The following is a 272,350-nucleotide window of genomic DNA, read 5'->3' on the forward strand; positions in this document are numbered from 1 at the left end:
TCAAAAAATTCAGATAAGTATCCTTTGAATTTTACACAGGATTTAACATTACTATAAATTGATTTAATAACATGTAAAAGCTTGCCTCTGACTCCTAATTTTGACAGTTTATACCACAGGTTTATTCTGTCTACACTATCAAACGCTTTACGAAAATCAACAAAACAACAATACAAGCGTTTGTTTTCACTAAAAGTTTTTGTTATAATTGAATGTAGAGCAAAAATCGCATCTACCGTACTGAGACCACTGCGAAATCCAAACTGAGCATCCGTGATAACATCATATGATTCAGACCACTTCAGAAGTCTCGTATTTAAAATAGACGTGAACAATTTACCAAGACAACTCAACAGGCTAATGCCTCTAAAATTATTAGGGTTTGTTTTTACACCTTTTTTATAGACCGGAGTTATAATAGCGACGGACCAGTCAGTAGGGAAGCATCCGGAGTCCAAAATTTTATTAAATAATGTACATAAGGCAGGCAGTAATAAATTTTACCAACTAAAAAACATTCATTCAAAATTCCATCAACTCCATGTGATTTTCCCCGATTCAAATTACGAATAGCTTTATCAATTTCATCCATAGTAATAGGGCAGTCTAATTCTTCAAACAATGGCACAGAGCTTTCATTTGGATCGTTTACAAAAATATTCGCAGAACAAGTTTCATCTCTTGCCTCAGCAGCCAGATCTTTAAAATGATTATACAAAACACTCATACTCATTTCGGGACCGGATGCTTTAGAAGTTGAAAATTTCTTGAAGAACTGTTTCGGACTAAATTTCCTCATGTATTCCAACATGTCCCCTTCAAATCTAATATAGTTTTTCTTTTTAATGACTTCGGTCGATTTATACAACCTTTTTTTATCAATAAGATTTTTGTGATTTTCTGTAGATTTACATTTGTTAAATATATTCAAAGCGTTTTTGTAACTATAAAATAAACGTTTTAAGTCAGAGTCAAACCAAGGTTTGTCCTCGCTGATGTGTGCGCCTCTAGACATATTTGTCTTGTCACGCCTCATTGCACCCTCGGTATTTCGGTTCGAATTAACACGGGCGATAAAAGGATTCATAGCACAGTTTAACTCCTTAGTAAAGCGGTCAACACACGTATCGATATATTGCTGTGTTACCTCACCGGTCAGTGTAACGGACGCGTTAATGTTTTCGATATTATTTGCTAAAGTATTCAAAAAGAGTTCGCTATGGTCGTCATTCCAGTTAAAAGTTGTCATCTCGGTACACATGTGCGCGTCCGCGTGCGGAGTACTGTGCTCATCCAATGAGAATCGAGTAAACATTTGCAAATGCAAGGGGGCGTGGTCAGACAACACATTGAAATTACACACTATAAAGTGTTTAATAACATTAAAAAGAATCGGTTTTAATAACAAATAGTCAATTACACTCCAACCATTATGACCACAATATGTAAAATCATTAGAAAAACCATCCACATCCCTGCCGTTAAATATGCGTATACCTGTTGTTTTGCAAAAATCGATTAATCGATTCCCAAAATGGTTGACAGTGATGTCAGGATTAACTCGGGTACCATATTCATCGTCAGGGATGTAGTCAAAAACATTTGAGAGTCTCCTCTCTAAACTTATATGAATCTTATCGTGTTGGACAAAGTCATGCTTAGTCCCAGTACGACTATTAAAGTCACCAATCAACCCAATTTCACCTTTATTTGTGTATCGATTCACACTATCTTCAAGTTCATGGAACAGATCACAGTTATATTTGTTATAGTAAACAGAATTTTGAGGCGGTATATAAACACCGGCTAAGAAAACATCTCTATTTTCAACTAACAGACTCTTATCTATCTTTAACCAGACAACAGAGTCATGTATGATTTCACAGATAGAAACAAATTGTTTTAAATTAGATTTTATCAAAATTACTATACCGCCACCCTGGGTAGCAGTAGTAAGCTTTCTAGGTATTATATATGTATCAAATCCGTCAATATCTACATGGTAATCATTAGGGATCCAACACTCTGTTAGGATAATTATATTATAAGTTTTAATGAAATTAGTTAGACTAGAAGATTTCAGTTTTCTATCGAAACCACCATTAATATTCCAATATAGCAGGCTTATACATTCAGACCCTGGGTCGATACAAGACCCGTGCTCCACGTTTTCCTATTGGTGACGTTTGCGTGTGTGTGCACCTTTAGGGGCACCCCTAGGGTTGCCAGGTGCCTGGACATTTGCGGACGGAACGGGCGGGTCCGGACACTTGTACAAAACACCATCAATATAAAGTTTGTCTTTAACAAATACTGCCCTCTTTTTGTCGTCACGGGCCTTCTTCCATATCGGCCATAGCTCCCTCCTCACCTCCTGTACTTCCTTTGGGTATTGGTCAGAGATATAAATATTTGAACCTTTCAGTTTATTGGATTTTTTTTTCAATCGTTCCTTTTGCTGGAATTGGTTAAATTTGGCGACGATGGGTCTCACTTTCCCTGTTGTTTTTGGACCTATCCTATATAGTCAGCGAGACCTTAGAGACCAGTCGGTCTTGAAACGTTGCAACGACATTCGTTCGAATTCTTACATTTACTGTTTGTGAAAATATAAACCTTGTATATAAAGTGTGGGGATGTCTTCTCGAAACTTCGGCAAACTCCGCACGGCATATCTCTGAACAAGGTCGAGATCTCGGCGTGAATGTTGTGTTGGGTTTGCCCAAAGTTCTGATCCATAGTATGCGTGACTGTACTATATAGTTTTTATCAGTTTACAACTGGTCAGTGGATTGATTCCTACACTGTGAATGCCAACACTTATCAGTGAATACAGTACAAGATACTAGAAACTTTATTTAACGTCACATATACATGTATATCAGCAAATAAGATAAGTTCGATATCGAGGTTTCAGTAAAATGTGTTGGTGTTTTAGGTCTAATTGGTGTATGACATTTTAAGGGCACAGTCACTCGTTGTTAGCATATTGTCATTCAAATCTCCAGTAATCAGGATGTTTGTAATACCTGTATTAAATGCAATTTCTATGTAAATATGGATCATTTTCCAATATTTATATTTCCACCTAATTCAGACTCAATGAACCTACCACAGTTAACTCAAGTCATTTTTCAATGAACTATATCAAGTCCGGCGTAGGAATACATTTGTCGAGCTTGGACTATATTTTTTAATTCCTTTTCAAAAGTGATCATATCTATATGAAATAGATGCCAATAAAAAATAATATTTGTCTTAATTCGTTATTAAGTTTGTTTACGAAAAAAAATCCTGAAAGTAATAACCATATGTAGAGGAAGAGTGATGACGTACATTTAAGTAAGTTCCGTAAGCTTCGCAGTTCATTGAATTTGTCTCCAGACCTATTGAGGTTTATACCCCCATACACCTCAACATAACTTTATTCAATCCTTAAATAGTGGTCATTAGATTTTTTGGACGATAAAAACTACCCAGTAACATGTTTTTTTCTGACTTCAGTCATAATTCTAGCCACACACCTTCGATGTTCCTAATCTCGAGATCCTTACGCCGTTTAACCATTAATTTGTTCACGATTGTAAACTACCACCCCGCCGCCACATCGATCTTCTCTACTTCGACAAAATGGTGAATAAAAATCATCGTAAATTATATCGCTCTAAGACACGTTAATTCGGTTTGACCACGTTTCAGTGAATGTTAACACGTTGTTAACACGTTATACATATTATTAAGTTCCGTACGTTATAATGTAAAAGACTTATATGTTCGTCACCTGAAGTCTTGCCTGAATTAAGATCGTTCAGAAGTAAGAGGATGTCTAATAAAAAAAAAGAAAGAAGCAAGACATACCTGATACTTACGTAAATCAGGGACATGTGATTGTTGGAACCTTTTATCACCGTTGATATATAGAAAGACACAGATAATTCTGATACGGCTTTCCATTTATAGTGAAGTACTTGTGTTGTAGCGATTCAACAAATCCAAATCCAATTTCAGGTGTTTCTTTAATTTACAAAACAAAAGCAACTATTTATACAAGTAAAGTGTCAAGTCTATCTCTGTCCCTGTGGGGTGTCACCAATCTGACCATCATGCGGCTGGGCCAGTATGACACTTACCTACCCAACCCAAATCGCAATTAAGAGCACTTACATAATTTACCTGGCTAACAGGATTTACACTACTATATCAGGTTTGCCAGCCAGCACAATCTGTGGTCTAGACGTTTGTGTCAGGGTACGGAAACGGATTTGTCGTAGAAGGTTTTGATTCGATGACATAATACATCAGACGGCATCAGGTGATACCAGAAGCGTTAAAGAGGTAATTGAATTAAAAAACGCGCCCTCTGCGACGAAATATTTATATAAACTTCGTGAGTAATAAAAAGTTTCACGAAAGAGGTTTTCATAATCAGTAATCGGATGCAAAGTATTCTACCAACAACAATAGCAGCAATAAATACATAATACAAAGAGGAACATAAACGGGAACCTATGGAGACAAATTGTCTTTTCTCTTCATGTCAAATCGGATTCAAGGTGAAAACAGCAACTGACTGCAACACTCAATAACGCTGTCAGAATTCAGCGTGCGGGTGACTGCTAGTTTCAATTCTCTCTCATTGTCCGTTGAGATTAGGACGAGAATAACATCAAACGTAGGTGAAGACGGCCAGTAGAGGTACAACTCTTTAGAGGTACATTTTATCACTGCTGATCGAGACACCGTTATTAATAAGATGTGACGTGGTCGCTCTCACTTTCAATTTATCTTCATTCAACATAGACTTGTGGCCGTGTATATTTATGTTTAGTCAACAGAGACTGGTGACCGTGTGTATTTATGTTTAGTCAACAGAGACTGGTGACCGTGTGTATTTATAGTTTGTCAACAGAGACTGGTGACCGTGTGTATTTATGGTTTGTCAACAGAGACTGGAGACCGTGTGTATTTATATTTAGTCAATAGAGACTGTTGACCTCGTATATTTATGTTTAGTCAACAGAGACTGGTGACCGTGTGTATTTATGTTTAGTCAACAGAGACTGTTGACCGTGTGTATTTATGTTTAGTCAACAGAGACTGGTGACCGTGTGTATTTATGGTTTGTCAACAGAGACTGGTGACCGTGTGTATTTATGTTTAGTCAACAGAGACTGGTGACCGTGTGTATTTATGTTTAGTCAACAGAGACTGGTGACCGTGTGTATTTATATTTAGTCAACAGAGACTGGTGACCGTGTGTATTTATGTTTAGTCAACAGAGACTGGTGACCGTGTGTATTTATGATTTGTCAACAGAGACTGGTGACCGTGTGTATTTATGTTTAGTCAACAGAGACGGGTGACCGTGTGTATTTATGTTTAGTCAACAGAGACTGGTGACCGTGTGTATTTATGTTTAGTCAACAGAGACTGGTGACCATGTATATTTATGTTTAGTCAACAGAGACTGGTGACCGTGTGTATTTATGTTTAGTCAACAGAGACTGGTGACCATGTATATTTATGTTTAGTCAACAGAGACTGGTGACCGTGTGTATTTATATTTAGTCAACAGAGACTGGTGACCATTTATATTTATGTTTAGTCAACAGAGACTGGTGACCGTGTGTATTTATGTTTAGTCAACAGAGACTGGTGACCGTGTATATTTATGTTTAGTCAACAGAGTCTTGTGGCCGTGTATATTTATGTTTAGTCAACAGAGACTGGCGACCGTGTGTATTTATGTTTAGTCAACATAGACTGGTGACCGTGTGTATTTATGTTTAGTCAACAAAGACTGGTGACCGTGTATATTTATGTTTAGTCAACAGAGACTGGTGACCATGTATATTTATGTTTAGTCAATAGAGACTGGTGACCGTGTGTTTTTATGTTTAGTCAATAGAGACTGGTGACCGTGTGTTTTTATGTTTAGTCAACAGAGACTGGTGACCGTGTATATTTATGTTTAGTCAACAGAGACTGGTGACCATGTGTATTTATGTTTAGTCAACAAAGACTGGTGACCGTGTGTATTTATGGTTTGTCAACAAAGACTGGTGACCGTGTATATTTATGTTTAGTCAACAGAGACTGGTGACCATGTATATTTATGTTTAGTCAACAGAGACTGGTGACCGTGTGTATTTATGTTTAGTGAACAGACTGGTGACCATGTGTATTTATGTTTAGTCAACAGAGACTGGTGACCGTGTGTATTTATGTTTAGTCAATAGAGACTGGTGACCGTGTGTATTTATATTTAATCAACAGAGACTGGTGACCGTGTGTATTTATGTTTAGTCAACAGAGACTGGTGACCCCGTGTATTTATGTTTAGTCAACAGAGACTGGTGACCATGTGTATTCATGATTTGTCAACAGGGACTACCCTCTGGTTAGTTTGTCTTGTTGATTTTTATCTTGCCCATGGAACTTAAGGCCATTATCCACAATCATTGCTAGTGCGGAAAAACCAAGAACACTCTCTCTGGAGTTGTAATAATTTAATATATTTATTAAGTATTGAAGTCATTTTTTTTAGTTTCATCGGGGTATGAAAAAAAAATTTGTTTGCAAACTGTATGAATCCGAGTAGAAGTTTGCAAACCTTTTTTTTTTAATGGTTTTATAAGGGATTCTTTTTCTCAAATCAATACGCAACGTCAATCGTCGTATCGTGACGTCACATTTTTCGCGCCATTCTCGGATTTTTTTTTCATTTAAGCATTGATGTCATTTCTTTTTAGTTTCATCGGGGTATGAATCAAATTTTGTTTGCAAACTGTATGAATCCGCGTAGCGGATTCTTACAGAAGTTTGCAGACAAAATTTGTTTCATACCCCTATGAAACTAAAAAATAATTGACATCAACGCTTATAACTAATTTTTGAAAATGATTTTCTAATTTAAAACATGTTTTATGTACAATTTTACTGGTTTTAAATGGGATTCTTTTTCTCAAATCAATACGCAACGTCAATTGTCGTATTGTGACGTCACATTTTTCGCGCCATTCTCGGAATTTCTTTCATTTAAGCAGTTCAATGATTATATTTACATTTGACAACGAATTTGAAAGACTATATCCAGGAATTTTACTCTGATAATGAATAAACAAATTATTATCGTCAAAGACGGAACAGCCTTTTCAACAGCCATCTTTCGTTATCGCCGACGTTACAATTATGACGTCACTATAATAATGACGTCATAATAAAGATTTGGAAGTTATGGACTCATAACTTCCAAGTGAGCTTGGTAAAGTTATATAGTGGGGCTGCAGTGTAAATGTAAATATAGAATAATGAAAAGAATTTTTCGACCAATCACATTTGAGTATTTACCATGAAAACAAAGACATATTAATTATAGTGGTATGAAAAAAAAATCTCAACCAATCAGAAAGCCGCATTCTGCGTACAAACAATGGAAAATAAATTATTTTGATGTAATAATACATATACTAATTAAAAAAAAAAACCAGTTGGAGACAAAAGCATGCATCACTTTCACCTTAGGCCTACAAAATGAATATGTTTCCTAATGTACATGTAATTGTTATAAGTATAATCAATATTATTATTAATGCAAAATGTTTCCTGTCTGCCTTTAACTTCAGCGGTGATTTCTGTTTCCTTCCTGCAACAGTTTAGTGAGAAAAAAAAAGACTTCTAGTGCTGAGCTAGTCTATACATGAACCACCAATTGTCACCATCGGAATCCGAAGCCGAGCATTGTGTTGCTAAGGGACTAATTTTAGAGTCAGATCCAGGATCATTCACACAGAAATACTTCTCCTCTTCTGTCACAAACTGGATGCGTCCTTCCTTTCCTTGGGATGGGAACTTCCACCTGCCTTTCAACACACCCTGTTGTGGCAGTACATGTGCTTACACGCAGATTATAGGTTTGATCGTCAATGTAAACACATCTGTCTTTGTGCATAAGTTGGCGAGATGTGGTGAAGGTGAATGTATTGTAGGGCAGTATTCTATATACATAACACTCGCCTGTAAACCTAACTGTATCATCAACAACGTGAAGACATTTCATACTTTTTGCGTGAGTGATTTCTCCGAACAGCAACGCATCTTGACGTGGAAGAATCTGCTCAGTAAGAACATGACGAAGGTACCATTTGAATGGCTTACATCCCAGTTTCCGTTTTAACTCGATTCTTTTCCTTATAGATTTAATATCTTCCTTTGTAAACTTGGGCATTTTTGATACTGAAGATTTCGTCACTCTGTAAAATATATCTTTGTAGTCCTCTAACCAAATCTCTGCAACTCTCATAAGATTTGTAACAATGATCGCTTCTCGGTCTCCATCATAACTATAGCCTGCCGCCTTTTTGAACAGATGTCCTACTCTCGAGCAAGGAACCGTATACACACGGCCAGCACATAGCCAATTCCGGAAAGACAAATCAAAATGCTCGCCTCCCCAGATTTTCAGATCCTCATCGAACCCGCCTATTCTGAAAAAGTGATCTCTCCTCGCTGCGATAGCGTTTCCGACCAGAACTGGAGTCCAGAAGTTCTCGGTTGGACTCTTCGGTCTGAATTCCACAGGCAGCTTGAACCAGGAATACCTATTAACAATCAGATAAGATTGCTGTCGTTAAACCATCAACATTTCCAACGAATAAAGATAGTCGTCGCTAAAACCTAGATCAAAATTAAAACATAATAAAGACAAAAAAGACGTTTGTGTCAAACTTTTATGAAAATATTATGATGAAAAAAATGGAAGCGGTAAAGGACATACCCGTTTGTTTTGGTTTGTTTTTGTTTAACGTCCTATTAACAGCCAGGATTATTTAAGGACGTGCCAGGTTTTGGAGGTGGAGGAAAGTCGGAGTACCCACAGAAAAACCACCAGCCTACGGTCAGTGCCTGGCAACTGCCCCACGTAGGTTTCGAACTCGCAACCCAGAGGCCCTCGTGTAAGAGTTTGGCTGGCCAGTACTCGGCAAGCCTCGTGCTGACTGTACAAACTCTTACACTCGGGTTGAGATATCCCTGTCCACGGAACAGACCCGTGATAGATTCTAAGGAGCATTGAAGATGGAGCGATGAAAAACTTTCATAAATACCTACCTTTGGTTGCAAGTATGTGAGAAAAAATAATCAATCATGGGTCTGTTCTGCGAACAAGGATATCTTACCCCTCATGTAAGACCTTGGCTGGCCAGCACTCGGCAAGCCTCGTGCTGACTGGCTAAACTCTTACACTGAGATATCCCTGTCCACGGAACAGACCCATTATAGATTCTATTAATCTATTACTGTATGATACTCCTGTCAGACATACCGTAAATCCCAGCCGAATCCGCCTACAAACGGAATGTCTGAATCCATTGAGAAGTACTCCAGAGTTTCGCCTGATATTATGTCTACTTGAGGTTGTAGAATGGCCGTTGGTTCTTTCATCAGAACTGCCAGTAACGGTTCAAGCCACTGTACATTGCATTCCATATGTGCGTCAAAAAACACCAGTACATCACCTGACGCAGTTCTCGCGCCAATCATCCGAGATTTTACGAGACCTTCTCTTCTCTTGTTATGAATGACCTTGACCTTAGGAAGATATGAGACGTACAAGTCAAGGTCGTCTTTCAGATAGGTTAATGTACTTTTGTCATCCACCAGAATTATTTCGTGGACAAGATGTGAAGGTGTCTTGTCCAGTATGCTATGGACATTCCTCAGGATAAGTTGGAGAGGCTCGTTATGGAATATAATCACCAAGGAAACTGTTGGCATGGTAGCAACATCCGGGTAGGTTAATCCAATACAGTCCTTATGTCTGGTGTCCGGAATTCTCCTCCCGACAGGAGTCATTTCATTGACGGTATTGTTAATCTGGGAAATCTGTCGCGTGGACTCAACGTTACGAGAAACAATTTCTTTTAGAAGAGTGGCAAGCTTGTGTTTACTTTCCGACAATGTAGCTACTCTGAAAAAAACAATGAACACATACTTACATAAATGGTTTCTCATCTTATCCTGAAATACGTTTTAAGGCAATATCACATTGTATTGTTCTCTTCTGAAGCCATTGATCATTGTTTAAGAATAAACAATATGTAACAGAGCACATGATTAATTAAATTTAAATCACTGCCTCCGCTAGGGATCGAACCAAGGACCTCTGGCTTACTAGTCTTATGCTCAACCGATCGAGCTAAAGAGAATATCTCTCTAGCCGAGCGGTATATTGCGGCTAGTATTTACCAGGGTTACAAATACATCGTTTTTTTGGTGGTTTTTTTTTGCAGACATTATCATATAGGTTGAACTTAATTACGAAGACCTGATTGAAGTCACCAGAGTACCCTTACTTCCTTACCTGGCACTGGACACGACTGTCTCCTTTCGTCTATTATTGGGATTGTCAATAACGTTTCTAACTGAAAATTGTTTGTAGTGTTCGGTATCGTTGTTCATTTTCTCCATTCTGTTCCGAACTTCCCGAATATTTCTTTGGAAATCATCATTCATGGCATTCATCTGTTGCTGAAGGGCATCCAGACCTGTACAATGAGGGCTACTGACAGCATAGTCATTTGGTAGAGACAGGAGAAGTAAGATGGCTGTAGAGAGGAAAATGAACAGAAACAGCAGCAATAGAAAAACAATCCTGTTCGCGTACCTTGGAAACATTCTGACTATTAACGACGTGTAAGCTCACGTATATCACACGAGAGTTTAGTGTTTTGCCTGCGGGGACAACAAGTCAGATTGAGTAGGAGCGTTTAGCTGGGATCATTCACCCGATCGAACTACCACACGACGAGAGAGTTCTAAATAATATCTTCAAATAATTAATGACATAACAAATTTAGCTTGTTATTGCCTTTTAATAAGAACATAACTCTGACTTTTGTTTTGTCTTGATTTCGTACGATTAACAACTTGAAAAGAAGAATCAACAACTAACTTAATTTCGTTCTGACAATATTAATCTAACAATGCTATGCTTCCTTCGAATAAAATCTTATTGGGGTTTTGAAAGATTGATGAGTCTCATTTTAATATATTTCCTTCCGCATACATTTCATGTAATAGATATACTAGCGGAGAAAAGAAACGAAAGGTCGGTTTTTCTAATATAACTAAGATATAAATGTATCTTAAACGACATGTAGTCCAGTTATATGATGTAAATGAAAAAACAATATTCTGTTTAGTTGGGCGTCTCAGAGATATATCGGACGCCCATGCGTTACTTCGCGATGTCAAGATAGAGACATACGTCTCCCGCCCCTCCGTTACCGATCTCAGACGGGATGGCACGTCAACTTATCCGCACTTATGGTCGGCCAGTGTGTCCAAACACGGTTAAATATCGGTTACGGGAGTTTCATTTAAGGTCACGATGTCTCTATGTTCGTCCGCGACTTACTCAGAGGCGACACCAACGTCGAATGCCCTGGCACATGCACCTTATGGGTTTCGTTTGGCCCATTGGAGTCGAGTGTTGTTCATTGTTATGCGCTTTACGGGTTAGATGGACGACAACGTGTCTATAGACGTAGTGGTGAGCGTAACGAAAAGCGACACATTCGGGAGAGGGTCTTTTGAGGTATGGGCAGTGATAAAGCAAGGCGTGAAAACACCTCTCGTAGATGCATGTATTCATTCTAATCTTACAGCAGTAAGGTGCGAAGGTGTGTAGCATGCTAGGTACATGTACATTCCTCGGGATGACAGCGGCTCGTTATTGAATAATACTTGGCATGGTCGCTATATCCGTACAAGTCCAATACAATTATTATACCAGGGCCGTATTCTCTGTTTGGTGGCTCTAACCCTTTATTTATCAGGGCCGTATTCTCTGTTTGGTGGCTCTAACCCTTTATTTATCAGGGCCGTATTCTCTGTTTGGTGGCTCTAACCCTTTATTTATCAGGGCCGTATTCTCTGTTTGGTGGCTCTAACCCTTTATTTATCAGGGCCGTATTCTCTGTTTGGTGGCTCTAACACTTTATTTACCAGGGCCGTATTCTCTGTTTGGTGGCTCTAACACTTTATTTATCAGGGCCGTATTCTCTGTTTGGTGGCTCTACCCTTTATTTATCAGGGCCGTATTCTCTGTTTGGTGGCTCTAACCCTTTATTTATCAGGGCCGTATTCTCTGTTTGGTGGCTCTAACCCTTTATTTATCAGGGCCGTATTCTCTGTTTGGTGGCTCTAACCCTTTATTTATCAGGGCCGTATTCTCTGTTTGGTGGCTCTAACCCTTTATTATCAGGGCCGTATTCTCTGTTTGGTGGCTCTAACTCTTTATTTATCAGGGCCGTATTCTCTGTTTGGTGGCTCTAACCCTTTATTTATCAGGGCCGTATTCTCTGTTTGGTGGCTCTACCCTTTATTTATCAGGGCCGTATTCTCTGTTTGGTGGCTCTAACCCTTTATTTATCAGGGCCGTATTCTCTGTTTGGTGGCTCTACCCTTTATTTATCAGGGCCGTATTCTCTGTTTGGTGGCTCTAACCCTTTATTTATCAGGGCCGTATTCTCTGTTTGGTGGCTCTAACCCTTTATTTATCAGGGCCGTATTCTCTGTTTGGTGGCTCTACCCTTTATTAATCAGGGCCGTATTCTCTGTTTGGTGGCTCTAACCCTTTATTTATCAGGGCCGTATTCTCTGTTTGGTGGCTCTAACCCTTTATTTACCAGGGCCGTATTCTCTGTTTGGTGGCTCTAACCCTTTATTTATCAGGGCCGTATTCTCTGTTTGGTGGCTCTAACCCTTTATTTATCAGGGCCGTATTCTCTGTTTGGTGGCTCTACCCTTTATTTATCAGGGCCGTATTCTCTGTTTGGTGGCTCTAACCCTTTATTTATCAGGGCCGTATTCTCTGTTTGGTGGCTCTAACCCTTTATTTATCAGGGCCGTATTCTCTGTTTGGTGGCTCTACCCTTTATTTATCAGGGACCGTATTCTCTGTTTGGTGGCTCTACCCTTTATTTATCAGGGCCGTATTCTCTGTTTGGTGGCTCTAACCCTTTATTTATCAGGGCCGTATTCTCTGTTTGGTGGCTCTATCCTTTATTTATCAGGGCCGTATTCTCTGTTTGGTGGCTCTAACCCTTTATTTATCAGGGCCGTATTCTCTGTTTGGTGGCTCTAACCCTTATTTATCAGGGCCGTATTCTCTGTTTGGTGGCTCTAACCCTTTATTTATCAGGGCCGTATTCTCTGTTTGGTGGCTCTAACCCTTTATTTATCAGGGCCGTATTCTCTGTTTGGTGGCTCTAACCCTTTATTTATCAGGGCCGTATTCTCTGTTTGGTGGCTCTACCCTTTATTTATCAGGGCCGTATTCTCTGTTTGGTGGCTCTAACCCTTTATTTATCAGGGCCGTATTCTCTGTTTGGTGGCTCTAACCCTTTATTTATCAGGGCCGTATTCTCTGTTTGGTGGCTCTAACCCTTTATTTATCAGGGCCGTATTCTCTGTTTGGTGGCTCTAACCCTTTATTTATCCAGGGCCGTATTCTCTGTTTGGTGGCTCTAACCCTTATTTATCAGGGCCGTATTCTCTGTTTGGTGGCTCTACCCTTTATTTATCAGGGCCGTATTCTCTGTTTGGTGGCTCTAACCCTTTATTTATCAGGGCCGTATTCTCTGTTTGGTGGCTCTAACCCTTTATTTATCAGGGCCGTATTCTCTGTTTGGTGGCTCTAACTCTTTATTTATCAGGGCCGTATTCTCTGTTGGTGGCTCTAACCCTTTATTTATCAGGGCCGTATTCTCTGTTTGGTGGCTCTACCCTTTATTTATCAGGGCCGTATTCTCTGTTTGGTGGCTCTAACCCTTTATTTATCAGGGCCGTATTCTCTGTTTGGTGGCTCTAACCCTTTATTTATCAGGGCCGTATTCTCTGTTTGGTGGCTCTAACCCTTTATTTATCAGGGCCGTATTCTCTGTTTGGTGGCTCTACCCTTTATTTATCAGGGCCGTATTCTCTGTTTGGTGGCTCTACCCTTTATTTATCAGGGCCGTATTCTCTGTTTGGTGGCTCTAACCCTTTATTTATCAGGGCCGTATTCTCTGTTTGGTGGCTCTAACCCTTTATTTACCAGGGCCGTATTCTCTGTTTGGTGGCTCTAACCCTTTATTTATCAGGGCCGTATTCTCTGTTTGGTGGCTCTAACCCTTTATGAATCACGGCCGTGTTCTCTGTTTGGTGGCTCTAACTCTTTATTTACCAGGGCCGTATTCTCTGTTTGGTGGCTCTACCCTTTATTTATCAAGGCCGTATTCTCTGTTTGGTGGCTCTACCCTTTATTTATCAGGGCCGTATTCTCTGTTTGGTGGCTCTAACCCTTTATTTATCAAGGCCGTATTCTCTGTTTGGTGGCTCTACACCTTTATTTATCAGGGCCGTATTCTCTGTTAGGTGGCTCTAACCCTTTATTTATCAGGGCCGTATTCTCTGTTTGGTGGCTCTAACCCTTTATTTATCAGGGCCGTATTCTCTGTTTGGTGGCTCTACCCTTTATTAATCAATGCCGTGTTCTCTGTTTGGTGGCTCTACCCTTTATTTATCAGGGCCGTATTCTCTGTTAGGTGGCTCTAACCCTTTATTTATCAGGGCCGTATTCTCTGTTTGGTGGCTCTAACCCTTTATTTATCAGGGCCGTATTCTCTGTTTGGTGGCTCTACCCTTTATTTATCAAGGCCGTATTCTCTGTTTGGTGGCTCTAACCTTTATTTATCAGGGCCGTATTCTCTGTTTGGTGGCTCTAAACCTTTACTTATCAGGGCCGTATTCTCTGTTTGGTGGCTCTACCTCTTTATTTATCAGGGCCGTATTCTCTGTTTGGTGGCTCTAACCCTTTATTTATCAGGGCCGTATTCTCTGTTTGGTGGCTCTACCCTTTATTTATCAGGGCCGTATTCTCTGTTTGGTGGCTCTACCCTTTATTTATCAGGGCCGTATTCTCTGTTTGGTGGCTCTACCCTTTATTTATCAGGGCCGTATTCTCTGTTTGGTGGCTCTAACCCTTTATTTATCAGGGCCGTATTCTCTGTTTGGTGGCTCTAACCCATTTATTTATCAGGGCCGTATTCTCTGTTTGGTGGCTCTAACCCTTTATTTATCAGGGCCGTATTCTCTGTTTGGTGGCTCTAACCCTTTATTTATCAGGGCCGTATTCTCTGTTTGGTGGCTCTAACCCATTATTTATCAGGGCCGTATTCTCTGTTTGGTGGCTCTAACCCTTTATTTATCAGGGCCGTATTCTCTGTTTGGTGGCTCTAACCCTTTATTTATCAGGGCCGTGTTATCTGTTTAGGTGGCTCTACCCTTTATTTATCAGGGCCGTATTCTCTGTTTGGTGGCTCTAACCCTTTATTTATCAGGGCCGTATTCTCTGTTTGGTGGCTCTACCCTTTATTTATCAGGGCCGTATTCTCTGTTTGGTGGCTCTACCCTTTATTTATCAGGGCCGTATTCTCTGTTTGGTGGCTCTAACCCTTTATTTATCAGGGCCGTATTCTCTGTTTGGTGGCTCTAACCCTTTATTTATCAGGGCCGTATTCTCTGTTTGGTGGCTCTAACCCTTTATTTATCAGGGCCGTATTCTCTGTTTGGTGGCTCTACCCTTTATTTATCAGGGCCGTATTCTCTGTTTGGTGGCTCTACCCTTTATTTATCAGGGCCGTATTCTCTGTTTGGTGGCTCTAACCCTTTATTTATCAGGGCCGTATTCTCTGTTTGGTGGCTCTAACCCTTTATTTATCAGGGCCGTATTCTCTGTTTGGTGGCTCTAACCCTTATTTATCAGGGCCGTATTCTCTGTTTGGTGGCTCTAACCCTTTATTTATCAGGGCCGTATTCTCTGTTTGGTGGCTCTAACCCTTTATTTATCAGGGCCGTATTCTCTGTTTGGTGGCTCTAACACTTTATTTATCAGGGCCGTATTCTCTGTTTGGTGGCTCTAACCCTTATTTATCAGGGCCGTATTCTCTGTTTGGTGGCTCTACCCTTTATTTATCAGGGCCGTATTCTCTGTTTGGTGGCTCTAACCCTTTATTTATCAGGGCCGTATTCTCTGTTTGGTGGCTCTAACCCTTTATTTATCAGGGCCGTATTCTCTGTTTGGTGGCTCTAACCCTTTATTTATCAGGGCCGTATTCTCTGTTTGGTGGCTCTAACCCTTTATTTATCAGGGCCGTATTCTCTGTTTGGTGGCTCTACCCTTTATTTATCAGGGCCGTATTCTCTGTTTGGTGGCTCTAACCCTTTATTTATCAGGGCCGTATTCTCTGTTTGGTGGCTCTAACCCTTTATTTATCAGGGCCGTATTCTCTGTTTGGTGGCTCTAACCCTTTATTTATCAGGGCCGTATTCTCTGTTTGGTGGCTCTACCCTTTATTTATCAGGGCCGTATTCTCTGTTTGGTGGCTCTAACCCTTTATTTATCAGGGCCGTATTCTCTGTTTGGTGGCTCTAACCCTTTATTTATCAGGGCCGTATTCTCTGTTTGGTGGCTCTAACCCTTTATTTATCAGGGCCGTATTCTCTGTTTGGTGGCTCTAACCCTTTATTTATCAGGGCCGTATTCTCTGTTTGGTGGCTCTAACCCTTTATTTATCAGGGCCGTATTCTCTGTTTGGTGGCTCTAACCCTTTATTTATCAGGGCCGTATTCTCTGTTTGGTGGCTCTAACCCTTTATTTATCAGGGCCGTATTCTCTGTTTGGTGGCTCTAACCCTTTATTTATCAGGGCCGTATTCTCTGTTTGGTGGCTCTAACCCTTTATTTATCAGGGCCGTATTCTCTGTTTGGTGGCTCTAACCCTTTATTTATCAGGGCCGTATTCTCTGTTTGGTGGCTCTAACCCTTTATTTATCAGGGCCGTATTCTCTGTTTGGTGGCTCTAACCCTTTATTTATCAGGGCCGTATTCTCTGTTTGGTGGCTCTAACCCTTTATTTATCAGGGCCGTATTCTCTGTTTGGTGGCTCTAACCCTTTATTTATCAGGGCCGTATTCTCTGTTTGGTGGCTCTAACCCTTTATTTATCAGGGCCGTATTCTCTGTTTGGTGGCTCTAACCCATTATTTATCAGGGCCGTGTTATCTGTTAGGTGACTCTAACCCTTAATTTACCAGGGCCGTATTCTCTGTTTGGTGGCTCTAACCCTTTATTTATCAGGGCCGTATTCTCTGTTTGGTGGCTCTAACCCTTTATTTATCAGGGCCGTGTTATCTGTTAGGTGGCTCTAACCCTTTATTTATCAGGGCCGTATTCTCTGTTTGGTGGCTCTAACCCTTTATTTATCAGGGCCGTATTCTCTGTTAGGTGACTCTACCCCTTTATTGATCAGGGCCGCATTCTCTGTCCAGTGTAATAGAGTCAGTCACAAAGTTTCAATTAATTTAATATTGCTTCTATAATACATTTTAAAGTGAATCTTAACAAAACTTCACAAAATTCACTGTTAGTAAAAAATAGGTGAACCTGGAACAAAATTCCTCTAAGTGATGGGTAGGTGCGTGTACAGTATAGGTGCATGTACAACAGTATATATGATTGTATCAGTACCCTCACCAGTTTCAATTCAATCTGACAGCATGCAACTCAATAACACTGTCAAAAGTGGACTTTATACAAATATTGACACCGCTGCTATTAAATAGTGATGGTTGTAAACTCGCTTTTATTTAATAAATTAATTTAACAAATTAAATAAGGCCAAAAAGTGTGATTTCTGTATATGAATTAAATAATTATTTCTAATCCATCCCTAGGGGTAACAGGACACCCTGTGGTAAAAAAAACAAACCTAAAATTTGTGTACCTTAAGTCTCTTTCATCCATGAAGAATGTTTGATTTCTTCATGTCCGGAAGTTTAGAAGTTTAGTAAAAAATTTTTTGGTCCCACTGCTCAGGCCACTGTGGATCAGTCATAGTACCAATATATGTGTGCATACTTTTGCACAGATATCCCATTCTGATAATTCTAATCAAGTTTGTGTTATTTCCAATAGCAACATTCAATATAATTTCTGTTTTTGTATTTTCCCTAATTACTGCAGAGTAAACTAATAACCCGGGTCCCTCACCTAAAAAAAAACTACAGACCCAAGGCGCATGAAATTATATCAACTTCAAAGGACTTTAATTGAAGATCCTTCTATCCATATGTAATATTTGATTCTACCATATATTGGGAATGGAATAGAACATTTTGAACTGTTATTCAGTCACTTCAACCCATGTTTGGGCAAAACCGCATTGGACCGAGGACATGTACTTATAACATATGATTTGATGATCTGTTTAGAGAGAACTTTAAAAGAAATTCACTTAACAGTTAACATTGTGCGCCTTTCAAAATAAAATATGAATCAACTTTGGGATTACATCAGTATATAATGTTCTGTCAGTTCTGTAATATCTGGGTGGAAATTTAAATTTAGTTCTTTATATCAGAGTTTTTCGAGTTGTCAGAGTTTGAATTATCTGATATATATTTTATTACTATAAAGATAAAGATTTTGACTTGAACCAGTGAGATACTTTAATTTATAATCAGTGTTTTGGAGTTATCCTAGTTCGAGTTAATTAAATACATGTATTCTCTCGTCTTGTCTCCACTAAAACAGAATTTGTAGCAAATTTAAATTAAACCTGCTAAGAGTCAACACCCTAGACAATTACTCTCCTTTTGTAATTATGATTAATTACAAAATAATTATAGAAATTATATAATCTAGGGCTAGTGAAAAAGTGTTGGAACATCGAACACCTAAGAACACAAAAAACAGTCCTTGTATGTTTTGACATTGAGTACAAAAGATTGTTTTAAATTTCCTTTTTATAAATTTTGGGCAATAATTTTGTGAAATAAACAGTTACTCTACTTAGCAATAGAAATCTGATCTATAACACTCTCAACAGTATGATATGACAATAATTTATTAACATTGCAAAGGAATTATTTTTCAGATAAATTTCATTTAAAATTTAATCATTATTTTTGGTACAACCTACATATTTGCCACGTTGATCTATGTTTATTTCTGCTGACTAATGTAGACTAACTACACATTTACTAAGTGCCTGCATTTTCATAAACGATAAAAATCTAGGGTTATCACATGGGCTTATATATATATAGCCTACTGTAGCTAGTAGGCCTATTACTCCGACACATTTTAAATCGTTACTAGCCCCTGTGCTGTAGCTAATAATATAACCTACTTCTAATAAACAATGCGAGTCAGACACATATGATATATCGCAACATCTGTAACTTATAATTAAAAAAACTAGGACGTAACTGACAGGCACTTGTTTCCTAGTTGACTTTCGGCATGTTATTCTTTACAATGTAGAAATCAAGTGCCTGTGACGTGAGCCTTAGCGTTAACGCTGAGAAAACAAATCGACAAGGCGGCCTAAATATTTACGATAGAATCGATCATAACACAGTGCTGATGCTATCGGCAAATGCCTACCTTTGATCAGATCAGACTGGAACCGCATACAAAAATAATGACTATACTGAGTTTAATTCCAACGTACTCGCGTGTCTTGTTGTGTACAATATATGGGGGAATGGTGTCGGTGACATACGGTAATTCCCGATCGGTTACGGACGACATGATAAAAATAAAAGCAACAAGAAATATCTTTAAAAAAGATAAACGGCATAGTTTTAATGCTGGTGGTTATAATGTAAAACTACTGGTGAAATAAATTAACGAACTACATTTTAATTAATAAATGCGCAGTTTCAGCACGGATAACAAAATTGTATCAGTTTGAATCATTTTTGGTGATAATAGGACTGCAAATGTGTCATTTGAATAGATGCATCCACTTATTCAGCTTGCATTCAATGTAAAGGGGACATCACGGTAAAAACGTTGCAATTTTCACTGAATGTACGCGTTTTGTTCCTTTCCAGATATGTTTCTGTGCTGTCCCAATGTTCACAGTCAATCCCTATGTCCAGCTTGACCACTCGATTTAGTTGGGAATCCCCCTCTTAATTTAGCGCGGAAATTGTTTTTAAATCATTACTCGAATAATGAGAGAATCGCCCGGGCTTGTCAGAAAGGCCGTAAACTGCTCCATGCCATTATTGGTCTCGATAATCGGAATACCTGTGACATTCACCCCATGGTGAAGATAAATCTGTACAGGAAGGTGATCCTATCATCGATCCTTTATGGTTGCGAAAACTGGTGCCAATTGTCTATTACAAATACTCTATCAATACGTCGGTTCCAACACTATGCTTTAAAGCATATACTTCATCTCAGAAGGTCAACGAGATCGGATATGATCGAAAGTATGCTCGGAGTTATAAGGATTGACGCGGAGATATGTAAGCGGAAAATGATTTTTCTTCAAAAACTCATTCCCTTGGACTGCTGTTTTAACATCAAGCAGATTTTTCTCGTCCGTCTGTTCCAATACTTCCTTGCCAGTAATGGGAATCAACGAGGTTTCATCCCGGACGTGGTGAACATTCTCATCCGGTATGATCTTATGCATTATCTGGAATCGTATCTAAGGACTCGATGCTTCCCTGCTAAGTATGAGTGGAAGACTCTTGTTAATCGCGCTGTTCTCTCGCACGAGGACAGGTCACTTCGCTGTAGACTAGACAGTGATCAAGACTTCGAGAGATACAAGCTTATTCATAACCAGTACAGAACGTTTCACTTCTTAAAATTTCAAGCTGATGTACAGACGAGGGATACATATTTTTTATGCGAACTCATTACGTCTGTCCCAACTAAAGTGCCTTCATTCTGCCTCCGATGCAACCACGTAATTGATGACGTTACTGCTCACGTTGTTGCCTCATGTAATCTAACTTCTCACTTGAGAGAGAGAGCTTCCTAGACGATCTTCTTGAGTGTTTTGGAGCTGACTGCGTTACTCGCTTAATGACTATGGACGATGAACTGTTTCTTCGATCCATTCTTGGAGCTAAAGTGCCTGATGTTTATCTGGACCAAGACCCTTTCAAGCGGATGTGTCTTGCATATCTAATGCTCGCCTTTAAAACTGACACAGTGGTTAATTGACCACGAAACGCGTCACGTGAGCGCCCCCATTAAGGGTGGCGAGTGCTTAACGGCGTGACTTATTTCTTATTCTTTATATGACATTCTGAATGCTTTTTTTTTGTCTACTTTATTGTCAAACAAAATCTCCGGTAAGGAGGAAATAAAGAATGATGATGATGATGATGATGGTGGTGACATACGGTAATTCCCGATCGGTTACGGACGACATGATAAAAATAAAAGCAACAAGAAATATCTTTAAAAAAGATAAACGGCATAGTTTTAATGCTGGTGGTTATAATGTAAAACTACTGGTGAAATAAATTAACGAACTACATTTTAATTAATAAATGCGCAGTTTCAGCACGGATAACAAAATTGTATCAGTTTGAATCATTTTTGGTGATAATAGGACTGCAAATGTGTCATTTGAATAGATGCATCCACTTATTCAGCTTGCATTCAATGTAAAGGGGACATCACGGTAAAAACGTTGCAATTTTCACTGAATGTACGCGTTTTGTTCCTTTCCAGTTATGTTTCTGTGCTGTCCCAATGTTCACAGTCAATCCCTATGTCCAGCTTGACCACTCGATTTAGTTGGGAATCCCCCTCTTAATTTAGCGCGGAAATTGTTTTTAAATCATTACGTGCATGAATGTTTTGAAATCGTGGCAACACAAACACACGATAGTTTACAAGGCGATATCTATATTCCATCTGGGTTAGTTGGATAACGATATTATAGTGGTTTAAATGTTAAATAACACGTTCTGTGTACATGTATATTACGGCACACATATTTACGTGAAAATAAGAGTAAGCACTGTTCATATTGTATAGTGACAGTAGCGATGTACTGGTACAGACTGTTTAAATATTACCGAGTTTGTGGAACTATTACCGAGATTGTGTTAATATTACCGAGTTTATGTAAATATTACCGAGATTGTGGAAATCTTACCGAGTTTGTGGAAATGTTACCGAGATTGTCATGACCTACTATCAAACAATCAAGCAGAATACGAGCGGCGTCCGTATTACTGCTGTTTTCATGTTTGAACTGTTACAGTCTATTGTACTGCTTCCCAAGTTTAATTCTAGGGTTGTGTTTGACCCATTTTCCTATTATTCTCTTCACTGCGGAAGCTGTTCTCGTTTTCAACCGCAGTCGATTCACATTGGAAGCCATTTTTGTTTCCATGTGTTTTAGTTTGTTGTGCGCATGCGTTTATCGTATATGTCACAACATTTTTGCTTATTCAGATTGTTGATCAGTGATAACCTTTTAATAATTGATAATTGATGTTTTTATGTACATACATCATCGAATTCGAATGGTTATTGTTCAGAAGGTTATATACCCAATAATATGATAAAAAATACACAATAAATATTGGTTTACCGTGAGGTCCCTTTAACTTTGTTTCGTTTTTAACTGTATATCTGCATTTTGCATTTACCGCTACATTGACCAATCACATACTTCATCTAGACCAGTAACGCCACCTGTCGCGTCATATCCGGGGCCAAAACAAAATTAGACGGCTATGCCGAAAAAAATACCGCTGTTTTGTTATTCAATTTTCATCTGAAAACAAAAGTCATATATAACTAATGTTAAAACACTATAGTGAGACTTTGGTGTTGATATTTGTTCAAGATTATTTGCCCATGTGAATACTACATCCGGATTTGAGCCATTCCGGTTCCGGTTTTTGTACCATACGATTTTCTTTGTTCGTATGTATGGGAAGGGAGGCAACTCTTGTTGGAGGTACCATTTTCTAGTATTTAGAGAGCTTCGCTCGGGCGCCTTTGGCGCCCTAGAGCTGCGCTCTTATTACGGAAATGCGTCTTGGAAACAAACAGGTAACGTACGCAATCCGATCATTTCAATGACATTGCACTGTGATACATACTTGTTATATACTTATACCGAATAACATTGATATCAGCTACGAATTGTAATTATTACTGTAGTGATCTTGTCTTACAGTGGTCATTACGCCAAAGCATTCAGCTGGTATCTTGCCGCATGAGCCGATTAAAGTTGGATTTCGGCAGCTATGATGGATGTTTACATATATAAAACGTGTATAAACCGATAGATTGAAGTCTCCTGAAGAGATCGGTAGTAGGATTATGTAGGTAGGTGGATATTTTGTTCGGAAAAATAAGTTTGAAAAAAAGGACAGAATTTCGATGGCGATAGGATGTTTCCCTTGTCAATATATATAGGTATTTCTGACTATTTTTTGTAATATAAAACTAGACATGCCCCTGTGCACCAACCAACAAAAGCTAGAAATATTTTCTAATGAAGTCTCGGTTAAAATATTTTATGCATTGGAAAGGAGGCTCGTTATGTACTATCACTTGGAAAAATAACTAGATATTTTCTTTTATTGGTTTCTTTTTTCTTTGATTCTTTTCTACTGAAAAATGAAAACTCATGAAACAGAAATGTATTCAGCAGCTCCTATCACCACTGACGAGTCCTAGAAGGACGAGACAGTTGTATGATGGTCGTAACAGAACGCCGACGTGGCGCAGCAGTATAAGCTGGCTAGGCGATTGGGTGTACAATTCGCATCCATGTATATGCATTGCGACTAAGGTATTGATATCATCTAATAGACGACTTCCATTATCATCATGTCAGGGTATCGGGTCGATTATCATTACGCCATTGAACGCTGTGGGTATTTCTAGCTAGGCGATTGGGTGCCGTAGATTGTGAGTTGCTAAGTGATATATATATATATATTTAAAACATAAAAACCTAACAACGTTCTCTTAGCGCTTTCTCTCCATCTTCGGAGTTCTTCAGAGAGGTTAGTTTATTTTGAACTCGTGATGACGTCATATATTATGACGTCACTAACATAGCAACAAGCAACAATGACGGCACAACAAATCTGTTCCAGTCAGAAAACATATAATTTATAAAGATAACTATATTCATTAATTCATTATTTTAAGAACATTAAACCGAAATAGTACTGTTCAAGCTAGGCTTAAGAAGTCTGATGAATTCAGATTATTTTGCCTCACGCTTGATTGGATCTGCATCATTCATTTGATAAATAGGGAAAATTTTAAACTCTCCATTAGAAAATTCGTGAACATGTTTACTAACAGGTAAAAATCTTAAATGATCTGTCCGAATTTGTTGTCTATGTACCGTCATTCTTGTGCGCAGTTCCGTACCAGTTTGACCAATATAAAAATTAAAGCATTTGCTACAAATTAAAACATAAATTACGTTGCTAGATCTACAATTCATATTCTTTTTAACTTTAAAATTGAAACCGTTTTTTAATTAAATTTTATATATATATATATGTTTTTAAATAGCTACTTTTTCCCATTCGATCTACAAAATATCTCAAAAAGTTATTCAGCAGAACTTTTGTATTAAGCGTTAAATTCACATAAAATCACATATCATGTCAAATTCTAATCTTTGACTCACCTTAGCTCAAAAACAAGCAAACCGACATCTCTGTATCCCCCCTTCAAAATGGGATATTTTAAAAGTTAGTGGTCAGAAAAGTTTATGTTTTCAACGGAGCAGATCCTTAAATGATTTGTTTGATGTAAATAGCGGGCTAACCTTAGGGGATGTTCGTTGCAAACTGCGGTCATATTACCGTATACGCAGTCAAAATGAGGTACAATCTTTAAAGTTTGTTTGTCCTTTTCTCCTTCCGAGTCACATGATTTGAATACGTCTATTAAACAAACAATACAAATGAGAGAAGGGGAAATTGATTGTTGTAGCCATTTTATTAAAATGATGTGTTAGTATCAGTGCCTTTGCCAGTGGTCCGAGTCAAGCAAAATGGGACAATGTGTACGTCTACATAGCGACTTCTTCTCAATAACCAAAATGCCAATATCCATCATATTAGACTGGCGGGCTGACCCAACATTCAAGTTTACAGCGATAAACTTTGTTAAAACACTTAAACTGATTAACGTAAAGCCTTCCTGTATGATATATCTGGTTCTGGTATCGGCCCAAACACAAAAAGAATGACCTTTACCCATAATCAAGGTCACAACTGTAGACAATAACACCTAATTTACTTCTACAGGTTATTCAAAAAGGTCTATGGTATTTGGCAGCTAGGTGATAGGGATGATGCCGGCGATAACTTCTGAATAGATATAACCTTGACACATATTCAAGGTCACAGGGGTGCATACCACAAATTTTGAAGAAAAAAAAACTGTTCAAATTTTCGAAAACAATAACAGTGGGTTGTTGAAGGTGGAATGTTGTCAAGTTTTCTGGTAACAATGATTCCATTGTCTGTTCAAATATTTACATTTTATACAAAAGGCTTGTATTAATATTGATTCATGCATCGGTGATTAGGGCGTGTATACCAATGATCTGATTGGTCAGATCGTGTCATTATTGTCCAATGAAATAAATTCCCGCTCATTCTTTCATCTGTGTCTGTGCCGATTTCTCAGCCTCCATTTGGTCGAGCTGGTTATAAAGGTAGTCGTCGGAGAAATGGAGAACCTGTCGCAGACATAGGAGAGACAAAATGTTAACATTCTGATCAAGTTCCACTTCACATTCATAGTTTTTGACCGGAAGTATGTGTGACCTTGGTAGACCCATAGCCATGGCAACCCTGTCGACACACTCCTTGACGGTGGGACTTACAAACACGTCACTGATTTCATCGGTCACTAACTCACAGATCCGGTCAATCTTGGTCAGTAACACCACCTGAGGTACAGCTGAAGGAGGAAACACGTGAATGACAGTGTATACTAGTATAGCGAAATTAAATCACGTGGATGACAGTGTATACTAGTATAGCGAAATGAAATCACGTGGATGACAGTGTATACTAGTATAGCGAAATGAAATCACGTGGATGACAGTGTATACTAGTATAGCGTAATGAAATCACGTGGATGACAGTATATACTAGTATAGCGAAATGAAATCACGTGGATGACAGTATATACTAGTATAGCGAAATAAAATCACGTGGATGACAATATATACTAGTATAGCGAAATAAAATCACGTGGATGACAGTATACTAGTATAGCGAAATGAAATTACGTGGATGACAGTGTATAGCACAATGAAAACATACCTAGGCACCCAATACAATATAGCATTGTTGTTTAAAATAGTAAATAAAACTCGGCGAATCTAATGATGACATGATTTAAGATTACTCCTCAATGGGGCCTTATATCTGTATCGGACGGTGATTTACAGTAATTACAACCTGACATTGATATCAATATTCCGTGTAGTCATACATAAAAACAATTATTATACCTTATGTAAGATTCTCGCCTTATTATTGGTCAATTCCTAATCACATGACCTGAAACACTATGCAGTGTCAGAAACAGCGGTCAACATTGCCGTGGGATATTGCAATGTTCCCCGCTCCGCCCGAAAACGCACGATTGTTTCTTACGGAAAATCCGAACATTGAGAAGGGAGACAATTCTTACAAACGCAACAGTGTAGTTTTACATAGATAAAGAGAACTGTACCAGATAAAACAGATTTTTTTCACTAGAAATGTTTTCTATTCGGTATAATAAGATAAATAGTGCCCTTGTCTGAGGGGAATATGGAGGATTGTTTCCCCTCGAGAACATTATCTTCCCTCGCCTATCGGCTCGGGAAGATAATGTTCCCTCGGGGAAACAATCCTCCATATTCCCCTCAGACAAGGGCACTATTTATATAATATTCTTTGTGTTAATATCCTCACTTCACTGTCATACATTGGATGCAGAACAAGGTCGACTATATATTTTGATATTGTAGAGAGTACTTACACCTCTGATTCATCTTAGCCTGCATATTCTTGATCCTCTCTAGAACTTTCTCGGAAATGACGTCAACGGTGCTGCTGTCCACCACAAATGCCACGCAATGGATACGGTCACCAAGGCCAGGGCTCTTCACGAATCCCATCACCTCCGGGGATAGAGGCACGACTGGGTTAAACTGCAGGCAAGGTTGGATAGAAACGTTATATCTAATCTAAGATTATTTAATTTCGCAATATATATATATATCATAATGTGAATAAATATTTTTATTTATTGTTCAGTATTTTCACAACATGTAGACGTTAAACAGTAAGTAGCTTGTGTTAGCCATCGATTTATCATACCTGAAATCTGTCGGGCACGTGGCCATCCAAAAGATAGCAAATTTCGTGATCATCCAATCCCTGGTCCTCTTCTAATCCACGCGTATCACACAGTCGGAAGTTGAGAGGTCTGCCTGCGTACCCGTCCCGAACTTGATACATCCGGTACTGAAAATTGAAATGGGATTCTGTGAGGACGGCAAATAAAATGATGAGCAGGGAACCTCGATATATTGAAACAGGGACACTTTTATGTTTCGTAACTAAGGTATGTTTTGGTTTTATGTTTCGTAACTAAGGTATGTCTTGGTTTTATGTTTCGTAACTAAGGTATGTCTTGGTTTTATGTTTCGTAACTAAGGTATATCTTTGTTTAATGTTTCGTAACTAAGGTATGTCTTGGTTTTATATTTTACGTAACTAAGGTATATGTCTTGGTTTTATGTTTCGTAACTAAGGTATGTCTTGGTTTATGTTTCGTAACTAAGGTATATTTTGGTTTTACATGTATGTTACGTAACTAAGGTATATTTTGGTTTTATGTTTCGTAACTAAGGAATGTCTTGGTTTTATGTTACGTAACTAAGGAATGTCTTGGTTTTATGTTACGTAACTAAGGTTTGTCTTTGTTTTATGATATTTTCGTTCAAAATTTTACCTTTGCACCCCTGATATCATTTCCCAACTGTGACTTTTACAGTTATAGTCGCATTAAAGATCTTTCCCTTGTTTTTAAATATTTTCTCTTTTATTTCATTATATTGTCAATCCTCGTTATAATGTCAGATACTTTGGTGGTATAACTTTGTTTTATTGACAACAAATCATACTAACTTACCGTTGTGGTGAGGCTATGGTCAGCACTCCCGGCATTTGCTTGACCACTGATGTGTCCACGGAAGATGGAGTTAATTGTATTAAAGAAACTGGATTTGCCTGACCCGACTTGGCCTATCATCAGTATCCTGGTCTGCTGTAGGCCAAGACCTGGTAGGGGTCGATAGGTTTCAATTGATTCTTTCAGCTCCTTCATGAACTGGGCAGAGTAAAAAAGAGTAGGTCAAAGACATATCACCTACATTTTCACTTTTTATATTTGTATCATATTAACCATAAATACAACAGAAGATAATTACATACATTCAAGCAAAAGGCATCCAGAGAATGCCACTTAAAAAAAGAAAACAAACTCGAAATCAATAGGTGCTACACAGGCAATATTTTTTCACGTGTATTCACATGAATTTTTTCATGTGAATTTCACGTGAATTTCACGTGAATATTTTTTCACGTGAAATTCACGTGAAATTTTTCATATGTGAATTTCACGTGAAGGAATATTGCCTGTGTATCACAGGAGGATTAGAAGTGGAGAGACAAATGATTCTGTTGAATTCTAATTGGACATAACATTACACCATGTTACACCTACTCTGGCATTCCACTCAACATTCCTCACCCATGGACGCTGCAGCATCTTCAACTCTACAAAGGAAACATAATGTGTGTGATTATTTCTAATGACTGTTATCAAGTCTAGGGTTCAACTATTCCCAAAATGATAGACCCTTAATGAAATTATTTATCAAGATGTGGATAGTCACGGTAACAGTTTTCCTTCTTGATATTCTTAATATCTGTAACTGAAATTGCATTAACAACTGATCATTAACAATTTGCAGTGAAATGATACCTTCGACACAGTAGACCTCCAAATCTAGGACCTGCAAGTGTCCGTTCATCACAGAATTATAACTCTGTCCCTGCATATCGTAATAACTACCGAAACTTGTCGTGCCATTCAGAGGAAAGAAATTACTACTTCTGTTGATTACACCGGTAAACGTTCTGAGATCGTGACCATTACTTCCTCCAAATGTCGGACCATAGTTAGCATGACCATATATAGCACTGTCAGCGCTCTGCAGTTTGGAGAACTTTTGTGGCTGGCAGTTTCCATTGTGCCTTAGCCTGAAGAGGAAGGCCTTGTCATCTGGTGAATATGTATTGTTTGAGTGCCAGCTCGTGGCCGTATATCCACCGAATACCGAGCCGTTCGTGTTGTACAGGACTGTGATAGTCGGACCCTTATTGTTACAGAGGGCGTGGAACGTGTGAGCCGCACAGCCGTCTCTGGAAACCTAAACGGATACAAACAAAATTGTCGGAAAACCTGATTAGTCAGACAAAATGAATTACGTAAATTCACTTCCGTTCCGGTTTTTGGGTTCAGTGTGATGTAACAGAGCGCAGGATTGATTACATTTAAATCACTGCCTCCGATAGGGTTCGCACCCGGGACCTCCGGCTTACTAGTCTTGCGCTCAACCGATCGAGCTAAAGATCTCTCTCTAGCCGAGCGGTATATTGCGGCTAGTATTGACCAAGGTTACAGTGATTCTGGCGAAACAATTGTTGATGTACAAATCCATAAAGAAGAAAGCTAAAAATCCAGTATTTTACCCATTTGAGGCCCCTACAAAAGGCTCACAAGAACCCTGCGGGATCAGTAAATTGCCAAATATAGATGATGGTCTCCATGGCGTCGTGATCATTGTCAATATATTTCGGGGTTTGTTAATTGCAGTTTTTGGTAATTTCATATCAAAATAGACTATTCAGAAATGTTATCGTTATCATTAATTTAGTCTTTTTTCTTGAATTCTTAAAATCTGCTAGAAACTACAAACATTATCATTTTTACTTCTTAAAGAATCTTCTTGCAAATATTAGCCCTATCACTGATTCAACGTAGAAAGGACCAAATTGGAACCCCTCATTTAAAATGAGTTTTTAGATAATATTTTATGTTTAAGTTTTCCATGCATCAATTTTTTTATCAAAGGCATTCATTAAATGAATCATTTTATTATACTTTACAGTTAAAAATGATTGAATGTTCTATTACTTATCTTGACCATGTGTAAGACGAGTTTTAAAGCTCAACATGGTATCAAGGATAAATAAAGACCATTATTATTATTATTATTATTATTATGTAGCATCTACTTTGAACAGCAGATTGAATGAACATGTACAATGTATCATTTACTTTGAATAGCAGATTGAATGAACATGTACAATGTATCGTTTACTTTGAACAGCAGATTGAATGAACATGTACAATGTATCGTTTACTTTGAATAGCAGATTGAATGAACATGTACAATGTATCATCTACTTTGAACAGCAGATTGAATGAACATGTACAATGTATCGTTTACTTTGAATAGTAGATTGAATGAACATGTACAATGTATCGTTTACTTTGAATAGCAGATTGAATGAACATGTACAATGTATCATCTACTTTGAACAGCAGATTGAATGAACATGTACAATGTATCGTTTACTTTGAATAGCAGATTGAATGAACATGTACAATGTATCATCTACTTTGAACAGCAGATTGAATGAACATGTACAATGTATCGTTTACTTTGAATAGTAGATTGAATGAACATGTACAATGTATCGTTTACTTTGAACAGCAGATTGAATGAACATGTACAATGTATCGTTTACTTTGAATAGCAGATTGAATGAACATGTACAATGTATCATTTACTTTGAACAGAAGAATGAAGCATTTGCGTTGGTTGGCGTCGATCCATCTGTGAAGCTGTTCTCTGAACTGATCGGTCAAACTTGTCCCCATGTCGATCGGTAGGCTTGGACTTGATGTTGAAGGGGATGGGCCTGTCGAGAACCTAAAGAAAAATTGTGTAATGTATTTCTAAACCAACATATTATGTAAAGTAGTAATTCGTTGTTACACGAAAATGTAGGCTAGAATTATAACAGCAAACCTCCCATTTGAGAATTTTTTACATGGATATTTAAACAGTTTGTTAAATTGTTATCTTAATTTTATAACAAGAGAATATTCGTTTTAAAAATATTTTTTTCCAAATGAACAACTTTAAGATACAATATTAATTGAATTATATACATACCAATGTTCTGTTAAAGCTTTTTTACCGGAATTGTATCTCTGAGACAAACAATCGCGTAAAGAGTTCATGTAGAAAACAATGGAGACATTCCATCGATCCTCAGGAACGCTGACGATATCTCACCATTCGCTGTAGCAGCTGGTGGCCAGTGAGTCATCACCAGTAAGGGCCGAGCTTTTAAATGTCTCTTAGCTTTCAATCAGGCCTTTTATAATGTTATCTTTTTCGCGCACAGCGTTGAAGTGCATTTTGTTCCTAAGGAAGAGCCGAAGAAAGTCAAGTTGAATGTTCGCTGATTCTGAAGATGGTAGGTGAAAAACAATGGTACGACATTTTAAGTTATAGACCGACGTTCACGCTATCTAAATTGAAAGTTATTACTTGATAAAAATGTATTATTACATATACAAGCAATATGCATGAACATATCTTAATTATTGAATTTACAACAAGCAATGATAATTACGACCAGATCCATTCCATGTTTTCAACAATAAAAGACTGAAAGAAACATTTGGTTTCAATACAGCTTTTGATTACAATGTCATGTGAGATAATCTAATCTGGGTCAAGGATTTTGCATCAGATGTATCATTAAATTTTGCAAGTTTTATTTCTATAAATAGAAAGTCAATTGTATAGGACAAAAGACACAAAAGATGGATTACACATTTAAATATAAACTGACCAAATATTTACAAATACAATGCCCTACGGCTGGCTCGTCCTGGAACATTTCAGTCAACTTATATGAGGGACCAAAATTGTTTAAGACCAAAAAGTTGTGGAATCAAAAGAGGCCCAAACAGATGTTATATATATTATATATATAATTACAAAGCAGTAGCGCGTGAACGAATGGCAATGTATAATGTATATTGCAATGTATAATGTATATTACAAGGTATAATGTATATTACAATGTATAATGTATATTGCAATGTTTAATGTATATTACAATGTTTAACGTAAATTACAACATATACCGTATATTACAATGTATAACGTATATTACAATGTATAAAGTATATTACAACATATAACGTATATTACAATGTATAGCGTATATCACAATATATAACGTATATGACAATGCATAATGTATATTAAAATGTATAACGTATATTACAACATATCCCTTTTTCTGATATTTTTCACCAGTAAAAAGTATAGCTTTTTCTGATTTGACCAATTAGATCACTGCTTACAAATGACCATTGGGAAAATTAAATAATATAGCTCTCCGTCATGATATATGACGTCATAAAATATAATACATAACGTCCCGTACATATCTGAGCCGCTGACAAAGGGGCCGCAATGACTTATCAGAGAGATTGAACAGAATATCTAACGGTATCTTCAGTAATACAGAATATATTTCACTCGTGTGGCTAATATTTTGAATGTTTCACGTGTACGTAGCACGCGTGAAATATACAAAAATATAAGCCACTACCAAATATATTTACTATTACTGAAAACAGTTAGATATCTTCCATATATAACGTATATTACAATGTATAACGTATATTACAACATAAAACGTATATCACAACATATAACGTATATTACAATGTATAACGTTTAATACAACATATAAAGTATATTACAATGAATAACGTATATTACAATATATAACAGATATTACAATATATAACGTATATTACAATATATAACGTATATTACAATATATAATGTATATTACAACATATAACGTATATTACAATGTATAAAGTATATTACAATGTATACCGTATATTACAATGTATAATGTATATTACAATGTATAACGTATATTACACTGTATACCGTATATTACAATGTATAACGTATATTACAATGTATAACGCATATTATACTGTATAATGAATATTACAATATATAACGTATATTACAATGTATACCGTATATTACAATGTATAACGTATATTACACTGTATACCGTATATTACACTGTATAACGTATATTACAATGTATACCGTATATTACAATGTATAACGTATATTACAATGTATACCGTATATTACAACGTATTACGTATATTACAACATATACCGTATATCACAATGTATACCGTATATCACAATATATAACGTATATTACAATGTATAACGTATATTACACTGTATAACGTATATTACAATGTATGCCGTATATTACAATGTATAACGTATATTACAATGTATACCGTATATTACAACGTATTACGTATATTACAACATATACCGTTTATCACAATGTATACCGTATATTACAATATATAACGTATATTACAACATATAACGTGTATTACAACATATAACGTATATTACAATATATAACGTATATTACAATGTAAACGTATATTACAATGTATAACGTATATTACAACATATAACGTATATTACAATGTATAACGTATATTACAACGTATAACGTATATTACACTGTATAACGTATATTACACTGTAAAGGACCCGTACCTCTAGAGATAATCACAAACATACACTAATGTGTATGACGCCATATAAAGTGCCAATCTATTTCTGTGGGTTGGTGAATATCAGCCATAATCTTAATTTACCCTCATCCCTAGACTTTCGCTTTGATGTACAGTTAGGTAGTGTAGATACATGTATGCTTTTAACACTACTCTACCTCATAACAAGCATGGCATGTTATGTATGAGAAAACAATCCTATTTTATCTACAGACAATACATATAATGTATATATTCTGGGATTTGAATCATATATTCCTTTTGCATGCAATACACACAAGTCATCAATGCAGACACCTGCATTTTATATGTGATTAAACATTTTTCGCAAACTTTTCACTCATTTTATCACCAGCCAGTCCTGCATACATGACATGTTTCGGTCGTTTTTTTGTCTATAGTTGTCTATTAATATTGTTTTCTCGCATTGTAGTGTATACATCACCCATACCTTTTGTTTCGTGTCTGCCACCACCATCAACCCATAATCAAAATGAAAACAATTACAATCAATATGCTAAATTTAACATCCTCCCATGTTAATCATTTGTTACATTATTGTTGTGCTTGCCTTTAGATTGCCTCAATGTTCGGAATTATGCGAGCAGATCAAAAGATGGGAAGTACGGATTCTGTGGTAGACCGCAAAACTAATACTTCAAGTTTGGACCGAGTAACACAAACACAGGTAAGTACACTCTCGTGGCTTACAAATAAACAAACATAAAAGCTTAAACACATGGCCAGTCAGTATTTTAAAAAGGAAACAACTGTATGTCTAATTGAACCGCTCTGACCTCATAATTAGAGATAAAGACAACATGGCGGTGCACGCAGGATATACTTGACTTGTTGAGTTCTCTACCAAAGATCGGTATGTTTGTTTTTATCTGCATCACAAGCGTCAAATCTACACATTTACCTTGGGTAATTAGTTGCCCATTATCAACCGGGATGTTACATGGGTTGAGAGAGTGTGTGAAATAGTAGCGTGCGAGTGCACGGTGATCCAGTGGTAGGACGTAGGGCCACGTGACCGAAGGGTCGCTGGCCACGTGACCGAAGGGGCGCTAGCTATATAGCTTGAGTCCCTCACGGGCGCTGTGTTGTATGCGTGAACAAGATGCTTTACTCTGCTGTGTTCCAGTTGACTCAGGTGTAAATAAGTACGTGGTAGGGCATTGTGAGTAATTTAGTGAGTAAGCTGTTAGCTTTGATACGTCTATGTTACTGTTATATAGCGGATATGAAACTCTATATTGTAGGTAATTGTCATGGCAACTGCATAAATCAAATTAACATATATATTCACCTGAATATATTTACACAATCATAGGAAAATATATTTACACCATACACAACACCCTTTCACGTTCCCACTCATTCTCTACAATTAATTAATATTGTGCAACACAAAAACCCTTCTCTGAGACCTACATGTATATATCGTCTCTCCGGACACAAAATATATATACAGTTCATCACTGTGGTTAACGTCCAAAATTCTACCGATGTTACACTCCAATGCTATCTATTGCACTATCCTTTTGTCGCATCAAATTCCATCATGCTTTTGAACCAATTAAACTGATTCTGTATTGTTATACCTCGAAATACTGTGTTGGCTGATTTTGTAGTTCAAACCATGTTGTTCCTCAAAATACATTTTATTGTAGGTCACAGCCATCATGCCACAACATGCAACACATAAGAATGTTGCCATTAATGTAGGTAGAAATGGTGACAACAATGTTGCCCAAAATGATGATGATAATGTTACAAATGTATGCGCAAATATTTGTATGTTAATCATGATTTTTCACTCAATGTTTCCAGTAGCACAGATATTGTCACAGATAGGAACAATAATGTTAATGAAAATGTCAAATACTTTACAAGGAATGTAAACTCGAATACTTACACATAGAGTTTTCATAATGTTGTCAGAACTGTTGCCAAGAATGCTGACCCTAATGTTGTCTCAGATGGCAAAACTGTGAGTTCTCAAAATATTGTCAAATATGTTACAGAGAACAATGCCTCTAATGTAGTTACATATGTGGACACTGAACATTTTCCAATTGTTATACATGTTACCATTGACGTTGACTCGAATGTTGTACAACATGTTACCATTGACGTTGACTCGAATGTTGTACAACATGTTACCATTGACGTTGACTCGAATGTTGTACAACATGTTACCATTGACGTTGACTCGAATGTTGTACAACATGTTACCATTGGCGTTGACTCGAATGTTGTACAACATGTTACCATTGACGTTGACTCAAATGTTGTACAACATGTTACCATTGACGTTGACTCGAATGTTGTACAACATGTTACCATTGACGTTGACTCGAATGTTGTACAACATGTTACCATTGACGTTGACTCGAATGTTGTACAACATGTTACCATTGACGTTGACTCGAATGTTGTACAACATGTTACCATTGACGTTGACTCGAATGTTGTACAACATGTTACCATTGGCGTTGACTCGAATGTTGTACAACATGTTACCATTGACGTTGACTCGAATGTTGTACAACATGTTACCATTGACGTTGACTCGAATGTTGTACAACATGTTACCATTGACGTTGACTCGAATGTTGTCACTAAGTCTGATGTTTTTTGTTGACTGCAACAATATTGCCCATGATGTCCACAAAAATGTTGACCCCATTGATGACACTGTACATAGGATCATTTAACTGAGTGATACAAAACCATTTGAGAAGTTTATCTCCTACTTTGATATGAGCAATGAAAACGTATCGAACGACTTAATCAACACTTTTAAGCAGTGTGTTTATAGGAATATAGACATCCTTGTGACAGCTGAGAATCCTTCCCTCGGTATACCACTGTGGTAGAGCATCGTAAACACTTGAAAGCTGACGCCATTCCAAAGCATCATCAACCATATAGGTAAACACGAAGTATTATCAACCATATAGGTAAACACGAAGTATCATCAACCATATAGGTAAACACGAAGTATCATCAACCATATAGGTAAATACGAAGTATCATCAACCATATAGGTAAACACGAAGTATCATCAACTATATAGGTAAACACGAAGTATCATCAACTATATAGGTAAACACGAAGTAGTATCAACCATATAGGTAAACACGAAGTAGTATCAACCATATAGGTAAACACGAAGTAGTATCAACCATATAGGTAAACACGAAGTAGTATCAACCATATAGGTAAACACGAAGTAGTATCAACCATATAGGTAAACACGAAGTAGTATCAACCATATAGGTAAACACGAAGTAGTATCAACCATATAGGTAAACACGAAGCATTACGTGTACAGTTAACACATCTACTCAACCAGGGGATTATTGCACCTCTTGATGAAAAGAAAGATGTACCCATATCAAGTCCGATTGTACTTGTTTCTAAACGGAAATCTTAAAGGTGATACCCCGCCCCCCTTCACAACCAGCATCATCTTACAGTTATGTTGCGTATTTCGCTACCTAAACTTTCAGACTTTACCATTCTGTTATACAATACTAGACATCCAGGAATTAACAGAATCGTTTGATTGTCAGTGCCCAAATTAGTATCGACAATGAGCGCAGGGGTGTTTTTCAGATGGGGATAGAAAAAAATATTTCTGCCTAGGCAATATTCGATTTTTCCCTAGGCAGAAATATTTTTGCCTAAGCAATATTCGATTTTTCCCTAGGCAGAAATAATTTTGCCTAGGCAATATTTTATTTTTGCCTAGGCAAAAATATTTAATTATGACATCCTTCCCGCGCCATACTAATTTCCCTTTCGTTCAGGATGTCCATGCTGTTGGTGTTATCCTCACAAACGGACAGAGATTAAATCATCTTGTGCATTCAAATAGTAGTCGGTCTTGCAGTCGGACTTTGTTCAATGAGGCATTATGATGCTGGCGCAGAGAAAGGAAATATCGCTGTTAACAGTAGGACTCACTGAAAATGGGTCGCAACATTTCATAAACGAAGGTCACCTAAAGGACATATTGCATGAACGTGACTGCATACCCTGTGTGAACTTGCTCCAGCTCCCAGCAAGTGAACCAATGATTTTCATCAGTAAGAAAGAATTACCTACCCTTGATTCTGTTGATCATTCAGGAAATCTCCCAAAGCGAACAACATTACACTGGAGACACTAGGTAATATTGTAGATACTATGTCACTTGCAGAGGATGCTTATTGCAGTGCTACGGATATGGACATGAAAACAGCTCTTATAGATCTAGAGTCAATAGATAAGTATACTAAGGTGGACCCTTACATACAGGACACCGATATCGATTTTAGCGCCTTCAATGAGAGTTTCAGTTCTCTCATGGATTGTCCAGTATAGCAATCTGTGTGACACTTTACAACCTAAACCCTATCAGGACACGAGTTTGACCTTTGAATCAGGATCTACTGCAGAGACTGTCAAGGCGAGTTTGGAATTTCCAGGTTCATAATGTCTTAACCTGTGGGGAACTACCTCTTTCTCAGAAAGCTGCCGGGAAAATAATTCTGGAGATCGAGGATGGCTTATGTTTTGATAAACGGAATGTTATTTCATTCGTGTGTGGCTAAATCAAAACGTTTGATGTCGTTTAAACACTACACACCACTTCATTACCTTCTACACATTTACCATGACTCCGCTGTGGGTGGACATACAGGATCGTATCCGAGAAGATTCCTTTTCCCCACGATTATCGATCGTTCCTGCCCAGAAAAGTTCTTTCTTTCCCACATAGACATTCTATTACTGCGTTTCTGACTCCACATAGGCCATTTGACGTCTGGGAAGTTGACCTCAATTGGTCGTTGCCGGAAAAAAGTCCTACATTTTCAGTGCTATAGACTTGTTTTCAAACTATGTGTTTGCATTGCCTAATGCCAGTAGTGATGCCCTCTCTGTTGGGGAGGCTATATTCCAATTAGTCTTAATGTTTGGTGTTTGTGATACTCTAGTCTCAGATCAAGGCCACACAGCAAACTTATCTGTTAAAAGTACAGCAAAACTTCAAGCCTAGTTACACGCATCATTGTCTTGGGGCGTGTGAACGAACTCACCTTGTCTTGGCTACCAAACAGTAAACGAAACAACTGGGAGGAGGTTCTTCCTGCGGTCACTGTTCTCAATGTAAACAATGCTCATTGTTCTCTGTAAACACCAGTTCTGTCTGGATATTCAGCTCTTGAAGTTGCTTTTGGAGATCGGCCGTCTTTTCTGCTCTTATGTATTTTGCCTGACGTAAAAAGTGTTTCATAGGATATGCATGCTTATGTGAACCAAGTACACCATCGGCTTGAGCTCGTGCAGATATGAAGGAACATATTCTCCATTCCCAGTCTCAGATGATTAAAGTGCTAATGTGAACAACAAGGCAGAAACTTTCATGTTGGAGATTATTTGAGACATAAATCTTTGGGTACTGGTCAAAAACTTCAGAATGTGTATAAGGGACCTTTATTAATAATGATCCTTCTACAAGGAAACAACTAGATCGACCAGTGCATATTCGCGCACCAACATCAGTGTACCACTTCCTGCAAGTGTCTGTAGGAGTTCAAGTGATAATGGTTCCAAATGACTCATAAACTGAGGAGGATCGACGACATTGCTGTATTTTCCCACCATCTGTGGTTGATAAGAGCCAGACTGTTTCTCTTCCAAAATCATTGTTGCTTGCATCTGATCCAGACAGTCCTCTCGAATCAGTTCTACTGACACCACCCACTCGTCCCATTCCTAAACCTTTACGATTTCGGACCGAAGGATATTTAGATCCTGCAATGGTATCTTGGTCGAAAACCTCAAGTATATCTGAAGATAAATACTACAAAATTCGACGAGTTCACGCCCTACGAGGAAGTGTATTTAAGCGTGGATATTTGGTGTAATTTGTGGGTGAGCCTTCTCAGAAACCCACATGGGTATATTTTGACTCTCTCAATAAGACTACTCAGCGGTTAGTTCTTACACAAGGAAGTCTAAATGCATAGAATGAACTATCTCTGTATATATGCCAATGTTGCACACTCCTAGCTTCCAGTTATCCTTGATAATTTTGAACATGTTTGAAATACTAGAACTAAACTGCTCAAATTGATCAAATTAATTTATTAGATTTTACCCCGAGTTATTATTCCTACATTGTATGTTAAAGTTTCTTTATTTTGGATATATGTTTTCCCTTTTGTATCATTACCTTGCGCAATTATCATTCATACAATGTAGTTGATTAGTTGCCCTCATTCAATGCATTTTCTTATAGAGTTAAATTCCTTCCTTATCATTTTCTGACATGTTAGTTTCGTTCTTATTCCATCCATTTTAGAGTTTTTTGGTGTTTAAAAAAAAAAAAAACCTTTATAATGTTGATTTTCCTGTCCATAAGATGTTTGTAATAGATAGATTGAAGTTTGCAATATTAATTTTCAGAGACTATACATCAAAATTGCTTTGGGAATTATTTTATATGATTACATAAATAATGTTGATTTGTTTTGATTTGTTTGATTAATAGATTGCCACATACAGATTGTTTTTTTTATTGAATATGGAACATAGTTGATCGACCTGATTATTTGCTAACACGTGTATCTGTGCGTGTTTGTACCTGTGCAAAGGTGGTAAAGTTAGAGGTGAATGTAGTTGTTTATAAACTACTCGATCCTCTTTCATTTCTCTGAAATCGATTCATGTCTACTCTGGTTAATGCTTTGATGTGTTAAAATAACATCAGTGGCATTATTCTGTATCAAACTAAAAGAAATCATTAACTCCCATGAAGTAGATTTACAACGCCTTGCGCTAATTGAATTTGTGAATATATATATTCTTAAATGGAGGGAATTATAACTCTTTTAATTTCGATATTGTCCATTCCAGAAATGTTTTTCATTAATTTCCTTTCGATAATAATTACAGGTTATGTTATGAATTTGAATCATGCATCAGTTGGCCTATACTTAACCAGTTTAAAAAAAAAACAAACAAAAAAAACATTGCTCCTATATTTAAGAAATAATCAACGAAGATTCATGTATTGTTGCAGGATATACAACGAGGACGAGGTTATTTTGCAATTAAATTAATAACGAAGGCCGCAGGCCCGAGTTATTAATTAGAATTGCAAAATATCCGAGTCCTAATTGTATATCCTGCAACAATACACGAGTTAAAGTTAATTATTTCTATTCTACCATGTACTGTTTAGTTCTGAGATCTACCTCTTCCTAAAAGAAAAAACGGCAAAGAAACCCCGGGAAATGTGTCGCTACATGGCTGTTACAATTTACAGGAAACGATAAGGCGCGCGTGCTAATGAATATTCAAAAGATGACGTCAATCCTAAACCAGTTGACGGCAACGTTACGAGAACTTTCGGGGATGTCGGCCAGTAATTCATGTAGATATGTTCTCCAAAGGTTTGCCTGTGGAAATTGACCTTACAACATACTGTTTAGCAAAGTCTGCTCTGTGTCGATAGAAATTAACAATCTGGCAAATTTCTCCGTTGTAAAATACACGGTCTCCGACGATCAAACGTTTTGGCGCCGTCATGTTTGTTTACAAATGCACGATTATGGAGGGGAAAGTGTGTTTTATTGACACGAGAGTGGATTACTGGCAATTCTACCACGTTTGCTATGCAACGCCAGTTTTGATTGGTTTCAAACCGTGTATTATTTACCAGTAATACACTCTCGTGTCAATAATACACGCTCGTGAGTCACGGCTGTTACATTATTTCCCCTCCAAAATCGTGCATATGTAAACAGCATTTTGTCATTTACGGTAAAGAATAAATGAAAGGAAACGGCGCGTTTTAGTTTGTCTTCTCGTTGACATCAACGTTGCAACCTCCCTTGCGACACCCTATATGTAAAGGCACTGCTCCTTAGGTACTGTACTAGTTCAGCACAGATATTGTTCGTCTGTTTTTACATAAACACACAGGGATTCCGCTTTCGCTATGGGTCTGGTACATGGACAATACTTGGTTAATGGCTCCCTGTCATAAGGTCACCTGTAAGGTTACAGAGTCAACGTTCTAAGTTCATGGGTTTAAAGTTTACCTACAATGACATTTATAATCTCTTCCTCTCTATCTCCTTTTACTTTTCTCTCTATTTCCTATTTATTAACATTATTTTAGGAAATTATTCTACAACAATGACCTAACAATATTACATCCTATATTTTGCATATTAAACATATTACTAACTGTACATGATTTACTATTGGTGTATCTGTTATCCACGTTTGACCACACAGCCCACTCTCCCCTGCTTCATTCTAGGACTCCCACACTCCGTTGAGGTGGCCATAGCACACATCTTCTCAAAGTAGCAACGTTTTGCCAAAACCAAACACACAGCTTACATGTAGTGGCTTCAAACCATCATCAACTTAGATAACAACGTTGGGCACCCAGTCCTAGTAAAATCACATTACCAAGCACACAGAGTACATGTATATATTTATCCCCTGGCACACAGCCTCTGACATCAGTGAACCTTCCAGGTCTGAGGTTGATTACCTGTATTGGATGATTTGGTTACGCCTCAGTGACCCGACTCAGCACTTCCTGTTCAGTGAACTCAGGTCACCTCTAACAGTACACTGTATTGAATACCGAGAAAAAACACTCTATAGTATACAGTTGTTGACTGGGGTTGAGGGCAACAGATGATATGTTGAACCTGAAAGCAAACTGTTGCCCGAGGCCGAAGGGCGAGGGTAACAGTTTGCTTGAGGGTCCAACAGGTCATCTGTTGCCCGAAATCACAGTCGATAACTGTTTTGTTATATCCTTTTCAAACATCAAATATTTTACTGAAAATAACAATAATAAAATTCACAATAATTTATTCACATTCTGTTTTATCCCTGTAAATGCCGGATTAATGTAAGATAATGTAGTGTCCAAATTAACTACCTTGGGCATGTTTCTGACAGGTTTTTAGCGTCTTACTTGAAAGATTTAAGTTGGACATGGAGATTTGTTTTTAGAATTAGGTTTTTTTATGTCATGGCGCAGCGTCCGTCGTCCGTCCGTCCGTCCGTCCGTCGTCCGTCAACATTTGCTTCAAATCGCTACTAGTCAAAAAGTTTTTATTGAATTTTGACCAAATTTGGCCAGAAACATCCTTGGCAGAAGGGGAACAGATTTTGCATAAATGGTGACTCTGACCCCAAAGGGGCCAAAGGGGCGGGGCCCAATAGGGGAAATAGAGGTAATTCCTTTTAAATCGCTACTAGTCATAAAGTTATTAATGGATTTGAACCCAATTTGGTCAGAAACATCCATGGCAGAAGGGGAACAGATTTTGCATAAATGGTGGCTCTGACCCCGGAGGCGCCAAAGGGGCGGGGCCCAATAGGGGAAATAGAGGTAATTCCTTTAAATCGCTACTTGTCATAAAGTTATGAATGGATTTGAACCTAAATTGATCAGGAACATCCTTGGGGGAAGGGGAACAGATTTTGCATAAATGGTGACTGTGACCCCCGAGGGGCCAAAGGGGCGGGGCCCAATAGTGGAAATAGAGGTAATTCCTTTAAATCGCTACTAGTCATAAAGTTATGAATGGATTTGAACCCAATTTGGTCAGAAACATCCTTGGGGGAAGGCAAACCGATTTTGCATAAATGGTGACTCTGACCCCCCGATGGGCCAAAAGGGCGGGGCCCAATAGGAGAAATAGAGGTAATTCCTTTAAATCGCTACTAGTCATAAAGTTATGAATGGATTTGAACCCAATTTGGTCAGAGACATCCTTGGGGGAAGGGAAACAGATTTTGCATAAATGGTGGCTCTGACCCCGGAGGCGCCAAAGGGGCGGAGCCCAATAGGGAAATAGAGGTAATTCCTTTAAATCGCTACTTGTCATAAAGTTATATATAGGATTTGAACCCAATTTGGTCAGAAACATCCTTGGGGAAGGGGAACAGATTTTGCATAAATGGTGGCTCTGACCCCGGAGGCGCCAAAGGGGCGAGCCCAATAGGGGAAATAGAGGTAATTCCTTTAAATCGCTACTTGCCATAAAGTTGTGAATGGATTTGAACCCAATTTTGTTAGAAAGATCCTTGGGGGAAGGGGAACAGATTTTGCATAAAAGTTGACTCTGACCCCCCGATGGGCCAAAAGGGCGGGGCCCAATAGGAGAAATAGAGGTAATTCCTTTAAATCGCTACTAGTCATAAAGTTATGAATGGATTTGAACCCAATTTGGTCAGAGACATCCTTGGGGGAAGGGAAACAGATTTTGCATAAATGGTGGCTCTGACCCCGGAGGCGCCAAAGGGTACCTCCTCCAAAGGGGCAAACATGAGACCCCAGGGCCATGAAATTCACAATTTTGGTAAAGTACCTTAAGACCATTCAATCTGTGAAAAGTATTTGATTCTTATCTGATTTGGGTCGTGATAAGATATTTTTTGAAATTTCAGTTAATTTGGCTTGTATTGGCCCCGCCTATCAGCCCCTGGGTGTCGATCAGGGCCAACATGAGCATACCATCAAACTGTCATCCCATGCTGAAAATGTTAACCAAGTAAAAATGAGCTCTAATAGAAATGAAACAAATGATAGTCAAAAACGTGATTTTCCTAAATAAACTATAATATAGGTTTACCCCCTCCCCAGGAGCAAACGTGAGACCCCTGGGTCATGAAATTCACAATTTTGGTAAAGCACCTTAAGACCTTTCTATCTGTAAAGGGTATTTGATTCTACCTTATCTGGAAGTTGAGAAGATTTTTGAAATTTTCGTCAATTTTACCTTTTTTGGCCCCACCCCTCAGGCCCCTAGGGAGGTGGGACCATATAATTCCCAAGTTTGGTTCACATTTGGTCATTGAAGCTTCCTGCCAAATTTCATTGAATTTGGTTGATCGGTTTTGGAGAAGTCGAAAATGTAAATTGTTTACGACCACGATGCACGACGCATGACACGTGAACACTTTTGCCGATTTTCCACATAAGAAGAATTCAATTTTAAATACGTTAAGCGAGGCAATAGACATACTTCAGTTATGTTGGACGTAGATTAAATTGTAAATTATTACCAGTCATACCGTAGATTACATTGTAAATTATTATCAGTTAGTCATTACATAGATTACATTTTAAATTATTGCTGTTTTAATTATTATTTGTCCTAGAACTTGATATCTGGCCAGGTGGAAGCCCTGTACGAGAGTGTTCAGCTACAGAATGAGTTGGTTAAATCCCTTACCGATGAAAAAGATATGCTTCTCTACCAGCTGGCCGAGGCCAGGAGCCAGCATCTGAAATATCGCGTGGATCAAGGAGAAGATCCAGTCAGGACGAGATCTGCCTCTGTGTGTTTTGGCCAGAGTTGTACTCATCACACAGAAATCGAGAAGTTAAAGTCCAGAATATCTGAGTTACAGACACACTCGACACGCTTAGACAATTTACACGACAGACAAAAGAAACGACATGAAATTGAAAACGCAAAATGTTTAAATGAAATCAAAAAGCTAAAGGAGGATAAGAAAGCGTTCATTCACGAAATTAGACGTTTAGGCGACGTCAATGAAAAACTGTTAAAGGAAAAGAATGAAATCGAAGAAAAGTGCCGGACTTTAGAAGGAAACATTTATGACTTATCCAGTGGTCGGGGTAAGCATAATGTGAGAACGTTATAACGGACATATTAATATTTATTTGTTAAAACATAACAATATACATAATCCTGTCTACACTGCTCTTGGGCTAATATCAAACCTGGAAAACAACCAATGTAACATAAAATAAGAATCATTCTATCTTATTTCCTCCGATATACGTTTTCATGGCGATAAGTTGGTAGTTAAGGATCTATTATGGCTGATATGATTCCTTCACTGACCGAACTGGTCGCAAATTATAGGTTAACCAATGACATGCTAATTAATGACGTGTTAAACAATGCGTGTTAACTAACGACCTATTAACAAACGATGTGTTAACTAATGACGTGTTAACTAATGACGTGTTAACTAGTGACGTGTTAACTAGTGACGTGTTAACTAATGACGTGTTAACTAGTGACGTGTTAACTAATGACGTGTTAACTAGTGACGTGTTAACTAATGACGTGTTAACTAATGACGTGTTAACTAGTGACGTGTTAACTAGTGACGTGTTAACTAATGACGTGTTAACTAATGACGTGTTAACTAATGACGTGTTAACTAGTGACGTGTTAACTAGTGACGTGTTAACTAATGACGTGTTAACTAGTGCCGTGTTAACTAGTGACGTGTAAACTAATGACGTGCTAACTAGTGACGTGTTAACTAGTGACGTGTTAACTAGTGACGTGTTAACTAATGACGTGTTAACTAGTGACGTGTTAACTAATGACGTGTTAGCCAATAACGACTGATAATATTGATAAAGAATTAATATTTGTTGCTTGTTTAAGAATATGTAAACTCCACGTGGGGAATGTTAAACATGGTCATTTATTCCTAATAGTTTCAAATCAATTTCAGTATATTTCTTCACGGGTATTCAGAAGACATATGTTGAAGACCTATCGTCCCAACTCGGTACCATGTTGTCGTTCCAAATGGAGTCCCGGGGGGTAAAGATACGAGTAGAACGCTGTGCTGATCCCCAGGCCCACCCCAACAACATTCCACTGGTTGTTCTGTGTATCAACGCATCTAGACTTGGCACCGACGTCCATCATGTCTTACAACACGTCAAGTGTAAGTAAAAAACAAGTTTCAGTGAAAGTTTAAATAGTAAAATGCTTGATTAATAAGTAGTATGCTTGAGAGTTGTTTATTATCATGTCTGATGATGAGATTTGAGTTGTTTACTATCATGTCTGATGAGGAGATTAGAGTCGTTTATTATCATGTTTAATGGTGAGATTAATGACAGATACTGAATTCATGCATACAACATTAGTTACAACAGACATATGGCGCAACTATCAAGTGTCATAGATTGTTTGATTTTGAAATGAGAAGAAATGACGTACTCATAATCCTCGTTATCTTCCATATGACGTCAGGTGACCGTTCGGTAGCTCTCGTCGTTCTTCACCACAAAGAGTACCACGCTCTCCCGTCCCAACCTAGTGAGAAACTCTTGGTCGGCGGCCAGTACCGACAACTTGGAGCTATTGTCGACATCGCCTTCCTCAAATCCAAGGGCATGTACACGTGTGACATGAACGAAAAGGCTATGGACAGGCTCTGCTCTTTTATCGTAAATATTATCAGACAAATGTAATTATCTTTACGGGAATGCTATATATATATGTATTATCCCATCTCTATCGAAAGGGATGTATACTGATTAAAATATGAATCTCTTGTAATAACCTTCATGACATCAGACAATGACATTTATACAAGATCCACACTCAAACTACAGGAAGAGTAGAAAAAGACAATCTAATACAAGATTTAAATTTATTTTGAAAACATCAAAATGTGCACTATCAGAAATATATCATGAAAAACAAAGATAGCTTTAATCGAAATCCTGGTTACAGGTGTCATGAAAAAACAATCATCACATGTTAAATTATCTTGGAAAAATAGAATCGAAACAGATACATGTGAGATATCATTTTAACTTTTACCCAACCACAAAGTGAACTGTCCACTGTCCCACCACAAAGTGAACTTGTCCACTGACCCCATCACCTAGTGAACTTGTCCATTGTCCCGACCACAAAGTGAACTTGTCCACTGTCCCACCACAAAGTGAACTTGTCCACTGTCCCACCACAAAGATAACTTGTCCACTGTCCCACCACACAGTGAACTTGTCCACTGCCCCACCACAAAGTGAACTTGTCCACTGTCCCACCATAAAGTGAACTTGTACACTGTCCCACCACAAAGTGAACTTGTCCACTGCCCCACCACAAAGTGAACTTGTCTACTGACCCATCACATAGTGAACTTGTCCACTGTCCCACCACAAAGTCAACTTGTCCACTGTCCCATCACAAAGTTAACTTGTCCACTGCCATACCACAAAGTCACCTTGTCCACTGTCCCACCACAAAGTCAACTTATCCACCGTCCCATCACAAAGTTAACTTGTCCACTGCCATACCACAAAGTTACCTTGTCCCCTGTCCCACCACAAAGTCACCTTGTCCACTGTCCCATCACAAAGTCAACTTATCCACCGTCCCATCAAATAGTGTCCTTGTTGATGCCCCAACACAAAGTGAACTTGTCCACTGCCCCACTACAAAGTCAACTTATCCACAGCCCCAGCACATAGTGAACTTGTCCACTGACCCAACACATAGTGAACCTGTCCACTGTCCCACCACAAAGTTAACTTGTCTACTGTCCCACCACAAAGTGAACTTGTCCACTGTCCCACCACAAAGTGAACTTGTCCAGTCCCACCACAAAGTGAGCTTGTCCACTGTCCCACCACAAAGTCAACTTGTCCACTGCCATACCACAAAGTGAGCTTGTCCACTGCCCCACCACAAAATGAACTTGTCCACTGCCCCACCACAAAGTGAGCTTGTCCACTGCCCCACAACAAAGTCAGCTTGTCTCCTGACCCATCACATAGTGAACATGTCCACTGCCCCACCACAAAGTGAACTTGTCTACTGATCCAAAAGAGTATGTATTATAACATACTAGCCGTGTATTATCTATAATGTACGTATGTAGTAAGTGGGTATGTATTATAACATACTAGCCGTGTATTATCTATAATGTACGTATGTAGTAAGTGGGTATGTATTATAACATACTAACCGTGTATTATCTATAATGTACGTATGTAGTAAGTGGGTATGTATTATAACATACTAGCCGTGTATTATCTATGTACGTATGTAGTAAGTGGGTATGTATTATAACATACTAGCCGTGTATTATCTATAATGTACGTATGTAGTAAGTGGGTATGTATTATAGCATACTAGCCGTGTATCATCTATGTACGTATGTAGTAAGTGGGTATGAATTATAACATATTCTATCATGTGTACTAAGCAAAGCCAGTTTTGATTGGTTTAAAACCATGTATTATTTTCCAATAATACATGCTCGTGTTAATAATACACGCTCGTGAGTAACGGCTGTTACAATTCTAGGTATCTAATATTCATCCATTTTTATATTGGTTACTTTAGCCTAGTGGGCTAATGGGTTAGTCTGTCTTTAAATTTTATTACGACGCGAGTTGGAATGCTACGAAGGACGCTTTTTTTCCCGTCCCCCCTTTTTTTTTATTTTCAAGATCAATGCCATATGATAGATGTTCTTGATCGTAGTACTGTAGTGCCTGTAAAGAAATGTATATTTCATCAACAAATAATGCAATACTCAAGAAATAAATTACAAAGTTTTCCCGGGGTTTCTTTGCTGTTTTTCTATTAGAAAGAGGTAGATCTCAGAACTAAACAGTACATGGTAGAATAGAAATAATCAACTTTGACTCGTGTATTGTTGCAGGATATACAACTCGGACTGGGATATTTTGCAATTTTGATTAATAAATCAGGCCTGCGGCCTTCGTTATTAATTTAATTGCAAAATATCCTCGTCTCGTTGTATATCCTGCAACAATACACGAATCATCCTTAATTATTTCTTAACTAGCCGTGTGTTATGTTTCTAAAAATAATAATTAGCGTTTTATTTGCTTCCGCTTTAAACAGAATCCTGTATAATTGCAGATTTAACTAAACATGTATTAAATAGAAACTCATTATCAACACATTTGCATGATTATTTTCAAACATGACAAGTTCGTGTTGGGGATATACCACGTATATGTATGTAAATTTAATATCTAGTTGATGTGTATTCTTTTTAGATGTCAGATTTGCGAAAATAACATGTTTAGCATTCAGGGCCCAGTTGTCCATAAGGTAATTAGTTTAATCACTTGATTAGTGAAAATTTCATTTCCCCTTCACTACAAAACCTATATGTAATGCATTCCTAAAAATCGGCAGGCACGGAGAGAATGATGAGTGCTTACCACAAATGGTTTGATCAGGATTTTGAAATTGTTAAATTGTGGTTAGCCTAAACACCTTTTGAACAACTGGGCCCAGATAACTAGTTACATGTAGGTACATTGTAACTCCTAAAAAGGTATTGATCAATTAAAGAATTACAATGGTTAACCTGATTTTTTTTTTTTTAATTTTATTTATTTTATTTCATTTAGGACGCTTTCTTTGCAAACCGCTTTCGAAAGTGTGTGATTGATTTGCGATTGTATTATAAATATCTAGTGTTGCTTCTCATGTGGATTTTAGAATAAAAAAGAGATTTGTGTTTTTTTTTATTTTTTGTTTTGATTTGGTGGTAGTGTGCTTCATGAAAAAAACCTTGCAGAATCCCACAAAAAACAACAGCTGTACAGTTTTATTTTACGTTACGCTACAATGATAAATTCACTATTTGTTTATAAGTGATATTAAGGAATTGTGTTCTATGTCTGTTTTCCTGTCCCATTTTAATATAGAATGTTCTCCTTCTTTAGATTCTTTTTATTTTGGGCTCTTAGCCCTTACTTTATAGTTTCAGCTCGTCCCTCACAGAGGACACCCAGTATAGACTCCCTAGGGATCTTTGGATATTTCCCATTTTAATAGACCTATGCATAATATTGTTGATTATTGAATAAACTATTGTTTAAACTAACATCACTGAGTGTTATCTAATGAGATTCATTTCTATTACTAGTGGGGTGACACCTAATGGAGTGTCACAGAAAGAATGAAGTGTAGTGAGGGGCGATAACTCTGTTTCAGACTGGCTTTCATCAAAACCACTCGATATATAAATTTGGACCAATCAGAAGACTCTGTGTTTGTCGATCCCAATGCAACGAAAGCCATCAATTTGAATTTGCAGTCCCCTAATACACCTACATACCAAATTTAATCGAAATAAAACAATATCTATATTTCCATCATAATCAGAGGCCAGAATTTGGGTTGGGGTGGGATATTAAAGGTATAAGGCTTCACACTTTGACGGTATTATACACTGGGTGACATCCAGGGAACCTACAAATGTAGCCGTCATCTATCTTGGTTCTTGACTTTTTTTGTCATAATAAAGAAGTTGTTTGATAGTTTCAACAAATCAAATGGCTGTTATCTAGAATTTCGGTCAAGGTCATTACCCTTCGGTGAAGGTCATTACCCTTCGGTCAAGGTCATTACCCTTCGGTGAAGGTCATTACCCTTCGGTCAAGGTCATTACCCTTCGGTCAAGGTCATTACCCTTCGGTCAAGGTCATTACCCTTCGGTCAAGGTCATTACCCTTCATAAACTTGATACTGAATGAGGATGCACCTCAGAGTATAAGCTCACTTGGCCCTTTTAACAGTATAAATCATTAGAACTCTCCTTTATACTTAGGGTGAACTCTGAGTGAACAATTTTTACCTTAGTCCAGCAGTAACTACTACAAAAAACCAGTAAACGAAAACAAGTTTATTGACAACAATATTTGATATGATGTCCAAGGCTGGCATACATTATCAGGTACATGGCATTTCCATTGTTTATATAATGAAGCTATGATTTACATACATTTTATATATATATTGTAACCAGAAGCTTAAGGCAAACAACAAATCAGAAATGCATCAATTTCTATACAGACACCCTATACTCTGACAATTAAATCTCTGGCATGATCAACATTCTCTCTCTATCATAGGTCACATGATGAACTGATGAACATTCTCTCTATATCATACATTGTAGGTCACATGATGAACTGATGAACATTCTATATCATAGGTCACATGATCAACATTCTCTCTATATCATAGGTCACATGATGAACTGATGAACATTCTATATCATAGGTCACACGATGAACTGATGAAATTTCTATATCATAGGTCACATGATGAACTGATGAACATTCTCTCTATATCATAGGTCACATGATGAACTGATGAACATTCTATATCATAGGTCACACGATGAACTAATGAAATTTCTATATCATAGGTCACATGATGAACTGATGAACATTCTCTCTATATCATAGGTCACATGATGAACTGATGAACATTCTATATCATAGGTCACACGATGAACTGATGAAATTTCTATATCATAGGTCACATGATGAACTGATGAACATTCTCTCTATATCATAGGTCACATGATGAACTGATGAACATTCTATATCATAGGTCACACGATGAACTGATGAAATTTCTATATCATAGGTCACATGATGAACTGATGAACATTCTCTCTATATCATAGATCACACGATGAACTGATGAACATACTATATCATAGGTCACATGATGAACTGATGAAATTTCTATATCATAGGTCACATGATGAACTGATGAACATTCTCTCTATAACATAGATCACACGATGAACTGATGAACATTCTATATCATAGGTCACATGATGAACTGATGAACATTCTATATCATAGGCCACATTATCAACATTCTCTCTTTATCACAGGTCACATGATCAACAGTCTGTCTATATCATAGGTCACATGATCAACATTCTGTCTATATCATAGGTCACATGATCAACATTCTCTCTATATCAAAAACAAATGGCTGCAAGTGACGAAACACTTGGCTATGAATCATGTTGCGGCAATCGGCACCGGAAAAATGACTTTGATTGGACATGTTTAGGGTAATGGTTTGAATGTTAGCTGTCACAGATGAACCATAAATATGTATGCCACAAATATTAGTATTGAGTCAGTTGTTCAAATTGTGCACGAGACAGCTAATTACAACATTAGGCCCTAACAATGTATTTGAAACATGTGATCAGTTCGAATCACACTGTATGTCAAACTAAACAAGAGGCCCATGGGCCTGAGATTTGAAATATTTCAGTTAATTTAATTGACCCTTTTTGGCCCCACCCATCAGTCCTTGGGGTCAGGGCCAACATGTGCATATCATTAAGCTATCATCCCATGCTGATAATTTTAAGAAAGTTAGAATGAATTCCAATAGAAATAAAACAAATGATTGTCAAAAATATTAATTCCCTATATAAACTATAGCAAATTTACCCTCTTCCAAGGGGCAAACGTGTAACCCCAGGGTCATGAAATTCACAATTTAAGTAAAACACCATGAAACCCTTCCTTCTATGAAAAGTATTTGATTCTATCTTATATAGGTATTGAGAAGAAGATTTTTGAAATTTCAGTCAATTTGACCCTTTTTAGCCCTGCCCCTCAGCCCCTGGGGTTCAGTCAGGGCCAACATGTGCATTCCATCAAACTGTTATCCCATGCTGATTATGCAATGTTGACCAGGTTAGAATGAGTTCCAATGCAAATCCAACAAATAATAGTCAAAAATGTGTATTTCCCTATATAAACTATTAAAATAATAGTAAAGTTTACCCCCTCCCCAGGGGCAAACATGAGACCCCAGGGTCATGAAATTTACAATTTGGTAAAGCACCTTAACGCCCTTCCATCTATGAAGAGTGTTTGATTCCACCATATCTGAGAGTAGAGAAGAAGATTTTTGAATTTTTAGTCAATTTGACCCTTTTTAGCCCCAGCCCTCAAGCCCCTGGGGGGTGGGGACCATATAATTTACAATTTTGGTTGACCTTTAGCCATAGAAGCTTCCTGATTTCATAAAATTTGGTTTAGGGGTTTTGGAGAAGTCGAAAATGTAAATTGTTTATGGACGCATGAAGACGGACAAAGGGGGATTAGAATAGGTCACTTGAGACTTTGTCTCAGGTGACCGTAAAACTGCCTGTGTAATGTCAAATACACTGATTCTGATGACTCCATTACGACATTAAGAAATGTCTTAATTATTGCCAATCAACGTCTTACCTGTAAACCTGTGCCCTCACACTTAGACAGGCCACGTATAGTTGGCTGTTTCAGGATAAAATACAGCTTAAGTTCAAAAATACCAAATGGCCATTAAATGCTTTTGAAACTTAAGTGTAAAAGACTTTCACTTAAGTGTCTAAAAATATTTTACTTAAGTGTCTAAAAAATATTCCACTTAAGTGCATCAAATATGAAGAGGTTTTGACATAACAATTCACCTACAGAAGACATTTTTGACTGATCCAAAATGAAGCACAATTACCATAAAACCCGTGTAATTTAAGTTTTGTAGTTGGGGGTATGTAGATTACATTAGTAAAGAGATTGTCTAATTTTTTTTTTATATCGGCTTCGGCTGCCATGACAGTTAAAAGAGTCATTTTCTTAGATCTGACAGTCTCACGAGAGGAAAGGTGCAGTGAAGCCCACAAGAGAACGAGAGAGAAGTATGAAGCATTGTTGGTGGAGCGTAGGGGAGAGGATGGCAGACGTGGAGCTGCCCAGTGGAGGTTGGATGTAGAGGCTTCAATCCCCGCACAGTCTGTGTGGAGAATGCTATCTGTAGGAGTACCTGGCACGACCAAAACTTCTGGAGTGTAGAGGATGCTGGGTGCGGATGAAGAAGGACACCAGTAGCTGGACACCCACCATGGAGTGAGTGATCATCACTGTGGACCCACATCCTGAGGATATACCAAACTTGGGGTCAAAACACATGAAGAGCGATGACCGCAGCTGAGGACCTTGACGGGGCAGCAGCAGTGACATCATAGCTGTATAACAGGAATGAATCGGGGTTATCTTTTTCTGTTCAGAATTGTCGCCAGGATGGCTGACTAATTTTCCCCTCAATTCATATGAGTCAATGGACAACTAGAACTGTTATTTAGAGGCTAACTAAGATAACCTGTACATGCCCCTATTTCTGAAATTCAGAATGGCTGGGATATGTGTTGTTCATAATAAAGAGACTTTGGGCATAAGTTTTTGTTGAAATCAGTCGACAGGTTTTGGAAGAGTTGTCAGGACAATAAAAACCTGAGCTGCATGCACATCTCCACATGTTTCCTTACATTCCCGTAAAGTTTTGTGAAAATCGGTTCACAAGTTTAGGAGTTGTCCGGACAAGAAGAACCTATGAATAGTGACCAGTAACCATGGTAACCAAAATTGGTTTCATTAGAATTGGCCCACCGGTTTTGGAAGAGTTGTCCGGACAAGAAAAACCTATGAATAGTGACCAGTAACCATGGTAACCAAAATTGGTTTCATTAGAATCGGCCCACCGGTTTTGGAAGAGTTGTCTGGACAATAAAAACTTGTTAATAGTGACCAGTTACCATGGCAACAAAAGTTTATGCATATCTCCACATGTTCCCTAACATTTTCGTAAAGTTTTGTGAAAATCCGTTTACAAGTTAAGGAGGAGTTGTCTGGACAAGAAAAATCTATAAATAATGACCAGTAACCATGGCAACCAAAATTTTGGAATTTAAACAGCTGCATTCAAGTCTACACATTATCCTTTATATTTGTGTGAAGTTTCATTGGAATTGGCCCAGCGGAGGAGGAATTGTCTGGATAAAATCTTTCTACAGAAAACCTTTATAGTGACTGGTTACCATAGCAACCATAATTTTGAGGAACAAAAGTTGCATGGACATCTACACATGGTCCTCTCTATTTGTGTGAAGTGTCATTGGAATTGGCCAACGGTTTAACAGGAGTTGTACGGACAAGATGTGTCTAGACAGATGGACAACCCGATTCCATTATACCTGTAACTTTGTTGCGGGGATATAATTATTTCAATAAACTGAAGAGCCAGGTAAATTGCCATATTTGGTACCTGGACAAATCATTATCTTCCCTTATTAACACCGGAAGCAAGGACCCCCTGCCTGAGATCACCAACACACCTGCACAACTCATCACAATCAGAAAACAATAGAGGCTAAATGCCGTTTTTTGGTCACAGTATGTGGGTTGTAACTGGTAGCCTGCAGGTCAATACACTATATCAATGTGTTTTGTTTTTTAATTAATTAAAGAATTCCACGGAAGAGGATGCCAAGCCTTTGCAGAAAGTTGGGCGATTGAAATAGTTATTGCACAGAAACAGATTTTCTATTTATAGTAACAGTAACTTTAACTGACTTTAACAGATTTTCTATTTATAGTAACAGTAACATTAACTGACCTTTGGACCTGAAAAGCTATCCCAAGTAAGCACTTGTGACAAGGACAAGGAAGATCTGCATTAAGTTTTAGCCTGATCAGCCCAAGGAAACTTAAGTTATCGCACAGAAACAAATTTTCTATTTTAAGTAAGTGACCTTGACCTTTGACCTTCGGATCTGAACAGCGATCCCAAGCAAGCACTTGTGGCAAGGAAGATCTGCACGAAGTTTGAGCTTGATCGGCCCAAGGGCACTTAGGTATTGCATGGAATCCTCTATGTGGACACCTCTGCCGCCGACTTAGCGATACGTATATTGTATATGTCGCCTGCAAAAATGAAAGTTTTCTTTTGAATCGATTTTCACGCTTTACAGCATGGTGCCGAAAATAGAATATTAGTACTAGAAGTTTATGAGAGCAAGTTAGTAACACATGTTTTTATTGGCAGTTTGACAAATTATTACATTTCATTACTATATTTATATTTAATTAATAATATTAAGAAGTTCAACTTCAACTGATGTTCTTTACATTTCCATTGTTTCCGTTTGGCATAATTTCTAAAGAGATTAAAGTGAAAGCAGAAATTTTCCGATATTCGTTTTATAAACTACCATATTCAAAACATCTATGTGAGGAATATTACCCAGGTAATAATTGATTATAAAAGACTACTCACTCCCAGGCAATCAGTAATTATCTTTTAATAAGATTTGTCGATAATAATTTCACCACAAGTTTGGTTTTTGATCGGTCCAAGATGGACACAAAATTACTATTATTTTGCTCCTTGTTTTGTAGTGTACAATACACTGGTACAGACCTTTTTAGGTAAATTACATGTACAATACACTGGTACAGACCTTTTTAGGTAAATTACATGTACAATACACTGGTACAGACCTTTTTAGGTAAATTACGTGGAATTTTTTACAGAATTTGTAGTATGACAGGGTAACTGGTGGTGGTTGGAGTTATCAGAGGTTTATTTACAAAGAATATATAAGGATGTGAACCAAGCGAGCAGAATAGAGAGTATTGGAATGATGTGGATTCGAGTTAATCAGGTTTGTTTGTATTTCAAGCAAGAGGCCCAGGGGACCTGCATTGTTCACCTGGATATTTCATTAATAGTAGCAAAATATTTTAAGTTAAGTCACACAGTTATTATATTGTTGTACCTTAATTTGTTGCTGCATTTTCTGACAATGGGTTAAAGTAACATTATCCTTATTAGGAACCCTCTCTAGCCTCATGGAACCCATACCTTCTATTATACAACAAAGGGATTTAAAGGATTTACGTTAATTTCCTCTATTGAGCCCCCCCCCCCCAGGGTCAGAGTCATCATTTTTGCAAAATCTTTTCCCCTTTTATTAAGGACATTTCTGATCATATTAAGTACAGTCATAGTGAACTTCATAACATTGTTGATATAGATAGTCAATTAATGTAATGTGTGTGACATATTGAGTTTTATATAGACAGTAAATTAATGTAATATGTGTGTGACATATTGAGTTTGATATAGACAGTCAATTAATGTAATGTGTGTGTGACATATTGAGTTTTATATAGACAGTCAATTAATGTAATGTGTGTGTGACATATTGAGTTTGATATAGACAGTCAATTAATGTAATGTGTGTGACATATTGAGTTTTATATAGACAGTCAATTAATGTAATGTGTGTGACATATTGAGTTTTATATAGACAGTCAATTAATGTAATGTGTGTGTGACATATTGAGTTTTTATAGACAGTCAATTAATGTAATGTGTGACATATTGAGTTTTATATAGACAGTCAATTAATGTAATGTGTGTGTGTGACATATTGAGTTTGATATAGACAGTAAATTAATGTAATGTGTGTGTGACATATTGAGTTTTTATAGACAGTCGATTAATGTAATGTGTGTGTGACATATTGAGTTTGATATAGACAGTCAATTAATGTAATGTGTGTGTGACATATTGAGTTTTTACAGACAGTCAATTAATGTAATGTGTGTGTGACATATTGAATTTTATATAGACAGTCAATTAATGTAATGTGTGTGTGACATATTGAATTTTATATAGACAGTCAATTAATGTAATGTGTGTGTGACATATTGAGTTTTATATAGACAGTCAATTAATGTAATGTGTGTGTGTGACATTGAGTTTGATATAGACAGTCAATTAATGTTATGTGTGTGTGACATTTTTTTATAGACAGTCAATTAATGTAATGTGCGACATATTGAGTTTGATATAGACAGTAAATTAATGTAATGTGTGTGTGACATATTGAGTTTTTATAGACAGTCGATTAATGTAATGTGTGTGTGACATATTGAGTTTTATATAGACAGTAAATTAATGTAATATGTATGTGACATATTGAGTTTTTATAGACAGTCGATTAATGTAATGTGTGTGTGACATATTGAGTTTTATAGACAGTCAATTAATGTAATGTGTGTGTGACATATTGAGTTTTTATAGACAGTAAATTAATGTAATGTGTGACATATTGAGTTTTTATAGACAGTCAATTAATGTAATGTGTGTGTGACATATTGAGTTTTATATAGACAGTAAATTAATGTAATGTGTGTGACATATTGAGTTTTATAGACAGTAAATTAATGTAATGTGTGTGTGACATATTGAGTTTTATATAGAGTCAATTAATGTAATGTGTGTGTGTGACATATTGAGTTTTTTATAGACAGTCGATTAATGTAATGTGTGTGTGACATATTGAGTTTGATATAGACAGTCAATTAATGTAATGTGTGTGTGACATATTGAGTTTTTACAGACAGTCAATTAATGTAATGTGTGTGTGACATATTGAATTTTATATAGACAGTCAATTAATGTAATGTGTGTGTGACATATTGAATTTTATATAGACAGTCAATTAATGTAATGTGTGTGTGACATATTGAGTTTTATATAGACAGTCAATTAATGTAATGTGTGTGTGTGACATTGAGTTTTATATAGACAGTCAATTAATGTTATGTGTGTGTGACATTTTTTTATAGACAGTCAATTAATGTAATGTGCGACATATTGAGTTTGATATAGACAGTAAATTAATGTAATGTGTGTGTGACATATTGAGTTTTTATAGACAGTCGATTAATGTAATGTGTGTGTGACATATTGAGTTTTATATAGACAGTAAATTAATGTAATATGTATGTGACATATTGAGTTTTTATAGACAGTCGATTAATGTAATGTGTGTGTGACATATTGAGTTTTATAGACAGTCAATTAATGTAATGTGTGTGTGACATATTGAGTTTTTATAGACAGTAAATTAATGTAATGTGTGACATATTGAGTTTTTATAGACAGTCAATTAATGTAATGTGTGTGTGACATATTGAGTTTTATATAGACAGTAAATTAATGTAATGTGTGTGACATATTGAGTTTTATAGACAGTAAATTAATGTAATGTGTGTGTGACATATTGAGTTTGATATAGACAGTCAATTAATGTAATGTGTGTGTGTGACATATTGAGTTTTATATAGACAGTCAATTAATGTAATGTGTGTGTGACATATTGAGTTTTATATAGACAGTCAATTAATGTAATGTGTGTGACATATTGAGTTTTATATAGACAGTCAATTAATGTAATGTGTGTGACATATTGAGTTTTATATAGACAGTCAATTAATGTAATGTGTGTGTGACATATTGAGTTTTTATAGACAGTCAATTAATGTAATGTGTGACATATTGAGTTTGATATAGACAGTAAATTAATGTAATGTGTGTGTGACATATTGAGTTTTTATAGACAGTCGATTAATGTAATGTGTGTGTGGCATATTGAGTTTTATATAGACAGTCAATTAATGTAATGTGTGTGTGACATATTGAGTTTTATATAGACAGTCAATTAATGTAATGTGTGTGACATATTGAGTTTTATATAGACAGTCAATTAATGTAATGTGTGTGTGACATATTGAGTTTTATATAGACAGTCAATTAATGTAATGTGTGTGTGACATATTGAGTTTGATATAGACAGTCAATTAATGTAATGTGTGTGACATATTGAGTTTTATATAGACAGTCAATTAATGTAATGTGTGTGACATATTGAGTTTTATATAGACAGTCAATTAATGTAATGTGTGTGTGACATATTGAGTTTTTATAGACAGTCAATTAATGTAATGTGTGACATATTGAGTTTTATATAGACAGTCAATTAATGTAATGCGTGTGTGTGACATATTGAGTTTGATATAGACAGTAAATTAATGTAATGTGTGTGTGACATATTGAGTTTTTATAGACAGTCGATTAATGTAATGTGTGTGTGACATATTGAGTTTGATATAGACAGTCAATTAATGTAATGTGTGTGTGACATATTGAGTTTTTACAGACAGTCAATTAATGTAATGTGTGTGTGACATATTGAATTTTATATAGACAGTCAATTAATGTAATGTGTGTGTGACATATTGAATTTTATATAGACAGTCAATTAATGTAATGTGTGTGTGACATATTGAGTTTTATATAGACAGTCAATTAATGTAATGTGTGTGTGTGACATTGAGTTTTATATAGACAGTCAATTAATGTTATGTGTGTGTGACATTTTTTTATAGACAGTCAATTAATGTAATGTGCGACATATTGAGTTTGATATAGACAGTAAATTAATGTAATGTGTGTGTGACATATTGAGTTTTTATAGACAGTCGATTAATGTAATGTGTGTGTGACATATTGAGTTTTATATAGACAGTAAATTAATGTAATATGTATGTGACATATTGAGTTTTTATAGACAGTCGATTAATGTAATGTGTGTGTGACATATTGAGTTTTATAGACAGTCAATTAATGTAATGTGTGTGTGACATATTGAGTTTTTATAGACAGTAAATTAATGTAATGTGTGACATATTGAGTTTTTATAGACAGTCAATTAATGTAATGTGTGTGTGACATATTGAGTTTTATATAGACAGTAAATTAATGTAATGTGTGTGACATATTGAGTTTTATAGACAGTAAATTAATGTAATGTGTGTGTGACATATTGAGTTTTATATAGACAGTCAATTAATGTAATGTGTGTGTGTGACATATTGAGTTTTATATAGACAGTCAATTAATGTAATGTGTGTGTGACATATTGAGTTTGATATAGACAGTCAATTAATGTAATGTGTGTGACATATTGAGTTTTATATAGACAGTCAATTAATGTAATGTGTGTGACATATTGAGTTTTATATAGACAGTCAATTAATGTAATGTGTGTGTGACATATTGAGTTTTTATAGACAGTCAATTAATGTAATGTGTGACATATTGAGTTTTATATAGACAGTCAATTAATGTAATGTGTGTGTGTGACATATTGAGTTTGATATAGACAGTAAATTAATGTAATGTGTGTGTGACATATTGAGTTTTTATAGACAGTCGATTAATGTAATGTGTGTGTGACATATTGAGTTTTATATAGACAGTCAATTAATGTAATGTGTGTGTGACATATTGAGTTTTATATAGACAGTCAATTAATGTAATGTGTGTGACATATTGAGTTTTATATAGACAGTCAATTAATGTAATGTGTGTGTGACATATTGAGTTTTATATAGACAGTCAATTAATGTAATGTGTGTGTGACATATTGAATTTTATATAGACAGTCAATTAATGTAATGTGTGTGTGACATATTGAGTTTTATATAGACAGTCAATTAATGTAATGTGTGTGTGTGACATTGAGTTTTATATAGACAGTCAATTAATGTTATGTGTGTGTGACATTTTTTTATAGACAGTCAATTAATGTAATGTGCGACATATTGAGTTTGATATAGACAGTAAATTAATGTAATGTGTGTGTGACATATTGAGTTTTTATAGACAGTCGATTAATGTAATGTGTGTGTGACATATTGAGTTTTATATAGACAGTAAATTAATGTAATATGTATGTGACATATTGAGTTTTTATAGACAGTCGATTAATGTAATGTGTGTGACATATTGAGTTTTATAGACAGTCAATTAATGTAATGTGTGTGTGACATATTGAGTTTTTATAGACAGTAAATTAATATAATGTGTGACATATTGAGTTTTTATAGACAGTCATTTAATGTTATGTGTGTGTGACATATTGAGTTTGATATAGACAGTAAATTAATGTAATGTAATGTGTGTGACATATTGAGTTTTTATAGACAGTCAATTAATGTAATGTGTGTGTGACATTGAATTTTATATAGACAGTAAATTAATGTAATGTGTGTGACATATTGAGTTTGATATAGACAGTAAATTAATGTAATGTGTGACATATTGAGTTTTTATAGACAGTCAATTAATGTAATGTGTGTGTGACATATTAAGTTTTTATAGACAGTCAATTAATGTAATGTGTGTGTGACATAATGAGTTTTATATAGACAGTAAATTAATGTAATGTGTGTGTGACATATTGAGTTTTATATAGAGTCAATTAATGTAATGTGTGTGACATATTGAGTTTTATATAGACAGTCAATTAATGTAATGTGTGACATATTGAGTTTTTATAGACAGTCAATTAATGTAATGTGTGTGTGACATATTGAGTTTTTATAGACAGTCAATTAATGTAATGTGTGTGTGACATATTGAGTTTTTATAGACAGTCAATTAATGTAATGTGTGACATATTGAGTTTTATATAGACAGTCAATTAATGTAATGTGTGTGTGTGACATATTGAGTTTGATATAGACAGTAAATTAATGTAATGTGTGTGTGACATATTGAGTTTTTATAGACAGTCGATTAATGTAATGTGTGTGTGACATATTGAGTTTGATATAGACAGTCAATTAATGTAATGTGTGTGTGACATATTGAGTTTTATATAGACAGTCAATTAATGTAATGTGTGTGACATATTGAGTTTTATATAGACAGTCAATTAATGTAATGTGTGTGTGACATATTGAGTTTTATATAGACAGTCAATTAATGTTATGTGTGTGTGACATATTGAATTTTATATAGACAGTCAATTAATGTAATGTGTGTGTGACATATTGAGTTTGATATAGACAGTCAATTAATGTAATGTGTGTGTGTGACATTGAGTTTTATATAGACAGTCAATTAATGTTATGTGTGTGTGACATTTTTTTATAGACAGTCAATTAATGTAATGTGCGACATATTGAGTTTGATATAGACAGTAAATTAATGTAATGTGTGTGTGACATATTGAGTTTTTATAGACAGTCGATTAATGTAATGTGTGTGTGACATATTGAGTTTGATATAGACAGTAAATTAATGTAATATGTATGTGACATATTGAGTTTTTATAGACAGTCGATTAATGTAATGTGTGTGACATATTGAGTTTTATAGACAGTCAATTAATGTAATGTGTGTGTGACATATTGAGTTTTTATAGACAGTAAATTAATATAATGTGTGACATATTGAGTTTTTATAGACAGTCGATTAATGTAATGTGTGTGACATATTGAGTTTTATAGACAGTCAATTAATGTAATGTGTGTGTGACATATTGAGTTTTTATAGACAGTAAATTAATATAATGTGTGACATATTGAGTTTTTATAGACAGTCAATTAATGTAATGTGTGTGTGACATAATGAGTTTTATATAGACAGTAAATTAATGTAATGTGTGTGACATATTGAGTTTTATAGACAGTAAATTAATGTAATGTGTGTCTGACATATTGAGTTTTATATAGACAGTCAATTAATGTAATGTGTGTGTGTGACATATTGAGTTTTATATAGACAGTCAATTAATGTAATGTGTGTGTGACATATTGAGTTTTATATAGACAGTCAATTAATGTAATGTGTGTGACATATTGAGTTTTATATAGACAGTCAATTAATGTAATGTGTGTGACATATTGAGTTTTATATAGACAGTCAATTAATGTAATGTGTGTGTGACATATTGAGTTTTTATAGACAGTCAATTAATGTAATGTGTGACATATTGAGTTTTATATAGACAGTCAATTAATGTAATGTGTGTGTGTGACATATTGAGTTTGATATAGACAGTAAATTAATGTAATGTGTGTGTGTGACATATTGAGTTTTATATAGACAGTCAATTAATGTAATGTGTGTGTGACATATTGAGTTTGATATAGACAGTCAATTAATGTAATGTGTGACATATTGAGTTTTTATAGACAGTCATTTAATGTTATGTGTGTGTGACATATTGAGTTTGATATAGACAGTAAATTAATGTAATGTAATGTGTGTGACATATTGAGTTTTTATAGACAGTCAATTAATGTAATGTGTGTGTGACATTGAGTTTTATATAGACAGTAAATTAATGTAATGTGTGTGACATATTGAGTTTTATATAGACAGTAAATTAATGTAATGTGTGACATATTGAGTTTTTATAGACAGTCAATTAATGTAATGTGTGTGTGACATATTAAGTTTTTATAGACAGTCAATTAATGTAATGTGTGTGTGACATAATGAGTTTTATATAGACAGTAAATTAATGTAATGTGTGTGTGACATATTGAGTTTTATATAGACAGTCAATTAATGTAATGTGTGTGACATATTGAGTTTTATATAGACAGTCAATTAATGTAATGTGTGACATATTGAGTTTTTATAGACAGTCAATTAATGTAATGTGTGTGTGACATATTGAGTTTTTATAGACAGTCAATTAATGTAATGTGTGTGTGACATATTGAGTTTTTATAGACAGTCAATTAATGTAATGTGTGTGTGACATATTGAGTTTAACAGTGTATAAAATAGTAAGATATATGATTTATCTAAAGAAACTCTTGGTTTTCGAACCTCTTAATAGTGATTCAGTAACTATGAAATATTCTTTAACAATTTCCTTTGTTGAAGGTTTAACTATCTTTAAAACTTTTAAGAACAAGTCAGAAAACCTTTGCATGAAGTAATGCTTGATTTGGGCAATCAAGGGTTTTTATTTATATGCAGAAGTCCCTCTGAACCAATCTCTGAACCACCTCTGAGGCACTTTGCATGAACCAATCTCTGTGCCGGTCTCTGTAGCAGTCTGTATTTGTGAGTGATGTCAGCATTTCTCACGTGCCTAAGGAATTGAGGAAGTTTGTCATGTCATATTCGGAGTCGTATTGACCCTCATCCCAAAGATCACCCAGATTCTCCAACATGGAAGAAACTGTTTCTTTTTTGGAAGAGCTAGATTCTGATTGGTTGGAACCTGCTGAACTTTGACCCTTCTTCTCGTCATCCAATGAAAAGAGGTCTAACAACTGGTCTGTACCCATGGTCTGCAGACTTGAATTCTCCTGGCTGATCACAGTGTTGGCAATGGTCATTTTGAACTTCTGCAATCTGTATTTGAGAGAGGTGATTATATAGACATACCTGTATCTGAATGTCAATTCTTTTTTCCTTATTATCTATATCATGAAATAATTTCTCATGATCAATACCATAAAACAACTGAACTTTTAGTTCACAGGGTCAGACATAATCAGCCACAAAACTTACCCCATAACAACTTAACTTTTAGTTCGAGTCAGACATAATCAGGACTTACCACATAACAACTTAACTTATTTTTTTAGTTCACAGAGTCAGACATAACCAGCCACAGAACTTACCCCATAACAGCTTAACTTTTAGTTCACAGAGTCAGACATAACCAGAACTTACCCCATAACAACTTAACTTTTAGTTCACAGGGTCAGACATAACCAGCCACAGAACTTACCCCATAACAACTTAACTTTTAGTTCACAGAGTCAGACATAACCAGCCACAGAACTTACCCCATAACAACTTAACTTTTAGTTCACAGAGTCAGACATAATCAGAACTTACCCCATAACAACTTAACTTTTAGTTCACAGAGTCAGACATAACCAGCCACAGAACTTACCCCATAACAACTTAACTTTTAGTTTACAGAGTCAGACATAACCAGCCACAGAACTTACCCCATGATCTTTTCCTCTAGTGTTCCTCGAGTAACCAAACGATAAACATTTACAACTTTCTTCTGTCCAATCCTGTGTGCCCTGTCCATTGCCTGTGGATTCAAGTTGGGGAAAAGTTTGAACTTCATCATTAATAAAACAAGAGGCCCAGAAGGCCTGTATTGCCCACCTGGATATTTCAGTAATTATGGCAAAATACCCTAATTTAAGATATATTTCCTACTTTTGAACTGCCTGTGTTAACAATGGTTCAAACTACAGGAGGACTAAATCCGGTCATTCTTTAAAGAAAAAAAGTATCTTAAAAGTTTTGTTTTTTTTGCTCCATTTCCCCTATTATTAAGCCCCCTTTCTCAAGCCCCAAGGGTGTCACATCCATTATTTATACAACATACAACACTGCAAATAATTCTCCATCCCAAATTTCATCAAAATCCATTCAGTTGTTTAGGACCAGTAGCGTTTCAAAAAGATTGACCTTTGGCCCAGGTGAACCAAAAAAAAAAAAGGTAATGAAAGTATTATTACAAAGAGTGATAACTCTGCCAGTTATATACTGACAAATAATTCCTATAATGGAACTGTTCCGACATCTTGACGATATATTGCTACATACAACGTTTTATTTATTTATTATATTCCAATAAGAAATATGAGGCAGGTAAGGGCCTGCCTGTCATCCCAACCCAGTCAACTTAACACTTATGGAGGGCTTCAATCAAAGCTTTTGAAGGTTTATACTCCTCCTTGCTGACCAGTACGGGTCATGCCAAGGCTAAATAAACATCATCACGGGACATCTCATGTCTGCTTGTCAACTGCACACATGTGCAAATCTATACTCAAAGCACCTGCTTGTTTTTATGTTCTCTGTCTCTCAGATAAACAAACCTCATCAAAGTAACTTCCACAGTCTGAACGTAACGGACACAGGTAAGACTTGCATGCAGATACAGGGTGCGAAAAAAACCCACTCATCCTGGACGAGCTAAATTTGGCTGGGGACAAGTGAATGTCGCAGGATTATTGCCATAAAGTTCCGTTGAAATTCCCTCAGTAGTTAAGGAAGAGTAACTGGTACATCGTTGTGTTAACAGACGGACGGACAACCTGATTCCGGTATACCCCCCCTAACTCCGTTGCAGGGAGTAAAATTAATGAGGGACAAATCAAAAGTCTCCACTGTCGAGTGTGAGTGTGTGTGACCCGAGAGGTTTATGATACAGGGGACCTGTTCCTCAATAGCATACCCCTCCTATGGGCCCCTAGAGAGGTTTATGATACAGGGGACCTGTTCCTCAATAGCATACCCCTCCTGTGGGCCCCTAGAGAGGTTTATGATACAGGGGACCTGTTCCTCAATAGCATACCCCGCCTGTGGGCCCCTAGAGAGGTTTATAATACAGGGGACCTGTTCCTCAATAGCATACCCCTCCTGTGGGCCCCTAGAGAGGTTTATAATACAGGGGACCTGTTCCTCAATAGCATATCCCTCCTGTGGGCCCCTAGAGAGGTTTATGATACAGGAGACCTGTTCCTCAATAGCATACCACTCCTATGGGCCCCTAGAGAGGTTTATAATACAGGGGACCTGTTCCTAAATAGCATACCCCTCCTGTTGGCCCCTAGAGAGGTTTATAATACAGGGGACCTGTTCCTCAATAGCATACCCCTCCTGTGGGCCCCTAGAGAGGTTTATAATACAGGGGACCTGTTCCTCAATAGCATACCCCTCCTGTGGGCCCCTAGAGAGGTTTATAATACAGGGGACCTGTTCCTCAATAGCATACCCCTCCTGTGGGCCCCTAGAGAGGTTTATAATACAGGGGACCTGTTCCTCAATAGCATACCACTCCTGTGGGCCCCTAGAGAGGTTTATAATACAGGGGACCTGTTCCTCAATAGCATACCCCTCCTGTGGGCCCCTAGAGAGGTTTATAATACAGGTGACTTGTTCCTCAATAGCATACCCCTCCTGTGGGCCCCTAGCAGCAAAAAATATTTGGCCTATGTGACCTTGAATGAAGGTCAAGGTCATCTATTTGAACAAACTTGGCAGCCCTTCATACCAGCATGCTATAGACCTTATATTGGGTCACTGGGCTTTTTGGTTATCAAGAAGAAGTCGTTAGCATATTTGACCACTGTGACCTTGAATGAAGGTCAAGGTCATCAACTTGCACAAACTTGGCCCCTCCTCATGGGACAAACATGAAGTCTGGAGATAATGAAATTCAAAATACGATAACTCTGAACTTAAGACCCTTTCATCAAATTAAAGTATTTTTTCCAGTGTATTTGGATCTGAAGAAGAAAATTGCTGTATCTATGCAAACTTTGGACTATTTTTGGCTTAGAATAAAGAATTAATCATATAATTCACAATTTGTGTACATCAATATATACATGGCCATCATGGGAAAAGGTCCCTTTAAATCTTCTTTATATTAGTACAGGGGCTTCTTAGAAGTTGAGAATGAGGACAACTTTATCATCTCAGGTGACCTAATCAAATGCTAGCTATTTCATTATCCGTGTTTGTTACCTGTAGGTCCTTCATTGGGTTCCAGTCATGTTCCACAAATATCACAGTGTCAGCACCAGTCAGATTCAGGCCAAGACCACCGACGTGTGTGGTAAGCAGAAGGATGTCTATCGATGGATCGTTGTTGAATCTGAAATAGCGACATCTTCCATTTATACAACATCATATTTTCTTTAACCAAAAATGATCCAGACCAAATTTCAGCAAATTTCCATTCAGGGGTTCAGGACTAATATATAAGCAATGAAATTTTTTTACCTCTATTTCCCCTATTGGGCCCCATCCCTCCGGCCCCAAGGGAGCCACACCCTCTATTAATTTATCCCTCCGGCCCCAAGGGAGCCACACCCTCCATTAATTTATCCCTCCGGCCCCAAGGGAGCCCCACCCTCTATTTATACAACACTAGATCTCCTTTGGCAAATAGTGTCCCTGACAAAATAAATCCATTCAGTGGTCCAGGACTATTAGGGATTGAAAGTCTGAAGGATGCTGGACACTCATGGCACTATGACAGATAGAAAAAGTCTAAATTATGTAAATACTACATATATATAGAAAACAGGAAAAGGCTGTCCACTGTATAGGTAGAGGTGCCATGCTGGGCCCATAACCCCTGACTGAAGGGAAGGGTCTGTCCCCCATGGTGACCATATGGTACAGGAGACTTTCTGAGCCAAGGATAGTTTAAGAGGTTGTGTTTGTTTTATATCAAAAACAGTAAATAACTTAATAACTATTTTAATGAAGAATATAATATTCATACCATTAGATACAGTAAGTTGTCTAGAAGTTGTACACTGTTGTATAATTCAATAGACAACATAGTTTAGAAGCTCTGTGTACGTAGCTTTTACTAAAATTTAAGGTAATATTTATACTTAAAAATGGTTTTATATAATTTCTATATCAGTAGAAAATAGAAGAAGTCCTCTTTTAGATACAACTTTTATATTGATTGTAAATAATGAAGTTTGTTTGCCAAATAGAGTAAGAAATACAAACTGGTCCTGTCAAGTATTATCCAGAGATCCCTAGGGAGTCTATACTGGTGTCCTCCATGAGGGACGAGCTGAAGCTATAAAGTAGGGGCTTAAAGCTCAAAATAAGGTTGATCAATCAAAAGAAGGTTCTCTCTTGGATTCATTGATATCTATTGGATATTTTAATATTATGTTTATATTCAGACTCTGGTTTAGAGTCGACAGTGAACAGTTATAAGTTCAAGTATGGATGATGTATATTGGGTGTAACAGAGACCTGTTGGAAAAATATGTACATCGACTTCATGTTTATAGTTATAATAAAACATGAGGAATGGCAACATTGGACTGTTGTGATATTTTGGTGACAAGATATGTATATCTTGTGACACATAAGGTGACATCATTATGAGGCACAATTACATCATGATTATATGGCCGACAACACCAGCCGGTAATAGCACTGTTTTACTGGGACATGTTACTATAAATATCTACATAATTTCCAGATTTACCTGTTTTACTGGGACATGTTACTATAAATATCTGCATAATTTCCAGATTTACCTGTTTTACTGGGACATGTTACTATAAATATCTATATAATTTCCAGATTTACCTGTTTGACTGGGACATGTAGCTATAAATATCTACATAATTTCCAGATTTACCTGTTTGACTGGGACATGTTACTATAAATATCTATAATTTCCAGATTTACCTGTTTTACTGGGACATGTAGCTATAAATATCTACATAATTTCCAGATTTACCTGTTTTACTGGGACATTTTCTACATAATTTCCAGACTTACCTGTTTTACTGGGACATTTTCTACATAATTTCCAGACTTACCTGTTTTACTGGGACATTTTCTACATAATTTCCAGATTGACCTGTTTTACTGGGACATGTAGCTATAAATATCTACATAATTTCCAGACTTACCTGTTTTACTGGGACATTTTCTACATAATTTCCAGACTTACCTGTTTTACTGGGACATTTTCTACATAATTTCCAGATTTACCTGTTTTACTGGGACATGTAGCTATAAATATCTACATAATTTCCAGATTTACCTGTTTTACTGGGACATTTTCTACATAATTTCCAGACTTACCTGTTTTACTGGGACATTTTCTACATAATTTCCAGACTTACCTGTTTTACTGGGACATTTTCTACATAATTTCCAGATTGACCTGTTTTACTGGGACATGTAGCTATAAATATCTACATAATTTCCAGATTTACCTGTTTTACTGGGACATGTTACTATAAATATCTATATAATTTCCAGATTGACCTGTTTTACTGGGACATGTTACTATAAATATCTACATAATTTCCAGATTTACCTGTTTTACTGGGACATTTTCTACATAATTTCCAGACTTACCTGTTTTACTGGGACATTTTCTACATAATTTCCAGATTTACCTGTTTTACTGGGACATGTAGCTATAAATATCTACATAATTTCCAGATTTACCTGTTTTACTGGGACATTTTCTACATAATTTCCAGATTTACCTGTTTTACTGGGACACGTACTACATAATTTCCAGACTTACCTGTTGACGATGTTATGTCGTGATCCTGCAGGAATGCTTCCATCTAGTCGGAGATATGTGACACCAGGCATGTGTGTTCTGAAAAACACAAAACCGGAGTTTGATATTGAAGGTTAAAATACATATTGATGTAACAGCATAAAACATGATATCAAGGCCAATGTAGTGATTTTTCACTAAATTTAATGCAATACTATTGCTATTATTAAATTGTTGTTTTTACCGCTAGGGAAAACACTTATTGCTATTCTTTAACAGTTGTGGCATATATTTGTGATAGTTCACAATACTTTTGGAGACTTAAAAATTAACTTACTTGTATGAGCTAACATTGCAATTTATTTTTGGCTTATTTGTAAAAAGTGTTCTTAAACAAATTTTAAGAAACAAGGGGTCCAGAGAGCCTGAATCACTCACCTGGTTTATTTGAGCAAACATCAAAATAATTTTCATGTTCACTTTGTTAATAGCTTTATTTGTTGGTGTCTAATAATGCTGCATGTATAGTATGATTATGGAGTGGGGATCTCAACTGCTTCAGGATATAACCCAGAAATGAAGTCAAGACTCCACATAATTGTGTATAAAGAAACCTCGGGGTGGGGAAAGACCCCTGGGCCAGTTTTTACTTCAGAATTATCAGGATTGTGTTCATCTCTTGATGCCCAGCAATGCTATATATGGTTAGTGGGGGGAATCTCAATAACTTCAACAAGAGATCCCAGAGGGATCTTGGCGCCCACCATTGTATGATCTTTATAGGTTCCATGTCAGATTGATCTTCTCTCTATCTTTCCCTTCCTCTTACTAATCTGTGTAAATTGAGAAACATCCCTCCAGTACTTTTCAAACAAGGGGAACTTATGTATGAAATTTGAGATTTAGTGATAATGGCTGTCTAATGACCATGTTGTTTTCAGATTGGTCCCAAAATGCAATACCAGGGACAAAGGGTAACCTACATATGAAAATTGAGAAAGACCCCTTCAGTACCTTCTGTAAAATAGCGATAACAAACTTCAATTGTCAAAATCTAAGATGGCTGCCTGTTGGCCATGTTGTTTTTAAATTAGTTCCAAAATGAATTATGCATAAATAGGGACAAAGGGGAACCTACATATTAAATTTTAGAGAGATCTCTTCAGTACTTTCCTAGAAATAGTTATAACAAACTTCAATGGTCAAAATCAAAGATGGCTTCCTGTCGGCCATGTTGATTTTAGATTGCTTCCAAAAATGAAATATGCATAACTAGGGATCAAGGGAAACCTACACATAAAATTTCAGAAAGATTACTTCAGTACTTTCTGAGAAATTACAATAACAAGAATTGTTTGTGGACAGAGGTACAGACGAACGAACGATGGACCACGACGCAAGGTGATTTGAATAGCCCACCATCTCAGACAATGGGTGTCATACTGAAGTCCCAGACAATGGTTGTCATACTAAAGTCTGTGACAATGGGTGTCATACTGACGTCTGTGACAATGGGTGTCATACTGAAGTCTGTGACAATGGGTGTCATACTGAAGTCTGTGACAATGGGTGTCATACTGAAGTCTCAGACAATGGGTGTCATACTGAAGTACCAGACAATGGGTGTCATACTGAAGTCTGTGACAATGGGTGTCATACTGAAGTCTGTGACAATGGGTGTCATACTGAAGTCTGTGACAATAGTTGTCATACTTGAACAGGTCTTTCTCCACAATATCCAGCATGCCCTTGAGTTGGCAGAAGAGTAGCACCCTATGTTGATTGACAACTGGCATGTTACTGGTTACTTGTTGACCAGGGGCAGGCATTGATTGGTCGACTCCGATCCCACAATCCAACAGTAGTTGTCTGTACAAAAGAAACAATTAACTGTACATCAATACCACAATCCAACAGTAGTTGTCAGTACAAAAGAAATAATTCTGGCTTTGATGATGTACTGCCTACAATATATTTAGGTGGAAACATAAGATATAGTCAGAATGGGTGATCTACCGGGCATCAAATGCAATAAAAAGAAAATTGAATGGTTTCCCGTTTAATATAACATATATTTCACCAGTATGACAGAATATCTCAATATTCAATATCGATATTCTGTCAAACTTATGAAATATATCTCTTTGTATATTTCTATGATGCGGTGTATATTTCTATATATATATATTAAACGGGAAACCATTCAATATCCTCTTTATACTGTATACCAAGTTTAAATGAGATTGGTCCAAAAATGTAGATCTCCGGACAAACAAAAGGTTAGATGGGATTGAGGGACAAAGCGATGACAGTAACAAAATTGGCTTCGAATATTGTTAATATAAGTTTAATAAACTATTTAAAAATAGTAACTATCAGAGACAGCAGGTCAAAGGTCTCGCAATACTGGGGAAAACAACACCTGTGATTGACAGGTTGGGTGTAGAGTCTGAGCTCAGGGGCGTAGGCTGCTTGATTGGGGGAGAGGGAGAAGAGACATACAGGTGTGAGAGGAGAAATACAAAGGGGAGAGAGAGAAGAGACATACAGGTGTGAGAGGAGAAATACAAAGGGGAGAGAGAGAAGAGACATACAGGTGTGAGAGGAGAAATACAAAGGGGAGAGAGAGAAGAGAGGACATACAGGTGTGAGAGGAGAAACACAAAGGGGAGAGAGAGAAGAGACATACAGGTGTGAGAGGAGAAATACAAAGGGGAGAGAGAGAAGACAGGACATACAGGTGTGAGAGGAGAAACACAAAGGGGAGAGAGAGAAGAGAAGACACACAGAAGTGAGAGGGGAGACATACAAAAGGAGCATATATCCTAGCAAAATCATTGAATGGCTTTCCAACCCAAGCTGACCTGATGAAGGTTAACACTATGTCATACTTACCTGACAGAAGGTTAACACCATGCCATACTTACCTGATGAAGGTTAACACTATGTCATACTTACCTGACAGAAGGTTAACACTATGCCATACGTATCTGACAGAAGGTTAACACTATATCATACTTACCTGACAGAAGGTTAACACTATGTCATACTTACCTGACAGAAGGTTAACACTATGTCATACTTACCTGACAGAAGGTTAACACTATGTCATACTTACCTGACAGAAGGTTAACACTATGTCATACTTACCTGACAGAAGGTTAACACTAGGCCATACTTACCTGACAGAAGGGTAACACTATGTCATACTTATCTGACAGAAGGTTAACACTATATCATACTTATCTGACAGAAGGTTAACACTATGTCATACTTACCTGACAGAAGGTTAACACTATGCCATACTTACCTGACAGAAGGTTAACACTATGTCATACTTATCTGACAGAAGGTTAACACTATATCATACTTATCTGACAGAAGGTTAACACTATGTCATACTTATCTGACAGAAGGTTAACACTATGTCATACGTATCTGACAGAAGGTTAACACTATGTCATACTTATCTGACAGAAGGTTAACACTATGTCATACTTACCTGACAGAAGGTTAACACTATGTCATACTTATCTGACAGAAGGTAAACACTATGTCATACTTATCTGACAGAAAGTTAACACTATGTCATACTTACCTGACAGAAGGTTAACACTATGTCATACTTACCAGACAGAAGGTTAACACTATGTCATACTTAGCTGACAGAAGGTAAACACTATGTCATACTTACCTGACAGAAGGTTAACACTATGTCATGCGTATCTGACAGAAGGTTAACACTATGTCATACTTACCTGACAGAAGGTTAACACTATGCCATACTTACCTGACAGAAGGTTAACACTATGTCATACTTATCTGACAGAAGGTTAACACTATGTCATACTTATCTGACAGAAGGTTAACACTATGTCATACTTACCTGACAGAAGGTTAACACTATGTCATACTTATCTGACAGAAGGTAAACACTATGTCATACTTATCTGACAGAAGGTTAACACTGTCATACTTACCAGACAGAAGGTTAACACTATGTCATACTTAGCTGACAGAAGGTAAACACTATGTCATACTTACCTGACAGAAGGTTAACACTATGTCATACGTATCTGACAGAAGGTTAACACTATGTCATACTTACCAGACAGAAGGTTAACACTATGTCATACTTAGCTGACAGAAGGTAAACACTATGTCATACTTACCTGACAGAAGGTTAACACTATGTCATGCGTATCTGACAGAAGGTTAACACTATGTCATACTTACCTGACAGAAGGTTAACACTATGTCATGCGTATCTGACAGAAGGTTAACACTATGTCATACTTATCTGACAGAAGGTTAACACTATGTCATACTTATCTGACAGAAGGTTAACACTATGTCATACTTACCTGACAGAAGGTTAACACTATGTCATACTTATCTGACAGAAGGTAAACACTATGTCATACTTATCTGACAGAAAGTTAACACTATGTCATACTTACCTGACAGAAGGTTAACACTATGTCATACTTACCAGACAGAAGGTTAACACTATGTCATACTTAGCTGACAGAAGGTAAACACTATGTCATACTTACCTTACAGAAGGTTAACACTATGTCATACGTATCTGACAGAAGGTTAACACTATGTCATACTTACCTGACAGAAGGTTAACACTATGTCATACTTACCTGACAGAAGGTTAACACTATGTCATACGTATCTGACAGAAAGTTAACACTATGTCATACTTATCTGACAGAAGGTTAACACTATGCCATACTTACCTAACAGAAGGGTAACACTATGCCATACTTACCTGACAGAAGGTTAACACTATGTCATACTTACCTGACAGAAGGTTAACACTGTCATACTTACCTGACAGAAGGTTAACACTATGTCATACTTACCTGACAGAAGGTTAACACTATGTCATACTTACCTGACAGAAGGTTAACACTATGTCATACTTACCTGACAGAAGGTTAACACTATGTCATACTTACTTGAGTGCGTTTAGTTTTGGAGCATGCTGTATATCCCTGAGATTGGAGTTCTGTTTCTTGAGCTGTGATGTTATCTGTTCATACTTGGGGTGGGCTGGAGTCAGCACAAGTGACGGATGATTACAAACTTTACGTAGGTACTGTAATGCCTGGTAAATAACAAAATCTTTAGTCAAACTTTACACAGGTACTGTAACACCTAGAACTAGTATGGTTAAAGTATATCCAGTCATCATATCACAATCAGTGTTGAGGAGTAAAATCTAATGATACCTGTAGTACCAACATATAATTATAAGTTTGACAGAAGTTTGACTAGAAACTTTTTGTAAATGAAGTTTTCAGAGTAACACTGCTACATAGTAACACATTCATGCTTCCGGAGATATTACCTGAAATACATGTGTGCTGCCCTTACTGGCAACTTTCTTCTCGGGAGATTCGACCTTCAGGGATGTCACCATGTCCTCAACACCCTTCTTAGCCTGGGACTTTGCAAAATCTTCATACAGCTCCATCTGGTGGAAGAACATATAATTTTCTAGAATTGCACACAAATAAATAAGCAAACGTCGGTCAAACAAATTTTCCCTTAGGCAGGTGAAGTAAGAATTTTGATTTATTTTCAGTAGTGTTTTGAAAAGAATACATTTATTTTGCAACATATCAGTCAAAATGATATGATTACCAGTTACTTGTACCTACAAAAGATGAAAACTATACTGTTAGAGTTTGGTATATAGACTAAGATATCTAGCTCGTATCCAACGGCTACACCAATACTGTAGCTCACAGTACCTATAAGTGATTAGCTGACCAGCTGACCAGTCGTACCTGTGAGTGATAAGCTGATCAGCTGGCCATACCTATAAGTGATAAGCTGACCAGTCGTACCTGTAAGTGACCAGCTGACCAGTCGTACCTGTAAGTGATTAGCTGACCAGCTGACCAGTCGTACCTGTAAGTGATTAGCTGACCAGTCGTACCTGTAAGTGATTAGCTGACCAGTCATACCTATAAGTGACCAGCTGACCAGCCGTACCTATAAGTGATTAGCTGACCAGTTGTACCTGTAACTGATAAGTTGACCAGCTGACCAGTCGTACCTGTAAGCGGTTGGACAATTTACAGGATTGGGCAGGATCAGGCAGAAATGGGCAGCTATGGCAATAATGCATTTAGTTTGGTAATAAATGGTCATATTTAACAAATTATGGCCTAATTAACAAGAGCCCCAAGGGCCTTAACGATCATCTGACTCTAAATTAAAGACCCTTATACTATTGTAGTATGCATTCTCTGTAGCAGGTATAGTGGCACTGTTGGCCATTGTGGCCATCTTGGAATTTGGATCAACCCGAAAAATAACAACACATAGCTCAATGGGACTTAATTGCTCACTTGCAATGCAGTGATCCTTTCATATATGGACCTGCAGTTATTTCAGGAGTCTTGTAAGCCTGTTAGCGTATTAAATTCTTAAATCATGGTTTATTTGACCTGTATGACATTGAATGTAGGTCAAGGCCATTGATTTACTCAAATATTGTAGCCCTTCTTGGCAGCATGCTACAGGGACAATATCAGGTCTTTGGGCCTTTTGGTTATTTAGAAGTCATTTAAAGATTTTAGCATATTTGACACCTGTAACCTTGAATGTAGGTCAAGGTCATTCATTTGAACAAACTTGGAAGCCCTTCACCCCAGAATGCTACAGAACCAATATCCAGTCCCTGGGATTCTTGGTTATTGAGAAGAAGTTGTTTGAAGATTTCAGCCTATTTGAACCCTGTGACCTTGAATGCAAGGCAAGGTCATTGATTTGAACAAGAGGCCCATGGGACTTAACGGTCATCTAACTCTAAAAACGCTTGTACTATAGTAGTTTCCATACTCAGTAGCAAGTATGGTGGCACTGTTGGCCATGGCAGCCATCTTGGATTTCGGACTGAGCCAAAAAATAACAACAGTTGGTCAGGACCATCTCAGGATCATTTCATCTAATTTAGAACTTAATCTCACTGGTGCAACTTGAGAAGAAGTAGATGATGTTCAGGAAAATGCTGATTGTGCAATCATGTTACAAAATGGTTTTGTTTGCTCCCCTTCCTCAACATCCCCACCAATTTCCAGCTCAATGGCACCAGCGGAAAAATGTTTAAAATGTATTTTTCAGGATGGCTGTCATGGCAGCCATCTTGGATTTCAGACCAATCCGAAAAATAACAACACTTGGTCAGGACCACCTCAGGATCATTCCAAGCAAGTGTCAGCTCAATCTCACCAGGTGAACTTGAGAAGAAGTTTGAAATGTGAACAGTTTACGCACGGCGGAATGTTGCATTGCGCAAAACGACGGACGAAGCAAGCAAGCAAGCAGACCTGGTAGCCATTCAGCCCAGCATGCTACAGACCAAATATCAAATCCCTGGGACTCTTGCTTGTTGAGAAGAAGTCACATTTAAGCATATTTGGCCCCTGTGACCTTCACCCCTAATAATAAACAGAACAAAAACAATAGGTCTTTTTACCCCTAATAAATACATGAGCATTACTGAAACTGTTTGATTCTACTCCGATCCTGCCCATTTCTGCCTGATCCTGTAAATCGTCCCCTGATTATCTGACAAGCTGACCCTACCTGTAAGAGACTAAGATCACAGTAGTAGTCCTGTATGATTTTAGGAGGTAGGTCCTGAAGGACGTCCTCCTTGAGTCGTCGTAGGATGAACGGTAAAACCTGACGATGCAGGGATTCCATCGCTAAAGCTCCTACAACATACAAAACATCACAGTTAAATCAGTGTTAAGACTTTATAGGATAACAGTGAGGTCAGCTGAAGGTCACTTATCTATAGAGTCTATAATCTACAGTCGATCAGCCGGACGTATATTACAGTGGACATGACCAAACAACTGTTACATACAGACCTTCAAACATTTAACATTCCCTCAAACTGTTACATACAGACCCTCAAACATTTAACATTCCCTCAAACAACTGTAACATACAGACCCTGAAACATTTAACATTCCCTCAAACAACTGTTACATACAGACCCTGAAACATTTAACATTCCCTCAAACAACTGTTACATACAGACCCTGAAACATTTAACATTCCCTCAAACTGTTACATACAGACCCTCAAACATTTAACATTCCCTCAAACAACTGTAACATACAGACCCTTAAACATTTAACATTCCCTCAAACATGTTCATGGTGTGTTTGCATTCCTTTTGTTTTGTTTGTGTTTCATTTAAAAAAAGAATCGTTGAGCATTTTTCATTTGCGTTTTGAGCTCATTTTCTTTCGTTTGCGTTTATGTGCCTTTTCGTTTGCATGTGTTTGCATTTTGTGCTTCCATTCGTTTGTGTTTCGTCTGCCAGATGTGCCAGATGTAATTCCCTGTTAGGATTGAGAATCGTTGAGTACGCATGCACTTGTAAAACTAAAAGTTGAGCCAGCTACTGGTGTGGCACCACGATTATCCGTTTTCAGGAAAACCTTGATCTATTTTTAGTTACCTGCACTACCAACAGAATCGCCTAATGTGAGTATAGCTGTTGTCCTTTATATTTCTTATGGAGTTATCACTGTGTAAATGGTTATTTGGCGAGATTGAACAAATTATTAGCCTTAATCATAGTGAGCAATTTATCCTATATTTGTTTTGACGTAAATATAATACTGTTACAATTAGCTTGTATCAGGTATCCCATGAGCAAATTACTGCAGTTTTTTATTGGTTTTGATATATACTGTATACCTTTATCTGTCGACATATAGGGACTCATTTTACGTCCGTGAACACTTGAGTGTCATACAATATTTTTCTACTTTGTTTTTGATTTTTTTTTTTGTCTTTTTATGTTCTAAAAATTACTTTTCATACTTTGATCAGTACCACAGAAATTTATCTAAAAATAATTAAAACTCAACAATTATTATCATAAGTATTTCACTTCAATGTACTTTGTAAGTAAGGTTCACACATTTTAACAGTGATTTCTTTGTCACTTTTCGTTCGTATTTCCATATGCATCTCAGAAGGAATCAACTTAACATTGATGAATGTTACTATACATTCATGTGACGAACGTCAAAACTTAGCTCTATAAAAATTTTGCTCCAGATCGTTCTTTGAAGTAACAGTATTTTGGCTTTTGTTTCAATTATAAATTCTTTTTATCGGAGTTGAAAGCATTTCTTTATCCAAACGCTAACCTCTACCAGATCTGGGATCACTCTACCAACACATGTGCCCGTGGATTTAATTCATTCAAATAAAATTAAAATCACCTGCTCTTTGTCTGCATATCATATACTTGCTGGATATACGTGGTTTTAAGATTACATCTGATAAGCACCTAAAATCATGTCGTGTTGTGTCAAAATATTCACCGATATACTCAAATAAACATGTGTAATACTGATATAGTCACTCGGACGCTTCTTTGTAAAACGTATATTGAAGTCAAGTGCTGTGATGATCTCGATCTCGATATGGCTTAAATGACAACAAACAGTCATGATAAAGGAACAATATTTCGGTATTTAAATCAGAATTACATCGAATTCATTGAAATGGTGATAGTGAACACAAAAAAGAAAACTTTAATTTGTCTGATATTTATATAGCAAGATCGTACGATAATTCGGACAACGACACAATGTAGCTGTACTCTAATCTGTTGTAGAATATTATCTCGTAGGAGTGTTGTGTGTACAAATAAAATGCTCTATTGTATAAAAAAAATCAAGACCAATACCAAGATCTATCATAAATATTTTAATTGAAATAGTAGACGGCTTGAATAACTGCAACACCAAGATCGATCATAAATATTTGAACTGATATAGCGAAGTTTAAGCTTAAACTAAATCTTGAAACCTGTGTGTTAAGCTAACAAAGCGATCAGGATATATGCTTACTGTCGCACCGAAAGTTAATTTCACCCGTGGTGTTAATTAATATAAGCGACAGTCGACTGTAATCATACCTAGCTTATTGGAGTTACCTGTGTACCTCCCGTCTCGCCTGTACATATTGCCCCTCTTAGACTACATAGGTGCCTAATGCCCGAGGCGTTAATTATAACAATTTATATTGTCAAGCTTGACTGCATTTCACGACGATCAGATCACAGGTGCTACCCTCATCTAAACAAAACATCCGGATTACATAACTAGGCTAATACCTGTGTCAGATTACCTGTATATCAAATTATCGGTCGGTTCACCTATGACCTCGGGGCCGTGACCTCGTTTGTTTACTTCGGTTTACGGAATCTACCGAGATTTGACGAGTGCGCTTCGTGCGATCTTCTTGTGCAATGTGCAAGCTTTAAATGCTGTAGTAGTAATACCAAAAGTATGGCACAATAAAAGTAAAGAATGTAGAATATACAAAAACAAGTAAAAAAAGAATGAAATCGATACAGTAGATCTCAGACAGATTTTTTTTTATCCCATGATGCAACAAACAGCGAGATTTTAGCGGGAAGTCTGATAGCCATGTTTGAATTTCACCGGATGTTTATTTACGGAAGAAACATAAACAAACACGATTTTGATATAGAATAGCCTAAAAACGAAATTCATTTTCTTGCCTTACTGAAGAAGATCGACTATCTGTCAGTAAGTGGCGAAAGAATATCAGCTTTCTTGTTGTTTTTGGCAACAAATGCTCATTTTCACCTGAAAACATCACAGATATTGCGACCAGGTAAGTTTACAATTTAATGATTTATATCTATTTCGTCTTCTGCACGTTCCGACATCGTTTCACATTATATAATGGTGAGTCAAATAAGGGGCCTAGATATATTAATATTCATACTTGATTACTTCGTGTTTCAGGGTTCTGATAATGAATTCATCACTGATTACAGTTTACACGGCCCGAGTTGAATTAACGAAGAACTGCTAGATTCAATTTACAGATTTAGGCTATCCATTATACGCCTGGGATTATATAAGCATCCGTATTGATAGCACCCAAGTATTGAGAACAAGAAGAATTTTATTTCTTTATTGACGAACTTTGATGCAGTTATATTGCATTTTTATTTCTGTCACGTAATATTTTTATTACATATTTCATGCATTTCGACAAATTTCCAATTAATTTTCATAACTTCGTTTTTCAATGGAATTTATTGAAATTTCACATACATGTAAAGAATTATTTGCTTATTCCTCTGATAATATTTACAGAAATTTCTGTAGTTGATTTCAAGAGATATTGCATGTTTAAATTTTCAAAAAATTAGCAATGAAATTTTTAAGTTAGAATAAATTAAAGAACAAACGGAAAGTGACGTCAAATTTTCGGGCAACATGCTTATATCTATCTATTTTAGGAAAAATACGTAAAAAATATCGGTGAATGAGCTAATAGTTGTCTACTAGTACATTTGTATATGGAATATGGAATGAAATGAAGCCAATAAAATCCATTGAAAATTTGCTGTATGTCATGATCAATTCACAAAAAATGACCGCAAGAAATGATTGTGAATAAAAAAAATCTGTATTTTGGAGTATAGTGGCATAATTTAAGATGAAGAATCTATTGCAGTCTCACATTGAAACGAACTGTCAGAGAATTCTGGAGTAGCTTGATTGAATTAAAGTAGTCATCCTTATAATTACGAGTTCTATTTTGTAGCTTTGTATACCTGTGGCTGGCTTTTCTTGATAAAAAGACTTCCAAGCAGACATGCATGTAATAAATGACAGTAAAGTGATCAGGTGCATTTATTAGGAAAATTATATACATTTTTCTATTAAACAAATCTTCACAATTATTCTAATTTTTTATATAAAAAATATTCTAAAATTTTCTCTTTCTTCCAACAGATTATGCAGTACATTCTGAAGTGAGGGAAAGCTTACAGACATTGCATTGTGGTCCAAATTGAGGGCAATGGTTCGCACAAAGCAGAAAAGGAATGAAGAGAATCAGACATTTTATTTTTCAAATTCACACTTGCTTGGATTTGACCCGTTTAAGCATGCAACATTATGCATATATATACCATATACTTCAGTATGCATGTATCCTTTTTTTTTCTTAGCTTTCGAGTGAAGCTATTTACATTTTTGTGTTGTGTTTCCTCTAGAGGAATTTTGAATCGACAATTTTTTTTGTCTGGATCTCCTACATACACATGATATAAAATTGTGTTTTCCTGCTTGAAAAATTAGAATAATTTATCAAAAGTTATTGCCCTTTTTATTTAGAATAGTATATTGTTTTTGTTTGGATCTCCTACATACACATGATATAAAATTGTGTTTTCCTGCTTGAAAAATTTATTAGAATAATTTATCAAAAGTTATTGCCCTTATACATACATGTCCATCTGTAAATCCTTAACCTCACCCTTAAACAAATTGCAAGCTTATAAGACTTTGCTATGGCATGAAATTATACTCAGTGGAATTGTGATTGGATAATTAATCTTGTATTTCAATATTTGTTTTCACTTGATACAATTATGCATTTCTCTTAGGAATAGAACTGATGTATATATTGTTTAAGCATGCAGTATGCTTATTTAATGCTAATCTCCTACATTTTCAGTACTAATTTCCTACCTTTTTAGTCCTACTTTTTTGGTAATTTTTTCCTACTTTTTCAGTACTTTTTTTTTCTACTTTTTTGATACTTTTTCTGAATCAGTACTAATATCCTACTTTTCTAGTACTTTTTTCCTACTTTTCCACTACTATTTTCCCTCTTTTTCAGTACAAATTTCCTACCTTTTTGGTACTTTTTTCCTACTTTTTCAGTACTAATTTCCTACTTTTCAATACTATTTTCCTGCTTTTTCTGTACCATTTTCATATCTATTTTGTACTTTTTCATGCCAAGTTGTTCCAGTACTTTTTTTTGTACTTTTTCATGCCAAGTTGTTCCAGTACTTTTTTTGTACTTTTTCAGTACTATTTTCCTACTTTTTCACAGTACTTTTGTTTCAGTACTTTTTTGTACTTTTTTTACTTACCTGTAAAGTACTAAACAAGAGGCCCAGGGGCCTTAACGGTCATCTGACTCTAAATCAAAACCCTGATATTATTGTAGTATGCATTCTCTGTAGCAAGTATATATATATATAGTGGCACTGTTGGCCATGGTGGCCATCTTGGATTTCTGACCGACCCAATAAATAACAACACTTGGTAAGGACCATCTCAGGATCATTTCTGGTAAGTTAGAGCTGAATCCCGCCGGTGGAATAAGTTTGAAATAGATGTTGTTTAGGAAAACCATGATTGCGCAATCATGTTACAAAATGGCTGCCATGTCAAAGTTTTTACGAGGCTGAAAAAATAACAACACTATGTCGGCTCGCCTTCCTTGAGATCCTCACCCATTTCCAGCTCAATGGCACCAATGGAACTTGAGAAGAAGTTAAAATGTGTTTTTGCAGATGGTGGTTGTGGCGGCCATCTTGGATTTCGGATCGGCCCGAAAAATAACAACACTTGGTGGGGATCGGGATCATCTCAGGATCATTTCAGGCAAGTTTCAGCTCAATTGCACTGGTGGAACTTGAAAAGTTTAAAACATGTTTTTCAAGATGGCGGCTATGGCAGCCATCTTGGATTACGGACCGACCCGAAAAATAACTACACTTGGTCGGGATCATATCAGGATCATTTCAGGCAAGTTTCAGCTCAATAGCACTGGTGAAACTTGAGTAGAAGTTCTAAATGTGTTTTTCAAGATGGCGGCTATGGCGGCCATCTTGGATTTCGGACCGACCCGAAAAATAACAACACTTGGTCGGGATCATATCAGGATCATTTCAGGCATGTTTCAGCCCAACAGCACTGGTGGAACTTAAGAAGAAGTTTAAAATGTGTTTTTCAAGATGGCGGCTATGGCGGCCATCTTGGATTTCGGACTGACCTGAAAAATAACAACACTTGGTCAGGATCATCTCAGGATCATTTCTGGCAAGTTTCAGCCCAACAGCACTGGTGGAACTTGAGAAGAAGTTTAAAATGTGTTTTTCAAGATGGCGGCTATGGCGGCCATCTTGGATTTCAGACCGACCCGAAAAATAACAACACTTGGTTGGGATCATCTCAGGATCATTTCTGGCAAGTTTCAGCCCAACAGCACTGGTGGAACTTGAGAAGAAGTTTGAAATATGTTTTCAAAATGGCGGCTATGGCGGCCATCTTGGATTTCGGACTGACCCGAAAAATAACAACACTTGGTCAGGACCATCTCAGGATCATTTCAGGCAAGTTTTAGCTTAATCCCACAGGTGGAACTTGAGAAGAAGATTGAAATGTGAAAAGTTTACGCACGGCGCACGGCGCACGACGACGGACGAAGCATGATGACTATAGGTCATCCTGACCCTTCGGGTCAGATGACCTAAAAAGCATAATAAAAGTAATTTTTTTGTACTATATATGTGCCTTTTCTGTACTTAATAATGACAATAAAATGTACTAAAAGTATACTTTTGTTAGACTTTTTTTGTACTTGTGTACTTTTTTTGACTCAATTTGGAACCATGTTGAACCCTTGGTTCCAAATTGAGTAAAAAAAAGCACACTTTTTTAATGCTTTTTTAGTACTTTTTTACTGTACTTTTTCTGTGCTTTATTTCGGTATGGGCATCCATTTGTACAAATAGATAGCCCTTCACCCCAGCATGCTACAGACCCAATGTCAGGTCTATGGGCTTGTTGGTAATTGAGAAAATGTTGAAAATGTAAATTGTTTACGAAGCACGCCAGACAATGCCGAGCAAAAGGTGATCGCAATAGGTTAACTGAAACTTTGTCTCAGGTGACCTAATAAATCTGCCACTAGAGGTCGCCACTCACCTGCTTCCTGTTCCTTTGAGGTACTTTTAGCATCACGGCTCTGGAGGATGGGTTTGCCATATCTGGCCTGAAACTGTTTTTCTGTCCCAAGGAATCCTGGCATTAGGAAGTCAAACAGTGACCAGAGGTCAAGGACATTGTTCTGGATAGGAGTTCCGGTCAACACTAGACGATGGTTACAGTTCAGCAGCTTGACCGCCTTGGACAACTGAAGTATAGACACAAGAAATCCAGTTGACAGTTGACAGATCCATCACCATTATTTAAGAGCTCACATTCAATACTTTTTGGTGATAACATACTAATTGGTTCCTTTTGATATCAAAGTCCAGTGCCAATTAAGGATTGAATCTTGATTTGGTCGATTTCATGGGGTCATGAAAGCAGTTCATGTTGAATTTGTCTCAAGAGCAACTCAATTCATGACCCCATGAAATCAAACAAATCAAGATTCAATCCTTATATTTCAATTGTTGTTTTTCTTTCGAATAAAACAGTCGGTCTAGATATTAATGTCTCGAAGCTTGTGCAAGTCCAAATGCGGAAAAACCTGAGGAGTTCCGGATCGTGCATGTCTAGACGGTCAAGTAAAATAGTCTGCAATATCAGGATTAAAAACAGCATGATTTTGTCAAAATAGAAGTATTTAGCATATCTGGTCTCTCATAAAATACAAGAATACATTTTCAATTTGATAATTTTAATAATTATTCCATGTTTATAACAACAATGTAGAAAAAGTGAAATCGTTCCGCGGAAGGATTTTAATCATGTATTCATACGCACTGATCAGTGTTAATCTGGTCAAATTCATGAGCAAATGAAACAGATTAAGTTTGGTAGTTTCATCGAGTCCAACTTGAGTAGAAATTGAAATATTTATATATAAGGCCACTCATAGGTGTTCTGTGTGAGGGATGGATATAAAGGCTAAAAACAAGTAATACGTATATATGTCATCATCATTCATTATAATTGCTGCCATTGTATATATCATCTCATACTTGTATATGGAAAAGGACGATATATAAGTTGTATAACTTGTGTCCAATTCCTATTGAATTTTTCAATAAAAATATGTTTAAACTAAACTAAACAAGTAATATAAACATATAAAATATGACAGGAAATAAGAAGACAGTTTTGTGTTTGTGCATTCCTGGATGTTTTCATACATGCCATACTTTCAGGAGACCAATAAGGGAGATTGATGATTATTTTAAGGGAGTTTTGCCTAAAATAAGGGAGATTTGTTTGCGACATGAATATCGATATTTTTACTCAATTTTAAAGCAATAAACTAATTTTGAAAGTAATAAAGAATATTTATATTTATTTTGGATATTAATCATATTGTATATGCAAACAACAAAAAGTTGTATAAGGTAAAAAATGCAATAAGTATACATTCAGATTCTGATGATATGAAATTATTTTTTGATTTTTTTTTTATGTAACAAAAAGTTTCACATGTGCAGCTTTATGCATATTACATAACAGCATTTGAAAAGGGTATATTATAAATACATGTAGCTAAAGATTAAGACAAGCAAGTTAATCATTTATCAGTTTGGATTTTCTTAAAATTAGAAAGCTTGATCCACTCTGGGGGAATTAACACATCAGTTGTAAAAATCACCATGAAATGTCCTGTGGGATCCCTTATGTTGGACCATTTAGATATAAAAATATTCCAAGTGTGCAAGTGTATACATGAAGTCATGAGAACTGAAGATGTTCATGTTAGGAGACTCTACCTGTGTTACACAGAAATCACCTAGTAATTGTTCCTACCTGTGTTACAGTACACAGAAAATCACCTAGTAATTGTTCCTACCTGTGTTATACAGAAATCACCTAGTAATTGTTCCTACCTGTGTTATACAGAAATCACCTAGTAATTGTTCCTACCTGTGTTATACAGAAATCACCTAGTAATTGTTCCTACCTGTGTTATACAGAAATCACCTAGTAATTGTTCCTACCTGTGTTACACAGAAATCACCTAGTCATTGTTCCTACCTGTGTTACAGTACACAGAAATCACCTAGTAATTGTTCCTACCTGTGTTACACAGAAATCACCTAGTCATTGTTACTACCTGTGTTACACAGAAATCACCTAGTCATTGTTCCTACCTGTGTTACACAGAAATCACCTAGTAATTGTTCCTACCTGTGTTACAGTACACAGAAATCACCTAGTAATTGTTCCTACCTGTGTTATACAGAAATCACCTAGTCATTGTTCCTACCTGTGTTATACAGAAATCACCTAGTAATTGTTCCTATCTGTGTTACACAGAAATCACCTAGTAATTGTTCCTACCTGTGTTACACAGAAATCACCTAGTAATTGTTCCTACCTGTGTTACACAGAAATCACCTAGTCATTGTTCCTACCTGTGTTACACAGAAATCACCTAGTCATTGTTCCTACCTGTGTTACACAGAAATCACCTAGTAATTGTTCCTACCTGTGTTATACAGAAATCACCTAGTAATTGTTCCTACCTGTGTTATACAGAAATCACCTAGTAATTGTTCCTACCTGTGTTACACAGAAATCACCTAATCATTGTTCCTACCTGTGATAGAGTACAATGTACAGAATTATTGTCTATTTCTCACCTTTGTTTTACCGTTTTTAATGATATGGCCTTCATCTAGGATACAATAGTTCCAACTGATGGTACTGAAAGAAAAGAAAAAACCTCTTTGATTTTCAGCAATTAAACAATCAAGTTTTATCCATGATATACAAAATATACTAATAATAACAATTACATGTTGAGGACCTTATATATCAATATCAATATTAAACAAGGGCATATGGGTTTAAACAGTGATCTGACAGACACCAGGGACACACACCTCCTTTATACTAATAATAATGGGTTTATAAACAGTGATCTGACAGACACCAGGGACACACACCTCCTTTATACTAATAATAATGGGTTTATAAACAGTGATCTGACAGACACCAGGGACACACACCTCCTTTATACTAATAATAATGGGTTTAAACAGTGATCTGACAGACACCAGGGACACACACCTCCTTTATACTAATAATAATGGGTTTATACAGTGATCTGACAGACACCAGGGACACACACCTCCTTTATACTTATAATGATGGGTTTATAAACAGTGATCTGACAGACACCAGGGACACACACCTCCTTTATACAAATTATTGACTGTGCAAGCTCCCCTGATGTTTCAGACCAAATCTATTAAGGCATTAAAGTAGTAGTAGAATTTTTAAAGAAAATTTCATCTGAGTTTCTCATTAGGGGTGTTCCTAGGGGTCAAACCAGCCTCATTTATATAAATCAGAATTGCCCTTCCTCAACGATGTTTCAGATGAAATTTGGTTGTAATCCATTTAGGCCTAAATGAGGAGTAGCACTTTAAATAGAAATTTCAGCTAAGTTCCCATTTTGGGGTGCAGCCTAACAGGCCACCAGAGTCAGACAAGCCTCATTTATAACAATTATGACTGCACTCTCAATAATGTTTCAGACTAAATTTGGTTGTGATCCGTTGACCCATTAAGTAGGAGTAGCATTTCAAAAGAAAAATTATATCAGCCAAGCTCGATCCTCCCAAATTCTGAATTTGGTTGAAATCTACTTTGGCATTAAGGAGGAGCAGGAAAAGTAAAAATTTATTCCCAGTGGGCAGATGGAACCCAATGGTTATACATAGGTGATCAGTTTACAGATGGAACCCAATGGTTATACATAGGTGATCAGTCTACAGATGAAACCCAATGGTTATACATAGGTGATCAGTCTACAGATGAAACCCAATGGTTATACATAGGTGATCAGTCTACAGATGGAACTCAATGGTTATACATAGGTCATCAGTCTACAGATGGAACCCAATGGTTATACATAGGCGATCAGTCTACAGATGGAACCCAATGGTTATACATAGGCGATCAGTCTACAGATGGAACCCAATGGTTATACATAGGCGATCAGTCTACAGATGGAACCCAATGGTTATACATAGGTGATCAGTCTACAGATGGAACCCAATGGTTATACATAGGTCATCAGTCTACAGATGGAACCCAATGGTTATACATAGGTGATCAGTCTACAGATGGAACCCAATGGTTATACATAGGTGATCAGTCTACAGATGGAACCCAACGGTTATACATAGGTGATCAGTCTACAGATGGAACCCAACGGTTATACATAGGCGATCAGTCTACAGATGGAACCCAACGGTTATACATAGGCGATCAGTCTACAGATGGAACCCAACGGTTATACATAGGCGATCAGTCTACAGATGGAACCCAACGGTTATACATACGCGATCAGTCTACAGATGGAACCCAATGGTTATACATACGCGATCAGTCTACAGATGGAACCCAATGGTTATACATAGGTGATCAGTCTACAGATGGAACCCAATGGTTATACATAGGTGATCAGTCTACAGATGGAACCCAATGGTTATACATAGGTGATCAGTCTACAGATGGAACCCGATGGTTATACATAGGTGATCAGTCTACAGATGGAACCCAATGGTTATACATAGGTGATCAGTCTACAGATGGAACCCAATGGTTATACATAGGTGATCAGTCTACAGATGGAACCCAATGGTTGTACATAGGTCATCAGTCTACAGATGGAACCCAATGGTTATACATAGGTGATCAGTCAACAGATGACTCATAATGGCTGTCTCAAAGTGGTTCCCCAATTATCACCCTCGGTTAGTGATCTGGTCTTTAGCTACCAGCTATCATCTGTACACCATTTGGCACTATTAGCTAGTTAGCAAACAACAAGAGACCCAATGGGCCTGTATCGCTCATCTTGATATTTCAGTGATGATGGCAAAACACTTCACATTGGACCCCCTTTGACCCAGTGACCTTGGTCTTTTGTCTAAATTTCACATAGTGGGTCCCACCACTCAGAGGGCCCCCAAGACCCATCGTTTATACAAAACAATTTCCCTTAAACCAAGAATGGTCATCACCAAATTTGAATGGACTTCTGCAATATAATAACAGAGACATTGAAAATACTTCCCCAAATGATCCTCACCCTTCAGACCCCTGGGGATCCATTCAGTCTCAACTTCTATACAAAATGGGTTCCCTTCACAAAAGCATGCTATATTTCCCCAATTAAGCCCCTGAAGCCCCTGGAGGGGCAGTCCAACCACTTGTACTGTACACTACATCACAGCTGAGCTGAGCACATTGCCAATGCTAGGACTCAAACTAGCGACCCTTTGGTCACTATCCATTTAAGGGACTCAAACCAGCGACCCTTTGGTCACTATCCCGTGAAGGGACTCAAACCAGTGACCCTTTGGTCACTATCCCGTGAAGGGACTCAAACCAGTGACCCTTTGGTCACTATCCCGTGAAGGAACTCAAACCAGTGACCATTTGGTCACTATCCCGTGAAGGGACTTAAACCAGTGACCTTTTGGTCACTTTCCCGTGAAGGGACTCAAACCAGTGACCCTTTGGTCACTATCCTGTGAAGGGACTCAAACCAGTGACCCTTAGGTCACTATCCCGTGAAGGGACTCAAACCAGTGACCCTTAGGTCACTATCCCGTGAAGGGACTCAAACCAGTGACCCGTTGGTCACTTTCCCGTGAAGGGACTCAAACCAGTGACCCTTTGGTCACTATCCTGTGAAGGGACTCAAACCAGCGACCCTTTGGTCACTTTCCCGTGAAGGGACTCAAACAGGTGACCCTTTGGTCACTATCCTGTGAAGGGACTCAAACCAGCGACCCTTTGGTCACTTTCCCGTGAAGGGACTCAAACCAGTGACCCTTTGGTCACTATCCCGTGAAGGGACTCAAACCAGTGACCCTTTGGTCACTATCCTGTGAAGGGACTCAAACCAGTGACCCTTTGGTCACTATCCATTTAAGGGACTCAAACCAGTGACCCTTTGGTCACTATCCCGTAAAGGGACTCAAACCAGCGACCCTTTGGTCACTATCCCGTGAAGGGACTCAAACCAGTGACCCTTTGGTCACTATCCCGTGAAGGGACTCAAACCAGTGACCCTTTGGTTACTATCCTGTGAAGGGACTCAAACCAGTGACCCTTTGGTCACTATCCATTTAAGGGACTCAAACCAGTGACCCTTTGGTCACTATCCCGTGAAGGGACTCAAACCAGTGACCCTTTGGTCACTATCCTGTGAAGGGACTCAAACCAGCGACCCTTTGGTCACTATCCTGTGAAGGGACTCAAACCAGCGACCCTTTGGTCACATATCCCTGTGTCCAGCCATCCGTAAATGATCATAGCTGTTGACAGAATGTTAACCAATACAAAACCAAATCCTGCATCATACCACTAAACCACTGTGCCTTAAAATGATATATTACAGATACAAACATATTCCTGTAACTTGTTTTGCGCAGTTAGAATATCCTCCCTTACTGCACCAGAATTGTAACAGAAACACCTGAAATCAGGATAATGCAGTCGATAAAAGGGATACTAAACTAGATGGAATTTAGAATCTTTTCGACAGATGACATTCTCAACCATTGGGATCAACGCGAATCATTATGTGTGTGAAAATTATTTTTTTATTATTAAATCAGATGTATTAAACATTCAAAATGGTGAATGTTGTTAAATTCAAGTACTTTTCAAAACCTTTAGCTGAATTCAAGGAGTTTCAAGGCCCAAAATCGTTTTCAAGGAATTTTTCAAGCACACCATCTAAATTCAAGTACTTTTCAAAGCTGTGCGAACCATGTGTTAGGTGAAACAAATTATATATTCATTTTGCATAGTGAACATTGAACAGACTACATATCGACATATAATAAAACCTTACTCCAGGAAGCCATGGTACATTACAGTGATATTGAAATAGAGGTCTTTTTTCTATGATGGATCTTATATATAGTGATCCCAGTCGATAGAGAATGCGATTCAAATACCACCTACCTGAAAAACGCAACGATTCAAATACCACCTACCTGAAAAACGCAACGATTCAAATACCACCTACCTGAAAAACTCAATGTCATTGCGAACTACATCATACGAGGCTACGATCAGGTTGTGTTTCTTCACTCTCTTCTGAAGTCTGTCATAAAGAAAACCTCAATTACAACATACATCAGGTTAGGACATTACAACATACATCAGGTTAGGACATTACAACATGGTCCTACAGACCTGTCTCCTTAGGTCAGGACATTACAACATGGTCCTACAGACCTGTCTCCTTAGGTCAGGACATTACAACATACATCAGGTTAGGACATTACAACATACATCAGGTCAGGACATTACAACATGGTCCTACAGACCTGTGTCCTTAGGTCAGGACATTACAACATGGTCCTACAGACCTGTCTCCTTAGGTCAGGACATTACAACATGGTCCTACAGACCTGTCTCCTTAGGTCAGGACATTACAACATACATCAGGTTAGGACATTACAACATACATCAGGTCAGGACATTACAACATGGTCCTACAGACCTGTGTCCTTAGGTCAGGACATTACAACATGGTCCTACAGACCTGTCTCCTTAGGTCAGGACATTACAACATGGTCCTAGCGACCTGTCTCCTTGACAACATACATCAGGTTAGGACATTACAACACGGTCCTACCGACCTGTCTCCTTGACAACATACATCAGGTTAGGACATTACAACATGGTCCTAGCGACCTGTCTCCTTGACAACATACATCAGGTTAGAACATTACAACATGGTCCTACCGACCTGTCTCCTTAGGTCAGGACATTACAACATGGTCCTACAGACCTGTCTCCTTTACAACATACATCAGGTCAGGACATTACAACATGGTCCTACAGACCTGTCTCCTTTACAACATACATCAGGTCAGGACATTACAACATGGTCCTACAGACCTTGTCTCCTTTACAACATACATCAGGTTAGGACATTACAACATGGTCCTACAGACCTGTCTCCTTGACAACATACATCAGGTTAGGACATTACAACATGGTCCTACAGACCTGTCTCCTTTACAACATACATCAGGTCAGGACATTACAACATGGTCCTACAGACCTGTCTCCTTAGGTCAGGACATTACAACATGGTCCTAGTGACCTGTCTCCTTGACAACATACATCAGGTTAGGACATTACAACATGGTCCTAGTGACCTGTCTCCTTGACAACATACATCAGGTTAGGACATTACAACATGGTCCTACAGACCTGTCTTCTTTACAACATACATCAGGTCAGGACATTACAACACGGTCCTAGTGACCTGTCTCCTTGACAACATACATCAGGTTAGGACATTACAACATGGTCCTAGTGACCTGTCTCCTTGACAACATACATCAGGTCAGGATATTACAACATGGTCCTACCGACCTGTCTCCTTAGGTCAGGACATAACAACATGGTCCTAGTGACCTGTCTCCTTGACAACATACATCAGGTTAGGACATTACAACATGGTCCTACCGACCTGTCTCCTTGACAACATACATCAGGTCAGGACATTACAACATGGTCCTACCGACCTGTCTCCTTAGGTCAGGACATTACAACATGGTCCTACAGACCTGTCTCCTTAGGTCAGGACATTACAACATGGTCCTACAGACCTGTCTCCTTTACAACATACATCAGGTCAGGACATTACAACATTACAACATGGTCCTACCGACCTGTCTCCTTAGGTCAGGATATTACAACATGGTCCTACAGACCTGTCTCCTTAGGTCAGGACATTACAACATGGTCCTACAGACCTGTCTCCTTTACAACATACATCAGGTCAGGACATTACAACATGGCTGTCCTACTGACCTGACTCGTTCACTAGGCGGCCCAGCATACATCAGAGGATATAAATACTGCTGGTCCAAGAACTTCTGAACTTCGTAAACCCAGTGACCAATCAGAGTTGGTGGACATATCACTATTGATGGTAGTGGGGCACAATCTGGGATCTTGTTTTTCTGTAACATAACAGTTGATCAATTATAATGAGATTTTGTTTCACCCTTGTTTCTATAAGAATATTTAGTTCCTTGGACATAGAAAGAAATTATCATGGTTTTCAGTGTACCCTTGACAATGTGGATTTGCTTGCTATGTGCTTTAAATTCAAATATAACTATATGTTATTCATGTGCTTTTAAGCCCCTGGCCAAACATAAGCTGGTGTTATGTACCCCCTATATGAAAAATAGTCCCGATATAAACTTCTTATTCTGTATCCTCCTTTCAAAAGAAGTATCTTCCTTTCAAACATTATCTCCCCTATCATTAATGTTTAATTTCAACTTGATCAATCTGAAATAGTGGATATATAAATAGACCATACACCTGGGGTATGAGTGTACATAGATGCTGGCTAGGGTACATACTGACCAGTAGTGGACACTGGCTAGGGTACATACTGACCAGTAGTGGACACTGGCTAGGGTACATACTGACCTGTAGTGGACACTGGCTAGGGTACATACTGACCGGTGGTGGACACTGGCTAGGGTACATACTGACCGGTAGTGGACACTGGCTAGGGTACACACTGACCGGTAGTGGACACTGGCTAGGGTACATACTGACCTGTAGTGGACACTGGCTAGGGTACATACTGACCAGTAGTGGACGCTGGCTAGGGTATATACTGACCGGTAGTGGACACTGGCTAGGGTACATACTGACCTGGTATTTCTGATCACGGAGGTAGTGGACGCTGGCTAGGGTACATACTGACCAGTAGTGGACACTGGCTAGGGTACATACTGACCAGTAGTGGACACTGGCTAGGATACATACTGACCTGGTATTTCTGATCGCGGAGGTAGTGGTCGCTGGCTAGGATACAGATCGACTGTAGCGTTTTGCCCAGGCCCATGTCGTCACATAGAATGCCATGTAGGGAGTATTTATTTAGAAAGGCCAGCCAGTTTACACCATCCTTCAATGATTGAAAATAACTATAACTCACTCTAAAGAATCTATGTCTAGATTTCAATTATAAATATCAGCACCTTTAGGCTAATGTTCTCAAAGAAAGAAAAAAAATTCTTACAAAAATCATTTTATAGTTTTTGCAATAATATTAATTCTCTATAGTAATTGAATTTATTCAAATTTCACAAAAGAGGCCCAAGGACCTTACCAGTGACACAGGCCTACTTTCATTTTACCGATTACCACACCATTTCCATGTGTATTAGCACAGGAAGTTGGGCTGCCCATGTGCGTATAAAATGTTACTGTCACTGAGCTTGCATGTTACTAGATTTAATAGACAGCAGTGACAGTGTATACAGACATACTCTGAACCCCTCGGCAGTAATTACGCTATTATTTCAGTTGTTTAAAGATTTAATAGGCAGCGGTGACCGTTTCATTTCTACACCAGTAAAAACATCAGCCGAGTACCGAGTCAGAGATTATTTCCGCTTGAGCGAGCAGGTAGATGAATCGTTGATGGTATAGTGTGTATTTAATCATCGGTGACCGCCTGATGTAAATAAAGCAGTTCTTTTTTTTTCACCGAGAGTTGTTGTTCGAAGATGCCACAGACAATTGATTTATTTAATTTATTAAACACTTGTAATAGCATAATTATGATAATGGGTATGTTTGTAGATCATTTTATACATGTTTTTGTTTTTGATCTGTAACAGGCATCATATTGTTTATCAAATAAACGAATAATTATCATCATGTAAAATTAATTTGTTAGTCATAATTTATTGGATTTTCTGGACCGATGTTATCAAGCACTTATTCGACATACAGCCAAGGATAATACTGGGGTCAGTAATATTTTGTCTTCGTATACACATGCATGCAGGGACATGGATAAGTATTATACTATTTTCCTTGGTTGACACTGGATGTGGACCAATATACCACCATTTCAGGAGGAACATGTTCTCCTTACCTGTTGATATTTACGGAGGTCAGCGTCTACAGGTACACACACTTTGTAGCATTCTATTTTGGATCCGTCCATAAGTTGTTCTAAAAATTTGCGCTGTTCTTCTTTTCGGGCTGCTAGTCTAGGATTCATTTCCGGTGGGTCTGGGATACTGGCCTTCAGAAATACATAAATATATATATATAATAAAAATATACCAATTGGAATGTTTCGCAAATTGCATTAATAATATTTATATTGTTTACTTCACCAGATTATGTTTTGTGAATTCAAGCAATTTTCAAAACCATACCAATTTATATACATATATATAAATTATTTATTGACAAACATTCGGGAGACAAGCTATGTTGTTCTAGATTAAATAAATATATCAAATACAAATGTAATTGCTTTTGGACATATTTCTTCAATTTTTTTTATAAAATATTATCCTAATGAGAGTTGCCTCCCTTGAAAAATGTGGACCGGTTTAAATTGTCTAATGTGAGCATTTTCACATTGTTTTATTTTCAGTTTCACCCCAAGAAGGAATAGTGTAACTCCATAGGGACTCTTTTACCAAATATCAGCACCCTAGCTAGTACAATCATAAAGTGATGTGTTAATAGCTGTCAACATTTGCACAAAAATTTTTAAAATGTGTTTTTTCCCCAAAAAGATCTTTCAGTTTAATTCTGGCAAGGGATAGTTTAACCCCCACAGGGAACCTAATAAAATGTATTACTATGCCTTTCAACACTCACAACATAAACTTAACACAAAGTCCAAAGATTTAAAAAATAAAAACAAAAAAACACAGATTTAAAAAGAAAAAATCCAATTTTCAAAAAAAGTTTTACTCAAGGAAGGGATTGTCTTACTCCATAGGGACTCTATTGCCAAATATCAGCACCCTTGTACAATTATAAGGTGATGTATCAATACCTCTTAACACCTGCACCAAAAACTTAACGCAGAAATATTCTAAGTCCAAAAATTTGAAACTTCTGGCTTTTTCCCAAAAAAATCTTGAAGTTTAACTCTGGCAGGGGATAGTTTAACTCCAGAAGGACTCTATTGCCAATTATCAGCACCCTAGTACAATTATAAAGTGATGTATTAATACCTTTCAACACTTGCACCAAAAACTTAACGCAAAAAATTTCTAATTCCAAAAATTTTCCAAAATCTGTTTTTTTTCCAAAAAATCTTTTAGTTTAACTCCGGCAGGGGATAGTTTGACCCCCACAGGGACCATATTACCATAAATTACTATGCCTTTCAACACTTGCACCAAAAATTTAACATTTGAAAAACCAACCCTGACGCCGACACCGACGCCGGAGTGACAACATAAGCTCTTACTATTCTTTTGAAGAGACGAGCTAAAAATTGTTACTCGCAGTTTGTACTTCCGTGTGTGAAAAATGTTGTTCACTATGTTTGTGGAAAGTGTAGATGGAAAATGTTCGCTATGTCCAAGGAAAATATCCTGGCAGCTATGCCAGTTGAAAATGTGTGCTATGTCTGTGGAAAATATGTCTGTGGAAAATATGTCTGCTGAATACATGGACCAAATGGACAAAAGCTTTTTCAGGGGAAAATGTCTGCTAAGCCACAACATCTGCCATAGCTATGAAATTCCACTGAATTTTCTACTCATCAATTTACATGTAAAATCTACAGCGAGGTGGCAATACTCATCAACTTACATGTAAAATCTACAGCGAGGTGGCAACACTCATCAACTTACATGTGAAATCTACAGCGAGGTGGCAATACTCATCAATTTACATGTAAAATCTACAGCGAGGTGGCGATACTCATCAATTTTTAACATGTAAAATCTACAGCGAGGTGGCAATACTCCTCAATTTACATGTAAAATCTACAGCGACGTGGCAATACTCATCAATTTACATGTAAAATCTACAGCGAGGTGGCAATACTCATCAACTTACATGTAAAATCTACAGCGAGGTGGCAATACTCATCAACTTACATGTAAAATCTACAGCGAGGTGGCAATACTCATCAATTTACATGTAAAATCTACAGCGAGGTGGCAATACTCATCAATTTACATGTAAAATCTACAGCGAGGTGGCAATACTCATCAATTTACATGTAAAATCTACAGCGAGGTGGCAATACTCATCAACTTACATGTAAAATCTACAGCGAGGTGGCAATACTCATCAACTTACATGTAAAATCTACAGCGAGGTGGCAATACTCATCAACTTACATGTAAAATCTACAGCGAGGTGGCAATACTCATCAACTTACATGTAAAATCTACAGCGAGGTGGCAATACTCATCAACTTACATGTAAAATCTACAGCGAGGTGGCAATACTCATCAATTTACATGTAAAATCTACAGCGAGGTGGCAATACTCATCAATTTACACGTAAAATCTACAGCGAGGTGGCAATACTCATCAATTTACATGTAAAATCTACAGCGAGGTGGCAATACTCATCAATTTACATGTAAAATCTACAGCGAGGTGGCAACACTCATCAACTTACATGTAAAATCTACAGCGAGGTGGCAATACTCATCAATTTACATGTAAAATCTACAGCGAGGTGGCAATACTCATCAATTTTAACATGTAAAATCTACAGCGAGGTGGCAATACTCCTCAATTTACATGTAAAATCTACAGCGACGTGGCAATACTCATCAATTTACATGTAAAATCTACAGCGAGGTGGCAATACTCATCAATTTACATGTAAAATCTACAGCGAGGTGGCAATACTCATCAATTTACATGTAAAATCTACAGCGAGGTGGCAATACTCATCAACTTACATTTAAAATCTACAGCGAGGTGGCAATACTCATCAATTTACATGTAAAATCTACAGCGAGGTGGCAATACTCATCAATTTACATGTAAAATCTACAGCGAGGTGGCAATACTCATCAACTTACATGTAAAATCTACAGCGAGGTGGCAATACTCATCAACTTACATGTAAAATCTACAGCGAGGTGGCAATACTCATCAACTTACATGTAAAATCTACAGCGAGGTGGCAATACTCATCAACTTACATGTAAAATCTACAGCGAGGTGGCAATACTCATCAACTTACATGTAAAATCTACAGCGAGGTGGCAATACTCATCAATTTACATGTAAAATCTACAGCGAGGTGGCAATACTCATCAATTTACATGTAAAATCTACAGCGAGGTGGCAATACTCATCAACTTACATGTAAAATCTACAGCGAGGTGGCAATACTCATCAATTTACATGTAAAATCTACAGCGAGGTGGCAATACTCATCAATTTACATGTAAAATCTACAGCGAGGTGGCAATACTCATCAATTTACATGTAAAATCTACAGCGAGGTGATCCAAAATGTTAATATACAATATGAATAGTTACCTCTAGTGGTAAGAGACGAATCAAGGAAGCAAAGCTGTTGGTGGCGAGGAGACGGACAGCATCATTCTGGTCACTCATTCTGCCGAGGATCGGGACAACCAGTAGTACGATGTAGGGAAGCAGATCCACACCCATTTGATCTACAACATCTGGACACTGATCAAGGATACAACTGGACACTCTTTATCATTTTATTAGAGAACCATGAGTTGTAGATCAGACATGGGGAAAGACAGCTGGCACACTCTGTGTTATATACCCATGTCAGATATTGATAGTCATGTGTCACACACATTTCGTGGGACATTAATGACGATACGATGAAAAGGTAACGCAACAACATACAATCTGGCTGTTTAAAGTATGCAAGAAAATGAATCACACATGGGCCTATTCCACCGACAGTGATGCCTGATCCATCATGTATATAGTCCCTCACGTAAGAGTAAGAACTGGCCAGCACTTGGCAACCCAACTCTGTAACATCTGACCATATCCATTTTTTTCTAGTACATGTCTATAACAACATCCTGTAACATGCGACCATATCCACTAAAACCTGTCTATAACGACATCCTGTAACATCCGACCATATCCACTAGAACCTGACTACAGACCACTGTCTATAACGACATCCTGTAACATCCGACCATATCCACTAAAACCTGTCACCCCTCCTACCACACATCATACTCCATCAGAATTTCACCCCCTCCTACCATACATCATACTCCATCAGAATGTCACCCCCTCCTACCATACATCATACTCCATCAGAATGTCACCCCCTCCTACCATACATCATACTCCATCAGAATGTCACCCCCTCCTACCACACATCATACTCCATCAGAATGTCACCCCCTCCTACCACACATCATACCCCATCAGAATGTCACCCCCTCCTACCACACATCATACCCCATCAGAATGTCACCCCCTCCTACCACACATCATACCCCATCAGAATGTCACCCCCTCCTACCACACATCATACTCCATCAGAATGTCACCCCCTCCTACCATACATCATACTCCATCAGAATGTCACCCCCTCCTACCACACATCATACCCCATCAGAATGTCACCCCCTCCTACCACACATCATACTCCATCAGAATGTCACCCCCTCCTACCACACATCATACCCCATCAGAATGTCACCCCCTCCTACCACACATCATACTCCATCAGAATGTCACCCCCTCCTACCATACATCATACCCCATCAGAATGTCACACCCTCCTACCACACATCATACCCCATCAGAATGTCACCCTCTCCTACCACACATCATACCCCATCAGAATGTCACCCCCTCCTACCACACATCATGCTCTGTACAAAGGATACGTGCCAAGGCTTCTATGGCTCCCTGCCTGTGTGGCTCTTTGTCTGAGGCTCCAAGCAATGGAATGACATTTTCAAAACAAAATGTCATCAGGTCAGCAGTTAAGACTCTGGAAAGGGTACCGATACACCGTGCGGCCATGTGTCTCACAGCTGTGTAGGGGCACCTCAGACACGTCAGCAGGTTTGGCAATTTTTGTATGATCTGTGAAAGGTAATATGGCTGGAATAATAAGGACGTTAAACAAAATAAAGTAATCAAACCGTCCAGCCCCAGGGAAGCCATACTGGGGGGGGGGGGTACTTTTTGTGCAGGAGAATAAAAAGTATCCGGGGGGTGGGGAAGTTGCGAGATGTCTTTTCTAATTTTTGCATATGAAGGTTTCCAATTTCCCAAGTCATACTGGGAAGTTAGAGCGATAATTTTTTTTTTTTCAATTTTTGCCCTGGGGTGGGGATTTGGTGGGATGGGGTCAGAAACCCCCTGTGTCCTCTTATCATATCTTAACAATTTCAGATTGATAAAGTCAAAATTAAAGATTTTTGGTAGGGGGGGTACTTTTTATGCAAGAGAATCCCCCCCTCATCCGAGCTTTAGCGACAGATGAAGAGGATTCATAGAGCTAAATTTATATGCAAATTAGGCCCGATATAATATATATATATAACCCACGCACGTGAGCGCGCCCACCATCTTTTAAAGTATTAATAAGCCAACATCAGTAGTTGACAAAACCTGGGTGGGCTCAGATGTAGAGGAGGGTCAGAAAGTTACCCCCTCAGCCTTCAGGCTGATTCTCAAAGAATCCTCCTCATCCGTCACTAAAGCTCGGATGAGGGGGAGATACTTTTCCGAATAGCCTTTCGGCTTTCGGGGGTAACATTGCAAGTTTGAAGTTTGTCAACATCTGATTAGAGCTAACAGATGTTTCAAACAAAATTTGGTTGCAATCCACCCAAGGGTTAGGATGGAGTAGGGTTTTTAAGCAAGAATTCACCAAAGTTCCCCTTTTGGGGCCCTGCTCCTCAGGCCCCAGGGGTCAGACCAGCCTCATTTATATAAAATATGATTGGCTTCCCCAAATGATGCTTCAAAAGAAATTTGGAAGTAATCCACCCAAGGGTTAAGGAGTAGCGTTTTGAAAAGCCTTACGCACGGTGGAGGGAACACGATGGCTATAGGTCATATCAAATTTAGTAATGTGTTACAATCATGCAATGGAGGCAACAAGCAGGTACCATTCTCGTGTTCAACCTCATAGTTTATTCACCATTAATTATTACTGTGTTCATTGATGTTGGAAATTTCTTATTCAATCACGATACAAAAAGAACTTGACCACGGGCCAACTCATACCTTGCCCCCATCAAAATTGGACAATATTTAAATTTTGATCTATCACAAGCCTCTGTGTGGTTACTATGACAACGTAACCAATGCAGATGAATTCGCAGTGTCCTAATACTGCTATTAACCAATTGTCATTGAAATCAAACAATATGTAAATTTGACCAATCAGAGGCCAAGAAATGTGAAACTGTGTGTCGAGGCCATGAAATATCTTCACATTTAGAGCTTCTTACCTGTGAGACAAGAGTCGAATCCAAGGAGGCACAAACACACTCTAGCACCTGTAAACTGTGAACAATTTCTTCAGCTCCATCCAATGTCCACTCACCATCTTCACCTGTAAAATAATATATGAACAAGAGATCCCAGAGGGATCTTGGCGCCCACCATTGAATGATCTTTATAGGTTCAATGTCAGATTGATCTTCTCTCTATTTTTCTCTTCCTCTAAGTCTTACTAATCTGTGTCAATTGAGAAACAGCCCTCTAGTACTATTCAAACAAGGGGAACCTATATTTAAAATTTAAGATTTAGTGATAATGGCCGTCTCTTGGCCATGTTGTTTTCGGATTGGTCCCAAAATGCAATAGCAGGGACCAAGGGGAACCTACATATGAAATTTTAGAAAGATCCCTTTCAGTACTTTCTAAGAAATAGTGATAACAAACTTCAATTGTCAAAATCCAAGATGGCTGCCTGTCGGCCATGTTGTTTTCCAACTAGTCCAAAAATGGAATATGCTTAACTTGGGACCAAGGCCAACCTACAAATGAAATTTGAGAAAGATCCCTTCAGTACTTTGAGAAATAGCGATAACAAACTTCAATTGTCAAAATCCAAGATGGCTGCCTGTCAGCCATGTTCTTTTCTGATTGGTCTCAAAACGCAATATGCGTAACTAAGCACCAAGGAGAACCTACATATCAAATTTGAGAAAGATCCCTTCAGTACTTTCTCAGAAATAGCGGTAACAAACTTCAATTGTCAAAATCCAAGATGGCTGCCTGTCGGCCATGTTGTTTTCTGATCAGTCCCAAAATGCAATATGCGTAACTAAGCACCAAGGAGAACCTACATATCAAATTTGAGAAAGATCCCTTCAGTACTTTCTCAGAAATAGCGGTAACAAACCTCAATTGTCAAAATCCAAGATGGCTGCCTGTCGGCCATGTTGTTTTCTGATCGGTCCCAAAATGCAATATGCATATCTAGGTACCAAGGGGAACCTACATATGAAATTTGAGAACGATCCCTTCAGTACTTTTTCAGAAATAGCGATAACAAACTTCAATTGTCAAAATCCAAGATGGCTGCCTGTCAGCCATGTTCTTTTCTGATTGGTCTCAAAACGCAATATGCGTAACTAAGCACCAAGGAGAACCTACATATCAAATTTGAGAAAGATCCCTTCAGTACTTTCTCAGAAATAGCGGTAACAAACTTCAATTGTCAAAATCCAAGATGGCTGCCTGTCGGCCATGTTGTTTTCTGATCAGTCCCAAAATGCAATATGCGTAACTAAGCACCAAGGAGAACCTACATATCAAATTTGAGAAAGATCCCTTCAGTACTTTCTCAGAAATAGCGGTAACAAACTTCAATTGTCAAAATCCAAGATGGCTGCCTGTCGGCCATGTTGTTTTCTGATCGGTCCCAAAATGCTATATGCTTATCTAGGTACCAAGGGGAACATACATATGAAATTTGAGAACGATCCCTTCAGTACTTTCTCAGAAATAGCGATAACAAACTTCAATTGTCAAAATCCAAGATGGCTGCCTGTCGGCCATGTTGTTTTCCGATCGGTCCCAAATTGCAATATGCATAACTAGGCACCAAGGGTCACCTACATATAAAATTTGAGACAGATCCCTTCAGTACTTTCTAAGAAATAGCAGTAACAAGAATTGTTAACGGATGGATGGACGGACGGACCACGGACCACGGACGAAAGGCGATTTGAATAGCCCACCATCTGATGATGGTGGGCTAAAAATACCCTGTGGCCAATATCAAACTGCATAACTCAATCAGGGTTCATACAGATTATGTCAAACCAAATTCAAGGCCTTTACAAGGCTTTTTCACTGTCTTAATTAAATATTCAAGGCCCATTTTACCTGTCATCTAAGTCATCTTGAGAGGGAACAAGAGAACAAAAAGGCAACTTATTACTATCCACTTGATAAAAATACAACTTGACATGGTAATTACTAACGTCTATAGGGGAGACGACATTGAAAAAGTTGAATCCAAATGATCAGTGGCCAGGGTTTCACTTATCCTAATGAAACCTTAATATTCAAAGATTTTTAAAGTCATTAAACCAATCCTCAAGGCTTTTCCAGGCCTAGAATGAAATTCAATGCTTTTCAAGGTCCAAGGTGTAATTCCAGACTTTCTCAAGACCCGTGCTAACCCTGTCAATCCATGTCCAGATTAACAAGGTCTTAGCACAGCCATGCATAAACTGTCAGGGGCCATAAAGCTCCTAACAATGGTCAATACAAAACTTCATCCAACCCCCTATATACTGTCTACCTTTCAACCAACTTCCAACAAAATCCAGAAATGTAGGAGTGGTGCTCGACCACTGTTGGATACCCATGGTTGATTAAATTACACTGACCACTGTTAGATATCCATGGTTGACTGAATTACACCGTTAGATATACATGGTTGATTGAATTACACTATGACCACTGTTAGATATCCATGGTTGACTGAATTACACTGACCACTGTTAGATATCCATGGTTGACTGAATTACACTGACCACTGTTAGATATCCATGGTTGACTGAATTACACTGTTAGATATCCATGGTTGACTGAATCACACTGACCACTGTTAGATATCCAGATATTACTGCTGTAATTTATTAAAATCTAAAAATTGATAAATTTGAGATACGGCCCTTTACTTCTAAGCAGGCAATGTTGGAGATACGTCCTTGTTCCTCTAAACAGTCGAAATTTTGTCATCTGTTTTAACCATTCTGAAATTGCAGCCTCCCGACAGATTTTAAATGTAAGAATTAATGCTACGAATCCATAGTAGAGCCCGGACAGACTTTTTTTAATGCAGTTCAAAGGTCAAAGGTGAGAGTATATAAACTAACTTACCTGAGGGTACCTGACTGAGTGGTTGAGAGAGAGTTTTCCAGAACTGGGGAACAAAATGAGGTAATTTGTCTCCTAACTGGCAAGTGACAACATTAAGTGAAATGTCAGCGCCCCGCCTCTGGATATTCAACTGGCGTTGGATCTGGAAAAAAGTAGAAATTCTAAATCAGTACATCCTTACAACATGGACATATGTAATACCTAGTTTCACAAACAACTAAATATCATTACCTCAGCATTTTCCTGAGTGATGTCAGCAGGGATGTCGATATCTACTTTGATACTGGGAGTACGTCTTAACCACTTCCTTCCTGTATCTGGGACCTGGAGCAGTACAAACAGCACAATTTTCATTCTCAAAACAAATATGAATATTTCTCATTCTATTCTGAACATTTCTATATATGTGACACCTGGTAAACCAAGGGCCATAACTTTGTATATTACTTGGCTTAAAAAAAGAGGCCCACGGGGCCTGTATCGCACACCTGGTTGGATTTGACCAAATGTCAAAATAATGTTCATGTTCAATTTGTTTTGTTTGTCAACATCAAACAATGCTACATATGGTTATAATGTGGGGATCCCAACTGCTTTAAGTTTACAACATGCATCAATAACTTTATGATTAGTAGCGATTTAAAGGAATTACCATTATTTCCCCTATGGGGCCCCACCCCTTTGGTCCTTTGGGGGTGAAAGTCATCATTAATGCAAAATCTTTATTGCTTTCTCCAAGGATGTTTCTGAACAAATTGGGTTCAAATCCATTCATAACTTAATGACTAGTAGCAATTTAGCTAGGCCTCATGGATTTTGAGACAAAGTTGTTTAAAGGATGGACAGATGGATGCTGCACCACAGCATAAGCTCACTTGCCCTTTGGGCAGGTGAGCTAATAACCTATAGTAAATTTTACCCCTCCCCAGGGGCAAACATGAGACCCCATGGTAATGAAGTTCACAATTTTGTAAAAGCACCTTAAGACCCTTCCACCTATGAAGAAAGTTGGATTCTACTATATCTGAGAGTAAAGATTTTTGAAGTTTCAGTCAATTTGACCCTTTTTGGCTCCGCACCTCAGGCCACTGGGGGATGGGGATGATTCACAATTTTGGCTGACCTTTAGACATAGAAGCTTCCTGCCAAATTTCATTGAATTAGGTTCTGTGGTTTTAGTCGATGTAAATTGTTTACGGAAGCACGATGGACAACGACAGACAAATGGCGATTAGAATAGGTCACTTAGACTTCGTCTCAGGTGACCTAAAACACCATATAATTTTTTAAATGGTTTGGAGATGTTCCCTGTGATAAATATGTATTTTCAGGTCACCGTTTCCAAGAAAGTGGCAGACATTTTAATTGAAGTCTGCATAGATACGAGACTGGGGACCAGTGCCTATAAAAGCGTGATACCCGTCAAACCGGTTCCCACTCCTATATAACATTTAACGCTTGACGCGCAACTACATGCTCTGAGTATCGTAAACACCTGTGATGACGACCCTCTTCTGAAAATGAAAGAGTGCACTCACCTGAGAGCGCGGCAGTGGTGTGAAGATAGTCAGTATTTATAAACTAACATCCCAAATTATGTACAAAATAAAATAAAAGGCAAAACAACTAAAATACAGCAAAAGTCCCTCCTTCATCATTTTTAGAAAAATGTGCCTGAGAAACAAGATATTAATTTTGTTTGGCCTGACATAAAAATCTGTGATTCTTCTTTTACAATTACCCATGGTCAATCAAAGATGGCAGTCTGTACAAAATCAATGCTTCTCATAATTATGTCAGGCTATTGTCTTCTCACTTCCTTTGTATACAAGCCACAGTCTGTGTTTTATAAGGACATGACTGACAATAGTACATTATAGTAATGGTTTCACTTGATATGGAGGGAGAAGTTTTTTATGAGAGGTCATCTTCAGAGAAATCTTTGGATATTGTGAGTCTCCCAGCGAGGACGAGTTGGCTCTCATCTGTGACACTCCCCTTTCCTTGAAATACCTAAAAGTGAAAAGCTGGTAAACAGAAAACAGTAGTTATCATTATTTATAAGGTAAGCCATTATTGAGAACTCACTCTTTGCTGTTTGGTCAGTGTAAGGATTCCCGAGTGTTTACTGCAAGGAACCTCATATGATGGCATAGTTTCTGTAAAAAAAAACAAGGTACAGATATATATGACAGCATATACTGTGTCTGCTTTTTGATTGACACATTGGGCTCTATGCATCTATAAAGCAAATTAACAGATTGCTCACATAAGAAATTTACATAGCATGATTTGCATACATTCATCAATTTGCATATACAGTAAACCTCAAGCTAGTGTGAACAAAATTAAATAAATACTGTTAATCCTGTTTGAACTGTTCAAAATTATACATCGAAAAATCAAACTGAAGTTTGAACTATCTGCGTTGACATCGTCAAAATAACGAAACTTTGAACTATCCCAGTGAACATCATGGCGGACTGTCCAGCCCGATGGGATACATAGTGACTGTGTTAGCTAGCTAACAGCAAACAACTGTTGATACAAGATAACTCTGTTGCCTTTGATCAGAATTGATATAATTCTAGAATTGCTGTATATCAACTCCGCTATATGTCACTGCAGCGATCAGGTGCTGCCATTGTGAAGCCCCATAAACAGTGTATTGTCAAAAGATAATAATTATGATACGCATAATATTTGTGGGTTTCTGTCATCACAATATGTATCATTACGATATGTATCAATACGATATGTATCATTACGATGTGTATCAATACGATGTGTATCATTACAATGTGTATCATTATGATATGTATCATTACGATATATATCATTACGAAATGTATCATTACGATATGTATAATTACGATATGTATCATTACGATATGTATCATTACGATGTGTGTCTTACGACTTGTATCATTACGATATGTATCATTACGATGTGTATCATTATGATGTGTATCATTACATTACGATATACTTCATTACGATATGTATCATTACGATATATACGAATTGCTGTATATCAACTCCGCTATATGTCACTGCAGCGATCAGGTGCTGCCATTGTGAAGCCCCATAAACAGTGTATTGTCAAAAGATAATAATTATGATACGCATAATATTTGTGGGTTTCTGTCATCACGATATGCATCATTACGATATGTATCAATACGATATGTATCAGTACGATATGTATCATTACGATATGAATCATTACGATATATATCATTACGATGTGTCATTACGATATGAATCATTACGATACATATCATTACGATATGTATCATTGCGATATGTATCATTACGATATGTATCACTACGATATGAATCATTACAATATATATTATTACGATATGTATCATCACGATATGTATAATTACGATATGTATCATTACGATGTGTGTCTTACGACTTGTATCATTACGATATGTATCATTACGATGTGTATCATTACGATATGTATCATTACATTACGATATACTTCATTACGATATGTATCATTACGATATATATAATTACGATATGTATCATTACGATGTGTATCATTACTATGTGTATCATTACGATATATATCATTACGATATGAATCATTACGATATATATCATTACTATATATCATTACGATATATATCATTACTATGTATCATTATGATATGTATCATTACGATATGTATCATTATGATATGTATCATTACGATGTGTATCATTACGATATGTATCATTACGATGTGTATCATTACGATGTGTATCATGATATGTATCATTACGATATGTATCATTACGATATATATCATTACTATGTATCATTACGATATATATCATTACTATGTATCATTACGATATATATCATTACGATATGTATCATTACGATATGTATCATTACAATATGTATCAAAGGATATGTATCATTACGATATGTATCATTACGATATCTATCAATACAATATGTATCATTACGATGTGTATCATTACGATATGAATCATTACGATATATATCATTACTATGTATCATTACGATATGTATCATTACGATGTGTATCATTACGATATGTATCATTACGATATGTATCATTACGATGTGTATCATTACGATATGTATCATTACGATATGTATCATTACAATATGTATCATGATGTGTATCTTATGATATGTATCATTACGATATGTATCTTTATGATTATCTATAATTAAATCATACCCCGATATATCATTTTCCATTTTCATATTGCAATAACCGGTATTGCTCACCCGTAATTGAGAGTGGTTATACCTGAGGTGGGCGGAGCAGGCGCGAGGACCTTTGGTGTGTAACAGGGATCGCCACACAGGAACCCACATAAGTTCTTCACTACTTTATTGTTGGGAGTTGGATTTCTGTCTACACATTTCTGGATGAGGAACAATAAACAGTCTCCAGCCTCTCTCTGTAAATAAAAGATTGCTCCTGATAATAAACTTCGTAAATACTTCAACATTAAACATGATCCATGGGTCTAAACAGTCACCTGAATTGTTATATATTGACAGATAGCTGTTATTTTGTTTTTAAAACATGACTATCACAAATATCATTCAAAGTGTTAAAACAAATTAGGACTGTCACAATGATGGCTGACCAATAGCTCACCAATCCATCCCGAGTCCCACTTAACACACTTTTTAGACAAGAGGCCTTAATAGTCTCCTGAGTTTTGAAAAACAATCAGTAGGATTGACCAAAGGATTTTGGCCTAGCCCATCAGCCCAGGGCCAACAAGTCAAACTGTCATCCCATGCTGATCATGTTTAACCATGTTAAAATGAATTCTTAAAGAAATCAAACAAATGATAGTTATAAATGTGATTTCCTTATATAAACTATAGTAAAGTTTACCCCCTCCCCAGGGGCAACCGTGAGACCCCAGGGTCATGAAATTCACAATTTTTTAAAAGCACTTTAAGACCCTTCCATCTATTATGAGTATCTGATTCTACCTGTATGTTATTTGGGTGTTGAGCAGAAGAGTTATGATATTTCAGTTTAGTTAATCCTTTTTTGCCCTGTCCATCAGCCCCTGGGGTAATCCTTTTTTTCCCTGTCCATCAGCCCCTGGGGTCATCAAACTGCCATCTCGTATTAATGATTCTAACCAACTTCGTGTTATTTCCAACAATTTAAATAGTCAATGCTTAAAAATGTGATTTCCCACTTTAAACTAGAGTAAAGTTTAATCCCTCCCCAGGGTCCATCTATTTACATTATTCGATACTACTGTACTAAAGTCTAGAGGAGACAATTTTTGGCCCCGCCTATCTGCCCCTGGAGGTCATTCAGATCCATCAAACTTCCGAACAATTCTAACAAGTTATAAATACTGTGATATATAAGTTATATTACTATTTTCCTACTTATTGAGTTGCCTCTCCCCCAACAAAGGTTGTAACCAACTTACACCAAATCCTGTCATTCTAAGATAAGTTTGCTTTATTTTGTTTAAAGTCCTATTAACAACCAGGATTATTTAAGGACGTGCCAGGTTTTGGAGATGGAGGATATCCTGAGTACCCGGGGAAAAATGACTGGCCTACGGTCAGTACCAGGCAACTGTCCCACGTAGGTTTCGAACTCGTGACCCAGAGGTGGAGGGCTAGTGATAAAGTGTCAGACACCTTAACCATTCCACTAACCCTCTAAGATAAGGAAGACTTTTTAAAAATTTTTTGTTTCATTTACCCGATTGGGTCCAGCCCTCTCAAGCCCAAGGGGAGCCACAGCCTCTGTTTACATATGTTACATTCTACACAAATAAATATACGTGTGAAAACGAGTCACAATGTCTCAAAGACTGACAGGTCAATTTGTCAAGCTATGACAGTGAATGATTCAATTTGTATCTGCTAACAACTGTTCCAGTAATTTCAAGAAAATGGCAGAAAACAATATTTTTGGTTAATACAGGGGACATAACTCCGTCAAGTAAAGTTTGGCAAACAAACAGAGCCAGAGGCATTTAACCATGTTACCGAATTTGAAGAATATCTGTTAATATTTGTTGCAGTTATTAAACAGAAACGACAGAAAACAATGGGCTTTAACTCCATCAAATGTTTTAGTTAATCAAAGGGCTTTAACTCCATCAAATTGTTTTAGTTAATCAAAGGGCTATAACTCCATCAAATAAAGTCTGGCATCCTTAAAGTATTTAATTTTGCTACCAATTCCTTAACATGCATTGCAGCTTCTGCAGGGAAAAGAAACGTGACAGATGGATGGACAAACAAACCCAAATTAACACCTCCAATTTTGGTAAAAGCAAAACAAATTCCGTCAAAAAAAAAATATTTTTAAGAATTTGCCCTATTTCCCATTAGGCCCTGCCCCTCTACCCTAAGGGGCTAAGACCAACTATTTGTACCAAATTGATTTTTAACGACAGACACTATGCTATGATATAAGCTCATCAATTCTCTGAACCAAATGAGCTAATAATGAGGTTTCCTTATATATCTACAGGAAGGTTTACCCCAGCTAGCTAGCTCTCAAGAGGTAAAGTGAAACCCAAGGTCTAGGTGCCTCATGGTTATTGAGAGAAATTCAGTCATTTAAATTTTCAGCACATTTAACCCCTGTGACCTTGAATGAGAGAAAAGGACATTCATTTGAATAAACTTGGTAGTCCTGCACCCCAGCATAATACAGGCCTAACTTCCGGATCCTGGGCATCTTGGTTACTGAGAAGAAGTCATTTAAACAATTTTGTCTATTTGACCCCTTTGGCCCTGAATGCAGGTCAAGGTCATTCATTTGAACAAGCTTGGTATCCCTTCACACTATCATGCTACAGGCCCAAAATCAGGCCTTGACAGATGGAAGACGGACGACAGACAAAAGACAACTGAAGACAGATATTGCACCCGGTATTAGCTCACTGGGCCCTTCATGTCAGATGAGCCAACAAACAAGTGATCCAGGAGGCACCCACTGTTGTTTTATTTCTTCTATGTATGATCGTTTCTCTACTTAAATGATCTGATAACCAGCAATCCTACATATGAAATCTAACAAGAGATATTAGAGAAGAATTTTCTTTGAATTAGAAATAGCAAACTGATAATATGACTGGCTGAGGATGCAATAATTACCCTTGGACATGTTCCCTAGTGGTGTCATGGTAAAGAGATGGTGTAAATAGTAGTATTCTGATCATTTCCAGTTTGAAGTGTGATTGAAGAAATAGCAAAATTAACTTTAACTCTCAGCAATTTTGCTTTCTAGATCAGACTCAAAATCAAACGGGCACAACTGAAGACCAAGGGAAACCTACTTACATAAATATAAGAGATATCAAGAAGAACTTTTGGTGAACTAGAAATTGTAATACCAAATTTTACCTGTCAGCCATCTTGTTTTCTGGATAAAACTCAAAATACAGCCAGAACATTGATAAGTTAGCAAGGGCCCCGTTGTGTGACTACGGAACAACTGACCCGTATGTACAATTGATGACTGACCCGTATGTACAATTGACGACTGACCCGTATGTACAATTGACGACTGACCCGTATGTACAATTGATGACTGACCTGTATGTACAATTGACGACTGATCCGTATGTGCAATTGATGACTGACCTGTATGTACAATTGACGACTGACCCGTATGTACAATTGATGACTGACCTGTATGTACAATTGATGACTGACCCGTATGTACAATTGATGACTGACCCGTATGTACAATTGATGACTGACCCGTATGTACAATTGATGACTGACCCGTATGTACAATTGATGACTGACCCGTATGTACAATTGATGACTGACCCTTATGTACAATTGATGACTGACCTGTATGTACAATTGATGACTGACCCGTATGTACAATCGATGACTGACCTGTATGTACAATTGACGACTGACCCGTATGTACAATTGATGACTGACCTGTATGTACAATTGATGACTGACCCGTATTTACAATTGATGACTGACCTGTATGTACAATTGATGACTGACCCGTATGTACAATTGATGACTGACCTGTACATATGTACAATTGATGACTGACCCGTATGTACAATTGATTACTGACCCCTATGTGCAATTGATGACTGACCCTTATTTACAATTGATGACTGACCCTTATGTACAATTGATGACTGACCCGTATGTACAATTGATGACTGACCCGTATGTACAATCGATGACTGACCTGTATGTACAATTGACGACTGACCCGTATGTACAATTGATGACTGACCCGTATGTACAATTGATGACTGACCCTTATGTACAATTGATGACTGACCCGTATGTACAATTGATGACTGACCCGTATGTACAATCGATGACTGACCTGTATGTACAATTGACGACTGACCCGTATGTACAATTGATGACTGACCCGTATGTACAATTGATTACTGACCCCTATGTACAATTGATAACTGACCTGTATGCTAGTGTTGCTCTCCTTTTTGATACAATCCATCAGTGGCCGGACCACAGGGTTGAGTTTATCAGGCAGGACGTCCAACATCACAACGGCTTTAGCAAGGCTAACTTGTACCCTGAATAATAAAATTTTAACTGTAGCACTGCATCATCCCTTTGGGTCCATCATCACTGAGCTGGCATTAATCCAACAAGTGGATTTAAGATTCAATGATCATGACAAATATATTAAGGTCATTTGTTTGATTATCAACACCCAATGTTAGCAGCCATTCATCCCAGCATATCACTGGATAAAGTCTTCTAAAATTTCACACTGTGACCTTGAAGGTAGGTCAAGCTTATTCATTTCAGTCCAAATGCTACAGTCAAAAGGCCTCTTGGATATAGATAAGTTGTTTAAAGATTTTATCATATTTGACCCCTAAAACCTTGAATGTAGGTCAAGGTGTTTCATTTAAACAAACATAGTAGCCATTTAGCCCAGCATAGTACAGGGCCATAATATCAGGTCCCTGATCATCTTGAGAGACATCACAGAAATGTGTTCCCATATTACCATGACATCTTGAGACATCACAGAAATGTGTTCCCATATTACCATGACATCTTGAGACATCACAGAAATGTGTTCCCATATCACCATGACATCTTGAGACATCACAAAAACGTGTTCCCATATCACCATGACATCTTGAGACATCACAGAAATGTGTTCCCATATCACCATGACATCTCGAGACATCACAGAAATGTGTTCCCATATCACCATGACATCTTGAGACATCACAAAAACGTGTTCCAATATCACCATGACATCTTGAGATTTTGCAAAAATCACACCTTCATTCCTTTGTGGCATCTGAGACAAAACCTGTTGGTGTTACTTATCAGTAAAGTATACTCAAATGTAGGAATAGACAAATAATATAAATATTTCCCCTTAGTAAAGTTTATCCTCTCAACAGGGGCAAACGCATGACCCCAGGGTCATGAAATACACAATTTTGGTAAAGCACCTTAAGACCCTTCTATCTATGAAGAGTATTTGATTCTACCTTAATAGGGTCTTGAGAAGAAGATTTTTGAAATTTCTGTCAATTTGACCCTTTTTAGCCCCCATCAGCCCCAGGGGGTCATGCAGTCACCACAAACATGTGCATATCATCAAACTGTCTTCTCATGCTGATAATGTTGACCAAATTAGAATGAATTTCAATACTAATACAACAAATAAAAGTCAAAAATGTGATTTCCCTATATAAACTATAGTAAAGTTTACCCCCTCCTCAGGGGCAAATGTGAGACCCCAGGGTCATCAAATTCACAATTTTTGGTTGAACACCTTAAGACCCTTCCATCTATTTAGTCAATTTGACCTTTTTGGCCCCGCCGCTCAGGCACCTGGATGGTTGGGCACCATAAAATTCACAATTCTAGTTGACCTTTAGCCATAGAAGCTTCTTGCAAAATTTCATTGAATTTGGTTCAGCAGTTTTGGAGAAGTCAAAAATGTAAATTGTTTGCATGATGGATGATGCACGGCAACGGACAAAAGGGGATTAAAATAGGTCACTTGAGACTTCGACTTCGCCTCAGGTGACCTAAAAAGTAATAAGCCCTCTATATATACCATACATATCAGAAACCCTGACTTACTGATATCGGAAACCCTGACTTACTGACTGATATCAGAAACCCTGACTTACTGATATCAGAAACCCTGACTTACTGACTGATATCAGAAACCCTGACTTACTGATATCAGAAACCCTGATTTACTGACTGATATCAGAAACCCTGACTTACTGACTGATATCAGAAACTCTGACTTACTGATATCAGAAACTCTGACTTACTGATATCAGATACCCTGACTTACTGATATCAGAAACTCTGACTTACTGATATCAGAAACCCTGATTTACTGATATCAGAAACCCTGACTTACTGATATCAGATACCCTGACTTACTGATATCAGAAACTCTGACTTACTGATATCAGAAACCCTGATTTACTGATATCAGAAATCCTGATTTACTGATATCAGAAACTCTGACTTACTTACTGATATCAGAAATCCTGATTTACTGATATCAGAAACCCTGACTTACTTACTGATATCAGAAACCCTGACTTACTGACTGATATCAGAAACTCTGACTTACTGATATCAGAAACCCTGACTTACTGATATCAGAAACCCTGATTTACTGATATCAGAAACCCTGACTGACTGATATCAGAAACCCTGACTTACTGATATCAGAAACCCTGACTTACTTACTGATATCAGAAACCCTGACTTACTGACTGATATCAGAAACCCTGATTTACTGATATCAGAAACTCTGACTTACTGATATCAGATACCATGACTTACTGATATCAGAAACCCTGATTTACTGATATCAGAAACCCTGACTTACTGATATCAGAAACCCTGACTTACTGATATCAGAAACTCTGACTGACTGATATCAGAAACTCTGACTGACTGATATCAGAAACCCTGACTTACTGATATCAGAAACCCTGACTTACTGATATCAGAAACCCTGACTTACTGATATCAGAAACTCTGACTGACTGATATCAGAAACCCTGACTTACTGATATCAGAAACTCTGATTTACTGACTGATATCAGAAACCCTGACTTACTGATATCAGAAACTCTGACTGACTGATATCAGAAACTTTGACTTACTGACTGATATCAGAAACCCTGACTTACTGACTGATATCAGAAACCCTGATTTACTGATATCAGAAACCCTGACTTACTGACTGATATCAGAAACTCTGACTTACTGATATCAGAAACCCTGACTTACTGACTGATATCAGAAACCCTGACTTACTTACTGATATCAGAAACCCTGACTTACTGACTGATATCAGAAACCCTGACTTACTGACTGATATCAGAAACCCTGACTTACTGATATCAGAAACCCTGATTTACTGATATCAGAAACCCTGACTTACTGACTGATATCAGAAACTCTGACTTACTGATATCAGAAACCCTGACTTACTGACTGATATCAGAAACTCTGACTTACTGATATCAGAAACCCTGACTTACTGGATATTAAATAAGTTTGGTTACCTGACAGTGAGAATTTGAAGTTCTTGTGTTGTCTGTTCTACAATGCAGTGCAGTTGTTTTCTACGATCCTCAAACGTCTGTAGAGAGTTTGGTTTGAGGGTGACTTTGACCTGGTCATATACAGTAGTGGTTAGTGCTGAGGCTTGTTCCACAGACAGGATGCTCCTGGTGATATATACAGATAGTTTGTGATTAAAACATATGACCAACACAAGTATTAATTCTGTAAATGTCTTATGTACCCACATCTATTCAGAGAGTTTTGTGTTCATGTTGAAATACTTAGTATGATCCAAATCTGTTTGAGTGTTCTCAAGGTATGACATTAATTCAAAACAAGACAACACAAATGCAGAAGAGGTTGAAGCTAACTTTTGATCTGTTAAACCTTGATACATTATCAACATAAGAGGCCAAATGGGCCTGAATTGCTCACCTGATTCTACAGCAACTTTGAAGTTAATCTAGGTCATTTATATACAGATACTATCTAATGCTGATGGCCACTTTATTAAATTATCAGAGAAGGCTAGCTAGGTTTATTCAAGAAAATTAGTAAGCCTCAATTCCAGTATACTATTGGCCCAATATCCTGTCTCCTGGCTATCAAGAAAATCATTGTTTAAATAGTTTATCATAGCATTGATAAAACTTCACCCAAGCATGCAACAGACCCAATATCAAGTCCCTGAGCATCTTGGTGATTGAGAAGTAGTATACAGATTTTAGCCTATTTGGCCCCTGTGACCTTGGATGTAAGTCAAGTTCATCCATTTGAACAAACTTGGTAGCCCTTCACAAACCATGCTATAAAACAAATATCAAGTCCTGGGCCTCTGGCTCATGGAGAAGAAGTCGTTTGAAGATTATAGTCTATTTGACCCCTGCAACCTTGAAAGTAGGTCAAGGTCATTCATGTAAACACACTTGGTAGCCCTTCACCTAAACTTGCTACTGGCCTAATATCAAGTCCTTGCCATGGGCCTCTTGGTTATTAAGAAGATATCGTTTAAAGATTTTATCCTATTTGACACGTGTAACGTTGAATGTGGTCAATGTCATTCATTCAAACAAACCAGATAAAACGATTGATAAATTTTAAGTTAGAAAAAAAATGATATTAAATATGAATACATATCTATGTAACTACTTTGGGTAAACATTTCTCATCAATTTGCTTGAATTTTCACTTAAATCTTAAGATATTAATTTACTGATCATCAAAAAGCAACTTTTTTCTTAATATCACTTACCATATCACCTCTAGATATATACTTGAAAATATTTTATTTTTTATCCTGTTTGACTAATGAAAATAAAAATGGGAGTATTCTATGATGACAATTACTGCATAAAAACAATTTTATGTCATAAAAATGTTGTCACACAAAATCTCCAACTTTGAACAATCCCTAGGTGGAAGATCTCCCATTTTGGCACCTCTTGACAGTGACAACCCTGCCCTAGGAGTCCACACACATCGTTTAAACAAAAGGATGCTTCAGATCAAATTAAGACAAAATTTAGTACATATTTGCTCCGCTGCTTAATAATATGTTAAGCATTAATTGATAGGAAATGTTGATAGACAACAGACAGACTTAATTAACACAGACAACGGACATACACAACAGATAATGGACATACACAACACAGATAATGGACATACACAACACAGACAACAGACAGACATAACACAGACAACAGATAACAGACAGACACAGACAGACACAACAGACAACGGACATACACAACAGACAATGGACATACACAACACAGATAATGGACATACACAACACGGATAATGGACATACACAACACAGACAACAGACAGACATAATACAGACAACAGATAACAGACAGACAACAGCAGACAACATATAACACAGACAACAGACAGACACAACACAGACAACAGACACAACACAGACGGACAATACAGACAACGGACAGACAACAGATAGACAATGGACAGATACCATGGTACCACACAGGCCCTTCGGACCACAGGTGAGCTATAAATGATGCTACAACAATTTAAATTCTACTGGTACAAGTGTCTATATACATAAACTTGAATACAAAGACACCCCTGCTTTACCCAGGAGGGATGATGGGATCCATGTCTATGCCCTGTTGTTTGAGCCCAGCTATGAAGTTCTGACAGTCAGACTGCATGCGAGTAAAAGAAGCAGCGATCTCGTCAAAGTAAATGGCTTCGTTAAGGCACTCCAGAAGCTTAGATCTGGTTTCAGGTGTACATGAGCAGTTCTAAATAAAGAAACGGATACAATTTCTATCAATGTATTATTCTAAAATGAAGAACTGCTAGTTATGTTGATGGAATCTCAGACTTGCACCAAAAAAGAAGACAAAAAAAATCTAGCAGTTATTCATTGTCAACATTTTTTCTGACCTAAGGTCAGCCTTGACTGTATTAACCTTATGACCCTTTGGTCAAAGGTGAAAATCGTTCAACTTAATAAATGCATCATTTCAATGGCAGCTAAATTATATAAATCCCTGAATGAAACAGATCTGCATGCTTCCTCATCTGAATTTTCACCCTTGTTATGTTTATAACTTTTGAAATCAGCAGAACTTCATAAAATCTACCTTTGAATGACAAACATGTATTGCACAGAACATTCTTACATTTGTAATCACACTATTGAGAGGTTAATCAAGTACAGTCTGACTCACAGGAAAAACACCCGATCAGCGCGTCTAATTAAACTATTGAAAGGTTCATCAAATATGTTTTAGAATTTGAAGATTTAGTCACAGAATTTTGCATGTTTTGTAGTAATTGCAATGAATGAATCTTGGAAGTGAAACTTACCTGTTGTACAGATGCCCAGTAGTATAGAACTTGACCAACAACAAAACGTTGTATAGCCGACTTGTTGTTCATGTGGAAAAGGAAGAGTTTACACAAGGAGTTTACAGGCTTCTCGGCCTCAGATGGAAAGTTTGGTACATCTCTTGTAATGTAACTACACAGTACACCGAGTAATCTGTAATATATCAAACATGGAGATTTATCTAAAAATCAGTGTAACTACACACCGAGTAATCTGTAATATATCAAACATGGAGATTCACCTAAAAATCAGTGTAACTACACACCGAGTAATCTGTAATATATCAAACATGGAGATTCATCTAAAAATCAGTGTAACTACACACCGAGTAATCTGTAATATATCAAACATGGAGATTCAACTAAAAATCAGTGTAACTACACACCGAGTAATCTGTAATATATCAAACATGGAGATTCTATATCAAACATGGAGATTCACCTAAAAATCAGTGTAACTACACACCGAGTAATCTGTAATATATCAAACATGGAGATTCATCTAAAAATCAGTGTAACTACACACCGAGTAATCTGTAATATATCAAACATGGAGATTCACCTAAAAATCAGTGTAACTACACACCGAGTAATCTGTAATATATCAAACATGGAGATTCTATATCAAACATGGAGATTCATCTAAAAATCAGTGTAACTACACACCGAGTAATCTGTAATATATCAAACATGGAGATTCATCTAAAAATCAGTGTAACTACACACCGAGTAATCTGTAATATATCAAACATGGAGATTCATCTAAAAATCAGTGTAACTACACACCGAGTAATCTGTAATATATCAATCATGGAGATTTATCTAAAAATCAGTGTAACTACACACCGAGTAATCTGTAATATATCAAACATGGAGATTCATCTAAAAATCAGTGTAACTACACAGCGAGTAATCTGTAATATATCAAACATGGAGATTCATCTAAAAATCAGTGTAACTACACACCAAGTAATCTGTAATATATCAATCATGGAGATTTATCTAAAAATCAGTGTAACTACACACCGAGTAATCTGTAATATATCAAACATGGAGATTCATCTAAAAATCAGTGTAACTACACACCGAGTAATCTGTAATATATCAAACATGGAGATTCATCTAAAAATCAGTGTAACTACACAGCGAGTAATCTGTAATATATCAAACATGGAGATTCATCTAAAAATCAGTGTAACTACACAGCGAGTAATCTGTAATATATCAAACATGGAGATTCATCTAAAAATCAGTGTAACTACACAGCGAGTAATCTGTAATATATCAAACATGGAGATTCATCTAAAAATCAGTGTAACTACACACCGAGTAATCTGTAATATATCAATCATGGAGATTTATCTAAAAATCAGTGTAACTACACAGCGAGTAATCTGTAATATATCAAACATGGAGATTCATCTAAAAATCAGTGTAACTACACAGCGAGTAATCTGTAATATATCAAACATGGAGATTCATCTAAAAATCAGTGTAACTACACACCGAGTAATCTGTAATATATCAAACATGGAGATTCATCTAAAAATCAGTGTAACTACACAGCGAGTAATCTGTAATATATCAAACATGGAGATTCATCTAAAAATCAGTGTAACTAGACACCGAGTAATCTGTAATATATCAAACATGGAGATTCATCTAAAAATCAGTGTTACAGGAGATCTTACATAATTGAGTGACTTTGTGAGGTACTCGTCCATGACCACTTCATCACCAAACCTGTATCTGACCACTTCATCACCACACCTGTATCTGACCACTTCATCACCATACCTGTATCTGACCACTTCATCACCAAACCTGTATCTGACCACTTCATCACCAAACCTGTATCTGACCACTTCATCTCCAAACCTGTATCTGACCACTTCATCACCAAACCTGTATCTGACCACTTCATCACTAAACCTGTATCTGACCACTTCATCACTAAACCTGTATCTGACCACTTCATCACTAAACCTGTATCTGACCACTTCATCACTAAACCTGTATCTGACCACTTCATCACCAAACCTGTGTCTGACCACTTCATCACCAAACCTGTATCTGACCACTTCATCACTAAACCTGTATCTGACCACTTCATCACCAAACCTGTGTCTGACCACTTCATCACCAAACCTGTATCTGACCACTTCATCACCATACCTGTATCTGACCACTTCATCACCAAACCTGTGTCTAACCACTTCATCACCATACCTGTGTCTGACCACTTCATCGCCAATTCTGTATCTGACCACTTCCATCACCAAACCTGTATCTGACCACTTCATCACCAAACCTGTATCTGAACACTTCATCACCAAACCTGTATCTGACCACTTCATCACCAAACCTGTATCTGACCACTTCATCACCAAACCTGTGTCTGACCACTTCATCACCAAACCTGTATCTGACCACTTCATCACCAAACCTGTATATTTGCAATTGATGACCATTTTCATTTCAATAATTAGTAAAGTTTGATTCAATATTTATGATTTTACAGTATTTTTGAACAAACGAAGTGATACTACACCTTGATGTATGCATCCTTGCTTTGATTACTGCAGCATCACGTTCATGAACATCACAGTTGAGTGTGTGTGTACTAGCGATATAGTCCTGTTGCTCCTTCTCCACTCCACCACTTACTTGCTGTCGTCCAACGTCCAACTGAAGCATGATGGGAAAATATTCACAGGATTATTGCTCAGACCCTTCTATCAGCTGTACTAACACCGAGGTTAGTATTATATTGTCCCCACACCCAACATCAGCTGTACGAACACCGAGGTTAGTATTATATTGTCCCCACACCCAACATCAGCTGTACTAACACCGAGGTTAGTATTATATTGTCCCCACACCCTTCTATCAGCTGTACTAACACCGAGGTTAGTATTATATTGTCCCCACACACAACATCAGCTGTACTAACACCGAGGTTAGTATTATATTGTCCCCACACCCAACATCAGCTGTACTAACACCGAGGTTAGTATTATATTGTCCCCACACCCAACATCAGCTGTACTAACACCGAGGTTAGTATTATATTGTCCAATACCCTACACCCAACATCAGCTGTACTAACACCAAGGTTAGTATTATATTGTCCAATACCCCACACCCAACATCAGCTGTACTAACACCGAGGTTAGTATTATATTGTCCAATACCCCACACCCAACATCAGCCAATTCACTTCAGGCTGGAGGACGAAAACAGTGTCTCCAAACAAATGCATTTGATAGCTAGCTTTAAAAAGACAACTCTACAATAGATTGTTAAAATGTCTAAATATCACTAATGGTAAACCTTTGGTAAGTTCCAACAAAAAATAATCAAATATTGACAAACCTGTTCGAATTATTTGAAATTATGCTTCAGAAAGTAAGTGCGAGTTCGAACTATCCGAGTCGGTATTGGCCAAAAACTCGGCAAAGATTAGAATCATTAGCCACAAACACATCCATTGTAAATCTGATACGTAACCACGATGGCCTGAACAATGGCACATTCATAAATAAGTAAATTTAAATTAAAGAATTTTATTTAATTCAATGTTAATTGATCATTAAACTTTCTTCATTTCGCAATAATTATTTATGATGTTAACCATAAATTAATTGCAAAGCCGATCGGGCATTGTGTAGCTATAGGCCCCAAAACACTACACATTTCATTTGTGACACTAAACATTTTTTTTATTTTAAGGTTAGACAAGTAAATATTGAGTCTCCGCATGGTTATGTGTTTTATTTTAATCAGAAACTATCGCTATATTATTGTAATGAATGGTGTGTTTAATCCATTAAAAGCATAGTCTACATAACCTGTTGCGTTTACGAAAGCACTACTGTAACAAGAGGCCCAGAGGGCCTGTATCGCTCACCTGATTTATTTATTATTATCTATTAAGTCCTTTGGGGGTGGGGAACGACCCCTGGGTTTATTTTTTACATCAGGACTGTGTTTATCTCTTGATCATACTTGTCTCAAAAATGCAATAAGTCCTTTATAGCAATATAGTCAAACTGATCCCTTTTGCCCTGCCCTTGAAGCCCCTGGGGGGGATCAGCCCATCATTTGTATTAATTTAAATCCCAGCCATCTAGAGATGTTACCACTGAAATATCAATGTCATACGTTACTTAGGTCCAGAGAAGAAGTCGTTAATATCAATATTGCCAAATGGACCCCTTTTGGCCACACCCCTAAGGCCCCTGGGGGGTCAGCCCCATCATGTATAAGTTTGAATCCCAACCACCTAGGGATGTTACTGCTGAAATATCAATGCCATACATTGCTTAGGTCCAGAGAAGAAGTCGTTAATATCAATATTGCCAAATGGACCCCTTTTGGCCCCACCCCTCAGGCCCCTGGTGGGTCAGCCCTTTCATTTGTATAAATTTGAATCCCTGCCACCTAGGTATGCTACCACTGAAATACCAATGTCATACATTGCTTAGATCCAGAGAAGAAGTCACTTATATCAATATTGCCAAATGGACCCCTTTTGGCCCCTCCCCCGGTCCCCTGTGAAGTCAGCCCCATTATATGTATAAATTTGAATCCCAACCACCTAGGGATATTACTGCTGAAATATCAATGCCATACATTGCTTAGGTCTAGAGAAGAAGTTGTTAATATCAATATTGCCAAATGGTCCTTTTGGCCCAGCCCTCAGGCCCCCTGCGGGTCAGCCCTTTCATTTGTATAAATTTGAATTCCAGCCACCTAGGGATGCTACCACTGAAATATCAATGTCATACATTGCTTAGGTCCAGAGAAAAAGTCGTTTATATCAATATTGCCCAATGGACCCCTTTCGGCCCCGCCCCTCAGGCCCCTGGAGGGTCAGCCCCATCATATATATAAATTTGAATCCCTCCAACCTAGGGATGCTTCCTACCAAATTTGGTTGAATTCTGATCAGCGGTTCAGAAGAAGAAGTCAATTGTGTTGACGGACGGACGCCCGACGCCACGGTATGGTATAACCTCACCTTGGTCCTTTGGACCAGGTGAGCTAAATATAGGCGATATATGCTGTCTCGTGTGTGGTGCATTTTGCAATTTAAAAAAAACTGAATTAACGCTAAAATATGTGACATATATTTTTTTTTCTGTCACAGACGCACTCTAATGATCATACAATCTAATTAACTTAACATGCCTGTTGATCAAATTTAAGTCTTGTCATTTTTACTTGGCCGGTCATAGCAGTTCGAGCTTTCAAATCTTACTTTACATTCTTCATTTGACAAGTTTGAACTATCCAAAATATATAAAGTGACATTTATCAACAACCATTACTAGCTAAAAAATTATTGTTTTTCTATAAAAAAAATTGTTTGAACTATCCGCATGTTGGAACTAACCGAAGGTTTACCATATCATACAGGTTCCTACCCTTCCACGATGTTTTGCTTGGATTAGGTAATCTGGCTCAAAAGGAACCTTCGAAGGCTGCATACACAGAGAAAGCCAGACACCAAGCCAGGGGGTAGCCATGGTGATGAGATGATCTATTGGTGCCTTGGACAGTAGTTTTGACCAAACTTGACCGACCATGACGAGTACATCCTGTCGCTCCTCGAGAAGGCTGCGCTGTATGAGATGACGAAGTGCGTCCTGGAGGATTAGGGGGAGCCAGACATTGGTAGGGTGCTGTAAATAACAAACAAAAGTTTCTACATCACAAAACAGACAGCGTGGGGATAACAGTTTGTTTGAAGCTATAGATCATATCAAACCAGATTATTATACCTTTACGTTTTTTTCTCTATATAAAAGTAATGTGATAATTTGACTATCAGCCTCGAGAAGATTGCGCATGTGTTTCCAGGACTATCACACCGTGTGACAGTTTGCAAAAAACTGTCACACGGCGAACTGTCACACCCCTGCTGTAACGTTGTCAGAACGTTTGAAAGCCGCGAAGGGTAGCGAATAACTCCTTTTATATAGAGAAAAAAACGTAAAGGTATAATAAAACAGTTATCAAATGGGGTAATTCGGGCAATAGTAATTTTGTCAGCCCCGAAGCAACAACTGTTGCCCTAAAGCCCTTGTGCAACAGTTGTTGCTTCGGGGCTGACAAAATTAATATCACCCTCATGCCCATTTGATAACTGCATACTAGACTAGAACACTGACAGGACAGCAATATATGCCCGTAATTGTCAATAAGACATCTGCCAATTATAGCTGACACTGACATTTGACATTTTGACTTCAAAACTAAGGAGAAATTGCATTTTAAAGCAAAAGTTCAGCCAATTATTGTTTTGGGGCCTAACCTCTCTGTCCCCAGGGGTTGTTTTGGGGCCTCACCTCTCTGTCCCCAGGGGTTGTTTTGGGGCCTCACCCCTCTGTCCCCAGGGGTTGTTTTGGGGCCTAACCTCTCTGTCCCCAGGGATTGTTTTGGGGCCTCACCTCTCTGTCCCCAGGGGTTGTTTTGGGGCCTCACCTCTCTGTCCCCAGGGGTTGTTTTGGGGCCTCACCTCTCTGTCCCCAGGGGTTGTTTTGGGGCCTCACCTCTCTGTCCCCAGGGGTTGTTTTGGGGCCTCACCTCTCTGCCCCCAGGGGTTGTTTTGGGGCCTCACCTCTCTGTCCCTATGAGTCACACCAGCCTCATTTATATAAAATATGATTGCCCTCCACCCATGATTTTTCACACCAAATTTGGTTTTAATCCACTTTGGGTTTAAGGAGGAGAAGCGTTTTGAATGTAAAGTCTAACGGCGCACGGCAGATTACGACAAATGGAGCACAATGGTTCTAAGGGTCAGATGACCCAAAATTGTTTATTTATTTGGTTTGCTTTTGTTTAACGTCCTATTAACAGCCACAGTCATTTAAGGATGTGGAAGGTTTTGGAGGTGGAGGAAAGCCGGAGTACCGAGAGAAAACACCATCGGCCTACAGTCAGTACCTGGCAACTGCCCCACGTAGGTTTCGAACTCGCAACCCAGAGGTGGAGGGCTAGTGATAAAGTGTCGGTACACCTTAACAACTTGGCCACCGCGGCCCCTATATCTACTATAAACACAGGTCTGCTGTATATATTATATATCTATATACTTTATATTCCAAATACTGTACTCAGTATTAATACTGAAAACTTTCATCTATGAAAAGTTTATAAATATTCATGAATTTGTGATTTAAGAACGAAAAGCTTATTCCTTACATAAATCATGAATCTTCATGAACAGTATTTGAAAAAAAAATAATGAAGTTCAAAGTTCATGAGTTTCATGAAAATTTTAAGAATATTCATAAATTTTGTTTATGAATATATATAATTCATGAATATTTTATTCATGAATTATTCACAATCGTTTCACAGGGGCAATATAGGGCCCTTATTACAGTGCATCCACAATCAGACAGCAAGACAATCTGTAGGGGTATCGAAACATACCTGAATACTTTCTATGTCAAGGAGGGTGCTGAAGGTTTGGAGAGCGGATTTCCGTACAGATGCTATGTTGTGTCGCAGGAATGGCCAGAGTCTGGGGACAAGCTCAGTTAAAGGTGTCGTCAACCTGCAAAATGTATCAGCTTAACTTTCAAACAAACTTTCCAGTATTCAAAATTGATACTCACAAACCACTACTTCATCTTACTCTCTTTACTACAGACATCTGTCATTATACTACCACCTTTTGTCAAGTAGTAGTTTAACTCTCCGTACTAGACATCTGTCATTATACTGCCATCTTTTGTCAAGTAGTAGTTTAACTCTCTGTACTACAGACATCTGTCATTATACTACCACCTTTTGTCCTAGTAGTAGTTTAACTCTCCGTACTAGACATCTGTCATTATACTGCCATCTTTTGTCAAGTAGTAGTATAACTCTCTGTACTACAGACATCTGTCATTATACTGCCATCTTTTGTCAAGTAGCAGTATAACTCTCTGTACTACAGACATCTGTCATTATACTGCCATCTTTTGTCAAGTAGTAGTATAACTCTCTGTACTACAGACATGTCATTATACTGCCATCTTTTGTCAAGTAGTAGTATAACTCTCTGTACTACAGACATCTGTCATTATACTACCACCTTTTGTCCTAGTAGTAGTTTAACTCTCTGTACTAGACATCTGTCATTATACTGCCATCTTTTGTCAAGTAGTAGTATAACTCTCTGTACTACAGACATCTGTCATTATACTACCATCTTTTGTCCTAGTAGTAGTTTAACTCTCCGTACTAGACATCTGTCATTATACTGCCATCTTTTGTCAAGTAGTAGTATAACTCTCTGTACTACAGACATCTGTCATTATACTGCCATCTTTTGTCAAGTAGCAGTATAACTCTCTGTACTACAGACATCTTTCATTATACTGCCATCTTTTGTCCTAGTAGTAGTATAACTCTCTGTACTACAGACATGTCATTATACTGCCATCTTTTGTCCTAGTAGTAGTTTAACTCTCTGTACTACAGACATCTTTCATTATACTACCACCTTTTGTCCTAGTAGTAGTTTAACTCTCTGTACTACAGACATCTGTCATTATACTGCCATCTTTTGTCAAGTAGTAGTATAACTCTCTGTACTACAGACATGTCATTATACTACCACCTTTTGTCCTAGTAGTAGTATAACTATCTGTACTAGACATCTGTCATTATACTGCCACCTTTTGTCCTAGTAGTAGTATTCACATTCTGCTGACCTTTGACTCAGGTCACATTCTGCTGACCTTTGACTGGGGTCACATTCTGTTGACCTTTGATTGAGTCACATTCTGCTGACCTTTGACTGGGGTCACATTCTGCTGACCTTTGACTGGAGTCACATTCTGTTGACCTTAGATTGAGTCACATTCTGCTGACCTTTGACTCAGGTCACATTCTGCTGACCTTTGACTGGGGTCACATTCTGCTGACCTTTGACTCGGGTCACATTCTGATGACCTTTGAATGGGGTCACATTCTACTGACCATATTTACCTGTTCCTATAGTTTAGTTGTACTAATATTGATAATACATCTCATCACTGTAACTTACCAGTCTAGTACAGAGGCCTTTGGATGAGACATAATCGTTGACAGGAGTGTCATAATGCTGTTGGTGGAGGATGTCAAGTCGTCCAAGTCGAGTAACGTCTGCCACAGACTGGCCACAATCAGAGGAACCTATAACAATGAAAATAACCTGAACTAACAGTTGTTTAGCTTATCATGCCATTAAAGGAACTATGTTGTTTTGGATGTTTGGAGAAAAAAAACCACTGACATCTTGGCACCAGTAGTCCTATGTTCTAGGGGCAAGTGGTGTAAACCTTGTCAGCAGAGATCATGTACCAAGGCACCCTAACATAATTCTTACTTTGATATATATTGGTAAAGCTTCCTAACTTGTAGCTATTCAAACGGCCCGAGAAACCTCAGGGATTGAAATTATCAATAAGAATTTGATCTTATGGTCAGCTCTCAGGTATAATGTCTAAAATTGGGTCATTGGTCAGCTCTCAGGTATAATGTCTAAAATCGGGTCATTGGTCAGCTCTCAGGTATAATGTCTAAAATCGGGTCATTGGTCAGCTCTCAGGTATAATGTCTAAAATCGGGTCATTGGTCAGCTCTCAGGTATGTCTAAAATCGGGTCATTGATCAGCTATCAGGTATGTCTAAAATCGGGTCATTGGTCAGCTCTCAGGTATGTCTAAAATCGGGTCATTGGTCAGCTCTCAGGTATGTCTAAAATCGGGTCATTGATCAGCTATCAGGTATGTCTAAAATCGGGTCATTGGTCAGCTCTCAGGTATAATTCTAAAATCAGGTCATTGGTCAGCTCTCAGGTATATGTCTAAAATCGGGTCATTGGTCAGCTCTCAGGTATAATGTCTAAAATCAGGTCATTGGTCAGCTCTCAGGTATAATGTCTAAAATCAGGTCATTGGTCAGCTATCAGGTATAATGTCTAAAATCGGGTCATTGTTCAGCTATCAGGTATTATGTCTAAAATCGGGTCATTGGTCAGCTCTCAGGTATAATGTCTAAAATCAGGTCATTGGTCAGCTCTCAGGTATAATGTCTAAAATCGGGTCATTGGTCAGCTCTCAGGTATAATGTCTAAAATCGGGTCATTGGTCAGCTCTCAGGTATAATGTCTAAAATCGGGTCATTGGTCAGCTCTCAGGTATAATGTCTAAAATCGGGTCATTGGTCAGCTCTCAGGTATGTCTAAAATCGGGTCATTGGTCAGCTCTCAGGTATAATGTCTAAAATCGGGTCATTGGTCAGCTCTCAGGTATGTCTAAAATCGGGTCATTGGTCAGCTCTCAGGTATAATGTCTAAAATCAGGTCATTGGTCAGCTCTCAGGTATAATGTCTAAAATCGGGTCATTGGTCAGCTCTCAGGTATAATGTCTAAAATCGGGTCATTGGTCAGCTCTCAGGTATTATGTCTAAAATCGGGTCATTGGTCAGCTCTCAGGTATAATGTCTAAAATCGGGTCATTGGTCAGCTCTCAGGTATAATGTCTAAAATCGGGTCATTGGTCAGCTCTCAGGTATAATGTCTAAAATTGGGTCATTGGTCAGCTCTCAGGTATAATGTCTAAAATCGGGTCATTGGTCAGCTCTCAGGTATTATGTCTAAAATCCGGTCATTGGTCCATAGAAAAATTCTTCAGCAGATGTGAGAAAATTGACAAATTAAACAAATAAATGAAGTTTGATATGAATTTTCTCATATCATCTTCCTACTGAGATTACACCCACCACAATGTTACTGATAAGGTAAAACACTCTGATATACTGCTCAATACAATAATACATACATCCACCACAATGTTATTAATAAGGTAAAACACTTTGATATACTGCTCAATACAATAATACATGTTTTGCTTTAAAGACTGAATCATACCAAAATAAGTTATAAAAAGTTATAACTATTTTGTACCTTTTAGAAAACTTAGAATTCATCAATGTAACTTTTGATAACTTTTTTGGACTTAGACAATTTTAGATATAATTTTTTTGTACCTTTCTAGACTTGGAAAATTTCATGTATAACTTTTTGTAACTTTTCTGGACTTAGAAAATATTTACAACACATGTGCATGTCATCTTATGTAATCTCTCAGCGTGAAGTTGATGTGAGAAAATTCATCTCACACTTTATGTATTCGTTAAATTTGTCAATTATTAGATAAGGCTGGCTAGATAGGTTTATTAATTTAAGCTAATTCTACATTCCATCATACTATTGGCCCAATATCAGGACTGGGGTGGCTATCGGGAAATCATTGTTTAAAGATTTTAACATATTTGACCCAATTTACCTTGAATGTAGGTCAAGGTCATTCATTTGAAGAAACTTAGTAGCCCATCCTGCCCAAGCATGCTACAGGCCCAATATCAAGTCCCTGGACCTCTTGGTTATTCGTTGAGAAGAAGTTGTTTAAGATTTTAGCCCATTTGACGCTATGACTTGAATGAAGGTCAAGGTCATTCATTTGAACAAACTTGGTAGCCCTTTACCCCAGCATGCGACGGACCCAATATCAAGTCACTGGGCCTTTTTCGTTATTGAGAAAAAGTTGTTCAAAGATTTTAGTCACTCATAAGGAGGTTCATCAATCATAAGGAGGTTCATCGATGATATGGAGGTTCATCAATCATAAGGAGGTTCATCAATCATAAGGAGGTTCAACAATCATAAGGAGTTCATCAATAATTCAGAGGTTCATCAATCATTAGGAGGTTCATCAATCATAATGAGGTTCATCAATCATTCAGAGGTTCATCAATCATTAGGAGGTTCATCGATGATAAGGAGGTTCATCGATGATAAGGAGGTTCATCAATCATAAGGAGGTTCATCAATCATAAGGAGGTTCATCAGTCATAAGGAGGTTCACCAATCATTAGGAGGTTCATCAATCATAAGGAGGTTCACCAATCATTAGGAGGTTTATCAATCATTAGGAGGTTCATCAATAATTCGGAGGTTCATCAATCATTAGGAGGTTCATCGATGATAAGGAGGTTCATCAATCATAACGAGGTTCATCAAACATTAGGAGGTTCATCAATCATTAGGAGGTTCATCAATCATAAGGAGGTTCATCAATCATTAGGAGGTTCATCAATGACAAGGAGGTTCATCAATCATAAGGAGGTTCATCAATCATTAGGAGGTTCATCAATCATTAGGAGGTTCAACAATCATAAGGAGGTTCATCAATCATTAGGAGGTTCATCAATCATTAGGAGGTTCATCAATCATTAGGAGGTTCATCAATGATAAGGAGGTTCATCAATGATAAGGAGGTTCATCAATCATTAGGAGGTTCATCAATCATAAGGAGGTTCATCAATGATAAGGAGGTTCAACAATCATAAGGAGTTCATCAATAATTCAGAGGTTCATCAATCATTAGGAGGTTCATCAATCATTAGGAGGTTCATCGATAATAAGGAGGTTCATCAATCATAAGGAGGTTTATCAATCATTAGGAGGTTCATCAATGATAACGAGGTTCATCAATCATAAGGAGGTTCATCAATCATAAGGAGGTCCATCAATCATAAGAAGGTTCATCAATGATAACGAGGTTAATCAATCATTAGGAGGTTCATCAATCATTAGGAGGTTCATCAATCATAAGGAGGTCCATCAATCATAAGAAGGTTCACCAATCATTAGGAGGTTCATCAATCATAAGGAGGTTCATCAATCATAAGGAGGTTCATCAATCATTAGGAGGTTCATCAATCATAAGGAGGTTCATCAATCATTAGGAGGTTCATCAATCATTAGGAGGTTCATCAATCATAAGGAGGTTCATCAATCATTAGGAGGTTCATCAGTCATAAGGAGGTTCATCAATCATTAGGAGGTTCATCAATCATAAGGAGGTTCATCAATCATTAGGAGGTTCATCAGTCATAAGGAGGTTCATCAATCATAAGGAGGTTCATCAATCATAAGGAGGTTCATCAATCATATGGAGGTTCATCAATCATTAGGAGGTTCATCAATCATAAGGAGGTTCATCAATCATTAGGAGGTTCATCAATCATTAGGAGGTTCATCAGTCATAAGGAGGTTCATCAATCATAAGGAGGTTCATCAATCATTAGGAGGTTCATCAATCATTAGGAGGTTCATCAATAATAAGGAGGTTCATCGATAATAAGGAGGTTCATCAATCATAAGGAGGTTCATCAGTCATAAGGAGGTTCATCAATCATAAGGAGGTTCATCAATCATAAGGAGGTTCATCAATCATTAGGAGGTTCATCAATCATAAGGAGGTCCATCAATCATAAGGAGGTTCATCAATCATAAGGAGGTTAATCAATCATTAGGAGGTTCATCAATCATAAGGAGGTTCATCAATCATTAGGAGGTTCATCAATCATTAGGAGGTCCATCAATCATAAGGAGGTTCATCAATCATAAGGAGGTTAATCAATCATTAGGAGGTTCATCAATCATAAGGAGGTTCATCAATCATTAGGAGGTTCATCAGTCATAAGGAGGTTCATCAATCATAAGGAGGTTCATCAATCATATGGAGGTTCATCAATCATAAGGAGGTTCATCAATCATAAGGAGGTTCATCAATCATAAGGAGGTTCATCAATCATTAGGAGGTTCATCAGTCATAAGGAGGTTCATCAATCATAAGGAGGTTCATCAATCATAAGGAGGTTCATCAATCATAAGGAGGTTCATCAATCATTAGGAGGTTCATCAATCATAAGGAGGTTCATCAATCATTAGGAGGTTCATCAATCATTAGGAGGTTCATCAATCATAAGGAGGTTCATCAGTCATAAGGAGGTTCATTAATCATTAGGAGGTTCATCAATCATAAGGAGGTTCATCAATCATTAGGAGGTTCATCAATCATAAGGAGGTTTATCAATCATTAGGAGGTTCATCAATCATAAGGAGGTTCATCAATCATTAGGAGGTTCATCGATAATAAGGAGGTTCATCGATAATAAGGAGGTTCATCAATCATAAGGAGGTTCATCAGTCATAAGGAGGTTCATCAATCATAAGGAGGTTCATCAATCATTAGGAGGTTCATCAATCATAAGGAGGTCCATCAATCATAAGGAGGTTCATCAATCATAAGGAGGTTAATCAATCATTAGGAGGTTCATCAATCATAAGGAGGTTCATCAATCATTAGGAGGTTCACCAATCATTAGGATGTTCATCAATCATAACGAAGTTCATCAATCATAAGGAGGTTCATCAATCATTAGGAGGTTCATCAATCATTAGGAGGTTCATCAATCATTAGGAGGTTCATCAGTCATAAGGAGGTTCATCAATCATAAGGAGGTTCATCAATCATAACGAGGTTCATCAATCATAAGGAGGTTCATCAATCATTAGGAGGTTCATCAATCATAAGGAGGTTCACCAATCATTAGGAGGTTTATCAATCATTGGGAGGTTCATCAATCATAACGAGGTTCACCAATCATTAGGAGGTTCATCAATCATTAGGAGGTTCATCAATCATAACGAGGTTCACCAATCATTAGGAGGTTCATCAATCATAAGGAGGTTCATCAATCATAAGGAGGTTCTCTCTTGGATTTATTGATATCTATTGGATACCTTAATATTATGTTTGACGGTGAAGTTGACAATGATCAAAAGCTATCCAGTAATCCAATAGACGTCCTGCAACATTGGAATTCAAGGCTATTCCTTTTTCTTTTCACACTAAGTTCCAATGAATCATTTCCTTTCATAAGGAAATACTCAGATTTTGCTGATCCAAGTCCCTTTTACGTTTTTTTTTGGCAGAATCTGTCTGTTTTGGCAGGCTCACACAATCAGCCCTAAGATCGTACCTGTTTACCCTAAGATCATACCTGTATACCCTAAGATCATACCTGTATATCCTAAGATCATACCTGTATGCCCTAAGATCGTACCTGTATGTCCTAAGATCGTACCTGTTTACCCTAAGATCATACCTGTATGTCCTAAGATCGTACCTGTATACCCTAAGATCATACCTGTATACCCTAAGATCGTACCTGTATACCCTAAGATCGTACCTGTATACCCTAAGATCGTACCTGTATGTCCTAAGATCATACCTGTATACCCTAAGATCATACCTGTATGTCCTAAGATCGTACTTGTATACCCTAAGATCGTACATGTATGTCTAAGATCGTACCTGTTTACCCTAAGATCATACCTGTATACCCTAAGATCGTACCTGTATGTCCTAAGATCGTACTTGTATACCCTAAGATCGTACATGTATGTCTAAAATCGTACTTGTATACCCTAAGATCGTACCTGTATACCCTAAGATCGTACCTGTATGTCCCAAGATGGTACCTGTATACCCTAAGATTGTACCTGTATATCCTAAAATCGTACCTGTATACCCTAAGATCGTACCTGTACGACCTAAGATCGTACCTGTATGCCCTTGCTAAGATCGTACCTGTATGCCCCTGTCATTAAGGCTAATGGTTTTGACAAGGACATACAGTGTCAATTAACATGAAAAGAAATGCATTCAGCCAATCTGCCATGCTTATGTTGTTTATTTGCAGGTGTCCTATTTTGTGATATGCTTATAGGTATCAAATGGGCTGTTGGGTACCAATGCTCTGACTTATCTATAATACATAGTATAAACATACTTAATCACGGAGGTATCGATAATTACGGAGGTATAGATAATTACGGGGGTATAGATAATTACGGAGGTATAGATAATTACGGAGGTATAGATAATTACGGGGGTATAGATAATTACAGAGGTATAGATAATTACGGAGGTATAGATAATTACAGAGGTATAGATAATTACGGAGGTATAGATAATTACGGAGGTATAGATAATTACGGAGGTATAGATAATTACGGGGTATAGTTAATTACGGAGGTATAGATAATTACGGAGGTATAGATAATTACAGAGGTATAGATAATTACGGAGGTATAGATAATTACGGAGGTATAGATAATTACGGGGTATAGTTAATTACGGAGGTATAGATAATTACGGAGGTATGGATAATTACGGAGGTATAGATAATTACGGAGGTATAGATAATTACGGGGTATAGTTAATTACGGAGGTATAGATAATTACAGAGGTATAGATAATTACGGAGGTATAGATAATTACGGGGTATAGTTAATTACGGAGGTATAGATAATTACGGAGGTATATAGATAATTACGGAGGTATATATAATTACGGAGGTATAGATAATTACGGAAGTATAGATAATTACGGGGTATAGTTAATTACGGAGGTATAGATAATTACAGAGGTATAGATAATTACGGAGGTATAGATAATTACGGAGGTATAGTTAATTACGGAGGTATAGATAATTACGGGGGTATAGATAATTACGGAGGTATAGATAATTACGGGGGTATAGTTAATTACGGAGGTATAGTTAACTACAGGGTTATAGTTAATTACGGGGTATAGATAATTACGGGGGTATAGTTAATTACGGAGGTATAGTTAATTACGGGGGTATAGTTGTCTTACCTGACCAGGTAGAAGTGACACAACACTGTCGGCTACAGGAATGAGAGCAGCCGCTGCCACAGCCCGGACATCATCACTGACATCTTGTAGACCTTGGAACAGACAGGGTAGGGTGGCTGGCAACAGTTTGTCAGTCATATCCTGTAACAAGGGAAGTTAAACTACCTGGTATATATCTGCTAATTACCATTTGGCCAGGAGTGAGGTGAGATTCTACTTGTAGTTGGTCTAGAATTTCCAAGATATTGTACTGCTAGGATTTGTCAGGCAATGTGTGGTTAAATCTATTTATCTATAAGTTAAATATATTTATTTATAAGTTAAATTTATTTATCTATAAGTTAAATCTATTAATCTATAAGTTAATTTTTTTGATCTATAAGTTAAATCTATTTATCAATAAGTTAAATAAATTTATCTATAAGTTAAATATATTAGTCTATAAGTTAAATTTTTGCATCTATAAGTTAAATCTATTAATCTATAAGTAAAATCTATTTATCTATAAGTAAAATCTATTTATCTATGAGTAAAATCTATTTATCTATAAGTAAAATCTATTTATCTATAAGTTAAATCTATTTATCTATAAGTTAAATCTATTAATCTATAAGTTAAATCTATTAATCTATAAGTTAAATCTATTAATCTATAAGTAAAATCTATTTATTTATAAGTAAAATCTATTTATCTATAAGTTAAATCTATTTATCTATAAGTTTAAGGTCATGTTACTGACATCACTGTTAACTGGATCAAGACAGAAATGGATTGACATTAAGTCTAAGAAATTAAATCAAATTAAAGGAAAGTTTATTGGAGAACTATAAGTTTGAATGGCTTCAATGTAAACAAGAGATCCCAGAGGGATCTTGGTGCCCACCATCGAATGACCTTTATTGGATCTCAGTAAGACAAATCTTTTCTCTTTTTCTTCTTAATCACTTGAAAACAAGCGGAACCTACATAATAAATCCCAGGAAGATCCATGCAAAATAGGGTTAACAAACTTAAACTAATTACAAGAGGAATCTATCTCTTAGAAATAGGGTTAACAAACTTAAACGAATACAAGAGGAAACTATCTCTGAGAAATAGGGTCAACAAACTTAAACGAATACAAGAGGAAACTATCTCTGAGAAATAGGGTCAACAAACTTAAACTAATACAAGAGGAAACTATCTCTGAGAAATAGGGTCAACAAACGTAAACTAATACAAAAGGAATCTATCTCTTAGAAATAGGGTTAACAAACTTAAACGAATACAAGAGGAAACTATCTCTGAGAAATAGGGTCAACAAACTTAAACTAATACAAGAGGAAACTATCTCTGAAACATAGGGTCAACAAACGTAAACTAATACAAAAGGAATCTATCTCTTAGAAATAGGGTTAACAAACTTAAACTAATACAAGAGGAATCTATCTCTTAGAAATAGGGTTAACAAACTTAAACTAATACAAGAGGAATCTATCTCTGAGAAATAGGGTCAACAAACTTAAACTAATACAAGAGGAAACTATCTCTGAGAAATAGGGTTAACAAACTTAAACTTATACAAGAGGAAACTATCTCCGAGACATAGGGTTAACAAACTTCTCAGTTAATACAAGAGGAATCTATCTATGATAAATAGGGTTAACAAACTTAAACTTATACAAGAGGAAACTATCTCCGAGACATAGGGTTAACAAACTTCTCAGTTAATACAAGAGGAATCTATCTATGATAAATAGGGTTTTTTTTCATATTATTGGGTATATCTTTAAAAAAAATATCCTTATGAACAATAACCATTCGAATTTGATGATATATGTATATAAAAAACATCAATTATTAATTATAAAAAGGTTATCACAATTCGTTGATCAATAGTCTGAATATGCAAATTTTGTGACATATACGATAACACGCATGCGCACAACACACTAAAACACCTGAAAACAAAAATGGCTTCCAATGTGAATCGACTGCGGTTGAAAACGATAACAGCTTCCGCAATGAAGAGAATAATTGGAAAATGGGTCAAACACAATCCTAGAATTAAACTGGGGAAGCAGTACAATACAGTTCAAACATGAAAACAGCAGTAATACGGACGCTGCTCGTATTCTGCTTGATTGCTGGATAGTAGGTCATGACAATCTCGGTAATATTTACACAAACTCGGTAATATGTATACAGTCTGTATCAGTACATCGCTACTGTCACTATCCTATATGTACGGTGTTTACACTTATTTACACATAAATATATGTGCCGGAATATATACAGAACGTGTTATTTAACATTTAAACCACTGTATAATATCGTTGTCCAACTAATCCAATTCGCCTTGTAAACTATCGTGTGTTTGTGTTGCCTCGATTTCAAAACAGTTACGTGATGATTTAAAAATAATTTCCGCGCTAAATTTAGAGGGGGATTCCCAACTAAATCAAGTGGTCAAACTGGACATGAGGATCGACTGTGAACATTGGGACAGCACAGAAACATAACTGGAAAGGAACAAAGCACGTACATTCATTGAAAATTACAACGTTTTTACCGTGATGTCCCTTTAATACAAGAGGAATCGAAATGAAATTCAAGAAATATCCATGAAGGACTCAAAATGGAACAAGCACAACTTCAGACTAAGGGAAATCTACAGGTGAAATTTGAGAAAAATCCATAAAGAACATTCAGAGAAACAAGAGGTCATCTGGGCCTGTATCACTCACCTGGTTTATTTGAGTAAACAACAAAATAATGTTTAAGTTCTATTTGCTAATAGCTGTATGTGTTGATGTATGATTATATATAATTATGCTGTGGGGATCTCAACTGCTTCAAAGATATAACCCATAAACAAAGTCAAGATTCAACATAATTGTATTTAAAGAAACTATAAGTCCCTTGGGGAGGGGAAAGACCCCTGGGCCTATTTTTAAATCAAGACTGTGTTCATCTCTTGATACCCAGCAAGGCTATATATGTTTATGGTGTTGGGATCTGAATGGTTTCACAGATAAAACAAAAGAAATAAATCTTCAAAGGGTGGGGAAAGACCCCAAACCCCAAGGGAGAGGTGTCAGATCCCTTCAGTACTTTCTCAGAAATAGCAATAACAAAAATTGTTTACGGAGGGACGGACGAACGGACAACCTGATTCCAGTATAACCCCCTAACTTCGTTGCGTGGGTATAATTACCTGCTACATGCATTTTAAGCTATCATTAGCAAAATTATGACAAGGAAACCTGTGGAAATTACATTATTTAATACATAATGTCTAACTTAACTATTTCTAATATCACTTGTACATAGCGAACATTATCTAACATTGACAAAATGATTGATATCCTTGTAGATCTACATAAAGAACATGTGAAGTAGTAATATATTCTTGGTACCCAATTCTAATTAACAAATGCATGCTTTTGTTTACAATTGTGAAAAGATTGATAGATTTGAATCCTAAGATATGAAGAAGTGAAGTTTATCTCCTGAGACATTCTAATATGATATTTGATAACACACCAAACATTATCATAATGGAGACAGAAGTGGATGATTTTACAAATTAAAAAGCTGAGGGTTTATATGTATATATACCAAGTTTTAAAGAGATGGATTAATGAACAAGCATTCTGTGAGTATTGCTAAACCAATACATGTCCCCTACCGGTGCCCCCAAGTTAAAACTTTAGTCAAATTTGATTAAAAAAGTTTAGCCAAAACTGAAACATGATCATTTTATGAAAATATATATAAGTTCATTCCAAACAATGTGTAAATTCAACTCTATTGGGTAGAATAAACAATGTTTCCTGCCCCTAAAAGATATTCAGGTATTCTTTTGGTATGTCCACTGTACAGAGTAAAAGAATTTAAAGTGAATTTAAAGTGAAATGTGTAATAACAGCCTTGGATTGAAATATAAACATAATTCTGCATAGCACTGCATATATAGTAGTACACTGATGTTATTCCAAAAGAATCTCATATCAGTGAACCATTCAATACCATACCATAGTACTCCAGTCAAATTTGGTGTTCAATAAGTAAATCAGTGCTATAAGAGATCTCAGCCTCTATTACCTTTCTGATAGCCAGCAGGTACTTAAAGCCTAGCAATCCACCATGTCGCACCTCCCACTGCCTCTGGGCCAGAAGCTGAAGCAGAATGTTGACAACACCTTCCACCCCCCAGGGCTCAAGGCACCGCACCACCACCCCAAGGGTCTGAGCACATGTCTCTCTCACTGGAGCAACCACCTGTTAAAAGGTTCAATGAAATTAGGAAAAAATACAAAGGCAACAACAAACAGAGTTTAATTGTCACAATATTAAAAGTTGGTAATTGAGAGGAGGACTAATAAATCCACACGAGGATATTTCAGGTCTGTTTTACTGTCTTCATAATAAATTTTTATATCTGATACGTAGTCCCAAAATCTGTCGCGGGCGATTAGTCTTAGGGAATTACCTCGTCCGATACGTAGTCCCAAAATCTGTCGCGGGCGATCAGTCTTAGGGAATTACCTCGTCCGATACGTAGTCCCAAAATCTGTCGCGGGCGATCAGTCTTAGGGAATTACCTCGTCCGATACCTAGTCCCAAAATCTGTAGAAGGCGATTAGTCTTAGGGAATAACCTCGTCCGATACGTAGTCCCAAAATCTGTACAAGGCGATTAGTCTTAGGGAATTACCTCGTCCGATATGTATGAAGTCCTAAATCTGTAGAAGACGATCAGTCTTAGGGAATTACATCGTCCGATACGTAGTCCCAAAATCTGTCGCGGGCGATTAGTCTTAGGGAATTACCTCGTCCGATATGTAGTCCCAAAATCTGTACAAGGCGATTAGTCTTAGGGAATTACCTCGTCCGATACGTAGTCCCAAAATCTGTCGAGGGCGTTCAGTCTTAGGGAATTACCTTGTCCGATACGTAGTCCCAAAATCTGTCGAGGGCGTTCAGTCTTAGGGAATTACCTCGTCCGATACGTAGTCCCAAAATCTGTAGAAGGCGATTAGTCTTAGAGAATTACCTCGTCCGATACGTAGTCCCAAAATCTGTAGAAGGCGATTAGTCTTAGGGAATTACCTCGTCCGATACGTAGTCCCAAATTCTGTAGAAGGCGATTAGTCTTAGGGAATTACCTCGTCCGATACGTAGTCCCCAAATCTGTCGCGGGCGATTAGTCTTAGGGAATTACCTCGTCCGATACATAGTCCCAAAATCTGTAGAAGGCGATTAGTCTTAGAGAATTACCTCGTCCGATACCTAGTCCCAAAATCTGTAGAAGGCGATTAGTCTTAGGGAATTACCTCGTCCGATACGTATGTTGTCCCAAAATCTGTAGAAGGCGATTAGTCTTAGGGAATTACCTCGTCCGATACGTAGTCCCAAAATCTGTCGAGGGCGATCAGTCTTAGGGAATTACCTCGTCCGATACATAGTCCCAAAATCTGTACAAGGCGATTAGTCTTAGGGAATTACCTCGTCCGATACGTAGTCCCAAAATCTGTCGAGGGCGATCAGTCTTAGGGAATTACCTCGTCCGATACGTATGTAGTCCCAAAATCTGTTGCGGGCGATCAGTCTTAGGGAATTACCTCGTCCGATACGTAGTCCCAAAATCTGAAGAAGGCGATTAGTCTTAAGGAATTACCTCATCCGATACGTAGTCCCAAAATCTGTCGAGGGCGATCAGTCTTAGGGAATTACCTCGTCCGATACGTATGTAGTCCCAAAATCTGTAGAAAGCGATTAGTCTTAGGGAATTACCTCGTCCGATACGTAGTCCCAAAATCTGTAGAAGGCGATTAGTCTTAGGGAATTACCTCGTCCGATACGTAGTCCCAAAATCTGTAAAAGGCGATTAGTCTTAGGGAATTACCTCGTCCGATACGTAGTCCCCAAATCTGTCGCGGGCGATTAGTCTTAGGGAATTACCTCGTCCAATACGTATGTAGTCCTAAATCTGTCGAGGGCGTTCGGTCTGAGAGACTTACCTCATCTGATACATAGTCCTAAATCTGTTGAGGGCGTTCGGTCTGAGAGACTTACCTCATCTGATACATAGTCCCCAAATCTGTCGAGGGCGATCACACACACCAACCTGAGGGCCAGGTCTGATAGCCACACCTGGTTTATGGTCTTCACCTGGCATAAATGAATATTTTACAGTTGGTCAAGTGAAATTTCAATGGCAGAAAATCTTGTCAAGTGCTAACAGTTGATTAACTTTAAAGGTGGGGTTTCAAAATGGCCTTAGAAGCAAACACAATAGCTTGTACATGTATGTTATATGGGTATCCCCTGAAGTCTTAAGTATACAAATAGGCATTGAAGTCCAAACATGTACATACGCAAGAATATAGCACCCTTTTTGTGCCAAAAATGATAAAAACTTTTGGGGAATATTTGAGAAAACTTAACATAAACCTGCTGATAATATCATGTTAGATATCATATATATCATATATATGCAAAGCAAGAAGTTACATTAATTATGAATACATTAGGAACAGGAGATAAATTGTTTTGGATTATGAGTAAGAAAATGCTCTTTTAACATTAAGCAAAATTTCCTGAAGGTAAAAAATTTCATCTTGCAGTCTATTCATAACAAGAGGCCCATGGGCCTTAACGGTTATCCGACTCTATAAAGACACTTAATTATTGTAGTACAGATACTCTGTAGCAAGTATAGTGGCACTGTTGGCCATGGCGGCAATCTTAGATTTCGGAATGAACCAAACAATAACAACACTTCATCAGGACCATCTCAGGATCATTTCAGGTAAGTTAGTGCTGAATCCCACTGGTGGAACTTAAGAACAAGTTGGAAACAGATGTTGTTCAGGAACAAGAGGCCCATGGGGCCTGTATCGCTCACCTGGTTGGATTTGACCAAATGTCAAAATAATGTTCATGTTCAATTCCTTTTGTTTGTTAACCTCAAACAATGCTATATATGGTTATTATAGTGTGGGGATCCCAACTGCTTTAAAGAAATAATGAAGTCCTTTGTACAGGCGACATACCTAATCTCACTTTGTACAGGTGTCATACCTAATCTCCCTTTGTACAGGTGTCATACCTAATCTCCCTTTAATGTGTACAGGTGTCATACCTAATCTCCCTTTGTACAGCTGTCATACCTAATCTCCCTTTGTACACGTGTCATACCTAATCTCCCATAGTACAGCTGTCATACCTAATCTCCCTTTGTACACGTGTCATACCTAATCTCCCTTTGTACACGTGTCATACCTAATCTCCCTTTGTACACGTGTCATACCTAATCTCCCTTTGTACAGGTGTCATACCTAATCTCCCTTTGTACACGTGTCATACCTAATCTCCCTTTGTACAGGTGTCATACCTAATCTCCCTTTGTACACGTGTCATACCTAATCTCCCTTTGTACAGGTGTCATACCTAATCTCCCTTTGTACAGGTGTCATACCTAATCTCCCTTTGTACAGGTGTCATACCTAATCTCCCTTTGTACAGGTGTCATACCTAATCTCCCATAGTACAGGTGTCATACCTAATCTCCCTTTGTACAGGTGTCATACCTAATCTCCCTTTGTACAGGTGTCATACCTAATCTCCCTTTGTACCGGTGTCATACCTAATCTCCCTTTGTACAGGTGTCATACCTAATCTCCCATAGTACAGGTGTCATACCTAATCTCCCTTTGTACAGGTGCCATACCTAATCTCCCTTTGTACAGGTGTCATACCTAATCTCCCTTTGTACAGGTGTCATACCTAATCTCCCTTTGTACAGGTGTCATACCTAATCTCCCTTTGTACAGGTGTCATACCTTATCTCCCTTTGTACAGGTGTCATACCTAATCTCCCTTTGTACAGGTGTCATACCTAATCTCCCTTTGTACAGGTGTCATACCTAATCTCCCTTTGTACAGGTGTCATACCTAATCTCCCTTTGTACAGGTGTCATACCTAATCTCCCTTTGTACAGGTGTCATACCTAATCTCCCTTTGTACAGGTGTCATACCTAATCTCCCTTTGTACAGGTGTCATACCTAATCTCCCTTTGTACAGGTGTCATACCTACTCTCCCTTTGTACAGGTGTCATATCTAATCTCCCTTTGTACAGGTGTCATACCTAATCTCCCTTTGTACAGGTGTCATACCTAATCTCCCTTTGTACAGGTGTCATACCTAATCCCCCTTTGTACAGGTGTCATACCTAATCTCCCTTTGTACAGGTGTCATACCTAATCTCCCATAGTACAGGTGTCATACCTAATCTCCCTTTGTACAAGTGTCATACCTAATCTCCCATAGTACAGGTTTCATACCTAATCTCCCATAGTACAGGTGCCATACCTAATCTTCCATAGTACAGGTGTCATACCTAATCTCCCTTTGTACAGGTGTCATACCTAATCTCCCTTTGTACAGGTGTCATACCTAATCTCCCTTTGTACAGGTGTCATACCTAATCTCCCTTTGTACAGGTGTCATACCTAATCTCCCTTTGTACAGGTGCCATACCTAATCTCCCATAGTACAGGTGTCATACCTAATCTCCCTTTGTACAGGTGTCATACCTAATCTCCCTTTGTACAGGTGTCATACCTAATCTCCCTTTGTACAGGTGCCATACCTAATCTCCCTTTGTACAGGTGTCATACCTAATCTCCCATAGTACAGGTGTCATACCTAATCTCCCTTTGTACAGGTGCCATACCTAATACCTAATCTCCCTTTGTACAGGTGTCATACCTAATCTCCCTTTGTACAGGTGTCATACCTAATCTCCCTTTGTACAGGTGTCATACCTAATACCTAATCTCCCTTTGTACAGGTGTCATACCTAATCTCCCTTTGTACAGGTGTCATACCTAATCTCCCTTTGTACAGGTGTCATACCTAATCTCCCTTTGTACAGGTGTCATACCTAATCTCCCTTTGTACAGGTGTCATACCTAATCTCCCTTTGTACAGGTGTCATACCTAATCTCCCTTTGTACAGGTGTCATACCTAATCTCCCATAGTACAGGTGTCATACCTAATCTCCCTTTGTACAGGTGTCATACCTAATCTCCCATAGTACAGGTGTCATACCTAATCTCCCATAGTACAGGTGCCATACCTAATCTCCCATAGTACAGGTGTCATACCTAATCTCCCTTTGTACAGGTGTCATACCTAATCTCCCTTTGTACAGGTGTCATACCTAATCTCCCTTTGTACAGGTGTCATACCTAATCTCCCTTTGTACAGGTGTCATACCTAATCTCCCTTTGTACAGGTGCCATACCTAATCTCCCATAGTACAGGTGTCATACCTAATCTCCCTTTGTACACGTGTCATACCTAATCTCCCTTTGTACAGGTGCCATACCTAATCTCCCTTTGTACAGGTGTCATACCTAATCTCCCTTTGTACAGGTGTCATACCTAATCTCCCTTTGTACAGGTGTCATACCTAATCTCCCTTTGTACAGGTGTCATACCTAATCTCCCTTTGTACAGGTGTCATACCTAATCTCCCTTTGTACAGGTGTCATACCTAATCTCCCTTTGTACAGGTGTCATACCTAATCTCCCATTGTACAGGTGCCATACCTAATCTCCCTTTGTACAGGTGTCATACCTAATCTCCCATAGTACAGGTGTCATACCTAATCTCCCTTTGTACAGGTGTCATACCTAATCTCCCTTTGTACAGGTGTCATACCTAATCTCCCTTTGTACAGGTGTCATACCTGATCAGCAGGTGTGTCAACAGACATCCCGGCAGACTGACCGTGAAGTTTGATCACTTCTCGTAATCCTGTGGCAGCGCCATGACGACTTTCCCAGGTACTCTGAAAAAGGTCATTCATCAGGAGCTCACAGAATGTCTCAAAGGGCCACTCCTCAACCTACAACAGGAAACAGAGCTGGTCAACAACATCATATTTACTTATGTTAAGGGCGTGTTGTTGCTACTATAGTAATAAATAAGTATTCTTATCACTATCCTACTTTTTATTTTAATGATCGTAGGGACTAAACAACGACTGATCTGGGTAATCAAAACGGATAAAAATGTTTTTATTTACAATAGAACATTAATTTTGTCCTCAAGACTTGAATTTGTAGTTGATACTGAAAATAGATTTCTCAATATATTCACAGGAAATTACATTTGATGACGTAACTGGAAGCGCATGCAATCAGAACATGACCCAGAAATAATTTTCACCTGTTCACAGAAATATGAAATAAAACCAGAAAAATATCAAATATTTCTGGATTATTTTTGTATTTGTGGAGACACCAATGTGCTACAATACAACGAAAAAGGTAGCACTCATTTAAGTCATAGATATTGTATAAGTCAAAGTTACTGTTTAAACCTAATCCCTAACAGAGTTCTTCAGTAATAGATCATTGATTGTCTATTAGAGTTCTTCAGTAATAGACCATTGATTGTCTATTAGAGTTCTTCAGTAATAGACCATTGATTGTCTATCAGAGTTCTTCAGTAATAGACCATTGATTGTCTATCAGAGTTCTTCAGTAATAGACCATTGATTGTCTATCAGAGTTCTTCAGTAATAGATCATTGATTGTCTATCAGAGTTCTTCAGTAATAGATCATTGATTGTCTATTAGAGTTCTTCAGTAATAGACCATTGATTGTCTAACAGAGTTCTTCAGTAATAGACCATTGATTGTCTAACAGAGTTCTTTAGTAATAGACCATTGATTGTCTAACAGAGTTCTTCAGTAATAGACCATTGATTGTCTAACAGAGTTCTTCAGTAATAGATCATTGATTGTCTAACAGAGTTCTTCAGTAATAGACCATTGATTGTCTATCAGAGTTCTTCAGTAATAGATCATTGATTGTCTATTAGAGTTCTTCAGTAATAGACCATTGATTGTCTATTAGAGATCTTCAGTAATAGACCATTGATTGTCTATCAGAGTTCTTCAGTAATAGATCATTGATTGTCTATTAGAGTTCTTCAGTAATAGACCATTGATTGTCTAACAGAGTTCTTCAGTAATAGACCATTGATTGTCTAACAGAGTTCTTTAGTAATAGACCATTGATTGTCTAACAGAGTTCTTCAGTAATAGACCATTGATTGTCTAACAGAGTTCTTCAGTAATAGACCATTGATTGTCTAACAGAGTTCTTCAGTAATAGATCATTGATTGTCTAACAGAGTTCTTCAGTAATAGACCATTGATTGTCTATCAGAGTTCTTCAGTAATAGACCATTGATTGTCTATCAGAGTTCTTCAGTAATAGATCATTGATTCCCTAACAGAGTTCTTCAGTAATAGACCATTGATTGTCTATCAGAGTTCTTCAGTAATAGATCATTGATTGTCTATTAGAGTTCTTCAGTAATAGATCATTGATTGTCTAACAGAGTTCTTCAGTAATAGATCATTGATTGTCTATTAGAGTTCTTCAGTAATAGACCATTGATTGTCTATTAGAGTTCTTCAGTAATAGATCATTGATTCCCTAACAGAGTTCTTCAGTAATAGACCATTGATTGTCTATCAGAGTTCTTCAGTAATAGACCATTGATTGTCTATCAGAGTTCTTCAGTAATAGATCATTGATTGTCTATCAGAGTTCTTCAGTAATAGATCATTGATTGTCTATCAGAGTTCATCAGTAATAGATCATTGATTGTCTATCAGAGTTCATCAGTAATAGACCATTGATTGTCTATCAGAGTTCTTCAGTAATACACCATTGATTGTCTATCAGGGTTCTTCAGTAATAGATCATTGATTGTCTATTAGAGTTCTTCAGTAATAGACCATTGATTGTCTATCAGAGTTCTTCAGTAATAGATCATTGATTCCCTAACAGAGTTCTTCAGTAATAGACCATTGATTGTCTATTAGAGTTCTTCAGTAATAGACCATTGATTGTCTATCAGAGTTCTTCAGTAAAAAAATGTGTATGTTGTGATGTACTAACCTCCTCCATATTTAAAGTGTTATCTGTTGAACTTTCCACTACAAGCTTCCCATCACTGCCGAAGTCAAGGTCATTCCTAGACTTTGCCTTTTTACAGGGCGGCTCTGTTTCCAAGGTCATTTGTTCACTGAAGCAGACATCATTATGAAACAGAAATGTTTTCCTGGTAGAATAACAGAATTACTTCCCTTTGTTGTTGCTTGAATATTAATCCATTGATTGGACTTCAACAAGCTGAGAAAAGTAATTAAAACTTCATACAATACACCATATATACTAGTGAAAAATATTCCTGTGCATCGGGGAAAGTTTATACAATCAACTATTCTTAATATTTTAGGTGGAAATTGTGCATGTTGCTTTATTTCATTACAACAAAATCACTATGGGATTATCATTTAAAATTGATTTGAATAACAATTCATTTCACAGGGGTTCAATTCCATATGGGGTCAAAACCGAGTTCACAAACTCAATATCAAGTGTGTGCACCATTTGTATCAATGCAAGCTTGGCAATGACGTTTCATGGAGCAAACTAACGTGCCGAAGAAGTGTTGGGGAATATTGTTCCAATCTCTTATCAAGCCTTGGCTGAGTTGATTTAACGTCAATAGCTGATTAAGAATTTGACGTAGACAGCATTTCATCTAATCCCACACATGCTCGATTGGTGCCAAAACTGGCAAAATGGCCGGCCATGGAAGAACACTGATGTTCTGTTGGTTTACGTAGTCAGGTGTTGTCTAGCTGTAACGCCACTTGACGTTGTTGGACACGAATGAAGGGTACACTATGTTGTGCAATGGTCACCTCTGTATTGAATTTCAGTCAAATTACCTTGGACTTACACAAGAGGGGTTTCTGCCATGGGCAGTGATCCCTCCCAAAACTATGACCCTACCATGGCCACTACCAAAAGAACCTCATTCTACGACACAGGTATCTCGGAACCTTTCTTCCACACGATGATACACTCTGCTACGGCCCTCACTGCTATCTAAGCGAAATCTTGACTCATCCGTGAACAAAGTATGTGTCTAATGGCATTGGGTGTATCGGATATGCGATGACATTGAAGCAATACAGGACATGTGCACATTCGGGTGGTGACCAAACCAAGTGATAGCATGTGGTATGACACAATATATATGTCCATGAAATTCTATTGAGAAACTTTCGGTTTCTGAGAAAATTAAATTTTAGTGATGCACAGTTTCGTTTTTTCGTTATTATATGAAAAAAATGTCTCCAGCACCTACTGTTTATAGAAAGTTTGAGCCTGATTGGCTAAGGAAAACTAGAGTTATCACATGGAAACAAATTTTCTATTTATAGTAATAGTGACCTTGACCTTTGACCTTCTATAATGACATATAGACAAATAACGAGACTATAAAAAGTGTCTGCATATACATGTACAGTTTTGAATTCAAAATTTAGCGCTGTACATAAAATAGCGCTGCACAAACAGCGCGAAAAGCACTAAAATTAAACTACCACTAAAATAAGTATCCAGCATTTGGCCGATTTAAAGGAAAGATGATTGAGGGACCGGTGGGGGACTAATAAAGAAGTAGTACTGATTAAAACTCAGTTGAAAACTCATAAGAGTTTCGTTCCAATGTAGGCAGAAATGTTTATTGATAGAAGAATATCTCAAATGTACCATTCTTGAAAATCCATCATACAACAAGTTCTATATATATATATAAACTAAAAACAAGATTAGACAGATCAAGTTGCCTACTATTCAATTATCTTTATTGGTTCTATGTAAGACTGTTCTTTTCTCCATTTTTCCTTCTTTCCTTTTTTCGTCTTAACAAACTGATTAAGGAAAACTTCATATGAAGAACTTTCAGAGAAATTTAGATAACAAACTTAAACTGTCCAAATCCAAGATGGCCACCTGGGGACTATTTTATTTTCTGAATCAGACTCAAAATCAAATTGGCACAACTGAAAGTCTGCCCAGTACTTCTCAAGAAATAGTGATGAGAAGTATTGTTTACGGACAGACATGCAATGACGGTCGGACCATGGACGATTTGAATATACCCATCATCATTAGATAAATATCATACAGCACTCACCTCTGACATTCCTTCGATCGCTGTTTAGCCAATATCTTGGCCTTCCTCTTAACTCGATTTTTCTCCCGAGCACTCATTCCTCCCGTCACCAGCAGCAACTGTTGTTTCACAATGTCAGACACGGATTTCTGTAAGATGAATGAAACAATTACTAGAGATATGTGTCCTCTTCTCCCTTAATATCCATTGAATTTTTTTTTGGGATCCTGTCGACGACCACCATTAAATGATCTTTAGTGGTTCTGTCTGACGAATTGGGATCCTGACGACCACCAATGAATGATCTTTAGTGGTTCTATGTCAGACTGACGACCACCATTAAATGATCTTTAGTGGTTCTATGTCAGACTGACGACCACCATTGAATGATCTTTTATTATTATTAGTGGTTCTATGTCAGACTGACGACCACCATTAAATGGTCTTTAGTGGTTCTATGTCAGACTGACGACCACCATTAAATGATCTTTAGTGGTTCTATGTCAGACTGACGACCACCATTAAATGGTCTTTAGTGGTTCTATGTCAGACTGACGACCACCATTAAATGGTCTTTAGTGGTTCTATGTCAGACTGACGACCACCATTAAATGGTCTTTAGTGGTTCTATGTCAGACTGACGACCACCATTAAATGATCTTTAGTGGTTCTATGTCAGACTGACGACCACCATTAAATGATCTTTAGTGGTTCTGTCAGACTGATCTTTCTGATATTTTCTCTACAAGAAAAACCTTCATATACAATCTCAGAAAGTTATAAGAACTTTCTGAGAAATAGAGATAAAAAAATGAATAGTCAACATCCAAAATAGCCGCCTAAGCAGCAATTTTATTTTCCTGATCAGATTTAAAACTAAAATTGCACAACTAGGGACCAAGAGGAACCAATTTGAGAAATATCCCTTCTGTTCTTTTCAAGAAATAGCAAAAACTCCAGTTCTCAAAATCCAAGATGGCTGCCAGTTGGCCATCTTTTTTCCAGATCAAACTCAAAATCAAATGGGCATAACTAAGAATCAACGGGAACCTACAAGTGAAGTTTGAGAAATACCCTTTCAGTAGTTTCCAAGAAATAGCAATAACAAACTTCAATTATCAAAATCCAAGATGGCAAAAAAAAATCCTTGCAACTCTTCTCCAGAAATAGCATTAACACTGATTGTTTATGGATGGACGTATGAGACCCAAGCAATTTTAAAATCTGATGAAGCTGGCTTCATTATGGTTAACATGATTGAACCAGACATTTATGTGTTGTTTGAGTAGTCATTAGTAAAAAAAAAAAAATTCTATTTATACTAAGATTTTAACTTTTGGCATTGACACCAGAAATACAGGAATATGTTATGAGGAAACACTGTTCAAATTAAAATTGAACCCAAGGGAACAAAATCGTATGGAAACTAATTTTTAATATTAAACATATACATACTCTTGACCTTGACCTTTAACTGTTGACCAGGACCTTTAATCAATATTCTATCCTAAGTTAATACATGTACATACTGTTGACCTTGACCTTTAACTGTTGACCAGGACCTTTAATCAATATTCTATCCTAAGTTAATACATGTACATACTGTTGACCTTGACCTTTAACTGTTGACCTTTAACTGTTGACCAGGACCTTTAATCAATATTCTATCCTAAGTTAATACATGTACATACTGTTGACCTTGACCTTTAACTGTTGACCAGGACCTTTAATCAATATTCTATCCTAAGTTAATACATGTACATACTGTTGACCTTGACCTTTAACCAATATTCTACCCTAAGTTAATACATGTACATACTGTTGACCTTGACCTTTAACCAATATGCTACCCTAAGTTAATACATGTACATACTGTTGACCTTGACCTTTAACCAATATTCTATCCTAAACTATCCCTTTCATTTAAGGAAAACTCTATAAATTTTGAGCTTGATGTCAGGGAAATTTTTGTTGGAACAACAGACAAATCTCTAACAAATTACCTGGTCTTCTTTGTTGACACCGTTGCTGGACTTGATACCAATAATGAGGTCATCATCAGTGAAGATATCAGAGTCGATACCCAGTCCGAGGTTTCCTGCAACATCCAGGCCGAGTCTCTTGTTCAACATCTGCCTCTGTCTAGTCAACTGATCCTTGTCAGTCAGCTCTGTTAAACATCAAATATAAACAGTCAACTCTGTCAAACATCAAATATAAACAGTTAGCTCGGTCAAACATCAACTGTAAACAGTTAGCTCTGTCAAACATCAAATATAAACAGTCAGCTCTGTCAAACATCAAATATAAACAGTTAGCTCTGTCAAACATCAAATATAAACAGTCCGTTCTGTCAAACATCAAATATAAACAGTCCGTTCTGTCAAACATCAAATATAAACAGTCAACTCTGTCAAAAATCAAATATAAACAGTCAGCTCTGTCAAACATCAAATATAAACAGTCAACTCTGTCAAACATCAAATATAAACAGTCAGCTCTGTCAAACATCAAATATAAACAGTCAACTCTGTCAAACATCAAATATAAACAGTCAACTCTGTCAAACATCAAATATAAACAGTTATCTCTGTCAAACATCAAATATAAACAGTTAGCTCTGTCAAACATCACATATAAACAGTCAACTCTGTCAAACACCAAATATAAACAGTCAACTCTGTCAAACACCAAATATAAACAGTTAGCTCTGTCAAACATCAAATATAAACAGTCAACTCTGTCAAACATCAAATATAAACCGTCAACTCTGTCAAACACCAAATATAAACAGTTAGCTCTGTCAAACATCAAATATAAACAGTCAACTCTGTCAAACATCAAATATAAACAGTCAACTCTGTCAAACATCAAATATAAACAGTCAACTCTGTCAAACATCAAATATAAACAGTCAACTCTGTCAAACATCACATATAAACAGTCAACTCTGTCAAACATCAAATATAAACAGTCAACTCTGTCAAACATCAAATATAAACAGTCAACTCTGTCAAACATCAAATATAAACAGTCAACTCTGTCAAACACCAAATATAAACAGTCAACTCTGTCAAACATCAAATATAAACAGTTAGCTCGGTCAAAAATCAACTGTAAACAGTTAGCTCTGTCAAACATCAAATATAAACAGTCAGCTCTGTCAAACATCACATATAAACAGTCAACTCTGTCAAACATCAAATATAAACAGTCAGCTCTGTCAAACACCAAATATAAACCGTCAACTCTGTCAAACACCAAATATAAACCGTCAACTCTGTCAAACACCAAATATAAACCGTCAACTCTGTCAAACACCAAATATAAACAGTCAACTCTGTCAAACATCAAATATAAACAGTCAACTCTGTCAAACATCAAATATAAATATAAACAGTCAACTCTGTCAAACATCAAATATAAACAGTCAGCTCTGTCAAACATCAAATATAAACAGTCAGCTCTGTCAAACATCAAATATAAACAGTCAGCTCTATCAAACATCAAATATAAACAGTCAGTTCTGTCAAACATCAACTGTAAACAGTCAACTCTGTCAAACATCAAATGTAAATATAAACAGTCAACTCTGTCAAACATCAAATATAAACAGTCAACTCTGTCAAACACCAAATATAAACCGTCAACTCTGTCAAACATCAAATATAAACAGTCAGTTCTGTCAAACATCAAATATAAACCGTCAACTCTGTCAAACATCAAATATAAACCGTCAACTCTGTCAAACATCAAATATAAACAGTCAGTTCTGTCAAACATCAAATATAAACCGTCAACTCTGTCAAACATCAAATATAAACCGTCAACTCTGTCAAACATCAACTGTAAACAGTCAGCTCTTTTAAACATCAAATATAAACAGTCAGCTCTGTCAAACATCAACTGTAAACAGTCAACTCTGTCAAACATCAAATATAAACAGTCAACTCTGTCAAACATCAAATATAAACAGTCAACTCTGTCAAACATCAAATATAAACAGTCAACTCTGTCAAACATCAACTGTAAACAGTCAACTCTGTCAAACATCAAATATAAACAGTCAACTCTGTCAAACATCAAATATAAACCGTCAGCTCTGTCAAACATCAAATATAAACAGTCAACTCTGTCAAACATCAAATATAAACAGTCAACTCTGTCAAACATCAAATAGAAACAGTCAACTCTGTCAAACATCAAATAGAAACAGTCAACTCTGTCAAACATCAACTGTAAATTGTCAGCTCTGTCAAACATCAAACATAAACAGTCAACTCTGTCAAACATCAAATATAAACAGTCAACTCTGTCAACATCAAATATAAACCGTCAACTCTGTCAAACATCAAATATAAACAGTCAACTCTGTCAAACATCAAATATAAACAGTCAACTCTGTCAAACATCAACTGTAAAATTGATGGAAAATTGATGCATTAAAAAACAAATCAATTTCACAAAATCACTGATTCTCAAAATTCTCCTAGATATGCGATTTTTACCAAAAAATCACTTTGTAAAGTGTGATGTGAGAAGAAAATACACCTGATTTATTATAGAACTTATTCCAATATAAACTATAAACTATTTTGTAAACGAATTGGAAAAGCAATTAAGATTCATATATCAATTTTCTCAAAATCTAAGGTTTTAACAAAAAAATATTGAAATAAAAATGCCATCATTGTTAGCTGTTGAGTGTGTTGAGATGTCTATACAACAATGCAATTATATTCCAGGTTTTGTTGAAATACTATTAATACTTTTTGAGAAACCAAGCTAAACACAAAACTTTAAAAGTCCCAATTTGGTTGAGATGTCCATTATTTGATCTTACTATATACCAAATTTGGTTAAAGTTGGACGATCTAAACAGAAAACTTTAAAGTGAAATGTTGATGACACTGTCGTTGTCGGAAAAATAACATTGTAACGTGCCCCTGTGCACCAAGTGTGCCCCATTACTCCTCTCTTCTGAAAATTTGAAGGGTACAAACATAAATTCTAATTTCAGAGGTACTAACAACAAGAGGCCCATGGGCCTTAACAGTCACCTGAGATTTGAAATATTTCAGCTAATTTAATTGACCCTTTCTGGCCCCACCAATCAGCCCCTAATGGTCAGTCAGGGCCAACATGTGCATACCATTAAGTTGTCATCCCATGCTGATAATATTAACTAGAACTGTCGCCAGGATGGCTGACTAATACCCCTGCAATCTGCACGAGTCAATGGTGAATTGGAAGTGTTAATTAGAGGCTAACTAAGATAACCCAGTAATATAGTGACCAGTTGCCATAGCAACCATAATTTTGAGAAAAAGAAAGTGGCATGCACATCTACACATGGTCCTCTATATTTGTGCAAAGTTTCATTGAAATTGGCCCTTCGGTTTAGGAGGAGTTGTCTGGACAAACTTAAAGTTATGGTTCTTATCTGAAAACCTGTTTATATATATAGTGACCAGTTGCCATAGCAACCATAATTTTGAGGAAAAGAAAGTGGCATGCACATCTACACATGGTCTTCTATATTTGTGTGAAGTTTCATTGAAATTGGCCTATTCGGTTTAAGAGGAGTTGTCCGGACAAACTTAAAGTTATGGTTCTTTTCGGAAAAATTGTTTATAGTGACCAGTTGCCATAGCAACCATAATTTTGAGAAAAAGAAAGTGGCATGCACATCTACACATGATCATTAATATTTGTGTGAAGTTTCATTGAAATCGGCCCATCGGTTTAGGAGGAGTTGTCCGGACAAAATGTGTCTACAGACAGACGGACGGACAGACAACCTGATTCCAGTATACCCCCCTAACTTCGTTGCGGGGGTATAACAAAGTTAGAATGAATTCCAATAGAAATCAAACTAATTATAGTCAAAAATGTGATTTCCCTATATAAACTATTGTAAAATTTACTCTCTCCTCAGGGGCAAACGTGAGACCCTTGGGTCATGAAATTCACAATTTTGATAAAGCACCTTAAGACCCTTCCATCTATGAAGAGTGTTTGATTCCACCATATCTTGGAGTAGAGAAGAAGATTTTTGAAGCTTTAGTCAATATGACCCTTTTTAGCCCCGCCCCTCAGGCCCCAGGGGGGTGGGGAGCATATAATTTGCATTTGTTATTGACCATTAGCCATAGAAGCTTCCTGCCAATTTTCATTGAATTTGGTTAAGGTGTTTTGGAGTAGAAGTCGAAAATGTAAATTGTTTACGGACGCACAACGCACGACGAAGGGCAAAAGGCGATTAGAATAGGTCACTTGAGACTTCGTCTCAGGTGACCTAAAAATTAAATTTAATCCTTACACGTGTTTGAAGCACATTTCATTCCCTCACTTACAGCTGTCGATGATGGTTAGGTTTTTATTTATATTGATTGCTTTAATTGTTGCCGTTTTATAGTTTATACACAAATAAATTCCGCCGCTAGACGGGATAGGAGTAAGTTTACATGCAAATTAACCTAAATTTGCATACAGGGTCACAATTGCGTTTGACACATATGGGAATAAAAGGAAGCAGAAATAAAAGAGTCTGGTTGAGCAAGATTGAACAGAAAGGCAATGACATAAGGCAGCAGACCTTTGAAGAGGTCTTTGCCTAAAAAATGATCCCTTAATGGCATCTGCCATGCATTAGCAGATGACACAAAAACTTGCAAATTCAAATTTTAATCCTTTATTCAATTTTCAACAAACATAAAGATAATGTTCAAAGGTTGTGTTCTTGTCCATAATTTATCTCCAAAAAGATTGATATTATCAAGAAAGAAAATCCTTTTATGCAATCTGACAAATACTTACGATTTGCACTGTTATCGACTGCATACATGTTTTCCTCCGACCCAACTAAGGATGCACCATAATTAAGGACTTTGTTGAGATCAAATTGAGCAAATAAAAGTTGTGCTGGAGACTGAGAACAGCTAGGGTCTGTAATAAGTTCTGTAAACAACAACACAAAAGTCAAACAAGGAGCCGCAAAGCTTGGCAATCCCCCACGCCCCGCAGTTGGTATGAAAACCCAAATACATGTATATATATCAAGCTCAAAGTAACAGTTATTAAGGAAACAGTAATTTGGTGTTTTGGATTAAGTCTCCATTGTGACAGAGAAAATACCGAAAATGGAAGGTCCACAATAGCAAAAGGCACAACTAGGGCACTAGTCTGATATATACAGAAAGTTTCAAGGAGCTGCATTGAACAGTTTTGGAGTTATAGCCCAGAAACAAAAGGAAACAGTAATTTGGTATTTTTGATTAAGTTTCCATGGTGACAGAAAAAATACTGAAAATGGAAGGTCTTCAATAGCAAAAGGCACAACAAGGGCACTAGTCTGATATATACAGAAATTTTCAAGGAGCTGCGTCGAACGATTTTCGAGTTATAGCCCGGAAACAGTAATTTGGTATTTTTGACTAAGTTTCCATGGCGACAGAAAAAATACCGAAAATGGAAGGTCCGCAATAGCAAAAGGCACAACTAGGGCACAAGTCTGATATATACAGAAAGTCTGAAGGAGCTGCGCTGAACGGTTATGGAGTTATAGCCCGGAAACAAAAGGAAACAGTAATTTGGTATTTTTGATTAAGTTTCCATGGTGACAGAAAAAATACCGAAAATGGAAGGTCCGCAATAGCAAAAGGCACAACTAGGGCACTAGTCTGATATATACAGAAAGTTTCAAGGAGCTGCGTTGAATGGTTTTCAAGTTATAGCCCGGAAACAAAAGGAAACAGTAATTTGGTATTTTTGATTAAGTTTCCATGGTGACAGAAAAAATACCGAAAATGGAAGGTCCGCAATAGCAAAAGGCACAACTAGGGCACTAGTCTGATATATGCAGAAAGTTTCAAGGAGCTGCGTTGAACGGTTAGCGAGTTATAGCCCGGAAAAAAATCTTGGACGGACACACGGACGGACGCACGGACAGAAGGAGCCAAATTTAATATCCCCCGCAAACGCGTTTCGCAGGTCTTCGTGGGAGAAAACTTTAAATATTGTGAGTCTCAATGCCCCAGGGTTATATATGAAATCCAACACCTTAAGACCATTCCATCTATGAAGAGTGTTTGATTCCATCATACTTGCATTCAGAGAGTAGACAAGAAAATTTTTGAAGTTTTGGTCAATTTGACCCTTTTTGGCCCTGCCCCTCAGGCCCCTGGCCTATTTACCTGGTACATATGTAAATAGATTATTCTAGAATCTTCTTGAAGAGAGATGTGTCATAATATTTTGTTAACAACTATTTATTGACAAGTAGTTATTTACAAGAAGTGTGTAAGAGAATTTTAGAAAAGAGACGGTTGAAGAATGCACTTGAAAGATTTGACAATATAGTATAAATACCACGAGAGACAAATTGCTATTCAGAACTGGTTTACAATTGTCAAGAAGACTTATATGAATTCAATTAGATTATTTAGGGATTAGTTTGGCCTCCCTTTCAGGGATGTTTCCTTGTTATGGATTAGTTTGGCCTCCCTTTCAGGGATGTTACCTTGTTTAGGGATTATTTTGGCCTCCTTTTCAGGGTTGTTACTTTGTTTATGGATTAGTTTGGCCTCCTTTTCAGGGATGTTACTTTGTTTATGGATTAGTTTGGCCTCCTTTTCAGAGATGTTACTTTGTTTATGGATTAGTTTGGCCTCCTTTTCAGGGATGTTACTTTGTTTATGGATTAGTTTGGCCTCACTTTCAGGGATGTTACCTTGTTTATGGATTAGTTTGGCCTCCCTTTCAGGGATGTTACTTTGTTTAGGGATTAGCTTGCCTCCTTTTAGGGATGTTACCTTGTTTAGGGATTAGTTTGGCCTCCCTTTCAGAGATGTTACCTTATGTAGTGATTAGTTTGGCCTCCTCTTCAGGGATGTTACTTTGTTTGGGGATTAGTTTGGCCTCCTTTTCAGAGATGTTACTTTCTGTAGGGATTAGTTTGGCCTCCCTTTCAGAGATGTTACTTTGTTTATGGATTAGTTTGGCCTCACTTTCAGGGATGTTACTTTGTTTAGGGATTAGTTTGGCCTCCCTTTTCATGGATGTTACCTTGTTTAGCGATTAGTTTGGCCTCCTTTTCAGAGATGTTAACTTCTGTAGGGATTAGTTTGGCCTCCTTTCAGGGATGTTACCTTGTTTATGGATTAGTTTGGCCTCCCTTTTCAGGGATGTTACTTTGTTTATGGATTAGTTTGGCCTCCCTTTCAGGGATGTTACCTTGTTTAGGGACTAGTTTGGCCTCCCTTTCAGGGATGTTACCTTGTTTATGGATTAGTTTGGCCTCCTTTTCAGAGGTGTTACTTTGTTTAGGGATTAGTTTGGCCTCCCTTTCAGGGATGTTACCTTGTTTAGGGATTAGTTTGGCCTCCCTTTCAGGGATGTTTCTTTGTTAATGATTAGTTTGGCCTCCCTTTCAGAGATGTTACTTTGTTTAGGGATTGGTTTGGCCTCCCTTTCAGGGATGTTACCTTGTTTAGGGATTAGTTTGGCCTCCCTTTTATGGATGTTACCTTTTTAGGGATTAGTTTGGCCTCACTTTTATGGATGTTACCTTGTTTAGGGATTAGTTTGGCCTCCCTTTCAGTGATGTTACTTTGTTTATGGATTAGTTTGGCCTCCCTTTCAGGGATGTTACTTTGTTTAGTGATTAGTTTGGCCTCCCTTTTATGGATGTTACCTTTTTAGGGATTAGTTTGGCCTCACTTTTATGGATGTTACCTTGTTTAGGGATTAGTTTGGCCTCCCTTTTATGGATGTTACCTTGTTTAGGGATTAGTTTGGCCTCCCACTTTGGGACATTTTGAGCAATAGCTTCCACTGCTTGTCCTGCGGCAATCCTTGTCTCCCAGCTCGGACTTCGCAGGTAGCCATGAACCTATGGAAATAAAGTCAATTAAACTCAGAGGTTTACTAAAAGCTAATTGTAATTAAGGAGATATTGAGAACTGTTTCCATCAACTCATTATTATCGTATCAATAATAATCACCTATAAATTTTCAATATACATGTAGTGTGTACCTCAATAGACAGGAGGTTGTTGAATGTTACCTTAGACAGGAGATTATTCAGTTCGTATGGATGCAGTTTCTGAACTTCCCCGAGTTGTTGAGCTGCTGACTTTCTGATTAGCGATGTGGAGCCAGTATCAAGAAGGAGGAACAGTCTGTCTAATCTGTGGAATTACAGAAAAGAAATTATAGTAAACAAGAATGATGTCCTGACATTTCAACTCAGCATTTTTGATAAGGATAATAATCATTTGACATCTTTTGATCATCACTTGTGATGTTTTTCGTCAACCTGATCATTTCTGATCCTTGGCTGGCATAATGAAACAGAATGAATATTACATTTTCCTCAGAACAGTTGCGTCCTATTCCTCAATTACAATTCAATAAATAATATTTATATTTCCACTCAATTCAGACTCAATGAACCTACCACAGTTAACTCGAGTTATTTTTCAATGAACTATATCAAGTTCGGCGTAGGAATACATTTTGTCGAGCTTGGACTATATTTTTTCAATTCCTTTTCAAAAGTGATCATATTTATATGAAATAAATTCCTTTTAAACTAATATTTGTTTTAATTCACTATTAAGTTTGTTCACGAAAGAAATCCTAAAAGTATTAACCATATGTAGACGAAGAGTGATGACGTACATTTCGGTAAGTTCTGTGGTAGACTTGCACAAGTCCCTATTTGTCAAAGACAAAATATTGTACAAAATATAAATATAAGGATTGAATAAAGTTATGTTGAGGTGTATGGGGGTATAAACCCAATAGGTCTGGAGACAAATTTATTATGAACTGCAAATTTGTCTCAAGACCTATTGAGGTTTATACCCCCATACACCTCAACATAACATTAATCAATCCTTAAATGTATTCAAGGCTTCTTTGCATGAATCGCAGTTATCTGGCTAGTATTTACAGATAAAAAAATTAGCCCCTACTTCCACTTTATCAACAAAGTATAACTCTTAAAGATCAGATGGTGCCTTGAGTGTAGAACAGAAGTAGGCTACATATCTTAGAACTGTTTTAAAACACAGTCTGATTGGTCTACAATAGTTAGTATTGTTTACAAAGTTGTCGGCAAATCAGATTTCCTTCAGTACACCATGGCATTGCCTTGGTGAACTGACACTGTAAGCCTACTAACAAGGTACCCAGCTTTACTCCCACACTAATTTGAAAACAAGAAACTGACCAGTCAAAAAGGGCCCTGACCAGTCCAAAAGGACTCTGACCAGTCCAAAGGGACCCTGACCAGTCCAAAGGGACCCTGGCCAGTCAAAAAGGACCCTGACCAATCCAAAAGGGCCCTGACCAGTCCAAAGGGACCCTGACCAGTCCAAAAGGGCCCTGATCATGACCAGTCCGAAAGGACCCTGACCCGTCAAAAAGGACCCTGACCAGTCCAAAAGGGCCCTGATCATGACCAGTCCAAAGGGACCCTGACCAGTCCAAAAGGGCCCTGACCAGTCCAAAAGGTCCAAACAATATGTCTCCCTAAAATTGAGCGTTATAATATTTAACAAGGGCCCATAGGAGGGTCACAACATTACCCACCGCAATATTTGACACTTGGAAGGGGGTAGTTTCACAGGTTGTAATGCTTTAAAATGAAGTATCATTGTTGGAAAGTTGGAAGGAGATATTGATACACATAATGGTGTGTAGTCGAAACCGAAGGGCAACTTTAAATGATGAGATGTATATATGTTGCAAATATGGGAAACCTTGGTTTAGACACAACACAAAAATTAGTTCACATGTTTATATACAGAATATATACATTAAAACAACCTCTTTGTGTTAAGTATGGAGAGCTCAACACCATATGTGCCCGAAGTAAAATTATTAGAGGGGAATAACTCCACAAATAAGGGGGTAAGAGGCAATGATTTTGGTATGCGACACTCCAGCTCATCAAGATGTATATTTGAGTCAAGTATGGAGAGCCTGGGTCGAGTAGTACTGGAGATATGGTCCGGACACGATATGTGCCCGAGGTAAAACCATCAAAGAGGAATAACTCCACAAATAAGGGGGTAAGGGGCATGATTTTGGTATGCGACACTCCGGCTCATCAATATGTATATTTGTGTCAAGTATGGAGAGCCTGGGTCAAGTAGTACTGGAGTTATGTTCCGGACAAGTAAAATCATCAAAGGGGAATAACTCCACAAATAAAGGGGTAAGGGGCATGATTTTGGTATGCGACACTCCGGCTCATCAATATGTATATTTGTGTCAAGTATGGAGAGCCTGGGTCAAGTAGTATTGGAGTTATGGTCCGGACACCATATGTGCCTGCCCGCTCGCCCGCCCACATGATAACATAATACATCCCGTCTTTCGTCGGGCATATAAAAATGATGCTTCAAACAAAAAGACATGTTGATATACATGCTTTATATAATGATACAATAGTGAGGCCCGAGGGGACCTATTGCTCACATGATTGGATTTGACAAACATTAAAGTAATGTTCATGATCAGATAGCTTTATTTGTGTTGATGTCCAACAAAGCTGTTACGAGGTGGGGATATCAACTGCTTCAAAGATATAACCCAGAATTAAAATCCAAGCTCCCTAGGGGTATGGAAAGACCCCAGGGATTGTTTTTACATCATGATTGTGATTAATGGAACCAAGTTCCTAGGGGTGGGGAATTATAATGACTAATTTGATGACCAGACCAGCTTCTCGGAACTCTAGATGTATGGACATTGTAACCATTTTGGGCTACCCCGCCACCACTGTTCAGCCCCGTCTAGGTCCAGCCACCGGTGTTCAGCACTGTCTAGGTCCAGTGTCAGGTGTTAAGCCCTGTTCAGGTCCAGCCACCATTGTTCAGCCCTTTTCAGGTCCAGCCATCGGTGTTCAGACCCGCCTAGGTCCAGCCATCGGTGTTCAGACCCGCCTAGGTCCAGCCACAATTGTTCAGCCCTGTCTAGGTCCAGCCACCATTGTTCAGCCCTGTCTAGGTCCAGCCACCATTGTTCAGCCGCGTCTAGGTCCAGCCACCATTGTTCAGACCTGTCTAGGTCCAGCCAGCCCTGTCTAGGTCCAACCACCATTGTTCAGCCCTGTTCAGGTCCAGCCATCATTGTTCAGCCCTGTTCAGGTCCAGCCATCGGTGTTCAGACCCGCCTAGGTCCAGCCATCAGTGTTCAGACCCGCCTAGGTCCAACCACCATTGTTCAGCCCTGTTCAGGACCAGCAATCATTGTTCAGACCTGTTGAGGTCCAGCCACCATTGTTCAGCCCCGTCTAGGTCCAGCCACCATTGTTCAGCCCCGTCCAGTTCTGCTACATTCCTCTGTCCTTCAATAAAATCCAACTCAGAAGACACATAAGAAACGATTTAGTATACAGGCTGTATCTCCCGGTTTGAGACAAAAAATAAATCTGTCTAATTTTCAAGTCATCACCCATGGTAAAAGTGCTGTAATGATACATCAATATGTATCCATACACGTTCGTTTTGTGCCGTGATACGATACATCAATACAGCAATCCCTGTATTGAAACATTGCCGGTTGACTGCCAGTCCGCAATATGTTTAATTTGGTATAGTGAATCCAGCTCGCCCAAACACACCGTCAGTAGAATGTTTGTAACCTGACTGTGCTGAAGTGGTAAATGCAGAGCGTCCTCCTGAAAGTGAGTTAACATGAAAAACAAAACCAACAAGGTGACATCGCCACTGCTCAGAGGTCAGGACTCAGACCACCATCTGTTGATGCTTGGACTTTCTTGGGGAAAAAAACTACAGATTGTTGATTTCCTAGTGTTTAGTCTGTTGGACTGTTTGTAGAACACAAGAACGGTCACATTGTTAAACAAGAGGCCCAATGGGCCTGTATCGCTCACCTGGCTCTACAGCAACTTTGAAGTTGATTGAGGTCATTTCTACAGATACTATGCTGATTACCTCTTTTTCAAATATCATAGTAAGCTAGGTTTATTCATATTTTAATGAATTTTCTAGTCCTTCATTCCAGCATTCTATTGGCCTAATATCAGGTCTCGGAGGCTCTTGGCTATCGCAAAATTATTGTTTACAGATTTAAGCTGATTTCACCCCTGTGACCTTGAATGTAGGTCAAGGTCATTTAATTGAACAAAACTGGTAGCCCTTCACCCCAGCATAGCTAAAAGCCTAATATCAAGTCCATGGGCCTCTTGGTTATTAAGGAGAAGTAAATTGAAGATTATAGCCTATTTGAACAATGTGACCGTTCAAGGGACCTTGAATGAAGGTCATTTATTTGAACAAATTTTGTAGCCCTTTACCCTAGCATGTCACAGACCAAATACCAAGTCCCTGGGCCTCCTGGTTATTGAGAAGAAGTCTTTTGAAGATTATAGTCTATTTGACCCATGTGACCTTGAATGAAGTCAAGGTCATTTATTTGAACAAATTTTGTAGCCCTTCACCCCAGTATGCTACAGGCCCAATATCAAGTCCCTGGGTCTCTTGGTTAATGAGAAGAAGTCGTTTGAAGATTATAGCCTATTTGACCCATGTGACCTTGAATGAAGGTCAAGGTCATTTATTTGAACAAACTTTGTAGCCCTTCACCCCAGCATGCTACAGGCCCAATATCAAGTCCCTGGGCCTCTTGGTTATTGAGAAGAAGTCGTTTGAAGATAATAGACTATTTGACCCATGTGACCTTGAATGAAGGTCAAGGTCATTTATTTGAACAAACTTTGTAGCCCTTCACCCCAGCATGCTACAGGCCCAATATCAAGTCCCTGGGCCTTTGGTTATTGAGAAGAGGTCGTTTGAAGATTATAGTCTATTTGACCAATGTGGCCTTGAATGAAGGTCAAGATCATTTATTTGAACAAACTTTGTAGCCCTTCACCCCAGCATGCTACAGGCCCAATATCAAGTCCCTGGGCCTCTTGGTTATTGAGAAGAAGTCGTTTGAAGATTATAGCCTATTTGACCCATGTGACCTTGAATGAAGGTCAAGGTCATTTATTTGACCAAACTTTGTAGCCCTTCACCCCAGCATGCTACAGGCCCAATATCAAGTCCCTGGGCCTCTTGGTTATTGAGAAGAAGTTAAGTGTGTCAACTTGTTAAGGAATTCCAAATATCTAATTGTCCATCTAGTGATTTAAATCATTTTATCTTTTATACAATTGTTCTTATTGTGAAAATCAAACATTTTCCCTTAACTATTAAGTTAAGTGCCAGGTACAGGTAGTACAATACTTTGTTTAGTCAAACACTTTATTATCATCTGTTTAATTCTCATTTTTGTCAGGGTCCTTTTTGTAATTTAAATATATTTAGATTTGTCAAATTTTATTGTTTTGTTATGTGTGTCAATAAAAAATGTTAAGTTTGCCTGCTTTGTTTCAATTTATAACAATTTCACGTATACATGATACGTATCGCATCGCAACATCTGTATCATGATACATATCGTATCGTGAGATTGCTGTCGATATACAGCACTACTGAGGTTAACAGTCTGAATTCCTGTATTTTGTAATTCCCTCCATTATTTTTCGTCGACGCCATGTTTTGATTACAAACTCGATATTTTGATTTTTTAAGAAATAATTGTTATTTTTTGTTGTTCACTGGTGTATGAACGGCATTTTTTGACAGATATTTTAAATTACTTCTGGATTGGCACCGTCAATAATGTACTGTATGTATTCATACGCGGCAGGTTGATTGTTCACCTAGGAATGAACGCTAATTTTGTTAGTACCTTCATATAGAGAACACACAGTGGAAATGTAAATATATGAAATTGATTGCTAAATTCGACAATTAATGATCGGTTGGTCAAAATAGTGGCTATATATGACACAGGTTTCAAATGAAGCTCTCTCCAATTATGGTGATTGTCACTATAGAACTTCTAAAATATCAACATGAATCAAAGCAGTGGGGAGAAACCCGTGACCTGTAACAGATATGGGAACACTAAAAGTCTGATAATGGCAGACGAAGGAGCCAGCTAATGGTAGGTTTGACACTTTTAGAATCATTTACTGTATAATATTAACAATTTAATAAGGGCACGGGACCCGTAATGCTTAATACTCAATGGATATAAACAAAAGACATCACTTTATGCTGTAGTTATTGCACACTTCTACACCATTTCTTGCATATTCAAGTGAGAGATGGTGTAGAAGTCAATAACTACAGCATATAGTGATGTCTTTTTATTGGTTAAAATGAAAAAGAATTTTAGATTAAATCAAAATGTATACTAATTGCATTTTTGCCATATATACATCTCCCAATAAATATAACTGTTATTTTTAACTTTCAAAATCATTTATTGCTTTAAAACCTGATAAAAATTTTGATATTCCTGTTGCGAACAAATTTCCATTATTTGAGGCCAAAATCCCTTAAATAATCATCAATCTACCTTATTGGTCTCCAAAAATCATGTAATTATAATGCAAATGTAGCGACACAGGGCTTTTTCTGGGGGCTTTTTGGGGCCGTTAATGAGCCCCATTCCAAACTGAAAATATTTCATATCTAAGCCAAATTCCCAAAATTTGCAGTTTACTCCTGAACAAATCTTTTCCAATTCACCAATTTTCTTTCCAAAATGAGACCAAAAGGCCCTTTCCCAAGCCAGTGAGAAAAAGCTCTGCAACAGAATGTTCCACCCTGTCAACAGGCTACTTATGTAAGAGGACTGGAAAATTACACGGCCAGACCAGGTTTTGATGAACTTGGTACACTAGCCACATACTCTACCAATTGAGCTAACTGGTCGCCGATGATCGACCAGGTCCAGTTCCGCTTCACTCTTCCCTCCCTTTCAAAGTCTTCGAAGCCGAAGAGCTAACAACTCAAAACCCAGGTTTGGGTATCCCCTTGTATTGTCAAGTATACACCTCACTTGAAAGTTGAAACATGGTTTGATCACAGGCCTGCACCAAATGTAAGAGGAGTGGGAAAATGCACGGCCACACCAGGGTTTGAACACCTGACCTCCGAATACTAGCCAGATCCTCTATCAATTGAGCTAGCAGGGCCCAGTTGTTCAAAAGGTGATTAGGCTAATCACATTTTAACATTTTTCAAATCCCGATATAATAATTTCTTGTAGAACTAGCTTGTCAAAACTTTATGAAATTCTGTAATTCTTAATTCTCTTCCAACTGGCTTATAAACTTAAAGATGATATACTCACAGGTTTTGCAACAAATGAGAAATGAAATTTTCACTAATCAAGTGATTAAGCTTAGTTATAATCACCTTTTGAACAACTGGGCCCTGGTCGCTGATGACCAAGCTGGTCCAGTTCCGCTACACTTACAATAACCAGACCAGATCGAGACCAGGATTCCAGGGCCTCTGATCTCAAGGCACGCACTCAAATTCATTATTTGTGCTATCTGGTCAAACATTCATGTGCTCAGTCCATTCCAGTCCTTTATATGTAAATCTATATCTATGTATTTCTCTTTGAGAGATGTTTTGATGTCAGAACCTGAATAGTCCCAGAGACTTGATGGGTAAAACATCATTTCATCGTCTTTTTTAATCAATTAGTGTCATCGAGGGTGATTGACGTGCCACTTGTAAGAGGAAAGAAAAAATATCACATGTAATTGGGTCTACATCAGTATTTTATATCCATATTATACACCGGATAGTTTTGATAGTTTTCATGACTCATAAGGAAATATTTGCCATTTGTTCTATAGCTGTTTTTGTGTACAGAAGATATGTTAATTAAACTAAATAGATTTTTTTTTCTTTCATCTTGCATATAAATTGTGTGGACAAAACTATTGTATGTTATTTCTCCGCAGATATCTAGCAGCATTTCATAAAACGAAAAACTAACCTTGTCGACATAATGCTGGTTCATTCACATATGGATGGCCGGAATCGCTAATCTTGAAACGTGACAACCGCTGGAAACGTTAAACTGTGTCATAAGTCAGTGCCGGAGTATTCTGAGCTAAACAAACTCGAATGACACAACACGGATGTGTGAAAACACAACTTCTTGTGTGTACTCTTTTTCAACACGAGGTTCGGGGTTACCCAAAAATTGGGATAGAAAGTGGAGCTTAAAGTATCAAATCGTGTAGCAAAAGTCTTTAAATCACTGCAAACGAGCGATGAAAAGGTACTGGCATGGCCCAGACAGATGTTGACAGCTACAGATGACACATTTTCCGCATTTTCTCAGAAAACTTTTATGCGGCTTGCCCCTGACGGGTTGTGTTTTTATACTGACTGCCATTTTGTACATCGTGCCTAAAATAGAGAGTATGGTTCTCTTTGATTGGTCAATGCGACAACTGTGCCGGGACGATTAACCAATCAAACAACAATATGGATCAGAAAGTCAAATTCCATTGAATAGGCACAACCATAGCGTTCTGTATGGTTTAAGTTATTATTAACAGACATACATGTTCATTTCTATGATGATAACAAAAATGAACTTCTTTGAATTCGAAGAGATACCAGACGTGTACTATAATCTAGTCTACGTATGATTTAGTAGTAGTCTGTAATGGAATAAGGGAGATAACTCGAACTTAAATGTATGGGGCACCGTTTTACTATTTATTCCCATTTGGTGATATCACCTATTCAATCAGTGATATCGCCTATTCGAAAAGGTGATATCACCAATTCATTTTTCAAATAAGTGATATCACCTATTCGAATAGGTGATATCACTTAATGAAATGAATAGTTGATATCACTTCTTCGAATAGGAGATATCACTGATTGAATAAGTGATATCACCTATTCGAATAGGTGATATCACTTAATGAAATGAATAGGTGATATCACTTATTCGAATAGGTGATATCACCAATGGGAATAGGTGATATCACTTTAAAATATTCTTAAGTGAGATCACCTATTCGAATGAGTGATATCACCTATTCGAATGAGTGATATCACCTATTCGTTTCAATAAGTGATATCACCTATTCGAATGAGTGATATCACTGATAACGTTCACAGTTACATCAAAGTCTCTTTGATACAATACTAAATTATCTAAGTAGTGTATATATTTTGTATTACACAGCAACTATTTCTTTCTTTACAGTAACTATGTGTGTTCAGAACACTCAGTTCAATTTTTATTGACTACTCTGTAAATATTGTAATATACTATTATATGTGTTATTTATCTATAGGCTCTTAATAGAACCATATGTGTTCAACATGTTATCAAGTATTTATTAAATTAACAAACTCAACTATGATTATGTTTTCATGTGAATGAACAATTAAATGAATGAACTAATTGTAACATTACATTGAATAGATATAAGAGTTGTACCTGGAGAAAAATCCTCTCTGACTGTTAATCATACACATACATGTACCATTATAATGAACAAAACTGATCTTACTGCCATACTCTCTGTTCAGTCTACTTATCTACATTTTTTGTATGTTAACTCATAACGTAACAGTAATTGCATAACCAACTGTGAATAGATAAGATTAATGCAATCAACATTCTGATAATTATATCAAAGGTATTGCTATAAGGTTTATCTGGTTCTCCTATGTACTGTTTTGCTGCTAAAATTGAATAATACTCTGACAGTACTGACGATTGTTATTTTTTATGTGTTGATTAAATAATATAAGTTGTAAAAACACTTTTGCGTTGCTTTTCAAATGATTGACAGTTTAAAAGTGAGTTATAGCAAACTGCTGCCTGTATATGGAGCCAGTGTTGCCTTGCACTATTTTTCTGACATGTGCACCATCATCTTCATCATTACTATCTTCATCATCGTCATCACCATCATCGTCGTCATCAGGAATCGGGATCTGCCTGTCCTTGCAGATGTTGTGCAGTACAGCACAAGCTATTATAACTTGGCATGCCTTTAGTGGGGAAAGTCGTACTTCTCCGTGAAGGACATGGAAGCGGCGACAACACTCCTTGTTCTTTTATGAGCCCTGTAAAAGATTTACCACCAGTTATCTTTATGTTGTCATCAAGGTTCGATTCCACAAATTATGCAATATATTAGGCCTACTTTTTGTTTACCCCTTGCTTTAAGCCCATATATGTTATAGCAGGGACTTACATTTGTATATGGAATTTAAATCCCTGATTATAGTAACACGAATACTGTTATATAAGTACACTCTAATACATATAATATATGGACCATCATTTGAAAAATTGTTTCAAGCTCCTGTGATCATAACTAACGGAGAGAAAGAAGGGAGGTATCTCCGATAGATGAGAATGTGGTATACACCTACATGTACATATACCATGCGATATTCATCTGTCCGTCTGTCTGTCCATTTTAACTTGCTCCAAATATTTTATATCATTATATCTCGAGTGACTTCTTGATACGACATTTTCCGATTATTTTAGCAATTTTATTGTACTAATGAAGCTTATTTGTACGAGAGGTTTTATGCACATCAAATTCGCCAAAGTCTTATTTCAAAAATCTTTCAATCTAACACATATTATCATATTACCTTTTACCCTTTGGAACTGATTGGAATCGTAAATGTGTTTTATAGTACCTATAGTACACATATTAAATAGCCCGGTAACGTTACTTGATAATTTAACAAATGATGTAGTTAAAACTGAAATTAGTGTTACATTCATACCTGTTGTAACTTGTCTGTGCGCCAGCTTGGGGTCTCAAGAAGGAATTTGATAAATCTCCTAACCATTGTGTTTGAAGACAGGCTCTGGAGAGGACATGCAATTGCCCTGGACACCGATGACTGAGATATACCCATGTCGTCTCCATTGCATAGTTGCATTTTTCCAGTGGTCAGGAACCGCAGAGTAAGGCATAACTTTTGCGTTGACGTAAGCGCATGGTTTCTGAGGGATCCAGCTCTAATTTCATGTCCAATTAAACCATCAATAAAGTTTATGCCGTCTGAATCAAGTCTGAATCTTCTTATCAACTCATTATCGGAAAACTCACCCAAACAATCTTTTCTTTCTTTAAAAACCCTTCTGGGGACCGCCATTTTGTTTTCTGATAAGAAATACTTAAGAAATTGTTATCTCTTTTAGGACTCCTCTTTAGGACTCTTAACTTTAAGTGTATACTTAAGTACTAAATAAGTTTATGAATCATACTTAATAATTTTACTTAGATTTAAGAATTTAATCAATACTTAAGTAATAAAAAATGAGACTTAAGTATTTTCTTACACTTAAGTATGATTTAAGCATTTTTATGAATCCCCCGCCTGGTGTTGTTCCACCACTGGGATTTGAGCCTCTGCCTTCTATGGAATTTACAATTGGAAATTTCCAACCGCAAACACATGTGTATTGATAATTAAACTTCCAAATGCCAAGTCCTATGACGGCTTCAAAAAGGACATGGTGTTTGGAATTCAAAATTCACCTGGATTTGGACAGGCTTAATAAGACTTAATACGAATCGAATATTTAAAAACAAAAAGAAACAAACTTTAGGACTGATTAGCAAAATTGAAAAATAGTGGTTTTATTTGCTGCTGTCAGACAATGGCTTTGTATGCTTTAAATTTTAATGTGATTTTAGCCCCACCATCTGATGATGGTTGGCTGCTCAAATCGTCCTTAAACTATCCTTGTTATTGCTATTTCTTGAAAAGTATTGAAGGGATGTTCCTCAACCTTCATGTATAGGTTCCTTTTGGTCCCTAGTTGTGCCGTTTGAATTGAGATTTTTTGATAAAAAATACATAATGGCCAATCTAATTAAAATCTAGATGGTCATTCTCACTACGTTACATGAACATCTAACAACATCCCATCAGGGGTCACGTCAGGGTGACCTTTTGGATTAGCCAATCAAATGACTACTTCCAGAATCTTGGAAGTGAATTTTATATGGCATGATATGACTAGAGTGCATAGCTTGTATAATCTGTCAATTTGTTTCAAGTCATTTCGTCCCATAAAGCATATACTATACTGTGCCGAAATGGTTTGCTTCAGATGCATGCTGTGACAAAATGTTTTGCTTCGATGACGTCGACAAAATGCCAATTCGCCCTGAAAGTGAAATACACACATCTCAGAGGTCATCAGAACGTGACCCCTTATGAGATGTTGTTAGATGTTCATGTAACGTAGTAATAATGACCATCTAGATTTTAATTAGATTGCATAATGGCTGACAAGTTGACAAGTGGCCATCTTGGTGTTATCACCATTTCTCAAAAAGTACTGGAGGGATATTCCCCAAACTTCGTGTGTAGGTTGTCCTTGGTCCCTAATTGTGTCATTTGAATTGAGATTTTAATCAGAAAATTAAAATTGCTAACAGGCGATGATGAATTTTGAGAATTGAAATACATGTATGTTATCACTATTTCTTGAAAAGCATTAAAGGGATATTCCTCAAACTCCATGTGCAGGTTCCACTTGTCCATGTCCTCAAAGATTAAAGAAAGAAAAAAGGGGAAAATATAAATCAGTATATATAGTGGTGTACCATTTTGACTTGTTTCTGATGCTGATGGTTCCTGTGGGGCGAGCTGAAATTTCTTCTAAAGAAACAGGTCTCTGGATTTTTCTTTGTCCACTTTAACCGACCGATTGATTGCGTTCCCTACCACGTAATGACTAGTTATATCAATTAGTGGGTTTGACTAGAACCATCGCCTAGGGACGACATTCATAGTTTGTGTATAGATAAGCTCATATAAATATCAGAGTTTTTTTCTTTGTTTTTGTTTTTTGTTTTTGTTTTTGTTGAAAACTTAAGTGTACGCAACTGCGTATTTGCGTATAGGCAGCTACGCGGCCTGAATACGACTACATTTCAATCAGGAATATAATTTTATTAATGTCATTTGAAAAGATGCATCTACTTATTCAGCTTGCATTCAATCTTAACTTTGTTTCGTTTTTAACTGCATATCTGCATTTTGCATTTACCGCTACATTGACCAATCACATACTTCATATTGACCAGTAACGCCACCTGTCGCGTCATTTCCGGGGACAAAAGAATATACGGCTATGCCGTAAACATATTAATACCTTTTTTTTTCAATCCCGTCTTCCGTGTTCATTCTCTATAGGAATAATCGTTGTCCGAGTGTAAAATTCATCGAAGTTGTAAGTCCCTGTGTATCGTTGTCCGAGTGTAAAATTCATCGAAGTTGTAAGTCCCTGTATATCGTTGTCCGAGTGTAAAATTCATCGAAGTTGTAAGTCCCTGTGTATCGTTGTCCGAGTGTAAAATTCATCGAAGTTGTAAGTCCCTGTGTATCGTTGTCCGAGTGTAAAATTCATCGAAGTTGTAAGTCCCTGTGTATCGTTGTCCGAGTGTAAAATTCATCGAAGTTGTAAGTCCCTGTGTTACAGCCAGTCTAGTTAATGCTAAATTGAAATATTTCACCAGCTACGTTTTTTTCTTTTACAATTTATTGATACAAGATCATTGGAGTACCAATTTTTAAGAATAGGATTTTAGTTGTCTTTTGGTACATAAAATGAAATTAGACATTGTAAAAGTTGGTTTTCCGCTGCGTTCTATGTAAAAATAATGATTTGAATGCTGAAATAAAGTACATTTGTATATTCAATAACAAATCTCTCTCTAATTCAATCTCAATTGATACATACATTGTACATAGTAATCAGGTCATCACAAACAAATAATATCATTTTAATACTGACACGACATGTAGAAAACAACGAATATTGGCATGACTATCGGGGAATCAAACCCTGGGCGCATGCTACATGTTACATATTCAGAACTTAAGCTGATATGTCTTTGGAATAAATCGGACAGAAATAAAACTGCTACAGCAAGACTATCCAATAACCCATATGGAATACTGCTGAGGTAGTAGTAGTGCTCATTCAAATGAGCATTTACAAATAAAGATGAAAGTGTAGTGTTCGTACACACTATCTACATTTGCACTAAAGTAAGCATACGAGAAGGCCAATCGGGACTTAGTGGACCTTTGATTACACGGTGGTACTTATTAGCACCTGTGTTTGAAAAGATACGAGCACTCTTACTTTCAAAAACTTACCATTTTATGCCAAAGAAAATCGATTTTCTCAGGTGTACATATTTTCTTAACATAATATATATCACTGCAAACGTCTCATTTAAAAAAAATGATAATAAAAAAACCGTTTCAGAGTATTCCAAACATTTACATATTAATTTTGTTTCGAAGGTTTAAAGAAAAGTAAGGTATATTTTAAATTTTAATTTGTTCCCAGGTAAGTATGAAGGAGGTAACTCTTGATTTGTCTCCTCAGGTCGAGTAAGTTCAGTTCACCCCTCACCAATACCGTTACTAATCCCTACCCAGCAATTATCGCCGCCGGACACTAGTCCGACCGCCCAGGTAAACGGTGACGTCAGCACCCGATGTAGCACATGTATTGATTATTCAATCACAACAAGTAAAAATATACAGGGCAACATCTTTACAGTATAAATATCGCAAATACCCTTCATTGAAAAACCATATTACAGATACAGATATTTTATTAAAGTCTCACCTTTCGTAATTACATTAAAGCATTGCTCCACATACATATGGAAAATCACATAAAATTTCATCACGAAATCCACTCTAAAAGTGTTATGAGAGATCTAGACTATAGATATTTAAGAAATAAGAAAAAGTATTGTTCAGTAACATCAATAGAAACTATACATCAATTTAAAGATTATCAGTCTCAAGAAAGTAAAAAATTCAATGGTACATTAAATTTCTTCGGCGATTTAAAATATCACAAAGGGCTTTGGCACAGCATTTAGCACAGTGACTGTTTGAAAGAACATAATGTAGCTTCTGAGCATTACTAAATTGATTAAAACTAGCGTCAATATTCACTACTTTAATGAAAGGAGCCTCGCGTATATCCTCATATATAGCCACATTCCGTTCAGACATCTTTTTAAATGACGCATAAAAGTGCAATACAAACATAAAATATGACATTTATATTTCAGTGTTAATATCCCTAGGTGGCTGGGATTCTAATTTATGCAAATGATGGGGCTGCCGAGGAAGTAATTTTACTATATTGCTATAAACAACTTCTATCTTTGAAACTGTTGAGATCCCCACCCCCTAACCATATATAGTATTGCAGGCCATCAAAAGATAAACACATTCATGCTGGAAAAAGGTCCCTGGGGGTCTTTCCCCACCCCTGAAGACTTCGTTCCATGCTCCTTTGTTTTATCTTTGAAATGTTTGCTCAAATCAACCAGGTGAGCGATACAGGCCCTCTGGGCATCTTGGTACTTTGTTATCTTTGGACTTTCTAACTTAGACGGCGAATGAAAATGAAAATACACGAAATTGCTAGGTCATTTACAGATAGTTCCGGTTTCATGTATGTCACGAGAAAATGCTATATCAGATACCTATATACTAGTATATAGGTCTCTGGCTATATTAAATCTGTGAAAAGACAAGACAGTATTGGAAAATTAACAGTGCTCATGCACTAACTATTACCTAGGGGCGGGGCCTGGAATTTCGCGTCGAAATTATTTTTTTTTTAAATTTATTCATTTTTTTGTTTTGTTTTACACAAGTCTTCGTTTCGTTGTGTGGTGCATTGAAGTCTTTTAAGATTTACAATTGCGAAGGTAGCGGGATATGGTCTCGATCGTGAGATCGGTGAGAGATCTCGATCGTGAGACCTGGGAGAGGTCTCGTTTAACAGTAATCAGATTATTAAATCTGGAAAGTTTAACAAAACAGCAATGGTCATGTTTTTTCAAACATTCAATAATTATACATTTGTATACTTTTAGTATATTAGGTCATGATGAAAAATGTGCTGAATTAATTTATTGTATCGTAGAAGCCTGCACAGACTTTTACATGCTGAGTTAATCGCCCCGTGAACAGCTAGGGTCATGTTGAGGGGGGGGGGGGGGGGGGGGGGGCTCCTTGTAGTAGTTGGTGGCTACCTCGCTGAACAATATATTATATGGCAGGTCCGTCGCATGTCACCCAGAGCAATTTGAGTAAAGTTTACAACCACGACATCACAGATCTCATCAGCTTCCTGAGAAACTTGGATACAGGCAGAACTACTTAAGCTACAGGTCAAAAGTCGTTCCTCAAAATATAATTCTGCTATATATATATAATCATACCATATAAACGTTTTTTCGAGAATTTTCCTGAATTTGTTGATATGCCCATTTTAACCAAAGTTTGTACGCTGAAAGATATTGGTTTCAAGTCCATTTTCATAATAATCCCATTTCCGTTGTCGTTTTCATAAAACCCATAAGTTATCAGGCCTTATACAATGTGTACATTAATTTTCACAGCGTCCTTTTTGATGATATTTTCGTAAGTGTGTGAATGATGCCGTTGCCAGGGTGATTTAATCTTGATGCTAATGTATCTGTATTTTACATGACGAAATTTTATATATTTCTTTATCAACACACCAAACACCGATAGTACGTACATGTACCACCATCAATGGAGTCAGATCGAGCGAGTGATTGAAAAAAAAATAGTTTAAATACAACGAAATTATAGCAAAATTAAGTTTTGGTGAAAGACATTTCACTCAAAAGATCTAGTAACGGACTTAATCATTTATTGTGACTGAAAGGTTTGTTTACGTACCAGTTTCAATGTTGAGTATTGAAACAGGTCGGGCCAGGGGTATGCATACTAGATTTCGCCTTCAGCACGAGTGACCGCCCTTTATTGGAACTCTTCACTGTGCCCTTCACTAACCCACAGGACGACCGGTGAAGCTCAGAAAATGGCTTACGTTTTGAGACAGAGCTCTAAAAGGGTAAATACATGGACGGGAGATTATTTCGCAAGGAATTTTATTCTTACATTTTCAGTCATTACTTGAAATGATTTTTAAACACATTTTGTCTCAGATGTAATTTTGCCTTCGGCTTTGAAGCTGCTAATATCAGACGGAAAAATATGCATGGACACGAGTTTGACGTTCAATGAGTATGAATGTTATTTTAGAGAGATTCTTATTCATATTGAATCACTGAATGACATCAATATAAGTCTTGTTTGACTTCTGTGATGTATGGTGGCGTTTTACCATAACTGGAATTTGTCTTTTGCGATTTAAATAGACCTAACGCCAAATTCATTCATTGGACTTCACATGTGACTTTCACGTTTTCGTTGACCAACAACTGCAGCATCAGATGTGCCACTTGCACTCCTCTAATCTTTTCTGTATATTTGTATCTAGTTTGGGGAAAATACTAAAACATTGATTGTAGAATTTGATTGATTTTAATGTCTTTCATATATATATGTGTCCGGACGGATGACTTTCCGTACTAGGAATGTCATAGGGGATTATACTGTTTATGGAGAGGAAGACTTTATCACATATCTGACCCATTCTACCATGTAATACCACATGTGTAAACCACTATTATGATGTCATGAATGATTTAAGATGTCATGATAACCATATGACATTATCGGTTGTCTCATTCTGTGTGGAAAATTTGCTCAATGAGTCTGAAATCCCCTCTCTTATATAGGAATTCAGTGGAGAGTATTAGTATAAGTATTCATTTGATATTTTCATAAATTATGTGATGTGGTAAAATTAGGCAGCGTTAGGCCTAGCTAATATGCAGACTTGTGGCTCAATGGTTAGAATGCTTGCTTACCAAGCGGGAGGACCCGGGTTCGACTCCTGGTCTGGTCACAACAGTGATAAATATAACCTTACACATGTAGATACATATGTGTATGTAATAAAATGATAAATAAACTTTTAATTTGATGTTCAATAATTTCGTTGATACGCCACTTACCAAAAGGCTGGTGACATTTCGAATGATTGAACTCGTTCAATACCAGTAGATTCCATTTCAAGACAATCTCTCATGCTGTTCAGGATTTAAAACTATAGTTACAGTCACCTGTTTTATAAACTTTCTACACAATCAGTCGCACAAAAATACATACAAAGATAATTATTCTTGGAAGATTGCTCAGTGATGGTCAGTTTATGACTTATCTTCAGGACAGATTTTCATTGCTATAAAATGTTTTCATATATTTTACAATTAAGTACTCTATATATAAAACATCAAAATGCATTTCAGTATAGTTAATTGATGACTGCATATTCGATTGTTATCATTATTTTTAGAAGGTGTACAGTAAAATCCAAGAAAACACTTACTTGTTATGTTTTTCGGATATGGTGAGTTTGGAAGCTATAAAATTGGTGAAAAAACCCACAAAATTCAGTCTAAAAACACAAAACTCATGCTGTCTTGATATATCGATGTATCGAGTTCCCAACTTCCCAGTCTGGAGATGATAAATACAGTATTAAACTAATTGAAAAGATTCAGCAAAACATGATAAATAGCATACTTCATTGAAATGTCATTGCTATATTGACCAATAATTGTAGGATTTATGACACATTTTATGTATGTAATTTCAGGCCTTTGGCCTTTTTGGACAAGCAAGATTTCTTCACATGTCACCAGCAGCCTCACAGGTAAGATATTGGAATTTTCCCTCACGTCAGTTTGATGCCTTTCTTTTTCCATGAATGGACATTGGTGGGTGTGACAGATTTATGGAATTTGAATACAGAATCATGCAAAGTTAAAAGTCCATACATAACGACTAATTAATTAATAATGAATATTTAGAGTCAGAAAAAAAAGATCAAGTATCATTAAGATGTAGTAACCTTTTTTCTTAAATGCATATAAGATCTATAATATTTCCTCACAAAAACATTTGATTGCACATTATTTATCATCTTTATTAATTATCGTTTAATCTGCTTCCCTGATGTTGTTGAATACCCTTAAAGGTTAGTCAGCATTGGATCCTACCAATACAGTCAGTGACCACAACAGGACAGTTTGATGTTATTTCAGCACTCTTTCACAGAACCACTAAACTATAACCACATAAACTGGAAAAACTACTTATTACCAAGATTCTTTAATTATTTTAGGTTGCAATGAGCAAGTTTGAGCAAGACAAGTTCATTGATTATGACAAAATGGATTTCAACATGAATACGGTGAAATCAAGGTTAGTATGAATATGGTGAAATCAAGGTTAGTATGGATATGGTGAAATCAAGGTTAGTATGAATATGGTGAAATCAAGGTTAGTATGAATATGGTGAAATCAAGGTTAGTATGAATATGGTGAAATCAAGGTTAGTATGGATATGGTGAAATCAAGGTTAGTATGAATATGGTGAAATCAAGGTTAGTATGGATTGGAAAGGTGTAACATCTATACATGAATTATAACCCAAGTTTATGTTGAAGCCTTCCCTGTAGCGTTACAGACAATCAAAGACACATGATCATGACACCCTAAGTATGTAAATCAAACATGAGTTATATCTTCAGACGTTGTCTTCCACAGTGATATATTCATTATCCTTATGAGTGGCTTATTGAAAAAAGCTGAAAAAGATCTATTAATCAACTCATAGTTAATATTTTTAATCACATTATTTCAGAGGTCACTTCAGTTACTGCCAGATCGGTTCATGATACAAAACGGAATATCATTTGATCGTTTGGAGCCAGTTTTAGATTTCAATACCTAGGTCAGAGGAAGATCATTGTATATCAAAGTAAATAGACAAAATGTTAAAAATATACTCTGAAGATCATTGTACACTGTATATCAAAGTAAATAGACAAAATGTTAAAAATATAATTTACGAATCACACTGGTCTTTGGCATGAATGAAATATTGACATGTTTTACTATGTATGTATTTTACATAGACATGACATGCTTTGTACAATTTTTGTGGGAACCCCAACAGGATGATGTTTTAATAGAAGTCAGGATAGGAGGGGGAAGGGCTGGGGGGCATCTGTTAATATAGATACATAACTTTCTTTACACCATAGCATTTGAGTCATAAGTATATTTTTAAGAAACTGTATAAAGTATATACAATAGAAAAGAATTACTCAAATACTACCTCAATGAACAGCATACGGGAGGCCCGTCACATGCCATCCAGAACAATTAGGGCAAAGTGTCTTGTCCATTGGACACAACCACGACAGCACAGACCGGTCTGTTCTATCTGTTCTCAGCTTTCCCAGAAACACAAAACAATACGGGTAGGGAGCGTCGAACCACACACCTCGGACCATCACTTTGGTTATGTGGCCGGTACTTAAACCCAGCTATCACAGCCTGGCTCTGGATCATATTACAACCCTACATAGTGTAAAAGTCTCTATTTGTATTGCTTTCCCCATATTTTTTTTACAGTTCCTTGGAACCAAATACTACTCTACAGAATTATACCATAAATGTATAAAAAAAATATGGAGGTCAGAGACAAAGCACATGTTTTTGTGTACAGTGTATTATTAGTTAAGTGAGCCCATGTCTAAGCTTCTTTCATGATAAGTTTGGTTGTGAAATTGTATTATGGGTTTCATTTTGCTATGTGATTTTGTTTACCTCCAAATAAATACGGTGACCTGATATACAGTGTAGGCATCCAAGTAAATGTATTACCATTGTATTACTTTTTTACTGCAAGTAACTATATAAATTTGGTATTGATGCCAAGTTCATATTAACTTATAGATCTAATCCATATAAATGTTAATTATTAGAAATTTGCACGGGGAACAAAAATTTAGGTAAAAAATCAATCTTTAACAAATTCTAATTAAAGTTCCTCTGAATTACTTTAAATGATTATTTATATTTAAGCACTTTTAAATTTTTTTTTTTTTTTCATTTCAGACTTGGTCGTCCTCTTACACTTTCCGAAAAGGTTCTCTACAGTCATTTGGATGACCCCAAAAATGAGGTTAGTCATAAATACAGAAATTTCAGGAAATATTTTACAGTATTTAACTCGCCTGACAGATAACCTGTCTATAGTAGAAATTCACTCTGATCATAACATACACAGGTTACAATGTTATTATAGACTTAACATACACAGGTTACAATGTTATTATAGAGAATTCCTTCTTAACATACGCAGGTTACAATGTTATTATAGAGAATTTCTTCTTAACATACACAGGTTACAATGTTATTATAGAGAATTTCTTCTTAACATACACAGGTTACAATGTTATTATAGAGAATTTCTTCTTAACATACGCAGGTTACAATGTTATTATAGACTTAACATACACAGGTTACAATGTTATTATAGAGAATTCCTTCTTAACATACGCAGGTTACAATGTTATTATAGAGAATTTCTTCTTAACATACGCAGGTTACAATGTTATTATAGAGAATTTCTTCTTAACATACACAGGTTACAATGTTATTATAGACTTAACATACACAGGTTACAACGTTATTATAGGGAATTTCTTCTTAACATACACAGGTTACAATGTTATTATATAGAATTCCTTCTTAACATACACAGGTTACAATGTTATTATATAGAATTCCTTCTTAACATACACAGGTTACAACGTTATTATAGGGAATTTCTTCTTAACATACACAGGTTACAATGTTATTATAGAGAATTTCTTCTTAACATACACAGGTTACAATGTTATTATAGGGAATTCGTTCTTAACATACACAGGTTACAATGTTATTATAGACTTAACATACACAGGTTACAATGTTATTATATAGAATTCCTGCTTAACATACGCAGGTTACAATGTTATTATAGAGAATTTGTTCTTAACATACACAGGTTACAATGTTATTATAGACTTAACATACACAGGTTATATATAATTACAATGTTATTATATAGAATTCCTTCTGAAGTCATGACTCAGCTATTTTGTTTGTAGGTGATAGAGAGGGGAGAGAGTTACCTGAAGCTGCGTCCAGACAGAGTTGCTATGCAGGATGCCACAGCCCAGGTAAACAGATGAGTCTAACCTGCTGTCAAATTATTAGATATTCTTCCCACAAAAGCTAGCTAGTTCAAAGTCATGAATCTGTGGCCCCCAGCTTATTGGAAAGATTTAGTCAGGTGTTCATGATCAGCTCACCTGCTCAAAGGGAATAGTTGAGATCTCTTTAAATATTTGCCCAAATTAAGTCTGGAGCATTATTATGTGAAGGGACCCCAGTTTTGTGTATAAGTACCCTGTATGTGGTGAGCCTAAGAGGCAGGACTCAAATAGGGATTGTTTTATTTTGGGAGGGGGGTGTCCAAATCTCTCTTTTCTTCTTCTTTCTGATGAATGATGTTTTGTTCAGATATGATGCTAAGAAACATGGGGATCTGTAATTGTATAACTCTGTTTTTAATAATTTTGATATGTAGTACCAGTGTCATGTCAAATTTGTATTCCCTATATCAAGATAGTCTCTGGATACTATTTCATTACCTTAAGATTTTTTTTTTATTATTGTTTTTTTTTTAAATGACCCTCACTGTTCATTGTGATAATATTTGTGATAAGTCATTGGATTTGGAGAATATCTGCTATTTAACTTTTTCACGGCATTTCCAAACAGAAACATTTTGTTTTAATTTAATGTTAACTATAAACAAATAATTTTGCAATAACATGGAGTTTATGGTGAAATTGTACCTATGTATCGATACAATACAATACATTGACTGTTACACATCACTTAAATTTGATTGTACATACAATTAATGCTAAATGAAAGAAGATTGAAGCAACAATTGTCATTTTGTTTTTAGAGCGATGTAAGCTCACGGCCCAAGCAGAACATTCGTCTGTCATAGTTGTTTGGTGTGTTTGTACCAAGTTATCTAGATGCTTTGTAGAGCATGTTTTTTCCATCCAACAAACGCTGGAATGAATCAGATTGATTTAATTACTTTCGCTTCCGTAACATACATACAACATGTATCTAATCACGAAGATCAATCACAAGCTTATTGATTTGCATTGATATCGTAATTTAATATATTGTAATCGTAAGTGATTGAATTAAAGACAGAGGAATAGATTTGCATTCCAGATTGTTTCTTTTCTTAAAATAGTTTTGCAAAAGCCAGATAAGGTACAATTAACTACAGTTACCTCGACATGTGTGGGTGCATATGGTCTAGTCCTGATTGTCTTAACAAATATTTTTCCTATAAAGTTATAAATAACACATGTCATTGGGGAGGGGTATACATAGTACAAATGCTATAAAGGGGGATAATTTTTTGATGGGGTAAATAAAATATGTTATGAGGGGGATACATTTTGATGTGGTAAATAAGATATGGGGGTGGGGTAGGGGGATACACTGTACAAATACTATATAGAGGGATATTTTTTGAAGGGGGGGGGGGGATACAAATATGATCTGACACTGGGTAATGTTTTTCTGAGCATCATGGTCTGATTCAATATATTTTGCTTTTTTCTGTTGCATATTGAATTGGTCATTGTGACTTCCGAGGGGGATTTGTATGTCTTGATCATTTTGTAGCGCGTCTACTGCGAGTGTCCATGATAAGTTTGTGTACAAGATATCTCACAGCCTGGACATTGGTGAGAGAGGTGTGGAGTATAATCTATGTGAGCCCCAGCTCACTTTGTATTGGTGAGAGAGGTAGTATAACCTATGTGAGCCCCAGCTCACTTTGTATTGGTGAGAGAGGTAGTATAACCTATGTGAGTCCCAGCTCACTTTGTATTGGTGAGAGAGGTAGTATAACCTATGTGCGCCCCAGCTCACTTTGTATTGGTGAGAGAGGTGTGGAGTATAACCTATGTGAGCCCCAGCTCACTTTGTATTGGTGAGAGAGGTGTGGAGTATAACCTATGTGAGCCCCAGCTCACTTTGTATTGGTGAGAGAGGTAGTATAACCTATGTGAGCCCCAGCTCACTTTGTATTGGTGAGAGAGGTAGTATAACCTATGTGAGCCCCAGCTCACTTTGTATTGGTGAGAGAGGTAGTATAACCTATGTGCGCCCCAGCTCACTTTGTATTGGTGAGAGAGGTGTGGAGTATAACCTATGTGAGCCCCAGCTCACTTTGTATTGGTGAGAGAGGTGTAGATTATAACCTATGTGAGCCCCAGCTCACTTTGTATTGGTGAGAGAGGTCGTATAACCTATGTTAGCCCCAGCTCACTTTGTATTGGTGAGAGAGGTGTGGAGTATAACTATGTGAGCCCCAGCTCACTTTGTATTGGTGAGAGAGGTGTGGAGTATAACCTATGTGAGCCCCAGCTCACTTTGTATTGGTGAGAGAGGTAGTATAACCTATGTGCGCCCCAGCTCACTTTGTATTGGTGAGAGAGGTGTAGATTATAACCTATGTGAGCCCCAGCTCACTTTGTATTGGTGAGAGAGGTCGTATAACCTATGTTAGCCCCAGCTCACTTTGTATTGGTGAGAGAGGTGTGGAGTATAACTATGTGAGCCCCAGCTCACTTTGTATTGGTGAGAGAGGTGTGGAGTATAACCTATGTGAGCCCCAGCTCACTTTGTATTGGTGAGAGAGGTAGTATAACCTATGTGCGCCCCAGCTCACTTTGTATTGGTGAGAGAGGTGTGGAGTATAACCTATGTGAGCCCCAGCTCACTTGTATTGGTGAGAGAGGTAGTATAACCTATGTGCGCCCCAGCTCACTTTGCTTTTATTTCTTTATAGATGGCTATGCTGCAGTTTATATCCAGTGGCCTGCCGAAAGTGGCTGTGCCCTCCACCATTCACTGTGACCATCTAATCGAGGCCCAACTTGGAGGTGACAAAGATTTGTCTCGTGCTAAGGTACATTGTACAGTACAATTAACCAGATAAGTGTCTAGGGTAGATTGTGAATCAGGGAAATTGGAATCATCGCTCAGTAGAACCTTCCAAAACCTTCTGATACAAATTTTAGTTATGAAAATATTGTATTCAACCTAATAAATGCACTTTAAGTTTACAAAAAACACAGAAGGGGTGTGCTTATTAAAACCATGTACAGGGAAATTAAAACTTTCCCTGTGGGATCTGCGTGAAAAAAAAACTTTCACTTACAAGTTACCTTTATGTCGCAAAAACAATCCGGAGTCTTTGATTAAAAGACTGGAGATAAAATTTTGGCAGATCATTGTTGTGGTAAGGAACTATTATTATATTTCAATTAGCCCAATCATCTTCATTTCCTGAAAACTGTTAGGGATGTGCTTACTGGTGAAACCATGGGTACTATAGATTTCCTCTTGTCCGTCTGTCCATCCTTCTGTCTGTCTGTCCTTCCTTCTGTCTGTCCATCCTTCTGTCTGTCTGTCTGTCCACTCAGTTTTCAGCACTTGTCTCAGCCATGCTTCATGGTTAGTCAGTGAAAGTTGGTATTGTAACTTAAGTATGAGTAGCTACAGATCAAGTTCAAACTTTTGGGTCAAGGTCAATGTCACTGTTTAGTGGGGCGGGTAGGGGACATGGATTGTTTAACAATTTAATACCCAGCAATCTTGTTGGTTATGATAATAAATAAGATGTGGAGGTTTCAGGCTGTTTCATTTTTTTCAAATTCTTGTGAAATTATCAATTTACCACTTACACATCATGCTTTTCAAAAAAAATGGATGTTGGTGTTTGTTTGTTGCAACCCTACCAAACACCCACAATCACGATTTTAGATATTGCCCAATCTTAACCTCCACCTAGCATCAATCACTGTCAATGCACACAACACCTTGTGATAATGAGTGATAAGTTTAACAAAGACGCCACTGTATTTTGTGTTTTTGTGTCTGGTTTTCTTTATTACGTATATTTCTAGTGTAATAATACTACTCTCTACTACAGGATGTCAATAAAGAGGTCTACAATTTTCTGGCATCTGCGGGAGCAAAGTATGGTGTCGGCTTCTGGAAACCTGGCAGTGGTATTATCCACCAAGTAAGTGTGAAGTGATGCTAGCAGGTCGGAAAATGATCCCCACAAAGTAAGTGATGCTAGCAGGTCGGAAAGTGATCCCTACAAAGTAAGTGATGCTAGCAGGTCGGAAAGTGATCCCCACAAAGTAAGTGATGCTAGCAGGTCGGAAAGTGATCCCCACAATGTTAGTGATGCCTAGCAGGTCGGAAAGTGATCCCTACAAAGTAAGTGATGCTAGCAGGTCGGAAAGTGATCCCTACAAAGTAAGTGATGCCTAGCAGGTCGGAAAGTGATCCCTACAAAGTAAGTGATGCCTAGCAGGTCGGAAAGTGATCCCCACAAAGTAAGTGATGGCTAGCAGGTCGGAAAGTGATCCCCACAAAGTAAGTGATGCTAGCAGGTCGGAAAGTGATCCCTACAAAGTAAGTGATGCTAGCAGGTCGGGAAGTGATCCCCACAAAGTAAGTGATGCTAGCAGGTCGGAAAGTGATCCCTACAAAGTAAGTGATGCCTAGCAGGGCGGGAAGTTATCCCTACAAAGTAAGTGATGCTAGCAGGTCGGAAAGTGATCCCTACAAAGTAAGTGATGCTAGCAGGTCGGAAAGTGATCCCTACAAAGTAAGTGATGCTAGCAGGTCGGAAAGTGATCCCTACAAAGTAAGTGATGCTAGCAGGTCGGAAAGTGATCCCTACAATGTAAGTGTTTACTGACTGTGAAGAAATGAGTGTAAATTAAGGATGTTTGGTACTGATCAGCGGATGGGCTGTACATATTACAGCTCCCTGCCCCTGACAGATGTCCACCACTGGTCAGACCGAGAGAAATCTGCAGTTTTAAGGTGTGGGCTAACTCAAGTTGTTATGTCCATGTATTATACTGCATACAGGCACTGTATCGCCAAATACCATAAAATGGGGCGTTAGTGGGTTTAGTATTTTAGAGGGTGTAACATTTGGTGTTTAATCATAAAACTAACACATTTCATTTGATGATTACCCCTAGCGAATTTAATATGCTTATCTGGGCCGAAGAACCAAGGTGAGCTTATGCCATACTGTGGCGTTCAGCGTCCTTCGTCCATCCACCCATCTGTCGATAATTGACTTCTTCATAACAGCTAATCGGAATTAAACAACTTTTAAGAGGAAAATCTCTAGGTGTTTGACATTCAAAATTGTACAAATGGTGGGGCTGGTCCACCAGGGGCCTGAGGGGCAGGGCCAAAAGGGGATCAATTGGCTGAATTGATATAAATAATGTCTTCTTTGAAACTAAGAAATGGATATCACTCATGTATTTCTGTTAGCATCATTATGGGATGGGTATTCAAAATTGTTCAGATGGTGTAGCTGACTCCCCGCGGGCCTGAGAAGCAAGGCCAAAAGGGGTCAGTTTGGCTATATTGATATTAATGACTTCTTTTAAACTAAGAAGATTTCAAATGTGACCTTTTTGCCTAATTTATGGAAGAAAATTTGGTAAATTTAGAAAAGGGATCTGCACTAAACTGCAGATCTTAAATATGAAATAATGGGGTCCATAATTGCATACATGATATAGCTCCTGTCGGAAGACAAAATCTTCCATATCTTTAGCCAGCCATCATCAGATGGTGCGCTATTCAAAACACCCTGCATCTGTGGTCCATTGTCCGTGGTCCGTCGGGGGGTCATCCTTCAGTCATACGTCAGTCCGTAAAAATTCCTTGTTATCCCTGTTTCTTAAAAAACACTGGAGGAATATTCCTCAAATTTCATGTGTAGGTAGCCATTGATCCCTAGTTGTATTATTTGAATTTAGATTTTTGATCAGAAAAACAAAATGGTCGACAGACGGCCATCTTAGATATTGAGATGAAGTTTGTTATTATTTCTCAAAAAGTATTGAAGGGATATTCCTCAAACTTCATGTGAAGGTTTCCCTTGGTCCGAAGTTATGCCATTTGAAGTTAGATTTTTGATCAGAAAGACAAAATTGCTGCCAGAGCTGCCATCTCAGATTTTGATAATTGAAGTTTATTATTACTATATTTTGAAAAGTATTGGATAGATATTCGTCTAACTTCATGTGTATGATTGCTCTGGTCTCTAGTTGTCAATTAGTCTCTTTAGTTTTTTGATCAGCAAACAAAACACTTTCCCTTCATCAGCTTCATAACAGGTGAACAATGATTTGAAAGTAGTAGCTCCTGTTTCCCTCCATTGTACAATGTCAGATCTTTGTCGCTATACATTAAATCTGTATTGCAGTTGGAGCCACATGTAAATGGTCCATTTACCCCAGATTTGGCCCACCCAATATCAAAACTTGGTGATATCGCTAAGAAGAATGACTGGCCCAACGATATCAGAGTTGGTAAGTGTTGTATATGTTGTATAATGGTGCGTTCCGCCTAATCTGTGTGGTTGTTTTGTATTGACCCACATCCCGGTCTTGATGTTAGTTTTTCATTACAGTTCTCAACATGGTCGACATTGTTGTGTTGTCGTTTTAATAATATACTACAGTAAGTATAGAATTGATGTTTGGAGCTTTATTAAACAATGCCACAGTGAACTGATAATTCTATTGGTTTTAAATAGAAGATCTTACAAAGGTTAAATTATATTTTCAAGACTTTTTCTCTAGTGACAAATGAATAGACCAGTTATGTGATAAGATAAGCTCTTATTCAAGATATCTTATGAGGCTCTGGACAGATTTAGTTCATCTTTCACAATAGCATCACACAATCATGGTCCATATACCCGATATTAGACTTCAGTGGTCATCGGTCAAGGTTAAATGTCAAAGTCACACTTGAATTAGAACAGCTTTTCTTTTGAATCCTTGGTCAGTAAATCACCTGGGAATACAAAATTACTTTTAACACATTGAAAGTCTTGATTCTTTCCATCTTTTTGGTGTGGCATTATTTACATCCATCAACTGAGGAAAACAAGATTTGTTTAAATCCCAAAAAACTTCTATGATACCACAAAATTTACAGTTATTAAGTATTACTGTATTATGTCTGTTTCACTTCACTATCTAATGGAAGAAATCCGGAGTGTAAAACAGTTTATTCACTTAAACACCAAAGCTCATATAATACATTCTCTTGTGGTTGATAGGCCTGATTGGGAGCTGTACCAACAGTAGTTACGAGGACATGAGTCGCGCAGCCAGCATTGCTAAACAAGCCCTGGACAAAGGGATCAAATCCAAGAGTGCGTTTACTATCACTCCAGGGTCAGAGCAAATTAGGGCAACCATCGAACGTGACGGACAGGTAAGGAGTGTTGTAAAGATAGACAGAGTGAGCAAATACCTCGTAAAATGACGGTGATGATTCTTTATAGCCCGCCATCATCAGATTATGTCTGTTAAAATCTGTGGTCCGCCCATCTGTATACAATCCTTGTTAGCACTATTCATTGAGAAGTATTGGTCCAGGAAGAATCTCTAGGTGTTTGACATTCAAAATTGTACAAATGGTGGGGCTGGTCCACCAGGGGCCTGAGGAGCAGGGCCAAAAGGGGTCAATTGGCTGAATTGATATAAATGACGTCTTCTTTGAAACTTAAGAAATGGATATTCCTCATATTTGACTGGTAGCATTCCTATGGGGTGGGGATTCAAAATTATACAGATGGTTGACTGGGTGTAAAGGGGTCAACTTCATTTCCTGGATTATTGTAGTTTTTGGCATAAAAACCTCACATTTTTAGAATAACAACAAAATCAATGTACATGTACACATATAGAATGCTTATTATGTATATATTGACATAGCAAGACAGGCGACACATACACTTATGCATCATTCTTGTTTCATATCTCATGAAATCAGGTGAGCAATTCAGGCCCTCTGAGCCTCTTGTTTATTACTGCTTGCACATTTAATTTCAAAATAATCCCTAGCTCATTTCATTTTTAGCTCGATGTTGTATAAATGAAGGATGTAGTTCCTCACAAATTTTCACTGCTTCTTTGATTTATCATTTTGAATTTCAAATATTTATCGTCTTCCGTCAGATTGTACTGGAGAACTATGCCTTTCCTGGCTTGCTGCTTATTGGAACAGACAGTCACACACCAAATGGAGGTGGGTCATTATGCCCTGCATGATGGGTACTCTGTTGTAATCACAGTGTTCGTCCGTCTGTCTTTCTGCCCATCAGCACTTTTGTTTTCAGAGATTTACTCAGAATATAGACATCCAAATGTCCTGATACTTCACACGGTGCTATACTGTAAAATGCAGATGTGTCAAAAGGGAATATAGTTCCTTTGGCCAAGGTCGATGTTACTAAAAATAGAACTGATGATATACAGATGTAATGTCAAAATATAGCACTTTTATTTATGGAGATTGTCTGAAAATCTAGAAGACCAAGTTTTCTGAAAATTCACATGGTGTTAAACTGTGATATATGCAATAGGGGTGTAAAAAGTTCCTGAAATATCAAGGTCACTGTTACTTACGATGGAACTGGGAATTTACTGTAAAAAATGTATCATCTAATGCCCTTACAATGGGCCAAACATTTTAGCTCACCTTATGCCATGGTGCGGCATCTGTCGTCCGTCGTCTGTCAACATTTGCTTTTAATCAGTACTTTACTACTTGTCATAAAATACTGAACGGATTTTAACTAAATTTGGTCAGGAAGATCCTTGGGGGAAGGGGAACAGATTTTGTGTTAATGAAGATTCTGACCCCAAATGGGCCAGAGGGCGAAGCCCGATAGGGAAATAGATGTTATTTCTTTAAATCGCTACATGTACTAGTCTTAGAATTATGAATGGTTTTGGGAACCAAATTTGGTTAGGGCATTCTTAGGGGAATGGGAACAGATTTTGCATAAATAGTGACACTGAGCCCCCACCCAATCCTGGGGCCAGAGGCCCTACTAGTCATAAATGACTAAATGGATTTAGATGAAATTTTGTCTGAAGCATTATTGGGCAGAGGAGATCTAATGTTGTATAAATGGAGAGTATGGGTCCCTTGAGGTTGGAAAGAGGGTGCCTGATAAGGGAAATATTGCAAAATAGAAACTTAAATAAATAAATAAACCATACTTGGAAGTTGCAGCAAAAAAGTGAGAAGAAGAATTAATAAATGTAACTTAAAATATTTTTGCCATGGTTACTAAAATTCAAGGTGAGAGATGCAGGCCAGCTGGGCCTCTTGTTAACATTTCACATGATGAACAGATACACTAATATATTGTTAAGTTCAGACTGGAGAACCCACTGTCAATATATGTATACTGTTACCAGCTGGATAGGATGTATTGCTGGGTGTCTTTGGCTTCAGTGAAGTAACACGATCAAGTCAGCATCATGGAGACAAACACAAAATACCACAGTCTCCATAAACACAGACTCATACAATTCATACATGAATCTGGCACACAGGCCATCATTAAATGATCATACAAATATAATTCAGATATATCACCTTCAGTATAGAGACAAGTCAACAACAACAATGTTTTGAACGCTTTACTTACATACAATTTACTGTTTCCCCAGGTGGACTTGGTGGAGCATGTATCGGAGTGGGAGGAGCTGATGCTGTAGATGTCATGGCAGGGTTACCATGGGAACTCAAATGTCCAAAGGTGAGAAAACTCTTTATAAACACTACATTCTGATCTAGTGCTGGTTTGATTCCTAAATCGATTTTACTGGATTTGAACATAATGTTTGGTGCCAGGCATTGTGCTTGAAATTCTTTGCTCTGCCTGGTATATTTCCTGAGTTATATAGATCAGACCTTGCTGTGCCTGGTATATTTCCTGTGTTATATAGATCAGACCTTGCTGTGCCTGGTATATTTCCTGTGTTATATAGACCTTGCTGTGCCTGGTATATTTCCTGTGTTATATAGATCAGACCTTGCTGTGCCTGGTATATTTCCTGTGTTATATAGATCAGACCTTGCTCTGCCTAGTATATTTCCTGTGTTATATAGATCAGACTTTGCTCTGCCTGGTATATTTCCTGTGTTATATAGATCAGACCTTGCTGTGCCTGGTATATTTCCTGTGTTATATAGATCAGACCTTGCTGTGCCTGGTATATTTCCTGTGTTATATAGATCAGACCTTGCTGTGCCTGGTATATTTCCTGTGTTATATAGATCAGACTTTGCTCTGCCTGGTATATTTCCTGTGTTATATAGATCAGACCTTGCTATGCCTGGTATATTTCCTGTGTTATATAGACCTTGCTGTGCCTGGTATATTTCCTGTGTTATATAGATCAGACTTTGCTCTGCCTGGTATATTTCCTGTGTTATATAGATCAGACCTTGCTATGCCTGGTATATTTCCTGTGTTATATAGATCAGACCTTGCTGTGCCTGGTATATTTCCTGTGTTATATAGATCAGACCTTGCTGTGCCCGGTATATTTCCTGTGTTATATAGATCAGACCTTGCTGTGCCTGGTATATTTCCTGTGTTATATATAGATCAGACCTTGCTGTGCCTGGTATATTTCCTGTGTTATATAGATCAGACCTTGCTCTGCCTGGTATATTTCCTGTGTTATATATAGATCAGACCTTGCTATGCCTGGTATATTTCCTGTGTTATATATAGATCAGACCTTGCTGTGCCTGGTATATTTCCTGTGTTATATAGATCAGACCTTGCTGTGCCTGGTATATTTCCTGTGTTATATAGATCAGACTTTGCTCTGCCTGGTATATTTCCTGTGTTATATAGATCAGACCTTGCTATGCCTGGTATATTTCCTGTGTTATATAGATCAGACCTTGCTGTGCCTGGTATATTTCCTGTGTTATATAGATCAGACCTTGCTGTGCCTGGTATATTTCCTGTGTTATATAGATCAGACCTTGCTATGCCTGGTATATTTCCTGTGTTATATATAGATCAGACCTTGCTGTGCCTGGTATATTTCCTGTGTTATATAGATCAGACCTTGCTCTGCCTGGTATATTTCCTGTGTTATATATAGATCAGACCTTGCTATGCCTGGTATATTTCCTGTGTTATATATAGATCAGACCTTGCTCTGCCTAGTATATTTCCTGTGTTATATAGATCAGACCTTGCTGTGCCTGGTATATTTCCTGTGTTATATAGATCAGACCTTGCTGTGCCTGGTATATTTCCTGTGTTATATAGATCAGACCTTGCTATGCCTGGTATATTTCCTGTGTTATATATATATAGATCAGACCTTGCTGTGCCTGGTATATTTCCTGTGTTATATAGATCAGACTTTGCTGTGCCTGGTATATTTCCTGTGTTATATAGATCAGACCTTGCTCTGCCTGGTATATTTCCTGTGTTATATAGATCAGACCTTGCTCTGCCTGGTATATTTCCTGTGTTATATAGATCAGACCTTGCTCCAGGGCTTTTTAGGTAACCTGGGACTTTGTCCCAAGTGACCTATTATAACCACCTTTTGTCCGTCGGCATTCGTCATCTGTCATGCGTCCGTAAACAATTTACATTTTCAACTTCTTATCCAAAACTGATGAACCAAATTCAATAAAGTTTGGCAGGAAGCTTCCATTGTCAAAGATCAGCCAGCATTGTGAATTATAAGGGCCTGAACCCCAGGGGCCTGTAATGGTCAAAAAGGGTCAAATTGACTAAAATTTCAAAAATCTTCTTCTCAACTTCAAGATATGGTAGAATCAAATGCTCTTCACAGATAGAAAGGTCTTAAAGTCCTTTACTAAAATTGTGAATTTCATGACCCTGGGTTCTCGTGTTTGCCATTGGGGAGGGGTAAGTTTACTATAGTTTATATAGGGCGATCACATTTTTAACTATAATTTGTTTGATTTCTTTTGGAATTGTTAATGTTAAAAGCACTGGATAACAGCTTGATGGTTTGCACATTTTGGCCCTGACTGAATCCCTTGGCTGACGGGGATAGGTGGGGCCAAAAAGTGCCAGTTATATGAACTTAAATATTTCAAAACTCAGATGACTGTTAAAGCCCAAGGTCCTCTTGCGTTACCAAACCTTCATCACATCTTTTCTGTTCATTGTTATTGTTGATTATTACAGGTAATCGGTGTGAAGTTGACTGGAAAACTTAATGGTTGGACTTCTCCAAAGGATGTTATCCTCAAGGTGGCCGGAATCCTGACGGTCAAGGGAGGCACCGGTGCCATTGTAGAGTACTTCGGACCTGGTGTGGACTCCATTTCCTGTACAGGTGTGTACCTAAAAGCTTTATTTCTTTATTGGGACATCAGTTATCTTTATATGTTGATGTATGTAATGTTAAAATTTCCCAAATGGCAGACAGATAAAATAACCTTGAAGTAATTGTCTGGTGCCAACTGTCTGGAGATCACCTTTTTGATCATTTTTTTTAAAACTTGGTAGGCTTCATTATCATATATTTTTGTCTCTAGCTGCATTTTATTTCCATTTTAGATTTGCCCTTTGTTACATTATTTCATTATATGAATCTTGTATGGGGAACCTCTTACCTTTGTAAAAAAGAAATTTGTACTTCCGATAATTGAGAGGTTCAGGTTGAAGATAGGCTGGGATGAAAGACCAAACAAAAATTTCAGATCAATCGACAATAAAAGCCTTGATATACATTCAAGGTGTCAGGGGACTTTGTGTCAATAAAAAAGAGCTTGTCATTTACCAAGAGGACCAGGATTATGATAATAATATTCAAGCGGATCCACTGCAAACTTGCTGCTAGCACCCCATGAACCCCCTACAATCATCCTGCGGCTACAAGCGACAGGTCTTTAATGTTTCGCTCCTGCAGGGTTTGAGTACCAAATCACCTTGTTACTTATTACTCACTTCTGTAAAGAGTTCATTAAATGTTTACAAAAAATTAAGAAACAAACAAACAAAATTTATTAAGATAAGAACTATCTTTGAGTGACGATGAATTCTGTTCTAACAGGAATGGGCACAATTTGTAACATGGGAGCAGAAATTGGAGCTACCACCTCAATGTTTCCTTACAATCATCGCATGCAGGATTACTTGAGAGCCACAAACAGGGGAGGTAAGCATAGAGAAAAACAGCTTGAATTTAAAAAAAATATATATATGTGTCAAAAAGATAAAAAAAGGTCACAGGGTCACAGAACATATTTGATTCTATTTTTCTTTTTATGGAGGCGTTTACGCCTGCCATATTACAATCACCTACGAGTTGTGACGTCACAATCTCTCACTTTCATTTTCGTTATATTTCCTTTCACAGTTCATTTTGTAGTTTCTTTCGGTTCATATATGATGTAGTTGAACTATATATACATTTATGAAAACTATCAAGACTGCAAATAAAGTGTTATTACATGAAAAAAGGTATATTCAGTATAAATTTCTCTTCGGCGGAAGCCCGGAATTTGAGACCTCTGGTGGTAATTTCTGTAACTAGGGGTAATGATTCGCTTATAATTAGTTCCAAGTATGAGGCACGTCATTGTAGTCCGTCATTCAAAGTAGATGTGCACAGAAATGTATTAACTATGCTGATAATGTTGTGAACATTTCAGGAACTATTTCGAATAAACAATAAGAACAATGTCTTGTAAATATCTACACCTGCATCGATTTTTGCAAATCTATATCGAAAATACTGTTTGAAGGGAGATAACTGCGAGATTCTGACGTTACCTTACAGAGGACACTTGTTTAACTACTAGGAATAAAGACGACATAACAACCAAGCGCAAACAAATTCCCGATTTTCATATCACCCTCCAGGTTTTGGCTAACAACATTTCTTTTGTTTACAACTTGGTAGTTTGCTCACGAGATTTTATGAGATTTGGTCCGATATTTAGCGATCTCGTGTTCCGTCTGTTTACGTGAGCGAGCACTCTGTCAAAATGGAGGCACGTGGACACGGGCTTCACACGAAGCATCAAAGTGTGATGCTTGTCGCTAGAAATTTATATCTATCAACATGAATTAAAGGCAAGTTGCTTACAAAGTTTAAATATGTTTGTTGACCCACTGAAATAAGCGCTTGTTTATTTAGGACGAAACTGTTTACGATAAGTTGTTCAAGCCTGGCCAGACCACAAAATCACAATATCTACTGCGATTATAGTCCGAATTTTCTGACGATCTTGCTATATACTATATGCAGACTTTAATCGGCTTTAAGGCGATATCAACACCAGAACCCTTCGGATTACTGCGATAACTGATCGAAGTCACTGTGTTTCAAATCTATGAATCGGTAGACCTACGTGATGTCGTGATGGAATTCGATCGTTTATTTTTTAAAACTAAGAAAACTGGCACATATCTGTCGTGGTGATCATTTGTGCTGTACCTTCCCCGACAGAGACAATATACAGAATCTGGATTTTTGTGATAAGGTTTACTGCAGTAGCTACTCGCACTTGTAATATATATGAAAATGCTAAATTATTATTGAACCAGCTTGTCTTATTTATATATTATTCAGCTCACGATTCAACCTTTTCAAATGTTTTCATGTAATATATCTATACATTTGTATGCACCAAGTTGTGAAATGTTTGTATTACATAGAATATTTAAACAATACAAAGTAATTGTAGATTAACAAAATGTATACCAATTGGATTTTAACCTATTAGTACAACTTTTTGTTGTTTTCATGTAATATAACTTTTTGTTGTTTTCATGTAAAATGATAAATACATGTATAGGCTATCTATTGGCAATCGATATCAAATCCATATAATATAAATAAGACTTTCTCAAATATCAATATTCCTCATTTAACTTTCAAAATAAATCTATATTTGCTTTTGAAATTTAATTGAAAATATTTTATTTTCATGTCACGAACAAATCCCTTAAAATGATCATCAATCTCCTTATTGGTCTCCAGAAAGTGTGAAAATAAATGAAACTTTTTTGTCAATAATTCTATTTATTATGAATTCATGTATAACCATTTAGGTTTTTTCCAATGTTGACCTTTAAAACTATATATATATACAAGCAACAATCTGTGGGATGTCAAATATGGAAGGCTATAGCTGTTTCAGGATAAATTGCCAAAAATGCTTATTAGTACTGTTTCTTATCACTGATCACATATATTGGGTTTTTGACTATTATGTGTTATTGCTACTGAAGTGTGAATTTTTTCGGCATAAGTGATAATGTATTTCTTTGTACTTATGTGCAACAGACATCGCGAGAGTTTAATTCTCCTACATATAATATTGACTCCTACAAAAGGAAGTTGAGTGGTTGACCTACGAGAGGCATTTTATCAAATCTCATATTGACCATACTGATTGCTCATGATCATATTTCATCCGGCCTAGTAAACTCTAGAAAAAAACATCTTAATTTATGAAAGTAGCTAACTCCTTTAATGTATGTGTACAAATTAAGTATATATATATATATATATATATATCGTACAAAACATCAAACTTCTAATATGGTAGATATGAAACATACATTTTTTCATTTCATAAGAAAGAACATAGTCCACTGAAACAGAATGTGCATATTTTATTGTCATCAGATAAAAATATGGCAGAAAGATATGGCACTTGGAAAAGAATCATAAAGCTATTTTCTCCAGCCAAAATTAAAAAATAATCCAAAATTGCAGAATAAAGGTTTCTGCTCTTTTATCTATAATATACACATGAAGGCTTGATGTTTGGCGCATCGATAACGTATGGCTGGCTACAAATGTTATACTTATATTTGACCTTGACCTTCATTCAAGGTCACGGGGGTCAAATGATGAAGAAAATTCAAAGTTCTTTCAAAATTATTAATTTGGATCACATTTTAAAGAATCAGCCCTTTTAAAGGTGTGTGCAATGTATCAAGGTCAAATAATCAAATTGACGCAGATATGGCACTTTTAAAAAGAAATTCCTACCAAAATGAAAAAATGACCCAAAACTGCACATACACATGAAGGCTGGATATTTGGCAAATAGATACATGTAACATGTGTGACTGGCTACAAATATTGAGTTTATCTCTCTGACCTTGACCTTCATTCACATTTTAAAGAACCGGCTCTTATGAAGGTGTGTGCGAAGTTTCAAGGGCAAATTATTAAAAATGATGCAGACATGCCCTTTTAAGAATGTTTTCTTGCCAAAATCAAAAATTATCCATAAATTGCAATTCAATTGTTGGCTCAAAAGGGGTCAATTTGGCTCAATTGACATAAATAACTTCTTCTCTGAAACTAAGCAATCGATATAGCTCATACTTGACTGGTAGCATCCTTTTGTACAAATGTTGGGGTTAACCTCCCGGGGGCTGAAGGATGGGACCAAAATAGGTCAATTTCGCTAAATTGACATTTTTAGAATAACAATAAACCAATGTACATGTACCCATATAAAATGCTTATGATATATTGACATAGAAATACCAGCGACAAATAAACTTAAGCATCATTCTTGTTTTATATCTCATAAAACCAGGTGAGCGATACAGGCCCTCTTGGCCTCTTGTTTTATCTGTGAAACCATTCAGATCCCAACTCCATAATCTTGCTGGACACCAAGAAATGAACACAATCCTGATGTAAAAATAGGCACAGGGTTCTTTCCCCAACCCAAGGGACTTGTACAATCATATTGAATTGATATCAAATATGAAAGTTTTCTTCAATATTTTGCATGTAAAACGCTGTATTTTTATATACAGTACCTATAGCTACTAGGCTATTATCTACATCTTGGTGGTAAATTAAAAAGCAACAAATCACAAATCACAGTTTATTGTTAATATTGACATTGGATCTATTAAAATAGATGGAATTGATATCTAATTTTGAAATAATTGTCCTTAAAAATGAGGTCTTTGTTGAAAAAAAAGTGTAATAACTTTTAAAAGCCGTCAATCTAATTTTGATATTATTCTAAGATCAAAATAGAAAGGAATAAACAATTTTGTTTGCAAGATATTGAAAGACATTGCACACTTTCAACAAAAAAAGTAGCAGACACTCCCTGTATTTTCAATACATATCGTGTATTGTTATAACTTATCGAAATGCATATCATATTGTTTCGACATTTCTAATACCCAGGCCTATAAAATATAAGTTTGTTTTAAACACATAAATGCAAATTTTGAACTACTTAAGTATAAAAGATGGTTTAAAATATGAATGTTAATGACATGTACCTAAGTAGAAGTTGATTTGAAAAAAATTAAAATGTTTGACTTTTTAAGTAAAGGTTTGAAATAAGAAATGTGTAACTACTTTTAGAAGTAGGTTTGCAACTTTTAAGATGGTTAAAACCATTATGTACATCGAAACAGTCTAAACCATTACATTCATCAGGACTGTGAAAACCATTATGTCCGGTTGGTTTGACACACTTAAGTGGAAATGTTTAGTCATGTTGATATCAGTTTAATTTGTATTCTTGCTTGATTTCAAATATCTCCTTTTACATCTGACTAACGCCTCCTACAGTACTTTCAGTACTTTGATTTAAATGATTAAAATTTCAAATTTATAAGCTCACCCAAGGTAAGCTTATGCCATATTGTGGCATCCGTTGTCTGTCTACAATTAAATAAAACAGGACTTCTTCTTAACTACTGTTTGGAATTTAACCAAAATTGACTGGAAGGATCTGTAGGTGGTGGGGATTAAAAAAGCTACAAAGTGGGGCCAAAAGAGAGCAATTTGGCTATACTGCTATAAAACGATAAAGCGATAGATTATCACTGATATTTGACTGGTAGTATCCCTAGGTTGTGGGGCTGACTCCTAGGGTACTGATCATGAGGGGCGGGGCCAAAAGGGAGAAATTTGGCTACAGCTTTAAATTGCTAATGATAGTAAAGATCCCCACCCCATAACCATATATACATGTAGCATTGCTGGGCATCAAGAGATGAACACAATCCTGTTGTAAAAAAAAAGACCCAGAGGTCTTTCCCTACCCCTAGGAACTAAGTTTATTGGTTATATCTTTGAAATCATTGAGATCCCCACCCCATATTAATCCATATAAAGCATTGTTGGGCAACAAGGGATAAATATAATCCGGATGTAGAAATAGGCCCTGGGGTCTTTCTTCATGCCTATAGGGACTTATTGGGTGTTTCTTGGTTATATCCTTGAAGCAGTTGAGACCCAATTGTTCAAATTTAACAAGTAAAGCTATCAGCGAATTGAACATGAACATTATTTAGACATTTGGTCGAATCCAACCAGGTAAGCGACACAAGCCCTCTGGGCCTCTTGATTAATTTTGTGTAGTTAATTCATTGGAGGCTGAATCTCTTTGTTTTGTTGATAAGTGATAAGTACTTGACAGTATAAAAGGTCTGTATATTTCTTTACATAGAAATCGCTGATCTGGCAAACAACTACAAAGGACTCCTTTCTGCCGATCCTAACGCCCAGTATGACCAAGTCATTGAAATCAATCTTGATACCGTAAGTATTTCATCGTGTTATATTATATCCACTGCTTTGTATAAAAGGTCCACTGAAAACATTATATACCGTATTTATCCTCAAATAAGCCACTTCCTCTAGTGTAAAAGTTTAGTAAAAAAAAGTTTTTGGAGGACTTACTTACGTATTTGTGAACCACCTTTATGTACTAAAATTTTTAATTGGTGATTCTGCATAAATAAAGTAGAGGGCTATATTTGTTGGCAGAGGCATATTTTTGGAATTTAATGTGGTATCAAAAATGAAAAAAAAAAAAGATATCCAAAGGTAGCAGGTTGTTGAATTAAATCCATCGTAATATGGTCAAATTCAAATTTCATCAAATTTTTTAACTTATTGTTTTTACTCACCTGACCTGTATTAAGGACCATCTACTATAGTGCATCAGGTGTTGTCTGCTGTCCGTAACCCTGAACTTTTCTCAACTGTGAAAAGTTCTGAACAAATAGTACTTTGTTTGACTCACATCTTTGAGATATAATTTTAAAACTCAGGCATGAATACACTAGCTTCATATTGTTAGTGGTTTATGAATGTTCAGAAATCTTTTTTAACATGTATATACATATAAAAAAGGCTGCTGTCTATTGTCTGAAACTTTGTGTTCTATTAAACCCAGACCTCTGGCCTCCTATTTGAAGAATTTCATGTGGAGTATTTGTTAGAAATATAATGATACCTGTGCAAGACTGCAATATTATCTGGAGTAAAAGTTATGTGAAAAATGGTGATTTCAGATGTGGCTGTTTTGCCTAATTTACAGAAGAAACTTATTCATTTGGTGAATTTAGAAATTTCATGTGTAGGTAGCCATTGATCCTTAGTTGTATTACTTGAATTTAGTTTTTTGATCAGAAAAACAAAATGGCTGACAGATAGCCATCTTGGATTTTGAGGATTGAAGTTTGTTATCGCTATTTCTCAAAAAGTACTGAAGGGATGTTTGTCAAACTTCATATGTTGGTTTCCCTTGGTTCCTAGCTGTGCCTATTGAAATTAGAATTTTGATCACAAAGACAAAATTGCTGCCAGACTGCCATCTTGGATTTTGATAATTGAAGTTTGTTATTGCTATATTTTGAAAAGTATTGGAGAGATGTTCGTCAAACTTCATGTGTATGATTGCTCTGGTCTGTAGTTGTGCTAATTCAGTTTAGACTTTTGATCAGCAAACAAAACACTTTCCTTCTTTAGCTTAATATACATGAAATCTGTATTGCAGTTGGAGCCACATGTAAATGGTCCGTTTACCCCTGATTTGGCCCACCCAATATCAAAGCTTGGTGATATCGCTAAGAAGAACGACTGGCCCAATGATATCCGAGTTGGTAAGTGTTGTATATGTTGTATAATGGTGCGTTCCGCCTAATCTGTGTGGTTGTTTTGTATTGACCCACATCCCGGTCTTGATGTTAGTTTTTCATTACAGTTCTCAACATGGTCGACATTGTTGTGTTGTCGTTTTAATAATATACTACGGTAAGTATAGAAATGATGTTTTGAGCTTTATTAAACAATGCCACAGTGGACTGATAATTCTGATAGTTTTAAATAGAAGATCTTACACAATTAAGTTCAATTATATTTTCAAGACAACTTTTTCTCTAGCGACAAATGAATAGACCAGTTATGTGATAAGATAAGCTCCTGTTCAAGATATCTTATGAGGCTCTGGACAAATTTAGTTCATCATTCACAATAGCATCACACCATCATGGTCCATGCACCCGAAATTAGAGGTCAGCGGTCAAGGTTAATGTCAAAGTCACATGTGACCACTTGAATTAGAACAGCTTCACAAGGTATCTTCTGAATCCTTGGTCAGTAAATCACCTGGGAATACAAAATTACTTTTAACACATTGAAAGTCTTGATTCTTTCCATCTTTTTGGTGTGGCATTATTTACATCCATCAACTGAGGAAAACAAGATCTGTTTAAATCCCGAAAAACTTCTATGATACCACAAAATTTACAGTTAAGTATTACTGTATTATAAGTCTATTTCACTTCAATTTCTAATGGAAGAAATCCTGAGTGTAAAACAGTTTATTCACTTAAACACCAAAGCTCATATAATACATTCTCTTGTTGTTGATAGGCCTGATTGGGAGCTGTACCAACAGTAGTTACGAGGACATGAGTCGAGCCGCCAGCATTGCTAAACAAGCCCTGGACAAAGGGATCAAATCCAAGAGTGCGTTTACTATCACTCCAGGGTCCGAGCAAATTAGGGCAACCATCGAACGTGACGGACAGGTAAGGAGTGTTGTAAAGATAGACAGAGTGAGCAAATACCTCGTAAAATGACGGTGATGATTCTTTATAGCCCGCCATCATCAGATTATGTCTGTTAAAATCTGTGGTCCGGCCCATCTGTAAACAATCCTTGTTAGCACTATTCATTGAGAAGTATTGGTCCAGGAAAGAAATTTATACTGGAATGCAGCTGTTTTAATTCCAAAAATTTGGTGCCATGGTAACTGGTTACCTGTGTGTGTGTTTTTGTTTTTGTTTTTGTTTTTGATGTCATGGTAACCAAGTCAATACACATTGATTGTATTGGCTACTACATGTATCTCATCGATCTTGAGGTCAGTTAAATACAATCTTGGAAAAGTCATGTTATTTATTAATATGCATATAACCTAACTAGTTAAGGCATCTGGTGTTTCCATTACTATGGAAAAATATAATGGAAGCTTCTGATTGGTGGAAATTGAAATTAAAATAGTGTCTTATCAAGCTAAAATGGGCATATACTAGTGTTTTAAGGGATTGCAATTACAGTGGTGCTGTTTTCCAGAACAATAGATGTCATTTGATTAATAAGGGGTATTGGGGGTATTAAATAGTTAGCTATTGGTTTACAGTTCTACTTTTTACAATGTTTTTTTTGCTGTGGGGGTTGAAATGATGGGATGTACTGTGGATTTTTTACAACTATATACATGTATTTTTACATTCAAATTCTCTGCATTTACTGATTGTTCGTGTTTGTTTGGTTACAAAGGCCGCTATTCTGAGTGATATCGGAGGTGTTGTATTAGCGAATGCCTGTGGACCTTGTATTGGACAGTGGGACAGACAGGATGTCAAGAAGGGCGAGAAAAACACCATTGTAACATCTTACAACAGGAACTTTACCGGCCGGAATGATGCCAATCCTGCCACCCACGCATTTGTTACGTCTCCAGAGATAGTGACAGCTTTAGCCATCGCTGGAGAACTCAGCTTTAACCCAGAGACAGACAGTCTCACAGCAGCTGATGGTTAGAATCATTGTAGCATTAAAATACTGAAAAACTGAGGTTATGCCATGGCACAGTGTCCGTCCGGCATCCGTCAACATTTTCTTTAAATCCCTACTAGTCCTGAATGCCTGAATGGATTTTGATAAAATTTGATCTTGAGCAATTGTTTCATCAAACATTCCAAGATTACTTATCAAATTACTTAATCAAGTTCATTGGTACTGAAATTGGAGGACTATTATGTGAAGTACATTTAATGTAATTCTCATAGATCGAGGTATACATATTTGATTTAGTTAAGGTGGCTGCCGTTGTAAGCAGTTGACAACACCGTAGCCTTCATGATTTGACAAAGCGAGTGTTAAGGCGATTAACGAGCACATACAGATGTAGGGATATAACTGTTTCATTCAACATTTAAAACTCCATCAATCACTGCTACCACCACAGTTGGGTGACAAAACCTGAGATTTTGAATAGCAGAGATAGCAGAACATAAAGAGGCAACTGGTTATAATTTTGGAGTCTACTGTTATGATTAGTTTTAGCCGCCTACGCTAATGTTGATGTCACGAAGTTGAGTTTTGTTAAATAATGTCACCAAGCTAATCTTCTTTATGAATAATTGATTCATCTTTTTCTCAAAGTGTCAAATATTTGTCTGGGTTTCTAGGGTCAAAGTTCAAGTTGGAGAGCCCCTATGGTGATGAACTCCCATCCAAGGGATTTGACCCTGGTATGGATACTTTCCAGCCTCCACCTGCTGATGGGTCAAGCCTCAGAGTGGACGTTGACCCTAACAGTAATCGTCTCCAGTTGTTGTCGCCCTTTGACAAGTGGAATGGACAGGATCATGTCGATATGCCAATCCTTATCAAGGTATAATAGATTAGACATTCTGGGTAAATAACCTTTATTGGAGTTCCTTTTCTAACTTTCCATCACAGGTAAATTAGGAGAACATCAGGAGAAACAAAATTAAATTTTAGTTTCAAGGGCCGTTTTTTTCTCATCTGCAATAAAAAGCTTCCAACTCGAGACTATGGACGGCGATGTGTCTTGGTAGTTAGGCTTAACTAATGTTGTTTCCCTAAAGGGTAATTTGATTTGACTATTTTTGAATTAAAATTTTTTAGACTTTCCTAAACATGAAATTGTACTTTCTCATACCAAGAGTCTCTAAAAATGTTAGTTTCTACTACTGCTTTACAAAGCCCGAGCTAAACGTGTAATTCTCTGTAACCGTTTGGTTGCTAAGATTTTGGTGCAAACACATTAGAATCGTGCATGACATAACACCTACCTTACCTGTATAGATGAATGATATATTTATTTACCCCGAAACATCCAAAATACAGGTAATTGATTGTGGACCAAGATTATCCTGGAATCTCTTGTATTCTAGTTAAATAAATGTGGTACAATGTATACAATTTCAGGTAAAAGGAAAGTGTACAACCGACCACATCAGTGCTGCCGGTCAGTGGCTTAAGTACAGAGGTCATCTGGACAACATCTCCAACAACCTCCTAATTGGGTAAGACTGTCGGTCAAATCAGTACTTAATACCGTAACAGAGACCTCCTAATGTGGTAAGACTTTCGGTCAAATCAGTATTTAACATGATTCGTTTGCAACGCGTGTTTTGATTGGTTACGGACCGTGTTCTAATCTGCGATAGAACCATGATCTATCGTGTTAAGACATGCCCCGTTTCTAATCAAAACAACAGGGCGTCAAGTTTGATTCGTAGCGAAATTCAGCACTCTGCACCATTTATGATTGATGACCCATGAGATTGGAAGCGAAAGTGAAGAAATCGAAAAGAATGAATTAGCTGAATAAAAGAAACACATCAACTCTGACTTTGTCAAAATGCACATGTCGTTATGCATACTGCGTAAATCCAAATATGTCGTTTAAATCTTCGGTAACAGGACTTTCACAACAATCCAAATACACCGCTTCGTCAACATACAGACCGAACTCTCGCCAGTATAGGCGTGGCCAATTGACCGCCTTTGATAGCTTCTCTCTGATTGGTCAATCCACCACAGTATGACACATCACTAGCGGAGGTCACAGAGTACTTAACAGCGTACTTATAGCGATGTAAAACAATCGTTTCTAAATATATAAGCGATAGTAAATGTGTTAGAATGGGGATAGTACGTTGTTTTTCGTGGCTATACTGGCGATTAGAACATGAAATTTGGTTTAAACTCTCGACCTATTGGCCTCGTGTTCAAACCAAATTTCATGTTCTAATCGCCAGTATAGCCACTCAAAACAACGTGCTATCCCCTAATTTAATTCTGTAACAGAGCCTTCCTAATTGGGTAAGACTGTCGGTCAAATCAGTATTTAATACCGTAATAGAGACCTCTCACAGTAGTATTGGAAACATACCACACAATTTTATTTATGCACAAAGTTGACCTTGACCAGTAAAGTTCAAGGTCACAGTAGTCAAATGACCTGTCAAAGAATGGAAGTGAAGAGAAAGCAGAGAGAAAACATAGGTATAGCATATGAAAGCAACCGTCAGATACAAAGACATCATACTGGAACAAATAAATTGACATAAAATGAATAAGGTCTGTAGATTTTAATGATACTTCATACAAACCAAAAGGCCAAGTAAAATGTATATTGGACCAAACTTTCTTCATGTGAAAGACCTTGACCTACATTCAAGGTCACAGAAATCAAATGTGTTAAACCTTTCAATGCCATCTTTTGATAATTTGGTTCTGTTTAAGGTTGTTTATAATTTTTGCGTGTTTATTTCAGTGCCACAAATGTGGAAAATGGTGAAATAAACAGCGTGAAAAACTGTCTTACCGGGGAATACGGGAGTGTACCCGACACGGCTAGGTATTACAAGGTCAGTAGAATGTTTGTCTCAGAACTGCCTCTAGTAATGTTCACTAACTAATAAGAAGCTTTGTCTAGGTAAGTTTTTCCATTTGAAGTTTTTGGTGTTTCTCTAAATAGTTTGTTTTGAATAAAAAAACACATTTAAGTAACTTAAACGTAATGAGGAGTGTTGATGAAACTGAGACATAAGATGAAAAACACTACATGGATTTTTTACTTTTTCCTTTTTTTTTTCATTTTAAAAAAGCAAAATGAATATTCCGTCTGCTATATATCAATTGTAAACTTTGAAAACCATGCAGAAGTTTTATCTATATGTAACAACCATTATTTTTGGGGTACGTGTTCACCTAGGTGAAGTGGTGTGTCATGTTTAAAAGGTAGTCACTCTGACTTTTGACCTTCTTCAAAGGAAAACATAGTTCAAGTCTGATCTCCTGAACTACTTATCACTGGAACTTCTTACATGGGTTTTCTTACATTGAACTTTTGACATCTACTAAAAGTAAAAATTAGTTATTCATTCATATTAAGTATACCTTGCCACATTGAATATGGGGGTTGGTGTAGAGAACTACTGGGTAGGAAATACACAACTTCATCTTCTGTGAATTTTTGTATTCAATTTCAAATCTGGTGAGGGTCTGTAATTAACCAAATTGTCTTGTTTAATACAAATTGTTGTTTTTTTTTTTAACTGTCTATTCACAGATGGGAGTGAAGGTCACCAACTTCATTGTTCAGTGATGCTTGGTCTTCATTGTGCTATCATTTTTTTGCTGAAGGAAAATTAATGCTGCAATAATTTCCACATTTCAGTCCCAGAAGCTGTCCTGGGTGGTTGTTGGAGACGAGAACTATGGAGAGGGTAGCAGTAGAGAGCACGCTGCTCTTGAGCCTCGACATCTCGGTGGACGTGCCATTATCGTCCGCAGCTTTGCCCGTATACATGGTAATATATTCCGAAAGTACAGCTGTTTGTTATAACACTGAAGGAAATAAAGAGGCTTCATTGATGACTGGGACAACAGTCTGTATTGTAAATCATACACGCAGACATTATTGGGACTAATAGAAACTGACATGGGTCTGCTTCATTGACAGGGATGTCCCAACCCGAATATAAGAGTTTGGCTGGTCAGCACAAGGAACATTTAAACAGAGGATTCCTCATTCACAACAACTATACATGTATGATGTCACGGAAACAATACAATGACATCAATATTGATACTTCATTATGGTGTCATAGCACATGTCAGCGGTCTATTAACAACCCCGATAAAAAAATTTCCCTAGCAACAAGATTACGTGTGAAGTTTGGGAGAAAAGTTTATCAAATTCTATAATTGTGTTGGCAATTAGATGTTTGTTTAAGGGGATCTGTTAGGGTAGAAAATGAAATAGATATTTTGATTTTAAAAGATAGTATTTCAGATCTTTTATTATCATTATGGACATCATATATAACTAGCTACATCATTATCTGAATACACCAATACCTATTTGTACCTTGAATTATAATTTCTCTAAGTTTGAATTTGAATAGTTTAACAATTATACCCTAGTATGTTCTAAATTCATACAGTTCAAACAGTAGTATCCATTTGTCTTATCATGCATGTTTGTAAATATGTGAAAATTTTTCTGTATATTTCAGAAACCAATCTGAAGAAACAAGGTATGCTTCCCCTAACCTTTGCCAATCCAGATGATTATGACAAGATAAAACCTGATGACAGAATTTCTCTCCTTGGACTCAAAGATCTAGCTCCAGGAAAGGTATGTTGTCACTGTTCAGCAAAGACATCCTACTTCATGAATTTTAGGACAAAAGTTTTGCCTTAAGGACAATCTAATCTTTAACACACAAATGTTTTGTCTTTAGGACTGTCTTAACTCTCCCAGACACAAGTTTTGTCTTTAGGACTGTCTTAACTCTCCCAGACACAAGTTTTGTCTTTAGGACTGTATTAACTCTCCCAGACACAAGTTTTGTCTTTAGGACTGTCTTAACTCTCCCAGACACAAGGTTTGTCTTTAGGACTGTCTTAACTCTCCCAGACACAAGTTTTGTCTTTAGGACTGTCTTAACTCTCCCAGACACAAGTTTTGTCTTTAGGACTGTCTTAACTCTCCCAGACACAAGTTTTGTCTTTAGGACTGTCTTAACTCTCCCAGACACAAGTTTTGTCTTTAGGACTGTCTTAACTCTCCCAGACACAAGTTTTGTCTTTAGGACTGTCTTAACTCTCCCAGACACAAGTTTTGTCTTTAGGACTGTCTTAACTCTCCCAGACACAAGTTTTGTGTTTAGGACTGTCTTAACTCTCCCAGACACAAGTTTTGTTTTTAGGACTGTCTTAACTCTCCCAGACACAAGTTTTGTCTTTAGGACTGTCTTAACTCTCCCAGACACAAGTTTTGTCTTTAGGACTGTCTTAACTCTCCCAGACACAAGTTTTGTCTTTAGGACTGTCTTAACTCTCCCAGACACAAGTTTTGTCTTTAGGACTGTCTTAACTCTCCCAGACACAAGTTTTGTCTTTAGGACTGTCTTAACTCTCCCAGACACAAGGTTTGTCTTTAGGACTGTCTTAACTCTCCCAGACACAAGTTTTGTCTTTAGGACTGTCTTAACTCTCCCAGACACAAGTTTTGTCTTTAGGACTTTCTCAACTCTCCCAGACACAAGTTTTGTCTTTAGGACTGTCTTAACTCTCCCAGACACAAGTTTTGTCTTTAGGACTGTCTTAACTCTCCCAGAAGTTTTGTCCATTTCTTTGAATTAGATTTAGTTTGAAATTGTTTCTCTCAAATGCCAGTTTGAATACAGGTTACAGATGATGCAATGAACAATGATGTTGCATAAACAGGTTTCATTTGCTAGGTAACTATGTAATTGAATGAATCTTTTATTTTTGCAGCAAGTGGACTGTGAAATTAAACATTCTGACGGATCAGTGGACTCCATAAAGCTGAACCAGTCCATGAACGAGGGACAAATTACGTGGTTCAAGGCTGGCAGTGCTCTCAACAGAATGGCCGAGTTGAAATAAAAATGTGTTGATTCTGTATCCCTTAGTGCTATTTAAATACTGTGTATCAAACTCAAGATAAAACCAATCACTGAGAGTTTATGGAAGTGTGCCAAACACTGATGGCATAATAGACATCAAGGAAACGTTGCCATAGATGAAATATTGTCAGTGAACTGAACCAGATAGTTAAGGAATTAAATATATCTGTTAGTAAAAATAAACTTGAGGAGTTTATGTATATCTTACTCATGCAGATCTAGTGACACTGTCATTGTTGTTTTCAAAGTTGGTTTTGTGATTTGTTTTAGTCTTATTTCAGGCTAAATCCTGCTGTGATGAACTAAATATTGTATCAACTTAAGAGATAATAATTTATGTCATTGTGTTTACATTAGGTAAGCCAGTGGTTTTGACTGTTGATTTCAGTATACTTAATATCAATGGGTTTATCAGAGGAAAAATACAAATAAAATATTTTATTCGTGACAGTATTGATCATATCTGAAAAGAATAAACCAAGAAATGTATATTGGTTTAGATTGCTACATTGATTTTCTTGTTTAATTCATGCATTTGATTGAAGAATTCAGCCAAATATTTTTATATGTTAGAAGTAGACAGCAATGATTTATTGACGAAGTATTAAAATCTTATAAATAGATAGAACGTACCTCATGATTTTCCGTCTTTAAGATTTGTAAATTAATGCCTGTTTAAAATCTGGTCTTACTGAATATCAGATTTATTTAAGTAGAATTGTTACCACCAGATCAGTCATAATAAACTGATAAATCCAAATTATTTTTCTTGTGAGTTTTCAATTATCAACTTTTAAAATTTGACAGCTGGGTATAATGGTATGGCCTCGTCCATCCATCCATCCATCCATCCATCCAGTGTTTGTTCATAGGTGTCCTCTTTCAGTTTTTATGTTCCCTCATCTAATTAAAATCGTATCTCCAATGACCATAGTGTAGTGTAATGATCTGATTTTGATTAGGTTGTCGGTCACCTAAGAGAAATCTTTTGACCTGTTGCAATGGTCTTTTCTTCATCATCGTCCATAGTCTATCCGTAAATAATTTATATTTTTGAGTTCTTCCCAATAAAACAAAAGGCCCAAGACAATGGTATTGTTACAGCAGCATGTTGTAACAAAGTTACGGGGTATATTTGAATCACCCTGTCTGTCCAGAATATTCTGTCATGTGTATTTAATAAAGTACCAAAGTGATATTTCTAAAATGTGCCATTTTGATTTTTCATGCGAGTTTGAAACCCTCGTGGGGCAGTTATGGTAGGTCAATGGTTTTTCTGTGGGTTCTCCAGCTTTCCTGCACCTGCAAAACCAGGCATCCTGGCTGTTAGTAGGACGTTAAGCTAAAAAATATACATATGTAACCAAACATATGATGCAATGTACAAGTACAAAAGTATGTAGTTGTGTCCTTTTGGCTTTTCATGAAATTTCGACAACATTTGGGAGTTATGCCCCTTTTTGTAGATATTGTGTATGGAATATTGTGTCAAGTTTATTTAATTAAGAACTGAAGCAAACTTGTCCTTCTTCATCCATATGATATAAAATTGTGTCCTTCCACATTTTGTTAAATTTTAACAAGATATCTTTCAGTTATGCCTCTTTCTGTAAAACAGTCAGCTATCTGGGATTAGAGTGTGAAGTTTGTTATCCCTATTTCTTGACAGCTACTTGATGGATCTTTCTCAAATTTCATATGTATGATCCCCATGGTCCTAGTTTTCTAAGAAATTTTAGTTGCCATGGTAACTGGTTACTGTAAACAGGTTTTTCAATAAAGGGCAATGTTTAAATGCAAATGGTATAACTCAAAAAAGCATACAACTTCACATATATGTGTTTCATAAAAAACTATTACCATGGTAATTTGAACCTTCCTTCTGATTGGTCAAAATTTAGTTATTGGCAGATTTCGACCAGATTTGTTATACAGAGGTATTGGAGAACGCTGAACATCAATATCTAGGTTTTGTTGCCATGACAACTGAGCTGAAGGAATTTGGTGTGTAGGGGTATCCAGTGATGCCAAACATCACTCTGTAGGCTTTGTTGCCATGCTGAGGCAAATAGTGGCCTCTTATTGATTGAAATTTAGATCATGCTCTATTTCGACTAAATTTAATATTTGGATGAATTAGGGATACCAATTTAGATTTGGCATGACAAGGGAATGGTACATATCGAGGCAAATTCAAAGTTATACATAAAATATTGAATTCACTGGGACTGAAACTAAAATAATTGATGTTTTAACAGAATCTGGACAGGGTATTACAGTAGTTATTCTCGGGATGACAGTTCTAGTTACATGTAGTTAAATTTTCCAAAATTACCATCACAGGTCGATGAATGGATCAGAGTAACTGGAAGGAGATCTTTATGAAAACCAGAAAGACAAAAACACCCCCAAGTGACGGGAATTAAATAGGAACGACGACTTAAAACAATAGTAAAACAATTCATTGGAAAGACGACTCAAAACAGTGGTGAAACATACATCGGAGGGACGACTAAAAACAAGAGTACAACAATACATCGAAGGGACGACTCAAAACAATAGTAAAACAATACACCAGAGTGATGACTCAAAACAATAGTAAAACAATACACCGGAGTGACAACTCAAAACAATAGCATAACAATACATCGGAGGGACGACTCATAACAATAGTGAAACAATACATCGGAGGGACGACTCAAAACAATAGTAAAACAATACACCGGAGTGACGACTCAAAACAATAGCATAACAATACATCGGAGGGACGACTCATAACAATAGTGAAACAATACATCGGAGGGACGACTCAAAACAATAGTAAAACAATACATCGGAGGGACGACTCAAAACAATAGCATAACAATACATCGGAGGGACGACTCATAACAATAGTGAAACAATACACCGGAGTGACGACTCAAAACAATAGCATAACAATACATCGGAGGGACGACTCATAACAATAGTGAAACAATACATCGGAGGGACGACTCAAAACAATAGCATAACAATACATCGGAGGGACGACTCATAACAATAGTGAAACAATACATCGGAGGGACGACTCAAAACAATAGTAAAACAATACATCGGAGGGACGACTCAAAACAATACATCGGATGGACGACTAAAACAATACATCGGAGGGACGACTCATAACAATAGTGAAACAATACATCGGATGGACGACTCAAAACAATAGTGAAACAATACATCGGAGGGACGACTCAAAACAATAGTGAAACAATACATCGGATGGACGACTCAAAACAATAGCATAACAATACATCGGAGGGACGACTCATAACAATAGTGAAACAATACATCGGAGTGACGACTCAAAACAATAGCATAACAATACATCGGAGGGACGACTCATAACAATAGTGAAACAATACATCGGATGGACGACTCAAAACAATAGCATAACAATACATCGGAGGGACGACTCATAACAATAGTGAAACAATACATCGGAGTGACGACTCAAAACAATAGCATAACAATACATCGGAGGGACGACTCATAACAATAGTGAAACAATACATCGGAGGGACGACTCAAAACAATACATCGGATGGACGACTAAAACAATACATCGGAGGGACGACTCATAACAATAGTGAAACAATACATCGGATGGACGACTCAAAACAATAGTGAAACAATACATCGGAGGGACGACTCAAAACAATAGTGAAACAATACATCGGAGGGACGACTTAAAACAATAGTAAAACAATACATCGGAGGGACGACTCATAACAATACATCGGAGGGACGACTTAAAACAATAGTAAAACAATACATCGGAGGGACGACTCAAAACAATAGTGAAACAATACATCGGATGGACGACTCAAAACAATAGTGAAACAATACATCGGAGGGACGACTCAAAACAATAGTGAAACAATACATCGGAGGGACGACTCATAACAATACATCGGAGGGACGACTTAAAACAATAGTGAAACAATACATCGGAGGGACGACTCAAAACAATACATCGGAGGGACGACTCAAAACAATAGTAAAACAATACATCGGAGGGACGACTCAAAACAATAGTGAAACAATACATCGGAGGGACGACTCATAACAATACTGAAACAATACATCGGAGGGACGACTTAAAACAATACATCGGAGGGACGACTCATAACAATAGTAAAACAATACATCGGAGGGACGACTCAAAACAATAGTAAAACAATACATCGGAGGGACGACTCAAAACAATAGTGAAACAATACATCGGAGGGACGACTCAAAACAATAGTAAAACAATACATCGGAGGGACGACTCAAAACAATACATCGGAGGGACGACTCAAAACAATAGCATAACAATACATCGGAGGGACGACTCATAACAATAGTAAAACAATACATCGGAGGGACGACTCAAAACAATAGTGAAACAATACATCGGAGGGACGACTTAAAACAATACATCGGAGGGACGACTCAAAACAATAGCATAACAATACATCGGAGGGACGACTCATAACAATAGTAAAACAATACATCGGAGGGACGACTCAAAACAATAGTAAAACAATACATCGGAGGGACGACTCATAACAATACTGAAACAATACATCGGAGGGACGACTTAAAACAATACATCGGAGGGACGACTCAAAACTATACGTCAGAGGGACGACTCAAAACAATAGCATAACAATACATCGGAGGGACGACTCATAACAATACATCGGAGGGACGACTCAAAACAATAGTAAAACAATACATCGGAGGGACGACTCAAAACAATAGTGAAACAATACATCGGATGGACGACTCAAAATAATACATCGGAGGGACGACTCATAACAATAGTGAAACAATACATCGGAGGGACGACTCATAACAATACTGAAACAATACATCGGAGGGACGACTCAAAACAATACATCGGAGGGATGACTCAAAATAATACATCGGAGGGACGACTCAAAACAATACATCGGAGGGACGACTCAAAACAATACATCGGAGGGACGACTCAAAACAATACATCGGAGGGACGACTCAAAACAATACATCGGAGGGATGACTCAAAACAATAGTATAACAATACATCGGAGGGACGACTCAAAACAATACATCGGAGGGACGACTCAAAATAATACATCGGAGGGACGACTCAAAACAATACATCGGAGGGACGACTCAAAACAATACATCGGAGGGATGACTCAAAATAATACATCGGAGGGACGACTCAAAACAATACATCGGAGGGACGACTCAAAACAATACATCGGAGGGACGACTCAAAACAATACATCGGAGGGACGACTCATAACAATACATCGGAGGGACGACTCAAAACAATAGTATAACAATACATCGGAGGGACGACTCAAAACAATACATCGGAGGGACGACTCAAAATAATACATCGGAGGGACGACTCAAAACAATACATCGGAGGGACGACTCAAAACAATACATCGGAGGGATGACTCAAAATAATACATCGGAGGGACGACTCAAAACAATACATCGGAGGGACGACTCAAAACAATACATCGGAGGGACGACTCATAACAATACATCGGAGGGACGACTCAAAACAATAGTATAACAATACATCGGAGGGACGACTCAAAACAATACATCGGAGGGACGACTCAAAACAATAGTATAACAATACATCGGAGGGACGACTCAAAACAATAGCATAACAATACATCGGAGGGACGACTCAAAACAATAGTATAACAATACATCGGAGGGACGACTTAAAACAATACATCGGAGGGACGACTCAAAACAATAGTATAACAATACATCGGAGGGACGACTCAAAACAATAGTATAACAATACATCGGAGGGACGACTCAAAACAATAGTATAACAATACATCGGAGGGACGACTCAAAACAATAGCATAACAATACATCGGAGGGACGACTCAAAACAATAGCATAACAATACATCGGAGGGACGACTCAAAACAATAGTGAAACAATACATCGGAGGGACGACTTAAAACAATACATCGGAGGGACGACTCAAAACAATAGTATAACAATACATCGGAGGGACGACTCAAAACAATAGCATAACAATACATCGGAGGGACGACTCAAAACAATAGCATAACAATACATCGGAGGGACGACTCAAAACAATAGTGAAACAATACATCGGAGGGACGACTCAAAACAATAGTATAACAATACATCGGAGGGACGACTTAAAACAATAGTGAAACAATACATCGGAGGGACGACTCAAAACAATACATCGGAGGGACGACTCAAAACAATAGTATAACAATACATCGGAGGGACGACTCAAAACAATAGCATAACAATACATCGGAGGGACGACTCAAAACAATACATCGGAGGGACGACTCAAAACAATAGTATAACAATACATCGGAGGGACGACTCAAAACAATAGCATAACAATACATCGGAGGGACGACTCAAAACAATAGTATAACAATACATCGGAGGGACGACTCAAAACAATAGTATAACAATACATCGGAGGGACGACTCAAAACAATAGTATAACAATACATCGGAGGGACGACTTAAAACAATACATCGGAGGGACGACTCAAAACAATACATCGGAAGGACGACTTGACAGAGAGAGCTACATTTTTAGTGGCAGATGAAGGAAGTAATATTGATATGCCGTAGCGCGCGGGGACAAATGGATCATAGGCTCCTACACATCTATGATATATTTTCGAACAAAGCGAAGGAGAATTAACATCCACACACAGTAACTGAATTTAATCGTACACTATTGACCATCTCAGCTGTGTACACCAGTTACTAGTCATACCTCTATCTTCAGTGACATCTCAGCTGTGTACACCTGGCATGAAATCCAATTCTAGTTGTGATCGGAGGGACTCTTTTGAACTGTTGTTCCATCCTGGCGACAGTTTTGGTACAATTTGGTTAATTACCTACTTTATCAGCAACCATACCTCACATGATCAAACCATTTGTTAACATTTAGATATAAAAAAGAACACAAACGTAGTCATATTTATATGTATTGAACAACGCAGATTGTATCGACAATTTCTTACTTATCCGAAAACTATAATCTCAGTTCTAGATGTACCAAAGTGATGGTACAGTATGTTGTTACTCGGTGTTGACGTAATCTTACAATAGAATCTAAATAAAATAATCACAGTTAACCTATGGTACAGAATCAAAGGTAAAAACTAGGAAATGAGTCACAGATGTAGTTAACTCATATTTCATCTAACATTCAACTTTGAAAGTGTCAGATTAGGGAGTTAGAACTGACAGAGTGTGGCCGAATAGTCCACGACGTTCTTCCCTTGAACGACTTTCATTTTCACGCTCTATTTCGGATTGTCGTCTCTCCAATGCTATTTCCTTCCTTTCTTGTCCAGACAATGCTGCCACTTTGCCAGCTTTACTGAAATGAAGACCTTTTATATCGTTTGAATCTGTTTTTTCACGAGTTTGAATAATCTTGGCCATGGCTTGATCTTGTGGCATGTTAAGGATTGTGTTCAGAGGTTTTCGTCTGAACCTTTTCACGGCCGTAACCACTCTTGCTGCTCGTCTGAAGGTGGCCAACAAGTTCGCGTCCTTGCCGAATGCTGACAGCCCCTTTGGGCCTTTGCCGTCACCTTTTTTCCCGCCTGCTAGAGACGACCACACCTCACCGGTGGCTTTGTTTGGACATTTCGCTAAATCATCTGCAATTTCACAAAAAATAGAGATGTAACTGGCTTGAGGAAAAGTTGATAATGAATTTTTGTAACATATTTCCCAACAATATCATTTTTTGTAATATATTTCGCAACAAACTCTCGTAGCATATTTCAGAATTCTGTCAGACGCCCGAATCCAGACCAAATAATATAAAAAACAATTTTTACACAAACTGACACAAATTGAGCTAATATGGATTTGATGAATGATATGCATCTTTGACAAGTGGCATGATTTTAAATTTTAAAATGGAAGTTGAGACCTAATCTGAAATGTACATGTACACACAAAATACAAACATATTCCGAAGGTTCAAATCAATTACATACATATTTGTGTTGTATGAGTTATAAAACCGTTAGAAAATTCAATATACGTTTCAAATAGCATATAAAAAGAACAAAAAAATACCAACCAGGAAAATTTATATGATACCATCTTCAAACATATCATAAATCAACAGACAGCTGTTAACATATCAACACGAGTTTTAAGCATTCATCATATAAAAATAAACCCAAAAAGATCGAATCTTTTTTACATTATACCTCGATCATTTTGCAGAGGTTTAGAAGAAAGTTTCACTTCATTTTGGCGCCATTTTGACTTGTGTTCACTTGCGAGTACTTTCATGCTTTGCTTTGTTTTTATTTACCAAGATTGGTCATGTTCTGTATAGCGTTTAATTACATGTATTCTGTTACAGTTAAATGAGGCATCAGCGCGAACTCCGATATGGACGATATTAGTATATAACAGGTAGTAAGAGGCACTCGTTACTGTAGTCCGAATAAAGAGGCACTCGCTACTGTGATCCGAATAAAGAGACACTCGCTACTGTAATCTGAATAAAGAGACGCTCGCTACTGTGATCCGAATAAAGAGACACTCGCTACTGTAATCCGAATAAAGAGACACTCGCTACTGTAATCCGAATAAAGAGACACTCGCTACTGTGATCCGAATAAAGAGACACTCGCTACTGTAATCCGAATAAAGAGACACTCGCTACTGTAATCCGAATAAAGAGACACTCGCTACTGTGATCCGAATAAAGAGACACTCGCTACTGTAATCCGAATAAAGAGACACTCGCTACTGTAATCCGAATAAAGAGACACTCGCTACTGTAATCCGAATAAAGAGACACTCGCTACTGTAATCCGAATAAAGAGACACTCGCTACTGTGATCCGAATAAAGAGACACTCGCTACTGTGATCCGAATAAAGAGACACTCGCTACTGTGATCCGAATAAAGAGACACTCGCTACTGTGATCCGAATAGAGAGACACTCGCTACTGTGATCCGAATAAAGAGACACTCGCTACTGTGATCCGAATAAAGAGACACTCGCTACTGTGATCCGAATAAAGAGACACTCGCTACTGTGATCCGAATAAAGAGACACTCGCTACTGTGATCCGAATACAGAGACACTCGCTACTGTGATCCGAATACAGAGACACTCGCTACTGTGATCCGAATAAAGAGACACTCGCTACTGTGATCCGAATAAAGAGACACTCGCTACTGTGATCCGAATAAAGAGACACTCGCTACTGTGATCCGAATAAAGAGACACTCGCTACTGTGATCCGAATAAAGAGGCACTCGCTACTGTAATCCGAATAAAGAGACACTCGCTACTGTAATCCGAATAAGGAAGTTACTGTTAGATCTAATGGACCCCCTTAGTTATCAAACGAAATAGGGAGATTACTCCCTAAAGCATGCTCATAAAAAAAGTCAAGCGTACCCTAACTAGTGCTTCCTGGACAAAGTTCGACGTATTTGCAACAAATGTATTAACACCATCACACACGCTTAACTAACTTGTTTTTGTTTTGTTTTTTGTTTGTTGGGAACTTCGTAAATCATCTAATATAAACAATCGTGGAACACTGTACAGTTACCTAACTCTGGCAATTGTTGTATACCACCATTCATATCAATATCGTTGTCTCAGAGGACTTTGAGAAAGAGTTTTGATGTAATGGCGTCCCTCAGTCAACAGTTGATGACTAACGTTAATCTCCCAAACATTTACGACGAATGTTATCATTCTTTTTTTTGGCGCAAATAACCTTGAAGTTGCGGAACAGTTTACTTACCTTGAAATTGTTCTTAAATATAATAATAAATTCAATATTGTACAAAACCATCTATCAGTGCAAGGTCGATAGGCTGTGATAATTTACACTAAAAATATATAATTTGATCTTGTACGACCGTGCAATACCTCCATGTTTTTTTGTTTTTTTTTTTTTGTTTTTTTTTGTTTTTAGAAATCAGAAATAAAGGAAAATATTTACCCAGGCCCATCTGCTGGCTCAACTTCCTTCCTATCGGTCCTGCTACTCCAGTAACCATAGCAACTGCAGATGCCTTATCTTTTGGAATCGCTACTTTGGTCAGGTCAACTGAACTGGTCCCCGAACTAAGAAAGGAAAATGGCGGATTAACAGTGACTTACAATTACTTCATAACTAAAGGCTGTACCCGGGTCTGATGTGGCCGAGTAGGGCAATGGTCACCTTCCCAACCACGGGTGTACTCTAACCTCGCGAGCTCCCAACTGGGCAAACAAGCGATTCATATCAATTGATATACATGTAGTTCCTTACGGATTTGTTGCAAAGCCAAAAAGTATGTAGTTTTATTGTAACCGTATCTGGTTTATTTTACCAAGTTTTCTATAATATCCGGGTTTTATAGTACCAAGTTTTCTATAATATCCGGGTTTTATAGTACAGAGTTTTCAATAATATCCGGGTTTTATAGTACCAAGTTTTCTATAATATCCGGGTTTTATAGTACCAAGTTTTCTATAATATCCGAGTTTTATAGTACCAAGTTTCCTATAATATCCGGGTTTTACAGTACCAAGTTTTCTATGATATCGCAGCAGATCAAAATTACGCTGAATGCCACGTTTAGCTCCTGTTAATAATGACACCGGTTCAGACACTGACGAATCCTAGAAGGACGGAAAAGCTGTATGAAGTCACATTTTATCCATTATCTAGTCACTATTTTCCATATCTAGATACTATTTTTTCATTATCTAGTTACTTTTCCCCCATTATCTAGTCAATATTTTCCATTATTTAGTCACTATTCCTATTATCTAGTCACTATTTTCCATTATCTAGTCACTATTTTCCATTATTAGTCACTATCCCTATTATCTAGTCACTATTTTCCATTATTTAGTCACTATTTCCATTATCTAGTCACTATTTTCCATATCTAGTCACTATTTCCCATTATCTAGTCACTATTTTCCATATCTAGCTCCTATTTTCCAGTTCAGTACCTGTGGTTTTCGGCGACAGTACGTAAGACGTCTGTAACTCGAGTTCCTCTGTAGACATCGTCATGAAGATTACAGGAAAACCCGTGTTCAGCGAAGGGGTCGTATTCCGGATGGGCACCATGTGTGTCAGTCACTGGTGACAAATAATGGTGATCAAAAGTTAGACCATTCAACATACATAGGACAATTAATCATATTTACATTTACTGGAATGAAAAAGTTGGATATGCGGACATACATGGCACTTAATCTAGCTAACTTGTATTGAAGTTATGACAGTAATTCTCACAAATACACAAATCTTAAATGTATTAAAAATCTTACAAGAATTAAATTCTTACATCTATTCAAATCTTACATGTATTCAAATCTTACATGTACGCAAATCTTACATGTACGCAAATCTTAAATGTATTTAATTCTTACATGTATTCAAATCTTACATGTACGCAAATCTTACATGTACGCAAATCTTAAATGTATTCAAATCTTAAATGTATTCAATTCTTACATGTATTCAAATCTTAAATGTATTCAAATCTTAAATGTATTCAATTCTTACATGTATTCAAATATTAAATGTATTCAAATCTTACATGTATTCAAATCTTACACGTATTCAAATCTTACATGTACGCAAATCTTAAATATATTCAAATCTAAAATGTATTCAAATCTTAAATGTATTTAATTCTTACATGTATTCAAATCTTAAATGTATTTAATTCTTACATGTACGCAAATCTTAAATGTATTAAAATCTTAAATGTATTTAATTCTTACATGTATTCAAATCTTACATGTACGCAAATCTTACATGTACGCAAATCTTACATGTACGCAAATCTTAAATGTATTCAAATCTTAAATGTATTCAAATCTTACATGTACGCAAATCTTACATTGTACCAGTACCCAAAGTGAGACAACTCTCACAAAAATGTAAGATCTATTTAGCTAGGCCTATGTAGAACTTTCATGAAATATAATGTTTTGTTTACAAGTGTTTACTTAGTGGTTGTTTACAAGAAGTGTGTTACATAATTCCAGAAAAGAGATGTTTTGAGAATGCACTTGATTTGACAATATAGTATAAATACCACGACAGTTCAGTTGTTATTCAGAACTGGTTTACAATTGTTATTCAGAACTGGTTTACAATTGTTCAGGAGAGCTAAATGAATTCTGTTGGCGTATTAACCGCCTGTAACAGTGAACTGTTGGATTCGAGAACATTCTAAACTCTGTAGAAACGGATAGGAAAGGATTATTCAAGGACAGCTGTTATAAGATAAGTAATTAACATTGTTGATTTGACATACCATCTTGTACACCACGTTAATTGTAATTGTGAATTATCTCTGTATAACTTGCTTAGTTTTGTATATACAATGTATAATTAAATTGTGTTTTCATCTTTCAGACGTTGTACATAGTAAACGTAGCCATGTAACAGCTGATTTTAATCGGATTGCTTCGGAACTGATGTCGAATTTATAGTGCTACCCCACTGAAATCATACAGCTAAAGACTTCCAACATGACACCTTATCCGATCAAGTTGTACTACGATCATGTTAGATGAGCAGACGAATGACATACATACATATATAAAAAAAAAGAGTTGAGCTTTTATGATTATCATACGCTTGATTGCAAAATGTTTATAAATTTGTCTCTTTCGAGGTACAAACGACATGACTGTAGGCAAACAGACGTTGCAAATGTGTATTTTTCTCCAGATCCATTCATAGTAGAAGTCGAAAATATATCTGAAATATAATATGCTATTTACAACGGAATTTCGGACTAAATATCGAAATCCTAGTCACATCGCACATACCAGCAGCCACGGACATGGACGACATGGAAGAATCGCCGGCCAAAGGTTTACACATCCACTTCATCCTTACTATGGTGCTAATAGAGGGTCTCTTTCTGGGCTCGTAAGAAAGAATAGCCATCAGCAGTTCACGACAGTCTGTGGAAGGAATAGTTCGTAAAATTAGGATTACAAACTATCAATACATAATGGTATCACATGTAAACTCAATTATCATTGTATATAGAAAAGTATATAAAAAAAAGGGTCAAAGCTGAATTTTTGTGCATTCTCCCGTCAAAAACCTCCAGCTGTTCTGACGTCACGAGTAAGTAAGATACGGGTCCGTACAAAGTACCTACCTCTAGAGACATGTTTGCGGTACGTGAGCCGTTCTTGCATGGCGAAACGCATCACTGCTAAATCGTCGTCCCTGAAGGGCAGACGACCGCACAGCATAGCGTACAGGCAGACACCTACAACAAACGAGAACTTGGTAACAATACTCCACACTGCTATCACAACCACGAAAATAAAATGTACACGAAAATGAAGTATTTTACAGCATACCATTTCTACTGCTAGGTTCATAACTGTTGTGCACATTCCATTCACCGTTTTCAGATTTGTACATTTTATTTTCGTGGATGTCCTTGATATATTCCTTTGAGTGAGAAATAAAAGAAACATGAAAAGAGAATCTTAAAGATTTGAACAATTTTATCTTCAAAAATGGCTGCCATATACAGATATACTTACCCATACTCCATATGTCGGCCTTCGCGGCGTCATATTTCGGTTCTGTGAGCACTTCCGGTGCTGTGTAAACGTACGAGCCACATCGGGTAGCTACTTTTCGGTTTTCTGGAAACATGCGGGCAAATCCAAAATCTAAAAATAGATAAATGCACACACTCTAAAATAGGTCAAATAAACCACTCTGTAATTAAATCTGGAAAAAAACTAAGGTACCGAATGGATCGAATTAACATCTTCAGTAGTGTATTTGTCCGAACGCCAACCATTGCAACACTAATTTTCTCTACGCGGCTTTTCAATTCAACCGGGGTTCCGTTTCTTTTCGTATAATTCATTACATTGTAGCAAGTCTGTTTCAAATTATGATAACTTAAGATACAACGCAAAAATAGTTTACCCGCCAACTTGATGTTGTAATATTGATCGAGAAGGATGTTTTCACACTTGATATCACGGTGACAGACGCCATTTTCATGAAGATAGCTGACAATGTCTAATAACTGCTTAAAGATCCGACGGGCGTCTGGTTCGGAAAGATGGCCAAGCTTATTGACGAATGTGAGGAGATCTCCATTCGGGGCGTACTCCAGGACCAAGTAATAACAGGTGGCGCTACTGTACACTGAATATAGCTCCAGCTGAAAATGTCAAAAATGTTTCAACTCAAGTCAAATAAACAAGGCTTAACAATGAACAGCTCGTGTATACGAAATGGATGGCAATATCACATTCATATTAAACAGATGACAATAATAATAACAAAAATGAAAGAATTGAACTTAATATGTATTCAGTAATATATTTAGATAATGAGTAAGATATTACTTAACCTACGACTTAACAATCACAGCCGCAATATACAAGTGTGCTCTACATGTAACATATTTAGGTCATTATTGATTAAATTCATTGCAGTGCCACCGCTGGGGATCGAACCTATGACCTTCGACTTGTAAGTCTTATGCTCATCCAATCGAAGGTCTCTTGCTGAGCGATCATATTGCGATGCCATTTGATTACCAGAGCTACATACATATCGTATACTTATTAACATAGAATGTTTATTACTGAATGTATATTATGTCTTACCAATCCCGGGTGTTCAAGAGTCTGATTTAACAATATCTCTCTGGTCACAAACTTCTCCATTGATTCCTGTTTGTAGCGATTTTTCTTGATGATTTTAATTGCAACAATTTCATTCATCCGTTTTGCAACCGCCTTCTTGACCTTTGACCTTGGTCCCTCGCCGATAGTTTGACCAATCATGTAACCGCATGAATCTATGGAAACACCTTCGTGTCGGTCAGGTTTCCATATACCGTCATTTTCTCGCAGTGAGAAGTTTCCATCGAGATGGATGATATGCGGAGATCTCTCAGCGGCCATCTCGTCGTGAGGTATCCACACACTGTGACGTCATCAGATTATCAATATTGTGACGTCAGCAATATGACAACAGACTACGGTTAAGAAATATTACATTGTGACGTCATAATAGTAATGCATTTATTGACTTAAGTTTTCATTGATTTTTTTTCTGGTGAACAAACCCAACAAAGAGCATACTATCAAACCTTCGGTTGACGACATGCATGTTATCCAGGATAGACCCAAAGATAAGCATTCGCGTAGCCAAGTTATTATGTATGTGTATGCAGAGAAATAAAATGAGGGGTGAATGAGTACCGTATTATGATATACAGTGAAGTGTTTGGACAATTTAAGTCCTTCATTTAACGATGTCCGAATAGTTACGTTATCCTGTTTTCTTGAAACGACGAGCCTTGTACAGCATTTAGAATGGTAATTTGTGTTGACTTTACCTTATTTTGCACGCTTGAAATACATTTACATAATGTCAATATGTGTTCAATAAGCATACGTACATTACCATGGTCCATTGGAAAAGCAATACCTTTCCTGTGAGAAGAACTATTAAAGAAAGAAATCAAGACCAAAAACCTGAGATCTACCTTGTATTTAAGTCGCGTTACCGTGACACGACGTTTTGGGATGATCATTGCGACAAGGGGCGATGTTTCATGACTCATGCAATTTCTAAGAAATATTGATAACAAATTTCAGCTGTCAAAATCCAAGATGACCTCCTGGCGGCCATTTTGTTTTCCACTTATTCAGACTAAAAACTAAATTGCTAAATTTTTGTCTCTTTTTGTATTTTGTTTTGTTTTGTATTTTTTATTCAAAAATAAAACAATCTTTATCAGGCGTTACGCTACGCGCCTGATCAGGGTATTTCAAAGGAGTCTGCAGATATCTTGATGACGGAATGGAGAGACTAATAATAATATAGGGTCCATCTCCGGAGAGGGCGGCTATTTTGTCGCGAAAAACAAAGTAATTCACTCTGTTTATCTGTGAAAGATGTGATAGATATTTTTACAAACAATGTTTGATAGGAACCTTAGTTACAGTTCTATTAATAAATCTAAATCCTGTATTAGTTCACTGTTAGAGATAACTGGCTCTAATAACATCATGCAGGACAGTCTGATTCAAAGAACCTGCATTACCTCGATATTCACACACCTTGGATGTTTCTGTAGAACTAGAAAACCTGGGAACTTTAACACCAGTATATACTTTCTCTTTTCGTTTACTTTCTTACAAGTTACTTATGTAATTGGCTATATTGTCAAGTCAACGATGTCAGACATCGAGTCACCTCAAAAGATGTGACAATTAGAGTGACTGATTAATTAATTAATCACGTCCAAGATATCACCTGGAACCGATCTATTTGAAAGCTTCCTAAGAGAACCATAAACTGTGCATAGTGCAGACTATGTCTAAATACCTGAAACGTACGTATTAACAAAATGCGCGTGGAAGGACAAACTCGACTATTTTTAGTCATGAACTCGCCACACCATCAAGTTTGTTAACAAATTTTATCAAATTGGATAAAAAATGTACTAATGCTGGCAGGTGTGGATGTGACAGTTTTAAAACCACATTTCACCAGGAGCGCGTCTGTATCGGCGGCAAAAACAGCACAGGTTCCTATAACAGTCATTGTGAACTGACCATGTGTTTAATAAATTCTACAATAAAGAAATACATAAAAACACATCAACAAACGAACCTTGTAGTGTAGCCAGCGGTATCCCGAATCGATACGCGAACAGCAAGTGACATTCACAAGTGAGAGACAAATGTAGTTCTGGACTACTATAAGAATAAACATGTATGTGGTTGTAAATATGTTTATAAAGCTGTAACAAAGATCTTAGAAAGTGATTGTTTTTATTTTGCCTGATTTATCAACACAATTATTCATCTCTAAAATCTCATTTGGACCCTAAGTAGGTTAGGTTCATGGAATTCGGAGCTAAAATGAACTTTCTCTGAAAGCGAAGTTTGAGATAAATTCCATGAACTTCACTGCTACTTATATTTCGAAGAAGAAACATGAATATACATTTAACGTGTTTAAGTGTTTCCAACGGAAAACAATTGACATACTGTCAACAATAATAGTTTTCGAACTGTTTCATTTTCTACACCTGACCTTATGCAAATGAAAAGTATTCATACACCAGAACAGACATCACAACCGGAAGTAGGTCTCTACACATAAAATACCTGTATGGCACAGGTCCAAATATATATATATTGTAATATATCATGTTTACTAATATTAAATAGATCCTTTGCCTTTAAGTCACGGGAAGAGTCATTCTTTAAAAAAATGTTAACTAAAATTATAGTGGTATAATATAAAAGAATCCCTCGAACTTTTTTCTGCAAAGACACGAAATATTGAAAAAAAGACGACCGCTCTTTAAGGCGTTACACGCTACTGAAAGGTAAACTAGGAAAGCGTGGTGAGAAATTATCATATGAAAAATCTCAACATTCAACTTAGAAATTAGTTTTACTGAAAATGGAAAGAAAGGTGTCATGCTTGTCAAGAACGGACGGTAACCCGCACTGTCAACTGTTCTGACGTAAATGTACACCTGTCCTGCGCATAATTCATCAAAATCAGACAGTTCAGCACGTTTCGTAATTTCATATACAATGGAAATATTCATGTATGCGTAAAAAAATGTTATGATGACGTTTAGGTGAAAATTGCCAGAATTTGGCTAACTCCGCAATTGTGCCCACTACTCCTGATTCAAAGTTCTGATCCTATCCTCTCAAACAGCTTCATCAACATTGTGTTATCTACTATTCAGTGAAAGCTGTAAATCTCGTAGGTTTATTTAGCTGGTACCAATATACCACAAATTTATGTGTCCAAGAACTACATTTGCAAAAATTATATTTAGCTTTAAAGAAAACGGTAGCGTTGATACATCCAAAACATTTCCGTTAGAACGATGGTGATGTACTGTGACACGATGGTGACGTACTGTCACACGACGGTGATGTACTGTGGCACGATGGTGATGTACTGTCACACGACGGTGATGTACTGTCACACGATGGTGATGTACTGTCACACGATGGTGATGTTCTGTCACACGATGGTGATGTACTGTCACACGATGGTGATGTACTGTCACACGATGGTGATGTACTGTCACACGATGTTGATGTACTGTCACACGATGGTGATGTACTGTCACACGATGGTGATGTACTGTCACACGATGGTGATGTACTGTCACACGACGGTGATGTACTGTGACACGACGGTGATGTACTGTGACACGATGGTGATGTACTGTCACACGATGTACTGTGACACGATGGTGATGTACTGTGACACGACGGTGATGTACTGTCACACGATGGTGATGTACTGTCACACGATGATGATGTACTGTCACACGATGTACTGTCACACGATGGTGATGTACTGTCACACGATGTTGATGTACTGTCACACGATGGTGATGTTCTGTCACACGACGGTGATGTACTGTCACACGATGTACTGTCAAACGATGGTGATGTACTGTGACACGATGTACTGTGACACGATGTACTGTGACACGATGGTGATGTACTGTCACACGACGGTGATGTACTGTCACACGACGGTGATGTACTGTCACACGATGTACTGTCAAACGATGGTGATGTACTGTCACACGATGGTGATGTTCTGTCACACGACGGTGATGTACTGTCATACGATGGTGATGTACTGTCACACGATGGTGATGTACTGTCACACGATGGTGATGTACTGTCACACGATGGCGATGTACTGTCACACGATGATGATGTACTGTCACACGATGATGATGTACTGTCACACGATGGTGATGTACTGTCACACGATGGTGATGTACTGTCACAAGATGATGATGTACTGTCACAAGATGATGATGTACTGTCACACGATATACTGTCACACGATGGTGATGTACTGTCACAAGACGGTGATGTACTGTCACACGATGGTGATATACTGTCACACGACGGTGATGTACTGTCACAAGACGGTGATGTACTGTCACAAGACGGTGATGTACTGTCACACGATGGTGATATACTGTCACACGATGTTGATGTACTGTCACACGACGGTGATGTACTGTCACACGATGGTGATGTACTGTGACACGATGTACTGTGACACGATGTTGATGTACTGTCACACGATGGTGATGTACTGTCACACGACGGTGATGTACTGTCACACGACGGTGATGTACTGTCACACGATGGTGATGTACTGTCACAAGATGATGATGTACTGTCACAAGATGATGATGTACTGTCACAAGATGATGATGTACTGTCACACGATGGTGATGTACTGTCACACGACGGTGATGTACTGTCACAAGATGATGATGTACTGTCACACGACGGTGATGTACTGTCACACGACGGTGATGTACTGTCAAACGATGTACTGTCATACGATGGTGATGTACTGTCACACGATGGTGATGTACTGTCACACGACGGTGATGTACTGTCACAAGATGATGATGTACTGTCACAAGATGATGATGTACTGTCACACGACGGTGATGTACTGTCACACGACGGTGATGTACTGTCACACGACGGTGATGTACTGTCAAACGATGTACTGTCATACGATGGTGATGTACTGTCACAAGACGGTGATGTACTGTCACACGACGGTGATGTACTGTCAAACGATGTACTGTCATACGATGGTGATGTACTGTCACACGATGGTGATGTACTGTCACACGACGGTGATGTACTGTCACACAACGGTGATGTACTGTCAAACGATGTACTGTCATACGATGGTGATGTACTGTCACACGATGGTGATGTACTGTCAAACGACGGTGATGTACTGTCAAACGATGTACTGTCACACGACGGTGATGTACTGTCACACGATGGTGATGTACTGTCACACGATGGTGACGTACTGTCACACGATGGTGATGTACTGTCACACGATGGTGATGTTCTGTCACACGATGGTGATGTACTGTCACACGATGGTGATGTACTGTCACACGATGGTGATGTACTGTCACACGATGTTGATATACTGTCACACGATGGTGATGTACTGTGACACGATGGTGATGTACTGTGACACAACGGTGATGTACTGTCACACGATGTACTGTCACACGACGGTGATGTACTGTCACACGATGGTGATGTACTGTCACACGATGGTGATGTACTGTGACACGATGGTGATGTACTGTCACACGATGGTGATGTACTGTCACACGATGTTGATGTACTGTCACACGATGGTGATGTACTGTCACACGATGGTGATGTACTGTCAAACGATGTACTGTCACACGACGGTGATGTACTGTCACACGATGTACTGTCACACGACGGCGATGTTCTGTCACACGATGGTGATGTACTGTGACACGACGGTGATGTACTGTCACACGATGGTGATGTACTGTCACACGATGGTGATGTACTGTCACACGATGGTGATGTACTGTCAAACGATGTACTGTCATACGATGGTGATCTACTGTCAAACGATGTACTGTCACACGACGGTGATGTACTGTCACACGATGTACTGTCACACGACGGCGATGTTCTGTCACACGATGGTGATGTACTGTGACACGACGGTGATGTACTGTCACACGATGGTGATGTACTGTCACACGATGGTGATGTACTGTCACACGATGGTGATGTACTGTCAAACGATGTACTGTCACACGACGGTGATGTACTGTCACACGATGTACTGTCACACGACGGCGATGTTCTGTCACACGATGGTGATGTACTGTGACACGACGGTGATGTACTGTCACACGATGGTGATGTACTGTCACACGATGGTGATGTACTGTCACACGATGGTGATGTACTGTCAAACGATGTACTGTCATACGATGGTGATCTACTGTCATACGATGTTGATGTACTGTGACACGACGGTGATGTACTGTCAAACGATGTACTGTCACACGATGGTGATGTACTGTCACACGATGGTGATGTACTGTCACACGATGGTGATGTACTGTCACACGATGGTGATGTACTGTCACACGATGGTGATGTACTGTCACACGATGGTGATGTACTGTCACACGACGGTGATGTACTGTCACACGATGGTGATGTACTGTCACACGATGGTGATGTACTGTCACACGATGGTGATGTACTGTCACACGATGGTGATGTACTGTCAGAGATGATTCTCATCGATCTGTTGTCATTTCTCAGGTTTAATTCTAATTCATGGGCTTCAGTGGATCGAAATACTTCCTGTCAGTATTCCTGCCCAAATCTTGGTAACTGCGTGTCATCTTTCGCGTTCCTGTGTGTAGCTGTCTCTTAATGGGGATAAGTGTGCCTCTTTTTCGGCAAATCTGTATTTTGCCTCATGCGACAGTGATTTTACCGAAGAACTTATCAGAAAAGATAACACACATCTTGCAGTACCCCTCAATATCACCTTCAGTGATGATGTATCGATTCATAGTATATCGTCATCATACATGTATTTTCTTTTAAAGTCTTTAAACTATCAGATATAACATTTAAAGCTTACAATCAAGAATACTACACGCTTAACTTACAAAATAGCCAACAGAAAAACTTTCCACTAAGCTGTAGGATAATTCCAAATTCAGTTCACTTCATTTTATTTCTAGATAGTGGCATCACGGCTTCTCAATTTTCGATATCAACATATCACAGTCGATTGGATATTGGCTTCTTCCTAATATCACAACAGATGTCCACTGCTTGCAGACAAATTTTGGGTTTTGAGACAGATGTCTACTACTGACAGACAAACTTGCAGCAAAGGATTACGAGAGATGCCTGATAATGAAGACTGTGTACAGTGCATTGTCTGATATGTCTGATAGTGTCATTGTCAATGCCATGTTTCTCATTTAGATGTTGTCGTGGTCTATGTTTTTATGGCGGATGTTGTCGTGCTTTAGATTAACTCGGCGGATGTTGTCGACAAAGCAGAAGACGATTACCAGGGGGCATGTGTTATAAACGTATGTAAATATATATCTCCTGTAGAACCTCTGGGTGATTATTGGTCAGAGATAAAGGTCAAAGGTCACACTTAATTTATCTAAGTTATACCAGGTATTTCAAGTATTGTGCTACTTTTGAACTACCTCTCCCAAAAATAGTGCAAACTACAGGTGGACCAAATCCTGTCATTCTACCTATGAATGGCCTCCTTTCTCCCAAGTGTGCCACATCCTTCATTTATACAACATGAGATCTCATTCGTCCAATACTGCTCGGGACCTAATTTCATCAAAATTATCTCAGTTGTTCAAGACTAGTAGGGATTTAACTTATTTACCTCTAATTTCCCTTTTGGGCCCTACCCTTCTGCCTCAGGGAAGCCACCCCCTCCATTAACACAACCTGAGATCACCTAATAATTTGAACTTGAAATTTAGGTAAATCCTTTAAATCCCTTCTTGTCCTAAACGCCCGAATGGATTTTGATGAAATTTGGTCTAGAGCATAATTGGACAAAGAAAATCAAACGTTGTATAAACGGAGAATTTAAATTATTTACCGCAGGACTTGTAGGGATTTTAAACGATTTACCTGAACTTCTCCTATTAGACAGATTTAGTTCGTTCTCACGCCATGGATTTCTCCAACACTGGATGTACATTTTGAATATAGAGACTATTCAATAAAATATGACGTAATCAATGCATATTGATATACAAAGCGGTCCCGTTGTCACTACCCAATTTGGCAAGAATGTGACCTAGCCCGGATTTGACTTAGATTTGAAAAGTGGGTGTGGTCGATGTGAATAGTGGGTGTGGTCGATGTGAATAGTGGGTGTGGTCGATGTATATAGTTGGTGTGGTCGATGTATATAGTGGGTGTGGTCGATGTAAATAGTGGGTGTGGTCGATGTATATAGTTGGTGTGGTCGATGTATATAGTGGGTGTGGTCGATGTATATAGTGGGTGTGGTCGATGTATATAGTGGGTGTGGTCGATGTATATAGTGGGTGTGGTCGATGTATATAGTGGGTGTGGTCGAGGCAAACAGTGGGTGTGGCCGATGTTAATAGTGGGTGTGGTCGATGTGAAAAGTGGGTGTGGTCGATGTAAATAGTGGGTGTGGTCGATGTATATAGTGGGTGTGGTCGATGTATATAGTGGGTGTGGTCGAGGCAAACAGTGGGTGTGGTCGATGTTAATAGTGGGTGTGGTCGATGTGAATAGTTGGTGTGGTCGATGTAAATAGTGGGTGTGGTCGATGTGAATACTGGGTGCGGTCGATGTATATAGTGGGTGTGGTCGATGTGAATAGTTGAGGTGGTCGATGTGAATAATGGGTGTGGTCGATGTGAATAGTTGATGTGGTCGATGTGAATAGTGGGTGTGGTCGATGTGAATAGTTGGTGTGGTCGATGTTAATAGTGGGTGTGGTCGATGTATATAGTGGGTGTGGTCGATGTGAATAGTGGGATCTTCCTTTTCATTTTGAGTCAGGAAACAGCACGGAATACCGATTTGTTACGGTTTCTTTTAAATATCGGTATCATCTGCCCTTCCCTCGGATGATTTTTATTTTTCCTATTTTTGTTTGTGTTTTTTTTTTCTTTTTTTTTGTCTGTTGTTGTTTTTTTTCCCCTTAAATATTTCACTTGGGTCTTTATAAATTTTATATAACACAGGACCATGTCCGCATTTTAAATTAAAAAAATGTCACAGAGACCTGTTAATATATTTTATTGGTGTTTCAGTATGTTCACACGACCTCAAGGCCAGCTAGCTGGACATATCTCTCTGGTTACGAATACAACTTGGACATATCTCTCTGGTTACGAATACAACTTGGACATATCTCTCTGGTTACGAATACAACTCTCCTTCAGAATGTTTATCAACAATGACGTTATTTTGATGCATGTTAAAATGTTTTCTTTGTCGAAGCCACCGCGGCACCTGAAGCTGTTATAACCTGTTTATTGAACGTTGGATGTGATCCTGAAGCAACCACGAGTAAACTATGTTGGCCTTTAAAACCGCCTAGATCGGACGTTGTGGGGCGTACGGTATCTAGGTTTACTTGGTTGCTGGCCGAAGGCGCTCCCTGGCGACGCTTTAGTCATTTGTGCAAACTGTCGTACTGCAGCGTGATTATTTGTTTGTGTATGTTTTTGAGCGAAACCGCTATTCCGGGAGGCTGTCGGCGCTCTTACTTTGCTAGATGCTTGTTTCTGAGCAAAAGCATTATTCCGTGAGATTTCCTGTGCCCCTACTTGGCTCGATTGAGGGAAGTGTTTCGGAATGAATCGGTTATTACGCGATATTTGTTGCGACCCTGCTTGGTTAGTAGAAGTTGGCATTTGTGTTCGCGTGAATCCCGTTCTCTGAGAGACCTGAGCTCTACCACGGCCAGCCATGGGTAATGTTTCCCGCGCGAATCCAGTAGTCCTCTGGATCTTAGTCCTGCTATGGTTTGGAACAGGACCTAATTCCCGTGTGAATTCCATTTTCCTTGAAGCCTGCCCTGTGCCATAATTTGATACCGGTGTTTGTGTCCGCGTGAATCCATTTTGTCTCGGGACCTGTACTCTGCTGGACCTAGGTAATTGTCCCTGCATAAAACCAGTGGTCTGCTGAGGAATCTGAATCCTACTAATGCTTGCTGGGACAGGCCTTTGTGTGTAGCCCTGGTGATATTGTTGTCCGCCCGCACTATTCTGATTGGGTATGTTCCATGCTGCTCTGTGCTCCTGCGAATCGTAAAGCAATAGAGTTAGTATAAATACATAGTACTAAACTCAAACTTCGATACCTCGATCTCCTTTAACTCTTGACTTCTTAACTCGAAGTAAAAAAAAAATAGCCAAGGTAACATTCTATATGAAATACTCGGCAACCTCGAATACTTGAAACATTTAGTTTTTTTCAAAGAGGTTCAATTGTATTTAACAATTAAAGGTTCGTTAGATTGTATTTATTGAGAGTTTGTTACAGTCTATGTTTATGTATATAAATATATTTCATTTATTCATTTTATTTTTTTAGGGGGTTGGGGTGGGGTGGGGCTAGATTACATTCGATAAAGATGATTAATGTGTCTGAAAATATGCTGCACAATTGGATAGGTCCAAATACACAGACTAGATCATGTCCTTGTGGTTGTGAACGCCCTCGCAAACTTCGGAGTCTTGACTTTCCGAGGGTGTTCCCAACCTATTAATATACCTGATTTGATATCCTTAGCTGTTTATTGGCAACAGTGATATCATGATAATGTTTGTTTAAAAACAACAAACAAGAAAACAAAACATGTAAACTATACATTATACGTGTAAGAGTATTGCAGGTCCTGGTGTGACAAACATTGTCTTGACTCTGTATTGCCAGATGGCTGTGAAGGTAAAGATTAGAAATCCCTGTCGTACTGTACTGTATATATAGGGTCTAATAAGTAATAACGACGGTATGATCCAATATAGGTACTGGATCCTAACATAGTATTGTATAGAGTCTAGTAAGTAATAACGACGGTATGGTCCAATATAGGTACTGGATCCTAACATAGTGTTGTATAGGGTCTAGTAAGTAATAACGACGGTATGGTCCAATATAGGTACTGAATCATAACATAGCATTGTATAGGGTCTAGTAAGTAATAACGACGGTATGGTCCTATATAGGTACTGGATCCTAACATAGTGTTGTATAGGGTCTAGTAAGTAATAACGACGGTATAATCCAATATAGGTACTGGATCCTAACATAGTGTTGTATAGGGTCTAGTAAGTAATAACGACGGTATAATCCAATATAGGTACTGGATCCTAACATAGTGTTGTATAGGGTCTAGTAAGTAATAACGACGGTATAATCCAATATAGGTACTGGATCCTAACATAGTATTGTATAGGGTCTAGTAAGTAATAACGACGGTATGGTCCAATATAGGTACTGGATCCTAACATAGTATTGTATAGGGTTTAGTAAGTAATAACGACGGTATAACCCAATATAGGTACTGGATCCTAACATAGTGTTGTATAGGGTCTAGTAAGTAATAATGGCGCTATGGTCCAATATAGGTACTGGATCCTAACATAGTGTTGTATAGGGTCTAATAAGTAATAACGACGGTATGGTCCAATATAGGTACTGGATCCCAACATAGTGTTGTATAGGGTCTAGTAAGTAATAACGACGGTATGGTCATATAGGTACTGGATCCTAACATAGTGTTGTATAGGGTCTAGTAAGTAATAACGACGGTATGGTCCAATATAGGTACTGGATCCTAACATAGTATTGTATAGGGTCTAGTAAGTAATAACGACGGTATGGTCCAATATAGGTACTGGATCCTAACATAGTGTTGTATAGGGTCTAGTAAGTAATAACGACGGTATGGTCCAATATAGGTACTGGATCCTAACATAGTATTGTATAGGGTCTAGTTAGTAATAACAACAGTATAAACCAATATAGGTACTGGATCCTAACAAACAAATGTTGGATGCGTATTACTAGAAATAGATAATTGTCAAGTAGTAATAACGACAGTACTGGCAAGTGAATTGTCGAATTTTCGAGGCAATCTGCCCCTTTATCAAGACACCACAGGTAAATAACATACGATCACATATAGACATAGAACATGGACCAGTTACACATGTACAAATATAGTAGGTATAAACAACAATAAATATCGTTATGTTGTGAAAACGACCCCCCTCGGCCGATAATTAATTTGCTGAGGGCCTATTATAATTAATTAGAAAACATCTTAGGTGGTTGAAGTAAATAAATAAACACATACTATAACTAAAAGGTTTAACAAAATAACATCGCGAGTTGAATCCATGTGATGTATTTTTGTTGGTTCATTTCGTCCCGCAAATCTCGGCCGAAACAGCGGATATTAGTGACAATTCCGGTTGGCAAATCCCATATTACTGACTAAAATAAGTTTGTTTCAACAATGAACTTCAGTCCTCTACATAAAAGTAGTTCTAAACAGAAAACTGGTGCACATACATTTCACATAGGAGGTCACCCAGAGCTGAAAATAGTTCAGGCTACAGTAACACATCTATTGCTTCTTTGGAAATCTACGACTTCTAACTGACAACTGTTGTAGTAAGCACAAACCAGTCTGAATTAAGGGCATTCCTAAATCGTGGTAAGCTTGGTATCATTTGTGGTACGGAATCATGGTTAAAGAGAATAAAACCAGCTTGTTAGCAAGCTGTCACCACCATCACAGACAGTGAAATACTCCCATATAACTTCATTGTCCATCAAAGTGTCTGTACACCTGGTATGAGCGGGGGAGTGTTTACAGCTGTAAGAAAAGGGCTTATCACAGACTCAACCTTAACTCGTGACCGACTGTGAAATAATGTGGTCCTAAAATAGAACTTCGCAACAAAAAGACCTGTACCTCTTCAACAAAACCTGCGAAAATGCATTTTTCAGGGGGACATATAATTAGCTCATTTGTATCGCATACATTGCACTAAGTAGTCATGTCGTTTCATTCACAAGCGTCTAAAGCACACAGTGGGAGCATTGTTTTTTCTGCCAGATTTGACTTTATAATATGTATAAACACTGATTATATTTTGACCTTGAAATGCAAATAACGGTTGTGAATAATATAACACAATTTTGGCATATAAGGAGGTATTTTAAACACCAAAATGCTCTTATTAGACATCAAAAAGAACTCTAGACATCGTAAGAAGACTGCTTTTAGGAAAAAGTGTTAAATCGTTCAGTTTTGTATAAAGATACATATTTTTGAAAAAGGCCCTAAACTCACCAGTTTAACAATTTGTCTTATGAAGGTCTTCCTTAATATGATCAGATGTCTTTAAAGTATGATATAGGCGCATTTGTATTGATTGAAATGCCTCCCTTCATGCCATATTTGTGTAATATTATTCACAGCCGCCATTTGCATTTCAAGGTCAAAACAAAATAAGTGTTTATACGTATGTAAAGTCAAATCCGGTCAAACAAACGCTCCTTCCCTGTGATATGAAAACTTGTTTGCATTAACAGCTTGGCTATTTTTTAGGTTTGATTATTTGTGTGACTTAGAATTATCTCATGCTACATCTTACCACAAAGTATATTAACTCTATAGAAGAAAGCACATGTTCAAACAAACATCTTGGTATATTACATGACCATTTTTTTGCAAATTTTTAGATATTTTTTCGTGTTTGAAATTCAACATTATTCTCCAATACATCTGACCCTTAACGACCTGACCACCTCTATGCATACATTGCTAGACACTTCTCCTACCCGACACTTCATAAAGGCAGTGGATTTTAATTGTCCAGATGTAAGCTGGAATGCACTTGGTGTAAAGCAAGGAGCTCGAGAGGTCAAACAATCAATCGTTGACTTCTCAGCAGAAAACGGGTTAACCATGGTACATCGTGAGGCCACTAGACAAGATACCATCCTAGATCAACACATCTCTGGTTAAACCATCATCTAGCATCTCAGGAATCAGTGATCATGCTACGGTAGTATCAAACTTTGATATTCTCACTCGTGTCATGATTAGGAAACCACGAAAGTGCTACTTATTCTCGAAAGTTAACTGGGATGGTATATCACAGAAACTCACACAGCTACTCCAGGTAGAGATATGGACAATGTTCAAAGATCAACTCAAGGTCGACACTGATAAGACTATACCATGTAAGATGGTGAAAGGGAGACAGTCTGTCCCTTGGTTAAATAACCACCTCCATAGAATGATCAGGAGGAAAAACCAGACTATAAACACGTTCAAAGCTTCAGGCACCTGGGAGGAATGTAAGGCATTCCAATGTAAATGTAAGACAGAGTTTAGAAGGCAGAGGTTTGTTATATCAACAACATCATAGAGAAAGACCATCATGCAATACAGTTAAGATGTTTGTAACACCAAACCATTCTTGCGTCTTGTAAAATATAAGACGTGGAAATATGTTTCACCACTCAGACAGTAGTGGAGAGAAGGCACGTTTATCACTTGGCGCTGTGTGTTTAGTAAGGACACCTCACAACCACCTAGTAGGTCAACCAGAGTCAAACATACATTACAACCACTCACCATCACAACATCAAGTGTTGCCAAACTTCTTTCTAGAGTTCAAACACACAAGGCGATCAATATGGTATTCCAAACCAGATTTTGAGAGTTTTTTTTGCAAATGAATTAGCCCTAGGTCTTGCTGGTATGTACCAACATTCCAATAATACTGGATCACTAGCACAGGACGTGACTAATGCTAACGTCATTGCTGTCTTCAAAGAAAAAGGAATTTCCATATGGCCGAGAATTGCCGTCCGGTGTCTCTGACCTGTGTGCCATGAAAAATAACTGAACACTTATCTATAAACATCTTTCAGACTATCTGGACCGAAACTCTCTATAAACATCTTTCAGACTATCTGGACCGAAACTCTCTATAAACATCTTTCAGACTATCTGGACCGAAACTCCATTCCGACCAACCTTAATAATGGCTTCAGAGCTAGGTTTTCTTATGAATCACAGCTTATTACGACCAAACATGATCTTTTACGAACCCATGAAACGGAACTCTGACATCGTATTATTAAATTTTTCCAAAGCGTTTGACATTGTGTCCCATAACAAACTATTATACAAAGCTATGGTATTAACGGTGCTATCCACAATTGGCTCAGCTCCATCCGCCGGAATAGAGACGTGAAGGTAATCGTCAATGGAGAACTCCCACTCATTCGTTCCTTTTAAAACAGGAAGATCCGCCAATATGCCATGCATGTGATGCTCAATTCACAGTGGAGCATTTTTTAATAGAATGTTCCGATTTGAAGCATATTCGAAAACCCTTTTCAGTTCCGTGGATTCGAAAACAATATTTAGCTACTTGAAAGAAATCGATCTATTCTATAGACTTTGATGTCTTTTACCTTACTTCCTTTGACGTTCTATATATATGACAAAGTTCACCTAATCTATTCGTATATATATATATTTACCATTTTTAAGCAACCTTTTTTTTATCATAATGATCTAAATATACAATACGAATGTTTTTAAAAATGATCATTTTTATCTGATTATAACATAAACAATAAAAACGATATTATTGTTTGGCCCTAAATGACCCTAGTTGACGATGGGCCGTAAAATTCAAACAAACAAAGCAACAAACATCGATGGAGAACAATCCTCCCTTTCACCAGTTATGTCTGGAGTACCCCAGGGGACCAACCTCGGAACCTTTTTGCTTCTCTGTTATATCAATGATTTACCTGATGCAGTTAAGTCACAAATCCATCTTTTTGATGGTGACTGCCTTATCTACCGAGGGATTATATCAGAAAATATCAAAAATACGTGCCAGCTCCAGCAAGACCTCAACATCCTTAAATGTTGAACAAGTGGCTGGGACATCAAGTTCAAGAAATGTACAGTCCTTCGTATTGACAGCAAGAAGCCACACTTCTAATTTCTCGGTGGTCATATACTGAAGTAAACCAGTGAAAGTCCCTACCTTGAAGTTTCATTCATGAACAACTTAGGTGGACCTCGTACATTTCGAAAACTGTTAAAAAGGCCAACCATTCCCTTGGTTCCATTATCCTCAACCTAAAACACTGTCCATGGAACTGCCGATGGTCAGCCTACCTCTGCTTTGTTAGGTCAAGTTTGGAAAATGAATGCGTGGTATGGGATCCATACTGTCAATACAATATATCTAGCCTGGAAAGAGTACAGCGTAAGGCTGCATTCTTCTTAGCCGATGATTACAATACCAGAGAAGAAGTGGGCTGCGTGACAAATATTTTAAGGGACCTGGGCCTGACTCGACTTTCAGGGCGCAGGCAAATGCTTCGTCTTAACACATTTTTCTAAGTGGTTGAGGGCACATTATTATCGCAGAGCTTAACATCAGAAAGAGAGTGACAAAAATACGCCCGAGGGATTTCAATAATGATACCATCGAAAAACCTTCATGCAACCACAATAGGAGATTCAAGGTTCCATATGCAAAAACGAAAGGACATAAGAACTCTCTCTTTCCAAACACCATAATCGCCGGGAATCTGTTTAACGAGAAGACCGTCAGAAACACCACTACCGAGACTTTCAAGGCCTCAATCATTGCTGGACTCCAGCAATCCTGAGTGTCATGTACGTCTCCCGTCATGTACGTCTCCCACCGATGCATTATGTGTCCACAATGACACTACCTCGTAAATATACAGATACAGAAGTCAGGGTATGTACACAATCATATTACTTCCATCTCAACACCCTTATCACTCCTCTTGTTGCTAATAATTCTCAACACAATCTCAATGCAGAAAATTACATGTATCACCTGCCGAACAACCGACTTGAATTATCTAACCTATCCATCTCTCCCTTTAGAATAAGAAAGCGGAATAGATATCAGGCAACGTGTATCATTTTTTTTTGTTTTTGCTTTCAAAAATGTCATTCATAACAGAGACTTACCCAAGGTACCAAACTCGGATTTCTACGGAGCAAGAAAAATGATATGTTACATACACGATGAAGAAACCATGCCAGTACATTACTTGTTATTGATAAACATTGTTATTACGATTTCCCTATCGAAGACACATATCATTTCCTTTTTAACTGTAATGCTGTAACTTTCACCAGATCAGCACTACCAGGTCCGTTCCAAGTGTCCCTTGAGATTTGATGTGTCTTCAGCGCAGAAAGTACAAAGATAACTTACTATACACACTGTACAATGATAACTTACTATACACACTGTACAATGATAACTTACTATACACACTGTATAATGATAACTTACTATACACACTGTACAAAGATAACTTACTATACACACTGTACAATGATAACTTACTATACACACTGTACAATGATAACTTGCTATACACACTGTACAATGATAACTTACTATACACACTGTACAATGATAACTAACTATACACACTGTACAATGATAACTTACTATACACACTGTACAATGATAACTTACTATACACACTGTACAACGATAACTTACTATACACACTACAGCGATAACTTACTATACACACTGTATAATGATAACTTACTATACACACTGTACAATGATAACTTACTATACACACTGTACAACGATAACTTACTATACACACTACAGCGATAACTTACTATACACACTGTATAATGATAACTTACTATACACACTGTACAATGAAAACTTACTATACACATTGTACAATGATAACTTACTATACACACTGTACAATGATAACTTACTATACACATTGTACAATGATAACTTACTATACACACTGTACAATGATAACTTACTATACACACTGTACAACGATAACTTACTATACACACTGTACAATGATAACTTACTATACACACTGTACAACGATAACTTACTATACACACTGTATAATGATAACTTACTATACACACTGTACAACGATAACTTACTATACACTTTATAATGATAACTTACTATACACACTGTACAATGATAACTTACTATACACACTGTATAATGATAACTTACTATACACACTGTACAATGATAACTTACTATACACACTGTATAATGATAACTTACTATACACTCTGTACAATGATAACTTACTATACATACTGTACAACGATAACCTACTATACACACTGTACAATGATAACTTGCTATACACTCTGTTCACTGATAACTTGCTATACACACTGTATAATGATAACTTACTATACACACTGTACAATGATAACTTACTATACACATTGTACAATGATAACTTACTATACACACTGTACAATGATAACTTAGTATACACACTGTACAATGATAACTTACTATACACACTGAACAATGATAACTTACTATACACACTGTACAATGATAACTTTCTATACACACTGTACAATGATAACTTACTATACACACTGTACACTGATAACTTACTATACACACTGTTCAACGATAACTTACTATACACACTGTACAATGATAACTTACTATACACACTGTACAACGATAACTTACTATACACACTGTATAATGATAACTTACTATACACACTGTACAACGATAACTTACTATACGCACTGTACAACGATAACTTACTATACACTGTATAATGATAACTTACTATACACACTGTACAATGATAACTTACTATACACACTGTATAATGATAACTTACTATACACACTGTACAACGATAACTTACTATACACACTGTACAACGATAACTTACTATACACACTGTACAATGATAACTTACTATACACACTGTATAATGATAACTTACTATACACACAGTATAATGATAACTTACTATACACACTGTACAACGATAACTTACTATACACACTGTATAATGATAACTTACTATACAGACTGTACAACGATAACTTACTATACACACTGTACACTGATAACTTACTATACTCACTGTATAATGATAACTTACTATACACACTGTACAATGATAACTTACTATACACACTGTACAACGATAACTTACTATACACACTGTACAATGATAACTTACTATACACTGTATAATGATAACTTACTATACTCACTGTATAATGATAACTTACTATACACACTGTACAATGATAACTTACTATACACACTGTACAACGATAACTTACTATACACACTGTACAATGATAACTTACTATACACACTGTACAATGATAACTTACTATACACACTGTACAACGATAACTTACTATACACACTGTACACTGATAACTTACTATACACACTGTACAACGATAACTTACTATACACACTGTACAATGATCACTTACTGTACACACTGTACAACGATAACTTACTATACACACTGTACAACGATAACTTACTATACACACTGTACAATGATAACTTACTATACACACTGTATAATGATAACTTACTATACACACTGTACAATGATAACTTGCTATACACACTGTACAATGATAACTTACTATACACTGTATAATGATAACTTACTATACACACTGTATAATGATAACTTACTATACACACTGTATAATGATAACTAACTATACACATTGTACAATGATAACTTACTATACACACTGTACAATGATAACTTACTATACACATTGTATAATGATAACTTACTATACACACTGTACAACGATAACTTACTATACACACTGTATAATGATAACTTACTATACACACTGTACAACGATAACTTACTATACACACTGTATAATGATAACTTACTATACACACTGTACAAAGATAACTTACTATACACACTGTACACTGATAACTTACTATACACACTGTATAATGATAACTTACTATACACACTGTACAACGATAACTTACTATACACACTGTATAATGATAACTTACTATACACACTACAGCGATAACTTACTATACACACTGTACAATGATAACTTACTATACACACTGTACAATGATAACTTACTATACACACTGTACAACGATAACTTACTATACACACTGTACAATGACAACTTACTATACACTGTACAATGATAACTTACTATACACATTGTACAATGATAACTTACTATACACACTGTACAATGATAACTTACTATACACACTGTACAATGATAACTTACTATACACACTGTATAATGATAACTTACTATACACTGTATAATGATAACTAAGTATACACACTGTATAATGATAACTTACTATACATACTACAATGATAACTTCCGGTCTGTTCCATGATGCCTTGTTAATCATAATATGCAGTAATTTGAATAATTTATGCCAGAGGTTGACACATTTATATTTTTTAATTTTCATAATTTCATTAATATAATACCTGTTTGACAAGATTTGACAATGATTTAAAATTTTACAGAACTACTGCAATAAATATCACCCACATGTTTCCCTTGGAATATCACATATTTCACAGACATAAATTATAATATAGATATATTCTGACATGTAAGTATAATAAATGTGATATTATACGGAAACCCTGCTTTCATCTATTTGCTACTTCATTTGTACGACGGAAAACTCTTAAATATATGTCCTTATAAATCAGCGAAATTCTTATGACGTCATGCTTGACGACAATAAAGCACCATTCTGAATGTTCTGCTGAACTCAGTTGTGCTAACGAAGCTATTATCAAATAATATTACACACTGTAATGCTAACGGTAGAGGTGCGGAAAACTAAGCTCTTACTCCACTCTCGCTTAGTTTCCGCGGGTTTTCGTATCCAACAAAATATATCAAGTAAATCAAATTCACTAAAAATTTTCTCGTCAGTCAAAATGAAAATAGAAATACCTTTTAAATAGATAAGACATTTGACATGTGTTGCGTGGATATTTCAGGGATAAGGTAATTTGAAGTGACTTTCAGTTATTTGTTTTGACCAGAAAGAAATAATTGAGATATCGCCGTGTAGGAGATTTCAAACATGGCTGCCTGTACCGGGGGCGAGATACAATTCCTTCAAAGTCTAAGGGGTATAGGATCGATTAGAAATATAGCTCATACACATATTATAGATAGGAGAGCTTATCTCTAGCGCTCTTATAATGATATGTCATCCTGCTCATCATTCAATACAGTTTAGCTGTTTATTAGTTTGTTTCTACTGAAGTACACGAGTAAGATGTTCATTAGTTTGTTTCTACTGACGTTCACGAGTAAGATGTTCATTAGTTTGTTTCTACTGACGTTCACGAGTAAGATGTTCATTAGTTTGTTTCTACTGAAGTTCACGAGTAAGATGTTCATTAGTTTGTTTCTACTGAAGTTCACGAGTAAGATGTTCATTAGTTTGTTTCTACTGAAGTTCACGAGTAAGATGTTCATTAGTTTGTTTCTACTGAAGTACACCAGTAAGATGTTCATTCGTTTGTTTCTACTGACGTTCACGACTAAGACGTTCATTAGTTTGTTTCTACTGAAGTACACCAGTAAGATGTTCATTAGTTTGTTTCTACTGAAGTACACGAGTAAGATGTTCGTTAGTTTGTTTCTACTGAAGTACACGAGTAAGGTGTTCATTAGTTTGTTTCTACTGAAGTACACCAGTAAGATGTTCATTAGTTTGTTTCTACTGAAGTACACGAGTAAGATGTTCATTTATGTGTATCTACTGAAGTACACGAGTAAGATGTTCATTAGTTTGTTTCTACTGAAGTACACGAGTAAGATGTTCATTAGTTTGTTTCTACTGAAGTACACGAGTAAGATGTTCATTAGTTTGTTTCTACTGAAGTACACTAGTAAGATGTTTATTGTTTTGTTTCTACTGAAATACACGAGTAAGATGTTCATTAGTTTGTTTCTACTGAAATACACGAGTAAGATGTTCATTAGTTTGTTTCTACTGAAGTACACGAGTAAGATGTTCATTAGTTTGTTTCTACTGAAGTACACGAGTAAGATGTTCATTAGTTTGTTTCTACTGAAGTACACGAGTAAGATGTTCATTAGTTTGTTTCTACTGAAGTACACCAGTAAGATGTTCATTAGTTTGTTTCTACTGAAGTACACCATTAAGATGTTCATTAGTTTGTTTCTACTGAAGTACACCATTAAGATGTTCATTAGTTTGTTTCTACTGAAGTACACGAGTAAGATGTTCATTAGTTTGTTTCTACTGAAGTACACCAGTAAGATGTTCATTAGTTTGGTTCTACTGAAGTACACGAGTAAGATGTTCATTAGTTTGTTTCTGCTGAAGTACACGAGTAAGGTGTTCATTAGTTTGTTTCTACTGAAGTACACGAGTAAGATGTTCATTAGTTTGTTTCTACTGAAGTACACGAGTAAGATGTTCATTGGTTTGTTTCTACTGAAGTACACGAGTAAGATGTTCATTGTTTTGTTTCTACTGAAGTACACGAGTAAGATGTTCATTAGTTTGTTTCTACTGAAGTACACGAGTAAGATGTTCATTAGTTTGTTTCTACTGAAGTACACGAGTAAGATGTTCATTAGTTTGTTTCTACTGAAGTACACCAGTAAGATGTTCATTAGTTTGTTTCTACTGAAGTACACGAGTAAGATGTTCATTAGTTTGTTTCTACTGAAGTACATAAGTAAGATGTTCATTCGTTTGTTTCTACTGACGTTCACGACTAAGACGTTCATTAGTTTGTTTCTACTGAAGTACACCAGTAAGATGTTCATTAGTTTGTTTCTACTGAAGTACACGAGTAAGATGTTCGTTAGTTTGTTTCTACTGAAGTACACGAGTAAGGTGTTCATTAGTTTGTTTCTACTGAAGTACACCAGTAAGATGTTCATTAGTTTGTTTCTACTGAAGTACACGAGTAAGATGTTCATTTATGTGTATCTACTGAAGTACACGAGTAAGATGTTCATTAGTTTGTTTCTACTGAAGTACACGAGTAAGATGTTCATTAGTTTGTTTCTACTGAAGTACACTAGTAAGATGTTTATTGTTTTGTTTCTACTGAAATACACGAGTAAGATGTTCATTAGTTTGTTTCTACTGAAGTACACCAGTAAGATGTTCATTAGTTTGTTTCTACTGAAGTACACCAGTAAGATGTTCATTAGTTTGTTTCTACTGAAATACACGAGTAAGATGTTCATTAGTTTGTTTCTACTGAAGTACACGAGTAAGATGTTCATTAGTTTGTTTCTACTGAAGTACACCAGTAAGATGTTCATTAGTTTGTTTCTACTGAAGTACACGAGTAAGATGTTCAATAGTTTGTTTCTACTGAAGGGTATGAGTGTCACATTCAACCAAATTTGTGGACACTCTGTTTTTTCTTGTGTGAGATTTGCACAAAGTTTATACCAGCATGTCGTGCTCCACATAATATATAAATATACACTTGAGAATTCTACAGACCTGCTGTGAGGGAGACCTGTTAGGAATAAGATGTGTTGAAGGGAACTGTCGTCTTGTCGGGACTTGTGGTGCTGAGTTATACTGGCCTCGGTTCGAGTATGCAGCAGCATTCTGATAATTACTACTGTGTCCAGTATTTACATCGCTACTAGCAGCAAACTGTCTTAATAATCCATGGAAATTGCTCGTTGCCTTGCTAGGTGGCTTTTGTGGAATCAGGTGGCTTTGGAACGCCGCCTGACCATGGCCTTCGGGAAGTTCAAAGGACACTGTGTTAACACTGGCTCCACCGTCGTATAAAGTGGACGGACCGCCAACGCCGCTTCCTCTCCTGAGTTTACTCAGCAAATCTACTAAGTTTATAGCATTGGTAAGGCCCAATAGAGACACGAGCAGAGATAAACGGCCGGCCAACATAGTGAGCAACCTGTAATGCTGAAATTAGAAATGTATTACATGGTTCATCACAATGTATACTACACGGTAATGTAATACACGGTTCATCACAATGTATACTACACGGTAATATATTACATGGTTCATCACAATGTATACTACACGGTAATATAATACACGGTTCATCACAATGTATACTACACGGTAATGTATTACACGGTTCATCACAATGTATACTACACGGTAATATATTACACGGTTCATCACAATGTATACTACACGGTAATATATTACACGGTTCATCACAATGTATACTACATGAACGTTCTCATAAGCAAACTTGTCCAAACCATAACATTGTTTTCTGTTTAGAAGCATGGAAATATCATACTAAGACAAAATAGAATCCTGACAAATGTAACGTTATACACTATCTATAACAATAGGTCGGGTTTAAGCTAATGTTGAATATCCCATAGAAACCCTTGACGTCCGGATTTCAGTAAAGGTTTGCCTCTTTAATACTCCATCCCGTGATATGTTTAAAAAGTTGAACTGGCTGCCATTCTCCATAACGCGTTTTGTACACCCAGTCAGTTCTGATGTATAAAGTTTTACATGGCTTGGCTCCTAATTATTTGAATAATTTTAAATTTGCCTCTGCTGTCCAGTCAAGGTCTACTAGAGCATCGTCAAATAATTTATTTTACATTCCTGCTTTTAAAACAAAAATGTTTAAGAGATCTTTTACTTACCAGGGTCCATCTACATGGAACATTTTACCAGAACATGTCAGGAATTCTACGTCACTATTATCATTTAAACAAAATGCCAAAAGATTTTTTTTTTTTGACTCATTTTAAATTATACCAGTAATAGATACTTTATCAAGACTCTTTCTGGCTATTACTTATATGCTCATCTGTGATATTACATGTTTTTTATGTCTATTTTGTAATATACTGTACGTATTATGCTTTGTGAACTTGACCAAAAGGGAGACGAGTCTTTGACTCATTTTGTTATCAAGTTTTTAAATAAAGACTTTATTATTATTATTATTATATATGTTCTATTGTATTGTGTGTAATCATAATGTATATATTGGTGTTTGCGTACAATGATCTCTTTGCATGCCCGGAGTATTGTTATACCATATATACCGGTAATAATCACTGCATAATTAGAGTGTGTGATTACCATTATACAGAATTTCCTATGTATGTGTGTGCGCATGTTGAACCTATGTATGAGAAGAGAACGATGGGTGTTATATAGATGTGTGTAAGTACATAGATAGTGTGTGAAGATGTTACAAAGTGCTCGGTTTAACATGTATATGCATCATTGTATTGAATAACAAATATGAGTTAAACAAGAAGTATTTACATACGAGTTAAACCGGGTGTCATTCCTCATTGTGCCTGCACATGTATTTAATCTAGAGAATAAAGGCCAAAAGGGCACCCATCCCAATGTCTACAATTTATATTTAATATGTGTAATAAGGCTGGTACTAAATAAATTATCCCATGAATATTGAAATATCATATACTTTAGGCATAGCTAACAACACAAGGCACAGTCAACTCGTGTATGTGTAACTGTATTTATTTCACTTTTTTAGGCAGAATCATTATCTCATTGCAGAAACGTGGCTTGTGCTGGACCTGGTTGCACATATCGTGTAAGGGGATGCTTCGAAACCTAAAACAGATCTTCCGAAAAGTTGCTTACCATGCATGGCTTGTTCGAATTACTATTCCCTGTCCTGAATGCTACAGTATGTACCCTGTGGCCCTAAACAAGAGCTTGGCAGTGAATACCTGGAAACCGACACATGTGGCGCCTATCAAATCAAGCAAGTCTCGGGGACATTGCAGAACACATAACTGATGATTGTTATTTCAAGATATGGGTGTAGCAGCCCGCTGACCTCATCATACAAATACGTTCTCGTCACAAAACAAAGATGACCATATCATAGAATGTTATTATCAGTACCAACAGACAAACACACTATGTTCTGCTACCCTACCAGTTGCCTGTACTACCTTGGTCATCTCTCTCGCTAAACAGAGAAAAGGCCAAATACATACCAACTACAAGCTGTGTTTAACTTGAGCTGCATGTTGCCATTAACCAAACAACTGGCACCATAACGCAGGCTGGCTTGTTATAAACTAATACACTTACTTGGTACATGTAATATTATAAAACGTTGATTATATATCAAATGAAGATAGAAATGTTCTTGACCATACGAAGAATGCAAAAAATTATTAATGTTAAATCATCCAGCAAAAGTGTATATCATTTAAGATTAAATCTAATCATATGATAAATAACAGTTTTGTTTCAGGGTGGAAGGGAATAAAAAAAAAATAACAAAGTATACCATTACGTTGTTGGGAGGATTGTGTGCCTCGGCAACCCCAAAACCTACCCAGATGATGGTAGAAATGTATTACACAGTATCCCTTTAGGGTCAACCAAGTAGGTTACTGGATTGAGACCAGATAATCACACAAAAATACCGACAACTTTTCCTATTCCATTTACAAATTATCATAAATAAATTATAATTAGCGTTAATGGAGAACTTTAACTTTTGATGTGAATACTTCCATCACAGTAGCATTATTGTCTATTAACAGGTATGGCATTTTTCGTATCATATATTAATAAAATATTAAGGTTCATGCAAATACCATAACCAGTGATATTTTACATGCCTATAAATAAATATCCTGGTGCATTTAAACAGAAGTAAATTGACTAATTGTTATCATGGCTATCCATGGGTCCAGCTTTTGACATAATTCTGTTAAGCTACCTGTTAATTTCGGCAAAACATGTGTAAAATGCGAGTTCCAGGAGAACACAGAACGCCAATGTGGATCGGACAAATCTCACAAAACAACCATGCCTTTATGCTTATCAGTGTCTATAGCAGGTAGCGTGAGCGTTTGTTTGACCATATTTGACTTTATAAAAATACCGATTCTCTTTTGATCTTGAATTGCAAATGGCGGCTGTAAATTATATTGCACAAATATGGCATATACGGAGGTATTTCTATTACTAAAAATTCCCATATTGGATACTATTAAGATATCTGAGCACATTAAGAGGAATGTTTCCGAGACGAATAGTTACACAGTGGAGTCTGGGGCTGTTTTCAGAAATCTGCATATTTTACCTCCGACTCAGCGGTTGAACCATCTTTTTCCTAAAGACGTACTTCATGCTTGTTCAGAGTTTCTCATACTGTCTAATAAGAGGGGTTTTGATGATTGAAGTGTCTCCCTGTATGCTATAAATGTTTTATATTATTCACATCCACCATATGCATTTCAACAGAATAGTGATTTATATGCATGTAACATATCACTGAATTTGCTATTTATATGAACCTTAACTAATGCTAAACCACCTCCATTGCATGTATATTATATTATGTCCTGTCACATAAAACATCATTATTTCTAAGTTAACGTAGATTCACGAGCTCTTAATTTTCATGAAAGTTTCTGTATCTACACACTACCTACATTCATAATGCTAGAAAACTATTATCTCGACTTTTAAGATTTTTTTTTTTTATAAATTACTTGTCTCTACAGACAGAGGATACAAAAAAATATATATTTTTGAAATTATTTTAAACGGCGGACAAAATTTATGACGTAATGGTTTGGTAGTTTAAACTTCAAAATGAAGATTTAATCAAGCAATGAATTTTCCCCAAGATGACTTGTGAGTTATCATTCCATAATAATAATTACTGATGTGGAAATGAAGTCACAAATCCGAGTGAAACATTTGTCTCAAAAATGGGAAACCTCGGCACCTTAAGATATATAGTGTAAAAACTAGGCGTTGCGGGCCCTTTGGACCTTTTACATTTAACAATGGAAAAGCAATGACATATTTAGGTATGTTTAAGTGTAATGAAAGAAATGCCACAAAGTCAGTTAAAAAAAAAAAGAAAAAATAAGAAAAGAAGGAACTTCCTCTATCCGATTCTTTTCGAAACATCCAAGGAATAGGATCAGTCAGGGAAACGACACTCATGTTTTAAAAAAAAATGAATACAAAATAAAAACAACACAAAAACAAAGCCTTTCATTGCTTTGCACTGTCTTCGCAGTTGATATAGATGATTGTGTTCCCTCCAGCTCATTATATATTGTTTTACCGATAACAATCACGAAGTGTATTTACCGATTGTTAACATACGAAAGTCGCATGTCCCTCAAAACATTCGAGGGAAAACAAAATTTCAGTTTTTAATACTATATTGTAATTTCAATGAAAACAGTGGTTTTTATGGATATCGTAAATTATATACTTGACCAAAATGTCAAAGTATTGATACTGAGTTTTGTTATACGGGCAGGAAATCCTGTGTTTATATCAGATTTGTCATACGGCTAGGACCTCATGTGTTATACTGACTTTGTTATACGGCTAGGACCTCATGTGTTATACTGACTTTGTTATACGGATATGACCTCACGTGTTATACTGACTTTGTTATACGGCTAGGACCTCATGTGTTATACTGACTTTGTTATACGGATAGGAAATCCTGTGTATATACTGGGTTGTGTTATACAGGTAGAAAATCCCGTAGTTTATACTGGGTTGTGTTATACAGGTAAGAAAGCCCGTAGTTTATACTTGGTTGTGTTATACAGGTAGAAAATCCCGTAGTTTATACTGGGTTGTGTTATACAGGTAGAAAATCCCGTAGTTTATACTGGGTGAAGTTATACAGGTAAGAAACCACGTCATTTATACTGGGTTGTGTTATGCAGGTAGAATATAGTAGTTTATACTGGGTTGTGTTATACAGGTAGAATATAGTAGTTTATACTGGGTTGTGTTATACAGGTAAGAATTCCGTAGTTTATACTGGGTTGTGTTATACAGGTAAGAATTCCGTAGTTTATACTGGGTTGTGGTAGAACATCCCGTAGTTTATACTGGGTTGTGTTATACAGGTAGAAAATCCCGTAGTTTATACTGGGTTGTGGTAGAACATCCCGTAGTTTATACTGGGTTGTGGTAGAACATCCCGTAGTTTATACTGGGTTGTGTTATACAGGTAGAAAATCCCGTAGCTTTTACTGGTTTGTTATACAGGTAAGAAACCACGTCATTTATACTGGGTTGTTGCAGGTAGAATATAATAGTTTATACTGGGTTGTGGTAGAACATCCCGTAGCTTTTACTAGGTTGTGTTATACAGGTAGAAAATCCCGTAGCTTTTACTGGGTTGTGTTATACAAGTAGAAAATCCCGTAGTTTATACTGGGTTGTGTTATACAGGTAAGAATTCCGTAGTTTATACTGGGTTGTGTAATACAGGTAGAAAATCCCGTAGTTTATACTGGGTTGTGTTATACAGGTAGAATATCCAGTAGTTTATACTGGGTTGTGTTATACAGGTAGAAAACCCCGTAGTTTATACTGGGTTGTGTTATACAGGTAGAATATCCCGTAGTTTATACTGGGTTGTGTTATACAGGTAAGAAATCCCGTAGTTTATACTGGGTTGTGTTATACAGGTAAGAAATCCCGTAGTTTATACTGGGTTGTGTTATACAGGTAAGAATTCCGTAGTTTATACTGGGTTATGTTATACAGGTATAATATCCCGTAGTTTATACTGGGTTGTGTTATACAGGTAAGAAATCCCGTAGTTTATACTGGGTTGTGTAATACAGGTATAATATCCCGTAGTTTATACTGGGTTGTGTAATACAGGTTGAACATCTCGTAGTTTATACTGGGAGTTTCAATCGACGACAGCTTGTTTTTTTTGTTTTTTTGTTTGTATTTTACACGGCTCTCTATAATCAAATCACTTAAGGACATACGTAGTGTAGTAATGCCGTTTTAACAATAATATATATAACGACTTCCTTATAAGGATAACCGATCATACCGAAAGCTACGAAGTATAGAACAGGAGTACAAAAACAATTCTTCGGGGACATTTGATGATATATTCACTTGATGAAGATCAAATAGAACCTCAAACTTTGGAAGTGTAATAACAACGTAACTTATATATATATTAATTAGTTCCTTTGTGATTTATGTACAACAGCCTATTGTGTTTTTCAATCGATCAGACTTACTATATTCCGAGTATATTGTCTCTGGCGCGAATTTATGTTTTTTGTGTGTTTTGTCTGATGTTGTCAACGTTATGTAAAATTTGTATATTACAATGTATGTACATGTATATGATACTGATAAGTCGGAAGACTCAAAGTCAATAAAGAACTTGAACTTGAACTATATGTCGACGATGTAACATATTAAAAGATCGCGAATAAAATTCGAGTTATATATTTTTTGTATTGTCATAGATAAACATTGTTGCCATGATGAGCATATTTAAGACCGTCAATAAAATTGATACCCATGTGAATGTTATGAAATTATTCCGGTTTTTGTTTAAGATCAAGTTATATATTTTTTTATTCATTTTGTTTTACCAGAGATAAAAATTGACATGATTAAAAAAAAAATAGGCATTGTTCAGATGTTAACAAATTATCTATTTAAATATTAAAAGAACATTTAGTATATGAAATACATGTTAAACCGATAAAAGAATGAAATGCAGCAATGCCGCTCATTAATCAATTATATTTACCAGCTACAAACGTTTCTCTGGGCTTACCTGGTATCAGCAGTATGGCTCTCCCACAGTCCGTTTACACAGTACGTGTGACATTGTGCTATAAACCGGTGGCTTGTCGTCCAATACCATAAACCAGAAATTCCGCGGAATAATAACAATAGTAAATGTAGGTTTATTACAGCCAGATTAACATAATAACGGCAAAAGATATTAAAATGCAATTAGCCAGTCTGGTATTTAATTAAAAACTGACATTAAACGGAGAAAACTGTGTGCAGCTAGCACAATCTGATATACATGTTATGACATGTATAACTAATGTGTGGTTATCAACACAAAATCCAACTGAATTAAATCGAGTAGGGCAGTTGTAACACATCTTTTTTCAGTCGTATGTATCAAATCTTATTCGTAAGACGTTTTTCGATAATTGTCGAAGACATGTGACATTTTTCGATAATGGTTATAGGCACGTGACGTTTTTCGATAATGGTTACAAGCACGTGCCGTTTTTCGATAATACAGACGTTGACGTTTTTGATAACGGTTACAGGCATGTGACATTTTTTGATAATTGTTACAGGAACATGGCGTTTTTGATAATGTTACAGGCATGTGACATTTTTTTTTAATAATAATTACAGGTTTTTAAAAAGAGTTACGATTCGACTATTTTTTCAAAAGCTATTCACATTTGCTTACGTCAGTATTCATTTTTAGTTCGAGATCGCCGACGATATTTTTAAAGATTTTCTCTGAAATTTTGTAGGCTTTATAATCATAATAGGAAATGTTTTTTCCGGAAAGAATTTTGATTCGACTATTTTTGCAAAAGTTATTGTCCTTTGTTTATTTCTGATATTTGAATCTTGTACAGACATATCCCCTAGGTTTCTGTTAAAGTTTGGTAGGCTTTACAGGTGTTTAATGAGTTGAACACTTTCAATTACTTGCTTCCCTCAAACTGTTAGAAAATTAAACTCGTAGTTAAAAGTGGGATAGCATGCCAGCAAACCATTTTAAAGTTATTCAAATCTTGCTTTAATACAGGATAGACTACATAAACATGTAGTATATAACACCGACATTGTGGTACTCATGTCACATTTTATAATGGTAACAGACATGTCACGTTTTATAATGGTAACAGACGTCACTTTTTATAATGGTAACAGACGTCACTTTTTATAATGGTAACAGACACGTCACTTTTTATAATGGTAACAGACACGTCACTTTTTATAATGGTAACACATGTCACTTTTATAATGGTAACAGACGTCACTTTTTATAATGGTAACACACGTCACTTTTATAATGGTAACAGACGTCACTTTTTATAATGGTAACACACGTCACTTTTATAGTGGTAACACACGTCACTTTTTATAATGGTAACACACGTCACTTTTTATAATGGTAACACACGCCACTTTTATAGTGGTAACACAGGTCACTTTTTATAATGGTAACACACGTCACTTTTTATAATGGTAACACACGTCACTTTTTATAATGGTAACACAGGTCACTTTTTATAATGGTAACACACGTCACTTTTTATAATGGTAACACACGCCACTTTTATAGTGGTAACACACGTCACTTTTTATAATGGTAACACACGTCACTTTTTATAATGGTAACAGACACGTCACTTTTTATAATGGTAACACACGTCACTTTTTATAATGGTAACACACGTCACTTTTTATAATGGTAACACACGTCACTTTTTATAATGGTAACACACGTCACTTTTTATAATGGTAACACACGTCACTTTTTATAATGGTAACACACGTCACTTTTTATAATGGTAACAGACACGTCACTTTTTATAATGGTAACACACACGTCACTTTTATAATGGTAACAGACGTCACTTTTTATAATGGTAACACACGTCATTTTTTATAATGGTAACAGACACGTCACTTTTTATAATGGTAACACACGTCACTTTTTATAATGGTAACACACGTCACTTTTTATAATGGTAACACACGTCACTTTTTATAATGGTAACACACGTCATTTTTTATAATGGTAACAGACACGTCACTTTTTATAATGGTAACACACGTCACTTTTTATAATGGTAACACACGTCACTTTTTATAATGGTAACACACGTCACTTTTTATAATGGTAACACACGTCATTTTTTATAATGGTAACAGACACGTCACTTTTTATAATGGTAACAGACGTCACTTTTTATAATGGTAACACACGTCACTTTTTATAATGGTAACAGACGTCACTTTTTATAATGGTAACACACGTCACTTTTTATAATGGTAACACACGTCACTTTTTATAATGGTAACACACGTCACTTTTTATAATGGTAACACACGTCACTTTTTATAATGGTAACAGACATGTCACTTTTTATAATGGTAACACACGTCACTTTTTATAATGGTAACACACGTCACTTTTTATAATGGTAACAGACGTCACTTTTTATAATGGTAACAGACATGTCACTTTTTATAATGGTAACAGACGTCACTTTTTATAATGGTAACACACGTGACTTTTTATAATGGTAACACAGGTCACTTTTTATAATGGTAACACACGTCACTTTTTATAATGGTAACACACGTCACTTTTTATAATGGTAACACAAGTCACTATTTATAATGGTAACACACGTCACTTTTTATAATGGTAACACACGTCACTTTTTATAATGGTAACACACGTCACTTTTTATAATGGTAACAGACACGTCACTTTTTATAATGGTAACAGACATGTCACTTTTTATAATGGTAACAGACGTCACTTTTTATAATGGTAACACACGTCACTTTTTATAATGGTAACACACGTCACTTTTTATAATGGTAACAGACACGTCACTTTTTATAATGGTAACACATGTCACTTTTATAATGGTAACAGACGTCACTTTTTATAATGGTAACACACGTCACTTTTATAATGGTAACAGACGTCACTTTTTATAATGGTAACACACGTCACTTTTATAGTGGTAACACACGTCACTTTTTATAATGGTAACACACGTCACTTTTTATAATGGTAACACACGCCACTTTTATAGTGGTAACACAGGTCACTTTTTATAATGGTAACACACGTCACTTTTTATAATGGTAACACACGTCACTTTTTATAATGGTAACACAGGTCACTTTTTATAATGGTAACACACGTCACTTTTTATAATGGTAACACACGCCACTTTTATAGTGGTAACACACGTCACTTTTTATAATGGTAACACACGTCACTTTTTATAATGGTAACAGACACGTCACTTTTTATAATGGTAACACACGTCACTTTTTATAATGGTAACACACGTCACTTTTTATAATGGTAACACACGTCACTTTTTATAATGGTAACACACGTCACTTTTTATAATGGTAACACACGTCACTTTTTATAATGGTAACACACGTCACTTTTTATAATGGTAACAGACACGTCACTTTTTATAATGGTAACACACACGTCACTTTTATAATGGTAACAGACGTCACTTTTTATAATGGTAACACACGTCACTTTTTATAATGGTAACAGACACGTCACTTTTTATAATGGTAACACACGTCACTTTTTATAATGGTAACAGACACGTCACTTTTATAGTGGTAACACACGTCACTTTTTATAATGGTAACACACGTCACTTTTTATAATGGTAACACACGCCACTTTTATAGTGGTAACACACGTCACTTTTTATAATGGTAACACACGTCACTTTTTATAATGGTAACAGACACGTCACTTTTTATAATGGTAACAGACACGTCACTTTATATAATGGTAACACACGTCACTTTTTATAATGGTAACACACGTCACTTTTTATAATGGTAACAGACACGTCACTTTATATAATGGTAACACACGTCACTTTATATAATGGTAACACACGTCACTTTATATAATGGTAACACACGTCACTTTTTATAATGGTAACAGACGTCACTTTTTATAATGGTAACACATGTCACTTTTTATAATGGTAACACACGTCACTTTTTATAATGGTAACACACGTCACTTTTTATAATGGTAACACACGTCACTTTTTATAATGGTAACAGACATGTCACTTTTTATAATGGTAACACACGTCACTTTTATAGTGGTAACAGACATGTCACTTTTTATAATGGTAACACACGTCACTTTTATAGTGGTAACAGACATGTCACTTTTTATAATGGTAACACACGTCACTTTTTATGATGGTAACAGACACGTCACTTTTTATAATGGTAACACACGTCACTTTTTATAATGGTAACAGACATGTCACTTTTTATAATGGTAACACACGTCACTTTTTATAATGGTAACAGACACGTCACTTTTATAGTGGTAACACACGTCACTTTTTATAATGGTAACACACGTCACTTTTTATAATGGTAACACACGCCACTTTTATAGTGGTAACACACGTCACTTTTTATAATGGTAACACACGTCACTTTTTATAATGGTAACAGACACGTCACTTTTTATAATGGTAACAGACACGTCACTTTATATAATGGTAACACACGTCACTTTTTATAATGGTAACACACGTCACTTTTTATAATGGTAACAGACACGTCACTTTATATAATGGTAACACACGTCACTTTATATAATGGTAACACACGTCACTTTATATAATGGTAACACACGTCACTTTTTATAATGGTAACAGACGTCACTTTTTATAATGGTAACACATGTCACTTTTTATAATGGTAACACACGTCACTTTTTATAATGGTAACACACGTCACTTTTTATAATGGTAACACACGTCACTTTTTATAATGGTAACAGACATGTCACTTTTTATAATGGTAACACACGTCACTTTTATAGTGGTAACAGACATGTCACTTTTTATAATGGTAACACACGTCACTTTTATAGTGGTAACAGACATGTCACTTTTTATAATGGTAACACACGTCACTTTTTATGATGGTAACAGACACGTCACTTTTTATAATGGTAACACACGTCACTTTTTATAATGGTAACAGACATGTCACTTTTTATAATGGTAACACACGTCACTTTTTATAATGGTAACAGACACGTCACTTTATATAATGGTAACACACGTCACTTTTTATAATGGTAACAGACGTCACTTTTTATAATGGTAACACACGTCACTTTTTATAATGGTAACACACGTCACTTTTTATAATGGTATCACACGTCACTTTTTATAATGGTAACACACGTCACTTTTTATAATGGTAACAGACATGTCACTTTTTATAATGGTAACACAAGTCACTATTTATAATGGTAACAGACGTCACTTTTTATAATGGTAACACACGTCACTTTTTATAATGGTAACACATGTCACTTTTTATAATGGTAACACACGTCACTTTTTATAATGGTAACACACGTCACTTTTTATAATGGTAACACACGTCACTTTTTATAATGGTAACACACGTCACTTTTTATAATGGTAACACACGTCACTTTTTATAATGGTAACACAAGTCACTATTTATAATGGTAACAGACGTCACTTTTTATAATGGTAACACACGTCACTTTTTATAATGGTAACACATGTCACTTTTTATAATGGTAACACACGTCACTTTTTATAATGGTAACACACGTCACTTTTTATAATGGTAACAGACGTCACTTTTTATAATGGTAACACACGTCACTTTTTATAATGGTAACAGACGTCACTTTTTATAATGGTAACACATGTCACTTTTTATAATGGTAACAGACGTCACTTTTTATAATGGTAACACACGTCACTTTTTATAATGGTAACAGACGTCACTTTTTATAATGGTAACACACGTCACTTTTTATAATGGTAACACATGTCACTTTTTATAATGGTAACACACGTCACTTTTTATAATGGTAACACACGTCACTTTTTATAATGGTAACAGACGTCACTTTTTATAATGGTAACACACGTCACTTTTTATAATGGTAACAGACGTCACTTTTTATAATGGTAACACACGTCACTTTTTATAATAGTAACACACGTCACTTTTTATAATGGTAACAGACGTCACTTTTTATAATGGTAACACACGTCACTTTTTATAATGGTAACAGACACGTCACTTTTTATAATGGTAACACACGTCACTTTTTATAATGGTAACAGACACGTCACTTTTTATAATGGTAACAGACACGTCACTTTTTATAATGGTAACAAACACATCACTTTTTATAATGGTAACAGACACGTCACTTTTTATAATGGTAACACACGTCACTTTTTATAATGGTAACAGACACGTCACTTTTTATAATGGTAACACAAGTCACTTTTTATAATGGTAACAGACACGTCACTTTTTATAATGGTAACAGACACGTCACTTTTTATAATGGTAACAGACGTCACTTTTTATAATGGTAACACACGTCACTTTTTATAATGGTAACACAAGTCACTATTTATAATGGTAACAGACGTCACTTTTTATAATGGTAACAGACACGTCACTTTTTATAATGGTAACACACGTCACTTTTTATAATGGTAACAGACACGTCACTTTTTATAATGGTAACACACGTCACTTTTTATAATGGTAACACACGTCACTTTTTATAATGGTAACACACGTCACTTTTTATAATGGTAACACACGTCACTTTTTATAATGGTAACAGACATGTCACTTTTTATAATGGTAACACAAGTCACTATTTATAATGGTAACAGACGTCACTTTTTATAATGGTAACACACGTCACTTTTTATAATGGTAACAGACGTCACTTTTTATAATGGTAACACACGTCACTTTTTATAATGGTAACACATGTCACTTTTTATAATGGTAACACACGTCACTTTTTATAATGGTAACACACGTCACTTTTTATAATGGTAACACACGTCACTTTTTATAATGGTAACAGATGTCACTTTTTATAATGGTAACACATGTCACTTTTTATTATGGTAACACACACGTCACTTTTTATAATGGTAACACACGTCACTTTTTATAATGGTAACACACGTCACTTTTTATAATGGTAACACACGTCACTTTTTATAATGGTAACAGACATGTCACTTTTTATAATGGTAACAGACGTCACTTTTTATAATGGTAACACACGTCACTTTTTATAATGGTAACAGACGTCACTTTTTATAATGGTAACACACGTCACTTTTTATAATGGTAACAGACATGTCACTTTTTATAATGGTAACAGACGTCACTTTTTATAATGGTAACACACGTCACTTTTATAATGGTAACACACGTCACTTTTTATAATGGTAACACACGTCACTTTTTATAATGGTAACACACGTCACTTTTTATAATGGTAACAGACATGTCACTTTTTATAATGGTAACAGACGTCACTTTTTATAATGGTAACACACGTCACTTTTTATAATGGTAACACACGTCACTTTTTATAATGGTAACAGACGTCACTTTTTATAATGGTAACAGACACGTCACTTTTTATAATGGTAACAGACACGTCACTTTTTATAATGGTAACACACGTCACTTTTTATAATGGTAACAGACGTCACTTTTTATAATGGTAACACACGTCACTTTTTATAATGGTAACAGACATGTCACTTTTTATAATGGTAACACAAGTAACTATTTATAATGGTAACAGACGTATCTTTTTATAATGGTAACACACGACACTTTTTATAATGGTAACACATGTCACTTTTTATAATGGTAACAGACGTCACTTTTTATAATGGTAACAGACGTCACTTTTTATAATGGTAACAGACACGTCACTTTTTATAATGGTAACACACGTCACTTTTTATAATGGTAACAGACGTCACTTTTTATAATGGTAACAGACACGTCACTTTTTATAATGGTAACACACACGTCACTTTTTATAATGGTAACACACGTCACTTTTTATCATGGTAACAGACACGTCACTTTTTATAATGGTAACAGACGTCACTTTTTATAATGGTAACAGACGTCCCTTTTTATAATGGTAACACACGTCATTTTTTATAATGGTAACACACGTCATTTTTTATCATGGTAACACACACGTCACTTTTTATCATGGTAACACACGTCACTTTTTATAATGGTAACACACGTCATTTTTTATCATGGTAACAGACACGTCACTTTTTATCATGGTAACAGACACGTCACTTTTTATCATGGTAACAGACACGTCACTTTTTATAATGGTAACAGACGTCACTTTTTATAATGGTAACAGACACGTCACTTTTTATAACGGTAACAGACACGTCACTTTTTATAATGGTAACAGACACGTCACTTTTTATAATGGTAACACACGTCACTTTTTATAATGGTAACAGACGTCACTTTTTATAATGGTAACAGACACGTCACTTTTTATAATGGTAACACACACGTCACTTTTTATAATGGTAACACACGTCACTTTTTATCATGGTAACAAACACGTCACTTTTTATAATGGTAACAGACGTCACTTTTTATAATGGTAACAGACGTCACTTTTTATAATGGTAACACACGTCATTTTTTATAATGGTAACACACGTCATTTTTTATCATGGTAACACACACGTCACTTTTTATCATGGTAACACACGTCACTTTTTATAATGGTAACACACGTCATTTTTTATCATGGTAACAGACACGTCACTTTTTATAACGGTAACAGACACGTCACTTTTTATAATGGTAACAGACACGTCACTTTTTATAATGGTAACACACGTCACTTTTTATAATGGTAACAGACATGTCACTTTTTATAATGGTAAAGACATGTCACTTTTTATAATGGTAACACACGTCACTTTTTATAATGGTAACACACGTCACTTTTTATAATGGTAACAGACATGTCACTTTTTATAATGGTAACACACGTCACTTTTTATAATGGTAACAGACGTCACTTTTTATAATGGTAACACACGTCACTTTTTATAATGGTAACAGACATGTCACGTTTTATAATGGTAACACACGTCACTTTTTATAATGGTAACACACGTCACTTTTTATAATGGTAACAGACGTCACTTTTTATAATGGTAACACACGTCACTTTTTATAATGGCAACACACGTCACTTTTTATAATGGTAACAGACGTCACTTTTTATAATGGTAACAGACATGTCACTTTTTATAATGGTAACACACGTCACTTTTTATAATGGTAACAGACGTCACTTTTTATAATGGTAACAGACACGTCACTTTTTATAATGGTAACACACACGTCACTTTTTATAATGGTAACACACGTCACTTTTTATCATGGTAACAAACACGTCACTTTTTATAATGGTAACAGACGTCACTTTTTATAATGGTAACAGACGTCACTTTTTATAATGGTAACACACGTCACTTTTTATAATGGTAACACACGTCATTTTTTATAATGGTAACACACGTCATTTTTTATCATGGTAACACACACGTCACTTTTTATCATGGTAACACACGTCACTTTTTATAATGGTAACACACGTCATTTTTTATCATGGTAACAGACACGTCACTTTTTATAACGGTAACAGACACGTCACTTTTTATAATGGTAACAGACACGTCACTTTTTATAATGGTAACACACGTCACTTTTTATAATGGTAACAGACATGTCACTTTTTATAATGGTAAAGACATGTCACTTTTTATAATGGTAACACACGTCACTTTTTATAATGGTAACACACGTCACTTTTTATAATGGTAACAGACATGTCACTTTTTATAATGGTAACACACGTCACTTTTTATAATGGTAACAGACGTCACTTTTTATAATGGTAACACACGTCACTTTTTATAATGGTAACAGACATGTCACGTTTTATAATGGTAACACACGTCACTTTTTATAATGGTAACACACGTCACTTTTTATAATGGTAACAGACGTCACTTTTTATAATGGTAACACACGTCACTTTTTATAATGGCAACACACGTCACTTTTTATAATGGTAACAGACGTCACTTTTTATAATGGTAACAGACATGTCACTTTTTATAATGGTAACACACGTCACTTTTTATAATGGTAACAGACGTCACTTTTTATAATGGTAACAGACATGTCACTTTTTATAATGGTAACACAAGTCATTTTTTATAATGGTAACACGCGTCACTTTTTATAATGGTAACACACGTCACTTTTTATAATGGTAACACATGTCACTTTTTATAATGGTAACACACGTCACTTTTTATAATGGTAACTGACGTCACTTTTTATAATGGTAACACACGTCACTTTTTATAATGGTAACACACGTCATTTTTTATAATGGTAACACGCGTCACTTTTTATAATGGTAACACACGTCACTTTTTATAATGGTAACACGCGTCACTTTTTATAATGGTAACATACGTCACTTTTTATAATGGTAACACACGTCACTATTTATAATGGTAACACACGTCACTTTTTATCATGGTAACACACGTCACTTTTTATAATGGTAACAGACGTCACTTTTTATAATGGTAACACACGTCACTTTTTATAATGGTAACAGACACGTCACTTTTTATAATGGTAACACACGTCACTTTTTATAATGGTAACATACGTCACTTTTTATAATGGTAACACACGTCACTATTTATAATGGTAACAAACATGTCACTTTTCATAATTGTTATCCTTTTATTAAATTGTGAGGAGAAAAAGCATTACGATGTTTATTAAATTGAAAGCAAGAATTTATGGTGTTAAAGTATTGTTAGACCTTGGGTCAATGTCTTCACTAACTAGGGAGAAAGCATTGTTAGACCTTGGGTCAATGTCTTCACTAACTAGGGAGAAAGTATTGTTAGACCTTGGGTCAATGTCTTCACTAACTAGGGAGAAAGTATTGTTAGACCTTGGGTCAATGTCTTCACTAACTAGGGAGAAAGTATTGTTAGACCTTGGGTCAATGTCTTCACACTAACTAGGGAGAAAGTATTGTTAGACCTTGGGTCAATGTCTTCACTAACTAGGGAGAAAGTATTGTTAGACCTTGGGTCAATGTCTTCACTAACTAGGGAGAAAGTATTGTTGGACCATTGGTCAATGTCTTCACTAACTAGGGAGAAAGTATTGTTAGACCTTGGGTCAATGTCTTCACTAACTAGGGAGAAAGTATTGTTAGACCTTGGGTCAATGTCTTCACTAACTAGAGAGAAAGTATTGTTAGACCTTGGGTCAATGTCTTCACTAACTAGGGAGAAAGTATTGTTAGACCTTTGGTCAATGTCTTCACTAACTAGGGAGAAAGTATTGTTAGACCTTGGGTCAATGTCTTCACACTAACTAGGGAGAAAGTATTGTTAGACCTTGGGTCAATGTCTTCGCTAAGGGAGAAAGTATTGTTAGACCTTGGGTCAATGTCTTCACTAACTAGGGAGAAAGTATTGTTAGACCTTGGGTCAATGTCTTCACTAACTAGAGAGAAAGTATTGTTAGACCTTGAGTCAATGTCTTCACTAACTAGGGAGATTGTTAGACCTTGGGTCAATGTCTTCACTAACTAGGGAGAAAGTATTGTTAGACCTTTGGTCAATGTCTTCACTAACTAGAGAGAAAGTACTGTTAGACCTTGGGTCAATGTCTTCACTAACTAGGGAGAAAGTATTGTTAGACCTTGGGTCAATGTCTTCACTAACTAGGGAGAAAGTATTGTTAGACCTCGGGTCAATGTCTTCACTAACTAGGGAGAAAGTATTGTTAGACCTGGGGTCAATGTCTTCACTAACTAGGGAGAAAGTATTGTTAGACCTTGGGTCAATGTCTTCACTAACTAGAGAGAAAGTATTGTTAGACCTCGGGTCAATGTCTTCACTAACTAGGGAGAAAGTATTGTTAGACCTTGGGTCAATGTCTTCACTAACTAGAGAGAAAGTATTGTTAGACCTCGGGTCAATGTCTTCACTAACTAGAGAGAAAGTATTGTTAGACCTTGGGTCAATGTCTTCACTAACTAGAGAGAAAGTATTGTTAGACCTTGGGTCAATGTCTTCACTAACTAGGGAGAAAGTATTGTTAGACCTTGGGTCAATGTCTTCACTAACTAGGGAGAAAGTATTGTTAGACCTCGGGTCAATGTCTTCACTAACTAGGGAGAAAGTATTGTTAGACCTCGGGTCAATGTCTTCACTAACTAGGGAGAAAGTATTATGAAGAAAATAATCATTATAAGAGTAATTTATTCATAAAAGGTGCAGTGTCATAAATACATCAAATCAGTAACAAACAACATGGGAAAAAAATCATTAAAAATGCTCAGACATATATATTTGAGAGTATAACCGATTAACAAAAATATAAAACCATCTTTTGTTGTATAACAATCTGTATAACTTTGTATGGTAAAGGTTTATCAAATCACAGAAGAGTAAGTATACAAAATAAACTTTCTATAAAACTTCTAGATAACTTAATGATTATTCACCGAATATAGTTATTCTAAGATGAAACAAATTTGAGGTAGGCTATGTATTAAGAAAACCGGAAAAAGCAGAGTTCTTTAAAACAAATGGATACAAAAATCCCTGATGATGTAAGTGAATGTCCATGCTTACTGTTGTAAAATTCATGTTTTGTTTTTAGCGACCTATTGGTATTGTAAAAGAGATACAGATGTAGAAGCCGCAATACAAAGGGTCATTGTTCTTTTGTAGAAATCAGCACTCCCAGAAACCATCCAATCAGTATGTGTCACCTTTCTTCTACCTAACAAGTAGAGCAGGCACAGCGTAAAGGTGTATTGATAGCGGACATTCGCCATGTTTGTTGTTTTCAGGCTTAGGGTTGCACTGCCTGCTTCCTTTAATCATTTCTCTGCCTTCAATCATTAGTGTATCAAAAAGCGTCCCTAATTTTCCCGTTAGTTCCTTTTCTCAGCCTGTTCCTCATGCTTGTCTGTTTCTCATCAACACAATCTACAATAGAATAAGAGTAATTTCAGTCACAACATACAATGTATGTAAAAGTGAAATGTGATAAACCAGCTAATTAAATATAAAACTATCTAAAACAAATCCATTTATAAACCAGTGATTGTTTCAACCAGAACTGTAAGCCAATATGTTTAACTTTTATTTCCCTACCCCTCAATAATAAAAATCGCAACCAAACCACATCTACCGTTCTGATAAATAGCACCATTATATCTGCTAAATCCCTCAAAACACTTGTATACCATTTTTCAGCTTAATGAGTCAATTTCTCAATTATGAGAAATCAGAGACCACCATGACATTTCTATAATAATGGTTGTGGAGACACACGATGTCTCAGATGAATGGCAGTAATAATGGTCCTGGAGACACACGATGTCTCAGATGAATGGCAGTAATAATGGTCGTGGAGACACACGATGTCTCAGATGAATGGCAGTAATAATGGTCGTGGAGACACACGATGTCTCAGATGAATGGCAGTAATAATGGTCGTGGAGACACACGATGTCTCAGATGAATGGCAGTAATAATGGTTGTGGAGACACACGATGTCTCAGATGAATGGCAGTAATAATGGTTGTGGAGACACACGATGTCTCAGATGAATGGCAGTAATAATGGTCGTGGAGACACACGATGTCTCAGATGAATGGCAGTAATAATGGTCGTGGAGACACACGATGTCTCAGATGAATGGCAGTAATAATGGTCGTGGAGACACACGATGTCTCAGATGAATGGCAGTAATAAGTAACACCACCTGACCAAGTTTGAAAAAAAATTGATCAAAGGACTGCTGAAATAATAGCCAATACACAAAACCTATTCAATGACTTTGCAACTAAAATCCCCCCCCCCCCCCCCCCCCAAAAAAAAACCAAACAAACAAAATAACCACCAAACAACCTACAAGCAACACATCAAAATATGTCTTATTTATTTATGGTTACCACGAAAACCACATGGCATTATTTTACAAAATAGTACCATTGTATTTGCCATCCTTCAAAATTATATTTATACAGATTTTCAGCTAATTTAGGCAATATTTCAATTTTGACCAAACTGAAGCCTTGAAAAAATCGATGCAGCTTATTGGTTTTCTGGGAGACCCAGAAAAATGTTATGCGTGCATAGTTTCATTTAAATCCGTGCAAAATCCTGAGAGGGTAGACAATACAAAATTGTGTCGGACAGAAGGATAGATAGACAAGCTGATTCCAGTCATTGACCCCTTCCCCCTAAACAAAAAACATTTACCCTGATTTAAAGATTTCGATCTGGCAACTCAACAAACTCCACAGACAACATGTGGGAGGGTAGTTTTACAGGAAATAGAATTCTCTACAGTCAACAGGTGGGAGGGAAGGTTTACAGGAAATAGGATTCTCTACAGACAACAGGTGGGAGGGAAGGTTTACAGGAAATAGGATTCTCTAGTCAACAGGTGGGAGGGTAGTTTTACAGGAAAAAGAATTCTCTACAGTCAACAGGTGGGAGGGAAGGTTTACAGGAAAAAGGATTCTCCACAGACAACAGGTGGGAGGGTAGTTTTACAGGAAAAAGAATTCTCTACAGTCAACAGGTGTGAGGGTAGTTTTACAGGAAATAGGATTCTCTACAGACAACAGGTGGGAGGGTAGTTTTACAGGAAATAGAATTCTCTAGTCAACAGGTCAGAGGTTAGTTTTACAGGAAATAGGATTCTCTAGTCAACAGGTGGGAGGGAAGGTTTACAGGAAAAAGGATTCTCTACAGTCAACAGGTGTGAGGGAAGGTTTACAGGAAATAGGATTCTCTACAGTCAACAGGTTGGAGGGAAAGTTTACAGGAAAAAGAATTCTCTACAGTCAACAGGTGGGAGGGAAGGTTTACAGGAAAAAGGATTCTCTACAGTCAACAGGTGGGAGGGAAGGTTTACAGGAAAAAGGATTCTCTACAGTCAACAGGTGGGAGGGAAGGTTTACAGCAAATAGAATTCTCTACAGTCAACAGGTGGGAGGGAAGGTTTACAGCAAATAGAATTCTCTACAGTCAACAGGTGGGAGGGTAGTTTTACAGGAAATAGGATTCTCTACAGTCAACAGGTGAGAGGGTAGTTTTACAGGAAAAAGGATTCTCTAGTCAACAGGTGGGAGGGTAGTTTTACAGGAAATAGGATTCTGTATAGACAACAGGTGGGAGGGTAGTTTTACAGGAAATAGGATTATCTACAGTCAACAGGTGGGAGGGAAGGTTTACAGCAAATAGAATTCTCTACAGTCAACAGGTGGGAGGGTAGTTTTACAGGAAATAGGATTCTCTACAGTCAACAGGTGGGAGGGTAGTTTTACAGGAAATAGGATTCTCTACAGTCAACAGGTGGGAGGGTAGTTTTACAGGAAATAGGATTATCTACAGTCAACAGGTGGGAGGGAAGGTTTACAGCAAATAGAATTCTCTACAGTCAACAGGTGGGAGGGTAGTTTTACAGGAAATAGGATTCTCTACAGTCAACAGGTGGGAGAGTAGTTTTACAGGAAATAGGATTCTCTACAGTCAACAGGTGGGAGGGTAGTTTTACAGGAAATAGGATTATCTACAGTCAACAGGTGGGAGGGTAGTTTTACAGGAAAAAGGATTCTCTAGTCAACATTTGGGAGGGTAGTTTTACAGGAAATAGGATTATCTACAGTCAACAGGTGGGAGGGTAGTTTTACAGGAAATAGAATTCTCTACAGACAACAGGTCAGAGGTTAGTTTTACAGGAAATAGGATTCTCTACTGTTCAAATTTTCTGAAAAACATTATTTCATAGTTGCGTTTGTTGATTGTTTCAGCACTTATTTCTATATTAATTATTATTTACAATTCTGAAATCTGGGAATTAGGAGAAAAACCATATTAACAAGGAGCCGCAAAGCTTGGCATTATCCCCCGCGCCCCGCAGTTGGTATGAAAACCCAAATACATGTATATATCAAGCTCAAAGTAAGAGTTATTAAGGAAACAGTAATTTGGTATATTTGATTAAGTCTTCATGGCGACAGAAAAAATTCCAAATATGGAAGGTCCGCAATAGCAAAAGGCACAACTAGTCTGATATATTCAGAAAGTTTCAAGGAGCTGTGTTGAACGGTTATGGAGTTATAGCCCGGAAACAAAAGGAAACAGTAATTTGGTATTTTTGATTAAGTTTCCATAGTGACAGAAAAAATATTGAAAATGGAAGGTCCGCAATAGCAAAAGGCACAACTAGGTCACTAGTCTGATATATACAGAAATTTTCAAGGAGCTGCATCGAACAGTTTTTGAGTTATAGCACGGAAACAAAAGGAAACAGTAATTTGGTATTTTTGACTAAGTTTCCATGGTGACAGAAAAAGTACCAAAAATGGAAGGTCCGCAATAGCAAAAGGCACAACTAGGTCACTAGTCTGATATATACAGAAATTTTCAAGGAGCTGCATCGAACAGTTTTTGAGTTATAGCACGGAAACAAAAGGAAACAGTAATTTGGTATTTTTGACTAAGTTTCCATGGTGACAGAAAAAGTACCAAAAATGGAAGGTCCGCAATAGCAAAAGGCACAACTAGGTCACTAGTCTGATATATACAGAAATTTTCAAGGAGCTGCATCGAACAGTTTTTGAGTTATAGCACGGAAACAAAAGGAAACAGTAATTTGGTATTTTTGACTAAGTTTCCATGGTGACAGAAAAAGTACCAAAAATGGAAGGTCCGCAATAGCAAAAGGCACAACTAGGGCACTAGTCTGATATATACAGAAAGTTTCAAGGAGCTGCGTTGAACGGTTATGGAGTTATAGCCCAGAAAAGAATCTCGGACGGACACACGGACAGACGGATGGACGCACAGACGGACGGACGGAGCCCAATTTAATATCCCCCGCAAACGCGTTTCGCGGCTGATAATAAATATATATAGCATAACCTTACCTAAGGGTTCGAGAGCAGCTCAAGTATATAATGGA

At 37.0% G+C, this 272,350-nt stretch overlaps 6 protein-coding genes and 1 long non-coding RNA gene across 7 annotated transcripts; 1 reads left to right on the top strand and 6 right to left on the bottom strand.

The window, feature by feature from the left end:
• Positions 1 to 7,780: 7,780 nt before the first annotated feature.
• LOC117321572 (inactive polypeptide N-acetylgalactosaminyltransferase-like protein 5) lies at positions 7,781 to 20,968 on the bottom strand. Its single transcript, XM_033876034.1, has 4 exons — positions 20,839 to 20,968; positions 10,361 to 10,604; positions 9,323 to 9,967; positions 7,781 to 8,600 (listed from the first exon to the last, which is right to left on the bottom strand). Exons 1-4 carry the CDS (start codon positions 20,966 to 20,968, stop codon positions 7,781 to 7,783), a joined length of 1,839 nt encoding a protein of 612 aa, XP_033731925.1.
• A 3,861-nt stretch (positions 20,969 to 24,829) lies between these two features.
• Positions 24,830 to 35,925, bottom strand: LOC117321581 (interferon-induced protein 44-like). The gene is made up of 8 exons (XM_033876046.1): positions 35,751 to 35,925; positions 30,783 to 30,913; positions 28,908 to 29,355; positions 28,647 to 28,699; positions 28,053 to 28,250; positions 27,236 to 27,382; positions 26,895 to 27,066; positions 24,830 to 25,820 (listed from the first exon to the last, which is right to left on the bottom strand). The coding sequence occupies exons 1-8, from the start codon at positions 35,923 to 35,925 to the stop codon at positions 25,510 to 25,512; spliced, it is 1,635 nt and encodes a 544-aa protein (XP_033731937.1). The 3' UTR covers positions 24,830 to 25,509.
• A 28,781-nt stretch (positions 35,926 to 64,706) lies between these two features.
• On the bottom strand, positions 64,707 to 169,151 carry LOC117339270 (TATA-binding protein-associated factor 172-like). The gene is made up of 40 exons (XM_033900773.1): positions 168,758 to 169,151; positions 160,935 to 161,058; positions 160,646 to 160,760; positions 157,688 to 157,828; positions 152,872 to 153,038; positions 150,890 to 151,017; positions 148,795 to 148,921; positions 146,564 to 146,722; positions 142,877 to 142,972; positions 140,904 to 141,080; positions 136,818 to 136,958; positions 129,307 to 129,434; positions 127,701 to 127,824; positions 125,684 to 125,941; positions 122,806 to 122,942; positions 120,234 to 120,408; positions 119,493 to 119,662; positions 117,392 to 117,556; positions 114,274 to 114,391; positions 110,113 to 110,266; positions 107,918 to 107,988; positions 106,061 to 106,153; positions 105,830 to 105,971; positions 102,937 to 103,040; positions 101,356 to 101,557; positions 100,001 to 100,149; positions 96,609 to 96,761; positions 95,493 to 95,630; positions 94,511 to 94,662; positions 92,706 to 92,783; positions 88,291 to 88,354; positions 85,661 to 85,868; positions 78,441 to 78,571; positions 76,192 to 76,317; positions 75,800 to 75,948; positions 72,543 to 72,698; positions 70,851 to 70,928; positions 68,291 to 68,420; positions 65,746 to 65,837; positions 64,707 to 65,137 (listed from the first exon to the last, which is right to left on the bottom strand). The coding sequence occupies exons 1-40, from the start codon at positions 168,766 to 168,768 to the stop codon at positions 64,864 to 64,866; spliced, it is 5,505 nt and encodes a 1,834-aa protein (XP_033756664.1). The 5' UTR covers positions 168,769 to 169,151; the 3' UTR covers positions 64,707 to 64,863.
• Positions 169,152 to 177,629: 8,478 nt separating this feature from the next.
• On the top strand, positions 177,630 to 211,121 carry LOC117339275 (aconitate hydratase, mitochondrial-like). The gene is made up of 21 exons (XM_033900785.1): positions 177,630 to 177,706; positions 179,360 to 179,416; positions 179,888 to 179,967; positions 181,672 to 181,738; positions 182,709 to 182,780; positions 185,495 to 185,614; positions 186,641 to 186,733; positions 190,731 to 190,800; positions 192,237 to 192,325; positions 194,762 to 194,912; positions 195,633 to 195,737; positions 201,034 to 201,125; positions 202,369 to 202,474; positions 203,247 to 203,404; positions 204,159 to 204,417; positions 205,073 to 205,278; positions 205,839 to 205,936; positions 207,193 to 207,286; positions 208,099 to 208,231; positions 208,940 to 209,061; positions 210,207 to 211,121. The coding sequence occupies exons 1-21, from the start codon at positions 177,674 to 177,676 to the stop codon at positions 210,336 to 210,338; spliced, it is 2,337 nt and encodes a 778-aa protein (XP_033756676.1). The 5' UTR covers positions 177,630 to 177,673; the 3' UTR covers positions 210,339 to 211,121.
• On the bottom strand, positions 187,698 to 190,713 carry LOC117339284. The gene is made up of 2 exons (XR_004535150.1): positions 190,276 to 190,713; positions 187,698 to 188,139 (listed from the first exon to the last, which is right to left on the bottom strand). It is a non-coding gene; the product is annotated as an uncharacterized LOC117339284 (long non-coding RNA).
• Positions 211,122 to 217,387: 6,266 nt separating the features above from the next.
• Positions 217,388 to 225,574, bottom strand: LOC117339290 (CBL-interacting serine/threonine-protein kinase 20-like). Its single transcript, XM_033900803.1, has 8 exons — positions 225,087 to 225,574; positions 224,395 to 224,635; positions 223,998 to 224,129; positions 223,601 to 223,714; positions 223,260 to 223,397; positions 221,418 to 221,550; positions 220,414 to 220,538; positions 217,388 to 218,082 (listed from the first exon to the last, which is right to left on the bottom strand). The coding sequence occupies exons 1-8, from the start codon at positions 225,384 to 225,386 to the stop codon at positions 217,643 to 217,645; spliced, it is 1,623 nt and encodes a 540-aa protein (XP_033756694.1). The 5' UTR covers positions 225,387 to 225,574; the 3' UTR covers positions 217,388 to 217,642.
• An 8,567-nt stretch (positions 225,575 to 234,141) lies between these two features.
• On the bottom strand, positions 234,142 to 255,520 carry LOC117339296. The gene is made up of 3 exons (XM_033900810.1): positions 255,405 to 255,520; positions 248,306 to 248,740; positions 234,142 to 235,168 (listed from the first exon to the last, which is right to left on the bottom strand). Exons 2-3 carry the CDS (start codon positions 248,720 to 248,722, stop codon positions 234,449 to 234,451), a joined length of 1,137 nt encoding a protein of 378 aa, XP_033756701.1. The 5' UTR covers positions 248,723 to 248,740; positions 255,405 to 255,520; the 3' UTR covers positions 234,142 to 234,448.
• Between the last annotated feature and the right edge of the window lie 16,830 nt (positions 255,521 to 272,350).

The sequence above is a fragment of the Pecten maximus genome, chromosome 1 (genome assembly GCF_902652985.1).
Source record: "Pecten maximus chromosome 1, xPecMax1.1, whole genome shotgun sequence".
Classification (NCBI taxonomy): domain Eukaryota; kingdom Metazoa; phylum Mollusca; class Bivalvia; order Pectinida; family Pectinidae; genus Pecten; species Pecten maximus.

Excerpts from the sequence above, each read along its gene's own strand:
- LOC117321572 (XM_033876034.1), bottom strand. The coding sequence starts at position 20,968 with ATGGATCGAAGAAACAGTTCATCGTCCATAGTCATTAAGCGAGTAACG. Across the intron at positions 10,605-20,838 it reads AGATTACATGAGGCAACAAC|CCATCTTACTTCTCCTGTCT; the intron begins GTGAGCAGTAAC and ends TCCTCTCTACAG. Across the intron at positions 9,968-10,360 it reads ACAGTCGTGTCCAGTGCCAG|AGTAGCTACATTGTCGGAAA; the intron begins GTAAGGAAGTAA and ends TGTTTTTTTCAG.
- LOC117321581 (XM_033876046.1), bottom strand. The coding sequence starts at position 35,925 with ATGTTGTACAACATTCGAGTCAACGCCAATGGTAACATGTTGTACAAC. Across the intron at positions 29,356-30,782 it reads GCTTCATTCTTCTGTTCAAA|GTTTCCAGAGACGGCTGTGC; the intron begins GTAAATGATACA and ends GTATCCGTTTAG. Across the intron at positions 27,383-28,052 it reads ACCATAGCCTCACCACAACG|TACCGGATGTATCAAGTTCG; the intron begins GTAAGTTAGTAT and ends TTCAATTTTCAG.
- LOC117339270 (XM_033900773.1), bottom strand. Across the intron at positions 101,558-102,936 it reads ATTCGACTCTTGTCTCACAG|ATCATACAAAAATTGCCAAA; the intron begins GTAAGAAGCTCT and ends TACCTTTCACAG. Across the intron at positions 65,138-65,745 it reads CTAGAGGAAAAGATCATGGG|ATTGCAGAAGTTCAAAATGA; the intron begins GTAAGTTCTGTG and ends TCTCAAATACAG.
- LOC117339275 (XM_033900785.1), top strand. The coding sequence starts at position 177,674 with ATGGCTTACGTTTTGAGACAGAGCTCTAAAAGG. Across the intron at positions 190,801-192,236 it reads CAGTCACACACCAAATGGAG|GTGGACTTGGTGGAGCATGT; the intron begins GTGGGTCATTAT and ends CTGTTTCCCCAG. Across the intron at positions 203,405-204,158 it reads CCATCGAACGTGACGGACAG|GCCGCTATTCTGAGTGATAT; the intron begins GTAAGGAGTGTT and ends TTGGTTACAAAG.
- LOC117339290 (XM_033900803.1), bottom strand. The coding sequence starts at position 225,386 with ATGGCCGCTGAGAGATCTCCGCATATCATCCATCTCGATGGAAACTTC. Across the intron at positions 224,130-224,394 it reads TTACAACATCAAGTTGGCGG|ATTTTGGATTTGCCCGCATG; the intron begins GTAAACTATTTT and ends ATCTATTTTTAG. Across the intron at positions 218,083-220,413 it reads GAGCCAGCAGATGGGCCTGG|ATGATTTAGCGAAATGTCCA; the intron begins GTAAATATTTTC and ends GTGAAATTGCAG.
- LOC117339296 (XM_033900810.1), bottom strand. The coding sequence starts at position 248,722 with ATGTTGGCCGGCCGTTTATCTCTGCTCGTGTCTCTATTGGGCCTTACC. Across the intron at positions 235,169-248,305 it reads ACAGGTCTCCCTCACAGCAG|GAGCACAGAGCAGCATGGAA; the intron begins GTCTGTAGAATT and ends TACGATTCGCAG.